The sequence below is a fragment of the Bos indicus x Bos taurus genome, chromosome 2, assembly GCF_003369695.1.
Source record: "Bos indicus x Bos taurus breed Angus x Brahman F1 hybrid chromosome 2, Bos_hybrid_MaternalHap_v2.0, whole genome shotgun sequence".
In the NCBI taxonomy this organism is placed as follows: domain Eukaryota; kingdom Metazoa; phylum Chordata; class Mammalia; order Artiodactyla; family Bovidae; genus Bos; species Bos indicus x Bos taurus.
In genome coordinates, this window is record NC_040077.1 from 132,532,696 (window position 1) to 132,818,484 (window position 285,789).

The following is a 285,789-nucleotide window of genomic DNA, read 5'->3' on the forward strand; positions in this document are numbered from 1 at the left end:
TTCTGACATTTATCTCATTTCCTCCTTAGAAATGGATGGAGAGCCTGGGAACTGTGTAAGGCAACCAAGTAGGGTTAGGCAGAGAATAGAGACTGAGACCCGGAAAAGGAAGGTGTGAATCCCATTCTGTGACTTCTGTTGTGTGACCTTGGACACAGTTCTTGACCTCTCTGAATCTTAGATCCCACCTCTGAAAATCAGAGACAGGTATACCTCCCCAGTGAGTGCCACTGGGGAATGCCTACCAGCATGCCGGACACAGGGGAGGTGCTCTTTATGCCTGTTAGATTGGAGGCAATTGTTGAGGCAAAAACAGAAGTGTCCCCGTGTTGAGAAGATTAGAACTGATGGGGATAACAGCCAGGCAAGGAGTACTGATAGAGTGCCGAGGTCCAGCCCCGGCTGATCCAGGGTATTCAAAGGGGAGACGGCGTCGGCAACTATTTATTTATTTATTCATCAAAGATATAATAGAATGAGGATAGCTCAGTAGGAAAATTCAGTGGAGAAAAGAAGCTGAGTAGCTTGGTTTACGCGGAAAATCAATATAACCCGTGACACCAGGTTAGCTCTGACCACGGAGGCTGCAGGCGCCCTCTCGAATAGCGGAAGGTGCCCCACCTTAGACACCTTCTCCAGTGGGTCTTAGAAGCCCAGGCAAATAAATGGTCGCAGAGGATATCCGCGCTCTAGATGGAGACTCAGCTGGAAGTTAAGGGGAAGAATGACATGGGGAGACCAAGCTTTGGTGAGTAAGGCCCGTAGCTTTATTTTCAACAGGGGCTTATATACCCTAAGTTACACATAGAGGATAATAGGGGATGCAAAGTCAGCAGTCTTTGATCCTTATCAAAAACCAGGGTTTCTTTCCTGCAAATTTATCGTATACAAATGGTTTAGGTGATTTACATCATCTTCTGGCCAGAAGGCTTATTAACATTTTATGACTCTTGACAAAGACTTATCAACAAAGACTTATTTTCTCTAAGAGTAATTATTTTAAGGTTTGGCACCATCTTCCGAAGATAAAATTGCATTCCTATAGGGCGGATGTGTAATGGGTTTACAACAAAGGAAAGAATTTATTACCTTAAGGGTCTAAAGTTACTAACACCAAGGCCACTACTTATTTTTTCTACATACCAACTACACTAATTAATACACATTCAAGGATACAATTCAGGGGATGTGAAAACTTGGCAACAAGCATTGACTCACCAATGAAATCTTTTACTAGTTTTAATTCTGACAGTTTCTAACTCTCTGAGAGGCTCTAAGCTTTTTGAATATCTTAAGCTTCCCGTGCCTCTCGAGGCTGGGAGACTGTAAACAGTCGTATGCATAGCTGTAGGAGTCCGGGTAAACTTGTCAGGCGAGTTAGAGAGCTATCTGAGAGGTTTGGATTTAAACACTCCTAATTGCCCAGGAACTTTATTAATTGGAGCTGTAAGTTAACCCTTTGTCAGAGAGAGCGAGATGGTGGTAGGGGACAGCCCCCAGTAAAATCAGAGGTGAGAGCACAAAGCAATAAAGTAGGCAGACTCTGGTTTTTTGGGGGGTAGATGCTCAAGAATATCCAGGGGGACTCCTGAGGCTCGATCCCACCTTTGCGTATGCCAAGCCTCCTTCCTCATGACCTTTGTCAAGAGTGGAATGTCTCTCGCTGGCTCCCGGCAATAGAGGACAGAAACAGAGCATGGGATAATCCCACATGCATAGGGCAAAGCAGATCAAAGGAGTGAAAGTTAGAGAGGCATCAGAAAGAGCCACAAAAGACCCGTTTATGAATCGGCTTTCTTCCTAGGCTCCAGCAAATGAAACAATATTTCCCTTATTCACCATCAAAGTGTAATGTGAGGTAAAATGACATTTTGTATGTGACAAGGCCTCGCTGGAATCTCATAAAGTATTCATTCAATGGGATACACCAAAGTTTGAAAGTAAAAGAGATATAAAGATTGTGGTGTGGATCAAAGTTAGTGTCTATATCATGAGTATGCAGCGAACTCCCTAACAACCTGGCATAAGAAAATGCTCATCCTCTAATGAGAATAATGGGTCCCCCCCCACCTGCCTGACTACCTAGAAATTCTATCTTGATCCTGTTTGACCCTCTTCTCCCCAGGTTTGTGCACATGTCCTTGGGAGCTTGTGCAATCTAGAACATTTGAAGAGAAACTCTGATTATCAGCTCACACTGCACTCTGCTAGGTCCACTGTCCCAGCCTCCCTTGAAGGTGACATTTACACTGAACCAGGCTTGAGCACAGGAGGTCATTGCTCAGGTAGAGAGTCTTTCTGCCTGGAGTCAGAACTCTCTCTTCTCAGTCCATCAGAAGTCCTTCCAGTTCATTTTTCTGAAACCCATAAAATCCCTCTGTCTGGCCCTTCTTGCTCTCTGAGAAAGCTCTCCCAAATTTATCCTCTCTCCCCTTCTTGCTAACGGCTACCTCTCCCAACCCTTGGAGACCTATCCCAGACAATCCCACTCCAGTCACCAGGGGAACTCAAGCCCTCTCTCTCGGGGATTGTAGGGGTGGCTCTGGTTTAAGGGGGCCAGGGAACTTCTGCTCTGGCTACCTTCTTGGAATGAAGGAGGGAAAATTCTCCATGGTGATGAGAACAAAAACACAAAATAGTATCTCAGTAAATGATCACCAGTTCACAAGCATTCTGTCCTTCACACTCTTTCAATAAGCATTTAAGGTAAATTTGGATTGAGTTTCACTTATTTTTAAGAGACCCATTTGTCTTGTAAGCAAACCGTGCCACCGACAGAAAATGTACACAGCTGACCACGTTTTCTGACCTTGGCCCCAACACCAAATGGACTAAGGTCTCCCTAGCTGCTGGCTCAGTTGTTTTAGGAACCAGACAACTTCCTTGAAGATGAACAGGTACCACTGGCCCCATAGTATGAAGTCCCCACAGAAGGTGAACAGAGAAAGGAAAATGCTCCAAAGCCCACCCTCTGACCCCTCACTCCCTCGCACTCATTCTTACACTTGGAAAATATTCTCTCTCTCTCCTTCCTCCTCCTTTTGGGTCATAGCTGCCTATTTTAGAGCACAGGGTCACTGCCAAGGAGCAGCTGAACAACCCTGATGATTTTTCCTGTGACGTGGGGACAAGACTGGGACCAAGGCTGCAAAGCAGGACTTTACTCTGAGGTGGAAATAAACGTTCTTGGGGCCTCTGTGCAGAGGAGGGTGGCTTGATTGCTGGGGAGAAGGTTTTATGCTTTCTTTTTTTCATGAAAGAGACCAAGAAAATCAAGGTTGGCAGAGAAAAAAGACAGAGAAAGTGGGTGGAGCTTATTCCCAGGGAAAACACAAAAGCTCCAGGATTGTCAAAGTTGCCCATGAACTTGAAACTCGGTGTAGTTCAGAGGGAAACACAAATACATTGAAATAGGTCTGGAGGCTACCCAGAAGCTACTCCCGTAGACGGGATGGTATGGGGGCTATAAAGCTGGTTGAGGAGAATTTAAGATTACCTGTAGTACATTAAGATTTAGGGCTCAGATGGTAAAGAATCTGCCTGCAATGCAGGAGACCCAGGTTTGATCCCTGGGTTGGGAAGATCCCCTGGAGAAGGGAATGGCTACCCACTCCAGTATTCTTGCCTGGAGAATCCCATGGACAGAGAACAGCCCTGAAGGCTACAGTCCATGGGGTCACAAAGGGTTGGACATGACTGAGCAACTAGCACTAGAGTACTAGTACTATATTCATGTGATCCATGTGTAATTAAAATTGTTTAGAATTTTAATTTAGCAGAAAAAATACGTGAGATTTGGAGTTGTACATTTTGGATTTGAGACCAATCTTTTCTACTTAGAGATGTCCTTCCATCATTTTTTAAGCTATTTTTATACACCAAGGAATATGCCAGGCACTGAGAGTACAAAGATGAAAAGGAGTCACTGTCCTAAAGTCTAAGAACGTGACTCAGTATGTATGTGTGTCTCTGTGTGCATGTGTATGCGTGTGCTTAGCCGAGTCTGACTCTGCAACTCCACGGACTTTAGCCCGCCAGGCTCCTCTGTCCATGGGATTATCCCTGCAAGAATACTGAAATGGGTTGCCTTTTCCTCCTCCAGGGGATCTTCCCCACCCAGGGTGCCCTGCAGATCCTGCATTGGTAGGTGGATTCTTTACCATTTAGCCACCTGGGAAGCCCAGAACGTGACTTACTAGATCTCAATTTACTTGTCTCTATGGTTGGTATGATAATTTCTACTTCACAGGGTTGTCAAGAATATTCAATTCAAGTATAAAATTATACTTCTGTTAACTATAAAACACTGTACAAATGCTCTTTATATATTTATTGCAAGTCTTGTTCAAAGGAAGGTTTGAAACAATAACATTAAATCTTTTCTTTGCTTTAATAATGTTTTGAAATAATAAAAACTTTATTAAAAGCAGTTTGAAAGATGCTACAAAGAATATCAACAACTGGCTCTCCAGGGTTAAAAAATAACCTGAGTTGTAACATTTGCTAATTTCCATGGTGTAAATACTCCCACTACAGCCAAAGGCAAGCTACCAACATGATGTTACTGAAGGCAGACTAGGAAAGCTACAAGCATAATGGACTCCAGCACAACTCTGACAAAGAAGCTTTTTACCTGAACCATTGGAGAATAAACTGCTGACCTGATGCATCACCCCAAACACCATAGCATGTATTTCCCACAAACACAGACATTTCCTCATCAAACTAAGCCACCTTAAAACTATACAAATCAGGAAATGAACACGAATCCACAGACTCCATGCAAGTTTCACCCGTTGTTCCTACAATGTCCTTTATACCAAAGCAATCTAGTTGAGAACCCCATGCTGCATTTAGATACCAAGCCTCTTTAGACTCCTCAAGTCAAGACCAGCTCCTCAGTTTTTCCTTGACTTTAATGACCGTGACATTTTTAAAGATTACAGGCCATGCATTTTATAGAATGTTCTTTGATATTCTACGTCAAGGATTTGACTGATACTTCCTCATGATTCTATCTTGGTTTTGCATCAGTGGCAGGAATACTAGCAAAGCAGTGCTCAGTTCTCACTGGATCCTATCAAGTGGAACATCATTTAGTTCTAGCCCTTTACTGATGATGTTCATTTTAATCTCTTGATTACAGTGGTACTTGCTAGGCTTTTTCACCGTTAGATTACTCTTCACCCTTTCGCAGTCATTAAGTATAGTGTGGAAGGTCCTTTGCAGCTATGTCGATATCCTGTTTCTCATGACATTTTCAGGTTATTTCTTTATTTATTAGATCTATATAGACTCGTGGCTTCATGAGTTTGAATCTATTACTATCATTACTTATTTCTGTACCAAACTCTGACTTGGACAAGGGGACATTGTTCTTTGAAAACATCCTTACTTCGTGGAATCTGATATTCTTAGCTCACCTTGTACTGCCTCCATCCCAGCCCTGGATTCGGCCATTTTTCCAAATTACCCTGTTTCCTTGGACTCCCTGGTTAAGTCCTTGGTGGAGAAGGCTATTTAGAAACCAAGATCGGAGTTAGCTAGTTGTACTCATTGCTATAAGGGTGTCACTGCTCCCAGTCCCTCTCAGAAGAAAGAAAAGGCAAGCATACACACTCCGAAACCTAGATTTATTTCTGTGTGTGTATATATATATATATTGAAAGCCATGGGTTCACATGTGACATCCAATTGCAGTTCAAAACTTCAGACTTTATTCTAACTTTCTCTCTTCCCATACTTGTGTCTTTCTCCTCCAACAGTGAGAAATTAGGTCCTATTTTTTGTTTCTGAGATATAACTCACATACTCTAAAATTCACTAGTCTAAAGTTTACAATCCATTGATTTTCAGGATATTCACAAAGTTGCATGACCATCATTAGAATCTATATCTAGAGCTTTTTTATTACCCCAGAAGGAAACTACAAATCTATTAGCAGTCACTCTCCAAATCTCTCCTCTTTCTATTCTTTGTCAAACACCAATCTACAGTTTTTACAGCACAAGCTGCAATCAAGATTGCCAGGAGAAGTGTCAATAACCTCAGATATGCAGATGACACCACCATTATGGCAGAATGAAGAAGCGCTAAAGAGCCTCTTGATGAAAGTGAAAGAGGAGAGTGAAAAAATTGGCTTAAAGCTCAACATTCAGAAAACTAAGATCATGGCATCTGCTCCCATCACTTCATGGCAAATAGATGGGGAAACGCTGGAAACAGTGGCTGATTTTATTTTGGGGGTCTCCAAAATCATTGCAGATGGTGACTGAGGCCATGAAATTAAAAGACATTTACTCCTTGGAAGGAAAGTTATGACCAACCTAGACAGCATATTAAAAAGCAGAGACATTAGTTTTCCAACAAAGATCCACCTAGTCAAGGCTATGGTTTTTCCAGTGGTCAGGTATGGATGTGAGAGTTGGACTGTAAAGAAAGCTGAGTGCCGAAGAACTGATGCTTTTGAATTGTGGTGTTGGAGAAGACTCTTGAGAGTCCCTTGGACTGCAAGGAGCTCCAACCAGTACATCCTAAAGGAGACCAGTCCTGGGTGTTCGTTAAAACGACTTATGTTGAAGCTGAAATTCCAAAACTTTGGCCACCTGATGTGAAGAGCTGACTCATTGGAAAAGACCCTGCTGCTGGGAAAGATTGAGGGCAGGAGAAGGGGATGACAGAGGATGAGATGGTTGGATGGCATCACCGACTCAATGGACATGGGTTTGGGTGAACTCTGGAGTTGGTGATGGACAAGGAGGCCTGGCGTGCTGCAGTCCATGGGGTCGCAAAGAGCTGACCATGACTGAGCGACTGAACTGAACTGAATCTGCAGTCTGACTCTACATATTTGCTTATTTGGGTGTTATAAATGGAATCAAGCAATATGTGACCTTTCCTGTCTGACTTCTTTAGTGTACATGCTGTTTTCAAGGTTTCGCCATGCTGCAGCCTGTGTCACTATTTCCTTCATTGTTATGGCTGACTCACCTCCCACTGTATGGGTATTTCCCTTTTTGTCTATCTATTGCCCTATGCCCCGGTGGTGCTAATGGTAAAGAGCCCACCAACCAACGCAGGAGACATAAAAGATGTGGGTTCAATCTCTGGGTCAGGAAGATCCCCTGAAGGAGGGTATGGCAACCTACTCTAGTATTCTTGCCTAGAGAATTTGATGGACAGAGGATCCTGGTGGGCTACAGTCCATTGGGTCGCAAAGAGTTGGACACGACTGAAGCAACGTAGCACAGTACATTCACATTCATCAGATATTGGACAATTGGGTTATTTTTACTTTTTTGGCTGTTATGAATAAAATGCTAGTATATCATTCATTTACAGGTATTTAGGTGAACATCAGTTCAGTTCAGTTCAGTCACTCAGTCATGTCCACCTCTTTGAGACCCCATGGACTGCAGCACACATCCTTGTCCATCACCAACTCCCAGAGTCTACTCAAACTCATGTCCATTGAGTCGGTGATGCCATTCAACCACCTCATCCTCTGTTGTCCCCTTCTCCTCCCATCTTCAATCTTTCCCAGCATCAGGGTCTTTTAAAATGAGTCATTTCTTTGCATTCAGTCAGTTCAGTTCAGTTCAGTTCAGTCGCTCAGTCGTGTCCGACTCTTTGCGACCCCATGAATCGCAGCATGCCAGGCCTCCCTGTCCCCTTCTCCTCCTGCCCCCAATCCCTCCCAGCATCAGAGTCTTTTCCAATGAGTCAGCTCTTCACATGAGGTGAACATATTTGTACGCAATTGCCGAGTCATATGGTAATTCTATGTGTTATTTTTTAAAGAATTGTCAAAATGTTTTCCAAAGTGTCTGCATAATTTTACTTTCTCACAAGCAATGTAGAACGGTTTCAGTTTCTTCACATCTTCCCCAAACTATCACTGTTACCTGTTTTTTTTTGTTTTTAACCATAGTCATTCCAGTGGCTGCTAAGTGATATCTCATTGTGTATGTGGTTTGCCTTTTACTAATTACGAATGAATAAATTCGTTGTTCCACGACCAGATCTAACTGGTTGCTTCTTGACCTGCATACAGGTTTCTCAGGAGGCAGGTAAGGTCGTCTGGTATTCCCATCTCTTATTGGCATTACTTTGAGTGAATATGTCATCCCATTGCCCTCTGCCCTCCGTGGTTTCTGATGGGAAATTGGCTGTTAATCTTGTTGAGGATCATTCATGTGTGGTAAGTACCTTCTTTCTTGCTGCTTTCAATATATTCTCTTTGTCTTTGGCTTGTAGCAGTTTGATTATAATATGTATTAGTGTGAAACCTTTGAGTTTCTCCTTGGAATTTCTTGGATGTGTAAAATGTAGTTTTCATCAAGTTTGAAAAAAATTTCAGCCGTTGTTTCTTCTAATACTCTTTCCGTTCTCTCTCCACTCTCCTTCTGGGACTCCCAGTATTCATACCTTGGTACATTTCATGATGTTTCACAGCTCTCTGAGACTCTGTTTTCCTTCGTTTTTTCCCTCTTTGTTCCTCCACCTGACAATCCCGGCTGACTTATTGTTTGTTTTCCTTCGTTTTTTTCCCTCTCTGTTCCTCCAGCTGACAATCCCGGCTGACTTACTGTCAGGTTTGCCGATCCTTTCTTCCACCTGCTCAAATCTTCCAGTCAGCCCTTCTAATGAAGTTTGCATTTCAATTATACTTTTTGACTCCAGGATTCCTATTTTGTTCTTTTTTATATATTTTTATTAACATACTGTATTTGGTGACACATTGTTCTCATGCTTTTCTCTATTTCTTTAGTCATCGTTTCCTTTAGGTCTTTGAATATATTTAAATAGCTAATTCAAAGCCTTCTCCTAGTAAGTCCAATATCTGGGGTTTCCTCAAGGAAGGAGTCTATAATTGCTTTTTTCATATATTTATATATTTGGGCAATCTTTATTTATTATAAATACCCCGAGCATACCACCACCTCAACCCTGTGCAGATATCTCCTCATCCCACTAGGCTCTGACGTTCCGTGCTAGAATACCCTGCTCACTCTGTTTGGGCTCCCACCGCACACACCAAGTAATAATGCACACAAATACTCTCCTCTCCTTGCTCACCTCTGACTCCACGGACCTGTGCGGAGTCCCCTCCCTGCCCTACTCCAGGTCAGCGCAGCTTCCCACCCCACCTCCTACCGCTGCAGATGCCCACTTTGCTCTGCCTCACATAAGGATCTTAGAACTAAATTGTTCAGGAATCCAAGGTGAAAGGGAACCATTTTCTTTCTAAGGAAAGAGAAGAAGGAATTGGAGCAGCTGAGTGACTTGTGCAAAGACACAAAACAAGTGAGGGCAGGAACAGACCTGGGCCAACTGACTCCTGGTACTTCAGTTCCTCTTCCATTATAATCGCTGGAATAAATGGCTGTTATTGGACCGAACACTCTCAGATTATTCAGATCTCAGCATAATTGTCACTTCCCGACACGCAATCTAAACAACCACCCAGTCACTTATGACCACGTCACCCTGTTTTAATTCTCCTTGTTTCCCTCACCACAGACATTTTTCTTTATTTGTTGTCTCCAAGAACAAGGACTGTGTTTTTCTTATTCACTACTGTGTCCGTAATACTTAACCCATTGACTGCTTCATAGTTGGTGCTCCATATATATTTCCTGGACAAGTGAATAAATTGTGGCACAGGGACTTCCCTGGTGGTCCAGTGGCTAAGACTCCACACTCCCAAGGCAGGGAGCCTGGGTCCCTGGTCAGGGAACTAGATCCCACATGGCACAGCTAAGAGTCCTCAGGCTGCAACCAAGGCCCCGTGTAGCCAAATGAATAAGATAAGTGATAAATATTAAACAAAAAACAGCCTGGCACACACTAGTTTCTTTTACAGTTGTCGGAAGAGAAGCTCAAAGAGTTTAAGTAATTTTCCTAAGGTTCCATGCAAGTAAAAGCCTCATTAATTAAATTAGGTTTATGCAAGTGTCAGTAATAAAACCAAAATTTTAAACAGGCAGATCTTGTCTTATATAAAGACACGTTTTCACCCACTTTATAGCTGGGAGTGGCCATGTGATTAAACTCTGGCCAATGAGATGTGAGTGGGATTGGTCTGTGTAGCTTCTGGCAAGTGCCCTTAGTGGAGGGCAGTGTCTCTGCCCTCCCTTCCCTTCCTCCTGCAGGCTGGAATGCAGACCTGAGCAGTCATCTTGGAGCATGGCTTGGGATGGGGGCCTCTAAAGGTAGAGAAAGAAGATAGACATCCTTGACGTTGTGGAGTCCCACACCAGTCCCAGATCACCCAGCAAGACTTCAGAGGATAGAAAAATAAATTTCTGTTATGGACTGAATTATGTCCCCCACCCCAACTCACTGTTGAAGCCCTAATCCCCGTTGTGAATGTACTTGGACATAGGGCCTTTAAAGAGATAATAAGTTTAAATGAGGTCATAGGTCCCTAATTCAACAGGATTTGTGTCCTTATATGGAAAAGAAGAGACACCAGAACCCCCACCCCGTGCATATGCACAGAGGAAAGGCCATGTGAGAAGACAGCCCCCTACCAGCCAGAAAGAGAGGCCGCACCAGAAACCAGTTTTAACGACAACTTGATTTTAGCCTTTTGCCTCCAGAATTCTGGGAAAATTAATTTCTTCTGTTTAAGCCACTCAGTCAGTGGTATTCTATTATGGCAGTCCTAGCAGATTAATCCAGCTTCCGTCTTGTTAATTCCTTGTAAATTAACATTTTGCAAGCAAGTAAAAAGGACAGGGAGGATAATGGCTGTTCAACAGCCAAGAAAAACATGGTCTGTCACGAAGACACATAGATCTATAGCCACTTGTTCATCGACAAATATTCACTGAGTGCCTCCTGTGGGCCCAACTCTGTTCTAAGCACTTTGAATCCATGAGTGAATCAAGGAGGCAAAGATACCTGTCCTCTGGGAAGGCTGCTAGTTGATCAAGTTCTGCGGTTGTTGGAGTTGGGGAGCAGGAATTTAGTTGTGGACATGCTGAGTTTGAGATGTCCATCAGGCATCTAAGCAGAATGAGGAACAGACAATCAACAATAAACACAATAAATACATACATTATACAGGATGTTAAAAAATGATAACTATGGGACTTTCCTGGTGATCCAGCGGCTAAGACTCCGTGCTCCCAATGCAGGGGGCCCGGGTGTAACTGCTGGTCGAGGACCTAGATCTTACATGTCCCAACAAGGATTGAAGATCCCATGTGCCGCAGTAACCAAGACCCAGTGCAGTCAGATAAATAAATTTTTAAAAGATGATAAGTATGGAAGAAGGGTACCTAGAGCAGGATAAATTGAATAAGGAGTCTGAGCTAGAAGAAAGAGTTTATTTGTAATAAATAGTGTAGTTAAGGTAGACTTCACGGAGCAGATACATTTCAACAATGACTTGAAAGACAAGTCAATATCTAGGGGAAGAGAATTCTGGGCAGCAGGAACAGGTGAAGCAAAAGCCCTCAGTCCGAACTGGGAGGCAGTGTGCGAAGTGTGTTGGGAAGGAGGACATTGGAGAGATCACAAGCAGCTCATAGACAGCCTCATGGAATCCATTGTAAGGACTTTGCCTTTTATTTAGACTGAGCTGGGAATCTCTGCGGAGTTTTGAGTAGAGGAGGGACATGAGATGATGGTCATTTTTAAAAGGTAACTGTGGCTGGTTGCACACAACATGAGTAGGGGCAGGAGGACCATCAGCAAGAACTATTGTCAAGAATCCAGGTGAGAGAAGGTGATGGCTCAAGCAAGGTGGCAGGAGGGGCAGTGGTGAGACATGGTGAGATTTACAATAGAGTTTAAAGACGGAGTAAATCAGATTGCTGACCAATTGGCTGTAAGTGTGAAAGGAAGGGGAGCATCAAGGACAACTCCAAGGTTTTTTATCTGTGCATCTTGAATGATGAAGTTGCCATCAACTAGAAAAAAGAGGGGAAGGCTGCAGGTAGATTGAGTGTTTCGGAGGTAGAAGGTGAACAGAAGCTTAGTTTGGGAAATCAACCAGACATCCAAAGAGAGATGCAGCAGTTAGATATGCAGTTTAGAGTTCAGGAGTGAACTTCAGGGCTAGAAACATAAATTTGGGAGTTGTCTGCATCTAGGTGATACAAAAAACATGAGATAAATGAGCTTCCCAAGGAAATGGATATAGATGGGGAAGGGAAGAGAGCCAAGTCCTCTCGATAAGGAAGATCAGCAAAGAAGGCTGAGAAGTGGCTGGTGCGATGCGAGAAAAAAGTAGGTACTGAGAGTCAAGAAAAGAGGGAACATCAACCAGCTCAAATGCTGCTTGTGTTAGGTAAGTAAATGAAGGACTAAAGATTGTCCGTTGGGGTTTAGAAATATGGAGTCATTGGTGGAGTGGTGGGCAAGAAAACCTGACTGAAGCAGATTTGAAAGAGAAAAAGGATTTCTCTGGGAGGGTTCAGGGGCTAAGACTCTGTGCTTCCCAATGGAGGGGGCTCAAGTTCGATCCCTGATCGGGGAACTAGATCCCACCTGCCAAACTAAAGAATTCGCATGCCACAGCTAAGAGTTTGCAAGCTGCAACTTCAAGATTCCACATGCCTCAGTGAAGACTGAAGATCCCACAGGCCACAGCTAAGACCCGGCTCAGCCAAATAAATGTTTGTAAATATATGAAATTATTTTTAAAAAAGAGAGTGGCAGTAGAATGCAGAAACCCTTCCAAAGCGAAAGGGTTTTAGGATGAGGCATGGAAGAAGGGTCTGTAAGCAACCATCAGGACCAGGAGTCCAGCTGCCCACCTCCATGCCCAGCAGCATATGGGCAATGGGAGGGAAAACAGCCGCAGCTCCAGAGGGCAGCAGGGTCAGCAGCGTCCTGAGCAGGAGCCAAGGTCCTGTCCAAGCACACTGGTGATGGGATCTTCCGGGGAAAGAATCAGGATACAGGGATTTTTGCTGATCACCAGTTGTAAATTCCAGAGGGCACAGTGGGAGGGGAGGAGGGGCAGAGAAGGGACAGATAAGGACGTGATAGAGCCCGCTGGGGGTTATTGCACCCAAGATAAGGGGTGACCTGGGAGTCTGGAGTCCCAGTGATTGTTGACAAACACCAGGATAAAGGGCCTCATGCGATGAGTCCTGGGGCTCAAGACAGATGGCTGAGGCCAGATGCAAATTGGGGGGCGGTGGGCGAGAGGGTGTTTGGGGCTCCCTCTTTACCTGAGGGGCCAGAGTTCCCTCTCATGCCCAGCTGTTGACGGAGGAATCTAACTCAGAGTGGGTAGTGGGTAGAACCAGATTTCCTTGCTTGCATCCTGGCTGCCACTTCACCTCTTTGTGACCTAGTTTTCTCACCAGTAATGTAGAAATATTTATCGTTAGGTGTATCGTAAGGAGTAAATGACTAATCTGTGCAAGCCTTCACAAATGTTAAACTCTCACGAGAGTGACACAGTCCATCTCATCTTTAGCCAGACCTCCTCGGGGCTTCTCAGTCATATGAGCCGAGAAATGGCCTTTTTTGTGGGCTGTGCTAGCTTGAGTTGAACTCTTTGATTCTTACGACCGAAAGATTTCTGGCACAGACCCTATTTCTGTAATAGGGAAGAACAAATCTGACTCAAATCTGAAACATAATGGATCTGTTTCTTTTGCTTTACAAGTTAATCACTAAAGGGATGTTGCCTAAAAGCTTAAATTATACATCATGGCCCATCTTTGGGAACCCTGCCTCCTGTGTAATGAGTGTTAAGCTAAAATACATTTGTTCAGCTCACAGGAAACATCCAGACCAGGCCTGCTTGTGAATGACTGCAGAAAAGAAGAATTGAACACACCCCCTCCAGAGTCTGACTTGAACCAGTAGATGTTTGACCTTACTCCCATACTCTTTTTTTTTTCTTTGCCACAACGCTCAGCATGCAGGATTTTAGTTTCCCAACCAGGGATGAAACCCATGCCCCCTACAGTGGAAGCTCAGAGTCCTAACCACTGAACCACCAGAGATCTTCCCCTTTCCACTCTTAATATAAAAGAAGCCTGAATTAGAACTCAGGGGAGATGGTTTTCTGGGACACTAGCCCACCATCTCAGTCTGCTGGCTTTCTGAATAAAGTCTCTATTCCTTGTCCCTATAGTTTGTCTCTCAGCTTACTGGCCCGCTGTGTGGTGAGCAGTACCAGCTTGGACTCAGTAACATTTTGATCTCCATTATGCGGATGAGGAAGCTAAGAATCAGAGAGGTTAAAGTTGGCTGCTCGGAGACACACAAAGATTTGAACACAAGTCCATCTGACCTGCCAGTCTGCTCAAAAACAGCCAAACCACCCCAACTCAAAGTCGAAGCGCCCAGGATCTTTTATTATTTCGAATTGAGTGCCTTCCTCCCAGGGGGACTCTGCAAAGGCCAGGACTGGACATGTTGAGAGTAAAGGCGGACTGGTTTGGCAACTTCCCCACCTTGGGCGGATCACCCTGGAGAGGAGTTTAGTGAGTCACAGGCCATGCTTGAGAGGATGAATTTTCACATGGTCCAGTGGTCCGGATCCCAGGTCCACGCTTTCTGGAATGTGGTGAGCAGAGGACAAGTGGAGAGGTGTTCTGATGGGCACACGTCGTATCCAGGACGGCCCAAGCTGAAGGAGGCAGGAGCCCAGGGCTTTAATCTCAGGAAAGGGATGCCAGGTTACACTTTCCCTGCTACCCACGCCTCCTGCCCTACACAGGCAGACCTCATTTTACTGCACTTCACCTTATTGTGCTTCGCTGACAATTTGTTCCTTAAAAACTTGAAGGTTCATGGCAACCCTGCATCGAGAAATCCACCGGCACTGTTTTTCCAACAGTATTATTTTTTAATTTAGTTATGTACATCTTTTTCTTTAGTCATGTACGGTTGTGAGAGCTGAACCGTAATGAAGGCAGGTGCTGCAGAATTGAGGCCTTCGAACTGTGGTGCTGGAGAAGACTCCTGAGAGTCCCTTGGACAGCAAGGAGATCAAATCAGTCCATCTTAAGGGAAATCAACCCTGAATACTTGTTGGAAGGACTGATGCTGATGCTGAAACTCCAGTATTTTGGTCATCTGATGCGAACAGCTGACTCATTGGAAAAGTTCCTGATGCTGGGAAAGATTGAGGGCAGAAGGAGAAGAGGGCATCAGAGGATCAGATGGCTGGATGGCATCACCGATGCAATGGACGTGAACTTGGGTAAACTCCCGTAGATGGTGAGGTACAGGGAGGCCTAGCATGCTGCAGTCTACAGGGTCGCAAAGAGTCGGACACGAATGGGCGACTGAACAGCAACATTCATTACACGCTCCACAGACTACAGTATAGTATAAATGTAACTTCTCTAAATGCACAGTGAAACCATAAAATCCTTATTGCCATATTTGTTTTAGTGCAGTTGTCATTTTAGAAATGTTTTAGAAAACATTTTGGAATCATTTCTGAGAAACGCATAGAAGTGAAATATAAATACAAAGAACAAACATCAGACATCACGACTAGGGAAACCCTTAACTAGACTTAGGGGCTGGGAATGATCTTCAGGACCACATGTCAAATGTTCTATTCCAGAGCTGCTGTGGTTGAGCTGCCTGGTGGCCAAAGCAAAACGGGAAACTACAGTTATGAAGTTCAGAATACTTGAGTCATGTGGACAGACAGAGACTGCCTCAGAGGAAACAAAACTTTGCCCAGCACTCAGCTCAAAAAGAAAATTTTCACGCATGTGTACAAATGACCCTGAATGGCATCATACGTAGGTGTCCCTGGCCACATCCTTGAATGTACAGGCCGTAATGGGTTTCCTAAGCCTATTTCCTGGAGTATCTTTTGAAGAAGACAACAAAACAGTTCCAAATACAGCTCAGTGAGAGCCTTTAGAAAGTAGAGTCAAACACAACTTTCTAATGACTTGGCTTGATCCAATAGCATTTCCTAAACTGTGTTCCTCAGAACCCCAGGGTGGTACACAGTAATAAGTGTTCTTTTAGAGCTCCACAGGAACTAAATTGGAGATAAAATCAGGATTCAACAAAATCAAGCAAGTTTTTTAAGTGCAGAATATCTAGGAGTATTTAATGCTCAAGTGTCCATGTGAATCTCCAATTTCAGGTGAAGGATGGATTGTTTTCCATATTCAGGGACCCCTCCTCTCCACTTATCCCCAGTTTTTTTCAGAAGTGCCTTTTAGAAGCTCTCAGAGGGACTGCCCTGGTGGTCAAGTGCTTAAGAATCTGCCTTCCAATACAGGGGACAGGGGTTCGATCCCTAGTCAGGGAACTAAGATTCCACACGCCACAGGGCAACTAAGCCCGTGTGCCACAACTAGAGAAGCCCGCACAGTGAAATGAAGATGCAGAGTCGGGGGATGAGAGCTTCTCACAACCCGTGAGACGCTCCATGTTCAGCAAGAGGCCAGGGGTGCTCCCTGGGAGACAGACCAGGGGCAAACATGGGGTTCCCTGTGATTAGCTGCGTGGAACTGAGGGAGCAGCTAAGGGAATGCAGACTTACCGGATATGCCCCAGGAGGCAGTCAGAAGCAGGTCAAGGGAGAATTCCAAGTTGAATTCCAAGCTCCAATTAGAGCTAGCCAGTGAAATGGGGGAGGGTGGGACAGGAAAGGAAGTTCAGAGGTGGCAGTGAGAAATGGGTCTAGACCCTAGGGCCATTCCAAATTCAAAGAAAATGTGGTCTTAGGGGTTTGTTGTCTGATTTCTATAACCCCAGGCATAGATTCATTGGGATAATTCTGAGTCGGACAGAAGTGGCCTCATCTATTGCTCATTAGTTTATGGTTCCAAGCTTCAGGTCTTAAATCAGGGTCATAAACAACTTGGCATAAATCCAAGTTTAGGACCCAAACTAACAGATGATCCTCGGCCAAAATGGCAGATTGAGGAGATATTGTGCATATTTGCTAGGTTGAAAAGGCCAGATATAAAAAGTGCATGTCCCAGGATGCACACACTCTGAAAGTCATAGGACTGTCAGTAACAGTGGGGAATGGAGACAACCTGAATAATCCACTTGTGGGAACTGACCAACTAAAAACACTCTTACAGTTTATTTTTTAATTTAAAAAAGTTTTTTTTTTTAAAACTTCACTTTGAAGCATGTGGAATCCTAATTCCCTGACCGGGAACTGAACCTGTGGCCCTGCATTTGAAGTGCTCAGTCTTAAGCCCTGGACAGCCAGGGAAGTCCACAGATTATGATACTTAAATACAAGATTCCGTACAACCTTCATGAGGGTGTGATGGTGCTGATTAATCTGGGAAAAGATACATGTAAACTATTCATTGAAAATACAGATTACCAAAATATAATAGCAGAGTCCCATTTCATCCAGAAAAAAAAAATTTTTGTGTATAAGCATGCACAGAAAGAAGGCTAAAGGAAGATATCCAAAATGAAAACTGGTTCTCTGTGGGCTGAGAGACTGAGGGTTATTAATATCTTTTTCTTTACATTCATCAGTACTTTTTTTTCATTAAGCATGGATGTTTTTACATAATTATTTTTTAAAAACAAGTGGGAAATTCTTTAAATCCATCAGTATTCCTTTCGCTTTTTTTTACAGTAAGAATGTATTTTTTTACATAATTATATTTTAAAAGCAAGTGGGAAAGCACTCCGTGATTCCGACCTCCCTCAGGTGGTATCCGAAGCCCTCCCTGTCTCTCTTGCATGATCCCTCCCTCTCCACCCTTATCTTCATTATCCAGTTTGTGCCATTTTGGTTCCAAATCCTGTTCCTCTAGATCGCCGACCCATCCACCCTCAGACACACAGATGCTTTGAGAAGGATGGAGGCACAGCCAGCCGCGTTTCGGGAAGCACAGAGGCAGGATATTCTGGACTAAGAGGGTGAGTGAAGAGACCAGCCAGCCTAGGGTGAGGAGGGGAGCGGGGGTGATGGGGTGTTAGCTGGAACACAGCTCTCTGGGGCCACCGGGCCATGCGGTGAGAGTGGCTTGGCCAAGATCAAGATCAGAGGTCAGGCAAGGTTCAGGCCAGTTGCCACTGCCGTCAGTGACTCACAATGTCACTGCCCTCTCGGCCTTTGCCAGTGAATCTGATACAAGATCTAAAGCTCACATCAGAAATGTCTTTGTAGGGCACGGGTCTGCGGTTATCTGCATGGTGGGGTTTCCAAGATGGTCTGTCAAGAGACCTGGCTCTGGTTTCTCCAACTCACAGCAGACTCTGAAACTGTAACCTCACTGAGGATGTCCTGCTCAAACTCCTTACACCCCCCAGGGCTGTGTGAAGCACAGGATGGAAGAAACTGCAATACCAAGGGCTGAAAAAAAAGTTTTACTGAGAATTAATGAGTTCACATTTGCACAGAAATTTTAAAATTATATTTTATTTGAAGATTTGGAAGGACTCAATTTTCTTTTTTAAAAATTTTTATTGGAGTACAGTTACTTTATAACGCTGTGTTAGTTTCTGCTGTAACAGCGAAGTGAATCAGCCATCAGTTCGGTCATTCAGTAGCGTCTGACTCTCTGGAACCCCACGGACTGCAGCATGCCAGGCCTCCCCTGTCCATCACCAACTCCCAGAGTTTGCCCAAACTCATGTCCATCGAGTTGGTAATGCCAGCCATCTCATCTTCTGTCATCCCCTTCTCCTCCTGCCTTCAATCTTCCCAGGATCAGGGTCTTTTCTAATGAGTCAGTTCTTCGCATCAGGTGGCCAAAGTACTGGGGCTTCAGCTTTCAGCATCAGTCCTTCCAGTGAATATCCAGGACTGATTTCCTTTAGGATGGACTGGTTTGATCTCCTTGCATTCCAAAGGACTCTCAAGAGTCTTCTCCAACACCACAGTTCAAAAGCATCCATTCTTCAGCACTCAACTTTCTTTATGGTCCAACTTTCACATCCATACGTGACTACTGGAAAAACCATAGCCTTGACTGGATGGACCTTTGTCGGCAAAGTAATGTCTCTGCTTTTTAATATGCTGTCTAGGTTGGTCATAGCTTTTCTTCCAAGAAGCAAGCATCTTTTAATTTCATGGCTGCAGTCACCATCTGCAGTGATTGTGAAGCCCAAGAAAATAAAGTCTGTCACTGTTTCAATTGTTTTCCCACCTATTTGCCATGAAGTGATGGGACCAGATGCCATGATCTTAGTTTTTGAATATTGAATTTTAAGCCAGATTTTTTAATCTTCTCTTTCACTTTCATCAAGGGGCTCTTTAGTTCCTCTTCTCTTTCTACCATTATGGAGGTGTCATTTGAAAATCTAAGGTTATTGATATTTCTCCTGGCAGTCTTGATTCCAGCTTGTGCTTCATCCAGCCCAGCATTTCGTATGATGTACTTTGTATATAAGTTAAATAAGCAGGGTGACAATATACAGCCTCCTTTCCCCATTTGGAACCAGTCCAGTGCTCCATGTTCGGTTCTAACTTGCTTCTTGACCAGCTTACAGATTTCTCAGGAGGCTAAGGTGCTCTGGTATTCCCACCTCTTAAACAATTTTCCACAGTTTGTTGATATCCCCACAGTCAAAGTCTTTAGCGTAGTCAATGAAGCAAAAATAAATGTTTTCCTGGAATTCTCTCAGTTTTTCTATGATTGAACAGATGCTGGCAATTTGATTTCTGGTTCCTTTGCTTTTTCTAAATTGAGCTTGAATATCTGGAAGTTCTCTGTTCACATACTGCTGAAGCCTGGCTTGGAGAATTTTGGGCATTACTTCGCTAGTGTGTGAGATGAGTGCAATTGTGCAGTAGTTTGAATACTCTTTGGCATTGCCTTTCTTTGGGATTGGAATGAAAACTGACCTTTTCCAGTCCTGTGGCCACTGCTGAGTTTTCCAAATTTGCTGGCATATTGAGTGCAGCACTTTCACAGCATCATCTTTTAGGATTTGAAATAGCTCAACTGGAATTCCATCACCTCCACTAGCTTTGTTCATAGTGATGCTTTCTAAGGCCCACTTGACTTTACACTCCAGGATGTCTGGTTCTAGGTGAGTGATCACACCATTGTGGTTGTCTGGGTCATGAAGATCTTTCTTATATAGTTCTTCTGTGTATCCTTGCCACCTCTTCTTAATATCTTCTGCTTCTGTTAGGTCCATACCGTTTCTGCCCTTTATTGTGCCCATCTTTGCATGAAATGGTCCCTTGGTATCTCTAATTTCCTTGAAGAGATCTCTAGTCTTTCCATTCTATTGTTTTCCTCTATTTCTTTGCACTGATTACCTAGGAAGGCTTTCTTATCTCTCTCTGCTGTTCTTTGGAACTAGGCATTCAGATGGATAAATCTTTCCTTTTCTCCTTGGCCTTTCACTACTCTTTTTTCTCAACTATTTGTGAGGCTTCCTCAGACAGCCGTTTTCCCTTTTTGCGTTTCTTTTTCTCGGGGATGGAATCAGCCATATATATGTATATATCCCCCTTTTTGGATTTCATTCCCATTTGAGCGACCACAGAGCACTGAGTGGGGCTCCTTGTGCTATCCAATATGGTCTCATCAGTTACCTGTTTTACATATTGTTGTTGTTTAGTTGCTAAGTCGTATCCTACTCTTTGCAACTCCATGGACTATATCCCACTGGGCTGCTCTGTCCATGGGATTTCCCAGGCAAGAATACTGGAGTGAGTTGCCATTTCCTTCTCCAGAGGATCTTCCCAACCCAGGGCTCAAACCCACGTCTCCTGCATGAGCAGGCAGATTCCTTATTGCTGAGCCACCAGGGAAGCCCATTTTGCACATAGCAGGGTATATATGTCAATGCCAATCCCCCATTTGGCATCCCCCTCTTCAGGCTAGGCCCCAGGTCCTGCCCTCTTTCACTTCTCTTTAAGAAACACTGGCTAAGCAGATCATCAGAACGCCTTCTCTCTGCACCCCCATGTGAGATCCGTTACACTGAGGTCAGCTGCACAGCAAGGTGTGTAAATTACTCAGTCTGCCCTGAGCAGGGTTTCATGGAGGGGTCAGCGGAAGTAATCTTCCACAGTTTCCTACAAAGTTTCTGTCTCCATTTTATCAAAATGAGAAACTGAGCTTCAATGAAGTTGAGAAGACTTGTCAGAAGTCATGCAGCTAGTAAAGTGATGGGAGCCAGATGCCTAACTATAAAACCGGTATAAATGGTTACTCCAAGGCGCCTTTATGAACTTTCATTTTCTACTTTATATATTTCTATAATACTTGAGTTATCATACTCAATATATGTTTTCTCCACAGTGGTTGCCCAACAACATCAAAGGTTCTTCTTTAGACACTAACCCCAAATTACTTCCCTTGGTCTGAGTTGAACTTCACCCAGCTACCTCCCTGATTATTATTTGGCTTCCCAGTATTCTTGCTTGGAGAACTCCATGGACAGAGGAGCATGGCAGGCCACAGTCCATGGGGTCGCAAAGAGTCGGACAGAAGTGAGCTCCTGTCTCTCACTCAGAGCTGGCTAGGGGCTTTCCAGGTGCTGCTAGTGGCAAAGAACCTCTCTGCCTGCCGATGCAAGAGCCGCAGGAGAAGCAGCTTCGATCCCTGGGTCGGGAAGATCCCCTGGAGGAGGGCATGGCAACCACTCCAGTATTTTTGCCTGGAGATCCCATGGACACGGGAGCCTGCTGGCTACAGTCCATGGGGCCACAAAGAGTTGGACATGACTGAAGCGACTTAGCCCATACACAGGGCTGGCTAGCAGAGAGGGGTGTCACCGGCCAGGCTGGCTGAACTGTGCTGTCCACCTGATTTTCTATTTCTTATTACAAATGAAAGCAGCTCAACAGATTTCTTTCTTCTCCTATCTCAACCCTCCCTAGGGTCTAGCAAACAGAAAGGAGCTTTATATAATGCAGGTCAAAGCAGTGAAGAGACACAAAGTCTTTTCTGGCACAGTAACCCACAGGCCTTAGTTCTCTCTTGGCCGTGTACACTTTGTTGTCCGTGTCAGAAAGCAATTAAAGTCCTCTTTTCTTCATCTATTGCTATGTTACTCAAATGACTTGCCCTTCCTTACAAGGGACAAAAAAAATCCAACTCAAGCTGACTTAAGAATAAAAATACAGGTGGATTTTATTGGTTATTATAACTAAAAAAAAAAAAAACACCCGAAGAGTTCTGGCTTCAGGTATGGCTAGGTCTAGGCATTCAATGTCATCAGACCTTTTTCTGATTCTTTTCTCATCTTTCTTTTGTGCCACATGGTGTGGTCCTGGAAACTAAGAGTTCTATACTCTAGCTTGGAAAGAGAAACTTGTCAGTCATTCCAACAGAAGTCCCAGAATTGAATCTCATTGCTTTGGCTTAGCTCACATTCTGAAGTCTGAACCACTTCTTTTAGCCAGTAGAGTGAATATGCTGATTGGCCTGCCCTGAATTACATCACCTCCCCACTCCTGCAGAGGGGCAAATCACACAGAATGAGAGTGGAGAGCAGCAGTTACCCCCAAAAAAAGGCCACTGTGGAAGGAGAAATGGATGTTGGGCCTGGGGAGGAGACATGCTAGATCTGAGCCACCCTTCAGCTTGATCTGGGGGACAGTAGAGTAGAAAGATGGAGAAGGCAATGGCACCCCACTCCAGCACTCTTGCCTGGAAAATCCCATGGACAGAGGAGCCTGGTAGGCTGCAGTCCATGGGGTCGTTAAGAGTAGGGCACGACTGAGCGACTTCACTTTCACTCTTCACTTTCACGCATTGGAGAAGGAAATGGCAACCCACTCCAGTGTTCTTGCCTGGAGAATCCCAGGGATGGGGGAGCCTGGTGGCTGCTGTCTATGGGGTCGCACAGAGTCGGACACAACTGAAGCGCCTTAGCAGCAGCAGCAGAGTAGAAAGAAATAACTGTCACGTCAAAGGTGAAGGAGAAGAGATGTGATGACAGGGGGTAGAGAGTGGAGAAGTGGATTTCAGAAACAGAGGGCCCGGGGGAGCCTGAGGCAGGAGAGCAGGGCCTGCCCCATGGGGTGGGGACAGCGCTGAGTCAGAGGAGCTGGACCCTGTGGACCTCGGCAGGCGGCAGGAACAGCGGGCCAGGTTCATGCTTCTGGGTTCAGCACGGCCTCGGTGAGATTCCTTTGAGGAAGTGGATCGTGTCACCCCACTCTCTGATATTCGGGGCAAAGCAACAGAATCACATTTTTCCCCTAGCTTTTAACTTGTTTGTTACAGTTGGTTTACAATGTCTTGTTAGTTTCTGTTGTATAGCAAAGTGATACGGTTATAAATACATATAATTTTTTTCTTTTTCATATTCTTTCCCACTATGGGAATCATGGCAGGGGATGGGGGAGAAGTTGAGAGTTTTTGTTGTTTGCTTTTGAACTGTGGTGCTGGAGAAGACTTTTGAGAGTCCCTTGGACAGCAAGGAGATCAAACAAATCAATCCTAAAAGCCATCAACCCTGAATAGTCTTTAGAAGGACTGATGCTGAAGCTGAAGCTCCAATACTTTGGCCAGCTGATGCAAAGAGATGACTCATTGGAAAAGACCCTGATGCTGGGAAAGGTTGAAGGCAAAAGGAGAAGAGGGAGGCAGAGAATGAGATGGTTAGATAGTATCACTGACTCAATGGACATGAGTTTGAGCAAACTCTGGGAGACAGTGAAGGACAAGAGAGCCTGGCATGCTGCAGTCCATGGGGTCACAAAGAGTCAGACGCAACTTAGTGACTGAACAACAACAACAATTTGCTTGTTTTTACCGCACCGAGCGGCATGTGGGATCTTCATTCCCCAACCGGGGATCCAACCAACACCCCTGGCATTGGGAGGATGGAGTCTTAACCACTGGACCACCAGGGAAGTCCCAGGAATCACGATTTCTTAACCACCCTGCAGTGTGTATCTGTCAGTCCCACATGAGTCCTGTTAACTGGAGTCAGCTGCCTGAAAGCCAATTGCCTCCACACCAACAGATGAGATTGAGTTCCTGGACCCAAGAAGCTGGGAACCTGACCTGCATGCTGGTAGATCCCCAGGGTCCTGGCCCCACGGAAGGCCCCTTGGCGGGCGGCCAGCAGGCTTGCCCTGACCACACCCTGCCTTTGCTTGCAGGCCTCCGCAACGCCGTCCTTCCAGGGCTGTGCCAAGCTGCAGGGTGATCATAGGTGAGGACTCTGTCACGAGGCTCAGCTCCAAGGAGGCTCAAATAAACAGCAGCTGTTCGTGTTACTCCTGGGTCTGCAGTGTGTCTGGCACACAGCAAACACACCTATTGTTAGGTCTGTGACGTGCACAGCTCAGGAATCAGGAACAGTTAATACAACTGCTGTGACAGTAAAGGAACGGATGGCCTTGACAGGTGATAAATACCAATGAGCTGTTGGGGTTTTACTGGGTTTGGCTGGGCTTTCTCCCCCCGACACTCAGAATACTTTCCCCATCACTTCTCTCTTCTTCCCAAGGCGGCCTGCTTGCAAATAGGCTCAAAGTGCAAACTTTTTCCCATTGATCCTGACATCCAAAACCTTTCATGGAGATCCACCCATAGCAATGTTTCTCAAATTGGGGGTCCCCGCAATCCACCTGGGTTATAATCATGATGACGTTTATAAATGGGGCAAATTCTGAGATTTCCATCCAGACCTTGCTGAATCTCTGGGTCTGGGGACCTGGAAACCTGTATTTTGAAAGGTTCCTGGGAGGACCTCCCTGGCGGTCTAAGAATCTGCCTTCCACCACAGCGGACTCAGCTTCAATACCCGGTTGGCAAACTAAGATCCTACATGTTGTGGGACAACTAAACCCAAGCACTGCAACGAGAGAGAAAACCCACACATCGCAGCTCAGACCTGACGCCGTTTCGTCACTGAGCTGTGTGTCTGACTCTTTGAGACCCCACGGACTGTAGCCCACCAGACTCCTCTGTCCATGGGATTCTCCAGGCGAGAGTACTGGAGTGGGTTGCCATTTCCTTCTCCAGGGGATCTTCCTGACCCAGGGATCAAACCCATGTCTCCTACATGGCAGGGGGATTCTTAACTGCTGAGCCACCAGGGAAGTCCAAGACCTGACTTAGCCCTAAATAAATTTTTTTCTAAAAAAAGAGATTCCTGGGATGGGGTGGTGGTGGTGGTGATTCTAATATATCCTGAAGCTCACAAGCGGTAGTCCCGCGGGCAATCATGACGCACGGGCCCCAACAGGAAAATCCTGATTCCCTCACTGGCCCTCCCTGCCCCCATGGCCCTTCTATCAGGCAATTCAAAGTCTCCGGGCGGAGAGTTACTGATTAACCCTAAGGTTTCAAGGAAAGAAATAATAATAACTGAAGGGACAACGTGAGCCAAGAAACAAGCTGAGCAGCCCTGGGAGAGTGGTGGCAGACGGCTCAAGACTAGAAGGAGGAGAAGGAGACTCGAGCCAGCCAGCCTGCGGCCAGACAGCCTTCAGGTCCCAGCAACACCCACCGATTTCTGCCTGTCGATGCCCAGGCGGTGAGCTGCCACGTCCTGGGGGCTCCGGGTGCCCAGAATGGCCTGCCTCGAGATCCCGCAGCAGCCCCAGCTGGTCTGCCAAAAGGCCACCCCCTCCGACCCTGCGGGCTGCGATGGAGGTCCTGGCGGCCCCACAGAGGGTGACCTGGAGTGCCTGGTGTGCCGGGAGCCCTACAGCGGTGTCCGGCCGCCCAAGTTGCTGGGCTGCCAGCACGCCTTCTGCGCCGTCTGCCTGAAGCTGCTGCTGTGCGTGCAGGACGACGCCTGGTCCATCCCCTGCCCTCTGTGCCGCAAGGTCACGGCCGTCCCCGGGGGCCTCGTCTGCACTCTGCGCGACCAGGAGAAAGTGCTGGAGTGGTTAGCCCGGCCGGGCCTGGAGGTGCCGCTCCGCCCTCAGGGGCTGGCGAACCCTGCCACCCTGACAGCAGGGCAGCCCAGGGAAGCCGGAGAGGAGGAGCAGGACGCGGTGACCACCAACCGCGCGGCAGCCCGGCGCCTGGCCGCACACCTGCTCCTGCTGGTCCTGCTCATCGTCCTCATCCTGCCCTTCATCTACCCCGGCGTCATCCGGTGGGTTCTCAGCTTCCTCGTCACCCTGGCCCTGCTGCTGGCTCTGCTTTTCTGCTCTCACCCCGGCCAGCAGGACGGCTGCATGCCCACCCCCAGGACTCTCTTCTGCAGAGAGCGGAAACCCAGTGAGATCGCCTCCATCTCCTGAGTGAGCTCTGACCGGGCGGAGTCGGGGGTCCCTTCTGCCGCTGCGGCCCACTTACCATCACGGTGAACAGAGGAAGCAATTATGCAGTGGACCGGCTCCCTTGGGAGAATAACTGCCCGCTGGACTTGCCAGCCAAAGCCAGAACGGCTGTCTTGGGTCAAGAACTGTGCTTTTGGACAATAGACTCACCCCTGCCGTGGATATAGCATAGCTATTAATAAACTCTTTGGGGCTGGGGAACGAACTACTTGAACGGGACAAAGGAAGGGGGTCTCCTGTTCCTTTTAGTCCAATGCCCCTGACTTTTCTTTCTATACCTGGATGAGAGTATTGCAAATATTATTGGTATTGTACAACAAATAGAACTGGAACTCCTCTTTTTTTTTTTTGCAATTTCTCTGAGTTTTTTCTTTCTGTCTTTCTTTCGGTTTGATTTTGTATGTTTGGGTAGTTTGTTTCTGTTTCAGGCTGTGCCATATCTTCCCTCCTGGGAAGTCAGAGCCCACAGGAAATCTTCCTGTGCTCTCCCTGATGCTGTCTGTCTGATGCCCATCTCACCTCTCCAAAGGTCCTGGTGGCTCAGGTCTCCCACTGACCTGCTCCCAGGGATGGAGAGGGAGAAATTGTGCAGAGCAGTGATAGTCCTGCTGCAGCCGGGGGATGCCCACATTTGGCTGGCTGAGTTGGGGAGGAGTGGGGAGAACCCTGGTGGGTCTGGGAATTGCTCCCAGCAGCTCCACCAGGATTTCTCAGCTGCATGTCATCAGGCCCTAACACAACAGAGAATCTCAGGGTTAAAAGGACTCCCCTCCATCGGTGGGTCCAGCTGCCCATCTGAGGCGCTCAATCCCACACTCTGGAACCAAATCTTTACAGTTGTTGTTTTCTTTCTTATTGCATCTCGACGCCCAGTTGAGATTTTGTCGTAAAGATAAGAGGCCCCATAAATACAATGGTCCTCTCCAATAACCCCGTCTTTCCCACCTCACCCAGGGAGCCACAGTCATCTGAAAGGCTCTCACGTCTTCTATTGGCCATTTCTGCTCCATAACAGAGAGGAGACTTCTGCGGGAGGGAATGACCTTCCGTGGCTTCTGGAATCAGGTACCAGCCAGGGGGACCCGTCAGGGTGCAGGGGGGTGAAAGATGGGAGATGTCGCATGATATCCTTCCAAAGACCCCACAGTTGAGAGGCAGACTTGAAACCTCAGAAGGGCACGTTGAGTCCAATCCATCATCCCTCCCGGGCCCCCTTTCCTGACAGTTGCTGCATTTGTGTTCTTGAACTGGGCCTTCTGGCTCTCTGAGCTTCATTTCCCGCAAAACGAGCTAGTAGGACTGGACTATTCCTAAGTCTCCTGAAACCCAGAAGCTGAGGGCACTGCTGGGCTCCCGAACAATGAACAAGGGCCACAGCCTCTCTGGAGTCACATACAGAAAAGTCAGGGTATAAGTCTGTATGCAATTAGCTCTTGCAATCTGCAAACAAAATCTTCCTTTTTTGGTATAAGGTGCTTTCAGGGCAACTCTGTGACACCCACGCTATTGGCTTTGTTAACTCCAGGTACTGGGAGGGGGCATGAGTGAGGGTGTGTGGGTGTCCCCATCCTTTTAAGCCAAGGCCAAGTGGGCCTGGAGAACACCTTGTCTCCCCAGGATGAATAAATGACAAGAATTGTTCGGCATTTCCAGAACTGGCCTGGGGCATGTGCAGCTTGGGAGGGTAGCCAGTAGGTTAGGGAAAGAACGTTCTTTCCTCATTCACCTCTACTCCCATTCCACCTTGATCTTGGACCCTCCACCAAGGTTTCCATCACTAATAACAACACCATTTCTACCAAAGTAATGGTGAGCTCAAGTTTACCGAGCGCTTACCATGTGCCAAGCACTACATTAAGTGCTCTGTGTCCGTTATCTAGTTGAATCTTCACGACAACTTTACTAAGGAGAGACCACCATGCCGAAGAGAAGACTGAGGATCAGAGAAGTCAACTCATCTGCCTAAGGTTGCTCAGCCAGCCACTGCCAGAGCTCCCTAGGAAATGAACCCAGGGTTCCTTCTGCTCCAGTATACTGCCTCCTTTGCACGCAGTTCCAAAGCAGCCAGGAAGCTGGTCACTGCTAGCAGGCTTGCGGGGCGGACAGGAAACTACCCTCTGGAGTCTTCAGGGAGGCCAGGGAATTCTAGCATCTATTGTCTATGCTAAAGAGAAAGAACAGAAATGAAAAATGGGCTGGCCTTCCTTACTCTTGCCACCCAGTGCCAGCCTCCCCTGAAGGAGCCATGCTGGCACAAAGACCCCACCAGTGTGTCCTCTGTCCTGACATTTCTGTGCCTTCGTCCTGAAGCCCACCTGGTCCTTGAGTACCTTTCGGCTCCTGGCAGTGTGAGGAGAGATAGCACAAGAAGCTGATGTCAGCCCAGGCTGCCCTGGAGAGAAACAGAGGAGACAGGCGGTGCTGCGAAAGGATGTGAGTGGAAGGAACCAGAGAGGCGGGCCGGGGCTCAAAGCCAGGCTCAGACCCAGGGTGTGGCCAGCCAGACTCACAGAACTTTTCTGAGCCGTGTTTTACTTCCCTTTCATTTTTCACTTTCATGCACTGGAGAAGGAAATGGCAACCCAATTCAGTATTCTTGCTTGGAGAATCCCAGGGACAGGGGGAGCCTGGTGGGCTGCCGTCTATGGGGTCGCATAGAGTCGGACACGACTGAAGTGACTTAGCAGCAGCAGTAGGGAAGGGTGCCACCCACCTGCCAGGGGCTCCTTGGGCATTTAAAGTGCTGCTGGATGGACTTCTGTGGTGGTCTGGTGGTCTGCATTCCCAATGCCAGGGGCCTGGGTTCACTCCCTGGTCAGGGAGCTAACACCCACATGCCACAGATAAGAGTTCACATGCCTCACCTGAGATCTGGTGCAGCTAAATAAATAAATGAACATTGAAAAACAGAAAACAAAAAGCTCGTGATGGCCTGGATGGGAGGGGCGCTTGGGGGAGAATGGATACACATATATGTATGGTGAATACCTTCTCTGTCCACTTGAAACTATCTCAACATTGTAGTTACTTGTTTTTTTTTTTTTTTTTTTTTAAGTGCTACTGAATGAGAATCCCATGTCCCAACAGCCTGGCTTTCTCATCAGTCATTGAACCCCTTGGGTTCCATGGGGCCTGTTCAGTGTGACAGAGAGCAGGGGCCCAGCTTTGGTAATGGGGTGGAGAAGCCCGTCCAGGGTAGGAGAGTCGTCCAGAACAGGCCAATCTGGTGGCTGACTGTATGCTTACGTCCTCAGGTTGGACAGGAATTGCAGGGAGAAGCCAAATTCCACCCCCTTTAGCCCCATCTCCCTATTCTGTGGCCTTAAAGTCAGACATAACCTAGCTTGAATTCTAGCTTTCTCACTCAGAAGTCACCGCACCTCGCAGCATCTCAGATTCCTTATCCATGAAACAGGTTTCATAGAGTTGTCTGGAAATTAGTTTTTAAAAAAAAAAATCCATGGTTGAGCATTTAGGATTGTAAGAAAGTAAAGAAGAAAGAGGGAAGACAAAGAGAAATGGATTGAGTTCTAGAAAGCCCTAACAGGAATGATGAGTACAGACTCTATTTTATTCAATCTTATTAATAAGGACATGGATTAAAACCTGGACATTAGAGACTTCCCTGATGGTGCAGTGACTCAGACTCCTCACTCCCAGTGCAAGGAACCTGCATTCAATCCCTGGTCAAGGAATTGGATCCCACGTGCTGCAACTGAGACCTGGCTGCTATGTAAAATAAATAAATGTTAAAAGAAAAAAGAACCTGGACACTAGAATTTACCTCCTCCACTAACCAGCCTCAACATCAGCAATGTCTTCAGTAATATAAGAAAACAATCACCCCTAACATGGTCTGTATGCACTGAGAGAAGTGTATTACATATGATATCACATCTGCTACAAGGTTCGCTTCAGTTCATTCACTCAGTCGTCTTCAGTTATTTGCGACCCCACGGACTGCAACATGCCAGGCTTCCCTGTCCATCACCAACTCCCAGAGCTTACTCAAACTCATGTCCATTGAGTCGGTGATGCCATCCAACCATCTCATCTTCTATTGTCCCCTTGTCCTCCTGCCCTCAATCTTTCCCAGCATCAGGGTCTCTTCCAATGAGTTGGCTCTTTTCCTCAGGTGGCCAAAGTATTGAAGCCTTAGCTTCAGCATCAGTCCTTCCAATAAATATTCAGGACTGATTTCCTTTATGATTGATTGATTTGATCTCCTTGTATTCCAAGGGACTCTCAAGAGTCTTCTCCAGTACCATGGTTCAAAAGCATCAATTCTTCAGTACTCTGCAATAAGGTAGGTGCTATTATTAATTAACTCCAAATTACCAATAGGGATGCTGAGGCACAGAGAGAGGTTCAGTAACTTGCTCGAGATCACACAGTAAGGTGGTGGTGGAGCCAAGGCCAGACAGCAGAAGTCCAATTCCAGAGTTTAGACTTTGAGTCACTTTACTGTATCCAGATGAAACACTCCTGGTCACGTTGTAAGCACAACAACGTATGTGAGCCCATGGGCTGAAGGGTGAAAGATTAAGAAGAGGTGGCATTCCCCCTTTGGCTGGGGAACTCAGGGGTGCCAGGGCTAGACGCCTGTGGAAGGTCGCCTGTCCCATTTCCTACAGCCGGGTTCCCATCTCAGCCTACAGCACCCGTTCATCACTGGAAGCTCTCTCAAATGACCGGAAGGAGCGTTTCGGTCTTTGCTGGAACAATGAATTCTTTGCAGCAATGGAAAATATTTCCAGGAATAAAGGACCTTCCTGCCGTCTCTCAGGCTATGGGGAGAACATGGAGCACATTCAAAGAGAAATTAGATCTGTGCTCTTGAATCTGCCTGGAGCTGTTCACATGAACTTTATATTCTTGCCTTGGGACCTTGAAGTCACTTTCTTAAAGGAGACTATTTCTTGAGTCAGTAGGGAACTCTCTGAGAATTCAGGACACCATGAAATCTAAGATCCATCAGTGCATTTACACAACAAATATTTATCGAAGGTCTGCTCTGTGCCAGGTACTGAACAAGGTATTTAATCGTATTTGATAAGGAACTTTGATGAAAAAGGGAAACCAATGGGTACAAAGTTGAAATGTGTCTCCCTTCCCCCCAAAATATAGGCTGAAGCCCTAATCTCTACTACTTCAGAATGTAAACTTATTTGTTTTTTGCTTTATTAATAACTTAAGTTTTATTGGAGTATAGTTGCTTTACAATGCTGTGTTAGTTTCTACTATATAGCAAAACAAATCAGATATATATATATACCCTCTGTTTTGGACTTCCTTTCCATTCAGGAGAATGTGACCTTATTTGGAAATAGATTTTTACGAAAATAATCGAATTAAAATGAGTGTCATCCACATGGGTCCTAATCCAATACGACCGGTGTCCTTATAAAAATGGGGAAACTGGTCACGGAGACAGACACGCTTAGAAGAAAGACACCATGAAGATTCATCAGAAGATCAGCCATGCGAAGGTGAAGGCAGAAAGGGGTTATGTTTCTACAAGCCAAGGAATGCCAAAGATGGCCAGAAAGTGACCAGAAGCTCGGAGAGAGGCCTGGAATAGACTTTCTCTCAGGGCTTTCAGCGGGAACCAGCCTTGCTGAGATCTTGATCTTGGACTTGTAGCCTCCAGAACGGTATGAGACAAGAAGTTTCTAGTACTGTGACAGGGAAGAACAGAATCTGATTCCGTGTCGGATGTGTTTCTTTAACCTTTGCTTTCTGGTGCTTCTGTCACTGCAGCCACTGCAAGCGTGCAGTCTCTAGCCATGAGCATACATGGCAGCCTGCCTCCGGAACCCGGCCCCTCTGCCTCTGTTCAGCTCACAAGGAAACACCCTGACCTTGCCCATCTGGGACTGGCCACAGGAAAGGAGAAATTAGTACATCCCCTTCCTGAGGCTGGCCAAATCAGGAGATATTTTGCAAGACTTATGGCCTTTGGGGACTTCCCTGGTGGTTCAGTGGGTCGAGAATCCAGCTGCAATGCAGGAAACTGCCTACCATGCAGGACACCAAGGTTCGCTCTCTGGGTCAGGAAGATCCCCTGGAGGAGGAAATGGCAACCCACTCCAGTATTCTTCCCTGGAGACTCCCATGGACAGAGGAGCCTGGCGGGCTACAGTCCATGGTAGCAACTAACACCACCACCGTGGCCTTTTTACTTTACTTCCTCACTCCATCTCCCTCTTGTTCTAGAAGAGAAACTAGCATCCAGACCCCAATAAGAGGGCACCTTAAGACTCTAGCAAGCCATCTTCTTGGACACTGGCTTTCCAAATAAAGCTGCTATTCTTGCCTCAACACTTCATTTCCTGATTTATTGGCCTGTCGTGGAGGGAGCAGACCAGACTTGGACTCCGCATGCTGTGCTGTACTTAGTCGCTCAGTCGTGCCCAACTCTTTGTGACCCCATGGACTGTAGCCAGCCAGGCTCCTCTGTCCATGGGATTCTCCAGGCAAGAATACTCTAGTGGGTTGCCATGACCTCCTCCAGGGGATCTTCCCAAGCCTGGGATTGAACCCAGGTCTCACGCATTACAGGCGGATTCTTTACTGTCTGAGCCACGAGAGTTGTTTAAGGAACAAGGGATTGTGGCTCCTTGGTACAGCAGCCCTTGGAACCGACACAGCATCCATCCTGTGCCTGGGCTTGCACCAGACCCCTTAGCTCGGCTGCTTCAAGTTCAGCAAAATAACTTGCCCAGAGCCTTGTAGCAACACACGTAGAAATGTCAGGCTCAAAATCAAGTCTGATTGATAACCAAAGATTAAGTTCTCACTCCCATTTCGTGCATGGCAAATTGAGGCTCAGAAAATCCCTGTGATTTCCCCCTCAAACAGAGCCCAATATGTCAGAGATGAAGTGGTAATCAGAGCCCACAGTTCCTAAATTATCCTTAATCTTAGAAACAACCATATGGGAACTACTGAATAATTATCCCCGTTTCACAGGTTAAAGAGTTAAAACCCAAGTCCTTAAGACGCCTGACCAACCTTAAGGTCACAAGTGAGTGAGTGAGGTGCCAGAAGTTGAACCTACAGTTTGACTTTAAAGCTACGCTTCTCACTGTCTCACAGTTTCTTAGCAGCCTGTCTGCATGGACAAGCAGGAAAGCCTATCTTTCAAGGTGCTTGAGGAACTCACCATCAGAGCCTCTTTGCTCAGAGAGGACAGGACTGTCTGTCTTGTTTCCTCTGACTTTGTTACATTCAACGGCCCCTCCTGTGGATCCCTCATCTCTCTTGCTGGGGAAACTGCTCTGTGGTTAACCTCAGCCAAGGAAGGGTCCCACCAGCAACCACTACACCAGTTGGGGTGCTTGGTCCTTCTTCCACATACCTCCCGTTTCAGCTGAAGCAGTCACACGATACAGATCATACGATCTTTTCCAGAACTGCAATCTGGAGTTAGTGATGAAGGAGAGATGAGTGTTTAAAGTGGTAGCAACAAAGCAGATGGTCCCCGTAGCTCTGACCCTTGAGCTACTAGTTCTTCAGTGAGCTCTGTTTCCTTCCCTACAATTGTTTTTTTTTTTTTTTTTTCTTTAGATAGCCAGAGTCAGTTTCTGTTGCTTGCAACCAAAGTTCATGACCTAATACAGGAGCCGTCCAGGCTCCTGGTTGCTGAAAAATCCCACCATCAACTTCAGCCCCTCCAAAACCTGGAAAATGAGGCAATGCCACAGGCCAAGGAGTGGAGGACCTCTTGCACTCCTGCCCCAGCCCTCCTGAGAGCCAGCCTGAATCTGTGGTGAGGCTGCCCAGATGTCAGGACCAGGGAAATGGTGGCCAGGTTGCCTCTGCTCAAATGTGGGATTGGACAGGAAAACATGGAATTGGATCTCAGGCCAGCCACTGTTGGAGGAGACTGGTTTCCAGTTCCTTGGCTTCAGAATCCCCAGAAGAAACAAAGTCTCATTCTTACATCAGTTCAGTGAAGTCACTCAGTCATGTCTGACTCTTTGCAACCCCATAGACTGTAGCCTACCAGGCTCCTCTGTCCGTGGGATTTTCCAGGCAATAGTACTGGAGTGGATTGCCATTTCCTTCTCTGGGGATCTTCCCAACCCAGGGCTCAAAGCCGGGTCTCCTGCATTGTAGACAGACGCTTTACCGTCTGAGCCACCTGTATGCATGTATGTATAATTTTTTTTTGAGGGGGCTGCACTAGGTTGTCGCTGATGCATGTAGATTCTCTCCAGCTGGAACGAGTAGGGGCTACTCTCTGGTGTGGGGCGTGGGCTCCTCGTCACAGTGGCTTCTCTTGTTGCAGAGCATGAGCTGTGGACACGCGGACTCACGAGTGGTGGCACACAGCCTTAGCTGTTCCGCCGCATGTGGGATCTTCCCAGACCAGAGATCAAACCCATGTCCCCTGCATTAGCATAACCACTGGACTGCCAGGGAAGTCCACAAACTCTAGGTCTGTGTAGACAACTAGCCCAAGGTCCTTCACTGGAGTCAGTTTGCAAAACAGAGCAGCCTGCAAAGTAGCAGTGGCTGCAGCAGTTCCAAAACCACAGCAGCCATCATCTTGGCTAATGTTTAGCAAGAGCCTCCTACATTCGGGCTACTGTTCTCAGAGCTTCCTTAGAGCTTTCTTCCTCAAAGCTAACTCTTTCGTTCTTCACAATCCTATTATTCTTTCTGTTGGACATTTGACACCGTCATCTCAACGAATCAACACAGAGCCCCTATTCAGGAAGGCAGCTGAGACATGGATAAGATAAGGAACTTCCCTGAGTGGCTGCACTGAGTTTGAAGCAGGGGGTCTAACCCAGCTCCAGCCCTTCCCAGTCACCACACTTAAAACCGCTTCCTACTCCCACCTCTCTCCCTTCCTTCCTCATCTTCCTTGCCTCCATGAAAATGAACCAGACCTGGCCATGCCTGAAAATCAACTTTCCTCTAGACTTTTCAATAGTTTCTTGAGTCAACAAATTCCCTTTCTTTGCTTAAACCATTTGGACTGTGTTGTTTCATTTGTAGGCAAAGGAGCCCTGAATCCAGTCTCATCCTACTGGTCCACAAGGCCACCTGTCATATCCTTTAATATCCCTCCTTTAAATAAGCCAGATACCCAGAGGATTCTGGTAGCTCCTCAGCCCTTCCCCCAAGACCCAGTGCTCTGTGAGGCCTAGTTTATGGTGAACAGTGTTGGATTCGTGATAGCCAAAGAAGAGACTTTAGCTTCAGGACTAGAGATAAGGCTTTCAGGCACTTGGAGCTTTATGTGACACGTTTTATTACAGTGAAAAAGGGATGGAGAAAGCGTCTGTGATGACACGGACATCAGAAGGGGGCAGAGAGTGCCCCACTCACTAGTCTGGGTGGGGCTTGATACACTTTGTCAATTGGTTACTCACAATAAAAGGGTCTTACCAGACCCACACCCACAGTTCAGTTCAGTTCAGTCACTCAGTTGTGTCTGACTCTTTGCGATCCCATGAATCACAGCACGCCAGGCCTCCCTGTCCATCACCAACTCCTAGAGTTTACTCAAACTCATGTCCATCGAATCTGTGATGCCATCCAGCCATCTCATCCTCTGTCATCCCCTTCTCCTCCTGCCCTCAATCTTTCCCAGCATCAGGGTCTTTTCCAATAAGTCAGCTCTTCGCATCAGGTGGCCAAAGTATTGGAGTTTTAGCTTCAGCATCAGTCCTTCCAATGAACACCCAGGACTGATCTCCTTTAGGATGGACTGGTTGGATCTCCTTGCTGTCCAAAGGACTCTCAAGAGTCTTCTCCAACACCACAGTTCAAAAGCATCAATTCTTCAGCGCTCAGCTTTCTTTACAGTCCAACTCTCACATCCATACATGACCACTGGAAAACCATAGCTTTGACTAGACGGATCTTTGATGGCAAAGTAATGTCTCTGCTTTTTAATATGCTCTTTAGGTTGGTCATAGCTTTTCTTCCAAGGAGCAAGCATCTTTTAATTTCATGGCTGCAGTCACCATGTGCAGTGATTTTGGAGTCCAGAAAAACAGTCTCTCACTACTTCCATTGTTTCCCCATCTATTTCCCATGAAGTGATGGGACCAGATGCCATGATCTTAGTTTTCTGAATGTGGAGTTTTAACCCAGCTTTTTTACTCTCTTCTTTCACTTTCATCAAGAAGCTCTTTAGTTCTTCTTCACTTTCTGCCATGACAGTGGTGTCATCTGCATATCTGAGATTATTGATATTCCTCCCGGAAATCTTGATTCCATCTTGTGCATCCTCCAGCCCAGCGTTTCTCATGATGTACTCTGCATAGAAGTTAAATAAGCAGGGTGACAATATACAGCCTTGACGTACTCCTTTTCCTATTTGGAACCAGTCTGTTGTTCCATGTCCAGTTCTAACTGTTGCTTCCTGACCTGCATGCAGGTTTCTCAAGAGGCAGGTCAGGTGGTCTGGTATTCCCATCTCCTGAAGAGTTTTCCACACTTTGTTGTGATCCACACAAACAGTCAAGTAGATCAGTCAAAGTAGATACAGTCAAAGTAGATCCATTATATCTACTACTGCGGGCAGGAATCCCTCAGAAGAAATGGAGTAGCCATCATGGTCAACAAAAGAGTCCGAAATGCAGTACTTGGATGCAATCTCAAAAATGACAGAATGATCTCTGTTCATTTCCAAGGCAAACCATTCAATATCATGGTAATCCAAGTCTATGCCCCAACCAGTAATGCTGAAGAAGCTGAAGTTGAATGGTTCTATGAAGACCTACAAGACCTTCTAGAACTAACACCCAAAAAAGATGTCCTTTTCATTATACGGGACTGGAATGCAAAAGTAGGAAGTCAAGAAACACCTGGAGCAACAGGCAAATTTGGCCTTGGAATACGGAATGAAGCAGGGCAAAGACTAATAGAGTTTTGCCAAGAAATGCACTGGTCATAACAAACACCTCTTCCAACAACACAAAAGAAGACTCTATACATGGACATCACCAGATGGTCAACACCGAAATCAGACTGATTATATTCTTTGCAGCCAAAGATGGAGAAGCTCTATACAGTCAGCAAAAACAAGACCAGGAGCTGACTGTGGCTCAGATCATGAACTCTTTGTTGCCAAATTCAGACTTAAATTGAAGAAAGTAGGGAAAACCACTAGACCATTCAGGTATGACCTAAATCAAATCCCTTATGATTATACAGTGGAAGTGAGAAATAGATTTAAGGGCCTAGATCTGATAGATAGAGTGCCTGATGAACTATGGAATGAGGTTCGTGACATTGTACAGGAGACAGTGATCAAGACCATCCCATGGAAAAGAAATGCAAACAAGCAAAATGGCTGTCTGGGGAGGCCTTTCAAATAGCTGTGAAAAGAAGAGAAGCGAAAAGCAAAGGAGAAAAGGAAAGATATGAGCATCTGAATGCAGAGTTCCAAAGAATAGCAAGAAGAGATAAGAAAGCCTTCCTCAGCGATCAATGCAAAGAATTAGAGGAAAACAACAGAATGGGAAAGACTAGAGATCTCTTCAAGAAAATTAGAGATACCAAGGGAACATTTCATGCAAAGATGGGCTCGATAAAGGACAGAAATTGTATGGACCTAACAGAAGCAGAAGATATTAAGAAGAGGTGACAAGAATACACAGAAGAACTCTACAAAAAAGATCTTCACGACCCAGATAATCACGATGGTGTGATCACTGACCTAGAGCCAGACATCCTGGAATGTGAAGTCAGGTGGGCCTTAGAAAGCATCACTACGAACAAAGCTAGTAGAGGTGATGGAATTCCAGTGGAGCTGTTTCAAATCCTGAAAGATGATGCTGTGAAAGTGCTGCACTCAATATGCCAGCAAATTTGGAAAACTCAGCAGTGGCCACAGGACTGGAAAAGATCAGTTTTCATTCCAATCCCAAAGAAAGGCAATGCCAAAGAATGCTCAAACTACCGCACAATTGCACTCATCTAACATGCTAGTGGCACCCCACTCCAGTACTCTTGCCTGGAAAATCCCATGGACAGAGGAGCGTGGTGGGCTGCAGTCCATGGGGTCGCTAAGAGTTGGACACGACTGAGCGACTTCAGTTTCACTTTCATGTATTGGAGAAGGAAATGGCAACCCACTCCAGTATTCTTGCCTGGAGAATCCCAGGGATGGAGGAGCCCGGTGGGCTGCCGTCTATGGGGTCGCACAGAGTCGGACACAACTGAAGCGACGTAGCAGCAGCAGCACATGCTAGTAAAGTAATGCTCAAAATTCTCCAAGCCAGGCTTCAGCAATACGTGAACCATGAACTTCCTGATGTTCAAGCTTGTTTTAGAGAAGGCAGAGGAATCAGAGATCAAATTGCCAACGTCCGCTGGATCATGGAAAAAACAAGAGAGTTCCAGAAAAACATCTATTTCTGCTTTATTGACTACACTAAAGCCTTTGACTGTGTGGATCACAATCAACTGTGGAAAATTCTGAAAGAGATGGGAATACCAGACCACCTGACCTGCCTCTTGACAAATCTGTATGCAGGTCAGGAAGCAACAGTTAGAACTGGACATGGAACAACAGACTGGTTCCAAATAGGAAAAGGAGTACATCAAGGCTGTATATTGTCACCCTGCTTATTTAACTTCTATGCAGAGTACATCATGAGAAACGCTGGACTGGAAGAAACACAAGCTGGAATCAAGATTTCCAGGAGAAATATCAATAATCTCAGATATGCAGATGACACCACCCTTATGGCAGAAAGTGAAGAGGAACTAAAAAGCCTCTTGATGAAAGTGAAAGTGGAGAGTGAAAAAGTTGGCTTAAAGCTCAATATTCAGAAAACTAAGATCATGGCATCCGGTCCCATCACTTCATGGCAAATAGATGGGGAAACAGTGGAAACAGTGTCAGACTTTATTTTTGGGGGCTCCAAAATCACTGCAGATGGTGACTGCAGCCATGAAATTAAAAGACGCTTACTCCTTGGAAGGAAAGTTATGACCAACCTAGACAGCATATTGAAGAGCAGAGACATTACTTTGCCAACAAATGTCCATCTAGTCAAGGCTATGGTTTTTCCTGTGGTCATGTATGGGTGTGAGAGTTGGACTGTGAAGAAGGCTGAGCGCCGAAGAATTGATGCTTTTGAAGTGTGGTGTTGGAGAAGACTCTTGAGGGTCCCTTGGACTGCAAGGAGATCCAATCAGTCCATTCTGAAGGAGATCAGCCCTGGGATTTCTTTGGAAGGAATGATGCTAAAGCTGAAACTCCAGTACTTTGTCCACCTGATGCGAAGAGTTGACTCATTGGAAAAGACTCTGATGCTAGGAGGGATTGGGGGCAGGAGGAGAAGGGGATGACAGAGGATGAGATGGCTGGATGGCATCACTGACTCGATGGACGTGAGTCTGAGAGCTGGTGATAGACAGGGAAGCCTGGCGTGCTGCAATTCATGGGGTTGCAAAGAGTCGGACATGACTGAGCGACTGAACTGAACTGAACTGAACTGAACACAGTCAAACGCTTCAGCATAGTCAATAAAGCAGAAGTAGATGTTTTTCTGGAACTCTTTTGCTTTTTCATTGATCCAACATGTTGACAATTTGATCTCTGGTTCCTCTGTCTTTTCTAAATCTAGCTTGAACATCTGGAAGTTCACAGTTTATGTACTGTTGAAGCCTGGCTTGGAGAATTTTGAGCATTACTTTACTAGCATGTGAGATGAGTGCAATAGTGCGGTAGTTTGAGCATTCTTTGGCATTGCCTTTCTTTGGGATTGGAATGAAAACTGACCTTTTCCAGTCCTGTGGCCACTGCTGAGTTTTCCAAATTTGCTGGCATATTGAGTGCAGCACTTTCACAGCATCATCTTTCAGGATTTGAAATAGCTCAACTGGAATTCCATCATCTCCACTAGCTTTGTTCATAATGATGCCTCCTAAGGCCCACTTGACTTCACATTCCAAGATATCTGGCTCTAGGTGAGTGATTACACCATCATGATTATCTGGGTCATGAAGATCTTTTTTGTACAGTTCTTCTCTGTATTCTTGCCAGCTCTTCTTAATATTTTCTGCTTCTGTTAGGTCCATACCATTTCTGTCCTTTATTGAGCCATCTTTGCATGAAATGTTCCCTTGGTATCTCTCATTTTCTTGAAGAGATCTCTAATCTTTCCCATTCTATTGCTTTCCTCTGTTTCTTTGCATTGATCGCTGAGGAAGGCTTTCTTATCTCTCCTTGCTCTTTTTTGGAACTCTGCATTCAAAAGGGTATATATTTCCTTTTCTTTTTTGCCTTTAGCTTCTCTTCTTTTCTCAGCTATTTGTAAGGCCTCCTCAGACAACCATTTTGCCTTTTTGCATTTCTTTTTCTTGGGGATGGTTTTGATCACTGCCTCCTGTACAATGTCACGAACCTTCGTCTATAGTTCTTCAGGTACTCCATTTATCAAATGTAATCCCTTGAATCTATTTGTCACTTCCATTGTATAATCATAAGAGAGTTGATTTAGGTCATACCTGAATGGTCTAGTGGTTTTCCCCACTTTCTTCAATTTCAGTCTGAATTTGGCAATAAGGAGTTCATGATGTGAGCCACAGTCAGCTCCCAGTCTTGTTTTTGCTGACTGTATCGATCTCTTCCATCTTTAGCTTCAAAGAATATAATCAATCTGATTTTGGTATTGATCATCTGGTGATGTCCATTTGTAGAGTCTTCTCTTGTGTTGTTAGAAGAGGGCGTTTGCTATGACCAGTGTGTTCTCTTGGCAAAACTCTTTAGCCTTTGACCTGCTTCGTTTTGTACTCCAAGGCCAAATTTGCCTGTTACTCCAGGTATCTCTTGACTTCCTACTTTTGCATTCCAGTCCCCTATGATGAAAAGGACATCTTTTTTGGGTGTTAGTTCTAGAAGGTCTTGTAGGTCTTTATAGAACCGTCCAACTTCAGCTTCTTCAGCATTACTGGGCAGGGCATAGACTTGCATTACCGTGATATTGAATGGCTTGCCTTGGAAACAAACAAATGAAACACACCCACTTCCACAACATACATTTTAAGATACCAGAATTAGAACTAACAGTAGAAACATTTTACCAGATCCACTCCCACAACATACATTCTCTCCTACCATCTCTGTTGAACAGTAAATGGAAGAGCACCCCAGGACAGGACATGGCGTACATGAACTCTTAGGAGAGTCGTGAGGAAGGAGGTTTGGGTGGCCATGGCAAGCCTCAGGAAGGATGTGGGAACTGGCTGGATCTTGAAGCAAAGGTTTGATTTGAATAGCCAGAAAGAGTGGGGTGAAAGACAGCATTGCAAGGAACAGTGTGAGAAAATCATGCTGCTGCTGCTGCTGCTAAGTCACTTCAGTCGTGTCCAACTCTGTGTGACCCCAGAGACAGCAGCCCACCAGGCTCCCCCGTCCCTGGGATTCTCCAGGCAAGAACACTGGAGTGGGTTATCATTTCCTTCTCCAATGCATAAAAATGAAAAGTGAAAGGGAAGTCACTCGGTCGTGTCTGACTCTTTGCGACCCCATGGACTGCAGCCTACCAGGCTCCTCTGCCCATGGGATTTGCCAGGCAAGAGTACTGGAGTGGGGTGACATTGCCTTCTCCAGAGAAAAGCATAGAAGCCGCCAAATGCACAGCATACTCAGGGGCAGAGAGTAGACCTGCCTAGGTCAGGAATCAGCCAGGAAGAGGGAAGAGGGCTGCGCCTAGCGGCAGACGGTCCTGCGTGCCAGGCTCTGGGCCCACTTGTGCACGTGAGCGTGCGGGCACGGACATGCTCAGAGTCAGCCCCGCCCTGAGACTCTGAACTAGCAGCACAGACTCTTGTTGGCAGCCCGTGACAGGGGAGCCCGTGCCTGTGTGCATGAAACGATGTGTCCACTGGAGGTGAGCGTGGTGGGGAGAATGGGGTACGAAAGGATGCAGTGAAGAGTTCTGGGCTTTGCTCCACTACTACAGAGCCTAAATAAACTTCTTTGGCCTTCAACAGCACCCAACCCTGTGTGAGGGGACATGGGGCAGTTTCAAGTGGTACTAACAGATATTCACTCGCTCACTCACTCATTCATCCAATAATATCACACAGTAAGCATTACCAGGCCTCCTGGTGGCACAGGTGGTGAGGAATCTGCCTGCAAGGCAGTTCAATCCCAGGGTCAGGAAGATCCCCTGGAGAAGGAAATGATGACCCACTCCAGTGTTCTTGCCTGGGAAATCCCATGGATAAAGGAGCCTGGCGAGCTTCAGTCCACAGGGTCACAATGAGTCGGACACGACTTAGTGATTAACACTAACACGAGGGTTAGCTTAGGTCCTAGGGACACAAGAGTCAGTGAGATACAAGACTGCTGGCCCCCCTGAACTTACCCTGGGGCACTGAGGGCCGCCTGCTCAACAGCCATCCCACCTTCTGCCTTCAGAGAAACCTGATTTTGTCCATGCAGCAATGTGCTCAATCAAGGCCGGCAAGAGTAGTCTCGGCTCAGTGCCCCATCCTTCACAAGGCCCCATCTGGCCTCTCCCAGCCATACCCCTCCTGACAGAGAGAGGAGTCTACAAGGCCAAGAGGATGTGCCCACCGAGCCCACACTGTGGGTACCTGGCACCTCAATATTCCCTGTCCAAACAGCCCAAGCCCACTTCCAGCCTGCTGGAGTGAGTCCCTCCCCGACCCACTCTCCTAAGAGTGCAGCCACTGCCCACATCTCTAGGCTTGATGAGTGGCGAAAGGGCAGCTGTTTGCAGGAGGGAGGCAGACAGGGCTTGGGTGTGTGGGAGTCCTTGTGTGGGACGGGAAGGAACCAGGGCTGGCAAAAGAAGGAAGAGGGGCAGTGAGCCAGGAGCCACATCCTGGCCTGAAACTCTGAGAAGCTGGAGGATTCTAAATTCACACCTGATCTTCCATATTGTTTGAAGGTGTGTCTGTTTGGAAGGTTAGGACATGTTTTTTTATCATTCTATGTTCTTGCCCTAAGCTCCACAAATGTTCAAACTGGCCTGTTCCTTGTGCGGGGATCTGAGTCACTAGCCCTTGCCAGATTCCTTGCTTTCCCAGACTCCTTTGCCGCCAGGAATGATCAAGTGATCCAGACATGTGATCCCAGCAAAGGGATTCTGGAAAATCATTTCTCCCTTGATCATGGAAGAGAAACCTATGAGGAAAGGCTCATGAGGAGAGCTTCCTTTTTCTCTTTTCTGTTTTTGAACACAACTGCTTAAGAACCATCTCTGGGGCACAGGATGACAGAGTGTGCAGCAGCCAGCATGCGAGGATGAAGAAAGACGTAGAGACCTCGGGTCTTATCGTGCATGCTAAGCTGCTTGTGTCACGTCTGACTCTTTGCAACCCTGTGGACTGTAGCCTTCCAGCCTCCTCTGTCTGTGGGCTGCTCTAGGCAAGCATACTGGAGCAGGTTGCCAGGCCCTCCTCCGGGGGATCTTCCTGACTGCGCTCAAGTCTGTCTCCTGCCAGGCCCTCCTCCAGGGGATCTTCCTGACTGCGCTCAAGTCTTATGTCTCCTGCGTTGGCACTAGCACCACCGAGGTCATGGAGCTTAGGGCCAGCTCTGGAGCCATCTGCCTCTGGATTTTATGCTCCATAAGTCATCAGTGTCGTCATGGTCTTGGCCACACTGTGAGCAGTGAGTGATACAGCAGTGGCCAGCCATCCAAACAAAAACTTTGTGGTTTTTAATTTGTTTTTTGTATTTTTGTCCATGCTGCATAGCTTGCAGGATATTAGTTTCCCAAACAGAGATCAAACTCGGCCCCTGGCAGTCAAAGTGCAGACTCCTAACCACTGGACCACCAGGGAATTCCCAGAAACATGCTTTCCAAAGACTAGTGACAGAAATCAGTCTGGCGGGAAGATCAGCAGTCTGGCTGGTGACATCTTGCCAGTCTGTGGGGAGGATTCCCCATCAGTTCAGTTCAGTTGCTCAGTTGTGTCTGACTCTTTCCGACCCCATGAATTACAGCACGCCAGACCACCCTGTCCATCACCAACTCCCGGAGTTCACTCAGACTCATGTCCATCGAGTCGGTGATCCCATCCAGCCATCCCATCCTCTGTCATCCCCTTCTCCTCCTGCCCCCAATCCCTCCCAGCATCAGGGTCTTTTCCAGTGAGTCAACTCTTCACATCAGGTGGACAAAGTATTGGAGTTTCAGCTTTAGCATCATTCCTTCCAAAGAACACCCAGGACTGATTTTCTTTAGAATGGACTGGTTGGATCTCCTTGCAGTCCAAGGGACTCTCAAGAGTCTTCTCCAACACCACACTTCAAAAGCATCAATTCTTCAGCTCTCAGCTTTCTTCACAGTCCAACTCTCACATCCATACATGACCACTGGAAAAACCATAGCCTTGACTAGATGGACCTTTGTTGGCAAAGTAATGTCTCTGATTTTTAATATGCTGTCTAGGTTGGTCATAACCTTCCTTCCAAGGAGTAAGCGTCTTTTAATTTCATGGCTGCAGTCACCATCTGCAGTGATTTTGGAGCCCCCAAAAATAAAGTTTGACACTGTTTCCACTGTTTCCCCATCTATTTCCTATGAAGTGATGGGACCAGATGCCATGATCTTAGTTTTCTGAATGTTGAGCTTTAAGCCAACTTTTTCACTCTCCTCTTTCACTTTCATCAAGAGGCTTTTAGTTCCTCTTCACTTTCTGCCATAAGGGTGGTGTCATCTGCATATCTGAGGTTACTGATATTTCTCCCAGCAAAGACTAGTGACAGAAATCAGTCTGGCTGGAAGATCATCAGTCTGGCTGGTGACATCTTGCCAGTCTGTGGGGAGGATTCCCCATGGGTGAAGTCAAACCAGAGGAAATAGAGAATTCTTTGCTATACCTCCATGCTACTTTTACTATTATTGTCTTTAAAAAATAATCTCATTTTGCCTAATGGTTTAAAATGAACTACATCACTATTTAGGGCTTCCCTGGTGACTCAGTGGTAAAGAATCCACCTGCCAAGGCAGGAGAGCTGGGTTTGATCCCTGGGTCAGGAAGATCCCCTGGAGAAGGGAATGGCATCCTACTCAAGTATTCTTGCCTGGAAAATTCCATGGACAGAGAAGCCTGGTGGGCTACAGTCCATGGGGTCGCAAAAGAGTCAGACATGACCTAGCTACTGAACAACAACATATTACTACTATGAATGAAAAGCCAAGATGATTTGCTATTATAGAAAGTAATAAAAAGATTTTTTAAGTGAAATCCATGCTGAAAATAAAAAACTCTAAGTGCCTGTGGTATCCCACATTGGATCCTGGGACTGTAAAAGGACATTAGTAGAATAACCAATGGGACTTCCCTGGTGGTCCGGTGGTTAAGAACCCGCCTTCCAATGCAGGGGACATGGATTCAATCTCTGGTCTGGGAGCAACTGAGCCCATGTGCCCCAACTACTGAAGCCCAAACACCCTAGAGGCTGTGCTCCAGAACAAGAGAAGTCACCACAGTCAGAAGCCTGAGCATCAGAACAGGAGAGTAACCCCCAGTCATTGCAACTAGAGAAAGCCCATGCACAGCAATGGAGGCCCAGTACAACCAAAAACAAATAAATAAGGAAATATTAAAAAAAGAAAGTGGAAGTCGCTAGTCGTGTCCAATTCTTTGTGACCCCATGGACTATACAGTCCATGGAATTCTCCAGGCCAGAATACTGGAGTGGGTAGCCTTTCCCTTCTCCAGAGTATCTTTCCAACCACAGGATCGAACCCAGGTCTCCCGCATTGCAGGCAGATTCTTTACCAGCTGAGCCACAAGGGAAGCCCAGGGGGAAGAAAAGAAAAACCAATAAAGTCTATACTTTAGTTAGTGGTAATGTACCAACACTGTTGTCAAGTCCAAACTCGTACTGCTTACCACACAACACGTCAATAAACCGAGCAACAAGCTGTTGGGGCAAGGAATCGTGACTTTATTCAGAAAGCCAGCAGATCAAGAAGACGGTGAACCAGTGTCCCAAAGAACCATCCTCCCCGAGTTAGAACTCAGGCTTCCTTTACACTTAAAGGGGAGAGGGTGTGGTCGGGTGATGCCAGCTTCTTGGTGTCAAAATCCTTTACTCTTGAAGCTGTCCACACAGGTCAGGTCAGGATGTTCTTGTAAACCTCCAGCAGGGCAAATGCTATTCTCTGCTCTGCAACTTTTTATCTCTATGTGAATGGAAAAGTGTTGTATCTTTAAAGATCAGAGCCTTGAGAATGGGCTAGCCTGCGCATTTCAGGCCATAGGCAACATTCTTAACTGGAAGAAAGAGCAAAAGAATACAAAGGTTAAAGTAAAAGAAACAACTCCAATACAGTCAGATTTGTTCTTCCTATTACAATACTGGTTTCTCTGTCTTAAAAAAAAATGTAGCATGGTTATATAAGATGTTAACACTGAGGAAACAAGGTGAAGGATTATATGGTTCTCAGGTAAGAATTCTGTACTGTCTTTGGAACATTTCTGTCAATCTAAACTCCTTTCCTTCCAAAATAAAAAGGTTATTAAATAAATAATCCAGTGCTTAAATCCTAACTCAGTATTCTGGAGAGCCAATGGCTCTGAGCTGAGGCCTGTTCTCCCTTCATTAAACAAAGATTAGCAGATGTTATAGGAGTACAATGGTATACTATTCTGTCTTAAAAAAGGAGAAGATAATCCCACTTGTGACAACATGTATGTACCTGGAAGACACTGCTCAATGAAATAAGCTAGACGCAGAAAGACAAGTATTGTATGATCTCACGTGGGTGTATCATCAAAAACAGTCAAATTCACAGAAGCAGGGAGTTAGAATGGTAGTTTCCAGGGGCTGGGGGGAAGGCGGCGGGAGATACAAGGACACGTCGGTCAAAGGGTACAAAGTCTCAGTTATACAAGATAAATGACTGTAAGCTCTGAAGATCGAACACACAGCACGGTGACCACAGGCAACAACATGAAAGGTGGTCGCTCGGTCGTGTCCGATTCTCTGCAGCCCCATAGACTGTGGCCGGCCAGGCTTCTCTGTCCCTGGAATTCTCCAGGCAAGACTACTGGAGTGGGTTGCCATTTCCTTCTCCAGGGGACCTTCCCGACCCAGGGACCGAACCCAGCTCTTCCACATTTCAGGCAGATTTTTTACCGGCTGAGCCACCAGGGGAGCCCATATAGGCAACAATATTGTATTGTATCCTTAAAATTTGCTAAGGGGATAGATATTAAACCAAATCTTCTCAGCACACACAGAAACTATGTAGGCATGATGGATTAAATTATTCAGCTTGATTGGAGTGATCTTTTCACAAGGTATACATATATCAAAACACCAAATCGTATACCTTAAATATATATAATTGTATATGTCAAAGATGTCCAATAAAGTTTTTTTTGAAAAAGAAATATACAAACCTTTTGTTTATGAACCTGTAAGTCACAAAGAAAAATGGTTTAAATAACGGCCTTGATTATTAGTTTATGAGAAACAAATAAAAATTGTACCTCAACAACAACAAAAAGATTCAATAGTATCAAACTGTGTTCTCAGTAGAATAAAGATTGAAGGGAATAACTTTCTCATATAGGACTCAAGGTGATTTAACACAAGTTCACGTACCAGCTGAAGATACCTCGTGTATCACCAGTGATAAGAGTCTCATGCACTAGAAAATATTAGATCAGGGGCAAATACAAATATTCTTAGATGAGAAGCAAGTAGGGGTCAGCACTCATGCCTCCGTGTAAGAGATAAAGCAGAGAACTACAAACGTGTTACCTAACACACAAGAACAGTGGGGGAAAATATTAACCCAAGTGACTTTGACCCTAAATGACTGCCATTCAGCTTAGCCAATTCTAGTTGATGGTCCCATCAACAGAAAGATGTTTAGTTCTTTGGGTCAAAGACACCTTAGAAACGCAAACAAGAGATAAGTCGGCAACACAGCAGTATCCATGGTAACGAGAAACCACCCACAGTACCCTCCACCCTGACTCTCCTCTGCAGGCGTGTCCAGTCCTTCCCCATGGTACCCCTGTTTATTTCTGAGTGTCATTAGGAAAGAAGTGACCATAAATGCTCTTCTGTGTCATTCAGTCTCAAGTTCAACATGACAGCATCATACGGATATTCTACAGGAAGGGATACGGGGCTGCTTTCAGCGACGTCACCCCCAGAGCTCAGTGCCATCCAACAAACACTCATGCCAGGCCAGCCCCCACCCACATCCTGGAAGGACAGACATCAGTGGAACATAGTGAAAGAGTCTCGTTCTGCTGGGGAGCCATTCTCTAAAACTCATCTAAATATCTTTGAACCTGTATTGATGTTTGACCCCATGGGATGGCAAGACAGCAGAACCAATCAGATGTGGGATCAAATCCTGGCTCTGTGATCGTGGAGCTTGATGGCCCTGCCCAAGTTATTAAACACCCACCCCACCAAGCTTCAGTTCCTTCCCCTGTGAAGTGGGGCGAATAACAGTATAAACTGCATAGGATTAAATCATAGAAAGCGTACACGGGACATGAAGAGCTAGCCGCAAGAATAATGGTCTCTGAACAACATCCATGGCAATTTCTATAATTTCTGGGAGAAGCAAATCCAATGATCTGGTTGCTGCAAACCTAACTGATCACCCAGGGAACTTTTTAAAATATAAATTCCTCGGCTTCCACACACCTGAGAAATTCTAAATTGGGCCAGTCTGGGGCAGTACCCAGGAGCCTACGGCTCCATGATATACATTTACAGTGTTTCACAGTGCCTAGTCTGCAGTGGGCCCTCAATAAATGCAGGCCTCATCCCTGGCTGGACCATTGCACCAGTCTCCTAACCACTCACCTGTGTCCACTCTTATCCAAGTGTCTACCTCCGGAAGCCAGCGGAATCCTTTGGAAACGTGAAATCATGGCACATCACTGCCCCCAAACCCTCTACAACCCATTTCTTACCGAATAAAATTCATGAACAAGGCCATACATCAGCAGCTCCTGGGCACACATTAGAAATACCTAGTGAGCTTGTGAACAATACGTAGGCCTGGCCTAACCCCAGACTAGCAGAATCAGAATCTCTAGGGGTAGGGCGCAAGCAGGGCCGTTACCCCACATAGAGGACACCCAGTTACAATGTGATTTCAGGTGCCCAGTGAATAACTTTGTGGTATAAGTACGTCCCGGAAAATATGGGGACATATTTATACTGAAAAAGTATCTATTTCTTGTATATCTAAAATTCCAGTGTAACCGAGTATCCTGTATTTTCATTTGCTAAACCTGGAAACCCTAGGCCACACATTAGCCTTTCTAAAAAGCTCACAGTGGGGCTTCCCTGGTGGCTCAGTGGTAAAGAATCTGCCTGCCAATGCAGGAGACATGGGTCCGATCCCGGTCAGGAGGATCCCACATGCTGCAGGATCGCTCCGCCTGTGAGCCACAACTACTGAGCCTGTGCTCTGGAGCCCGGGATCGCGACTGCTGAGCCCACATGCTGCAGCTACTAAAGTCCGGGTGCCCTGGAGCCCGTGATCTGCAAGACGAGAGGCCGCTGCAGCGGGAAGCCAGCCCACCATGACTACAGAGTGGCCCCCACTCAGCACAGGGAGGAGCACGTGCAGCAACCGAGACCCAGCACAGCCAAGGCTAAAGAAACAAATTAAATTATATTTAAAGAAAGCTCACAGTGAAACGGCCCCCATCACCTCTCATCTATTCCTCTCCCTCAAATCCCGCCACTCCATCCTTCTCCTTTAAAGAGTCAGCCGCCTTGCCTGTCTCTACAGCTTGCGGTTGCTGTCTGCCTGGGATGCCCTGTCTGTGTCAGACACCAGCAAGCCTCCCTGACCTCTGCAAGAGCACCTTCTCCCAGGGCTCCCCTCGCCCTGCCTTACTGTGTCACTGTAGCAACCACACGACATGATGTATCATTTGTTTGGCTGTCCATCTCCCTTCCCCCACAAACTAGACTGTCAGCTCCATGACTTGTTGGAGACACTTTGGTTCTTTCCTCACTGTCTCTACAATGCCTAGAACCCTGCCAGCTACTCAGTAAATTTGGGCTGAATTAGTTAATGGGGGATGAAAAGACCCTTCCTTCCAGCACAACTCCCTAAGCATTCCCGTGGGAGGAGCTGATAGATATCTTGGCTGAACCGGGTCTTGCTTGTGGCATGCGGGATCTTTAGTTGCAGCATGCGAACTCTCAGTTGTGGCCATGTGGGATCCAGTTCCCTGACCGGGGATCAAACCCGGGCCCCCCCTGCACTGGGAGTGTGGAGTTTCAGCCCCCGGAACACCAGGCACGTCCCAGCCCCAGCAGAGGTATCTTTTACTGAGAATGAGAGCAGCTAACGTTTACTGAGCTTGTCCTGTGTGCCAGGCAGCATTCAAAGCACTTCACCTGCATATGCTCGTTTCGTTCTCATGACAACCCTTGTAGGAACCATAACGATCCTCATTTTAAGAGGAGGAAAGTAAATTTTTCAACAGCAAACCTCAAAAACCTCCAGTGCCTACACCAGAGGGACAAATGTACTTTCTCTACGTTTCCTTCCTGTACCCTGGATTCTGGGTCAGGTCCCATGTGCTGCTCATTGCTGGGGTGAGGAGGAAACTGGGGTCAGGGGTGAGCACCGCGCAAAGCTGTAACTGCTCCAATGTCTGCAGTCAAGAGCGTTTGACACAGGGTCTCTCTTGAACTACACACAGGGCAAGGCTGTTGGGCAGAGTGGTGCCTGGAACCATAAAGCCAGTCTGGCTAAAAGAGACACTGAGCCCAGGAGGGCTGGCTGGAGGTTTTCTGTCCATGTTCGCATCCATGTAGTTATTAATTCTGCAACTGATAAGGCTCATGTGCTCAGAGATAAACCTCCCATGTGCACACCCATTTGACCCTCACAGTGGCCTCACAGGAAAGGAGAGCTGCTATTCTTTGTCCTGAGTGGCCAGTGAGATGAGGAGACACAAGCCTAGAACATTCCACAAGATGCATGAGTCACAGGCTTCTTGGAAGCTGGTCTCTGACCCTGATCGGTGCCTTTCCCGTTCACAGCACTGGGCTGTTTTCACCTGGAGTAACAGCGACAAGCTTGTGGCCACAGTGACTCACCCTGGCTCACCACTACTGCTTTGGGGGCAGGAGAGAGATGGGCCCTAGGCAGCACAGCTTCTCCCTGTGGACAGAAGCTCCGTAACAGTGGGATGACGAAGGAGGCTGGGCCCTGCCCAGATAAAGAGATAAAAGACCATATATTCCTCATTCTCAAAGTCAAGAACTCCCTGACCACACATGCACAGAAAGGCTCCTTGGAGGTCAAAAAGGGAGGAGGGATCACCTCATAGTAAGTGATATCAAGTACCCATAAGCCTCTTCACCAGAATCCACCTTGGCTGAGAGACGAGCACTGACACATAGGGGGGATCCTGAAAATGAAAGCGATACTTGCTCAGTCAGGCCTAACCCCAGAGACGGTAGCCCGCCAGGTTCCTCGGTCCATGGGATTTCCCAGGCGAGAATTCTGGAAGGGGGTAGCCATTCCCTTCTCCAGGGGGTCTTCTCAATCCAAGGATGGAACCCACATCTCTCACATTGCAGGCAGATTCTTTACCATCCGAGCCACCAGCAAAGCCTCAGAGAGGATCCTGAAACACACCAAATACGGACTCAGAATCAGGCAAATCAAAATGATTGGCCAGAGAAAACCTGGAAAAAATGCCATAAAAGTAATTCAAACTACCACAAGGATGCAACTTAGCAACTCTGAGTACTGTACTCTTGTTTTCCTCCTAATGAACACCTCACTTGTTTAACTACTTTCTGTCTTTGTGGGAATTCTTTTCTGCACAGCCAAAGGGCCAGGGCCTGGTCACTGGCCACTGGCTGACTTAGTGGCCAGGATCTGGTGCTCTCACAACAGGAACCTGGCCTCAGTCTCTGCTCTGGGAACCCAAGCTCCACTCCAAGCCACTGCAGGCCGAGACCACCTGAGATCACTGTGGCTTCTGCACAACCTTGACCTGAGCCTCAGTTTCCTTTCCTATAGAATACATGTGATGAGAATTCACAGGATTGCTAGAGGAATGCGGTCCATTTACACGTTTATGGACTCCAAAATCACTGCAGATGGTGATTGCGGCCATGAAATTAAAAGACGCTTACTCCTTGGAAGGAAAGTTATGACCAACCTAGACAGCATATTAAAAAGCAGAGACATTACTTTGCCGACAAAGGTCCGTCTAGTCAAGGCTATGGTTTTTCCAGTGCCCATGTATGGATGTGAGAGTTGGACTGTGAAGAAAGCTGAGCACCGAAGAATTGATGCTTTTGAACTGTGGTATTGGAGAAGACTCTTGAGAGTCCCTTGGACTGCAAGGAGATCCAACCAGTCCATCCTAAAGGAGATCAGTCCTGGGTGTTCTTTGGAAGGACTGATGTTGAGGCTGAAACTCCAATACTTTGGCCACCTGATGCAAAAAACTGACTCACTGGAAAAGACTCTGATGCTGGGAAAGATTGAGGGCAGGAGGAGAAGGGGATGACAGAGGATGAGATGGTTGGATGGCATCATCGACTTGATGCACGTGGGTTTGGGTAGACTCCGGGAGTCTGTGATGGACAGGGAGGCCTGGTGTGCTGCGGTTCATGGGGTCGCAGAGTCGGACATGACTGAGTGACTGAACTGCACTGAACTGAACACATTCATTATATCATTCTGAACCAAGTACTGGGTTCAGAATCATTCTCAGTCCCTGGGGCTGGGCACACGGCAGAGGACTGACTCTCCTGGCTTTTAAACTCTAGTGGGGACCGCAGGCAATAAGCAGAAACGGGAAGATAAACCAGAACAATTTCACAGAGTGAGAAGCACTACAATTGACATAGAACAGGACGCGAAGCCTGGAGTGGGATTCCCCAGGCACTTAAACAGTACCTGGCACACCATAGATGTTCAGAACTATTTTTTCTCTGACTGGACATGCTGGGTGGATGGGGAAGACTCACAGATGCCACCCTAGGGTGGTGGCGGGGAGGGCGGGGGGGAGGAGGGGTGGGCGAGGTGGGGCACCGGCAGGGAGAGCCAGGGTTGCAGCACCAGGCAGTTCAGTTCAGTCGCTCAGTCATGTCCAACTCTTTGCGACCCCATGGACTGCAGCACACCAGGCCTCCCTGTCCATCACCAACTCCCGGAGCTTGCTCAAACTCATGTCCATCGAGTCGGTGATGCCATCCAACCATCTCATTCTCTGTCGTCCCCTTCTCCTCCCGCCTGCAGTCTTTGCAGCGCCAGGCAGGGGAAACCTCAAAGGCAAAGAAACGGAAGGGAAACTTGACGGCATGGATAGATCTCAACGCTCTGTGAACTTCACGGGGCTGTCTACCCAGGCGGGAAGGCTGTGTCTGTGGCCTGCTCTTTGATTTCACATCATTTGCTTTTGACGATTTCCCCCGGATGGTCGCGCGGCTCTCGGCGTTGGGGGACCGAGTCCGGCGAGCACTTTCCGCAGAGCCGAACCCGCGAGGGCGCCGCGCGGCGTCCCCGAGGGCGCACGGGCCCACGGAGCGAGTTTCGCGCGGGGCTGCCGGGCCCCTGCCTGAGCCGGGCACCCCGGGACACGCTCCGGGGCCCGGAGCCCGGAAGCACCGGGAGCGCGCGGGGCGGGGCGCTGGGCGGCGGGGCGGGGCCGGAGCAGCCCGGCGCCCTGGCCTCCGGCGCGCCGCCACCGTCAGGTAAGGGGCGCGCGCCCCGCCGCGGGAGCCCCCGCCCCGCGCCGCCCGGCCCGCGGGCCCGTTGCCCCCTCCCCCGACCCCGGGTGCCAAGTGCGCGGCGGCGGCCCGGCGCCGACCGGCCCGGAGTCGAGGCCGCCGGGCGGCTTCTTGCTTTCCGTCCGAGCCGGAAGTGCGCTTAGAGCCACACGCCCTGGCCGCAGATGGGGAAACTGAGGCCGGGCCTCCCCTGGTAAATGAGGACTCTGGTCCGGGCCAGGGAGGGGACGGTGCTTGCCCAACCCAAGGTTACCCGGGGTCGCCGGGCTTCCCCGTGGCTCACGGGGCCCCTCGGGCGCTCCTCACCCCGCCTTCTTTGGCCCCTGTAGCCCTCTGAGCTCTCAGGAGACACTTAAACTGGGAGGGAGGAGAAGGTGTTGGGAATAACCTCTGGAGAAAAGGCCCCAGGGTCACAGGGAGCCCAGGTGGCCGCCTCCTGACTCCTATTGTTAGAGGAAGGATGAATTTCTGCTACCGATTTACTAACTTTGGGGGGGGATTTTACACCTGGGTAAGCTGAGGCTCAGAGAGAGGAGGGAACTTCCCCAAGACCACTCGGCTGGGAAGGAGGTCAGAATAAGAACCTGGATTCTCCGACTCCAGAGCCTGACCCAGCACCTGGCACAGAGGAGGGCTACACACACACACACACACACACCCCCACACACACACACACCCCAACACCCCCCCCCCACACACACACACACACACCCCCTCCAGTCTCCTCTCTGCCCTGCTCAGGGTGGCGCAGGAAGGCAGGACCACAGCGCGGCTAGATTCCAGGCCTTGGTCTGGACACCACTGCCTAACGCGGCGTAGGAGTCAACAGTGAGTTCTCTGTTCACTAACTCAGCGTTCATTTCAGGGCAGAAACATGAAGCCCTTTAAGCTTTGGGGGCGTCTACCAAATACTTATTGAACGCCTACTGTGTGCGGTTTAGGCACTGAGAATACAGCAGTCATCGAGACAAGAGCTGCGGGGGGTGGGGGGGGGACGGGGGAGCGGGGCGGGGGGGGGGGGGCGGGTGAGCAGTAGCTGGGTGGGGTACATTGCAATTGCAGAGAGTGGAGTAAACCCTGCCCTTCAGCCTGAGCGGGAGGAGGGATGAGGAGGAGCACTGGAATCTTCTCCCCCTGAAGTCCGAGAAGAGGGCAGGAAGGGATGAAAGCTCGCAGCTCCAAGTCCTACCGGGCCTTGTTTGGGATGCTTTGCCAGCCTGAGCTCCCCCAACCCCACCCCCAGGGATTTGGGGAGGAGGGGCCGGGTGGGTAGAGGGCATCCCTGAACTGACCTCAGAGTCTGGAAAGCTAGCTGTGTGATCTCGGGTGCGTCATTCTACCTCTCTTGGCCTCTTTTCTCGTCATAAGGTGGGAGTCACGATACTTCACAGCGTTGGTGGTGCTGTGCTGAAAGGCTTCGGAAATCGGAAGCAGGGTCCAGGCTGTGCTCACATCAGAGGCCTTGCCGACTCAGGCGTGAACCAGGGTGTAGTGTTTATTTATAGTGTTTATTTAGAGGCTCTAGTGACCCTGTCAGAGAAGGCAATGGCACCCCACTCCAGTACTCTTGCCTGGAGAATCCCAGGGACAGGGGAGCCTGGTGGGCTGCCGTCTATGGGGTCACACAGAGTCAGACACGACTGAAGCGACTTAGCAGCAGCAGCAGCAGTGACCCTGTGGATAACCCGTGAGTGCTCTCCGTAAAGAAATATAAGAGGCAGAGGGAGGCTGAAGGCTGGGAGCCTGAGCTTCCCTGCTCTGCTGTCTCAGAAAATAGAGCGTGTGTCGCGGTCCGCGTTTCAGCTCTCAGAACCCTTGCGGTCACATGTACTGCATCACACAGAGGTGGCTCAGGCCGTCAGTCCACAGCTCCCGGAGTCATCCTGAACAAGCTAAGTGACCTGTCTGTGCCTCGGTTGCCTCACCTGTAAAATACCTGTCCCCAGGGTTGTCACGGGGATGAAAGAGGCCAAAGCCACAAAGGGCCCTGTGTAGAGCTGCCACTCTGGGAGCCTTTCCAAGGCCTGGGAGTGGTTGGATGGCACAGTTGGCTGCCTTGGTTGCCGTGGCCGAGCATGTACCAGAATGGCACCGTTTAGACACTGGGGTACAGCGGTCAACAAGACGCATGCTGCCCTGGTTGGGGTGGTGGGGAGGGAGCTTCATTAACGTCACAGCCTGGAGAGTTTCTCATGAGCCTGAGATCATCTTTCCCTGCACTAGTACCACAAGGCTGCAAGTGGCTGGATCAGCCTCCCGGGCCCTCACGTGGGACCTGAGAAATGTCATAAGGTGGTTTATCCTCACTCTGTCCTTTATGACCTGATGGTTTTGTGACCATTGCTGTACATTTTAAACTGCGGCAGCAGATGAAATGGGGGAAGGGGGCCCTCGCTGCCTTGAATATGTTACAACGAGCAGAAGGGGGCTAGAAAGGGTATCGAACCCACTTGCCACTTTCCACCCTCCTCTTGACGGCCAGACCCATCCGATTGTACCACCCTCTGCTCAAAACCCTTCTGTGGCTTCCTACTTTCTTAGGGTAAAGAACAAAAACCTCAGCATGGCCCTTAAAGTCCTGCTACCCGGGCCCCACCTACACCTGGCCTCCTCCTCCAGCTGTGTCTCAGACCACTTTATCAGTAGCCCTTTGTGCTGAAGCACGCTGCTGCCTGCTGCCTCAGGGCCTTTGCACGGGCTCTTCTAGACTGCTTCTCCTCCCTCAGCTCCCTTTTTCCAGGGTAACAACTCATCTGTCAGATCTGATCCCAACCTCGACTGGCATTCCAAGTTCCCCAGGCCACAGGACTTCCCCAGGTATGTGGGAGGTTTATGTCAAAGTGTAATTATACTTGTGTATAATTGTGTAAGATATCACTGGGATTAATCTCAGCTTCCACCCGGTCACACACCCCCACCTCCAACTGTAACCCTCACAATTTCTGGGACTGCTCGGAGTTTGCTCTGAGATGCTCAGTAATGAAATCTCTTTGGGAGCAGCTCTTGAGTGCACCTGTGGACTTGCTTTATCTAAAATTCTATTGTCCTTCATCAAAAAAGAAAAATTGCACACGTCACTTCTTAGCTGTGAGGGTAGGTGTTCATTCCTTCTTTCACCTGCTCTGCCAGGCACTGTTCTAGGAGACATCAGGGAACGTGACACAGTAGCCACTGCCCTCATGGAGCTTTCTCTAATGAGGGAGACAGACCACAGATAGACAAACCTATCCTCACTGCCAGGTGGTGGCACACTGGATTACGAAAAGCCACACCGGGCAGTGGTGGCACCCGATCTCTTACACCTGCGTAAGGAGGTGCTCTGCTGAGGAGGTGGGAAAGCACAGGTGTCCTGGGCATCACCCACTGCCCCCCGCCCATCCTGCTTGGGGAGACAGGCACGTAGGCAACCAGCCTTCATGCCCGAGAGGAGGTGAGGCCCTCCAGAGAAAGCATATGCAGCGCTTCAGAGGTGGCAGGCTGGACAAATCCAAGAAGCCTCACGGCCGCCCCTGAGGCCCCTTAGTAAAACGGAGCTGGATTGGGGTCTCAAGTCACGTGCACCTGGGGAGGTGGGTATCCTGGTCCTGCCATTTGCCACCGGTGTGGCCCTCCCCTCTATGAGCCTCAGTTTTCTCGTCTGTAAGATGGGGACAGTGTTAGTCTCTTCCTCGCAAGGTAGTGGTGAGGCTGAGCTGGGATCAGGAGAGTAAGTCTGCCGGAGCTCTTCACTGACTTTTCATTTTAATTTATGCTTGCACCGGGTCTTCATCACCGCCAGCGGGCTCTCCCCGGTTGCAGCGCACAGGGGCTGCTCCCCAGTTGTGTGTGGGCTTCTCGTTGCGGTGGCTTCTCTGGTTGCGGAGCACGGGCTCCAAGTGCACAGGCTTCAGTACTTGTGTGCGGGCTCAATAGCTGTGGCACACAGGCTCAGTTGCTCCTCAGCGTGTGGGGTCTTCCTGGACAAGGGTCAAACCTGTGTCTCCTGCGTTGGCAGGTGGACTCCCAACCACCAGACCACCAGGGAAGTCCCTGATTTTATTTGTAAGCTGTGGTTTTGAGGAAGGGGGCTCCTCTGGTAGCTCAGATGCTAAAGAATCTGCCTGCAATGCTGGAGACCCGGGTTTGACCCCTGGGTGGGGAATATCCCCTGGAAGAGGGCATGGCAACCCACTCCTGTATTCCTGCCTGAAGAATTCCGTGGACAGGGGAGCCTGGTAGGCTACAGTCCATGGGGTCACAAAGAGTCAGACACGAGTGAGCGACTAAGGTTTTCACTTTGACTTTGAAGAAGGGCATTATTTGGAGATGAGGATCCGCGCCAAGAAAAAAAAAACAGCTTGAGCTTCGTCCTGAGGTGGGAAACCCAGCATAGGCTGAAAGGAGCAGCGGCTCAGCTTGGGGGAAAGCTGGCTAGAAGGGGAGTGGGGAAAATAAAGTTGAAAAGTGGGGTCGTTACTGAACCAAACTTGCGTCTGTTCACTCGCACAGACCAATCTACTGTCAATCTGCTGAGACCTGTTGTGGTGAAGGAAGAAGTGCAGTATTTATTCTGCAGGGGCAGATCAGGAGGTCAGGGCTGCTGCTGCCGCTGCTAAGTCGCTTCAGTCGTGTCCGACTCTGTGCGACCCCATGGACGGCAGCCCACCAGGCTCCCCCATCCCTGGGATTCTCCAGGCAAGAACACTGGAGTGGGTTGCCATTTAAAAAAACCCAAACTCCCTGATGGGTTTCAGGGAAGCGTTTGTTTTTGTTTCGATGCATAGTTGATCGACAGTGGTGTTAGTTGCTGGTGTATAGCAAGGTGATTCAGCCATGCGTATATATACATAATTCTTTTTCACATGCCTTTCCATTATGGCTTGCTGCAGGATATTGAATGTAGTTCCCTGTTTTATACAGTCGGACCTTGTTTATCTACATCTGGGAGTCTTTCTGTTTCACAGAGAATTTCACTTGTGTCATATTTCAGATTCTACATACAAGTGATGTCAGATAGTATTTGTCTTTCTCCGGCTGACTGGCTTCACCTCGTATGGCAGTCTCTAGGCCTTCCATGTTGCTGTGAATGGCATTATTTCATTCTTTTTTATGGCTCAGTAGCATTCCATTGTGTATATTTAACGCAGCTTCTTTATCGATTCATCTGTTGTGGGGCATTTAGGTTGCTTCCTTGTCTAGGCTATTGTAAACAGTGCTGATATAGCATTGGGATGCATGTATCTTTTGAAATCATAGCTTATTCTGGATACACACCTGTGAATGAGATTGCTGGATCATATGGCAACTCTATTTGTGGCTTTAAGGAACCTCCATACGGTTTTCCATAATGGCCGCGTCGGTTTACAGGGAAGCGTTTTCTTTTTCAGGGAAGCAGTTTTAAAGACCAGCTGATGGGGGGGTGGGGAGTCACAGGGTGCGTGATCAGCTTGTGCACAAGTCTCTGACTGGTTGATGGTGAGGTAACAGGGTGGTATCACAGGAGTTAGCATTAGCAATCCTCAGGCTCCAGGAGGTCTGGGGGCTGTGTTCTCGTGGTCATGGAGTAATTGCATCCTTCCATTTGATAGTGGTTTTATCATCTGTAAAACAACTCAGGGACTGTGTATCAGACACTGCTATCTAAGAACTTCAGGGAAGAACTAAAGATTCTTTGACTGCCATATGACTATTTAAATTGTTACCGGTTCTCCTGGCCAAACTGCTGCTTTTGTCATGACGCAGTCCTTTCAATCATTAATTCTTGGCTCCGGGGAGGCCTGGAAGACTATAGCTTTTCCATAAACAATTGGCAGGCAGAGGACATGGGGGAGAGGGTCTGTCACATAAAGGCCCCCTAGGTCCTGCTCGGTTCAAGATGGAGCTAGTGAGATTCTAATTTGGCAGTTTTCAGATTGTGTTTGAAGTCTTTTGGGCCACCTCGGTGTATAAAGTAGACCAAAGAGGAGCAGTGTAGGCCCTCCTTGAGCTAAGACCCAGGTGCTCATTGAAATCCCACATCACTTATGCAGTGGCCTTTCCATTTATTTGTCAGGGCCTCTTTCTCCATCCATGAAACAGAGATAATAGCACCGACCTTATAGAATCGTTGGGAGGAAATGAGATGGAAAAGAGTGGCATATGGCTAATATTTACGAAGTACTAATATTTATAATTTTTTAATTTAAAAAATTAATTGTGATGGAATACACAGAACATAAAATTCACCATCCTAACCATTTTTAGCTGTGCAGTTCAGTACCATTACGTATAATCACGTTCTTCTGCAATCAATCTCCAGACCATTTCAATTTGCTAATCTGAAACTCTGTACCCACTAAACAACAACTTCCCCACCCCCTCCCCAACCCCTGGCGACCCCTACTTTACATTCTATCTCTACGATGTTGGTTACTCTAAATAGCTCATATAAATGGAGCTATACAGTGTTTGTCTTTCTGGGACTAGTCGATTTCATTCAGCATAATGTCCTTGCAAGGGTTATCCATGTTGCAGCGTGTTAGAACTTCCTTCTTTTAAGGCTGAAAAATGTTCCATTGTATGTATATAACACATTTTGTTTATCCTTTCATCCACCAATGGCCACTTGGCTTGCCTCCCCCTTTTTTTGTTGTTGTTCAGTCACTGAGTCATGTCTGACTCTTCGAGACCGCATGGACTGTATCATGCCAGGTACCTCTGTCCTTCAGTATCTCCAGGAGTTTGCTCAAATTCTTGTCCATTGAGTCGGTGATGCCATCCAACCATCTCACCCTCCGTTGCCCCCTTCTCCTCCTGCCTTTAATCTTTCCCAGCATCAGGGTCTTCTCCAGTGAGTTAGCTCTTTGCATCAGGTGGCCAGAGTATTGGAATTTAAGCTTCAGCATCAGTCCTTCCAATGAATATTCAGGGTTGATTTCTTTAGGATTGGCTGGTCTGATCTCCTTGCAGTCCAAGAGACTCTCAAGAGTCTTCTCCAGCAGCACAGTTTGAAAGCAGCAATTCTTTGTGCTCAGCCTTCTTTATGGTCCAACTGTCAACATCCATGAGTGGGAAAACCACGGCTCTGACTATACTGATTCTTGTCAGCAAAGTGATGTCTCTGCTTTCTAATACATTGTCTAGGTTTGTCAAAGCTTTCTTTCCAAGGAACAGGAGTCTTTTAATATCATGGCTGCAATCGCCGTCCACAGTGATTCTGGGGCTCAGGAAAATAAAATCTGTCACTGCTTCCACTTTTTCCCCTTCTATTTATGATGAAATAATGGGACCAGATGCTGTGATCTTAGGTTTTTTAATCTTTAGTTTCAAACCAGCTTTTTCACTCTCCTCTGTAGTTCCTCTAAAGCCTCTTTAGTTCTTCTTTGCTTTCTGCCATTAGAGTGGTATCATCTGCATATCTAAGGTTGCTCTTTCTCCTGGCAGTCTTGATTCCATCCAGCTTGTGCTTCATCCAGGCTGGCATTTTGCCGGATGTACTCTGCTCCACCTTTTAGCTGTTGTGAAAAATGCTGCTGTGAATATGGGTGTGCAAATACCTTTTTGAGACTGTGCTTTTGGTGCTTTTGGGTATGTAAGCAGAAGTGGCATTGTTAGATCATTGACTGTTACAATTTGAAGGTGGGCATGGATGGCTGCCTCCGTGTCTTCTCTTGCCCGTCAGAGTAGGAGAGGTCCCTGGGACCCTGTGGACCAATTTGAAAACCAGTCAGTCAAATGAACCATTGCAGACTTTGCCATTTCTCCCCCTTCCTTGCCAGGCAGATTTGCCGCTTAAATTATACTTTAGTTATCCCTAGTGGAAACCGCCTTCATTCAGCAAATGTTTATCGGTTCCTACTATGTTCCGTGTGGGCAGAAGGAGATAGACAGTAAGCAGTAAACATAAACAAGGAAAGGCTATAGTGTGTCAGAGTGAAGCCTGCTTTGGCCCAGGCGGAGGAGCCAGTTGACAGGGATTGGGAGGAGAGGCTGGGGGTGCCATGGTTTCCCTGAGCTGTGAGATTTAAGCAAAGACCAGAAGGAGAGAAGGGAGTTGACCATGTGGTTACCTAGGGGAAGAGCATTTCCGGCAAAGGGAACAGCCCGTGCAAAGGCGGGAGCACGCCTGGTGGGACCCTCTGGCAGCCAAAAGGAGGGCGTGTCTGGAGCCAAATGAGTGGAGGACCCGGCCGGAGAAGGGCAGGGTGCACGTGGCCCGGCGGCCACTGTGAGGAGGCTCTGGGTGAGAAGGCAGTGGCTGGAGGTTTGGAGCAGGGAAGGGACGTGATCTGACTCTCGTTTGAGTGGAGCTTTCTAGATGCTGTGGGGTGGATAGCTAGGGGTAAGGGCGGAAAGAGGTGGGAGAGGAGGCTCCTGCCAGAGAGATGATGGCAGCTTGTACTCTGCTGGGAGTCAGGGAAGAAGGGCGTGATGATAAATGAGGACAAAACACCCGAGAACCTGGGCGTCCACCCTGGAGCACACTGTTGCCTTCCCGCCCTGCCCCAGCACCCCGCCCCTCCTCCAGGCTCCCGAAGCCAGGGTGGGCTGGGAGCTTGCCCTCCATGCCAACTCCCTCTTTTTCTTTCCAGTCTGTGCTGGGATTGTCCAAAACCCTCTGGGTTCTTCTGTGTTGAAACTGCTGCCGAGACACCTCCTGAGATGGTGCAGTTACCGCCGACCTCCAGCTTAACTTCCCCATAGAGGTATAAAATGAGTGGGTTTGTCTCCTAAAATGCTGAGAGTGAGGAGTAAGCTGGGCCTGCCTAGGAGCCCCGCTTCTAGGACCATGTCAGGATTGTCTTGGGGGGGGTGTGTGTGTGTGTGTGTGTGTGTGTGTGTGTCCGCGTTAAACTACAGTCTTCAGAATTTCTGGCTTAACAGCAGTGCTGTAGCTCTGTTTATTACAAAAAGATTTCTTTGGCCCAATGTTTTTCCTTCTCCTTGGGTCGTCAGCCTTCCTCTGACACTGTAGTTATCTCTGTAGTAATGGTTGTTTTTAAAACAGATGTATATATTATTCATTTATTTTTAATTTGGCTGCATGGGGTTTTAGTTGCAGCATGCAGGATCTTTTGTTGCAGCATGCAAATTCTTAGCTGTGGCATAGAACATTGGCTCTTAGTTCCCCAGTCCAGGATGGAACCTGGCCCCCCTGCATTGGAAGTATGGAGTTTCAGCCACTGGACCACCGGGGAAACCCTACTGATGGTTATTTCACTGAAGTACTGCAGACTCATTTAAAAATTCACCCGTGGCCACTTAACTCTGAAAAAGAGGAAGAGAGAGAGAAAAAGAACATCACACCCCAGATGCACCGGGCTCCCCTACCCCGCAATCCCCTCGCCAACACACACACACACACACACACACATACATCAAAATTTTAAAAAAAAAAAAAAAGGCCACAGTTGGCTCGCTTTTAAGAAAAACAAAAGAAGTTCATTCTTGCATGACATCTTTTAAAGACTAGGTCCTGCAGAACTTCCCCACCCAGGGATTGAACTTGCGCCCCCAGCTGTGGAAGTGCAGTCCTAACCAGTGGACCACCAGGAAGTCGAAAGGCCTTGGAGTTTTAATGATGATTTAAAGGACTTTCAGGGCTTCCCTGGTGGCTCAGTGGTAAGGAATCCACCCGCCAGTGCCCGAGATTCAGGTTTGATCCCTGGGTCAGAAAGATCCCCTGGAGAAGGAAATGGCAACCCACTCCAGTATTCTTCCCTGGAGAATCCCATGGACAGAGGAGCCTGGCGGGTTACAGTCCGTGGGGTCGCAAAGAGTCAGACACGACTTAGCGACTAAATGACAACAACAGAGGACTTTCAGGGATGATGTTGACCACATCTGATTTTCTCCTCGGTGCTGACTTTGGGATTTTTGCCGCTACAAGAAGGAATCCCACTGCATTGTTTATGGCATCCATCAAGAAATGTGGGTCGAGCACCTCCGTGGCTGCCTGTAGAACCCAGGACAGATGTTTGGGAATGACCAACTCCCCCTACTACTGACAAAAATAACCCAGCCTGTGTTTTCTTTGGTGACTGATAATATGACCTGTAAGACAAAAGTCATGTTCCCGTTCCAGACTGGCCGCCTGCATCCCGCCTCTGGGCCATGAGTCCAGCCGTGGATCGGTATCCCCCCAGGCACCTCCCGTGTGCGTGTCGTTTCCCTGAGCGGCGGGGCTCTCCTGGGGCAGAGGTGGACCTTTCTCAGCGTTCCTTGGGATCTTCGTGTCACCTGGGCAGGGACAAGATTCCCAGGGAGTAGGGACTACTCCCCGCATCAGTGATGTGCTGGACGGCCCTGTGCACGTGAGGTGGCCCCGGGCACAGAGGCACCTCCAGCCCTGACCAGCAGGGTCTTTTTCTCACCGCAGGAATCCAGCACCCTTTCGCCGTCTCTCTCAGAATCAGTCCAGCTTCTCAGACATACTTGAGACTCTCGGTTCAGCTTTGGACTGGATCCTGATCCCTATCCAGACCAAGGAGTGGAGGCCACTGAGGGCCAGTGTACACGGTCCAGGTGGCGCCCCCCGCCTCCAACCTCAGCCGCCACCACACTCCCGCGATTGAAAGAGTTTAGGGCCCACCCCATCCAACGGGCCAGTCTGTGGAGTTGGAACCCTGGGCTCCTCCATTCTACCATCACGGATGGCTGAGAGTTGCCCTTGTCCATCTTGTTGATTACAAGACCTGCTGGTCAAAGGAATGCGGCTTAATCGTGACTTCACCCACACTGGCTCAGCTGGGCCACATGAGGCCAGGGCTTTGTGAGATAAAGCACTCCCCTTCTAGTGATCAAAAACACAACAAATTTTAATTTAAAAGATTTTTTTTTAATTATTAAAGCTCTAATAAAGACTTCCCTGATGGCCCAGTGGTAAAGAATCTACCTTGGATGCAAAGGACTTGGATTCAGTCCCCGGTCAGGACGACCTAGCATCCCACAAGCCACAGGGTGAGTAGGCGCACCTGCCACAGCCCATGTGCTCTGGCACCTCTGCCCCACAAGCAGAGAGTCCACACGCCACAGCGGAAGATCCTGTGTGCCGCGGCTAAGACCTGACTCAGCCAGATAAATGGGTAAATGTTCTTTTAAAAAAGCTCTAATAAGCTTGCGACAGAAAAATGTTAGAAATCCAGAAAAAAAAGAATAAAAACCGATTACTTCTAGGCCCACAGCCCTGCCACCGAATGAAAAGGATCATTAACTTTTTTTTAAAACTGGAGGATAGTTGCTTTACAATGCTATGTTGGCTTCTGCCATACAACAACTCGAATCAGCCGTAAGTATGTGTGTGTGTATATATATCCCCTCCCTCTCAAGCCTCCCTCCCACCCCTCTAGGTCATCAGAGAGGGCCAGGCTGGGCTCCCTGTGTTACATAGCAGCTTCCCATTGGCTGTCTGTTTCACATATGGTAGTGTGTATGTTGGTAAAGAAGCAAGGTCTGATGCTGTAAAAAGCAATATTGCACAGGAACCTGGAATATCAGGTCCATGAATCAAGGCAAATTGGAAGTGGTCAAACAGGAGGTGGCAAGAGTGAACGTTGACATTCTAGGAGTCAGCGAACTAAGATGGACTGGAATGGGTGAATTTAACTCAGATGACCATTATATCTTCTACTGTGGGCAGGAATCCCTTAGAAGAAATGGAGTAGCCATCATGGTCAACAAAAGCGTCCGAAATGCAATACTTGGATGCAATCTCAAAAATGACAGAATGATCTCTGTTCATTTCCAAGGCAAACCATTCAGCATTACGGTGATCCAGGCCTATGCCCCAACCAGTAACACTGAAGAAGCTGAAGTTGAACGGTTCTATGTAGATCTACAAGACCTTTTAGAACTAACACCCAAAAAAGATGTCCTTTTCATTATAGGGGACTGGAATGCAAAAATAGGAAGTCCAGAAACACCTGGAGTAACAGGCAAATTTGGCCTTGGAGTATGGAATGAAGAAGGGCAAAGGCTAATAGAGTTTTGCCAAGAGAACGCACTGGTCATAGCAAACACCCTCTTCCAACAACACAAGAGAAGACTCTACACATGGACATCACCAGATGGTCAACACCAAAATCAGATTGATTATATTCTTTGCAGCCAAAGATGGAGACGCTCTATACAGTCAGCAAAAACAAGACCAGGAGCTGACTGTGGCTCAGATCATGAACTCCTTATTGCCAAACTCAGACTTAAATTGAAGAAAGTAGGGAAAACCACTAGACCATTCAGATATGGCCTAAATCAAATCCCTTATGATTATACAATGGAAGTGAGAAATAGATTTAAGGGACTAGATCTGATAGACAGAGTGCCTGATGAACTATGGATGGAGGTTTGTGACATTGTACAGGAGACAGGGATCAAGACCATCCCCATGGAAAAGAAATGCAAAAAAACAAAATGGCTGTCTGAGGAGGCCTTACAAATAGCTGTGAAAAGAAGAGAAGCGAAAAACAAAGGAGAAAAGGAAAGATATTCTCATTTGAATGCAGGGTTCCAAAGAATAGCAAGAAGAGATAAGAAAGCCTCCCGCAGCAATCAATGCAAAGAAATAGAGGGAAACAGCAGAATGGGAAAGACTAGACATCTCTTCAAGAAAATTAGAGATACCAAGGGAACATTTCATGCAAAGATGGGCTCGATAAAGGACAGAAATGGTATGGACCTAAGAGAAGCAGAAGCTACTAAGAAGAGGTGGCAAGAATACGCAGAAGAACTGTACAAAAAAGATCTTCATGACCCAGATAATCACGATGGTGTGATCACTGACCTAGAGCCAGACATCCTGGACTGTGAAGTCAAGTGGGCCTTAGAAAGCATCACTACGAACAAAGCTAGTGGAGATGATGGAATTCCAGTGGAGCTATTTCAAACCTGAAAGATGATGCTGTGAGAGTGCTGCACTCAATATGCCAGCAAATTTGGAAAACTCAGCAGTGGCCACAGGACTGGAAAAGGTCAGTTTTCATTCCAACCCAAAGAAAGGCAATGCCAAAGAATGCTCAAACTACCACACAATTGCACTCATCTCACACGCTAGTAAAGTAATGCTCAAAATTCTCCAAGCCAGGCTTCAGCAATATGTGAACCGTGAACTTCCAGATGTTCAAGCTGGATTTAGAAAAGACAGAGGAACCAGAGATCAAATTGCCAACATCTGCTGGATCATCAAAAAAGCAAGTGAGTTATAGAAAAACATCTATTTCTGCTTTATTGACTATGTCAAAGCCTTTGACTGTGTGGATCACAATAAACTGTGGAAAATTCTTAAAGAGATGGGAATATCAGACCATCTGACATGTCTCTTGAGAAACCTGTATGCAGGTCAGGAAGCAACAGTTAGAACTGGACATGGAACAACAGACTGGTTTCAAATAGGAAAAGGAGTACGTCAAGGCTGTATATCATCACCCTGCTTATTTAACTTATATGCAGAGTGCATCACGAGAAACACTGGGCTGGAAGAAGCACAAGCTGGAATCAAGATTGCTGGGAGAAATAGCAATAAACTCAGATATGCAGATGACACCACCCTTATGGCAGAAAGTGAAGAGGAACTAAGAAGCCTCTTGATGAAAGTGAAGGAGGAGAGTGAAAAAGTTGGCTTAAACCTCAACATTCAGAAAACGAAGATCATGGCATCTGGTCCCATCACTTCATGGGAAATAGATGGGGAAACAGTGGCTGACTTTATTTTGGGGGGCTCAAAAATCACTGCAGATGGTGATTGCAGCCATGAAATTAAAAGATGTTTTCTGCTTAGAAGGAAAGTTATGACCAACCTAGATAGCATATTTAAAAGCAGAGACATTACTTTGCCAACAAAGGTCCGTCTAGTCAAGGTGATGGTTTTTCCAGTGGTCATGTATGGATGTGAGAGTTGGACGGTGAAGAAAGCTGAGCGCCGAAGAATTGATGCTTTTGAACTGTGGTGTTGGAGAAGACTCTTGAGAGTCCCTTGGACTGCAAGAAGATCCAACCACTCCATCCTAAAGGAGATCAGTCCTGGGTGTTTATTGGGAGGACTGACGCTAAAGCTGAAACTCCAATCCTTTGGCCACCTCATGCAAAGAGTTGACTCATTGGAAAAGACTCTGCTGCTGGGAGGGATTGGGGGCAGGAGGAGAAGGGGACGGCAGAGGAAGAGATGGCTGGATGGCATCACTGACTTGATGGACATGGGTTTGGGTAGACTCTGGGAGTTGTTGATGGACAAAGAGGCCTGGTGTACTGCAATTCATGGGGTCGCAGAGTTGGACATGACTGAGCAACTGAACTGAACTGAACTGATGTTGGTAAAGAATCTGCCTGCAATGCAGGAGACCCCGGTTCGATTCCTGGGTCAGGAAGATCCACTGGAGAAGGGATAGGCCACCCACTCCTGCATTCTTGAGCTTCCCTTATGGCTCAGATGGTAAAGAATGTGCTTGCAAGGTGGGAGACCTGGGTTTGATCCCTGGGTTGGGAAGATCCCCTGGAGAAGAGATAGGCTGCCCACTCCAGGATTCTGGCCTGGAGAATGCCATGGACGGTTCAGAGCTGAACTCGACTCAGCGACTTTCACTTGCACACGGTAGTGTGTGCGTCAGGACCATTAGCGTTTGATGCATCGCCTTGTGTTCTGTGTGCTCTGTGATTGCCTTGTGGTCCGTACGCTCTGTGATTGCCTTGTGGTCCTTATGCTCTGTGATCGCCTTGTGGTCCTTATGCTCTGTGATCGCCTTGTGGTCCTTATGCTCTGTGATTGCCTTGTGGTCCGTATGCTCTGTGATCGCCTTGTGGTCCTTATGCTCTGTGATCGCCTTGTGGTCTGTGTGCTCTGTGCTCTGTGAGGCGTTTTTTAGAAACACAGCTGCATCGTATTGTGTATCCCGCGATGTACTGTTAACCACCTCCCTGGAAAAGAGATTCCCTTCGTCCGTGGCACTTGCCAGTTTCTGTGATGGAAATAACCCCTCTGTGGCCCGTTTCAGGCTCCCAGCATCACTGAACGCAGATCTGGGAGAGGTGCCAGTCTGAGCTGACATCAGCACACCATATTATGATTTAAAATCATAATCCATCAGGGACTTCCCTGGCAGTCCAGTGGTTAAGACCTCTACTTCCCATGCAGGGGGTGTGGGTTCGATCCCTGGCTGGGGAGCTAAGATTCCACATGCCTCCAGGCCAAAAAACCATAACATAAAACAGAAGCAGTATTGTAACAAATTCATAGACTTTAAAATGGTCCCCATCAAAAAAAAATTTTAAAAAAATCTCTTCATTCTGATCTTATAGTCAATACACAGTCATTATTGAAAATTCATAAAATTTAAACATAGAAAAGATTAAAATCGTACAGAATCTGTAGCCACCAACCCCCACCCGCCCCACTCCACCCCAGTGTACAGACAGTCAGTGTCAGCCACCCTGCTGTAAGTCCAACCATCCCCTCCATGCAGGTCGAGACATGAAATAACTGTCTTAAGAGTTTAAAAGCAATACAGCTCTGTGGCACTGGGGAAATCCAGAAGAGTCTCTGGTATCCCACCATCCAGAGATCCCCGTGATGACTGTTCTTCCAGGCATTTTACTTGTCTATCTTTTTAATATGGTTGGACTTGTGGCTTGAATCTCCTGGTTTACGGTCATACTACATGCTCGTGCCTCGTAGGAAGGTAACATCCAGGGGAAGGATGTTACCAATGGTAATTGATTAAAAACCCTTTGGAGGGTTAAGAGTCTGCACTTCCACTGCAGGGGCCTTGGGTTCGAGTCCTGGTCTGGGAACTAAGGTTCTACAGGCCACACGGCATGGCCAAAAAGAGACCTGAAGAGGCAGAAAGTATTCTGGCTCCTTGAACATAGAAAATGGCCTGTTAGGATGAAGCTCAGATTATTTGAAGTTTGGGTCGCTGAGCATCTTTGGGCATCCTTGGGCTGAGCGTTATTGGGTCGCTGAGCATCTTTTTGGTTCTTCAGAAACACCTTCTCTCCGCTCCCGCTGGGCTCTGGGGCGTCTCTGGGTAATTCAGGTGCTGGGCCCTTGTTCCATCTGCCTTCCTCATCTGATGCTCGAGGGGAGGGTGAGGAGTGCCTTTCCAGAGAGAATAACCAGGAAAATCTAGCTTTTGTTGACACCTCAAAACTCGTTCATTCACTTGCTCACGTCACAGGCGATTTCTGAGCACTCACTGCATGGCACGCAAATGGCTGGGCCCCGGAATACTGGTGTGGAGGAGATCCAGTGCCAGCCCTCTGCTGCCAGGCTAGCCAAGCAGCGGGTGCAGCACCCATGGCTCAGGGTATGAAGACTTGGAATGGACAATTCATGCCAAGAGCCAGGCTGCTCTCGATGAATGATCGATGCCTACAGACCTGGGGGACAAAGGTCAGAAGTAGGGTCAGGGCTCCCCTGGGCCCTGGGGCTAACCTCCCTCTTTCCCACAGGTCCCCTCCCAGTCCCACACCCTATGGACCTGCGGGCTGGTTTTTCTGGTTTGTTCCTCCAAGGCAATTTGCGTATTTCTCCAGGAACTTCCAAGAAGCTGAACAGCCTGTTTTCAGACTTAGAGAGAAGGGAGGCCCAAGGTTGTTTCTTGAAATCTGGATAAGCATTATATAAGGTTTCTTTCTCTTCAGAACTTTCGTCATTGTTTAAAATGATCTTTCTTTTTCAGTGTTCTCTTTCTATTTTCTTTCCAACTCCTTGTGTGGAATAGAATGATCTTAATTTAAATGTTTTGAGTTTACCTGTCGTCTGTCTCCCTGCTACAGTGTATCTGCATGGTGGAAGGTGCTTGTCCGTGTGTCTTAGTCACTGCTGGCTCCCCAGCATGTAAGACAGCACCTGTAATATTTATTGTACTCATCTGGTACGTGTTTGGTAAATTAACTGATTGATTTGAAGTGGAGGTGAACTTTTAATTTGGGTTTATTTTAAGTTGAGGTTCTCAAATTCTATAGCAATGCCGCACTGCTTGTTTCTTTTTAATTGATTATGGACTCACGGGCAGTTGCAGAAATAGCGCTGAGAGGCCCAGTGCACCCTCCCTCAGCTCTGCACGCGGCCCTGGCCTGCACAGTCGGGTTGGACTCCTCAGCTAGGCGCACTTGGTCCCCTCAGGGTGTAGCCCCTGGCAGCTTCCCCTGCAACCTCATTTCTTCCCTCCCCGCCTCTACACCCACCCATTGCCCAAGCCCTGGCTACGCTGAGCATCCTTTTGGTTCTTCAAAAGCATCTTCTGTCTTCTCCGTTTGGGACTGACACGTTGTCTCCTCTGCCGGAACACTCTCTTCCCACTGACCCCGCTCCATCTGAGCTCGCCTTCTCCGGGAAGCCAGTGCCGGGCTCTCCTCTGCGTGTCTGGCTGTCTGGGTTTCCTCTGCCGCAGCACTTGCCCCACTGCTTTGCCGTCGTCTGGTACCTGTCTGTGTCTGCCACCGTCCTGTTTCTCCTCCTAGATCGCCTTCTCCGGCCCGTCTTAGCTCCTGCAGGCGTCTGCTGGAACGGCCCCTTTCGCCTGATGCCACTGCCACCCCCTCCTTCCTCATCACTGCGTACTCCACTCTCCCTGGTTGCTCTTCCCTGGCCGTCACCGAGTACTTGACTGAATATTTACCTGTTTATCTGCTTACTTACTCATCACTTGCCTCCTGGTGACTCAGATGGTAAAGAATCCACCTGCCGTGCAGGAGACCCCAGGCTCTCAGTGCAGGTGCAGTCTTCAGGTGGGGAAGAGCCCCTGGAGGAGGGCATGGCCGCCCACTCCAGTATTCCTGCCTGGAGAATCCCATGGACAGAGGAGCCTGGCGGGCTACAGTCCATAGGGTTGCAAAGAGTCGGGCACAACTGAGCGACTAACACTTTCACTCGTTACTTATTTATTTAGTGACTGTTCAGAGCATGGATCATGCATTCAGTCCCTCTGAGTGAAAAAAATCTCAGGTCCACCTCTTAGTAGCTGTGTGATTATGGGCAAGTTACTTAAATTATTATGATTATGACGTATCAGTATAGTAATGCCTGTCTCCCTCCTGAATGTGAGCCCCTTGAGGGCAGGGAATTTGTCAGTTTTGTCCCGTGATCTGCCCCAAGCCTGCCCAGAACAGGGCATCCTGCATCATATATCCTTCATTCATCCAGCAAGTAGTGTTTGAACAGCAACCATATTCCACGGCTGGCTCAGAAAGCTCTGGGTACAGCAGTGAAAAAACACCCAGGGCCTGCCTCGGGGAGTTAGCATTCTCCTTATGCACACAAGTAAACAAATACTCTAAAAATATATTACTTAAGACGGAAGTAAGTATTACAAAAATAGAACAGGGTACTGGGTTAGAGAAGCAGAGTAGCTTGGCCTAGAGGAGGTGACATTCGGGCTGAAGCCAGAATGATGTGAAGGACGAATGCAAAGTGTCCCGGGCTGGGAGGACAGCAGGTGCAGAGGCCCAGGGGGAGGACCAGCTTGCGTATTGAAGAGCGAAAAGACAGTCAGTGTGGCTCTAGTGCAGCGAGCGCGGTGGGCAGGGGGTGTACAGGCTGGGATTTAGAGGCAGGCAGAGGCCAGACCAGGACTGTGTAGACCACCATGAAAGGACTGGTCTTCATCCTGGGGCGATGGGAGGCCTCTGGAGGACTTTAAGCAGCGGAGTGACATGACCGCTATGTGTGACAACAAGGCCGCTCGGGCTGCTGTGCAGAGAATGGATTTATAGGGGCGTCACGAGTGTGTTTTGTTGAATGGATGAATGAACGGATGAATGGATGAATTTGGCCTGAGCTGAGTTCTTCGGGCACTCAGCACACCCTCTTCCCCGCTGTGGTTAGAGGCAGGCCAGCTTAGGATTCTCTGATTAGAAGGCTGTGTCTTCTCGAGCTGAGACCTAACATAGGGTCAATAAACTACCACCGTGGGCTCCTCTGGGTAGGAGCAGCAGTTACTCCAGTCTCCAAGTGGCACGTGGTGGTGCTGATTAAAGGTAGTAGGAATCGCCGAGTCTGCTGACATCAAGGCCACGCACTGCCCCCGGTCATCATCTTAGTTCATGGTTTGTTGCTGTGCCCTTTGTTCACAGCCATGGTCTGTGCTGATTATCTGAGCCAGGGAGTTCAGTTCAGTTGCTCAGTTATGTCTGACTCTTTGTGACCCCATGGACTACAGCACACCAGGCCTCCCTGTCCATCACCAGCTCCCGGATCTTGCTCAAACTCATGTCCAGCAAATCGGTGATGCCATCCAACCATCTCATCCTCTGTCATCCGCTTTTCCTCCCGCCTTCAATTTTTCCCAGCATCAGGGTCTTTGCCAGTGAGTCAGTTCTTTGCATCAGGTGGCCAAAGTATTGGAATTTAAGCTTCAGCATCAGTCCAGCCAGTGAATATTAAGAATTGATTTCCTTTAGGATGGACTGATTTGATCTCCTTGAAAAGCTATGACCAACCTAGAGAGCATATTGAAAAGCAGAGACATTACTTTGCCGACAAAGGTCCGTCTAGTCAAGGCTATAGTTTTTCCAGTGGTCATGTATGGATGTGAGAGTTGGACTGTGAAGAAAGCTGAGCGCCAAAGAATTGATGCTTTTGAACTGTGATATTGGAGAAGACTCTTGAGAATCCCTTGAACAGCAAGGAGCTAGGGAAATCCACTCCAAAAGATCTTGAACCTGGGTTCCTGGAGCAACCGTTGGAGGCCAGTCTTGCTGGGTGACATTGGGCAAGGTCTTAACCTGTCTGGCCCTCAGTTTCTCCATCTGAAATGAGGGGAGGAGAATCCCTGTGCCTGATGCAGAGGAGAGAACATGGGGTTTGGAACCAAAGTCTGGTTTGATTTTCATCACGTACTTACTGTGTGACCTTGGGGAAATCACTTGACCTCTCTGAGCTTGTAGTTACAGGAGAGAGTCATAATGCCTCACATGCTACTTAACCTTACCTGGCAATTGTAAGAATTAAATGGATTTACAGTGCTTTGTGAGCTGTTAGCCTGCTGTCCAGATGTTGGCTTGTGGCTTTAACTAGCTCAGAGTTATTTTGAAAAACAGATGCCATGTTAGCTGCCAACAGACTTTTAAATAATCCCTCCATAGATGAAATATTTTGAGAACAAAAGATTTTATTGCTCAGCTGGATGAGAATGAATTGTGAGCCAAAGTCAGTGTGGCATATGGGTATTAAACTAGAAATCTCTGGGCAATAAGACGAATGTTTAAAACGGAGATGGTGCAAAACAAACAAACAAAAAAAACAAGAGATGGTGGGTGAGATGCCTGGCTAAGAGGTCTAGCTTTGGGTTCTATTGTGCTGTTCTCTGGCATATGACCCGGGCCCAGATCCTCCTCCTCTGAGCCTGTTCCCCCAGGAACAGGGAGAAAGTGTTAGTGTGTTAGTACCTGGCTGGTAGAGCCAGCTGAGACAGTGTGTGTTAAAACTGCAGCCTGGGGGCCTGGCATCCAGCGACGGGTCCCTTTGGTTGCCTCTTACTCTTATTTATGCCCCTTTGCTGCATGCCAGGCACAGTGCTGAGCACTTGTTTGTTGATAATTTTATTAATTTATTTCTTTAACATTAATGTAGTGTGAGCCCAGTGCCAAGTTCTGTCTTTTCAGTGCTTTATAAATACTGACTTGCACGGCAGTGTTCCTCGTTGCTTGCACAGATCTTCCAGACACATACTATTATAGTTCATTTGTAGGTGAAGGAATCTCAGTGCAGCGAGGTTGAGCTTCCCAAAGTCCCACACCTTCTTCTCATCACACTGTCTGCCTGGTCCTGAGCCTGCATTTGTATCTGCAGTGCCTGTGGTCACGGCTGGCTACCCTTCCTGGTCCCCCCTCCCAGGGCCCTTGGAGGCCTGGCTTGGCGTGGTTTGTCCCTACGCCTGCCTTCCCTCCGTCCACTTCAGCCGCCGGCAAAGAAGGACAGAGTAGAGGGAGGGGCAGAGGGAGGGCAGGGAGGCCTTACTCGCTCCCTGCCCCTCTTCTGTGGCTGCGCTGGGCTTCTCTGCGGCATGCCATGCCGGCTTCTCTCGTGTGCCGCATGGACTCCAGAGAGCTCGGGCTCAGTTGTTGCGGTGGGGCTTAGTTGCCCCTCAGAATGTGGGATCTTGGTTTCCCAATCAGGGATCGAACTCACGTCTCCTGCATCGGAAAGCAGATTCTTAACCACTGGACCACCAGGGAAGTCCCCCAAATACACAAATCTTAAGTATACAGTTCAGTGGATTTTAAAATCACCACCTGGGTCAAGATATAGAACGTTTTCTTCACCTAGAAGCCTTTCTGTATCCCTTCTGGGCCAATATTCCTCCATGGCAACCCCTCTTCTGACCCTTCTCGCTATAGATTGGTTTGACCTATTCTTCAAGTTCATATAAACATAATTCTACAGTATATGCTCTAGCGAATGACTGTCTGCTTATCATTAAGATTCACTCGTGTTGAAGCCTGTGCGTCAGGCTTTGTTCTTTTTCATTGCTGTGTACATTCCATGGCATGACTAGACATAGGACGTCCGATCCACCCGTGGGTGAACGTGTGGGTGGTTTCATTTAGGACTGTTACGAATGAAGTTTCTCTGAGCATTCATGTACATGTCTTTTGGGGGACATAAGCCCTCATTTCTCAGGAGTGGAATTGCTGGGGTGTAGGGAAGACATTTGGAGAAGGCAATGGCACCCCACTCCAGTACTCTTGCCTGGAAAGTCCCATGGATGGAGGAGCCTGGTAGGCTGCAGTCCATGGGGTTGCTAAGAGTTGGACACAACTGAGCGACTTCACTTTCACTTTTCACTTTCATGCATTGGAGAAGGAAATGGCAACCCACTCCAGTGTTCTTGCCTGGAGGATCCCAGGGACGGGGGAGCCTGGTGGGCTGCCGTCTATGGGGTCACACAGAGTCGGACACGACTGAAGCGACTTAGCAGCAGCAGCAGCAGGGAAGACATTTGTTTAACTTTACTGGATAAAGTGAGACCATTTTGCCTATGGTTATACCAAGTTACATTTTCCCCAGCTGCATATGAAAGTTCTATTTGCTGCTTATTCTGTTAGTATTATAGGTCTTTTTTAGTTTTAACCATTCTGATAGGCGAATGGACTTGGGCTTTTTTCCTTTTAAAATTTGTTTGCTGGGTCAGGTGTTAGTTGCAAGATCTTTAGTCTTCGGCATTCGAGCCCTTGGTTGCAGCATGTGGGATCTAGTTCCCCAACCAGGGATTGAACCCAGGCCCCCTGCACTAGGGGAGTGGAGTCCGAGCTGCTGACCACCAGGGACATCCCTCACTGGAGGTTTTCATTTCCGTGTCCTTAGTGGGTGATTCACACTCCGCCAGTATGTTTGCAAGTTCTGTCTTTTTTCTTCGTCAGCACTTGGTGTTGTCAGGTTTTCAAGTTTAGCCATTCTGATGGGTGAGTAGCCGTGTCTTACTGGGTTTTTATTTTTGTTTCTCTGACTCATGATGATGTTGAACATCTCCACACGTGCTTATAGACCACTTTTGTAAAGATACGTGATATCTTTTGTGAAGTACCTACTCAGGTCTTTTGCTGGCAAAACTAATACAATTATGTAAAGTTTAAAAATTAAATAAAATTTTTAAAAAAAAGAAAAAAAATTTGCTTTGTTTCTTTTTCTCAGTGACTTGTAAGAGTTGTTATCCTTCTGGGGATACTCAGCCTTTGTGATAAACACATTTGAAAATATCTCCCCCTCCCCCACCACCCAGCCTCTTAAAGATGATAACTAGAAGTTTTTCATTTGAATGAGGGCTGATTCATCCGTTTTTTCTTTTATGATGGGTAGTTTGTGTCCTGTTGAAGGAGGCTTTGCCAACCTGCTGAAAGCAGCCTTTCACTGGGATTTTTCCCTGCAGGACTGGAAATGGCCGCAAGGGACAGGTCGGGCCCGAGGCTGCCCCGGGTGGCTGAGCCAGGTGTGGAGGGGGAGCCGCGTCTGCCCACGGGCCGGGAGCTGACCGAGGCCAACCGCTTCACCTACGCCGCCCTCTGCGGCATCTCCTTGTCCCAGCTCTTTCCAGAGCCCGAGCAAAGGTGAGTGCTTCTATCTCACAGAGAGAGATATTTCAAGTCGTACTATTTCAAGGAGATGATTTCTGGCAGCCAGGCAGCCTTCCAGGTGCTACCAGACGGTACAAAGAGGACAAAGCCGTTGTCCTTGCCTTTAGGGAACTCACCTCGTAGGGGGACAGCGATCCCTCATTCGGTACCCACTCCTTTATACCTTCACAAGGCATTTAAGGGGCACCTGCTGTTTGACCAGGCACCGCTTGAAGCACATGGAAAGTGTTCGTGAGTAAGATCAACAGGGCCACCTCTGCCCCTACACTCAAGGAGGACACCCCCTAATGCAGGACAAGATGTCTGTGCATTCAGTGAGCACCTACTGTATACTGAGGATTGTGAAAGGCCCTGTGGAGAACGCAAAGAAAAGCAAGGCCTGGCTCCTGTTCTCCTGGTGCTTACAATCAGGGGGCTAAACCAGGTGTCTGGGTTTGTGTGTTTTATTTTGTTTTCATTTTTATTCACTTATTTATATATTTATGACCGTGCCGGGTCTCCATTACTGCGCTTGGGCTTGCTCTAGTTGCAGCGAGCAGGGCTTCTCCCTGACTGCAGTGCGCATTGCCTCACTTCTCCTATTGCTGGGCGCGGGCTCTAGGGTGTGCCGTCTTCAGCAGTTGCAGTGTGTGGGCTCCATTCTCCAAAGTGAAAGGGAAAGTCGCTCAGTCATGTCTGACTCTTTGTGACCCCGTGGACTATACAGTCCATGGAATCCGCCAGGCCAGAATACTAGAGTGGGTAGCCTATCCCTTCTCCAGGGGATCTTCCCAACCCAGGAATCGAACCAGGGTCTCCTGCATTGCAAGCGGATTCTTTACCAACTGAGCTATAAGGGAAGCCCTGGCATGTGGAATATTCCAGGACTAGGGGTCAAACTGTGTCCCCTGCATTGGAAGGTGGATTCTTAACCACTGAACCACCAGGGAGGTCCCCGGTTGACTGGTTTAAGAGTGGATGGATGGGCTAAGTGCTGCGATGGGGGTAGGTTCAGTGAGTGTTAGGATCGGAATAGTAGAGTGGCTAGGAGCGTGGGCTTGGCCTTCAGGGATGTGCAGGGGAAAGTTTGGAGGGCCGGAGAGGGTTGTTGGAAAGCTGGTGAAGCTGTTTGGAGAAACCAGGACAGTGATCCGGAGGTGGAGGAACAAAGATGAGGCAGCCTTTCTCTGGGGCTGGGGACAGCTTGGGTGCTGTGCAGGGGCAGGCGGAGCCCCCGGACTGGCACGGAGGGCCTCGGAGCACACAGATAGTGTTGCTGAGGCCGGAAGTGGTGGGTTTTGGGGACAGGAAGTAGAAGAAGGTTTTGCTTCTGCATTATTTCCAGGAGCCGCGCCCCCTCAGTCCCAGCATGGGCCCCTTGAGTAAACTCCTCTCTGCCTTGAGTCTTAGCTGGGCTTTTTTTTTTTTATATATATTTGTCATCCTCACCAGACCAAATACTGCGCGTATTCATCTCCTTGGGGGTCACCTCCAGGAAGCCTTCCCAGACCCTCCTCACCTCCCGGACAGGATGCGTCTCCACCTGTCTGTCCAGTGACCTGCCCCCATGACCCCCGGCACACTGCACTGCAGCTCTTCCCATACCTGCCGCCCCACTCCTGTCCCTGGAGGGCAGGAACTGCCCTGCTCATCGCTTGAGCGCCCAGTGCCTTGCACACAGCTTGGTGTAGCGAAGACAGTAAAGATTTGTGAAAGGAAGGAGTGGATACATACTGACTCTGTTAGCACAGGAGACAAACCATGGGATTTGGACTCAGATCTGGGTTCAAATCCTATCCCTGCCACTTTGCGATGACATGTGACCCCTGGCAGGTTATTTGGCTCCCCTAAGCATCAGTGTCTTCAGCTGTAAAGTGGGGCTAGCGATGCCCACCCTGCAGGGTAGTTCCCAGAGTCAGATGAGATAATGTAGGTAAAGCATGTAGCGCAGTGTCTGGCCCACAGTAGGCACTCGATAAATGTTAATGCTTACTAACTCTGTGACTTGCTTCATTTGTTCAGTTTCCTTATCTATAAAATGAACTGGAACTGACCCCTACCAGTCAGGGAGCTTTGGGCTGTAAGTAACAGGACACTGTACCAAAAGAGATTTAAATAATAAGAGGTTTTTCTCACTTGATAAGAAATCAAAAGGAAGAGAGTTCCAGGGTTGATAGAGCGCCTCAAAAAGCCTTTGGGTTGGCTTCTCTGTAGCTCTCCTGACCTTCCTCTCCTGATCACAGAATGGCTGCTGCAGTGCCGTACATCACACCCTCACAGAATAAGACTCGAGGCGAGAAGGGGAGGACGAGGATGCTCTGCAAGTCTCTCTCATTAGGGAGGAACTCTTTCCCAGGATACCCTGCAGAGGCTTCCCCTTTTATGTCATTGGTTAGAGCCAGTCAGATACACTAGCCTTGCCTGGAAGGGAGGCATGGAAAAACTAAAGACACTTGTCATTCTCTGTCTCCATCATGGGAGGGGGTTCTACTGGCCCAGAAGAAGGGGCTGGGGAATCACTGCTGCTGAAAAGCAGCCATCCATCAGAGAGGGTGGTCCTGGGGAAGGAATGTGTGGATGGCCGCTGCAGAGCCTGGCACAGAAAGTAAAGAAAGTGAAGTTGCTTAGTCGTGTCCAGCTCTTTGCAACCCCATGGACTGTGTAGCCTGCCAGGTTCCTCCATCCATGGGATTTTCTAGGCCAGAGTACTGGAGTGTGTTGCCATTTCCTTCTTCAGGAGATCTTCCAAACCCAGGGATTGAACTCTGGTCTCCCGCATTGTAAGCAGACCTTTACTGTCTGAGCCACCAGGGAAGTCCTGGTTTCTTTCTTTCTTTCCTTCTTTCTGGAGATTAGAATTTATCTCGTTGGGTGTTCTGTTCCTGAGCAAGCAAGGGTCCAACTCCTGCAAGGGTCCAACTCTCTCCCTGCTCCAACCCATACCTGTGCCATACTTCAGTTAAGTTCAGTTCAGTCGCTCAGTCATGTCCAACTCTTTGAGACCCCATGAATCGCAGCACGCCAGGCCTCCCTGTCCATCACCAACTCCCGGAGTCCACCCAAACCCACGTCCATCGAGTCAGTGATGCCATCCAGCCATCTCATCCTCTGTCGTCCCCTTCTCCTCCTGCCCCCAATCCCTCCCAGCATCAGAGTCTTTTCCAATGAGTCAACTCTTTGCATCAGGTGGACAAAGTACTGGAGTTTCAGCTTTAGCATCATTCCTTCCAAAGAAATCCCAGGGCTGATCTCCTTCAGAATGGACTGATTGGATCTCCTTGCAGTCCAAGGGACTCTCAAGAGTCTTCTCCAACACCACAGTTCAAAAGCATCAATTCTTCGGCACTCAGCTTTCTTCACAGTCCAACTCTCACATCCATACATGACCACTGGACAAACCATAGCCTTGAGTAGACGGACCTTTGTTGGCAAAGTAATGTCTCTGCTTTTAAATATGCTATCTAGGTTGGTCATAACTTTCCTTCCAAGGAGTAAGCGTCTTTTAATTTCATGGCTGCAATCACCATCTGCAGTGATTTTGGAGCCCCCAAAAATAAAGTCTGACACTGTTTCCACTGTTTCCCCATCTATTTCCCATGAAGTGGTGGGACCGGATGCCATGATCTTCGTTTTCTGAATGTTGAGCTTTAAGCCAACTTCTTCACTCTCCTCTTTCACTTTCATCAAGAGGCTTTTTAGTTCCTCTTCACTTTCTGCCGTAAGGGTGGTGTCATCTGCATATCTGAGGTTATTGATATTTCTCCCAGCAATCTTGATTCCATACTTAGGAAGCTCTTATCTTTCCAGAAGCTGCCCCAATCTGGTAAATCCCTACCTGATAAGCCGGTAGATATGCGGGGGAAGAGCTTTGCTCACTTTGTCCACATAAAGAAATGTTTATGAACCTGAACTGTGTGCCAGGCCTGTGCTGGGCACCACCTCCACCTGGGGGGGCGCAGGGAGAAGCCATTGTTCTGTGTGCCCCCCCCCAAATCCACATCTGGTCGTGAGCACCCGTGGCTGTGGCTGAGCCCGAAGCATTTGCCTTGGGGGTGTTTCCTTCCTGAAAGTTGAGTGTGTGTGCGTGTTAAGTCACTTGGGTCCTGTCCAGCTCTTTGTGATCCTGCGTAGCCCGCCAGGCTCCTCTGTCCCTGGGTTCTCCAGGCAGGAACACTGGAGTGGGCTTCTGTGCTGCAGCGCAGCATGAGCAGCCCTTTCCACGTGGTTGATCTCGGTCGTCTTAAGACCCAAAACATGCTTGGGAAGGGGGCGGTCTCTGCAGTGGTTCAGCATGGCCTCTGGAATCCGAGACTTGGGGGCTTGGACCCTGGAGCTGTCACATAACCTCTGTGGGTCTGAGTATCATCCTTGTTTCTCGAATGGAGGTAAAAATAGTGCTTCCCGCCCTTGTGGGGCTGTATCCAGAAGTCAGCGAGCCCATGTGTATGGAGCAGCTAGCACAGGGGCTGGTGGCTAGTTGCTCTGCGGTCGCCATGGATTCTCATTGCCATTGACTGTCATATGTTTTGACTGGGGCTTCCCTGGTGGCTCAGATGGTAAAGAGTCTGCCTGAAATGCAGGAGACCCGAGTTCAGTCCCTGGGTCAGAAAGATCCTCTGGAGAAGGGAATGACTGCCCACCCCAGTATTCTTCACCAACCACATCAGAAGCATTACCAAGACCCCGCCATTCTGCAGTGCTGTTTCCTCGTTTAATAGATTGCCACACTGGCCCTTTATATATGTTCTCATTCATTTGTTTATCCAAAGAAACACCTGTATAGGGCTTTACACCTGCCAGTTTGGTTCTGAGCGCGTGACACCTGTTAACTTGGCTAATCCTTTCGACAACCCTATGAAGTAGGTTTCATTCTTCTCGCTGGTGTTTCCAAGGCACAGAGAGGCTGAGTAACTTGCCCAAGATCACACAGCTCACGGCAAAGCTGGATTTGATCAGAGTTCATGCTCTTCACCCTTCCACACGTGAGATGCAGTGCTTCTCTGCATCCATGGACGTAGGGCCCGGCCACGCCGCTGCCCTCAGCCCCGAGCCCTTTCTGCATACATGTTGACACAGAAATGACACTGGATCCACTTAGTCATCCCTGCCCCCCACTCACACCCACACGTCACCCCAGGGTAATTCCAGTAATTCCAGCGGGGCAAATCATAGTAACTGTAACAGCGGTAGCTAACATTTATGGAGGGTTATCGTGTGCCGGGTGCTTTTATCTTGTGATTTAATCTCTCTGGCCAATCTCTGAAGCAGCCCTGTTATCATCTTCACTTTACAACAGAGGAAAATGAAGCTGAGAGAAGTGAGGGAGGCTGTGAAGCCAGGCACCGAGGGGGCCAGCACTCTCCCAGGGGTCAGGTTTCAGAGCCCAGCTCAGCCCTCTTCACTACCTCCCTTGGTCACCTTGTAAATAAAATGGTGATGCTGGGACTTCCCTGGTGGTCCAGGGCTAAGACTCTGCGCTCCCAATGCAGGGGGCTCAGGTTCAACCCCTGGTCAGGGAGCTAGATCCCACACGCTGCAGCTAAGACCCAGTGCAGCCAAATGAACAAATATGTTTAAAAAAATGTAAATAGTGATGCTAACCAACATTAATTATCTACCGCGTGCCAAGCCTTGCTTGGGGTGCTTCATATGTAGCTTCTCATTTAATCCTCAAGCAGTTCTATGAAGTCGGTCTCTTACACCCGTTTTCAGGTAAGGAAACCGAGGCACAGAGAGGTCAAGGTACTTTCACAGCCTCGCTCAGCAGTGAAGGACGTTTCCACCAACCGCGGAGGGGGCCACCCACGTGGGCTGGGCCTGCCTCAGCTGCAGAGAGCCACCCTCCCCAGGATTCTGCCCCCTTCCTGGGGCATCTGTTGTCCGATGACTCTCTGATGTGAGGGTATGAAGGCCCAGCCCTCTCGCCCCACTAGGGGACATCTCTCAGGGGTCACCCCGTCTTCAGATCTCCCCACAGGATCAGCTGAGACTTCTGTTGAGACTGGATCTCAGCTCCCTCCCGCCCACCAAGTTCTTCATCCTCCCTGCCCATCCACAGGTGTTGACCCCGAGGGACTCCCAGTAATCATTTCAGAGCTACTTCCTGGAGACCTGGACCAAATCGGTGGTGTTCCCAGGATTTGAACCCGAGTCCTGCACCCACTGCACGGGCCCAGCCTGCAGAGATCTCTCTGCTTGGGCTTTGGCAGCAGCGGCTCTGAGGAATGGGTTGGGTGCGCTGCCTGGGATCCATGGAGACCGGAGCCAAGCGATGCCAGCGGAGAGCCTCCTAAGGTCACCCCCATGACCAGGAAGCTCACCTTGTTTCTGGGAAACCTTTTCTCGGAACTTGCCTAATCACCTCCCGGCTGACTCTCCTGCTCCACATCCCAGTGGTAGCTTTGAATCAAAGCCTGATGTGGGCTCTGCCAGGGTCCCCAAGATGCCACGAAAGTGAAAAAGTGTCAGTCACTCAGTTGTGTCCAACTCTTTGTGACCCCACGGACTGTAGCCTGCCAGGCTCCTCTGTCCATGGAATTCTCCAGGCAAGAATACTGGAATGGATTGCCATTCCCTTCTCCAGGGAATCTTCCCCACCCAGGGATCAAACCTGGGTCTCCTGCATTGGAAGCAGATTCTTTACCATCTGAGTCACCAGAGAAGTCCCCCCAAGATGCCATGGGCTTCCTGCATCTCCTGGGGTCCCTTCTGCCCTGGAGTACCCCATCCATCCCCCACCCAGGGACCCCTGTGGGACTCAGCTCAGATACTCACTATGGACAGAGACCCCACGGTAATGGTTGCATAACTTCCTCCATACTTTGTCCACTTCTGCGGCGGCCAGCGTGTTTCTAGAAAGCATGTCCATGGCTGTTTCCAATAGCAGGAGGTCACCACATCTGCAGGAAGCCTTTTCTGGTCGCCACCCCTCGCCTCCCAGGTGGATTCGGGGCCCCCTCTCTGGACTCATCAGGGCTGGATTCCTGCCTCTGTCCTAGTGTGTCCCACTGCGCTAGACTAGTTAGTTCCGTCTGGGTCTCTACCCCTCGATGAGCTTCTTATCCAAGATCCGTCTTGCTCATTTTTTATTTCACAGCCCTCAGGGCAGGCTGGGCTCAGGGTGTTTGTCAGTAACTAACTGCTCATTGCCCTCATTCCTATGGTTTATCAGCTCCTTGTGGTTAAAGTTTTGGTGGAGTAAGCTCAGATCCGCTCTCCTGAAATCAGGTTTGGCTCTCTCGCTATATTCCATGGGCCACAGTTGCCATGGTTTTTTGTAGATGCCAGCTCTTCACATCCCTTAACATGTCTCGTCTTGTGAGTTGCATGGTCCAGGGTCTCAGCTGTGTTTGTCTTTCAGATCCTTCTGCACAGACTTTGTGGCCGGCCTGGTGAAGTGGCTGGACCTGTCTGAAGCCGTCTTGCCTACCATGACTGCTTTTGCCAGTGGTCTGGGAGGCGAAGGAGCAGACGTGTTTGCTGAGGTTTTGTTGAAAGACCCCATCTTGAAGGATGACCCACTGGTGATCATTCAGGTACACCCACTGCCCAGGTAGCAGCTGCTGGGGAAAGCAGACAGCTTCCTCTCAAAGTCAGCCTGAATATCACTTCTAGCTGTGTGGGGGGAGTTCAAAGGTTAAATATTGCATCATAATATCTGATGATATGATGATTGTAGCTAGTGTTGAATTATCATTATCGAATATTTACTATTGATTTATTACTTAAACATTGCTTCTTATATGCCAGCATCTTTACTCATATGAACTCATTTAATTCTCAGAGCATTTTTATGAGGTAGGTAAAGTGATCATCCCCATTTTATAGATGAGAACACTGAGGCACAGAGAGGTTTAGTAACTTGTTCGAGGTCACACAGCGGATTTGAAGCTTGCCATCTGACTCAGAAGCCCATGTTCCTAGCCGTTAAGCTGCGGTGCCTCTTTTCGGAAGCATCAGCTTTGCTGTGTGCCGTTGGGTGTGTCACTCACCTGCTCCGTGTGCATTTGAAGCAGGCAGACGCTTGACCCGGGCTCTCGGTGCCAGCAGAGCAGATTTAAAACAGCCCTTGCCCTCCTTCATCTGATTCCCTGAAGTTCTCACGCATTTGTTTGGTTATGTGCTGGCTTGTTGGTCTGCCTTGCCACTCAAATGCAGGGCAAAGGTATTTTGTCTGCCTTGTTTTCTCACTTATTGTTAAGAGTCAGTAAATGTATGTCCAGTGAGCAGGCTGGTTACATATCAACCTATCGCTAATTCCTGTTACTTTTCCCTCAGGATCTTCTGAGCTTCTCACTCAAGGATGGTGAGTTGATAGTTCCTAAGTTCTGTAAATTGTGGGCACGTGTCTCCCCCTCAGCCAGGGAAGCCAGGGTTAGGTGTTGCCTCTGTGGTCCCATGCTCGTGGCCTTTTCAGAGCAAGAAAGGGAAGGGAAGCCAGTAGCGCTGGGGGGCCGGGGAGCTCTCCATTCACACCAAGCGCCAGCGGCGTGATGCTCCTTGCGGTTTTACTGATTCCTTACCACACCCCCCAGTCTAACCTTCTCAGTAGCTCTGGAGCCTGGCTCTTGCCCTCCAAGGTCTGTTCTGCTGACATCAGGGAGAAGGAACACAGAATTGAAAATGACATTCCAACAGCCTCTGTACCGTGTAATAAAGGGAAGTTTCAGGGACTTCCCTGGTGGTCCAGGGGTTAAGAATCGGCCTTGCAATGCAGGGGACACGTGTTCAATCCCTGGTCAGGGAACTAAGATCCCACAGCCCACTCGCCATAGCTAGCGAGCCTGCACACCACAAGGAAAGATCCCACGTACCACAGCTAAGACCAACTCAGCCAAATAAATAAACACTTTTTATAAACAGAAGTTTCCCCGAGTCTCCACCGAACCTCTGGCTCGTGGGGGATTGGAGGGGTAAGAAGAGGAGGAAGAAGAACAGGATTTCACGAGTAGGCATAGCACACGGAGGAGCGTTGGCAGGAGAGAGCGCTCAGAGGAGGGTCACGGGGGCCGGAGCCCAGTGAGCTCTGCACGTTCACAGGGTCCCAGGCGGTTTCCGTGGAGTTTACAGTCTGAGAAGCGCAGCTCTGAGGCTCAAACCCCAGCGTGGCCCTTTTCCAGCCACGCAAAAATTTTAATTCTGTATCTCAGAGCTGAATGCGGATCACGCAAGGGTGATCTGGCCCAGCCCCTGCTTTTAGGCGGGCACAGCCTGAAGTAACACGTCTTCCTTTAAAAAAAAAAGATTGTTTATTTATTTTGGCTGCACTGGGAGACGTGGGTTCAATTCTTGGGTCGCGAAGATCCCCTAGAGGAGGGTATGGCAACCCACTCCAGTATCCCTGCCTGGAGAATCCCCAGGAACAGAGGAGCCTGGCGGTCGCAAAGAATCAGACACGACTGAGCACAGCACAGCACTGGGTCTTACTTGGGGCTCTCAGGATCTTCGCTGCACGAGGGCTTCTTAGTTGCAGCATACAGGATCTAGTTCCCCAACCAAGGATGGAACGCGGGCCCCCTGTGTTGGGAGTGCAGGTTTAGCCGATGAGGCCACGTGGCTGAGCTGTGGTCTGAGGATGTGGTGGAGCTGGTCTGAGAATCCTCGGCAGAATCCCTTTTATTTCTGCAAACTGAAATGAGGGAATATTCAATCGTCCTGGATGGTCTTAGAATGAGAGGTGGTTTGCCCAGAGGTCTGGGGCACGGGTTTCGGGAGAGCAGGGTAGCCGGTCAGCACACACACACTCTCACGTGATCGTCATGGTAATGACAAAGCGCTGGGTCCGGGCACTTGCTGGGAGGCCAGACGGCTGCCAGGGGCTGTGCAGACTTGGAGTCCTCCCTGCCCCCTGAGGGGTGCTGGCGGGCTTTGTTCCCATCTTGCAGGTCAGGGTCCTCTTGGGTGAGACTCATATTTCCAGGAGGAGCGACTGGGGCCCAGAGAGGGGAAGGGGCTTTCCCGGCAGCACACGGTGGCAGGTGACCTTCTGGTAGGAACCAGGTCTCCGGCCTCCTGGGCCAGCCCTCTGTCCCATGGCCTTATCACGGGGGAAGCAGCTCCTGTGTGTGCCAGACTCTCCCTTCCGTCTCCCAGAGCCATGTGTATCCTAGCCCGCCACCTGCCCACACCTGCCAATCACAACCCTTCTGAGCACCCATGAGCACCCCAGGACACCTTAACTTACCACCCTTTGCTGTGGTGGGTGTGGGTGTGGGTGCCCTTGGCCTGGCTCTCACACAATAGTTAGAGTGGGTTTGAAATGGCCTGTGTGTAATATCACCGTCTGGTACTTCATGTCCTCCCGAGGGCGTTCTCGTAGGCAGCCTCTAAACTGGCATTCAGTTCAGTTCAGTCGCTCAGTCGTGTCCAACTCTTTGTGACCTCATGGACTGCAGCATGCCAGGCCTCCCTGTCCATCACCAACTCCAAGAGTTTACTCAGACTCATGTCCATTGAGTTGGTGATGCCATCTAGCCATCTCATTCTCTGTTGTCCCCTTCTCCTCCTGCCTTCAATCTTTCCCAGCATCAAGGTCTTTTCAAATGAGTCATTTCTTTGCATCAGGTGGCCAAAGTATTGGAGTTTCAGACTGGCATTGCCTGTTAAATTTCTCTGGAGAATCCCCCCACTTGCTAAGCACCTGCTCATGCTGGTGACTGCCCCTGGCCCTTGTCAAACACAGCATCCTCATCTCCATCCTTTCATGTAGACAGTCCTGCTTCACAGATCAGCAAACTGAGGCTCAGAGAGGTAAAGAAACAGGTCTAAGCTGTTAAGTGGCAGAGCCAACATTCTAAAATAAGTGCTGTTAACAAAAACCTTCTCAGATTTTACCCGTGGGAGTTGGAGGGATGCAGAGGCATCCCCACAGGAATATAATAATCCCTCATGTCTAAGCCGGCTTCCCAGGTGGCGCAGCAGTAGAGAATCTGCCTGCGAAGGCAGGAGACTCAGGAGATGCAGATTCAATCCCTGGGTCAGGAAGGTCCCCTGGAGGAGGAAATGGCAACCCACTCCAGTATTCTTACCTGGAAAATCCCATGGACAGAGAGGTCCGTGGGGTCACAAAGAGTCAGACACGATTCAGTGACTGAGCATGCATGTCTAAAGAATACCAGTCTCTGGCAGCATCTGAGGGGTCCCTTTGGTTTGTCTCAAAGCCCCTCCAGATGCTGGCATCTACAAATAGGAGCACGGTCAGTGACACACCAGGACCCCCAGTGGGAGCTGGTGGAAGGGCTCGAAAGTTCCCCAGAAGGCAGAGGTAGGTAGCCCCTCAAGCCATCCAGATGGCCCTCGTCGGACACAGGTGGGCCCCAGAGAGATGGCAGGTTCCGTTCCAGCCCCCACAGTAAAGCAAGTCACATGACCATGTGTGGTTTTCAGTGCATCTAAAGTTATATTTACACTATGCTGTAGCCCGTTACGTGTATAATAACGCCATGTCTAAAAGGGGGTCACAAAGAGTCGGACACGACTGAGTGACTGAACTGAACTGAAAAATCCAGGGGACAAACTTTAATTTTAAAATGCTGTTGGAAAAAAATGGCACTGATAGACGCGGGATGCAGGGTTGCCATAGACCGTCAATGTGTGAAAAACAAACGAAACAACACATTGTCTGCAAAGTGCCATCAGGGTACAGCGGAAGCCTGTAGTTGAGAAAATGATGCCCAGAGTGGGAGCGGCTACTGTTGTCACGTCCAACTCTGTCCTTATTAATGAAGAACCAAGGACCAAGATGGCAGAGGATGAGATGGCTGGATGGCATCACGACTCAATGGACATGAGTTTGAGTAAGCTCCGGGAGGTGGTGATGGACAGGGAGGCCTGGCGTGCTGCAGTCCATGGGGTCACAAAGGGTTGGACACGACTGAGCGACTGAACTGAACCAAAGGACCAAGAACTGGGAGCACTGGGGGATCTGCCTGCCTGGTGTTAAAATTCATCGGCAAGTTGCTGAACGTCTCTGCCTCCGTTTCCTTGGGCATCAAATGGGAGCCACAGTACTCTTTACCTCGAAGGGCGGCGGTGAGGACTGAGTGGAATAACCCAGGTCAAGTGCTGAGAACAGAGCTGGCGCTCAGGACGCAGCCCCTGAGTGCTGCAGGGCCGCGGTGGCCGTGGGGAAAAGGGAAACTCCTGGGAATCAGGAAACCTGGACTCTCATCCTGTCTCCGAGACACTTGTGATGTCCAGTCACTTCTCTGAACTTCAGTTTCAAGTACGAAGAGGCAAGAGCTCAATGCTACTTCAAAGCAAAACAAAGCTGTCTTTGGTCCTAAGAACACAGTCAAGGGTCTTGTAAGGAGAAGGTCGGTGTCATAGCTGGGCCAGTGGTTCGAGGCCTATCTCGTAAGCTCCGTGAGGGCAGGGCTCCTGTCTGGCTTCTTCACTGTTTTTTCCCAGGGTCTGCAACGCTGGAGGACAGATGGTGGGCATTTAGTGTTTGTTGGATGGATGGAGGGATGGTTGAATGGATGGACAGAAGGAAGAATGGATGGTCTTTCCCTAGAGCGCGAGCGTAGGCGCTAGCAAGGCGGTTTGTCTGGACGGTAGGGTTAAGCCATCTTTTTCTGCAGAGACTGAGCGGGTAGGTCGCACAGCACAGAAGAAAGCTGTCTGTCTGTGTGGCTGCGTTTCTCTGGGTGTGAGGCATGGTGGTTAGTCCTGGAATCAGCCCAGGAAATCAACATGAAGAGCTGCAGGTCTCAGAACTTCCTGGAAGGTTGACCTTTTACTGACGATGTTGGGATCTTAGTCACGGAACGATGGCCGTCTTGGCAGCAGTAGGGTGGAATTTCTTTGCACACCAACCATTTTCTTCTCCTCACCCATTAACAACCCACGAAGCCTCTGGCCTGCCTAGCTGGAAAAATAAGCCTTTCATATGTTGACGGTTAAACTGAACCTGAGCTCCCTAAACCGGGTGTACACAGTGGCAGCACTGCAGACATTGGGGACGGGATCGTTCTTTGTTGGGGGGCCCCGTGGTGCCTTCTGGGAGATTTAGCCACCTCCCTGGCCTCTTTTCACCAGACGCCAGTAGCCCTCCCTGACTTGGGACAACCAGAAATGCTTCCATACTTTACCAGATGTTCTTGGGATGGGGCTGCAGAGCACAAAAACGTCCCCAGTGGAGAACCATTGGTCCAGGACCCACAGTGTGGCCAGGTGGGGCTGGGTTACTAGCAGTTGGTGGTCTTCATAAGTGACCTAGGAACTTCCCTGGTGGTCCAGTGGTTAAGAACCTGCCTTGCAATGGAGGACACGTGGGTCCAATCCCTAGTCTGGGAACTAAGATCCTGCATGCTGCAGGGCGACCGAGCCCACACACCGCAACTGGAGAGACCATGTGATGCCTCAGAGACCCTGATTGCCACAACTAAGGTGAGATGCAGCCTACACAAATAAATAGATAAAAGTTACCCAGTTGCTCTGGGTCATGTAGCACAGATGGTGAATGACTGTGTAATAATATATAATCCTTAGCTCAACTGCTAGAATAGATAACTGTTATCTCCACTGGGAGGAAATTAGGCTCAGGAGGTTAGGTAACCAGAGGTGAAATTTCAAAATAAGTTTCAAATTCCATTTAAGGCAGTGAGTCTCATGGTGAATTATGAGCCAGAGACGTAGCTGAATCATGGTTCTCGCCCTCTGTACCCTGAATCCAAAGATAGCTTTGGCTCCGGGCGATGGGACCCAAGGAGGTGCAGCTGCAGGAGACAGAACCACCTTCACCGCAAGCCCGGCTCTGCTTTCTGACCCAGTCTTTATGACTAAATTGCAAAGCCTACCTCACCGATGAATCAGAAGAGCCTGAGAGGTCGTCTTCGATCGTGGTGGAACGCACACATTGTCACCTGGTGGCCTGAGTCTCCATCAGGATCCTTAAGACTCGGCAAGCTTGTTATCCGTATTGAACTGATTGACACATTCAGCCAGTAAGAACTGAGCCCCACTGCGTGTGCCAGGCCCTCTGCTGGGCGCCGGGAGGAATCCTCCCCGGGGCAGATGCTCATGGAGTGCCTACTGTGTGCCAGCCCTGAGCAGAGTGCTTTTATGATTTGTTTCAGCCCCTCAACAGCACTGGGAGGTTGATGCTGGCCCCTGTCCCCTCGTTGTGCTGACGAGGCCACGGTGGCCCAGCAAGGGAAATCAGCTGCCTGAGGTCACACCACTGGGGAGAAGGAGGGCAGGAGTTGAGCCCAGGCATCATGGTTCCAGAGTCTACTCTTATCTTCGGCCATGCGGCATGTGGGATCTTAGTTCCCCAACCCAGGATCAAACCCATGCCCCCAGCAGTGGGACCTTGGAGTCTTAACCACTGGACCCGCCAGGGAAGTTCCCCACCATGCACTCTTGACTGGTGTTCTCCTTCCAACGAGGAGATGAAATGATAGAACCCTCATCGTTACAGCTGCCTTTAAGGGGATTTGATGAGGCCAGAACTAAGAGCGAGCACCCCGAGAGGCAGGGTCCTGAGGAGCGGCCAGACAGGGCGGCATCTAAGAAGGTGGAGCTGGAGGAGGGTTTCGGAAGAGGTCCCTTGGCTCCCATGACCACTGGCCTTGAACTACGCTTGTTACCACCTGAGTGTCCTTCATTGTCCCCCCAGAACAAGCCGCAAAAAGGAGTCATACCCGGAACCATCTGAGGTCAAGTCCTGCCCTGAGTCGGGGTGCATCTTAGAAGCCCCATCCCTCCAGCCATGCTCTCCCCACCAGTGTGAACACCCTGACTTGTAAGTCAGTCTAGCACCCAGTGTGGGGGCCCCGGGGGGCATGGGACTGGAGGTAGGTGTGCTTTCTTTGTATGAAAAAGAATTCACTGAGGGTGAAACTGGGTATTAATATTTCAAATGCTATATAACATATACAATTAGAAAAGTTAGGGGGAGGCCTTCCCTGGTCGTCCAGTGGCTAGGACTCCACACTCCCAATGTAGGGGGACCGGGTTCGATCCCTGATCAAGGAAACTCCTATATGCCGGATGCCACAGCTAAGACTCAGCCCAGCCAAGTAAATAAATAAATAGAAAAGAAGAAGAGAAGAGTTGGGGGAATTCCCTGGCAGTTCAGTGGTTAGGACTCAGCACTTTCATTGCTGGGACCCAGGTTCAATCCCTGGTTGGAGAACTAAGATCCCTCGAGCCACATGGCACAACCCAAAAGAAAAAAGAAAAATTGGCCCATTGAGGGATGGCAGCGCAGTGGGCTGGGTAAGTGGTTGTATGAACGTGGCCTGAGAGTGCCCTCGGACCCTAAGGGAGCGGTGAGACAGGTCCCCAGGCTGACTCAGCAGCTCACAGCCTCACCCCAGCAGTCCTTGCTTCCTAGCATCTAAGGATCTAGGAAACATGACAGTTTATCATAAAAAGGGTACTATCAGCCACCCTTTCTCAACCACAGTCCATGGGGTGGCAAAGAGTTGAACAAGACTTAAGTGACTAACACTTTCACTTTCCAGCCACCTTTATCTGAGGACTAATTTGTAGAGTCACGCTGTGGCTCAGACGGTGAAGAATCCACCTGCAGTGCAGGAGACCCATGTTTGATCCCTGGATTGGAAAGATCCCCTGGAGAAGGGAAGGGCAACCCACCCCAGTACTCTTGCCTGAAGAATCCCATGGACAGAGGAGCCTGGCGGGTTAAAATCTATGGGGTCGCAGAGTCAGACACGACTGAGCGACTGACACTTTCACACTTGACCACTTACTGCATCCTAGGTGCTGGCCAGGTCCATCACATGTGTCTTCTCATTGCATCTCAACAAAAGCCAGGTTAAAAAGATATTCTTGCCCCCATTGTACAGACGAGGAAACTGAGGCTTAGAGAGATCAAGAAACTTGTCCGAAGCCGTTCAGCTATAAAGATAATCAGATGAAAATTCAAACACCAGTCTGTGTGGCAACTGCCTGAGTTTCTGCCTGAGTTCCTTTCCTTTAGTCTTGAGGGCAGCCCCCCTGCCCCCAAGGGAAGGGCTTGGCAGTGATCTCTTCCCAAATGTCTGGGATGCTGCTGCTCTCCATGGAGAGGCGAGGTCAACCCCAGGCTGGTCACCCCGGCTCCCGAACTCAGAGCCGTACTGAGTGCAGAGGCTGGTTCAGTGCCTGGCAATGGAGGTTGTACTGCTGAGGTTGTACCCCCAAGGAGGTGCATGTGGCTGTGTAGGGAAGGTGGGGCTTATCATGGTGCCTGGGGTGCACCTGGCATGTAGTGCCAGGCTTCATGGGTGCTGTTCATCCTTTAATGCACAGCATAGTGTTAGACGGTGAAGTTCAAAGTGCAGTAGCTGCTCTGTTGAGATAAAGGTGAGAGAAGGAGCCCAGGGGTGTGAGTTCTAACCCTGGGTCTGTCCAAACACACTGGGTGACTTTGGACTTGTCCCTTGCTGTATCTAGGCCAGAGGGACCCGTTGGACTCCAAGGGTGGAGACTGGGGTGGGTACTGGGGCTGCCAGCAGTTGAAGGCTGGTGTTAACTCCGGCTCCACTCAGGGCAGAGTTCGTGTTCCCCTCCAAGATTTTCCAAAGAATAGACTGCCTGGGTGTTGGGTCATTTGTATGTGTGCCTGTGGCCCATATCCTAGGGCTACGTGTGGGATGGTGTGGTGGTTGTTACTCAGTCGCTAAGTCACGTCTGACTCTGCAGCCCCATGGACTGCAACACGCCAGGCTTCCCTGTCCTTCACTATCTCCTGAAGTTTACTCAGATTCATGTCCATCGAGTCGGTGATGCCATCCAGCCATCTCTTCCTCTACCACCCCCTTCCCCTTTTGCCTTCAGACTTTACCCAGCATCAGGGTCTTTTCCAAGGAGTCAGTTCTTCACATCAGGTGGACAAAGTACTGGAGCTTCAGCTTCAGCCTCAGTCCTTCTAATGAATATTCAGGACTGATTTCCTTTAGGATGGACTGGTTTGATGTCCTTGCAGTCCAAGGGACTCTCAAGAGTCTTCTCCAACACCGCAGTTCAAAAGCATCAGTTCTTCAGTGCTTATAGCTTTCATTCTGGTCCAACTCTCACATCCACACATGACTACGTAAAAACCCTTGCCTTGACTAGACGGACCTTTGTCGGTACAGTTGTGTCTCTGCTTTTTAATATGCTGTCTACGTTTGTCGTAGCTTTCCTTCCAAGGAGCAGGTGTCTCTTAATTCCATAACTGGGAGGATTAGCAGCCCCGATTGCAAGCCTGTCCGGTGGCTCCCGGCCTTTTTAGGAGCGCCGTGGATGCTGGTTTCCTCCCCTACAGAGGTCACAGGAGGAGTCTTCATCATGTGGCTGCTTCTAGGCATGAGTGCCCCAGACCTTCTGAGATCGGGGGGTTGCTAGTTTGAACAAGTGCAGAGGCCCTGGGGCAGGAATGAGCTTGGCTTCTTGGTGGGACAAACCCTGGTGCGTGAAATAGGGATCAGTAGAAAGTGAGGTGGGAGAGGGTGGTGGGAAGCGGTCAGATGGTGTACAGCCGTGCAGACCGTGGGGGAAAACGTGGGTTTTATTCCAAGTGCATTGTGGAGTTTCAAGCTGGGGAAGAGAAGCTCCCACATTTGTGACTATCTTTCAAGCTGCTCTGTGGCAAGCAAAGTGTGGGGGCAAGGGTGAAAGATGAGAAAGCGAGGAGATGGCTGGTGAAGCGCTGTGGCTGTCGTGGTGGCCATGACAACAGAGATGGGGAGCTGTGCTCAGACTCAGGATATGCTTTGGAGGGGCAGCTGTCAGTATTAGCTGGTAGATTGGGTGTCAGGGGAAGGGCAACAAGAAAAATCAAGAACATTGCCCAGGCTTTTGGCCTGAGCCCCAGGTCAGGCTCTTTATTGAGATGGGATGGATTGGCCCTTGAGGAGTCAGTTAGTTGCCTGGCAAGTTGTCCTGGGTAGCCCAGGATTCCTCCGCACCTCCTCCACCACTCACCACCTGCGTGAAGTAGAGCCTCAGCTCCAAGCCCAACAGTCTGGCTGTCAAGGTCCTTGAAATGACCCTTCCACGAGGCTGACATTCCAGAATCCCTTGCCCAGGAATACCTTGGAAGGTTTTAATCACCTGGCACCTGGCACTCTATATTCCAGAAACTAAATCATGGCAACCTTGACAAATGGAGTATGAATTAGTAGCTGATTATCATCGCCAGCAATTAATCACCATGGCCAAGGCTTATTAATTCCCACAGCTCGATTATGACCTACGTTCAATGATCTGTGACCCTAGGAGGGAGCAGGGAGCTCCCTTATTCTTGGAACATCAGCGGATCAATAACCCCAAGACGTGATCTGCCAGCGTCCGTCTCCCAGCGCGCAGCCAGATCCGCATCCAGGGAGGCAGCTGAGGGCAGTGGGACACGTGCTGCCAGACCACAGCTCGCTCCGAGGCCCCTCGCTCCAGGGAGGACTGCAGAATTACCATGCAGCATTGCAGACGCCCAGCAGAGGAGGCCGGTTCTGCAGTGTTCATAGAGGGCTCCTCGTGGGCCCGGAGTCCTCTGCTTGAAACTTTGTGAGATGACTCTCGCAACTTCTACCTGAGTGAAGGCAAATGACCCCTACCTGGGTCATTAATCGAACATTTATTCTTTATGCCGGGTGCTCTCCTAGGGACTAGCAAACACACAGAGTTTATACATATAGGCTCTATACTTCTTGGGGAGAGAAAAACAAAAGTAAGTGGACATGATGTCAGACTTGGGCAAGCTCCATGTGGAATGAAATACAAGGCAGAAGGGTCGAGGGTTGTGTGTCAGGGTCAGGGGGGCCACTCTGGACAGGAGGCATTGGAACAGAGACTTGAAGGAGGAGGAGGCACCCCACAAGATCAGGGGAACGAGCCTCCCAAGTGGTGGAAACAGCCTAAGAGCAAAGGCCCTGTAGCAGGAACATTCTAGAAGGTGAGGTCGTGGAGTGGGCCAGGGGCCTTGTAGTCAGTGTGGGATGGGATTTGGTTTTCATCACGAAAACCTCCTTAAACAGCTTTGGGATGTGAAAATTGGAATCTTTGCTAATTTGACTGCTGAAAAACGCCACCTTGCTTCTGATTCAGGGTCGTGAGTTACCTACTGCTCTGCCCCGGAAGCTGTGCTCCTGTTAAATGCACCAGCTGGGGGCCTTGAGTCTGGGACGTGTCTCGGGTTCGGGTCTCATGCATCGCACTGCGGTGAGCATCTCTGTGCTTGGGAGCTGAACTGACCCCTCCTCTTTCTCTCTCTCTCGAGGCCACTACGATGCTCGGGCCCGCGTCCTCATCTGCCACATGGCCTCCCTCCTCCGAGCGCCCTTGGAGGAGCTTGACCTCCTGGAAGAGACCTTCCTCGAGAGCCTGAAGGAAAGCAAAGAGGAGGACTCTGAGTAAGGGACCCCTGGCCCTGGCCCCGCCTATCGGGAATAGAGGCCTCCCACTTCTCAGATAACACAGTCCAGTCTGCGCCTCCTCCCGCCTACCTGGAATCTGGGATTTCCACTCCAGTGGACTTCTGAGATGTCTACCACTTCCACCCATTAGGAGACCCTGAATGGAGAATCCTGGTACAGCCCTGACTGGCTGTGTTACACTTTAGCAAGTCACTTTCCCTCTCTGGCCTCCACCCTCATTTATAGGAGACCGGGATTGAGCGGATGATTGCTCGAAGCCCTGAGTTTGTGACTTTAACAGCCTGTGGTCTTGACACCCCCCTGCACTTCAGTTCATATGGCACCTTGTCCGTGGGTCAGAGTGGCCTGGGTTCTGACCCCTGTTTACTTTTGACCTTGGGCAGGTCGGCCCCCCTTTCTCTAAGCCATAGTATTCTTATCTGTAGTATAGGAATGAGAATAACATCTTAAGGTTGTTGTGGGAAACAGATGCAACTGTATTATCAAGTGCTTGGCCCAGGGCTGGCACACAGCAACGGTTCCATACCTAGGAGTCCTTACCTTCCCCACATGTCCCCATGCCTGCCAAGGCTGATGGGCTTTGCTCTCTCTGTATGGTCAGGTGTATGTCGAGGGAAATTTTCCTGGCAAACTTGGCCAGAGCTCAGCTCTTTGTTGAACACCCTACAGAGGATCTAATCCCAGAGTAATAGATCAGTCCCAGTCACAGCCTAACTGCATGCTCCTTGCAGCCAGGCACATCTCCCAGCCTTGAGTTTTGTTCAGCCACGAAGAGTTTCTTTGAGCAGCCAGACTGTGCCAGTTCAACCGAACTGAGAATTTAGCTTTGAAGCCAAGCTCAGAACTGCATCCACCCTCCCCCCACCCAAGTTTGTAGGGCAAAGGGAGGGGGTTGTTTCCTTGAGAAAGAAGGAAAGTTAATCTGTCAAAATAACCCCAAATAGCCTTGTTTTGACTCGCAGAGCCGTGTCAGTACAGAAAAACCTGGACCGAGCCCCGTGACCACAGTCACAAGGGCTGCCCAGCACCTTTGGGTATACTGGACGTTTGTACCACTTCAAGTATGCCTTGAAGTGAAAGAAACTCTTGAGTATTGTTTGGAAATCTGTTGTCAGAAAGAAACATATTACCCAGAGGTTCTGTTCCGAGAATACCAGTCATGCCAGATCAGGGACGGTGAAACAGAGCCCACCTCTGCCACTTACCAGCCGTGTGATCCTGGCCAAGTTACTTAACTTCTCTGAGCCTCAGTTTCCTCACATGCAAATGGGGATAATAATAGCACCCTCTTCAAAGCTTCATGTGGGGCTTAAATGAAGTTTCTATACCTAAAGTGCTTCGAGCAGGCCTTGCAGAGCTGTGTGTGTGTGTGTTCAGTTGCCAAGTCATGTCTGACTCTTTGTGACCCCATGGACTGTAGCCCGCCAGGCTCCTCTGTCCATAGGGGTTCTTCTGGCAAGAATATTAGAGTAGGTTGCCATGCCCTCCTCCTCCAGGGGATCTTCATGACCCAGGGACTGAACCCATGTCTCCTACGTCTCCTGCACGGGCAGGCAGGCTCTTTACCACTGGCACCACCTGGGAAGCTCTGCACAGACTTACTAGGTGATAAATATCAGCATTTGCTATCGTACCAAAAGATTGATGCTTTTGAACTGTGGTGTTGGAGAAGACTCTTGGGAGTCCCTTGGACTATAAGGAGATCAAACCAGTCAATCCTAAAGGAAATCAACCCTGAATATTCATTGGAAGGACAGATGCTGAAGCTGAAGCTCCAATATTTTGTCCACCTGATGTGAAGAGCTGACTCATTGGAAAAGACCCTGATGCTGGGAAAAATTGAAGGCAGGAGGAGAAGGGGACAACAGAGCATGAGATGGCATCTCATCTCATTGGATGGCATCACCAACTCAATGGACATGAGTTTGAGCAAGCTCTGGGAGATAGTGAAAGACAGGGAAGCCTGGCGTGCTGTAGTCTGTGGGGTTGCAAAGAGTCGGACACAACTTAGAGACCAAGCAGCAACATTGCTGTTATTTCATTGTGGGGCCATTTCCTTGGGAAAATACTCCATAGGTGTCATTTTTGAAACTAAATCTTAGGGACTTTGGTGACCTCTGGGTTCCATCTGTGGTCTGTGGAAGAATCTGGGACCCAGGGAAAGCCTAGGGACTGGTCAGCCAAGCAGCCTGGTCCTCTGACTCTGCTGCTAAGTCTGTGTGGCCCTGGGCCCTGGCTTTCCCTCTCTGGCATCAGCACCCATGTTCTCACCTGTCCAAGAAGAGGATCGAATTGCGTGTAGGTGTCTTTTAACCCTGAGGTTTTGTGTTTCTGTAAGGTGAGCTTCCTGGCACCCCGGGGTGATCCTTTGCAGCTGGGGTTCAGGGTGCAATGTCCCACCTCTGTTCTTGGGGCCTCTTTGAGCCCTGTGGCCATCCGAGCTTCCCCTCCTGGTTGGGTGACTTCACTTCCCTATGCCTTAGCTTCCTTGTCTCTAGCACAGGGATAGTGATCGTATCTCCATCATAGGGCTGTCCAGAGGATTAAATAAATTCATTTTATCAAAAGCTTGGAACAGTCCCTGGCACATAGTAAACAGCGAATGCCAGGCTGGAGGTTGATACTGAGCCCATCATAATAACATGGTCAACATCTAACCTTTACTGAGTGCTCTCTAGATGCCGGTACAAGATACCGTCTCATTGGATTTTCACCGCAGTCCCCTGAGGCTTTGGCAGAGGAAGAAACAGAAGGTCAGAGGGTGACGTCACTCGCCCAGGGTTGCCCAGGTGATTGGATTCAGCTTCCTTATCCAGTCTGAACGTCACTCACTGCATCCCCTTCGGGCGTGGCTGGGAACCCCCAGTTTCCTCCTTAGTTCTGAAGAAGGCAGCAAAGATCATTCTTCTATGGGTTGTCTGAGCTTTTACTCGGAATGTGTCTCTAGACTCCCCAGAGATAAGCACCCCCTCTCTATTGACTGGAGAAAGTGATTTAAAAAAAAAGACAGAAAAGGGTGGACTTCCCTCGTTGTCCGGTGGATAAGAATCCACATGCCAACGTAGGGGACACGGGTTCTGTCCTCAGTGTGGGAAGAGAAGACTCCACGGTGGATAAGAATCCATGTGCCACCACAGGGGACACGGGTTCTGTCCTCGGTGTGGGAAGACCCCACGTGCAGCGGAGCAGCTAAGCCCGTGTGCCTCACTGAGCCCCGTCCAGGGCCCGAGAGCTACAAGCACTGAGCCCACGGGCCGGAGCTACTGAAGCCAGTGCCCCTAGAACCTCGCACCTGGGGTCCCCAGCAGGGAAAACCACTGCAGTGAGAAGCCGTGCCCCGCATCTGGAGAGTAGCCCCCCACTCTCCAAAACTAGAGAAAGCCTGCTCGCAGCGACGAAGACCCAGCACAGTCATGAATAATTCTGGGAAAAACGAGAAGGGTGATGATGAGGACAGAAGAGGGGAAGGCACCCCCTCTCACGGGAGATAAAGCGGCCGTGAGGGAAATTTCTCTGTGGAGCCGAGAGATGAGCAGTATGGTTGTCTGCTCCTCACAAGGTAGCCGTGACTTCAGCCTGGGATTTAGCCCTGATCTGCATTTTGGCTTCAGCCTCTGATAGCTCAGCTGGTAAAGAATCCGCTGGCAGTGCGGGAGAGCTGGGATCCCCTGGCAAAGGGAAGGGCTCCCCACTCCTGTATTCTGGCCTGGAGTATCCCATGGACTGTATAGCGCATGGGGTTGCAAAGAGTCAGACACGACTGAGCAACTTTCACTTCTGTCTTTGGGAGGCTGACCTGAAGTCCAGCTCAAGGTCACTTCCAGCATCCCAGGTCGTGAGTGTGGCCAGGGGCTCTGTGATGGCAGAGGTGGCCATGGTGCCTCAACAGCAGGCAAAGTCAGGAAGAGGAGCAAGGCTTCGTATGGATTTAGTGTCGTGCTCTGAATTCTCACTTCCCAGTATAGGAAGCCTCGCAGATATGACTCACAGCCAGTGTCTCCTCTTATTTAAATTCAGTCCTGCAGGGACCTCCCTGGGATTTGTTCTAATATCCCGGAAGCTTCATTCTTGATGGTGAGTGGCCTGAACTCTGGCTAAATATTTTCTTTAGCCAAAATGTATGTGCCCTCTGGTTTTCATAGACGTGGACAGTGAGCAGGAGAATAGATCACTGCACTGAGATGTTCACCTCCAAATCTTTCTTTCTGAGGAACATCTTCTGAGCTGCATCCAGGTGCCAGTCCCAGAGCCGGCTACTGAGGGTGGAGGCAGGAAAGGTTTGATCTATGTCCTAAAGGCTCACCCCGGCGGTTCTCAAACTTGACATAACCAGAGAGCTTGTTACAAGTAGTTTTCTCACCCAGGAAGTCATGCTTTTTAACACCTCCCCGCTGGGGCTCCTGATGTGGTTCATCCAGAGCCTAGCCTTTGAATTCCAGGCTAATACAGCACAGAGGGTTAGGAAGGTCTGGGGTAGGGGCAGTCAGGCAACCTTGAGGCTCAGGGTGTGCTTCCTGGAGGAGACGACTCTGGAATGGACAGTGATGTTTAGCCAGACAGAGGAAGGTGAGAAGGTCCTTGGCAGCCAAGGGGCAGCAGGAACACAGGACTGAGGCTTAGGAGGCGTGCCTGCAGGCACTTTAGTGTTTCTGGAGGGTAAAGTGTAAATTCGGAATTAATGAACCATGAGGCTGTGAAGGAGGCAGGGGCCAGGTCACAGGGGGCCTGAGTGTCCTGCTGGAGAAGTGACCCCATCCTCAAGGCAGAGGAGGAACTGGGAGGGAGGGAGAAACAGGGGCAGACCGTCACGGTTCTTATTCTCCTGCTTGGCGTTGGTCACCTTCTGGGGCTCCATCATCATTTCCAGTCCCGAAGTGAGAAAACTGAAGGTCAGAACAATCGGGTGAGCCAGTGAGCTTGTGGCAGAGCTGGGCTGAGACCTTTCTGCCCCCAGTTTGCAGAGTGTTTCCACACTCTGCAGCGTTTGTTGAACCAGATACTACTGGTCGGTCCGCAGAGCCAGTTGCTTGTGGCCCCTGGGTGTTCCTCACATATGTTCCCCCAGCAGCTGGAATTCCTCCTCAGGCCTTGAACTCTGCTGAAAGCAGCTCATTTCCAGCCTTCCCTTTTGCCCCAAATGGTGCTAGCAGTTCAGGGCCAAAGTATATCTGCAGCCTGTGTTGAGGAAGTTATCACAACCATGGAAAGAATGATGGGAGCAATAAACACACGGGATGATTACAGCGTGCTAGTCACCTGTGTGCACTCTGTTTCGCCCTCCCAGTACCCCTGGGAATTCAAGGCTATTATCATCCCCTCTTCATGAATGAGGAGACTCAGACAGGACAAGTTATTTGTACCTAATCCCGAGGTTAGTAAGTGGCTCTGTCCACCAGGATAGGCTAGGTTTTGCTGCAGTAACAAATGACCTCCGTGTCTCAACGGCTTACAGCAAGAAAAAGGTGCGTTTCTTTCAGGTTGGCTGTGGCTTTAGTCCACTCTGTCTTGGTCCCAGGGTGACAGAGTGATCTTGGTCCAACAGGGTTGCTGGTCTCGGGGCAGAGCAGAAGGGGTCTTAGCAGGAGGTGACACAGATCCCTTCCCCCTCCTGGCCAAAGCGGGTCATGGGGCCACTCAGCTCAGCAGGGCAGAGAAGGATCATTTTTCCTTAGGGGGACCAGCTCAGGGCATAACTGGACATCTGGAGAACGCTGGTGGCCCACCACAGCAGAGGCAGGATCCAAGCCTAGTTTACAGGGTTTGAAACCTGACTGCACAACCCAGGCCCTTCATCACCATCGTGTGACGATCGATGCGTGTGGTTCAACCTCTTCCCGCACGTCTGAGGGCGTGCGTTTCAATCACAGGAAACCAGCACCTGTGATCACGGAGAGCTGGTTTCCGCTCAGTAGTGAAGCAACCAAGAAGTTGCTCCTGGGCTGTACCCCCAGGAGGATAAGAACGTCTCCCTCCTGAGGCTGTTGGTGTTAAAGATTAGATTTGTTAAGGAATCCATCAAGGAATTGAAGACAGTTGGTTGAGGTGAGCGGGCCGACAACCAAAATGCTTAGCAGGTCTCTGAGTGCCCATCTCAAATCCCACTCCTCCTCAGTGACTGGAGAATGAACGGTTTCTCACTATCACATGTGGTTCAGGAGGCGAGAGATGGGAAGGGAACAGTTCTGATTGAGGACTGCGTGGTCCTGTTTGCCAGCACACAAAAGTGCCCGCCCGCTGTCCACGCTCCATGAAAGTCTGTCGATCGAAGGCGTGAATTAAATTAAGTCCACACTGTCTTGGTTCTGGGTCCCAGGATGACTAGAGTGATCTTGGTCAACAGTGTTGCTGGTCTCGGGGCAGAGCAGGAGGAGGCGCAGCAGGAGGAGGCGCAGCAGGAGGAGGCGCAGCAGGAGACTTAAATTCCTTAATGAATTGAATCCTTACAAACCAACAGCCTCAGGAGGGAGACGTTCCTATCCCCCTTTTTACAAAAGGGGGGACTAAATTTCGGGGAGATGGAGCTTCGTGGGAGTGGCCTCCATCTGGGGCCCCACGTGCAGGGCCGGCTGTCGGGCTCTGTGTCCGAGATTCCCTACACTGCTCCCCACTGCCACTCAGAAGCTGGGTACGCTCATCCCCGAACGCGGCTGTGATACGCGGACAATAAAAAGGAAAACTGCTTCTGGGATAAGATAAGCCATTCGAAGTGCAAAGCACAGTGGCAGTCATGTTAAAAGTCCTCAATAAATATTAACCCTTCTTTCATTATTGCCGTCATCTGCCATCGCTCCAGCACTGAGTTGTTGTCCAAACTCCAGGTTCAGTGCAGAGTTCACGCTGGTAATGACTGCACCCTCCCCCGTCTCCCGTCCTGCGCCTTATTGCCCCGAAGCACCGCGGGCCGAGTGTCAGACAGGACAGTTGGCCTTAGTGACGGGAGGGATTCTCAGGATTCTCCTGACTCGAGTTTCCAACACTGGTTCCCTTTTGCTATGTTCGGTCAGGCTCAGATCTCAAGTCCGGACGGTTCTAGTTGTTGCCCCAAAGCCAAGGTCTCCAGCACAGACATTTCTCTAACCCATGTCTGAAAGGGTTATTCTCAAGGGAAATTGGTTTCCAAAAGCAGATGGCAGAGCGCGGGCTGGGGAAGGAGAGAGTGAGGTGATGGAGTCTGTAACTGTCGAGTGCTCGTTCCAAGTCCGTCTGTGTAAAGATACCTTTGTGTTTCTTTTGCTGTTGCTGTTATTACTTCTTTGTCTTTTCATTATTCAAATTGCAACCCTGTTAGGATGGATCGACTGGGTAAGTAGCATATCCCACATACTGGGTTTTTAGAACGTTTTCAGCTTTTTAAGACCGTCAATGATGGATGGGCCCGGGGTAACCTTGGTACCTCACTCTGCATGATAGAGCCTGTGGCACGGAAGCTAGTTTGGGGGGTTGGGGAGGAGGGGTGGCATCAAGGTTGCCCAGGCACCGCCGGCCCTAGAGGGCAACCTCTTCTCCCGCAGGTCTGCCGAGGCATCCCGGAAGAAGAAGGAGAACAGGAGGAAGTGGAAGCGCTATCTGCTGATAGGCCTGGCGACCGTGGGAGGCGGGACGGTGATCGGTAAGATGAGATGGGACATGTGGCCAGGCTGGGTGGGATGACCCCAGGGACTGGCTTCAGGGCACAGTCACGATGGACTGCTTGCTCACTTGCGTGTTGAAGGTGCTTTGCTCTCTCCCTCTTGCTCTGGGGAGAAATTCAGACTGCTTGCCGCAGCTCGCGTGCTCCTGTGCGGTCTGCCACCCCCCTGAACACTGTCTGCCAGCTCCCTGCTCGAGCCACCCCGTGCTGGCACCGCTAGGCCTTCCCCTGTGTCCCCCCGCTTGGTGTCCACTGCAGGGGGATCAGCTGGAGGGCTGCCTCCCTCCGCGTGCAGAGGCAGTGTGTTCACACGTATGTCGGGGGGCCGCGTGCTCACGCCCTCCTGTCCCCCGCACGGGCGGCTGTCCTTGCAGGCGTCACCGGGGGCCTGGCCGCTCCTCTCGTCGCTGCCGGGGCCGCCACCGTCATCGGCAGCGCCGGGGCCGCGGCTCTGGGCTCAGCGGCAGGCATCGCCATCATGACCTCGCTGTTCGGCGCCGCTGGAGCCGGCCTGACAGGTAAGGCTCCAGAGCAGCGGCGGTCGTGAGGGGTCTGCGGCCCCGGGTGGCCCAGCCCCGTAAGGGTCATGCCCAGATTCTCACCAGGGGAACTCCCTGGGAGATGGAGGAGGAGGAGGACGTGGCTTTCCTCTTCTCTGAGTTCCAGAACCTGCGGCAGGCTTCAGCACGGGTCTGGGGAAGGGCCAAGGTTGTGAAACTGCCCCAGTGTAGACGCTTCAGGGAGGGTCTTACTGGACTTGTTGTCGCCACCCGGGAAGTTTCCAGGCGGGATGCCTCAGAGACGCTTGAGCTTCCCCGTGTAAGAGACACTTACACGAGAAACTTACACTTACACTTTACAAGAGAAAATAGCTACTTTTCATTCACCAGCATCCCCTGGGTGGGGGTGGGAGGGAGTCTCCCCAAGCCACCTGTGTCATAGGCCCCTCATCACACAGTTTCCTGTTCCTCTCTCCAGGTGGCCTGTAGCTTCCCACGTTAAGAATCTTGCTCATGGGAACTTCCCTGCTGCTCCGGTGGTTAAGAACTTTGCCTTCCGGTGCAGGGGGTAAGGGCTTGATGCCTGGTCCAGGAGCAGAGATCCCACGTGCCTTGCGGCCAAAAACACCAAAATAAAACAGAAGCAGTATTGTAACAAATTCAATAAAGACTTTAAAGATGGTCCACATTTTTAAAAATCTTGGTCTACTAAGATGGGTGTGTTACGCTCCTGAGGTTCGTGGGCAGGAAAACGATATAGTACCCACTGAATCAGGACAGAGCAGTGGTTTATAAACTTGGATTCTGAGTTTCAACCCCAGCTCTGCCACTCACGGGGCTCACTGGACTTTGGAATCTTCTTACTCTCATCTGTAATTAGGGACAATCGTGGCACCAACATTAATGAGTTCAAAACTGAGACGTTTGTTGAGGAACAGGGCACAGAGTGTGTGAGTACACAGAGCCACGCCGACAACATTCCCCAGGGGCCCCAGGCACCCCCATCCTCATTTTTGTGTCTGATCTTTAGGATACAAGATGAAGAAGCGTGTTGGGGCCATTGAGGAGTTCACATTTCTGCCCCTGACGGAAGGCAGGCAGCTGCACATCACCATCGCCATCACGGGATGGCTGGCATCCGGAAAATACCGTGAGGACCGGGGGCAGAAAAGGATGCTGAGCGGGCGGGCATTGGCTGAGCTGGGTCTGCTGCTGTGGGCCAGACGCTGCCTAGGCTTTTGGTCAGTGTATGTCTGTAGGGCTGGGGTAGGAGAGCCCCATTTTTCAGAGAAGACTGAGGCTCAGATTGGCGAGATAACTTCATCCCATAGTCTTCCCATCCATCCATCCATCATCCATTCATCATCTGTTTGTCTACCCATCCATCTACCCACCCACCCACATCCATCTGTCCATCTAACCATCCGTCTATCCATCCATCATCCATCTGTCCATCTACACATCCATCATCCATCCATCCATTTGTCTATCTGTCCATCCATCCACCATCCATATAACCATCCATCCATCCATCCATCCATCCATCATCTGTTTGTCTACCCATCCATCTACCCACTCACCCATATCCATCTGTCCATCTAACCATCCATCCATCTACCCATCCATCATCCATATAACCATCCATCCATCCATCCATCATCCATCCATCATCCATATATCCGTCCATCCGTTCATTTGTCCGTCCATCCACCCACACATCCACCCATCAGTCCATCCTTTCAGCAGGCTTTACAGAGCACTGAGCACACCCTGCCAGGCCCTAGGAATCCAGTGGTGAGCAGCACAGTCGTGGCCTCTGCTCCCATGGAACATATGGTCCAAGGCAGGAGACAGATCACTGAGCAGAGAATCACAGGGACGCAGTATGCGCGGCACAATAGGGGAAGCACAGTGTTCTGGGGAGTGAGGGGAAAGTCACCAGAGGAAACTTTTTAGGCTAAGGACTAGCTGGGGATTAGCCAGGTAAAGAAGAGAAAGCAACGAATACCAAGTTAAAGGGCAGCGTGTCGAAAGGCCTGTGGTGCCAAAGAAGCACAGGATGGCTGGAGCAGGGGGCTGGGAGACAGGAGTTTGGGGAGGCCACATCATGTAGGAGCGTGTGAGCTGTGGCCAGGGGTTTGGACTTCTCCTCAGAACAAATGGAGGTTAGCAGGGGACTTTTTAGCATGAAAGTGAGAAATCGGTGCACTGGCTGTGTGACCTCAGGCCATTTCCTTAACCTCTCTGTGCCTTGGCTGTTTCATTTGCGAGGCACAGCAGATTATCCTTGCCTTTCAGGGCACTCACAAAGATTAAACAAGGTGACCTGTAGAAGATTTTTAGTGACATTTCGTAAGCATTACTTAGTTCCCTTTGCTGCTGTAATTTGAACATGTGTGAGTTGGGGGACTTCCAGCCAGGGTGGCCCTGAGGAATAAAAGTCAAGGTCCGCTTCCTGCTGGCTCACTGTTGCAAGTGCCCACGTGAGGCTCAACAGACAGGATGAGCCAGGTCATCAGTCCAGGGAGAGAGCAGGGTGAGCCCAGGACGCTGGAGCATCCCAACCAGATACCCACGCTCAGAGCCTGGGGGGTTCCCAGGGGGAAGCCACAGTTCTTCTGAGTGACATAGCAGGAAGCAGGCGAGAAAATGCCCAGGCTCTGTTGAGAGGCTTTACTGGGCCCCAGAGTATTACTGGTGAGGCTCACCCCGGCCAGTCCCTGCACAGCAGTCTCTGGCATTGACTGAGCACCTAGCACCCTGAGTCAGGCATTTCACCCACACGCTAGGGGCCTGATGTACATGACCTCACGTGACCCTTTGAAGTAGAGCTGTTCTTTCCCTGATCTGGATGAAGAGGAAAGCTAGAGGGGTCCCATGGCAGACAGGCGGCACAGCAGGATTCCACCCCAGGTCTCCTGAGCCAGGGGTCACGGGTTCCTCTTCATTTGTCTCATGGCACGGTCTGTGCCACGGAAGGACCAAGATAGGAAGTAAGGACGAAGAGTCTCGAGTGAAGCAGTTGGCAGCTCTGACCAGTGTGGAAAGAGAATCCTTTATGGTTGTTCTACCCCCTGGCTGAGTTGGCTCCAGATCAAAGTCAAGTTCGTCTGGGGGGTGGGGAGGAGATTGTCTTCAGCGCTCTCCTCCAGCAGCCTAGTGCAGTATGCGCCCCAGGCAGAGGGGGGCGGTTATAAGAAATGCAGCCGAGCTAGACGAAGTTCTGGAGGGAAGTATCACCTGCCTCCTCGACGCCAGGAAAGAAGTCTCTTATCCTCACAGGCTTGCTTCCGCCTGTGACGGGAACAGATGGACTTTCTTGGGTCTGTCCCTTTATTAAGCAGCATTGCACGTAATCATGAGAGCGGCCTTAGTAGCTCGCTGCTGAGCCAGGCATCCTGCATGCACTGGCTCACGTAGGCCCTCACGTCGAGCCACAAAGACGGGCATCGTTATCACCCCCATTTTACAGATGAGGAAACCGAGGCTGATAAGGGCTGCCCAGAGTCACCTTCTAGTCAGGGAACAGGGCACGGCTCACCCGCTTTCTGTCTGGCTCCATGGCCCATGTTCTTGGCCGCGGGGTGATAGAAGGCAGGAGAGCGCTTATAGTTTACGTAATGCTTTTCACGCAGCCTATCAGGTGGTCCCCGTGACCCCGGTGAGTCAGATGCCCTCTTTCCATTCTGGCACCTGCAGAAACCGAGGCTCAGAGGGCAGTGTGCCCTGCTGCGAGCCTTGGGACCAGGAAGCTGCCCGGCTGGGTGCAGAGCCTGGGCCAGCATCACAGCCCACCACGCACACACATACATGCACACACACGCACACATGCATGTACACACTTGCACACATGCATGTGCATACACTTACATGCGCACACACATGTATACACGTACACACATGCATGCGTTAACATTCACATACGTGTTTACACACGTGCACGTGCACCCATACATGTACACATATGTGTGCGGTACATACACGTGCAGCCTTACATACGTGCGCACGTGTGTGTGCGCGCACACACACACACACAATCTGCCCACATCCTCTCTCAGAGCTGGCTGTCTTCTCCTCCATAACTAAAGACAGTTAACCCCTGAGCTGCTGCAGAGCTCTGCCTGGGTCCCTGCAGAGAGGGGGAGCAGCCCCTCAGGGGTCTTTGTCAGCAAAACTCCCATCGAGGCACCTGGCTGAGCCGGAACCCAGAGGCAGTGGGAAGCTGTCTCCTCCCTCCCTTCACTCATCCTGCTTTCATGAGGCTTTGCAAATCGAGCGCTTGGCAGACAGGCTGCGGGAGAGATGGGCATCAGACGAAGCAAAAATAAATGGACAGTCATGGGCCGTGATGAGAACTCAGGACAGGAAAGCGCAGGATGTGTGAGACCCATCAGAGGGCCAGAGGGGATTCCCTGGAGATAAGGCAAGCAGGCTGGAAACTCATAGAAAGGTAAGGATGGAAGGTCGCTTGGGCCACAGGCAGAGATGCACAGGGCTTCTCTGTGCTCCCACAGTCTGCAAACCAGCGACTCCATGAGGTTTGCACGGTCCTCTCCCTCCCTGGGCTGAGGGCTTCTTATCTGGGTGGCTCAGCCTCCTGCATTGTAAAATGATATAACATTATCCCTTGTAATTGTGGGGCTCCATTTCCGAATCTATGTTGAGGGTTAAATCGGAGAGTCCATGAGAAAACCCTCAGTGCAGAGCTGCCCAGTGCTTGGTACCTGCTCACTGCACATTCCTGCAGTGACCAGGGTCTGCATCTTCAGGGTCAGGCTTCGGGCCTGGTGTGGTCTAGGTCCCCGGTTAACATCTGTATAGGAATGAAACAGTGAACAAAGAGATGGAATCAAAAGCATGTGTTTCCAAAGGGCAACATGATGAACAATGAGGCTGTAAGGAAGGCAAGGGCCAGGTCATGGGGGGTCCTGAGTGTCCTGCTGGAGAGGGGCCGCTACCCTCACGTCTGAGGGCGGACCGGGAGGGAGGACGGGGCCAGCGTCGTGGTTCTCTTCTCCTGCTTGGCGCCGGGCACATGGCGCTACTGGCATCACCCTCCCATTTCCAGTCCCTCGGTGAGAAAATTTAGGCTCAGAAAAGTCGGGAGCCAGCGAGCTCACGGCAGAGCTGGCCTCAAAGCCCTCCGCCCCCAGTTTGCAGACTGTCCTCCAGGTGGTGTGAATGAGGTGCGGCTGGTTCAGGGAGCGAGCCCGTGTGTTCCTCTCGTGGGCCCTCAGCGGCTTGATGCCAGAACTACTGCAGAGGGCGAGGCAAGAGCCCTTTACATACGTGGTCATTGGAATGCTTAATTCTTACGGCTACTCGGTGATAGGAGATGAGTAGTAATCTCCCCAAGGGGATGAGTAGTAACCTCCCCACTGGACAGCTCGGCAGAGTGAGCTCAGCAGGGGATAGTGGCCCCTGGTGCTCCAGGTCACTAACGACCTTGCTAAGGAACGCAGGAGCTGGGTCCTGAAGCCCAGCCCGCCCACTCAGGCAGCCCCGTGCTCCATGTGGGAGCACACCCGCTCCGCTGCCTGTGCTGCCCGTGGGCAGGCTGGTCCTCCCGCCTCCCCCACGAGGGTGAGTGGGCCTCAGTCCTGCTGCCTGCTGCTGCCCGTGGGCAGGGCTGGTCCTCCTGTCTCCCCCACGAGGGTGAGTGGGCCTCGGTCCTGCTGCCCGCTGCTGCCCGTGGGCAGGCTGGTCCTCCCGCCTCCCCCGCGAGGGTGAGTGGGCCTCGGTCCCACTGCCCGCTGCTGCCCGTGGGCAGGGCTGGTCCTCCTGTCTCCCCCGCGAGGGTGAGTGGGCCTCTGTCCCTGCCTGTCGGGGACAGTGGGGGCCCCCTCCAGCCCAGACAGGAGAGACCCCACCCGCCCGCACTCTCCCCAGGCACGTTCAGCGCCCCTTGGGCTGCCCTGGCCCGCAGCCGTGAGCAGTACTGCCTGGCCTGGGAGGCCAAGTACCTGATGGAGCTCGGCAACGCCCTGGAGACCATCCTCAGCGGTCTTGCCAACATGGTGGCCCAGGAGGCCCTGAAGTACACGGTGTTGTCTGGTGAGCCTCCCCTCCCCCGACCAGCGGCATGCCCACCACTCCCAGGCCACACTGGTTCTGTGCCTTTGCCTGCCTGAGGCCCCAGGGAGTCAGGCACTGTGCTGTTCCCTCGGTGCCCCTGTCTGTGACATGGTTATTATGGTCTTCATGGGGAGGAAATAGACAAACAGCCCATCACGTTATCACCTAGTGTATCAGTTAGTAAGTGCTGTGTAACAAGCCACTCCACACCCCAGTGACTTAAAATAGCAGTCATTTATCACAGTAGCTCAGGAGCGTTGGCTTCCTTTGGCTGACTTTTGCTGGGTCTGCTCATGCATCTGTGTGTCAGCTGGCCAGCCAGGTGTCGGCCAGCTTTGTCTGGGGTGACCAGGGTGACCGGGCTCTGCTCCATTCGTCTCTCCTCCGCTCCTGGAGTCGCAGGCTAGCCCACACCCCCGGGAGAAGTGCGTCAAAGGCACAAGTCCATTTCACGCCTCTCATCCAGCAGCATCTCATTGGCCAAAGCGGGTCGGGTGATGGAGCCTAGCGTGGACGGGCAGGGTGCGGGGCCGGGGGCGCTGCAGGGTTACGGGCAAAGTGGGCGGGATACAGGGTGGCGTGGTCGATTGGGCCAGCTCTGGAATCCCCTCCGTGGCAGATGCCTGAACCTGAGATCTAGTCCACGTATCAGAAACGTGTGAGCTTCCCTTTTCTTCCGGGCTAGTGAGCGGTTTGGCAGCACTTGGGAAACTTACAGACCCCAAGTTAGAGACTGTGGGCACTCACTCAGCATCCAGTAGCCAGCCAGTCACTTCTCTAGGAGGACCCCCCACCCTCACCCCCACTGCCTTCATCACCTGTTCCCCTCCTCCCCAGGCCTCGTGGCCGCCCTCACCTGGCCAGCCTCACTCCTCAGTGTCGCCAACGTCATTGACAACCCCTGGGGCGTGTGCCTCCATCGATCGGCGGAGGTTGGCAAGCACCTGGCCCACATTCTGCTCTCCCGGCAGCAGGTACCCAGGACTGGCTGGAGCGGAGGTGGGAGGGAGCAGGGGAGCTGACTGGTGGGCGGATGTCATACCTCAGACGAGCCCACCTCGGGGTAGCCCAGTGGCTTTAAAGGGTCCGCACTGCTCCACCAGCTCAAGTCACAAAAGTGTCCTAGGAGAACTTGTCTGGCTTAAGACTGCACTTCACTGCAGGGGGCCCAGGTTCCATCCCTGGTTGGGCAGCTAAGGTCCCAAATGATGTGTGGTGGGCCCACGCCCTGCAAAAATATATCCTAGGATGGACCAGTAAGAATTACTGACTGTGCCTCCCTAGCAAGTAATCAAGTGAGGACTGAGTGTCAGAGGCCTCTGCAGGTGTGGTCAGGGTCAGCTCTTCCTTCGCAGATGTCTACAGAGCTACACTCTGAGCACGTCTCCAGCGGTCCAGATACCACATAAAACCATCAGGGTTCCGTCCACATTCCAGACAGTCAGAGGCAAGAAGGTACAAGTGAAAGCCCAGGAAGATCCCACATGCCCTGGGGTGGCTGAGCCCGTCGCATCCCTTGGCCAGGACTCAGTCCTGAGGCTGTCCCTGGCTACAGGGAAGTTGGAGAAACTTAGTTTTTGGCTGGGTAGCTGTAGGGGGTGGGGGTGGGGACAGAAAAGCTCAGGAGTTTTGCTACCAAGGATGAAGGGAGAGTAGCTGTTGGGCAGTGACTGGCAGCCTTGACTGCAAATTTCCTGTGGAATTGGAATATGATTCAGTGGAGGGACTTCTGTGGAAGTAAATGGAGGTGGAACAGCAAGGAGCGGATGCAAGTATTGGCCCAAAAAGCAAGGGAAAAGCGTAGAGTGCTGAGCCCGGCTGGTCCAACGAAACTCGCCTGCCCTGCCGTCTGCTTCCGTGTCTGTAGACCCTGTACTCAGACCCCTCTCCTGACCTTCTTTTCCAGGTTGCCCTTCTGCAAGTTCTTTAGTCAGAAAGTTCCTCTGTGCATCTAACTTGGAACCCCCCATTTCTCTCTTTATGTGTTTTTTGTTATTTGGCTGCCTCGGGTCTTCACTGCATCATGTGGGATCCCTCATCGAGGCACGCAGACTCTCATTGCGGTGCGCAGGCTCAGCAGTTGCATTGCACAGGCTTAGTTGCTCTGAGACATGTGGGATCTTAGTTCTCCAACCAGGGATCAAAGCTATGCTCGCTGCATTGGAAAGGATTCTTAACCACTGGACCACCGGGGACCCCACGGACCATAACCTACCAGGCTCCTCTGTCCATGGGATTTTCCAGGCAAGAATACTGGAGTGGGTTGCCATTTCCTTCCTCCAGGGGATCTTCCCGTCCCAGGGATCGAAACCGGGTCTCCCCCCATTGCAGGCAGATGTTGTACCATCTGAGCCACCAGGGAAGCCTTACCAGGGGAATCCCTTTTTATGTTTTTATTATTATTATTATTGTGGTGAAAGTCACATAACGCAGAACATACTGCTTTAACCGTATTTAACTGTCCAGTTCAGAGGCGCTAGTACATTCGCATTCTTGTGTAACTCTCACCATCATCCATCTCCCGAATTTTTCACCTTCCTAGACTGAAACTCTGACCCCATGAAACACTGAGTCCCGTCCCCCCCCTCCGCCCCCCACGGCCCCTGGATCTACCGGGGTCCTTTCTGACTCTATGGATCCGACTCTTCCAGGCCCCTTGTATAAGGAGACTCAAACAGCATTTGTCTGCACCTCCTGTACGTTGGAATGCATCATTCAGTTCAGCTCAGTCACTCAGTTGTGCCCAACTCTTTGCGACCCCATGAACCACGGCACGCCAGGCCTCCCTGTCCACCACCAACTCCCAGAGTTTACTCAAACCCATGTCCATCGAGTCAGTGAGGCCATCCAACCATCTCATCCTCTGTCGTCCCCTTCTCCTCCCACCTTCAATCTTTCCCAGCATCAGGGTCTTTTCAAATGAGTCAGCTCTTCGCATGAGGTGGCCAAAGTATTGGAGCTTCAGCTTCAACATCAGTCCTTCCAGTGAACACCCAGGACTGATCTCCTTTAGGATGGCCTGGTTGGATCTCCTTGCAGTCCAAGGACTCTCAATGCATTGTTAAGGTTAACTGAATACACGTCCTACAACAGACGGTACCTCCCCCCCGGCCCCGTGCTATACAGTAGGTCCCCTCATCAGCCTTCCAATCCAGACACAGCAGTCTAACGTACTGTCTCCTCTTCTAGTCTAAGGCCAGCATTTCATACCCCGCTTTCCTCTCTAGGGACAGAGCAGTCCCCCTGCTCCACGTCACCCTTTGCCCTCTTCTCCATCGCATCTGGGGGTACCTCCCGCCCCCTCTTCCAGCTCCAGAAGGGCCCCCTTCACTGCGGTCATTTGCCGCACACAGGTAGACGGGGAAGGAGAGACGGCTGCTGGGCAATGGTGTGAGATAAAAGGGAATTAACCCAGTGAAACACTGCCTGTCAGCCTCAGAGGAAGCCGGTTCCCGAGCAGGTGCCCTCCTGCATAAACGCCTCTCCTGATGGAGACATCAGAGCCCGGGGTCAGGAACGGCACATCCACCATGCATGAAGTGCAAGGCAGCCGCTGACAGGTGTGCAAGGGCCGCCGTCATCAGGGCAGCCTTTCTGGAGCCGCTGTGCACACCTGTGTCCCTTCTTCCGCAGGGCCGGCGGCCTGTCACCCTGATCGGCTTCAGCTTGGGAGCCAGAGTCATCTACTTCTGTCTGCAGGAAATGGCTCAGGAGAAAGGTAAGGCTGGCTTGTTACAGGTGAAAACCCTTCCTGAGTCTGTCCCCAGGCCGGGGCCTCCACACAGGGGACCTCAAGTCTTGTGACTGTGTTCCCAGATCTTCGTTAAAAGCTTAAAATAGTTTGAAAAAGAAAAAATAGTTACTTGGAAAATCGTATATTTCTTCCATGTGTAAATTAGAGTGGATGTGAGATAGTCCTACAATAATGGTCTTAGTTTTCTGATGTGGTTTTTTTTAATTTACTTATTTGTTGATTTTGGCCGCGCTGGCCCTCGTTACTGCACGCGGGCTTTCTCTGATTGTGGCTTCACTGACGGGCGTGGGCTTCTCCCTGGGCGGCTTCTCCTGTTGCAGAGCACGGCCTCTACAACATAGGCTCAGTAGTTGTGGCGACGGGCTTAGGTGCCCCGAGGCATGTGGGGTCTTCCCAGAACAGGAATCCAACCTGTGTCCTCTGTGTTGGCAGGCAGATTGCTAACCCCTGGACCGCCTGGGAAATCCCGATGTGGGTTCTAGAGTGGGAGAGGAGGGGTGGGAGGGCTCTGAAGTTGGGGTGTTGGCAGGGCCACGTTCCCTCGGAAGGCTCTGGGGGCACCTCCCCTCTTCCGGCTTCCAGTGCTGTTCGTACTCCCCGGCTCGTAGACGCGACGTTGCTCTCATGCCTCATCCTCGTCACCTTCTGCTTTACGTCTCCTCTTCTGCCCTAAGGACAGTTTTGGTGCCTTCAGGGCTACCCGCTCAAATCCAGGATGACCTCGTCTCACGTGCAGGCACGTGTGTGCTCAGGCGTGTCTGACTCTTTGCGACCCCATGGACTGCAGCCCGCCAGGCTCTTCTGTCCTTGGGATTCTCCAGGCAAGAATACTGGAGTGGGTTGCCCTTTCCTCCTTCAGGGGGTTTTCTTGACCCAGGGAATGAACCCACATCGCCTGCATCTCCTGCATTGGCGGGTACATTCTTTACCACTGAGCCACCTGGTACCAATTACCCGTGTGTGATTTAATTTCTTCTGCAAAGACACTTTGTCCAAGTCAGGTCCCGCTCACAGGTTCTGAGCGCGTATCTCATTGGGGGAGGGGGCGCTGTTCCACCCACTACAGACACCTGTGGGAGCGTGGCATGCCGTTCAGTGATGTGCTTTCAGCGTGGAGGCAGTGGAAAGCCTGGATGCCTCTGCCCCAGCCTCAGGTGGGTGAGGCCTCCAGGACTGAATGCTGGCTTGTGACAGATCTGTCAGCCGGGGCTGCCGCCCTGGGGGTGGTTACGGAGGGTGAGGTGCAGAGCTCGGGGCACTTGGGGTGGTCCGCTGCTCTGCAGAAAGGGTTCCTTCTCTGGATGGGGCGAGTGACAGAGAACTGTCAACGATCTTTAATCTCACACGCACTCTGTTGGTCAGAGCAAGTGACGGTCAAACCATACAAGCAGGACTTGAGTGTTAGTTGCTCAGTCCTGTTTGAGTCTTTGCGATCCCAAAACAAATTGGATTCATTTCCATTGACCACTCTGTCCATGGGATTCTCCAGGCAAGAATACTGGAGTGGCCTGAGCATTCCCTTCTCTGGCAGTTCTTCCTGACCCAGGAATAGAACTTGGGTCTCCCCCATTGCAGGAGGATTCTTTACCCTTTGAGCCACTGGGGAAGCTCAGATCAGCAGGGTGGAGCAGTGCATTCTGTCCACAGTGGAGGGGGAAGGGAGCCAAATGGTGGACTCTGACTCTGGGGTTAGGAGGGCCTGGGCTTTGCCAGCCTGAGACCTGGGTCTGCAAAGACCAGCCTCTGCCCAGCTGAGGAACCTGGGTTGGGTAAGGATGCAGCCTCCCTATGCGTCCATCCCTCCATTTGCAACAGGAGGTTCACGTCACCTCTGGGCAGCGGCAAAGGGCAGAGAGACCATGGCAGTCAGGCCACCGGCCAAGTGCTGGCTCCTGACCCTCCCCTGGCCTTCAGGCTGAGGTGTCCCTGCCGGCGCAGGGGGACCTTGCACCCACCCCTGCTCTCTGTAGTTGCTACCCCCACCCCGGGAGGTTATCCTCCTCTGTGCCATCATCATCTTGCTCCTTTCCTGGTCATCCATCCCCAACCCATGCAGCAGACCATCTGCCAGGCTCCTCAGTACCTGGATGTACTCAGTACTCAGTACTCAACAGTTGTTGAGTCACTCACTTGTGTCGGACTCTGCGCCCCCGTGGACTGCCGCACGCCAGGCTCCTCTGTGCTCCGCTGTTTCCTGGAGTTTGCTCAAATCCATGTCCATTGAGCCTGTGATACTACCTAACCATCTTATCCTCTGCCACCCCCTTCTCCTCCTGCCCTTAATCTTTCCCAGCATCAGGGTCTTTTCCAGTGAGTCGACTCTTTGCATCAGGTGGTCAAAGAACAAGGCCACCTGGATGACACGTTCTTATTAACAGGACTGATTCTCAATTCAGAGGAGAAAGGCATACCTTTGGCTCCAGTGAGCATAAATTACTTGTTAGCTTCAGAACATTAATACAAGCCAACTCTTCAATTCCCCTGCTGAACAAATTGGATTCATTTCCATTGACCACTTGGCTGAGGCCATCAGAAGTGAGATCGATCGTCAGCAGCCTTTGGCAAGTGAGGCTGGAGACTGGGGCGAGGATGATGTCCTGCCTCTCCACCTTTGCAGGACTGGTTCCCAGAGCAGCTTCCTTCCGGCCCCTTTCTGGTCACTGCTTCCCCCCTGAACCTTTGCTGCCGACCGATAAGAACTGGGGCTCTGGTATCAGGCGGACCTGGATCCGGGTCCCAGGTCTGTCACCGACGAGCTGTGGGACCTCGGGAAAATCACTCAACTCCTCTGAGCCTCAGCTTCCTCATCTGACGTGGGGTTTGGTACACTCATCTTGGAGGCTCCTGGAGAGATTAAAACGAGACCGTGAATGTGGAAGTACCTTCCACAGGTTCAGTTCAGTTCAGTCACTCGGTCGTGTCAGACTCTTTGCAACCCCATGGACTATACAGTCCATGAAATTCTCCAGGCCAGAATACTGGAGTGGGTAGCCTTTCCCTTCTCCACGGGATCTTCCCAACCCAGGGATCGAACCCAGGTCTCCCGCACCGCGGGCGGATTCTTTACCAGCTGAGCCACCAGGGGAGCCCACGGTGCTTGTCATTTTACATCTACTTTCTGGCACACGTATTAGATCCTGAACTCCAGGTGGACAGGGTCTGCCTGTGCCCCACCATCTCCCTGGCACCCAGCACGTTTGAGAGCTCAGGGAAGGGCGGGGAACTTGACTCTCAGTGAGGGAATCAAGCGTGGGCTGATGTACTCAAGAGCCAGGTGCAGACTCCCCCTGCGCCAGGGGCTCAGTCTCCCCATAGCCCCTGGGGGAAAACTGCATGAGGCCACACAGAGGAGCCACTCAGGTGCTGAGAGCTGGAGCCAGGATCTGACCCCAGGGCGCCGGGCTTTAGTCCTAACACTGCTGTACTTTGCCAGGGGAGTATGGGTGGGAGTCCTCCAGAGGCCCAAGGGGGGAGGGCATTCCCGAGGCCCAGGCCGGCAGGACAAAGGAAGGGCTCTCAGCGTGTCTGGAAACGTTGAGTCCGGTGTTCTTGCAGCCTGTGAGAGGGGCGTTGAGCTGGAGGCGGGTCATGGTTAGGACAGGAGCCCCGCACAGGCTGAGGAGTTGGAACTGATGCTTAGGCACTCGGCCTCTGAACTGTGGGGCGAATGAAGAGCTGAGCAGGTCCTGCAGAGGGAGGCACTGGGGGCAGGGCGGGGGGTCAGCCCCGGACAGCCCGCGGTTCACACCCACACACGCCCATGCACGTATTCCCATGTGCTCACACACATTAACACATAGAGCAGCAACTCAGCCAGCCCCAAGGACCTCTGCCGCCCCCATTGTTCTCTGTCCAGGGAGGATTTTAAAAATAGAAGGAACTAGGATGGGAAGCTTCCCAAATAACAAGAGTTTGATCGAATCTGAATAGAAGCCCTGTGCTCAAAAGCACAGCTGGTTTTGTCCCCACCTGATCACCTCCTAAAGGAAAAACTTGAAGCCAGAATGCTCTGAACGAGAATGGAGAATCGTCTCCGTCAGCCTGGGGGTTTTCCCTCTGGCAACATCCCGTCCCAGCGTGTCCGGACGGGAGGGGAGGCGAGAGAGCACCCCAGTCGCCCTTTGCCTCGCCCTTGGTTAAGAGCTCTCCGAGAAGGGGTCTGCCCGTGGTGGCAGAGGCTTATTCCAGACGTGGGCTGCACTCCCGTGGTGAGAGGTGGGACACATTGGCGGGGTGGTGGGGGGGCAAGCCATGCCCTTTGACCCCATCCACCCTGCCGGCCCCCTCGGCGCCTCCAGGTAGACGGTGAGCCCCTGATACCAGGCCTCAGAGTCCTGTATTTGCCCCGTTTCTCTCTGCCTTTCCAGAGAGCAAGAAGGGAACTCCTGAGGGTTCATAGAAATAGGAAGTCAGAAACAACACACACCCACCTGCAGAGCGGTGCAGAGGGTCCTGAACCCGAGAGCCAGTTGCTGCTGCGCAGCCTCCCTGGGGGCCTGGGCCCAAGGCCAGCGGGGCCACGGAGTAACTTGAATGAAAACGTGGACAGACATTCACAAAAATAGGCTCAGGCGCCTGCGTGTTGAGCGGAGCCCTCTTCTTCCTGTGTCCTCTTTCCCCCTTACTGCCCACATTCTCTCTCCAGCCATCCACGGAGCCTCTGGTCTGCAGGACTTCACCGCTTACCACCCACTCCCAGGTTCCATCCCTGGGTCGGGAAGATCCCCTGGAGAAGGGAAAAGGCTGCCCACTCCAGTGTTCTTGCCTGGAAAATTCCATGGACTACACAGTCCGTGGGGTCGCAGGGTCGGACATGACTGAGCGCCCTTCACTTTCACCCAGTCCCCACCCATCAGATGAGAGGCGGACAGAGCCGGAAGGACTGCACAGATGCAGGCCTCAGACGGGGCCACAGACTCTTCCCCACCGAGAGACCCAGCTCAGCTGCTGCAGATATGCAGGCTCTGGAGTCTGGGCATCCCCTTTGAATCCTACACCCACTACGAGGCAAGCCTCACCTTTCTGAGCTCCAGGGGACTGGGGCAACACCCTGAGTAATAATAGTATTGTCGTCAAGGCTGTAAGTGTTACATGCAATAGTGCACACAGATGCTGGTATGTGAGAGCCTGAGGATTCTTATTGAGCACTTATTTTATGCTACGATCTGTCTTAAGCTGTATAAGAGGGAGCTGGCTTGAAATTCCCTGAAGGTCCCGTGGTTAGGACTGTACGCTTTCACTGCCGAGGACTCAGGTTCGAGCCCCGGTCAGAAACAAAGAGCCCACAGGCTGCACAGTGAGGCCAAAAAAAAAAAAAAAAAGGCAACGGGGGGGCTCATAGGATTAGAACACCACACACAGGTGACCTTAACCGAGGCCCCAGTTGGGAAAAATCGGCCTCCCATCAGAGTGGGGGCCCCCAGGTTCTGTTCCTCTCTGCTCCTGCACTCGCCTTCCCCCACCACCCTGTCTTTCTTGACAGCCCCTCCCAAGCGCTGGCCTGGGTTACTGGTGGGGCACCTTCAAGTCTGCAGCTGACTGTGGTCATGAATGAATTATTCACCCTTTGCCCGGAGCTGCTGTTTCACATCTAATTCATTCCAGCTCAGCTGTCTGGTTTCAGGCAGCCCTGCTCATTTAACACCCAATTAATCTTTACACAGAGAAGACCCTCTCCTAATTGCAGGAAAGCTGTCATTATCTGAGTTGGGGGAAATGTGAGAAAGGAATTACTCTAATACAATTGAATGTACTAATTGTCTTCTGGACTCCCTGGAGACCGAGTAATGCGATGTAGCGATAAATGAATCGCCCAGAGCACAGCACCCTTCAGCCAGCCTCCCCGGCCCTCTGGTCCCACCCAGCCTCCCCAGCCCTCTGGTCCCACCCAGCCTCCCCTGGCCCTCTGCTCCCACCCAGCCTCCCCTGGCCCTCTGGTCCCACCCAGCCACAGCCCATCCTTTTTCCCCTCCCCCAGGAAAAGCTGCCTATGGCATTAACCACCTCACAGCTTCATTTCCGTCCTGAGTGATGTTGCAGACAGCAGGGGGTTACTGCTTAGGGGATATGCAGCCATCCCCAAGGTACCCCTCGTCTGGTCCTGCTCCTCCCTCCAGCTCAGGGTGGGCAGCCTACTTTCAAATAGGTGTCTGGACCACGAACCCCTTGAGGGCAGGAATTGCGTGTGAGCAGCCTCTGTGCCTCGTGTATCTGGGATGAAGCCAACAGAGCGTGCACGCCCTGTAAGTGATGTGTCTAACATAAACAGTCACGCTGTATCAGTCAGGACAGGTGAGGTTACGCTGCAGTGACAAACACCCCCGCATCCTTAGAGGTGTAGCCCAGCAGAGGGCTTCACTGTGCTTCCGATCCACTGTGGGTAGGCGGGGCTCTGGTCTCTGTAGTCACTCAGCCATCCAGCCCAGTGGAAGCTCCCTCAGTAGGAGGTCGAGATTGTGGTGAATTACACACTAGCTCTTCAGTTTCACCTGGAACTAACACGTGACTTTCACTCATGTTTCGTCAGCTAGAGCAAGGCAAATCGACGTTTCTAACATCCGGGAAAGGCCAGTGAGTACTCCCACCAGGGGCTCCAGCTGGAAGACTTTACTTGGATTCTAGCCTCTAATTCTCAGTTGAAACATTAGTTTCTTTATCTACAAAATAGGGACTTTCCTCTCTTCCCTTACCCTGCCTCATAGCTTGCAGGATAGAAGAACCCCTTGATGGGAAGCCAGAGTGTGGCAGGTCCTGAGGATGCTGGGATGAGAGTGACAGAGGTTGATGGTACCCAGGAGCTCCAGCCACGGGACCCCCGACACAGACAGAAGCAGGGATGGTCCCCAGAAGGTTACCCACCAGGGGACCAGAGATGAGGCCAGTGTAGAGCTGGGTCCAGTCCGGCAGGGAGCAGGCTCCAGGCAGACAAAACTCTGAGCTGTGGTGATGGTGACTGGCTCCAGCCCAGGGCCCAGACAATCAGACATGACCTATGCCCTGGAGATGTAGAGCGAGTGTGCTCAGTCGCTGAGTTGTGTTCGATTCCTTGCGAGGCCGTGGGCTGTAGCCCACCAGGCTCCTCTGTCCATGGGATTTCCCAGGCAAGAATACTAGAGTGGGCTGCCGTTTCCTTCTCCAGGAGGTCTTCCTGATTCAGGGATTGAACCCGAGTCTCCTGCGACTCCTGAATTGGCCGGCAGGTTCTTTACCACTGAGCCACCTGGGAAGCCCTGACGGCGGAGTGAGTGAGTGAGTGGGTGAAAGTCGCTCAGTCGTGTCTGACTCTTTGCAACCCCCCTGAACTGTACAGTCCATGGAATTCTCCAGGCCAGAATACTACAGTGCGTAGCCTTTCCCTTCTCCAGGGTATCTTCCCAACGCAGGGATCGAACCCAGGTCTCCCACATTGCAGGCGGATTCTTCACCACTGGGCCACCAGGGAAGTCCCTGCTCTTGGCTCTGGTGTCTGTCACCACAGATGGGACAGATGTCTGTGCCAACGCTTGATGGTGTCAGTTTTGTTAACTCGGATCCTCGCAGCCTCCTCATGGGCCGGCATCTGACTCACCATATTCTATAGAGAGTGGACAAGGACTTTGAGACTCAGAGAGTTGAAGGGTTTCCCCAGAGTTGGAGCTGGGAGGTGGCAGAGCTGAGGCTGCCCCCCAACGCCTGGCCCTGGCCCTCGGTCCGGATCCCTCTCCTGCGGCCACGTCCTGCTCCCTCCCTCTCCCCTTGCTCTGCACTCAGGACTCTGGGTCAGGCCCTGTGTGTGTTGCTCACCTTGTGTCACCAGCTCCTGGCAGAGGCCCTGGCACGTACGAGGTACCCGGTAGCTGTCAGTGGCTGATTACCTGTCGGTTGATGAGGAACGTGAAACCTGTGTTTCATGTTCTCCATGAGTGCCACCTGCAGAGAACGGTGCCAAGGCCTTTGGTGGTGAAAGGCTGGAGCTGCATGAGCACGTGGACCCCACCGGCCCCGAGACCTCGGCCAGGGGTCACCCACGGCTCCTGGTGACCCAGGCCACTCCGCTTCTGTACCTCTCGGCAGGCGTGGTCAGCCAGCACGTGCTCGGCGTGTGCATGATCCGCCGGCTCAGATCCGGGACAGAACGTGCGTCTGCCAAACTTCGGGCAGGAGAGGAACATAACCAGGATTCCCAGGTCCATCTGCCCGCCGACAGGAGGAATTTGCTTTGGAAGTGACTGATCCTCTGACCAAGGGTATTTCTGGCCCCAGCAGGTGGCCGGGGGTGGAGTGCGGGGCCTGATGCCAAGAAAGGCCACCATCCAAGCACGAGAGACCCTAGGCCCCAGATCCAGTGGATTTTTCCTATGCATTCACTTTCAAAGGCCTCAAAAAAGTGGAAAGAGAGCTCAATTCAGACTGACTCATGGAAGCGGAGCCAGGAAGTGGCCACATGAACCGAGAAATCAGTTCTGCTTCAGCTGTTTATGCACTGATGCTTCTCTTCATTCTCAAAAGATGTGAAGGGAATTCATTAGTGACCCTGCACATTGTCTCTGGCCAGCGGCCCTGTCCACGCTGTTGGCAAGATGTGCTGGGATATGCTGGCTCGCCTGTTCATATTTTCACTCAGCCAATAAGAGCCCGCAGGGCCTGCCACACTCTGGGCACCCGAGCCGGTCCATGGCGTCAGCCCTGGCTCCCCCTTCCATCCTGCATCTGTAAGTTGGCTCCATCCAACTGCTTCTCCTGGAGACTTCAAGGTACACGAGACCGTGACCTGAGCGCAAAGCCAGGCCCTGCTCATCACTGTCCAGGTGCCCTTAGGTGAAACCACTTTGCCTCTGAGCTTCAGGCTGAGGAGTTAAAGGGGACACGGGGGCCTCCTGGGCTTGCTCGGGGCTTAACCACGAGCTCTGTACCTAAGGCTTCCCTGGTGACTCAGACAGTTAAGAATCCGCCTGCAGTGCAGAGACCAGGGTTTGATCCCTGGGTCGGGAAGATCCCCTGGAGAAGGGAAAGGCTACCCACTCCAGGATTCTGGCCTGGAGACTCCCCTGGACAGAGGAACCTGGCGGGCGACAGTCCACGGGGTCACAGAGTCAGAAACGGCTGAGCGACTTCCACTCGGTCTGTACCAGGGACCCCCACTAAGAGCTTTGCGCGTTTTCTCTCCTTTATTTTTTTAACTTTTTTTTTTTTTTTTTAATGTGGACCATTTTTAAAGTCTTTACTGAATTTGTTACAATATCGCTTCTGTGTTGTGTTCTGGATTTTTGGCCAGGAGGATTGTGGAATCTTAGCTCCCTGACCAGATATAGAACCCACAGCTCCTGCGTTGGAAGGCAAAGTCTTAACCACTGGGCTGCCAGGGAAGTCCCGTGAGTTTTCCCTTAATGTGCAAACAAACCTAAGATGCGGGTAGAGATCCTTCTCTTTTTCCAGTGAAGAGGCTGGAGGCGGGGACAAGAATGAAATGGATGACTTGGCACGGGGGAGAGGCACACTAGTGTGCAAGGGGACGGCCCGGGACCCAGTCTGACGGCTCAGCCTCTCAGGGCAGTGGGTGAGACCACACAGCGCTTGCTGTTACTGTTCAGCCGCTCAGTTGTGTCCGACTCTTTGTGACCCCGTGGACCGCAGCACGCCAGGCCTCCCCGTCCTTCACCAACTCCCAGAGCTTGCTCAAACCCATGTCCATGGAGTCCGTGATGCCATCCAACCATCTCCTTTATCGCCCCCTTCTCCTCCCACCTTCAATCTTTCCCAGCATCAGGGTCTTTCCAAATGAGTCAGCTCTTCACATCAGGTGGCCAAAGTGTTGGAGCTTCAGCTTCAGCATCAGTCCTTCCAATGAATATTCAGGGTTGATTTCCTTGAGGACTGACTGGTTTGATCTCCTTGCAGTCCAAGGGACTCTCAAGAGTCTTCTCCAACACCACAGTTCAAAAGCATCAATTCTTCGGTGCTCATTTTATCCCACAAACATCAGAAATTATGGACTCCTATACTCAGGGTTCCAACAGACAATTTGGAGTCATCTGGTTCAGACCCCTCACATATAGGATCCCCTTGACATCATCCATCAGAAGTCTCTACTAGCATCTGCTTACTTGCTCCCAGTGATGGGAAGCTTACTACTCTGCCCAGGTTGGTTAGGAACTTAGGAAGGGATCAGTTTAACCTGGAAGTCGATGGCTTGTGGGCTGTGGAACATTAGGCCCTGCTCAAAGAGTCTGTCAAGGCTGCTCGTGTTCACGTATTTCCAGGGAGGCTCTGGCACCACAACAGAGCCCCGAGGGCTTCAGAGCCTGGGTGGCCAGCGTGCCCCCAGGTCTGCTCTCAGGCTTTTCAGAAACAAGATTTTACCTATTTTGAACCCGGAGCTGATCAGAGCCCCTATTAAGCACATTCACAAGAGACAGCATTAGGAACTGAACACTGATTCACTTTGGTCCACCAGTAATTGTCAATTTCCTGCAAATGGAGCAGATGTCCATGCTCTCTGTCCGAGCTCCTGGGAAACAGATTATCTACCAAAGCTTCTCTCTGCAGGGCGAGGGAGGGGTAGCCTCCAGGAATTATTTTCCTGGCCATGGTGAGCCCTGGTGCCCCCCCAGCCTCACGAGCATGCCCCCACCAAGGGACCTTTCTCAGTTTCCCTCCCTCCTGGGCCTCCCCCTCACTGAGAATGTTGTATAAATGAGTCCCTTGCATGAGTCTGGTTGATAATAACTGAAGAATCCAGACCTCTGCAGTGAAGGAGCAGCCCTCTGGGGGTTTGGGGGTCCCAGCAGGGGAAGGAAGCACCTCAGTTCAGTTCAGTTCAGTCCCGTCCCTCAGTTGTGTCCAACTCTTTTCAACCCCATGGACTGTAGCCTACCAGGCTCCTCCCTCCATTGATTCTCCAGGCAAGAGTACTGGAGTGGGTTGCCATTTCCTTCTCCAGGGGATCTTCCCGACCCAGGGATCGAACCCAGGTCTTCTGCATTCCAGGCAGACGCTTTAACCTCTGAGCCACCAGGGAAGCCCCAATATATGTAAAGCACTTAGCAAAAATGGCTGGCAAGTCGCAGGCGTTCAGTAACTGCTATCTTTGTCCCTGTTACTGCTATGGTTGTACTTTCTCCTGTTATCACCCAGCTGCTATAACTGAGCTGTGGCTTCAACTACTCACTTCCTAGCCATCAGAGCAAAAGCAGAAAGCATTGATCCTATTTCTCACTTCCATAAGGGGACTTGGAGATACCAGCTCTGCTGGTAGTAAGACCTTCCTTTTCAACCTGTCTCACTCTGAGAGTTTCACGCTCTCCTGTGAGGAGCTAAGTGCTCAGGTTCAGGTTTAATTAGCCATCAGAGCCTCAAACAGCTCTGCCTTCTGCTCGCTGGAAAGGTTTACAGACCCAGTACCACGAAGACCACACCATGGCTGGGAATGACCTCTCCAGGGTGCTGCCTAATTGTCTGGAGGGTGGTAGCAGGGCTCTCTGCAGAAACTCAGGCAGGGAGATAATGTCTTCAGCTTTGAGCACCTGGGTACTTGAAAGAATGTTAATTGGGCGGCAAGTCCCAAGTTGGGCTCTCATTGGTGTAATTTTACATTTAGTAATTTAGCAGTTGCTGGGGGGAGAGGCTTCAGGGGACTGTTGTTGAACATGGCTCACAGCTTAGTCAGTTTAGTTGCTCAGTCGTGTCTGACTCTTTGCAACCCCATGGACCCCAGCACGCCAGGCCTCCCTGTCCATCACCAACTCTCAAAGCTTGCCCAAACTCATGTCCATCGAGTCAGTGATGCCATCTAACCATCTCATCCTCTGTCGTCCCCTTCTCCTCCTGCCCTCAATCTTTCCCAGCATCAGGGTCTTTTCCAGTGAGTCAGTTCTTCGCATCAGGTGGCCAAAGTGTTGGAGCTTCAGTGTCAGCGTCAGTCCTTCCAATGAACATTCAGGACTGATTTCCTTTAGGATGGCCTGGTTGGATCTCCTTGCAGTCCAAGGGACTCTCAAGAGTCTTCTCCAACCTTGGCCCAGCCTTAGATACCCCATAAGAGGGCTGTGGGGTTTTTTTGTTTGTTTGTTTTTTAATATGTATTTATTTATCTATTTGGCTATGCTGGGTCTTAGTTGCAGCACATGAGATCTAGTTCCCTGATCAGGGATCGAACGTAAGCCCCCTGCATTGGGAGCTCAGAGTCTCAGCTGCTGGACCCAAGGGAAGTCCTGTGAGGGCTTGCTGAACCGCACTCAGTGAAGCCAGCTGACTGAGTCACCGTTCCTGCCAGGTTCTTCCCATGAAGTGTCTCTTTGATGGTCCCAGCCAACCCGGGTGCGCCTAGGCCCCGTGGCCCATGGCAAGGCCCACTGCACTGCCCGGGGACCCTGGACCTGTCTCTTGAATGGTGCCACTGAGTGCTTACCCAGCTTGTCCAGGCTGCACAGCCAGTAAAAGGCAGGGTCGGGTCTGGAGCCTTCCTGGGGCTCGTCTCAGGGACCCTGGGGCGTGGCGGGTGCTCTGGGGTGTGGTCAGCCCAACGCTAGCAGGTGGCTTTCCTGGAAGGTCCTGGCCGAGTTTCCCGGGACACCTGGAGCATCTGTGGCTGCCACAGCACCATCTGGCGGTGACTTGTGGAGCACGCACCTCACGAGCCCAGCTCAGAGCGGGCTTCCAACAGGCGCCGGCAGCCCGGCCTTCCCTTGAGGGTTTGTGCAGAACTGAGTACCTCCTCCCTCTGTCTGAGAGATTTCCGTGTCAGCCAGCCACATCCTCCCTGTCTGTATTTATTAGACATCAGAGATACAAAGCAGCGGGGTAGTTCCCTGGCAGTCCAGTAGTTAGGACTCCATGCTTTCACCGCTGGAGGCCTGGATTTGATCCCTGGTCGAGGAACTAAGATCCCACAAGCTGCAAGGTGTGGCCAAAATAAAAGACGGGGCGGGAGCGGGGGATGGAGATACAAAGAGGGGGAGGATCTAGTATTTACCGAGCTCCTGCTGGGAAAGGTGTTTCCTGGCATCATCTCTTAGAGCCCTGCAAGTCAGCAATTCTCCAGCCCTTTCTGGATGAGGAGATGGACAGGCGTGGCCTGGCCCGGCTCCCGTGGCCCTATCGGACCCCTGCTCATGTCATCAAAGCAGAAGGTCTGCCCTCCTAAGCGTCACTGGGCTTTCCTGGCAACAGCTACCCAACGTGTGCTGTCGTTTCCGTGAACTTTTTCCCCTCCCCAGATGAAAATCAGGAGGAAATATTCTGAAAAAGAAGTTCTCTTAAGAAAAGAAAGAAAAACCAAATCCCATGAGTACATTAGCGATGTCCCCTTTTTCTTTAATGACCAAAAACTATACAAGATGAGGTTCCCATGGCACTTATTTTAAAAGATGGAAGGGAACTCAGATGGGATTGGTTTTGAGGATTCCACAGCATCGCAGAGGTCACTGGGAGGCCCCTGCCCTGTGCCAACCCATGTGGAGAAAGTCATTGGCAGAGAAGAGAAAGAGCAATGACCAGGTTTCTGATATGCCTCCAGTTACCCCACCAGGAACTTGAACTCAGGCCCATAGACATGCGTTCATGCTCACTGGGTCGTTCAAAGAGGCGAGCGGCTGCCAGAACTGGGCCCATGCCGGGGTCTGAGGCTCCCAGTTTGGCAGGGCTGTTCATGCAGGGATATGGCAGCGTTAGTCATAAAGACATTACTACCAGCAGCCTTATCAGTGATCTCTGCCCTGACTGTTCCTGACCAGCAATCACTGTACCATCTGTTTCAGAAATGGAATAAACAGTTATAAAGCTTGAGAGCGGGTAAGAGGAAGCAACCACGGGGAAATCTTACTTTGAACCCAGATCTAGGCACTTTAAGTAAAATTACCCAGTGGAAACATGACCACTGCTGTCAGAATGGGAGCCTGACATTGGAGTCCAGAGCACCTCAGTGTAGTGGACTCAGACTTGCTAAACTGTAGGCAGCGCTGTGGACCCCAGGTTATAAGCACTAGCAGAATGGGAATAACCGCTGCGGACTTTCAGCCAGGTTCCCAGCCACAGGCATTACCATACAGGTCCTCAGTCCAAACTACACAGATTCGCATGTAAGAGCAGCTTTAAAGATGAGGTCTTATTCCATAAAGTTTATAAAAACACATGGAAAAAAAAAAAAAAAAAAACACGAAAAACACCATATGGGAAAAGCGCAAAGAAGCAAACATCAAGATTAGATCCTTAATTTAATAGAATGGCCTAAAGGAGTGCCCCCCTCAAAAAACTAAGCATGATTACAATAATTAAGGACATAAAACATTGAAGGATAAGTGGAAAGAGTAAAATGTTGGGGGAAAAAAAAGTACAGGGAGATTTTTAAATGAAACCAGTGGAACTTTTAGAAATGAAAAAAATAGTCATTGAAATTAAAACTTTGGTGGGAAAGTTAAACAGATGAGACAAAGCTAGCGAGAAATCTTTCCCAAAGGAAAGATCTTTGGGGTACGTATTAGGTATGTTAAGGTCAGAAGAGCAATGGCTCCTGAATGGCTCACAATTCAACAATCTGGCAGTCAGAAGCACTTTACAAAGGAGAGGATCACTCTGATAATGAACATACCAGGGGGCTCCCTTGGACTTGAGACATACCATTCTAATTTCCCCTACAGGAGCCCTGGAGAAGGAAATGGCAACCCACTCCATTATTCTTGCCTGGAGAATTTCATGGACTGAGGAGCCTGGTGGGCTCCTCTGGGATTGCCATGGGAAATAATGAATTGGAAGATTGGTTTGAAGAAATTACTCGCAATGCATTGTGGAGAGATAAAGAGATAGAAGATAGGAAAGAGAAGGTAATGTTCAACAGTTGCCTAATTCCAACTCCAAAAAGGAGAGAATAGGAGAGAGATCCACTTTACTGACTGAGATTGACCGACAGGCGTGACTCCTAAGGTTCAGGGAACATGAGTCTTGAGCAGAATAAATGTGTTACACCTGCAGAGATCAGAGTGAACTCCAGAGGTAAAAAGGAATTATTTAATTACTTTTTAAATGAATTCTTAATACTTACAAAGAAACCTCAACTAGACCGATGCTATGCTATGCTATGCTAAGTCACTTCAGTCGTGTCTGACTCTGTGTGACCCCAGAGACAGCAGCCCACCAGTCTCCCCTGTCCCTGAGATTCTCCAGGCAAGAACACTGGAGTGGGTTGCCATTTCCTTCTCCAATGCATCAAAGTGAAAACTGAAAGTGAAGTCGCTCATTCGTGTCCGATTCTTAGCGACCCCATGGACTTCAGCCCACCAGGCTCCTCCGTCCATGGGATTTTCCAGGCAAGAGTACTGGAATGGGGTGCCATTGCCGTCTCTGACTAGACCGATGAGACTTCTCAAAACAATAGAAATCAGAAAAGGAAAAAAAAATTGTCAATCTAAAATTGTATATCCATCCAGCTAAACTATCATTTGAGGTGGAAGCCAAAAGATATTTTCAAAGACTGAGCAAGTTTACCTTGAAGAGACCCTTGCTGCAGTAACTACTCAAGGAACTCTACTTCAAAAAACAGTGAATATTACTGTTATAATATAGACAGAACATCTAGCACTGTTCCCGGAATCCAGGACCATGCTCGTAACCACTAGCTGCCTTTATCATACTTGAATAAAAGCCTCCAGACCCCGCTCTGCAGCTCTGACCACTGGCCCTCTGGACCTGGTTGCTTGATCTTGCACTTGATTAAATCAGTGCTTGAACACCCCACCTTGATCTTGCCCAAAGGATTCTGCTTTGGCCTATTTTCCAGTTCTCTAGGAGGATCCTGCCTTCATTCAGGGTCCCAAAACCACATCCCTGAAAACAGCCACTTGCCAACATCCTGGCTGGGCCACTTCAGTGCCCAGGCGACATTCCCACCCAGTGTTCCTCCCACTCCTCTTCTCACTGGGTGAGAATTCAAAGAAACATTTCCCTAGTACTGGTACCACCAGGGGTTTTTAACCCATTGCTTACTGCACACGAGCTCTCACTACTTTGCAGTGTTTCAGATGTATTGTGTATATCTGTGGTAGACTGATTGCAAAAAAAAAAATGGCCCTACTTCTTCACCCCTCCCTGTTTTCACATCTTTTCCAATATGACCTTGAAGCTCTTCCCATCAAGTGCAGTCTGTTTCTCCAGGCTTTGGATCTGGGCTGGCCTTGTGACTTGTATTCGCTAAAAAAAAAGTAAGTAAAGGAAATGACATCGTATCCATTTCAAACTTAAGCTTCAGAAGGCCTTGCACATGGGTTTCACCCTCGCCTTAAGAACAAGTCAAGACTAGCCCCCTGGAGGATGGAAGACACGTGAGGCAAAGCCACGTAATCTCAGCCAGCCCCCAGCCTACCCACCAGCTGGTCATAAACACGTGAGTGAACCCAGTGGGATCAAGCATGCCGGGATAATCTCAGCAGAACTGCATAGCCCATTGGTAGGCTCATGAGAAATAACAGATGGTTACCTCAAGTCACTGAGTGTGGGGGTTATTTGTCACACAGCAGTAGCTACCCAATAGAAAGACACTTTACTTGTGTATATGCGTATAATGAAACTGCTGGTGTTACGCTGGCTCACAGCCTGAAGCTGACCAGCAGCTGTGCTTCTATTCATGTCATCTTGCTCAGTTTAACCTTTCTGGTGGGGAAATGAGTGCCCATGCTAAGGTGGATGGCACCCCACTCCAGTACTCTGGCCTGGAAAATCCTATGGACGGAGGAGCCTGGTAGGCTGAAGTCCATGGGGTCACGAAGAGTCGGACACGACTGAGCAACTTCACTTTGACTTTTCGCTTTCATGCATTGGAGAAGGAAATGGCAACCCACTCCAGTGTTCTTGCCTGGAGGATCCCAGGGACAGGGGAGCCTGGTGGGCTGCCGTCTATGGGGTCGCACAGAGTCAGACACGACTGAAGCGACTTAGCAGCAGCAGCAGCAGGGTGTGGACCGACAGCCGTAACTGCCCATCAGAAACTGCGCAGTGTGACATGTCTCACTCAAACCCCTCTTTCTTTGCGTGATCTTTCCACCCACTTGGTTTGACAGGTGTTCCCAAGAGTAGCAAAGCAAAAGGTCGTGTGCCTTTGGCATGGTGCCCACATCAGGATGTCAGTCTTCCAGCAAACTCCAGCCTGCTGGTGTGTGTCTTGAGTCAACCGAGTAAGAACTGTTTATCTTGGCAAGTTGTGTTGTTCTATTTTTAATATTCGATTTTAGAAGATGTCACCGTTATCAAAAGACATGTTTTGGTTCAAGATTAGGGAAGTAGAGTAGGAGAGAAAATGTAGGGATCACTGAATTCCACTCTGCCCCTTATTGTGTGACTTTGGGCAAATTACTTTGTGTCTCTGAGGCAAGTTTTTCCCACCATAAAATGGGAGTAGTCCTGCTTACCTCCTAGGGTTGTTACAAGAAGAAAATGAAACAGTATATGTATAAAGCACTTAGCCTAGGTAAGCTGTGATGATGATAAGAAAAGAAGGGAGGTTAAGAAATAGAATACCAGACCTTCCTTCAAAAACAAACAACAAAGGAACGACCTCTGCAGCAAGGTCTCTCTCTCCAGCTTCTCTCCCAGCTCCTCTGAAGTTAGACCAGCTTTACTGCCTGTGATACTTGAAGGATAAAACCAAGGCAAAGAGTTCCTCAGTGAGCTCAGACACACTTAAACATCCTGACCTTGAATTCCTAAACTCTCACTTAGCTGAAAACTGCGTCTGGGGTGTCACTAGATACCAGTTGAAATGCAAAGCAGACTGTCATTCAGTCAACTGGCTCTTTCATCTCCAGCAGACATCGCCTTTGATGTGATTTCTTTCCCTTCTACAGAATCGCATCTCCCAGTTGCTTTGTCTGCAGCCAGACCCCGCTTTAGCCTCCCCTGGAGAGGCGGGTGGACAGCCACGAGAGGTCAGGCATGCAGATTAATTTTTCGGGCCCCCGGATGCCAGTAACAGCCTTACCACTTTGCCGAATGGAAGAGAAGGGAATCAAAAGGGAGAGATGAAGGCTTACTCCTTCCATGAAAAAATCATCCCAAATCCCTATAATCCATCAACGGGCTCCCTTAAACGGTTCTTTCTAGTGTGAACGTCATTCCACTGAAGGGTTGAGAGGAGGGGGACAGTCAAAGCTTGCCTTCATCTCCCTTCCCTCCGGCTCCTGGACCTCTCCCTCTCCCCTCCGCTGCGTCTGTGGGTTTATCTTGTGTGTACGTGTGTCTTTGGCATGGATTTCATTTGTGTTAGATGCAGTTCACAGCATTTTCTTCAAGGTCTGTTTTCTGGACCCGCCATCAGGAGATAACTTCCTCCTTCGTTTCCCACCTTATCACTCCCTGCACACACGACCCCCTGCCAGGAGGAAGAACATCCTTCTTTTTCGCTTCTCAAACTATGGTCTTTGCAGCGCGGGAGAATCTCATTACTGACAGTGTGATAGGCCTGTGGGAGCGTGTGATGTGGCCTTTCCTGCCATGTGATGAGATTTCTGTGTAGCTCCTAGAGGAGGCTGGTGGGAGAGACCTGGCAGGCACTGCAGGGCCTGCCTCACGTTCCGAAAGCACGTGGTCTGGAGAGGACAGAATGACAGAGGCGAAGCTGGGAGTGGCCATTCCCAGTGACACAGGGCCCCCCTCATTGTACAAAAAGGATGCTCTGTGGGACTCTGAAAGAGCTAGCCCTACTTGGTACATTTTAAGAATGTTTAGTTTGACAGAAATAATTTATCAACAACCTCAGATATGCAGATGCTACTACTCTAATGGCAGAAAGTGAAGGGGAACTGAAGAGCGTCTTTTTGAGGGTGAAAGAGGGGAGTGAAAAAGCTGGCCTAAAATTCAGCATTCAGAAAACTAAGATCGTGGCATCTGGTCTCATCACTTCATGGTGAATAGAAGGGGGAAAAGTGGAAGCAATGGCAGGTTGTATTTTCTTGGGCCTCAGAATCACTGCGGATGGCGACTGCAGCCATGAGACTGAAAGACGCTTGCTCCTTGGAAGGAAGGCTATGAGAAACCTAGACGGCACATTAAAAAGCAGAGACATCACTTTGCCGACAAAGGTCCATGTAGTCAAAGCTATGGTTTTTCCACTAGTCATGTAGAGATGTGAGAGTTGGACCTTAAAGAAGGCTGAGTGCCAAAGAGCTGATCTTTCAAACTGTGGTGCTGGAGAAGACTCGTGGGAGTCCCTTGGACAGCCAGGAGATCAAACCAGTCAATCCTAGAGGAAATCAACCCTGAATATTCATTGGAAGGACTGATGCTGACTCCAAAGCTCCAATACTTAGGCCTCCTGATGCAAAGAGCTGACTCATTGGAAAAGACCCTGATGCTGGGAAAGATTGAAGGCAGGACGAGAAGGGGACAACAGAGGATGAGATGGTTGGATGGCATCACCGACTCGATGGACATGAGTTTGAGCAAACTCGGGGAGATAATGAAGGATAGGGAGGTCTGGTGTGCTGCAGTCCAGGGGGTCGCAAAGGGTCAGACACGACTTGGTGACCGAACCACAACATAGAGGATTTTAAAGACCAAGGGTCCAGAGTGAAAGAATTCTTGCTGTTGTGAAGAACTAGCCATTCTCAGCTCTTGGGGGTTTTTTTGTGATTTGTTTTGTTTTGTTTTTTGAAAAGCTAAGACAATCTCCAGACTGCCAGGAGCACCCCAGTGGTAAAAGTGTCATATCAGGAATCTGGCATGATGAGAGCAGTTGACAAGATAGAAATTGATTTATCTAAATCCTGAGTGATAAAAAGCAAGGTGTTTGCATAACAGTGTGACTGTGCTTAATGCCACTGAACTGCACTCTTAAAAACGTTATGGAACTTCCCTGGACGACCAGTGGGAAGACGGAGCCTTCCAGTGCGGGGGCTGGGACCCCTACTCAGGAAACTAAGATCCCACAAGCCTCAGAGCTCAAAAATAAAAATAAAAAATAAAACAGAAGCAATATTGTAACAAATTCAATAAAGACTTTTTTAAAGGTCCACATCAAAAACATTTTTTTAAATGGTTAAGATGAAAAGTCATGTTACGAGTATTTTACTATTTTTTTTTTTTTTTTTTTAATTTGGGGACTTTCCTTGCGGTCCAGTGGTTAGGACTGTCTGCTTTCCCTGCCAGGGGTGCAGTTTCAATCCTTGGTTGGGTAACTGAGATCCCACAAGCTGAGTGGCGGGGCCAAAAAAAAAATGTTTTTCAGTAAATGAGGACGTGTTTAGCCGTAGTTCACAGCTCTGCAGCTGCTTCCCTCCAGGCTTCGTCCTCCGACCAGGTGCCCGGTGTCACCACTCCCCACCACTGACTCCTCACATAGTACCTGCAGTTAGCAGCTGGCTAGGAACAGGCACGGAGAAGGCAATGGCACCCCACGCCAGTACTCTTGCCTGGAAAATCCCATGGACAGAGGAGCCTGGTGGGCTGCAGTCCACGGGGTCGCTGGAGTCAGACACGACTGAGCAACTTTGCTTTCAGTTTTCACGTTCATGCATTGGGGAAGGAAATGGCACCCCACTCCAGTGTTCTTGCCTGGAGAATCCCAGGGACGGGGGAGCCTGGTGGGCTGCCGTCTATGGGGTCGCAGAGTCAGACACGACTGAAGCGGCTTAGCAGCAGCAGCACAAACAGGCGTGGTACTGTAATGGCGAAGCCATCTCCAAAGACAGTGCGTCCTGCCCACCATTTCTACCTCACTGCCAACTTGACTGTCTGCATGGGAAAAACAATGGATCCCACTGACCGGGCATGTGCCAGGCACCACCCTGAGCATATAACAACCTCACTCCAGCCCTGGGAAATCAACGTTATTGTATTATCTCCATTTTACACGAGGAAGCTAAGGCTCCAAGTTAGTAAATAACTGACTTCAATTCACACAAAACCAGCATTTGAAGATTTCTTTTGTGCTCAAGGTCAAGCAACTTCTCCCAGACTGGCGATTCCCAGCGTTTCTGTGCCCCTGGGCGCTTTCTGCTGGCAAACATTTCCCAGCCCTGCCTGTGGCACTTGTCACTCTTTCAGCGTCTCCTGGTGGAGAAAGTATGTAATGACAAAAAAAAAAGCTACCTGAATCCAGAAATTCTGTGAGTTTCAACAGCCATCCGATAGTTCTAATCATGGCACCTGCCGTGTGAGACAGGCGGCGTTTAATTGGCTGGCGGTGGTTTGCCCTTACGCAGGCCCTCAAATTCGCTCCGGATCTTTGCCCCCAGAGATGGAGCACCTTGAGCTACACCACGAAGCTCCTGAAGGGTCTGGAGATCCCGAGCCTTCCGTATCATGTAGGCCAAGCCCAAGGGATTCTGTGAATATGGCTGATGTTAGGTGCTTCTTGGGAGGGTCACCATGAGCCTCTGGCTCACACTGTCAGAAGCCAGGGGAGGGTCGGCTCAGTCAGGTCAGGGTCAGAAGGACCAGCTCCATCAGGGCAGGGTCAGAAGGACCGTTCATGTTCTTGCCCGCTGCAGACCGTAGCTAGCCACAGTAGCAGCCGTTGCCCTGGAGCAGAACCCTGGAAACCAGCAGTTAAAGAGCTGAGTGGGTGCTTGAGTGCTCAGTTGCTTCAGTCCTGTCCAACTCCTTGCGACCCTGTGGACTGTAGCTCACCAGGCTCCTCCGTCCATGGGATTCTCCAGGCAACAATACTGGAGTGGGTTGCCATGCCCTCCTCTGGGGGATCTTCCCACCCAGGGATGAAACTCATGTCTCCTGTGTTGCAGGGGCATTCTTTACTGACTGAGCCACCAGGAAAGCCCGAAAAGCTGAGAGCAGTGGTTAAATACTCACATTTACTTTCAGCAGAGTCAGCACTTGCTCTTCATTATCCAGTCTACAGAGATCCTCGACTGGCACCTCTCAATTAAAAAAAAATTTTTTTTGCATGTATTCTCACCACAAAGGGTTCATACTGCCGAGTCCTGTGGCTTGCTTTCATTCATCCCACAAGTACTTACTGAGCACAGCACCTCTGCCAGGTGCTGTTTGCTGAGGGCACTGGGGATTCCCTGTTGTTGTCCAGTTGCTCAGTCGTGTCCAACTCTTTGCAACCCCAAGGACTGCAGCACACCAGGCTTCCCTGTCCTTCACCAACTCCCAGAGCTTGCTCAAACTCAGGTCCATTGAGTCAGCAATACCATCCCACCATCTCATCCTCTGTTCATCCCCTTCTCCTCCCGCCTTCAATCTTTCCCAGCACCAGGGTCTTTTCCAGTGAGTCCGCTCTGCATCAGGTGGCCAAAGTATTGGAATTTTAGCTTTAGCATCAGTCCTTCCAATGAATATTCAGGACTGATTTCCTTTAGAATTGGCTGTTTTGATCTCCTTGCTGTCTAAGAGACTCTCGAGAGTCTTCTCCAACACCACAGTTCAAAAGCATCAATTCTTCAGCACTCAGCCTTCTTTATGGTCCAACTCTCACATCCATACATGACTCCTGGAAAAACCACAGCCTTGACTAGACAGGCCTCCCTGGGGAACTTGAGAAAGAACAGTCTCAGCCTCGGGAAGCTCCCATGTAGTGGCTGGCAGACTGAAAAGAGATTTTAAAAGACAACTAGGTCATGAGTCAGATGGTCTCAAGTGCTGTGGAGAAAAGGAAATCAGAGAAGAGAGATGGGACTCCTGGTCGGGGTGGGAGGTTGAATCCTCCTCCCTTTGGAGGGTGACAGTTAAGCAGAGAGGTGCCAGGGGAAGGCGTGTGGATGTCAGGGGGAAAGGCATTGGGAGGAGGGGTCAGCGAGGGAAAGGCCTGGCATGTTCTGGAACAGCGAGGCCAGTCTGGCTGGAGCAGAGCGAGTGAGGGGATGCGTGGGGGAGGTGTCGGTGGGCTTCAGGAGCTGCTGAAGATGACTTACCCCAGGAGAGATGGACCCCATGAGAGGGTCTTGAGCATGAGAGTGAAATGATCTGACTCTCCCTCCAGTGTAATTTACATACTACACAACCCCCCCGTCTTCAGTATATAATTCAGTGATTTCCAGCAAACGTACAGTCCAAAGCATTCCACGACTCAGTTGTTGAAAATTTCCATCCCCCGAGAAGGTGCCTACCTCGTGCCTATGACCTGACTTTTAAAGGGATCACTTTGGCTCCCGTATTAAGAATAAAAATAAGAGACAGAAGTCAAAGACAGTTTGGAAAAGTAGTGTTTCTCATAGCACACGTGAGTGACGAAAAGCACCAAAACTGGAGAGGAGAAGGCAGGACCGATGAGCACTTCCTGGCGCTTCAGTGGCCAAGACTCCTCACTCCCCGTGCAGGGGGCCTGGGTTCAATCCCTGCTCGGGGGACTAGATCCCACCTGCCCCAGCGAAAGATCCCACGTGCCTCGACTCCAGTCCAGTGCAGCCAAATAAATAAATACATAACTAAAAAGATAAAAAAAAAAAAAAAACACAGGAGAGATAGAGCATTTCTTCTCCACTGCTGGAGGGATGGCGCTGCCTTAATTCCAAAGTCCTAACAGGCTGAAGGGCCTCCACCTTCGCAGTAAAAGCATTGTATTGGAAACATACACAGGATTGCTTAAAAAATAAGAAATCCACACCTAAAAGCTGGACATGCCTGTGTCCTCTACTCGAAGGTGACCAATGCTTGTTGGACCCCTGACTGTTTATAAAGCTATGGGACTATCTTCACACCTTAAAAATTCACAGGAAGAAAAGCTGATGGTAGCAACTGGAATAAATCTCACACATTTCAGAAAACATTTATGGTCCCTGCAGTTAAACGGCGGTAAGGTGGTCTTATGTTCGTTATCATTGTTAAGATATTAAATCCCAGTTTCTTTTTTAAAACATTTATTCAGCTGTGCTGGGTCTTAGTTGCGGCACGTGGGGTCTAGTCCCCTGACCAGGGGTTGAACCCAGACACCCTGCATTTGGAGTGTGGAGTCTTAGCCACTGGACCACGAGGGAACTCCACGGTGACATGAAGGCTCACATGTGCCCACGCAAGGGCCCTTCTTGACTCTAAAAGTGGTACCTGAGTGAGGGTTTTCTGTGTTTTACCTGGAAGACTGGAATTTTCTGGTATTATAAAGTTTTGGACCAAACAATGAATTTTGACATTTTTTTTCCCCTGGCATCTAATTCAGTGGCCAGTTTTCTTAACTCAGACTTCCCCTCCTGGACTGTATCATTCTGGGAACAAGACATAGAGTTCTCCCTTGGGTAGGTCTAAAATGAGGCAATGGCACCCCACTCCAGTACTCTTGCCTGGAAAATCCCATGGATGGAGGAGCCTGGTGGGCTGCAGTCTATGGGGTCGCTAAGAGTCGGACACGACTGAGCAACTTCACTTTGACTTTTCACTTTCATGCATTGGAGATGGAAATGGCAACCCACTCCAGTGTTCTTGCCTGGAAAATCCCAGAGGCGATGGAGCCTGATGGGCTGCCGTCTATGGGGTTGCACAGAGTCGGACACGACTGAAGCGACTTAGCAGCAGTAGCAGCAGCAAGTTTTTTTGGCTAACACCTGTGTGTCACAGACAGTCTGCTTCGTGGCTTATCTCCAGGTTTGCCTTTTGTTCCAGAGAACAAATCATGTTTTAAAATGTAAGGAGAGCACCTATGACTGTGTAACCGTCAGAAGGGGAGGAGGTCTCGTTAAGTCAGTTTTCAACCAGGCTTCAGTAAACATGTTTCCAGCTCGCTGCCCACCCTGGCTGGATTTGACGGTTCTGGACTGTTTTATGAGTTTCAGCTGCTAGTCTCAGTTCAGCAAAAGGCAGCTATCTCTTTGCTGTTCATCACAGCTGTCTGATGGGAATCACGGCATCCTGGTGGTCGCCCTAGGCGACCTGGTGGGGAATGCCGCAATCCCACTGCTGGCCACAAGGGGTCCCAGCCCGCCAGGTGATGGCCCCTGGGGCAGCGGAGCTCCTGAGATAGATTCATCCGGCAGGTGCCCTGAGTGGCCGGCATCCAGAGAGAGCGCAAAGCTCCATCATTGGTCTTGACCCACAGCCGTTGGCACTGTGGGGTGATGATAACCCCTCCATGATCGCTGCGCTCTGAGTTGCTGCTGCCGGAGGGATGCCCAGGACCTGGCAGCTACCCAAGTGACCTTCGGCACGCCCCCTCCCCTCTGAGACCCCGTGTTTCCTCATCCGCCAAGAGCAGGGTTCAGAATAAAATCTACAGCCTCGCTGGAAGCACAAGCACCTGAAGTAGCCCTTACGTGGAAGAGCATCTGAGTCATCTTTACCATTCAACACGAACCACCAGCTTCCCGAGGCTTCACATCTTTCTGCCAGATTATCCTCTCCCTGGAAGCCAAGGAGTGACGTCAGGATTCTGTGCCAGAGAATCTGATCTGTCAGAGCCAGAGGAGCACAGGGGTTCTCAGACTCCCATTAGCCCAGAACCCTTTACTCAAAGTCTGACATGCAGCTCAAATGGAAACCAAATGCGCTCTGGTTAGAAACCGGAGCCCAGGAAGAGGAAGCCAGCTGCCCTGTGTCTCTCAGCAGGAGACGGGCAGGGCTGGCTGAGTTGTCCCTGTAGGGCCCACTCCCCAAGAATAACACGGAGCAGGTAACTCCCCAAGTGTAGGGGCGCTCAGGACTCTAAGAAGGAGCTACATGCTGGGAGGTGGGAGAGCAAGGCAGGCAGGGGGTCCGCCAGCTTCCTCTGTGCGTTCACCACCCTGGGTTTTTCCCCACCATGACTTCATCCCTATAAAGACCCTCAGTTCAGTTCAGTCACTCAGTCGTGTCCGACTCTTTGCAACCCCATGGACTGCAGCATGCCAGGCCTCCCTGTCTGTCACCAGCTCCCAGAGCTTGCTCAAACTGATATCCATCAAATGGGTGAAGCCATCCAACCATCTCATCCTCTGTTGTCCCCTTCTCCTCCTGCCTTCAATCTTTCCCAGCATCAGGGACTTTTCCAATGAGTCAGTTCTTCGCATCAAGTAGCCAAAGTATTGGAGTTTCAGCTTCAGCATCAGTCCTTCCAGTGAATATTCCGGACAGATTTCCTTTAGGATGGACTGGTTGGATCCCCGTGCAGTCCAGAGGCCCTCAAGGCAGTACCATAGCCACTTGTAGGCTCAGAGAAGTGACTTAGCTCAGAAGTCACTAAGCTGGGATTTGAACCCAGAGCTTTGCAGCTACAAAGTGCAGATACTGGCTGTCCCGGGGGATGGCCGTGTATTTACTCACCCATTCATTCACACCCTTCTTGAACCCCAAGGATAGACCAGGCAGCTGTGACCATGGCAAGCCGGAGCCCCGCCCTCCCTGAACCCAGAGGTTAGAGGAGGAGACAGATGTAAACAAGTGAGACAAGGCCAGAGCAAACAGAGCTGGCTCGGGGGTGGACAGCGGCTGGGGGTGGGGCGCGCGTGTGCACCCCGGCAGGCTGAGAGCAGCACTTCTCAAAGTGCGTGTGAGCTGTGGGTTTCCAGTCTGCAGGGACATCAAAGAGACACTGCTGCTCTGATCTATACTGAGAGGACGGACACCCCACGGGCCAGCGCTCATCCACGAGCTGCAGTGTGAGGAGCCCTTGCCTGAAATACCCTGAACCGCTAGGTCAGCGCCGATGCGTCCACTCCATGCCCTTTCGCCCCCCCTCTCCTCTGCACTCCCGCCTTACCGCCAGGCCATACAGGCCCCCAGGGACTGTTGCCAGAGGAAGGCTGTGGTATCTCCTGCCTGGCACATGCAACATGCCAGGGACCATGAGTCCCTTCTAAAGGGAAACACTCCATCTGAGTGTACGGTCAGTCGTGAGCTTCACGGATGGTGGAAATAGATGTGGGTCCCCACTTGGACTGTGCTACCCACTGGCCATGTGATCCTGAAAATGTCTTTGGTTTTCCTAAACTCTGAAACGGGGATGATGTGTGCTTGGATTATTCATTCATTCCTTTTTGACTGCGCTGGGTCTTGCTGTGGCCGTCTTCTCTAGTTGTGGGGCACAGGCTCGGTGTGCGGGCTTTGTAGGAATGGATCAGGCACCAGAGGGCTTGACCCAGGGCCTGAGCCTCTGTGAACAGAAGCCGCAGTATGGTGTGCGTTTGCATGAATGTGTGCACGAATGTGTTTGCGCCTGCAGGGACAGGGAAGCCTGGCGTGCTGCAGCCCGTGGAGTCGTAATTGTCAGACATGACTGAGCGACTGAACAATAGTGAGTGCATATGTGCCTTCTCGTGGGTCTCATATCCATTTCTTCCACGGCTGTTGGACGGTCCCTCGCAGGACCCACTGTGGCCAGGGGCGCTGACGGTCTTTTCTGGGGTCTCTCTCCAGATTGCCAAGGGATCATTGAGGACGTCGTCCTGCTGGGCGCACCTGTGGACGGAGAAGCCAAGCACTGGGAGCCTTTCCGGAAGGTGGTCTCTGGAAGGATCGTCAATGGCTACTGCAGGTCTGTCCAGACCTCGTGCTGCTGGGGAGCTGACAACCCTAACTGAGCGCCTAGTGACCTAGTGACCTAGGTGTCGCCTGGGGACACAGATGTTTGAGGCCAGGCCCTCGTCCCGGAGGATCTCAGGGAGCAGTGGGGCACCGGCCCTGGAAGGAGCAAGGCCCAGGCCAGGGATCCTGAAGTGGGCAGCGTCCGTGTCCATGGGACGATGCACGAGAGGGACAGGTCCTGGGGAGGACTTCCTAGGTCAGGCCCGAGACCAGATTATAGGATGACTCGAGAGGCCAGGCTGGTCACCGTGATCTGGGGCAAGAGGGACATGGGTGAGTGGCTGAGACAGAGGCAAAGAGCGAGCCCCAAATGGGAGGTCTTTAAGCGATGACTAACGAGCCCTGGTGTGCTGTGTTCGTTTATTGTTTTTTGGCTGCGCTGGGTCTCTGCTGCGGCCTGCAGTCTTCTCTAGGCTCGGTGTGCGAGCTCAGTAGTTGGAGCACGCAGGCTTAGTTGCCCCGTGGCGTGTGGGATCTTCTCTCTGACCAGGGATCGAACCCATGTCCCCTGCATTGAAAGGCGGATTCTTAACCCACCAGACCACCAGGGAAGTCCCTCGTGTGCATTATTTGGTAGGAAGGGAGTGGGGATTGTCCAGGCTTTCAGAGCAATGTCTCAGGGTGGGAATGACAGCCCTGGGGGGCCCAGCACCCACAGCATATGACAGATCTTCCAGCAGGAGCTGAGGGCTACGGAGGCTGATGGCTGTGGGGCTAGAAAGGAGGCATCCCGGCCGGGGATTTGAGAAGGACTTGGGGGCTTCAGCCAAGGTGGCGCCCTAGACACAGGGGAGGAAGGGAAGATCCTACCCCCAAACCCTAAGGGGTTCATATTATTGATCCCATTTCACAAGTGAGAAAGCTGAGGCTCAGAGAAGTTGAGTCGCAAGGCCGGTTAACTTTAGTTTTGATCTAAGCCCAACCATCCCAAGTGGAACCTGCACCTGAATAGAACAGATTTGGAAAGTCTTCATCATTTTGATAACTTAGCCCACGTCCAGAGCTAAAGATAAGATGATCTTTAGCCATGGATAGAGGGCATTAACCAGGACACCAGAGTTCAACCAATTAGTATGGCTTTATCGTTCATATTCTTTTTTCTTTTCAAACTTTAAACTTTTTACTTTGTACTGGGGTATAGCCAACGAGCAATGCTGTGGTGGTTTCAGGTAAACAGCGAAGGGACTCAGCCAGATATGTACATGTGTCCATTCTCCCCAAACCCTGTCCCTCATATTCTCAGCTGAGTTCTTAGAATATGGTAGAGAGAACAAAGAAACAATGATAAAGAGCCATAATATATAAAGAGCTCAATCAAATCAATTTTTAAAATCCAATAAGAAAATGGCCAGAGACTTCTCTGGCCATCAGTGGTAAGATTGCACACTCCCAATGCGGGGGGCGTGGGTTCACTCCCTGACTGGGAAACTGAAAATCCCACATGCCGCATGGTGTGGCCTAAAAAATTTTAAGAGATAAAAGAGAAAATGGCCAAAAGATGTCTACACATAAGCATGGAATAAATGCAGTGAATAAACTGTTGAAAAGATATCCAACCTCATTATTAATGAAATAGATGCAAAGTAAAGTAAGTAAAATACTGTTTATCATCCGTCACATCGTCAAACATCTGAAATGTGAATAGCATTCAGTGTCGGTGACGATGTGGTGAAATGGGCATTGTTATACTCTTGGTGGTAGTTGAATTTAGTGAATCCTTTTTGGGGGTAATTGGCAATATCTATCCAAATTATTAATGTGCCAGTCTTCTGACACCACAGACTCTGGCTCCTGTGATCCTACATAAATAGATACTCACATGCACAGAGATGGATGCACAGAGGGGATCCTTGCAGCTTCGTTTATAAAAATTGAAAGCAGCCCAGTGACCTAAATGACCACAAAGAGGGGAATCATGTTTTTAAAAAAGCAAGGGCAGCAATCCATTCTATGGGCCCGTTTACAGAAGAAGAAGTTTCTGTGTGTGCATACATGTATCTGTGTGTCTGGAAATGAACAGGGAGGTCCAGAGGGACCATGAGACTCGGATAACAGTGAAACCCATGAAGAGTAGATAGGGATTGCAAGGAGGGCTTGGAAGGGTTTTTTCCCCATTGATACATAGTTGATGTCCAGTATTGCTTTAGTTCCAAGTATATAGCAAAGTGATCAGTTACGTGTGTGTATATATGTGCTTCTTTTTTAATAAAAGAGACTTTTAAGTAAGGGCAGTTTAAGAAATAAGAAAAAGAATGGACACAACATTGACATCAAACAGTCCTTGGTTAAAATCTTGGCTCCATGCTTTACCTCTCGGATGGCTTTGGACAAGCAAATCTGAAGCTCAGTATTCCTACCTGTGCAATGGGAATAAGAGGCCGTCCTGCACAGGAGGTCTGGGAAGATTAAAGGAGATTATGTGGGGTAGGAATGGCAGTTTGTGGGTACCCAGTAAGCAACATGGGCATATTCACAGCACAGGATGTTTTTGGTGTGTTTCATAAACAGCAAAGGGAAGGAATTAAAAGTGCATGTGTGCAATATCAAAGCAGCAAAATCCGATTAAAGCCACCTGTTCTGTTGAGAACCTGAGGCTAATAAGCTTGGTTTCCATTATTTTGTGAGATCCTGAGCCATCTCTCCAGAGAGGAAAAAGGAGGAGAAGGAGGAAGGAGAGAAGAGGGGAGGAATGTGCAGACCAAAACAGTAACTGTCGTTTCTTGATTAAATTAAGCAGCAGCCAGGAATTCACATTCTTGGCCCCCAAACACTCTTTGGTTGCCGTGAACTTACTTAAGATGGAGAGTGAGTGAGGGGGTAAGGGAGCTTCAGGCCAAAGCTACCAAACTATATCCATTTATACATTTATAATGTGCATTAATAAAACTCGCAAGCTCTTCGCCTGCTTTCACACACTCCCTGGGAGCCAGCCGGGCTGAGTGGAGCTGTTCCCTGTTGTACTGCAAGGACACTGAAGCGCAGACAGGGTCAAAGGCCAAGGTCACACAGCAGAGCCAGGATGTGAACTCGGGTGAGCCTGTCTCCTGACCCCTGGGGCATCTGCAGTGAGAGGGTTTCATTCTGAGCTCCAGGGGACCCTGAGTGGTGTCTGCTCCAGTGCCGTGTGGGGAGGGGCTGATGTTAGAAGGAGTGGGCAGTGGGAGGGCGGACCCCTGCCCACAAGCGGCTCCAGGCCTGAGAGGACCCAGGGCACAGCCTTCTGCAGGTCCCACGGTGCTGGTCAAGGGCCAGCTTGATTCGTGCATCCGCCTGGCCTGGAGCACTGAGGCCTGGCTTGCTGGGCACCCCACCCACCAAGGGGTTTCACGACTCCACTTGGGAGGCAGGATGCAGGTCTAGGGCACGGTTCTACCCTCAACGAGCTCTCTGCCCAGGAAAGGAAAATACCCAGGGACGGACCCACAGAGGACATGTAACAAACACCGAAAGGGGAGCACACGGCAGGCGCCGGAGGGACAGGGGTTATTAATGTCAGGGGAGGGGCTCAGGGCCACTCCTGGAGGGGGCACGTGCAAGCTCGATGGTGAAGGAGGGGATAGGAGCCCGGCAGAGCCGGGAAGAGTAGGCCTGGCAAGAGCGGCCACGGAGCCCGTGAAGGCCCCGAGCTAGGGCTGTCATCGCAGCAGTGCCTCCCGGGCTCGCGGGTGTGAGTGCTGGGCGCACAGGATGCCCTCTCTGGGCGTGCTCCTGCCCTCCCCGCACGGTGACTCACAGTGACCAGCCTGAGGCTCAGAGGGGTCAAGCAACTCGCCCGAGGTCACACAGCCGGCGACTGACAGGGCAGGACTAGCGCCATGCGGTCCAGGCGGGGGCTGTGGCCCACCCGCCGTGAGGGGGTCTGGCAGCCTCTACAAAAGCGCTGGGCTCCTTCAGCAGTTTCGAGGCTCTGGAACCTTCTAACACGAGATCTCGCCTTGTCTGTCGTCACCGTTCTGTCGCCTAGTCACGTCCAGCTCCTGCGACCCCGTGGACTGTAGCCCGCCAGGCTCCTCTGTCCTTGGAAGTTCATCCGTACGTGTGTATAAACGAGTGCAGTTAGCGTCGTTAAGTAGAGGGTGGTCAGAGTTCAGATGGACCGTGGGCAGGAACGACGCTGGCCTTGCCCGTTGATGACCTTCTTCCTGTCTTATCTTTTGGGTTGTTCTGGGTCTTTGTTGCCAGGCGTGGGCTTTCTCCAGTTGCGCTGAGCGGGGGGACCACTCTCGAGTTGCGAGGCACAGGCTTCTGGTTGCACTGGCCTCTCTTGTTGGGGAGCACGGCTCCAGGCGCCCGGACTCAGTACTTGTGGTACTCGGGCTTAGTTGCCCCACAGCATGTGGGATCTCCCCAAGCAGCGGTCACACCCGTGTCCCCGCACTGGCCGGTGGATTCTCACCCACCGTACCCCAGGCACGTCTCTCATTTACAACTTTCCGTGTCAGAACCATCTCGGGGGCCTCCCTCACACCCTGTGTTTGATGCACGAGTCTCATGATGACTTGATAGAACAGCTCGGATCAGTCTCCCTTCTCCCCTTAGCCATCATTCTGAGGGACACTCTCCTGGGCCTTCAGTATGAGGCTAACCATTGGGGTGTGCAAGCATTGCTGTCTGGACGGAGTTAAGGAATTTTCTAGAAAAGAACGCTTGTGGGCAGTGGGGAGTCTCGGTCAGCTACTGAGAGGACAGGGGTCGGGTGAGAGTTTAAGGAAGGGGAGGGGCTGGGGGAGGGGCTGCCTGATTTCAGAGCTGGAGCAGAAGGTCCTGGGGGAGCGGGCAGGCGGATTCAGTGATCAGTGGCCTTCCAAGGGGGGAAGGGGGACCTGGGACATGGTCCTGCCGGCTTCTGTTTGAGGGACCTGGTGGGTGATTCACACGGTGGAGTCGGCGGGGACACAGCAGGTGGGTCTGTTGCCTGCGTACGAGTGTACTAAGTCGCTTCAGTCGTATCCAACTCTCTGTGACCCCATGGACTGCAGCCCACCAGGCCCCTCTGTCTTTGGGGGTTCTCCAGGCACTAATACCAGAGTGGGTTGCCATGCCCTCCTCTAGGGGATCTTCCTGACCCAGGGATCGATCCCACATCTCTTTATGTCTCCTGCACTGGGAGGTGGGTTCTTTACCACTAGCGCCGCCTGGGAAGCCCAAGGGTCTGTTGAGAGCCCCTCAACTCTGGACCCCGGTCCTTCCAGGGGTGTCCAGGGTGGTACCACACAGACACCCATGTGGTCAGAGACCCTGAAGGGTCAAAGCTACCAGGGAGCCTAGGGAGCCCGCCACACCATGGGTCCCAGACAGCTCGGGGGCCTCGCCTGTGATCAGACAGGCAGGGCAGGGAGCCCTGACTCTCAGCCGATCCCCCCCACACGGCAGGGAGGGAGAGCCCTGCTTTCAAACAAGCGCAGAAGAGTAATGGACTCAGGGGACCCTGCAAACCAGAGTCAGACTCGGCCTAAACGAAGGACAGCCTGATGTGCCGAGTAGAGTTCCAGTCCTGGAGACTGAGAGGGAACAGAAGTGTCCACGCGCACGGACCTGCTGGAGAACAGGGCCAGCGTCACCCCGGGCAGGGCGCAGGGGCTCGAGGGGGAACACTGCCCCATGGACCCTGTAGACCAGGCCTTCTGTGGACACAGCTCGGTGTACCTGAAGAATCAGGCTGCAGAGGGTCCGGGGTTATCCTCTCTCTGGAGTGCAGGGCGGATGTCTGGCTAGGAGTGACGGGGTACAGAGCATGGGGTTCACAGCACCCCTGAGAGCGGAGGAGGACTGTTGCAGGGCTGTGACCCACCTGGGGGTCACCCTGGCCTCCTAGTGAGGGCAGGAGGCTGCAGGCTGGGCCTGTCTCAGTCCCTCCCGTTCACAGTCAGATGGGGGGCCCCAAACCCAGAGTCCCAGCCTGCAGAGATGTGTCCTGGACCCCCGTGGTCCTCTCCCCAAGACAGATGTCCTGCTGCCTCTCTTTGATCTCCCAGGAGCCCTGGCCCAGACACCCCGGGGAACTGGAAGCCCACAACCAGCGGAGAGCGTCCCTCTCAGCCTCATGCTGATTTCTGGAGAATGGCATGCGGTTCCCTCAGTCATCCACTCAGCAGAGACTGTCTGTTGCTCTCAGCACTGTTTTCTGCCCCAGGGAGCCGGCAGGGAACCAAGCGGCTTCCCCAGAGCTGCCAGGCCCAGCGGTGCTCCCAAAGCATCGGCACCTGCAGCTGCCCCCGCCATCCCGGGGCACAGCGAGCCCCAGTTTCCCACAGAAGCGCCCATCCCGCCAGGCTCGCTGGAGCCGGGCCGGGCCCTCCTGAGCTGGCGTCCACCCCTTCTCACTGCGTCCTCTCCCTGCAGGGCGGACTGGCTGCTGAGCTTCGTCTACCGCACGTCGTCCGTGCGGCTCCACGTGGCCGGCCTGCAGCCTGTGCTGCTGCAAGACAGGAGGGTGGAGAACGTGGACCTGTCCTCCGTGGTGAGCGCCCCCGGGCCCCCTGGGGCCGACTTTGGGGGGTGGGGATGGCGCACGTCTTACTCCAGCCCAGCGACCCATGTGCCAGGGACGCGCCCCGGCCCGGTCCACCCCAGACGAGAGGATTGTAAGAACTCACTGGGGAACCAGTAAGTCCTGTTCACAGGCACCATCCCTGTGCCAGGGCAATGCCCCCAGGCCCTTGGCACACGTCCTCTCTAACCTGCACATGGTCTCAGGGCCAGGCATCATTATCCCCATTCCGCAGATTAGGAAACTGAGGCTTAGGAATGTTCCCATCATGCAATGCTCGACTGATAACCTGGATTTGAACCTCCAAAGCCCATGTTCTCGCCCCTACATTACTGCCCTCTTTCCACTCCTTCCCCAGCCCTCACTCACTCCCCGAGCCCAGATTACTAGTCAGGACAGTCTGTTTCTCCGGAGAGTAACCGGAACAACCAGAGGATACACGTGGAAGCGTTCAGGCTGGACCGGAAGAGAAGCACCTGACCGCCAGGCTGTGAAACGGAGTGGGCTTCCCGGGTGGTACTAGTGGTAAAGAGCCGCCTGCCGGTGCGAGAGAAGTAAGATGTGTGGGCTCGATCCCTGGGTGGGGAAGATCCTCTGGAGGAGGCCGTGGCAGCCCACCCCAGGATTCCTGTCTGGAGAATCCCGTGGACAGAGGAGCCTGGCGGGCTACACAGTGCTGCACAGAGTCAGCACAGCTGAGGTGATTTAGCACACACGCCCAAAACCTTGGAATAGGGAGCAAGGAGGGTGTTTAATTTATGACAGTGTTGCTTCTGTTTGATGTGTTTGGTTTTTTGGCTGCAAGGCATGTGGGATCTTGGCTCTCCCACCAGATATTGAACCCACACCCCCTGCATCGGAAGGCAAAGCGTGTTCCAAGGTCCCTGACCTTTGACGCATCTGGAGAGTTTACTTAAAATGCAGATCCCAGAGCCCCGCTGCCCAGACCTCCTCCATCAATCTCTAGAAGTGGAGCCTGCTCGTCTGCATATTAAACATACTCCCCAAGGACTCTTCCACATCTCAGACTACTCAGGGCAGACGGTCCAAAGCATTCTTACTGGGAAATCGGGGGGACCCACCCCAGCAGCCACACAAACCTAATTTGGGTTTCTAGATCCATTTTCCAGGCTTGCAGGAACCTCGTCCCCCCACTACATGTCTGTCCTAGAGAGTTAATAATAGCTTCATGTACCAACGCGATGCCCAGCTCTGCCCTGAGCCTTTTTCAGTGTCCGTATCCCCACTGTATGGATGTAACTGCAGCCCACGACCTCTGAGGTTTTGAGAGGCTAAGGGACTTGCCCAGGGTCACTCAGCGGGAGCATGGCAGAGCAGGACTCAAGCCCAGGTCTGAAGCCAGTGGGCATCGCCCCTGGTTGGGTAGATGTGGGAACCAGTGGCAAAGGCACCAGCTGCCAGGAAGGGGTGGGTCGTGGGCTGCAGTTACATCCTCAAGCAAACTCCGCCAGGGGAAGTCGCTGCGATGAAAGTCCCCCGGGAACAGGAGCTTCAGTTTCCAGTTACTACACTACCAGCTGCCATGTGTCAAGTGCCAAACATTTCCCAAGCATAAACCAGTTGCCCCAGGTACTGCATACGCGTGGTTTGAGCCAGCCACGCCGTCCTGTCTGAAAGCAGGCAGACCAGGCCCCTCCCTGGGCATCTGAAAACTCCCCTGGGGGTGGGTAGCCAGGACAGCCTTGGCTCCTCCCTTCAGCTTCAACATCAGCCTGGCCCAGCAACACCCCCCAACACACACACACACACACACACACACACACACACACACACACACTGCACTTCGTGGTGGGGGAAGCTGGGCACCCTGACCCCCACCAGCACAGCTAACGCCAGGTTGCGTGAGGTTTTAGGGGTTTTCTGATTTGCTTTTTAAAGATTTTTTTTTTTTGACAGTGTTGCTTATGTTTTACGCTTTTGGTTTTTTGGCTGCAAGGCATGTGGGGTCTTGGCTCCCCGACCAGGGATCGAACCCACATCCACTGCACTGGAAGGTGGCGTCCTAACCACTGGACGTGGCAGGGAAGTCGCCGGTTGCATGTTTGTTAAACTGAGGCCTGAAGAGAGCACGGGGGTTTCTAGCACAAAAATGTAAAACTGGAACATTATCAGGCACTGCCAGCCCCGGAGCTCAGGGGCCGTGACCTTGCCCTGAGGACCCCTGGGTCTCTCACCCGGCCTGCCACCATCTCGCGGGGGCCAACTTGTCCTGGCTCATATCTTTACTCCCCCAGACTCCCAGGGCCCTGGCTCACAAGTTCTGACCCACCAGAGGAAGGCAAGTGAGGAAGGGGAGCTTCAACCCCCAGAGTCATCTCTCTAGATCATCTTTACCCCTGAGAGACTTGCTTCATGCGATATCAACCTCACAGCAACCCTGTTGAGTAGGCTGTGGGCATCCCCAAGTCATAGACTAGAACACTGAGGCTTGAGACAATGGGTTTCCCTGGTGGCTCAGACAGTAAAGAATCTGCCAGCAATGCAGGAGACCCAGGTTCGATTCCTGGATTGGGAATATTCCCCAGAGTCAGGAATGACAACCCACTCCAGTATTCTTGCCTGAAGAATTCCATGGACACAGGAGCCTGCAGGCTACGCTAAGAGTCAGACATGACTGAGCGAGGCTTGAGACGATAGACTCACAGAACCAGAGTCGTAGATCCGATCTCTGAAACCAGGTCCGGAGTCTGTGCGGTCCGCCTACCTGTGGGAATGAGGAGAGCTTGGCTAACAAGACTAGGAGACCACCAGACTCTGATGCCCCCTGGCCCGTGTCCAGGGGTCTCTGTCCTGTTTGACTTGATGCCCCACCATGCCAGGGGTCTCCCTCTGCCACAGGAATCAAATGTGAAAAAGTGTGGCTGAAATTTCCTTTTCAATGAAAATTTCCTTGAAATGCTACAGAGCCCTTGAAAGATGCCGATTCTGCCCTGGGAAGCCTCTGAATGGGATGTAGTGGGAAGAGCACAGCGGTTGATGCCAGGGAGGCCTGGCTTGGAACCCGCCTCTGCTGCTGCTGTGCTGGCTGTGTGACCTCAGGCCAGCGGCTTAACCTCTCTGTGCCTCGGGTACCGCATCCTAGAAACAAGGCTACCACCTACCTTCCAGGGCACATGCGTGATGCTTGGTGCGCAGGAGGCCCACCTTTAACGCTAGGCCCCGCCTCCCCTGCCCCCGTCTCCATCTTCAGTTCTGCCCCCGAGACCAGCAGCTGCAGAGATTCCTCTCCGGGCTCAGATGCCTTCATGGCAGCCTCCCAGCTCCTGCCTAATAATAGCTCTTTATCGCATTAGGATGCAGCACAGAAAGCAGTGCTTTCCTTTTCTGGGTAATTAGAGGTAATTAGCATTGCCTTCGTGCCGCCCTCCTATTTCCTTGAAAATTCTTGCTGGAGGAGACGTTGCTGGCAACAAAGTCCTCATGACTGCTGTTGGCAAGCAGTACCTGCCCCGTGCTCAGGGCTGAGACCTAAGGACATGCCTTCTCCTGGCCGGGCCCACGTGGGCAGAGCCCTCTGCGTTAGCCCAGAGGCAGTCACGTGACACAGACCTGGTCTGCAGAGGCTCCTGACCTCAGGACAAGCCTGAGCAGGGGTGAGCCGGGGTCAAGCTCTGACACAGACAGAGGGCATCTCCAGGGAATGAAGCAGACAAAGGCCAGGCTGCCTGACACTCTTTCAGCCTCTCCCGTGTGGGGACTGGTTTGCAGCAGATGGGGTTTCTGCCTCCCCAGAGACCACCTCTTGAGGCTTCTTAGGCGGCAGAGACCCAGTCAAGGGTCTCTGGAATCTTGGTGTTCCAGAAGAAATGCCAGCTGGCTTCTAGGACTTAGCCAGGGCTCGGCACACAATGGTGGTGGTTTAGTTGTTCAGTCATGTCCGACTCTTTGCAACCCCTGGACTGCAGCCCGCCAGGCTCCTCTGTCCATAGCATTTCCCAGGCAAGAATACTGGAGAGGGTTGCCATTTCATTCTCCAGCGGATCTTCCAAACCCAGGGATTGAAGCCAGGTCTCCAGCTTTGCAGGCAGATTCTTTACCAACTGAGCCACCAGGGCACAAGATAGACACTCAATAATAGTAACAGTAGCCAACACACCAGACACTGCTCTGCACGGGTTACAGACCTTATGTCACTTGATCCCCATAGCTGTCCCGTGAAGCAGGAATGGTAACCCCATTGTACAGGCATCAGTGCAAAGAAATAGAGGAAAACAACAGAATGGGAAAGACTAGAAATCTCTTCAAGAAAATTAGAGCTACCAAAGGAACATTTCATGCAAAGATGGGCTCGATAAAGGACAGAAATGGTATGGACCTAACAGAAGCAGAAGATATTAAGAAGAGGTGGCAAGAATATGCAGAAGAACTGTACAAAAAAGATCTTCATGATCCAGATAATCACAATGGTGTGATCACTCACCTAGAGCCAGACATCCTGGAATGTGAAGTCAAACGGGCCTTAGAAAGCATCACTACGAACAAAGCTAGTGGAGGTGATGGAATTCCAGTTGAGCTATTTCAAATCCTAAAAGATGATGCTGTTAAAGAACTGCACTCAGTATGCCAGCAAATTTGAAAACGCAGCAATGGCCACAAGACTGGAAAAGGTCGGTTTTCATTACAATCCCAAAGAAGGGCAATGCCAAAGAATTCTCAAACTACCGCACAATTGCACTCATCTCACATGCTAGTAAAGTAATGCTCAATATTCTCCAAGCCAGGCTTCAGCAATACATGAACTGTGAACTTCCAGATGTTCAAGCTGGTTTTAGAAAAGGCAGAGGAACCAGAGATCAAATTGCCAACATCCGATGCATCATGGAAAAAACAAGAGAGTTCCAGAAAAACATCTATTTCTGCTTTATTGACTATGCCAAAGCCTTTGACTGTGTGGATCACAAGAAACTGTGGAAAATTCTTCAAGAGATGGGAATACCAGACCACCTGACCTGCCTCCTGAGAAATCTGTATGCAGGTCAGGAAGCCACCATTAGAACCGGACATGAACAACAGACTGTTTTCAAATCAGGGAAGGAGTACATCAAAGCTGTATACTGTCACCCTGCTTATTTAACTTATATGCAGAGTGCATCATGCGAAATGCTGGACTAGATGAAGCACAAGCTGGAATCAAGATTGCCAGGAGAAATATCAATAACCTCAGATACGCAGATAACACCACCCTTATGGCAGAAAGCAAAGAAGAACTAAAAAGCCTCTTGATGAAAGTGAAAGAGGAGAGTGAAAAAGCTGGCTTAAAACTCGATATTCAGAAAAGTAAGATCATGGCATCCAGTCCCATCACTTCATGGCAAATAGATGGGGAAACAAGGGAAACGGTGATCGACTTTATTCTGGGGGGCTCCAAAATCACTGCAGGTGGTGACTGCAGCCATGAAATTAAAAGAGGCTTGCTCCTTGGAAGAAAAGCTATGACCAACCTAGACAGCATATTAAAAAGCAGAGACATTACTTTGCTGACAAAGGTCCATCTAGTCAAAGCTATGGTTTTTCCAGTAGTCATGTATGGATGTGAGAGTTAGACCATAAAGAAAGCTAAGCGCCAAAAAATTGATGGTTTTGAACTGTAGTGCTAAAGAAGACTCTTGAGAGTCCCTTGGACTGTAAGGAGATCCAACCATCCATCCTAAAGGAAATCAGTCCTGAATATTCATTGGAAGGACTGATGCTGAAGCTGAAACTCCAGGACTTTGGCCACCTGATGCAAAGAACTGACTCCTTGGAAAAGACCCTGATGCTGGGAAAAATTGAAGGCAGGAGGAGAAGGGGTTGACAGAGGATGAGATGGTTGGATGGCATCACTGACTTGATGGACGTTAGTTTGAGCCAGCTCCAGGAGTTGGTGATGGACAGGGAGGCCTGGCGTGCTGCAGTCCATGGGGTCACAGAGTCGGCCACGATTGAGCGGCTGAGCTGGGCCAGACGGGCATAGAAACTGGGGCTGCAGTAGGGCACACTGCATGTGGGCGGCAGAACCGGGTGAACCCAGAACCTCCCTGAGCTGGGACTCTTCACCACTGCGTTCACGCTGCCTGTGTCCACACATTTCTGTGGCTTCTTGTCAGTGACATCCGGCCCTCAGCCATTAAGCCTGTGACATGTATTATCTCACTGAAGCCTCACAACCAGCCCACGTGGTGTACGTATCTTTATTAGCCCCATTTTACAGAAGAGGAAACCGAGGCCTGAGAGGTAAAGGCACCCCCAAAGGGTCCGATAGTCTTGGAAACGGTTGGGCAGATGGCAGCAGCTTTGGTTTGGGAAGTCGAGGTGTCTTTCAAGGCAGGAAGCAGGAAGCCCTGAGGCCCCCTCACCCCACATTGATAAGCCTGAGCATCTGCAAGGTTCAGGGCTGGGTGTGGGGGGTCAGGTCCTGCCCTCCCCCACACAGTCTATCAGAACAGAGACCGAAGCTAGCAGATGAAAATGGTGGCGTGTTGTGAGTGTGGTCACAGGGGAGCCCCCGAGAGGGTCCCTAACCAGCGTGGGAACGCCAGGGAGGCTTTGCGACCCCAGGGAGATTCAGCGTGTCTCCCCGCAGGAGGAAGCCCTCCGTCAAGGCAGCCAGGGAGACGGTCCTGGACTGCAACTTTTTCTTTTGCTGCTCCGGGTCTTAGTTGCGCACTCAGCGTCTTCCATCTCGGTTGCAGAATGCTGGATGTTTCAGTTGCGGCATGTGGGATCTATTTCTCTGACCAGGGATTGAACCCGGGCCCCCCTGCATTGGGAGTGTGGAGTCTCGGCCTCTGGACTACCAGAAGTCCTAGAAACTTTATCCAGCGTCAGCCACAGCAGAATGCTCCTCTGCACAGAAGAGATTCTTTTCCCACCCACCTCACTCCTGCTCTCCTGTTCCCCCAGCTCCCTGTAAAATTAGAACTTTGCCAGCCAGTTCTTTCTCCCTCTCCATCTTTGCAGAATAGCAGCTCAGGGGCCAGGATTGGCTGAGGCCTGGACCAACCTGTGGCCAAGAAAGGCCAGAGCTGTACATTCTGGGGCAGTTGCACAGTGCAATTTCCATCTGGCATCGGCTGTGGCCACAAATACCTCCCTTCCTTCCTGTCCTGCCTGCCTGCACCCAGCCCTAGTATCAGCCCTTTGCCAACATTGAAAAAGTATAAGGAGGCCATCCTTGTTTATCTCTCTGGGTCTAGGTTTCTGCTGGCTGGAATTCACATGTGATGGCTTGAGCTTCAGCAGCCATTTTGGGTTCCCAAATGGATCAGCCCAACTAACTCCCTACCTTCTATCTCTCCTTCCAAGAAAACTAAAGTAAAGGAACTCATATGCATGGCGTACCTACTGTGCACCAGGAGCTGTGCCTTGTGGTTTGTATTATTTCTTCCCACCACTCCTGTGAGACGGGTATGACTAACTCTAACTGGGTAATGTCCCTTTTTTAAAAGAGGTTTGGGTCATATATGGAGCAGAATAGTTCCTGCAAAGTCCCAGGCTGTTGAACTCTTTTAGCAGATATTCAAGGTATGCAGTATGGAGGAGCTGGTGTTCAGGACATTGTAGACTGACCTCGTTACTAGTAAGAGACAGAGCCAAGTCTAGAACCCCGATTTCTCTGATTCAAACTTAGGTGCTTTCTAGCACCACGCAGCCACTGATGTCCACCCTCTAGGAAAGGATGCCTCCCTTCCTTGACCTCCACCCTGAACCCAGGGATCTGAAAAGCCTCTTCTGTGTATATGCACGTGCGTGTTTCACTGAACGGTCTTCGAAAGCAGTTGTACAGAAAACAGCAAGAAGTAGGCAGGTTCTGGTTATTATGAGAAAATAACAGAGCTGTGCAGGGAGCTGTCTTTTGAGTTCTGGCGTGGTCGCCGGGCTGGCCCAGTGTGGTTTGTGGCCCGAATGGGAGTGACGGTGTTGCTGGCTGGGCCTTCGTGCCACCTCCTCGGGTCCCGGCAAGCCTCCCCTCTGTTCCCTGTCTTCTTTTTAAACAAAAACCTTCCTCTCCAGCCTTGAGGGACTGTCCAGTCTTGTGTTTGCCTTTGGCACTAAAGCAGGCCCCCTAAGCTGGCTGGGGAGAGCGTGAGGCTCCGTTTCAGGGAGGAGATTTGCGCGGAGCAGCTTCCAGAGTCAACCTCTGAAATGCCGCACATGGCTGCGCCCTTCACAGGCTGCGTGTCATTAGGCAAATCACCACCCTTCTCTGGGCTTCTCTTTTCTCATCTGTAAAACGAGTATGATTTTTAAGGTCTTCCCCACCACACACTTGACTTTCCACGAAGAGAGAAGGTCTGGATTCAGAGCCCAGCTCTGACATCTGTGTGACCCTGGGCGGGTCCCTTTACCTCTCTGCCTTAATTGCTTCATCTGCAGTTAGCACCCAATACCTGTCAAAGGAGTATAGCCAATAAATGTATTTCCTCCAATGTATTAAGGACCCGCTGTGTATCAGGCATTGTCCATTATCACAATTAGGCGTCGGCACTCCAGTTACACCCCTATTTTTCACTCACTGACATATATCCCAACACAAAAATAGAGAAGTCTCTTTTCTCTCAGGAACGGAGCAGGCGCTTCATGACCCTTGTGTTAGTGAAGATTCTGTTCATAACAGAGGCCCAGATTAAGTGGCTTAAACACACAAGAGGTGATGCTGCCACATAGGAAAAGGCCAGAAGAGGCATTTCAGGGCTGGTGTAGAGGCTCCACAGCCTTCAGCGGCCAAAATTCTCTGTCTTGCCACTCCGCCATCCTTACTTGGCTCACGATGGCTGCTGAAGCCCTGGCCATCCCGTCTGCATTCCAGCCAGCAGGAAAGAGGAAATAGGGAGAAAGCAGAAGCATTCCTCCTTTTAAAGAGACTTCCAAGGAGCACCGAATAACGCTGTGCTTCATCTCATAGGCCCGAGCGCATCCCCATAGTACACTCACCGGCCAGGGAGGCTGGAGAGTATGTCCAGTGATCGCTTGTTCTTATGACTAAGGGGAAGGAGGAGAGTGAACTGTGGAAAGTACCTTGCAGTCGTTCTAGCCATAGCTCTGTTTTCGATTTCAGAAATTCCTGGGGGAACCTTCAGAGCAACCCTCTGAGCTACTCACTCTTCCTGCCCCCATTTTACAGCTGAGGCAAGTGGAGGTCAGGGGGATACAGGGCTTGCCCTGGTCCCTCAGCTGGTGAGCCACAGAGCCCTTCCACTGTAACCTAAAGCTGCAGACAGAGAACGGGAACTGCCCCTCCAGGCTTCTGTCAGGAGGATCTTTCCTGCCCCACAGGACCCAGACTCTGTAGAGAAGCTTCCTTTTGTTGTTCAGTCGCGCGGTCATTTCTCTTTGTGGACTGCAGCACACCAGGCCTCCCTGTCCATCACCAACTCCTGGAGCTTGCTCAAACTCATGTCCATTGAATCAGTGATGCCATCCAACCATCTTATCCTCTGTCGTCCCCTTCTGCCCTCAGTCTTTTCCAGCATCAGGGTCTTTTCCAACAAGTCAGTTCTTCACATCAGGTGGCCAAAGTATTGGAGCTTAAGCATCAGTCCTTCCAGTGAATATTCAGTGTTGGTTTCCTTTAGGATGGACTGGTTTGATCTCCCTGCTATCCAAGGGACTCTCTAGAGTCTTCTCAAGCTTTCTTTATCTTTATTCAATAAATTCTAGAGCAGCCTTGAACCCAGAGGCTTCCCACTCATTCTGGATTGGAGAATCATTGAGGGTTGGAGTGATGGTGTTGGTTGACGACACAGGGAGAGGCCCAGGGGTCCTGGGAGGACTGGGCTCTGCGGTGCTCACTTTCCACCCTCCTGCAGGTCAGCGGCCATTTGGACTATGCCAGGCAGATGGACGTCATCCTGAAAGCCGTGGGCATCCGCACCAAGCCCAGCTGGGACGAGAAGGGACTCTTGCTGGCCCCAGGCAGCCTGCCCCAAGAGGAATCCCGCCAGGTGGCAGCCACCTCTTCATCAGATCAGACCACCAACCAGGATGGGCAAACCCAGGGTCCTACATCCAGAGACATCCCCAAAGCAGCCATACCCCCTGATCTCCACCAAGCCCAGGTGCCAGCAGGACTGGACCAGTCTGAAGGGGCCTCCCTTCCTGCTGCTACCAGGCCTGCTGAGAGCCCCCCTCTCTGCAGCCATGGCCTGGGCGCCAACCCACTGGGCTGCCTTGCCTGTGCCCGTGAGACACAGGGGCCCTGCCCAGGGCTGGACTGACCCGAGGAGAGTCACCTTCCCAGACGGCTACACGGAGCACCCTCTTACTCCGCTTCACCGGCTCCCCCGCCACGAGCTCTGGAGATGAAGAATCTCTACCACTGCCTTTGCTAAATTGAAGACGTCAGTACTGGAAGGACAGGGGCTTGTAAGGAGACACTGTCCCCTCCCCGAGGAATGGAAGCCAGAGCTCCACAGAGTCAAGCCAGCACAGTATGGATCCCTGGGGCTGAACCGGCCGGGCACCTCCTGTGCTTTGGGTCAGCGCTGGGGGTCTGATTGCCCGTCCAGAGCTCTCTGGAGCCACCCTGCCAAGCTCTCCAGCCTCAAGAGCCTGGTGTCCGCCCGCTCCTCCAACCACTGTCCAGGGCTGTGCTCCAGCCCACAGGCACCATGGAAACACCTGCAGAGCAGGTCCAGTGGGGAGCGGACAGCTTACCCTCTCTGCCCTTGGGAGATCCGATGAGATTTGCCGCATGCAGCCATCGGGCTGAGCCCTGCAGAACCACAGGGGCAGCCATCAGAAACATGTGACGTGAAGGCCCCCCCCAAAGTTAGCCACAGGGGGGGCCTGAAGATAATTGTTACAGAGCAGGGTGCACAGACGCCGGATCAGCAGGCCGTATGGACGCTGGATCAGCAGGCAGTGTGGATGCTGGAGCAGCAGGCCGTGTGGATGCTGGATCGGCAGGCAGTGTGGACAGGAGCTGGGCCTGGGACAAGAATGAAGTGTGTGGGGGCAGAATTTCCTACGGCAGGAACAGAGGTGTGACAATCATAGTAGTAGATAATAATACTCGCTACCGTTTATTAAGTATTTATCGTGTGCTCTTTGTACGGATTGTCTCAGTTGACCCTCACAACACACCAATGAGGTAGGTACTGTTGTCTTCATTGTCATGTCAGGCCCAGAGCGTTTCGGGAACCTGCCCGAGGTCACGCAGGTGATCAGTCTCAAAACCCAGTCAGTTAACCTCCAGAGCCCGAGCTCTTGGTCACTGTAGCTGCATCCCTGAAACCTTCCTCCTTGGTCCTCCCACTGGCTCTGAGTGACAGAGCCAGAGATGATCCCTGTCCCGCACTGTGCATTTGGGGAAACTGAAGCCCAGGCAGAGAAAATTTTGACAAACCCGGGAGGAGGCAGCTGGGGTTGGAGAGAATCGGGGGAATTAGAGTATTGGAGCTGAATCGGTCCTCGGGGGGGATGTGTATCTGTTCCTTCAGCAGATATTCACAGAGCCCCTGCTGCTCTTGGTCCAAACCGCTCATGTCACCCATGGAAGACTGAGCCCCAAGAGAGGAAAGGACGTTGCTGAGGTCCCAGAGCAGGCTTGGGCAGACTCTGGACCAGAACACAGGGCACCGGCACCCAGAGTCTCTTCCCGCTTCACCAGCAGCTTCTCCAGCCCAAGTGGCCCTTCAAGCAGATTCAGTCCACACCACAGTCACTCAGCTAGGGCTTATTGAGAGTCCACTGGGGCAAGCCTGGGGTAGAGGGGGAGCCCGACAAGCACCGTGGCCCCTGTAGAGTCAGTGGCATGGCCAGAATGGAGTCTGCTCAGTACCACGGAGAGCGCCAGGCCGCCTGTGGAGGCCCCTGGGATCGGGCTTGGTAGAACTTGGTGGGAAGATGGGAGGGAGGTGGGCAATGGAGGAAGAAAAACCTCAGACTGAAAGGGAACCTAAAGCAGATAAACTTTGGGAACCAAGAGTTCCCCATCAGAAAAACAAAAACAAGTCCTGTGCGGGAGTCCACCTGCCTCCCCCAGGGCACCTGCCCGTACCAGGGATGGGTTCTCTACAACTCTGCTGACCCAGTGCCCATACCTGCTTCCCTCACTGACCCCAGGGAAGGCCAGAAGGCAGCGGGAGAGGGACTGGCTCTGTCCTCATCAGATGGTTCCCTTCTAGGCCCAAGGAAGCCCACGGGAGGGAACACCCATCCTTGATCTTGAGCAAGAACCCAGCAGCTACCCATGTGCCCCCAGGAGGAGCAGGGCAGCAGCCTAGCCAGGAGTTAGGGAGACAGAGTCAGATCGCGGGCTGCGGGCCGGGGCTGAGGAGAAGGAGGAAGGCGGGGGTGAAAAAGTGGGAACAGTGGCCCTTCCTGGCCCTCCACCAGGAGCCAGGGGATTGGATGGCCAGGAGTTATAACAGCAGCAGGGACCACCCACTAACCACCTGCCGAGTGCTGGGTGTTCTGTGCCCTTAACGCCCTAGGAGGCAGGCATCATTTCCCCATTTGCATGTGGAATACCAGGCTCAGAGAGGTTAAGTAACTTTCCAAGGGCTGGAAAGCAGTGAAGCGGAGGTTCAAACTTTGCCTGCCTGACTCCCAGGCTCAGATATTTACTATGCAGCATGTGTATCCTGAGAGCCTAGCTGGTCTGAAAACTGTCTAGCCAGACATCTTCAGGTTAAAGATCCCTGAGCCAGCACATCTCAAACCATAATGTGCAACGATTCACCTGGCGACCAGCAGGTCTAGGGTGGGGCGGGGACGTGCACTTCTAACAGACTCCTGGGAGCTGATGCTGATGATCATGACCCGCAGAGCAAGGGATCTGGCCCAGCGCTGAGCCACCTTTGCAGACAGAGGCATGGCTCCCACGCAGGCTGATGGGATGTGCAAGGGAGATGGTTGCCTGCATCCTAAGCTGGGCCAAGAGGGCCTTACCCCACTCCCGGGAGCCCTCCAACCCTGCTCTACACACACCCACCAGTCACACTCAGTGGTGAGGCATCCTGGATAAAACTGTCCTAAAGCCAGCAACCAGGCGTCCAGGTTGGAGGCCCATGGTGGGCAGAGGGTGCTGACTCAGTACATCCACTGGAGCTCAGAATGGCTCCCCGGAGGACCTGTAGCCTCCTGGTTTTAGCCAAGAGCTTGTCCAAGGCCTCGGGGGACCTGGTCCCATCCAGTCCAGCTCTCCAAGCCTGCATCAGTTCGTGGGGGTCCCAGGCGGACGCGGCCGCAGCTCGGGCTCTGCGCGATCGATGCTGAAGAAGTTGACTGTAGTAGTGGCCCTGGCAGGCGGCGGGGGATCCCGGGTGGCCTCGCCAGGCAGCAGCAGCTGGGCCGTGAGCCGCGGGCCAGAGAAGCCCCCGGAGCCCGAGCCCGAGTCCGAGTCCGAGTCCGGCGGCAGGGGCAGGGGCAGCACGTGCTGCAGGCTCAGGCCGGGCCGCGCACCGCTGTGAGAGGTCCGCACGGAGGGCGAGGCGAGGCCCGGCTGCTGCTCCCGGGGGCCGCGGGGACACGGCAGGAGCCTGCCCAGGGCCCGCTTGAAGTCCCGCATGAAGAGTGGGTAGATGATGGGGTTCATGGTGCTGTTGCAGTAGCCCAGCCACGTGAGGGTGTCAAAGAGCCCCAGGGAGATGCAGTCGCACACGGCCTGGAGGGGGTGGGGGGACATCCTGGAGCCGGGACGCAGGGCACCCCGCCCAGCGTGGGTGGGACAGACCCGCAAACACGTTTGCTCTGAGTGGCTTCCTGCCCCCCTCCCTCCCCAGCTCTGGGGGTGCGGGGTCGGGGGTGGTGGGATTCGGGGCCTCCCCATCAAGGCGGGGACTCACCCACCTCCAGCGGTGGCATTACCTGGACTATGTTGGCCACAAAGAAAGGCAGCCAGGTCACAAAGAACATGCCCAGCAGGATGCCCAGCGTTAGGCTGGCCTTCAAGGCCTTCCTGCTATGCTTGGTGGCTAGACGCCTGCTGTCAGCTGACTCCACCCCTGGGCGTGGGGTCCTGGGCACCTGCAGAGAGGAAGGCCGCGTGACTTGGTCTGAACCTATTCCTGGCCCCAGACTGAGCCTTAATCCCAATTCTAGACCGAGCCCTTAATACACTGAGCCTTGACCCGTGAATGGGCTCCAGTTGTAGTCCTAGACTGAGCCCTGACCCTGACTCCAGGCTGAACCTTGACCCTGGCTTCAGAGTGAGCCCTTCAGCAATAAACTAAGCTCTGCTCACGGCCCTGACCACTGATACCTACCATAGATTGAGCCCTACATAACCACAGTCTCAAAGTGAGCCTCCTCCCTGGACCAGACTGAGCCCAACTTTAGCCCCAGACTGAGCCTTGATCCCAGAAATAGACTGAGCCTTTGTCCTGGTCCTGCACCAAGCCCCGACCCTGACTAGCAGTGCACAAGGAGCTCTAGGAAGGGCGGGGAGATTTCCTAGGGGCTCAGGTTCGGGCTTGTTGGACAGTGTCGAGCGCTGTGCTTTGCAGGAAGTGTGGCTTCCTGAACTGCTAGCTTTGTGTCTGGGCAGAGTGTTGTCCTGCACTGCACTTGGGCACTTCAAGGATTAGCTGTGATGGAACAGTACTTGACGAAAGAGGACAGCTGCTGTCCGAGGCCTGACAATCTCTCTGCCTGTGAATTGACTCTCTTCGTATTTTGGAGTGACAGTTCTGCACCACTGTTTTCATGATCCACAAAATAAAGTTTATTTTGAAAACATGTGCCCCAAACAAATGTGTGCAATTAAATATCTTATAAGTCACTAGGGACGGGAGTGACCTTGGTATTTTAAACTTGGATTTCGCTGTGGACTTACAGACATCTTCATTCCCACACATGGACTTCATGAGCAGGAGCTGGGAGAAGAGGAAAAAGGAGGGGCTCCACGGGAGACAAGGCATGAGGGGCTCGAATGCGACTTTTATAAACTGGAGACCAGGAGTCCCAAAACATAAAAGGCTCTCTGTACCAGATGACCAATTGGCCCAACAGTTCTCTTAACTTTTTCAACTTTATGAGCCCACTGAAATTCAAATGAAATCTACACAACTTACTCCCCAGAAAACAGCTTGTAAATGTTTACAAACACACACACACACACAGAAGAAAAAGTTTCCCACATAGCCAGAGGGTTCAGAGGCCACTGCAAAGTCCATCCCTGGAACCCCTAGGAATCTACAAAAGCTGCAACATGAAGCCCTCCTCTAAACCATGTGTTGTAATCAACTTGGATTTTCATATATCCACTTGACAAAGTGAAAGCCACCTATGTTGACAGCTTATGTAGATACTGGGGTGAGCATAATTCACTGGACTAGGAAAGGGTATGTGTGCTGCCTGGGAATACTCCTGGGCTTTAAAGGCCAGAGATTCCCCCCAACACTTCCTAAACTGTGCAAGAGCCCAGCTTAGCTCTTGAGGCAACCAGAGACAGGTTGGGTACGGGAGGATGAAAGAGTCAGGAGGAGGCAGGAAGGAAGGAGCCAGGTTCCCAGGCAACCTTCACAGATGGAAAGGGGTGAAGGCAAAGCCAAGATGCGTGAGCCCCAGGGAGCATTAAAGATGCCCACACACACACCGCACCACCCCCACCCCCACCCCCCCCCCACCCCCACCACATGCAGGAACTCCCCCTCCCAGCCTTGTTCTCACTGGTCTCTTCAGGGTACCCAGGCTTGGTTCCTGTCCAAGGTGCTGAAACCCCAACTGCATGCTGTCCTTCTGTAGGATCTGGAATGGCAGTGGGCAGGAGAGGGGAGACAGGCACCCTGTAACTCCTGCTTTTCGATGTATTTGTCCAGGTGAAATCTGGTTAGACAAATATCAAGGCTCACACAGGGAAGCCTAAAAGAGGCCCTTGATTCTTCCCACTTTCTTGGTGGGGCACAGAGGCGAGAGCTGGGCTTTTAAAACAAGTGATCAGGCTTCCAGTTATGCCTCTACCACTCACTCACTTGTGATCTTGAGAGAATCCGCTTCCACATTTGTCAAATGGGAGAAAACGCTCAGCTTATGGAGTTGCTGTGGAGCTGCGGATAATGCACGTACGCCCTGTGCTGGACACGGAGTTAATGCAAGCACAGCAGCCCTGATATCGTTCAGTGGTGTGTGGATGAGGCTGGGGAAGTTGTAGCGCCCTCGGGAGCCTTGTCCTCCTGCCAACAGCTCAGGCTTTCCAAAGCAGCGCAGACCTCAGGACAAAGGCTCTGACTCACTGTGCGGCAACCAGGGAGAAAAAGAGGGTCTGCTTTTCCCTCCCCTCTCATTTTCTCTTCTCCAGAGTGGACTCTATGGCTTCTGTGGCCCCATTGGTCAGCCTGGAGGGAGAGACTCCTGATTCCCCAAAAGAATCTCCCAAGAGCTGCTCTGACTTTGGATTGCTGCCGTCAATGGGAACAGACAAGGGGAGGAGGGAGACACCATCTCCCGCAAGCCCCAGCCACACAGGTACCCCCTCACCCCTGGAAGCCTGGTGAAGAGGCAAGAGACAGCCATGGCTCTTGGGCACTGGGGAACCAAGGCATTCAGGGAGATAAGATAGGGGCCGTCATCAGGGGAGGCTGACCCAAAGGGATCAATCATGATATGAGGGTCCCTCTCCAGTCTTCCTGGGAAGAAACCTGCATTTTCCTGCCTCTTCTTCTCCCCAAAGAATTGACTCAAGAAAGCAGGCAAAAGGGAAGAAATTGAGGCTCAGAGAAAGTAGGGGACCTTCCCAAGGTCACACTGTGCTCAAACCAAAGCACCACATACCCCCTGCGTTGTTATCCCCGCTTACTGAGTGCTTACAATACATCTGCACCTGATATTCATTCTGTCATTTGGTCTTTCTGGGAGGAAGGTATTATAATCTTCATCTTGCAGATGAGGCTGAGAGAGCCAGGAGTCACACAGCAGACAAGAGTTGAGTCAGGGAATTAAAGTCACCTCCAGCTCCAGACGCTGAGCCTTTCCCACTCTACCATGCTGCTCCCATTCTGGAGGATGACAGCCCCAAGCAAAAGCCCACCACTCTCACCAAGAGGCCCTCGTGGAACAGAAGCCGAGGGCCACCACCAGCCCACGCCCTGGGGTCCGGGTGACGCCATCCTTCTCGCTTCTCTCTGCCCTAAAGCCACCTCAAAACCCCTCGTGGCTCCTCTGTTGTCCGCACGTCCCTTATATCAGCACACGCCTGTGGCATTTGCCACTGCCAGAGGGGACGACTTGGCAGGGCCCTGCAGGGCCCGATGTCCATAAACACCCATACACCTGTCCACTCAGCACAAAAAGGATGTATACTGCAGCTCCATTCGTGACAGAAAAAAACCGGAAACAGCTCACAAGTCCATCAGAAGAGAGTGGTTAAATAAACCCTGGTTTAGAATACTATAGTGAAAGTCACTCAGTCGTGTCTGACTCTTTGTGACCCCATGGACTGTACACAGTCCATGGGATTCTCCAGGCCAGAATACTGGAGTGGGTTGCCATTCCCTTCTCCAGGGGGTCTTCCCAACCCAAGGATCAAACCCAGGTCTCCCACATTGCAGGCGGATTCTTTACCCGCTGAGCCACCAGGGAAGCCTTAGAATACTATACAGATGTTTAAAAGGATAAGTCAATCACACGGAAAGATCTCCACGACACATGATCAAGTGCTAACAAGAAGTTTCAAAACAAGAGAGACGCATGATTACCTTTGTTTAAAAAAAGATGCAAGGCATAAGCTTCTTTAGGCACATAAACAAATTCACAAACACAGAGAAAAGGAGCTGGAAAGACGTGGAGAGACAGGAGTGGGAGGTGACTGATGAGGTCAGGGGGGCCTTTTACTTTATCACTACCGATGAATTTTCATTTTAAAGTGGACTTACATATTCCCTCATGTAATTTCAAATTTGTATGACCAGCTAACCATGTGTGTGCTCAGTCACCTCGTGTCCAACTCTTTTGAGACCCCACAGACTGTGGCCCACCAGGCTCCTCTGTCCATGGGATTTTCCAGGCAAGAATACTGGAACAGATTGCCATTTCCTCCTCCAGGGGATCTTCCTGACCCAGAGTTCCAACCCACATCTCTTGCATCTCCTGCACTGGCAAGAGGAATCTTTACCACTGTGCCCCTGGGAAGCCCAGCCATCTAATCACAGTGTGAGGGTGATAAGATAAACCTTGGAGCCAGACTGCCCGGCTCAAATTGTGACTCTGTTACTAACCAGCTGAGCAACCTTAAGCAATGTACTTTACCTCTCTGAGCCTCAGCTTTCTCATCTGTAAAATGGCAATTCTCATGACATCCACCTTGTAGGATTGTAGTAAGGATTAAATAGGATTAAATAGGATAATAGAAAGTTACTTGAACAGTGCCTGGTACAAAGTACTGTGTGAGTACTGTTAGTTACTAAGTTAGTGATCATGGTTGGTGTTTATTGTTATTTGTATTCACCTCAGCTCCTTGATAATGATGATGAGGCTGCTGGTGGCAGCCATGGTTATTTTTGCCCCTAGGAAGACTCAAAGGGGTGAACTTCCCAGCACCATGCATTTCACCATCAAGAGGAAAGGACAGAGCTAACATTTGTCAAGCAACAAGCAACTGCTGTGCACCAGGCATATTTAAATCACCCCACTGATGCTTCAAACAGCCTCAGATGATAACTGGGAGAGAGGGAGGTGAGCAACTCACCCAGAGTCATCCCGCTGCAGTGAGAGAGAGGCAGGATTTGAACCTGGGCCCAGACAGACGGACAAGCCCCCCGCCCCGTCCCGGCTGCAGCAGGCTGCCTCGTTCAGAGCGGCGGCCCAGCCTGTCACGCTCAGCTCCACTCCTGCTCTCCCCCTCCTCCCCCTCTGAGATATTTCTGGGATCACAGCCTCCTCTGAGGGGGAGGAGGCAGAGATGGAAGGGAAGACGGATTGCTGGGACAGAATGATGCATAGCTGGGTGCTGGAGGGTGAAGAGAGCTGGGGGAGGAGGACCAGGAGGAGAATCGGAGGGAGGGAAGGAAGAGGAGGATACAGGGTGCACGGGAGAGGGGCTGAGACTGAGCCGAAGGGGAGGAGGAAGGGGGGACGATGGGGCGGAGAGGAGGGCGGTGGGGAGAGCGTGTGGCCAGAGACACAAGAGAGAAAAAAGGGCGCAGGACACAGGGACGCCCAGCCGGGCTGCCTGCTGCTCCCCAGGAGGCTGAGCGCCCAAGGTGGTCCCACAACAGTCCCTCTGGAACCCCCAGGGGTGAGCACCATCACCACAGGGGCGCCCACCTTTCACACACACGCAAGCACACACTTGCCCTGGCTGCATCTCATGGGCACCCTCGCCACCTCTCACGCCCCTCCTGCACCCCCAGACACAGCCCCTGCCTGACCTCTAGGCAGGACTCCTTTCCCAGAGCCCCTGGGGCTGAAACCACTGAGCCAACCGGCGGCTTTCTAAGAGCTCATTCGCATCAACAGGCAGACAGAGGCAGAGGAAGCCACTCCAGCCAGCTCGGCAACCACGTCCGAAACTCCAGAAAGGCCAGGACTTCAGGGACTGGGAGCCAGCCCCTGTCCCTCTGTGGGAAAGCAAGAGACTGGATCAAGGGAGCAGCCAACGGTTCAGTGGAGCCGGGACGGGGAGGAAGGGGGCCTAACACCCCCCCAAGTTCTGTTCCTTCTCATCAGTTCCGCTGGGTCCAGGCAATGGAAACGCCTCCACCCCCAGGCCGGATGCGCCACCTCAGGTGATGAAAGAGGGTCACAACCCAGGAGGCCAGAGTAAGGCGGCCTCCCAGAAGCCACGTCCCCAAACACAGGCACTTCTCCAGGTGGTACGGAAACTAGCCAGCACAAAGCTTGCTTAGGATCTGGGAGGTTTGGGAAGCAAGCCGAGTGACTTCAAGCTAGGCACTTGCTGGATGGTGGAGTCTGACACGTCCTTACTCAAATCAAGAGAAAAGGCGTTCCAGAAAGCGGGAGATATTCGCATAGACATATTTCAGGCCTGAGAGGCCGAGAGTCATTCTGCCTCAGAGGCAGTGCATGTGTGGGCTAAGTCGCTCAGTCGTGTCCAACTCTTCGTGACCCTATGGACCGTAGCCTGCCAGGCTCCTCTGTCCATGTCATTCTCCAGGCAAGAATACTGGAGTGGGTTGCCATGCCCTCCTCCAGGGGATCGTCCAAACCCAGAGATCGAACCCACATCTCTTATGTCTCCTGCGCTGGTAGGCAGATTCTTTACTGCTAGCTCCACCTGGGAAGCCCCGAGACTAAATGACCCATGAAGACACCTCTCAGCCTTCCGTTTTGTGACTTCCTTGATTTTGCAAATATACGCACAGGGAGTGATAGATTTTTGATGTTTGCTAGAAGAGACACCCTTCTTATAAGCTCCAGAACCCTCATCATGATAGGGTTTTGTGACTACCATCTCTCTCTCCAACTAGAACGTAGATTTCAAGAGGGCAAGACCTTCTCAGACACACTCATGCCCGCACTCACAGCCCAGGACAGCTCCTGCACAAGACAGGTCCTCAACGGAGTTCCCTGGTGGTCCTGTGGCTAAGACCCTGTGATCACAATGTAGGGGGCCCAGGTTCCATCCCTGGTCAGGGAACTGTATCCCACATGCCACAATGAAGACTGGAGATCCCATATGCTGCAACTAAGGCCCAGGACTTCCCTGGTAGGTCAGCTGGTACAGAATCCGCCTGCCATGCGGGAGACCTGGGTTCGATCCTTGGTTTGGGAAGATCCCCTGGAGAAGGGAAAGGCTGCCCACTCCAGTATTCTGGCCTGGAGAATTCCATGGACTGTATAGTCCATGGGATCGCAGAGTCAGACACGACTGAGTGACTTTCACTTTCAAGATCCAGAGCAGTAAATAAATAAATAAAAGAAGTACTCAACACAGCACCGAGGAAGTGAATGAACGTACTGAAAAGCGCAGGATTCGTCAGCTACAAGAACTGCTTCTACAAGTGGAAGAGAAGGGAGAAGCGTGAGCTGGGGTTGAATCCTGGGCTCTGTGGGGCACTGTGTCCATTTCGTTCCTTCCATCATTGTGCAATGAACACTCACGACACTCCTTCAGATGCTGAGAATCCAGCAGTCAAGACGGGTCCTCAGCCTCACAGAACTTACATTCTAGTAGGAGGAAGCAAACACGCCAATGATAAATGGAAAGTATGCAATTTGTGCCATTTGCTGCTGAGAACAACTTAGGAAATGAGGGCTGGAGGGGATCTGCGCAAGTGTGACCTCGTTACTAACCAAGCGGTTAGTAAGACAGCCAAGCAAAGGCCAGAGGAAAGGGACAGAAGTTCGGGGCAGATCTGTGTGGTGACGTGAGGTTCCCCAGGCAGAGGCAACAGCAGGTGCAAGGGTCCTGAGGCAGGAGCGTGCCTGGCACTCAAGGAACAAGGAGCCCAGTGTGGCTGAAACAGAAAGCGTGAGGGGATGGAGGGAGAAAAGGAGACCAGACAAGGGGCAAGGAATAACACGACAGGGCCTGCACTTTTCTTTTTTTTTGGCTACACCTCCCGGCTTGTGGGATCTTAATTCCCTGACCAGGGATCGAACTCAGGCTCACAGCAGGGAAAGTGCCAAGTCCTAGCCAGTGGACCACCAGGGAATTCCCAGGGATCGCTATGGCTGCAGTGTAAGTCGAAAGGAAGCAAGAATGGGCTCAGGAAGCCAGTGGAAGATCAATGCGATAACCTGGGCACCAGATGAAGGGCTCAGCCATTGAGGAGGGGCAGCAGTTTACATATGAGAAGTGGTCAGGGCCTACATGCGCTTTGAACATAGAAAGCATGCAGGGTGTGCAGCAAGAGGAAAAGAGGCTGCCTCCAATGTTCCTGGCCTGAGCCACTCGCGTCAATTAGTCAACGTAAGGAACACAAGTCAAGGACTACATCTGGAGCCGGGAAAAAAAATCCCAGATTCTGTTGGGGACGAGGTAAGTGAGTGATCCAGGCTGGAAGTCATCAGTATGTACGTGGTACTTCCGGCCACAGGATGAGATGAGCTCACTAAAGAAGTGAACGTGGAAAAAAGCAAGAAGGTACAAGGACCGAGGCCGGGGAGTGCCTCAGATGGTGGCAGAGCAGGAGGGCCCGGCAGAGGCGACTGAGAGGCACATCCAGTGCAGCAGAGCACGGGACCCAGGGTGGTGACCCTGGAGCCAGGTTTCGAGGGCACGTCACCGCCGGCTGGCAGCACGAGGCTCAGACCCGGGCTCTGCGCTTGAAACTCCCTGACTAGACGTGCAACCGTGGGCAAGTTGCCTCCCCTCATCGACCCTTAGTCCTCCAGCTGTCCAACAGGGACGGGGATTATTGGCCCCTTTGGGTGTCCGGGGACTACCCCAGTAGCTCAGTGGTAAAGAATCCGCCTGACAATGCAGAAGACACGGGTTCGATCCCTGACCCAGGAAGATCCCACAAGCCACGGAGCAACTAAGCCCGTGAGCCACAACTAGAGAAAAGCTTGCACAGCAAGGAAGACCCAGCATCGCCAAAAATAAATAAATAAAATCATTTTTTAAAAAACCCAAGTGCCAGCTGGTTAGCTTCACGGAAAGAAAATCTGTGTGTCACAGGCTCTGCTGTAACCAAGAATCTAGACCTCTCCACTCCAACCCCACCAAGACCAGCCAACTCCACACCTCCTTAGTCATTAGGGCAGAGTGAGACGAGGAGATGACCTTGGATGGTGAATGAACACCCAACAAAATAACTGAGTCACAGAGTAAGAACAGAGGCCTTTAGAGCACCCTCCCAGCTCCTCTGGTTATGTCAAGAGAAAGTCTCATGCTGATGCTACTGTATCTTTAACGTCCCTCCAACATCTAACAAGGAGAAAGCAGGCCTTGGGCTCAAGCATCTCCAGCCATCCAAGCTGGACTTCAGCAACACTGCTGGGGCTTCTGCGGCCCCAGTGAAGTTATGGTTCTGATCACCTTCTATTTCTGGCTAGGATACTGATCTTCCGTTACTGCAAGAGATAAGAAGTTTTCTTGCTAAATAAATTCATGGAAGTAAAAAGATGAGATGACTCCAAGAAATCGCTAAGTACATATGGCTGCAGAGACTCGCAGACTGTGTGAAGCTGGGAGGCAGGGTAGCAAGGCAGATGCCACGAGGCAGTTCCCCAAAGCCTGAAGTTTGGGAAACGCTGCTTTACAAGAACCCAGGGAGAGGGTGTGGATAGCCCATGGCAGCCACCCTGAAGTTCGAGAACCAAGTCAGGGTCACAGCCACCTGCAGAGACTGGAGAAGTTTCTCCAGTGAGTATAGATCAGGAGAGAGCTGGCTGCAGCCAAGGCCTCCTGTCCACCCAGGACGCCATCATCCTAGCTGATGGGCCTCACTGCAGGGGTGACATGGATGAGCCACTTGGGGGCTGCCAACCAGGATGTCAGCCTCTCAGCTCCGTCTATCCAGTAACCCCCACCCCGCAAGGGACCTGCCATCCTGCAGACACCTCCCACACCTGAGGCCACACCTAGAGGACGCTGGAGAGCCCCGCTGGGACCTTCCTGGGGGCCTGTGGTCTAATTCTCTGGGGCTCAGGCCCGGCAGTCTGAACACCCATCCCTGGGCAGTGGAGTGCTAGGGCTCAGGTGCTACGCAACCCGCTCCACTCTAGACACCGCAGGGCCTGCACCTAAGAGCACCCGCCCCATTCACAAGGGTTCAGGGACACCTACTACCTGCTCCACTCTAGACACCGCAGGGCCTGCTCCTAAGAGCACCCGCCCCATTCACAAGGATTCAGGGACACCTACTAGGGGCAGTGGAGATCGAAACCCACCCAGATGAGCCCAGCCCTCGTGGGAGCTTACACGCCAGTGAGGGACACAGACAATGAACAAACAGCCAACAAACTGGGGGTCGAGATGGTGAATAACAGGGTGGCGGGCGGTGGGACGGTCTGCAGACAGGGTGGGCAGGGTGGGCCCCTGGGAAGGAGTAACCTGTGAACTAAAGACTCAGGCAAGGACAGCCCCAGGGGAAGAAAATTCCAGAGGGCACAGCCAGCGCAAAGACCTAGGCACACAGTCTGGCGCCTTCTGGGAGCGTCAGAAGGACACACGGGGCTGGTGCAGAGAAGCGGGGAGTGGGGAGGGGAGGGAGTGCAGCTGGAGAGGCTGGCAGGACCAGGTCCCAGGCCAGAGCCTGGCCCAGGTCTCCTCTGCATCTTGAGAGCCACAGAGAGCCGCTGAAGGGCTTGGAGCCAAGGAGTGAGGGGACTGCCTTTTGTTTCTCTTTGTGCAGAAAATGGACAGGGCGGGTCTAGGGTGGAGGCAGCGGGAGACTATCAAAGGCTCCCAGGTAAGGGCCTTCCCTGGTGGTCCGGAGGCTAAGAATCCGTCTTCCAATGCAGAGGACACAGGTTCAGTCGCTGGTTGGGGAAAGAAGATCTCATGTGCTGTGGGGCAACTAAGCCCCAGTGCTCCTGAGCACCTCACTGAAGACCCAGCAGGGGAAGGAAAGAAAAAGGCTCCAAAGTAAGAAGCAATGGTGGCTTGGATCAGGAGATCAGGAAGGTGTCCTCGGGGATGACACAGGCACAGAGGGGCTTGTGAATGCAGCCCGTGAGTACGAGAGGGAAATTATTCCCAAGCTTCTGGGCCATGATGCCATGATGGCACCATTGGCCGTGATGGGGAAGACGGGCGAGGAGCAAGTGCAGAGAGTTGGGACCCCCTGAATGCCCTGTTGCACTTGTTACCCTTGAGAAACCCGCCCACATCCTGGCAGGTCCTGTGGACAGTTGGGCATTGAGTCTGGAGTTCAGAAGGAAGATGGGTGCTGGGAATGACCACTTGGAAGTGCCAGCAGTTGTATACTGAGCCGTGGATGCCCAGTGGGCACCCAATGACTGCTCATTCCTCTCCGTCCCCCACGCCCGGGTCTCCCTGCACGCCCCGCCCCATACCTGCAGCGTCTCCAAGGCCTGGCCGGCAGTGCCGGTGGTGAGGGACGCCACCTGGATGGCCTGCTTGCGGGCAGCCAGCAAGATCCTGCTGTAGGTGAAGCAGATGGCGCCGGAGGGCAGGAAGAAGGTGAGGCCCGACGCCACGAGGACAAAGGGCAGGCTGGCCAGCAAGCGGCACTGACCCGGCGCGGGTGCCCGCGCGCGGCCCGGCTCGTGCCAGCCCAGCAGCAGGGGCAGGAAGGAGGCGAGCGCGGCCAGGCTCCAGGCGCCGAGGACCAGCGCCAGGGCGCGCGCGGGCGTCATGCGCAGCTTGTAGCGCAGCGGCGAGAGGATGAGCAGGTAGCGGTCCAGGCTGATCAGGCAGAGGTTGAGGATGGAGGCGCTGCAGCACATCACGTCGAAGGCGGCCCAGAGCAGGCAGAGGCCCCGCGCCAGCACCCAGCGGCCGTACAGCACGTTCAGCATGGCCGGCGGCATCACCACCAGCCCCACCATCAGGTCCGACGTGAAGAGCGACACGAGGAAGAAATTGGACGTGTTGCGCAGCGCGGGCTGCGCGCATATGAGCGCGATGAGCAGCGAGTTGGCCGCGGCCGTCAGCGCGATGACCACACACAGCGCGGCGGCCACCCAGCCGCTGCCCCCGGGTGCCCACGGCGGCCCCGAGCCCCAGTCCGGGGTGCTGTAATTGGCGGGGCCTTGCTCTGGGACCATGGGGGCTCTGGGGTCCGGAGGACGAGGCAGGGTGGGCGTGGAGGCTGGCTGGTGGGAAGGCGGGGATGGGCGGGGATGGGCGGGGGAGGGCGGCCCTCTGGGTCAAGGGTCAGCACCCTGAAGGGGATGGAGAGGGGGTCTGGGGGCGTCCGTGGGTGGGATGCAGAAACACCTGGAGCAAACACCTGGGTAGGAAGTTTGGGAGGGGGCACCTGAGGAGCAGGGTCCTCTAGCAGGAGCGAGTGGCAAGTCAGGAGGACAGGAACGCAGAGCCCCTGGAAGGGGCGGGCGGTAAGATGAGTCGAGGGCAGAGACCCGGGGGGTGAGAGCCCGGGGCCACTGGGCGCTCTCCAGGCCGGGGCAAGCCCCTCTCGGCGAATGGACATAGAGAGGTGCCAAGAAGGACCCGGGGTGCTGGGAGTCTCAGGGTGGGGGCCCCCGGAGGGGAGCGCAGGTCTCGGACCCAGCGCAGAGGCACCCCGGGCTCGGGCGGACGCGGTCCCCGCGGCGAGCTGGAGGATACCGGCCGGCCCGCCGGGAGAGAAAGACCCCCTCCCGACCCGGCCGCGGGTCTCCGGCCCCGCTCCCGCCCGGGCTCGGTACCTGGAGCGCTGCTCCGCGGCCGGCGACTGCGGCAGGAGCCGTGGGCCCGGGAGAGGCAGCGGCGGCCGCGGGCCGGGCTGGCGCCCAGGGACCCGGGAGACGCCGCGAGGGCCCGGCGCGCGCGGAGGCGCGGTGGCTGCTTCCAGGAGCGCGCGGTCCCCGCGCCGCGGAGCCTGCGTCCCGCCCCGCGGTGGGCGGGCAGAGCCGAGCCCTGGCCCAGCAGGCGGGCGGGGTCCCCGGCACCCCTGGGCCTGCGGAGGGATGATCCGAGAGCCGGGCCGTGCCAGGTCGCCTCCCAGCTCTAGCGGCCTCTACCCGCGCCCCCCAGGCCTGCCCCTCCCCACTCACACTTGGCGCAGGAGGAACTCGGAGAAGGGGGTTGTGGGCCACCTTCATCCAGGACTGCTTCCAATAGGGGGCTGCCCACCGCTACCAGGGCGAGCCGGTTGGGAGATATTGGGCAGACCGCTTGACATATGTGTACATATATGTTACAATATGTTGTTGTTGTTTAGTCACTAAGTCATTTCCCACTCTTGCAACCGCATGGACTCTAGCCGGCCAGCCTCCTCTGTCGATAGGATTTCCTAGGCAGGAATACTGGAGTGGGTTGTCATTTCCTTCTCCAAGGGATCTTCCCCACCCAGGGATAGAACCTGCATCTCCTGCATTGATAGGCAGATTCTTTACCACTGAGCCACCTGGGGAGCCCTATATAATATATAATTTGTTGCGCTTCCTTCAAATCTTTAATTTAAATAGATGGCAACCTCCTCCTGGAAGTCCTTCCCGGCGCTAAGGGTGAAGGACCAAGCTGTCGGCACTCTCAGTCTACTGAAGAGTGGGAACAGGGAATCCCCAGGCCAGGTGGGGTGGAGTCACTGCAGGTAGATAGGCTGGCACACCGTGTGTAAGGCTGCTACGTGTATCCTTGCCTCCTCCCGCCCCTCACAACCGGAGCTAAGAGTCTCTACTGGACACGTCACAGGTTAATATCATGGATTCAGTCAGTCAGTTCAGTCGCTCTGTCGTGTCCGACTCTTTACGACCCCATGGACCGCAGCACGCCAGGCCTCCCTGTCCATCACCAACTCCCGGAGTTCACTCACACTCCTGTCCATCGAGTCGGTGATGCCATCCAGCCATCTCATCCTCTGGCGTCCCCTTCTCCTCCTGCCCCCAATCCCTCCCAGCATCAGAGTCTTTTCCAATGAGTCAGCTTTTCGCATCAGGTGGCCAAAGTGTTGGAGTTTCAGCTTCAGCATCATTTCTTCCAATGAACACCCAGGACTGATCTCCTTTAGCACGGACTGGTTGGATCTCCTTGCAGTCCAAGGGACTCTCAAGAGTCTTCTCCAACACCACAGTTCAAAACCATCAATTCTTCGGCGCTCAGACTTCTTTATAGTCCAACGCTCACATCCATACATGGCCACCGGAAAAACCATAGCCTTGACTAGACAGACCTTTGTTGGCAAAGTAACATCTCTGCTTTTTATTGTTCTGTATTGTTTTCCTCTATTTCTTTGCATTGATCACTGAGGAAGGCTTTCTTATCTCTCCTTGCCATTCTTTGGAACTCTGCATTCAGATGAGTATATCTTTCCCTTTCTCCCTTGCCTTTAGCTTCTCTTCTTTTCTCAGCTATTTGTAAGGCTCCTTAAACAACCATTTTGCCTTTTTGCATCTCTTTTTCTTGGGGATGGTCTTGATCATGGATTCAACAAACATTTATAAGGAGCACCCATTAGGTGTCAGACACAGCTCCATCCAATTGGGACACTGCAGAAACCAAAGCAAAGATCCAACTTCATAGAGTTTACTAAGCATAAAGAAACGTTTAAAGTGGTCGTAGGGCAATAATTGTGTGTGTGGTCAGTCATGTCCGATTCTTTGTGACCCTATGCGTTGTAGCCCGCCAGGCTCCTCTGTCCATGGGATTCTCGAGGGAAGAATATTGGACTGGGTTGCCATTTCCTCCTCCAGGGGATCTTCGCAACTAGGATCAAACCCATGTCTCCTGCATCTCCCACAGTATAAGGTGGATTCTTTACCACTGAGCCACCTAGGAAACCCAGAATGATAATTGCTATAGAAAAAAGGAAATGGGGAAGAATGTAAAGAAAATCTCAGGTGGCTGGGGTCTGTTTCCTTCCACAGAAACAGGAAAATAATGCTGTGCCAGGGGCTTTATTTTATTATTCCTACCCGCAGACCAATGCTAAGAGGTAACTATTAAACTGGGCTAGGAAAGGCCAAAGGCCTCTCTCAAGTCACCATCCACAAGAGATCAAGTGGAACTGAAACTCAGGTCTGCCCAACACCCAGAGAAACTTCAAGACCCTGCATTCCCTGCCCGGACTTGCTGTGTGGCACCCAGAGTCCCATCCCTGCCCACAGCCAGGTCCATGTGGCAAAGGGAGGCTTGCCTTCCCTCCCAACACCACCTGCAGCATCATGACAATTTCTGTCCTGCCTCAGGGAACAGGATACCAAGCTCTGGGCAGAGAGACAGAAAGAGGAGACTTGGAATCCCAGCTCCACTGCTAACCAGCTCTGTGGACTCAGAACCAGTGACTCTATGTCCTTGGGCCACTGTTTACTCCTGTGCAGTAACTAGCAGAACAATACAGCACCCACCTCTCAGGGTTGTTGGTATCATCAGTAAACTTTATGGTGCTGTGTCAGTGTTAGCTACTAGCCTCAGTGTTCCCATCTGTAAAATGGGAATGCATTCAGCTCTGCAGTAACTTCTTCAGCCCAGGAATTTTTTTTAATTTTTTATTTTATATTGGAATATAGCCAGTTAACAATGTTGTGATGGTTTCAGGTGGACAGCAAAGGGACTCAGCCATACACATACATGTATCCATTCTCCCCCTAACTCCCCTCCCACCCAGGCTGCCCCATAACATTGAGCAGAGCTCCCCGGCCCAGGGATTTCTGATGTGAGCAACAGCAAAGCTGAGAAGTCCTGTGTAGAATACACTTTGGAGCCAAGTGTTGGTGTGGTTCAGTCACTCAGTCGTACCTGACCCTTTGTGACCCAATGGGCTGCATCACGACAGGATCCCCTGTCCTCCACTGTCTCCAGGAGTTTGCTCCAGTTCATGGCCACTGAGTCTGATGCTTCCTGGGTTCATAATCCCGATTCGGTTACTTGCTCTGTGACCTTGGCCAAGCGTTTTTGTGTCTCTGCAGCTATGAAACTGGGGTACTGGACATACAACTGGGTTGAGCCTTGAAACCATTTGGCATGGAGAATGTGCTTGGTACATTTTAGCTTTGAGAAAATTAGAAGTATATGGTGAAGACTTCCCCGGTGGTCCAGTGGTTAAGAATCTGCCTGCCAGTGTAGGGGACACATGTTCGATCCCTTGTCCAGGAGGATTCCACATGTGGGGCAACTGAGCCCGTGCACCGCAACTACTGAGCCCATGCTCCAGAGCCCACGCTCCAGAGCCCACGTGCCAGCTGCTGAAGCCTCAAACTCTAAAATCCGTGCTCCACGGCAAGAGCAGCCACCGCAATGCGAGGCCGTGCTCTGCATCAACGAGGAGACTCAGACTGTAGAGAAAGCCCACGGGTGGCAACAAAGACCCAATGCAGCCAAAACTAAATCAATTAAATACATTTTAAGATGCTTAAGTATATAGTGAAATTGAATATTATTATTCCCTCTGCTTCGGCCTTCCCAGGTGGTGCCAGTGGTAAAGAACCTGCCTGCCAGTGTAGGAGACATAAGAGCCTCCGGTTCGATCCCTGGGTGGGGAAGATTCCCTGGAGGAGGAAATGGCAACCCACTCCAGTATTCTTGCTTGGAGAATCCCATGGACAGAGGAGCATGGTGGGCTACAGTCCATGGGGTTGCAGAGTCAGACACGACTGTAGCGACTTAGCATGCAGGCACCCTCTGCTTTAACTCTTTCAGTTTGATTCCTTTATTAAAATTAAGAAAATCTGGGGGGGAAAGGGAGGGATGGACTGGGAGTTTGGGTTTGGTAGATGCCAACTATTACATTTAGAATGGATAAGCAACCAGGTCCTAATGCACAGGGAACTCTCTTCAATATTCTGTAATGCCACAATGGAAAATACTTTTTAAAAAAAAGAGTGTATACACGTATAAATTGAGTCGCTTTGCTGTACAGAAGAGATTGGCACAACATTGTAAATCAACTGTACTTCTTTTAAAAACTAAAATATTTTTAAAATCTAGGGAATTCCCTGGCTGTCCAGTGGTTAGAACTTGAGATTTCACTTCTGCAGCTGAGTTCCATCCCTGCTTAGGGAACTAAGATTCCAGCAAGCCTCATGGTGTGGCTGGAAAAAAAATAATATGAAAACATGACCAAAAATGTTAGCATCTGTGTGTTCTGGGCGATAGATTCGCAGATGCTTGTCACATTATAAACTGTACTTTGCTATACTCAAAAAAACAATTTTTCAAGACTGGGCCTGGGTAGTGGTGCCACCCTGTGGCCACAGTTATCTTGAATTTAGGACCTTTTCAGAAGTTTGTGCACTTAAATTTGTCATTTCGGTCATGGAATCTTAGGCGTCCTTAACATTTCAGGGTAGAGAGGGACCGTCAAGGACGCTGTTTTTCTTGATTACTTCTAGGCACAGGGTGCTCCCTCCCTCGAGAGAGAAGGCTTGTGCCATAATGGGGCCGAGTCTTAGGGAGTCTTCTGTCCCAAGCCTCCATGCCTGAATGTTCCAAGAAGAGCATTTCATGGCAGAGATGGAGAAACCAGGGTCCAGGGGGACTGGGAGGCCTGCTCAGAGCTGCTCTCACAGGAGCCATTAACCAACTGGTTAACTGAGAGCGGGGATTTGTCTCTTTTGTTCACTGTTGTATCCTCAGCACATATTGTTGCTCCTGTTGAATCGCTCAGACTCTTTGCAACCCCATGGACTGCAGCCCGCCAGGCTCCTTTGTCCATGGGATTTGCCAGGCAAGAGTACTGGAGTGGGTTGCCATTTCCTCCTCCAGGGGATCTTCCCCAGCCAGGCATCAAGCCCGCACCTCCTGCACTGGCAGGCGGATTCTTTACCAGGAGCCGCCTTTGCTTCACTGCTGTGTCCTCAGCATGTACTAGATTGCCGTAAATACGTTCAGTGAACGAATGAACAAAACTCTCAGCCCAACCATCAGCAGTCACTTATTCTCAATAATTATGTTTTTTAAAGATTTTCGACGTGGACCCTTTTTAAAGTCTTTATTGAATTTATGACAATACTGCTTGTTTTAGGTTTTGGTTTTTTTGGCTGTGAGGCCTGTGGGGTGTTGGCTCCCTAAGCAGGGATCAAACCTGCACGTCGTCAACTGGAAGGTGAAGTCCTAACCACTGGATCCCCAGGGAAGCCCCATGAAGAAGAATTATTATAATGACTGACATTCGTGGAGGCCCCACTCTATGTCAGGCACTGCTCCAAGCTCTACAGGTACAGTGATTCACACAAACCTCACCACGACCCTGGGAGGGAAGTGGGTGCGATCAACATTCCCCAACTTGCTGAGGGAAAACTCAGATCTTCAGTGAGTGGCTCAAGAAACAGCCCAGCCAGGATTTGAATCTGGGAATTCTGGATTTTCCCAGAGGCTCAGAGCAGGGGAGGAAAACTAGACGGGAGTTACTGGCTCTGTACAGGTAAAACCAAGGCAGGGAGCCGGTGCTCATCACACGCCCATCTGGAGAAAGGCCAGCGTGGCAGTGCTGCGTTAAGGCTTATCCCTTGTCAAGATTTCCAATTCCTCCACCTTTGCGGGGTTTGGGGGTGAACGGTGGCGGGGGGACCTGCAATTTTTCTTCTGAGTCCTCTTAGTGGTTCAGTTTGAGGTTGGCCAAGGAAAACGTCAGCAGGTAGTAATTCGCATCTCACTCCCACCGGCAGACGGGCACAGCCAGCGACGTGTCTCTGCCCTCGAAGTCTGGCTCTCTCCGCTGGCTGCTCACAGGGCCCGTCAGCAGCGCCTCTCCTGTGTGGCCCCGCTTCCCTAGCCCTCGTCCACCCCCACCCAGTCCTAGCCTCCACCACCTCCTGCTTGGACTCCTGCAGTTCCCAGCTGGTCCCCACCACCCTCCTCCCCAGCAAACCTCATCCTCCCACGAGGCTGCTTTTCATCTCGCTGAAACCCAGTTCTGTGCAGACACTCTTCCTGCAGAGAGAGCGAAGCCTGAGCCCCGCGGCTGCTCCAGGCCTGCCACCTGCAGGCCACTCCTTGGCATTGCCGCCCGGCTTCCTGCCGCCTTTCCAACCAGCCTCTTCTCAATCTATTTATGTAGCTATCCGTTTATGCTCCGCCTTGTTTCACGCACGGGATGAAGCCGGCTGCTGATCAAGACTCATTCTGCCAAGAGGATGCTGGAGTCTCAGAGCCCAGTGCCAAGGACGCCACCCCAGGAAGCCCTCCATTTGCGCCCGGTCCCTCAGCGCTTCCTCTGTGCCCTCCAGCCCACCCCCACCTCCAGCTGTGTAAACTGACGTCGTCAGTCGTGTCCGACTCTTTGCGACCCCCTGGACTGTAGCCTACCAGGCTCCTCCGTCCATGGAATTTTCCAGGCAAGAGTACTGGAGTGGGTTGCCATTTCTTCTCCAGGGGATCTTCCCGACTCAGGCATCAAACCCGCGTCTCCCACATTGCAGGCAGACGCTTTACCATCTGAGCCACCAGGGAAGCAAAGGACTTACTAATATGGCCAGAGATTGTCCCTGCCTGACTGGGGTTACTGAGGCTGCGTGCACATGCAGATACATACTTGTCTCCAAGCCAATTCCACGACAAGGGACAAAGGAGCGCCCAGGATCGTTGTGTCCTGCACAATTGCAAGGAGCGCCGTTCTGTAGTTGGGAAGTCCACAACCTGCACAGCAGTCATGAGCAGCCATGCAGGGAAAGCTCGGCATCCGGGAGAAACCGGGTGTGCACACACAACTGCCATGGCCAGAAGGCGCTAGATTGGCATCTGGGCGCCACTGTCTGCCAGCCTGGGGAAAGCACTCCCAGAGCAAAAAGGCGCTCATTTCACATTTGCAAAATGAAGATCCTCCACGGATGAGAAATGATATAGCCTCCTGGGTGGCGCTAATGGTAAAGAATTTGCCTGCCAATGCAGGAGACATAAGAACCAGGGATTCGATCCCTGGGTTGGGAAGATCCCCTGGAGAAGGAAATGGCAAGCCGCTCCAGTGTTCTTGCCTAGAGAAGCCCATGGACGGAGGAGTCTGCGGGCCACAGCCTATAGGGCCACAAAGAGTCGGCCACGACTGAAGCAACTTAGCAGGCGTCTACAGGCTGCCTAGTATTGGTGGTTACAGCAACGCATGTGCGGAAGAAAGGATCGAGAGTTCTCCCACCGCCTGCCTGGTCTCAGTGGAGAGTCCGGGAGCCCCAACTTCAGCCACAGGCAGGTAATGATGCCAAGTCCGTAGGGTCATTTTGAGGGGAAAAGGACGCCAAGCATTGTCCAGCATCCAGTCCGGCACATAGTAGGTGATCAACAAATGGAAAGACTGAAGGCAGGAGGAGAAGGGGATGACAGAGGATGAGATGGTTGGATGGCATCACTGACTCAATGGACATGAGTTTGAGTAAACTCCGGGCGTTGGTGATGGACAGGGAGGCCTGGCGTGCTGCAGTCCATGGGGTCACAAAGAGTCAGACACGAGTGAGCAACTGAACTGAACTGAACCAACAGCAGTTCCTAAGATTATACCGAGAGTGATTTAGACAGACTGCCTGGGTTCAAGTCCTGTTGGAGACTTTTCTCAACCCCTAGGCAAGTTACTTAATTCCTCTGCACTTCTGAGGCCTATTCTATGAAATGAGGGCAGTTACTGCATCGCTAGGGAGTGGCGAGGGTGCAGTGAGTCAATTCACATAGTACTTAGCAAAGCACCCCACTTTGCCTATCAGTCTGTAACCACTGCTTCTGTCTGTTTCCCCTTCTCCTGAGGCCAAGCCAGGCTGGGGCGCCGGGAAGGGCTGCACTGGGTCACTCCGGGGAGAGATGTCATGGGCCCAGGGGGTCAAAGGTTAGATTCAGAAGTGGGGTTCTTGAGGCCCACCCAAGTTACATGTGAGGCCAGAAACAGCCTCCGCAGGAAGGAGGTGGGGATCCAGGAGCCGGGAGGGGCTGCAAGGAAGTGGGGACCCCTAGGATGTGGGGGGTGCTGCAGACCACGCTTGCCTTGGGGGTCCTCCCAGGGCTCGATGCGCAGCCTGAGGCCCCTCGGGGCACCCTGAGACAGCAGAGCCTCCCAGCGAGGACGAGAACACGGGCATTGAAGGAATTTATTCACGAGAAAACTCAGGGTCCCTCAGGGAGACAGTCTACTGGTTACAAGCTCCAGAAGCTCTTGTCGGGTCAGCCGTGAGGGCCGGGGCTCCCCCTGGCAGGGGGCTGGGGGGCCGGCAGAGGCCCTGGGACAGAAGAGCGGATGCAGGCAGCTGTGGGTGCTGAGGGGGGGCTCCTCCCTTCCCGCCTGCCCGCACCCCCCCGGGGACCCCCGCCCCCTCTGGGGCTAAAGTGCAGCTGGGAGGTGGGGGCAGGGCCGGGCTGCTGGAGCACCTCGGGGTCACGGGACGCCTCATGAGCCCTCGTGGCTCCTCTCCCTCGCTTCTTGAGGCTCACCCCGAGTCCACGCCCCACCACATCCCTTCTGGGAACCCTCTAGGTAAGGGAGACCCCTCCCCAGCATCAGACGTGTAGACAGGGTTCCCCAAGAGGGGAGGCTGGCTCCATCAACTTTGAGGGGCCTGGAGCATGTGGGGGACACTGAGATCTGGGCGGGAGGGAGGGAGGCAGTGGGGAGGAAGGGGCGCTGTCTGATGGAGAGGGTCATCCCCTCCCCCCGCCCAGAAGGTCCCACCACCCCCAGGGAAGCCGAGGAAGCCAGTGAGCCTGGCTCCCCGCTCCAGGGCCAGGAGTCAGCAGGGGCCTGCCCAGGCCTGACTCCCAACCATGGGAGGGCCACCTCAGTGCCACCAGGAAATGCTGCTCTGGGGACGGGGGGCGGTGGGCCTTGGCACAGTTTGGAATGCCTCGCCAACTCAGCAGCCTAGCCAGAGACCCCTCTCCCCCCCACAAACAAGGGCACACATCTCAGAGGCAGTCAGGAAGAGAGCACCTCTCGCCCTGAACAAGAGCCCTGAAGATCTCCGCCCCTGCCCCCAACTCTGGAATATATTAAATTGTGCAGCTTGGCCCCAGCCCCACCCCCTTCAGATCTCCGTGGCAACCGGGAAGCGTTCCAAGCCCAAGTCTGAATCCAAGTCCATCCAGTGCCAAAGGGGGGCTTCAGCCTCTCTCCCCAGCTCTTCCCCAGGAGGGCGAGACCCCCACGTTCCACAGGGAGCGGGAGGGGAGGAAGACTCGGGGGCCTCAGTCCTCAGCCCCCTCCTCCTCGGCGTGGGGGGCCCCAGGGGGGTCCTCGGGCTCAGGGGTCTGCCCACCGGGGTGGGGGTGGGGGTGGGCGCCGGGCTGGGCCCCCTGCGCGTCCTCGCCCTGCACATAGACGCTCAGCCCCTCGTGGCTGGGCTCCTTGCCGCACGCCTGGCAGCTGCAGTGCAGAATCTTCTCCACCAGCTTGTCCACCCGGGGCACCTCCTCGTGGCCGGGGCACTCCAAGGTCACCTGGGCAGGGCAGACGGAAGAGGAGCGGCGTTTCCAAGGGCCGGGGCCAGGCAGGGAGGCCCCAAGGGCAACCCGCATCACAGGACCGAGAATCACCGGAGATCCCGGAAGCCTGAGCCCCCCAGGGCACCTGGGCACAGTCGGGGGAAACGAGGGGGTGAGTCCCTGCAGGAGCCTCCTGGCCTGTCTTCCCACATCCTGCCACCTTCCTCCCCAGCCCCAGGCAGCCAGGAGACCCCTGAACGGCCCGCCCTGCCTGAAACTGGCCCCCAGGGCTCCCACTGCCCTCGCCCAGAGCCCCTGACTCCTCACAGGCCGCCTGCCGCAGACCCCCCACCCCCGCCCTGGACCTTGCCTCCTCCTGCCAGCTCCCTGCTGCCTCATCTGCCTGAGATTTTGCAGATGCCGTTCCCTCTGCCTGGGAGGGCCTCAGCCACCCACCCTGCTCTCCGCTGCCCCAGACTTTCCCCACTTAACTTCCCCTGAACCTCTGGTCTAAGCCCAGGTACTGTTTCCTGGACGCAAAGGGCAGGTGCAAAAGCCCTGCGGCGACCGCAAGCCAAGTAGGTATGAGAGACCGAAGGCGGTGGGTTGGTGTCAGGCTCAAGCTGGTACAGAGGCCAGAGAGCCAGGAGGAAGCTTGGAGGACTGGTGAGCCAGAGCACGGCTTGTGGACGGGCCTTAGGGGCACGCGGAGATCTGGGTCTCATTCTCTAACAGCAGGACGCCCCCGAGAGGATGTCAACAAGCGGCTGATGTCAGAAGCAAGCTTCAGAAAGAGCTCCTCTCCTGCAGGTGCTGTCATCAGACGTGTGAACCCCCAGGTGGCAAGGACCATGCGAGTGCCCCCAGCAGCAGCCCCGAGCCCCGCACCCACGGGGCCCGGGCTCGGGGGAGGCCAGGCCGGCCGGGCTGTACTCACGATCTCCCACATGGACTGGGCCGGCATGCAGGAGTCACAGTGCACCAGGGCCTCGGTCGACTGTGGGAAGGTGTTGGGGACGCTGTAGCTGAAGCACTGTCCCAGGCAGGCCCTGCGAGAGGAGACCGCTGTCCGTGTCGCTGCAGCGGCGTCAGGCGTGGGCAGCCCGTCCCTTCCTCCCCTCTGGGCCCCTGTGTGGACCCCGCCTAGCCGCTGCCCCCACCCCAGGATCCCACCTGTTCTGGATGGACTTCGCCTCACAGCCGCTGTGGCCCACGATCTGGGTGATGTTCTTCGCCTCACACCACGCGCTCTTATCTGGGAACAGGGCCAGCTTATTGATGGGCGGAGGCGCAGCCAGGACCATGACGGGCAGGACAGCCCCCACCAGGACCCGCAGCATCGTGCCCGTGGCCTCTGGAGCCCTAGGACTGAGCACAGACCGCAGGTGAGGCCGGCAGGGCCCAGGAGGCTGGGCAGAGGGTGGCAGCAGTGGTGGTACAAGTGTGCCCGCCGACCCCGACTCCCTGGGTTCAAGCCCTATCGCTACCGCTTCCTAGCCAAGCACGACCTTGGACAAGTTATTTCTCCTGTAGGAACCTCAGACCTGGGGCTGCTAACACTGCGAGCATCAGATATGTATCGTGGAGATTAAATAAGGCATTTTATGGAAAGCTCTGAGCGGAGAGACCAGCGGATAATACGCACTGCATACGTGTTAGTCATCTTTATAACTTGCTTTGTATCTTTAAAGTAAGTTACTTTTCAGTCAATTCAGTTCAGTCGCTCAGTCGTGTCCAACTCTTTGCAACCCCATGGACCACAGCACGCCAGGCCTCCCTGTCCATCGCCAACTCCCAGAGTTTACTCAAACTTGTGTCCATTGAGTCGATGATGCCATCCAACCATCTCATCCTCTGTCGTCCCCTTCTCCTCCTGCCCTCAATCTTTCCCAGCATCAGGGTCTTTTCAAATGAGTCAGATTTTCACAATCATGAGGCCAAAGTATTGAAGTTTCAGCTTCAGCGTCAGTCCTTCCGATGAGCACCCAGGACTGCTATCCTTTAGGATGGACTGGCTGGATCTCCTTGCAGTCCAAGGGGCTCTCAAGAGCTACTTTTCACCTTCATGTATTTATCTGCTGCACCGGGCTGAGTTGGGGCATGCAGGATCTTCGGTCATTGCAGCAGCACGTGGGATCTAACCCTGCCCACTGCATTAGGAGTGCAGAGGCCCAGCCACTGGGCCATGAGGGAAGTCCCGAGCAGATTACTTTCTAACTCTGGACCTCACTTTCTTCTACTAAAAAGGGGGCTGAAAGGTGGTGGTGCTGCCGTGTGACAGTGGACTGTGGCTCGTACGAGACCCGGCTGCTTGCAAGCCCCCGGCTGAGCCCTGAGCAATGCCTGGCTCCCTCCTCACTGCGCTGCTGTGGGTCGTCCAGGGCCACGTCTCCTGTCACCGTGGCTGTCAGCTTTCCGGCATCAGGAAAACTAAGCGTCTCCGCGTCACTGTGAAATCTTGGGCCGCTTTGGCTGGCTGAACCTCGGGTAAAAAAAAAAAAAAAAAAAAAAACCCGAACTAGACTGTATTTCTCTTCTGGATGCTCCAAGTCCAGAGTCGACACACACATCATTCTACCCTCTGAGGCAAGCAAGAAACAATCCAAGCCAAGGGCCTGACCCTCTGAATTGCCTGGAGCGAGGCACCAAGGCGATAATAGAATCTGCCAGCAGAGGGCGCTGCAGGGCAGCGCGTGTGTCCGAAGGGCGGGCTCAGGGGGGTTTTCCCAGTGTCCCCCAGCTTCATCTTCTGCAGGTTTCACCCACACCCCCACTGCAAAAACCGTGGAGGAGCGAAGCTTCAGAGACATTCGGAAATGAGGGCAATGCTTACAAGGCGGTCCTCTGGGGGGCAGGACACTGGGGAAAGGGCACATGTGCCGTGAGACCCTGGACACTCCAGCCTCAAGGTCCCCACCTGTAAAACGAGTGAGGTGCTCTGGACTGCCGATTTTCAAACCTGGTAGTGCATCAGAATTCCCTGGGGACTCGTGGAGTGGAAGTTCCTGGGTGGGGTGTGCCTTTTTTTTTTTTTTCAACAAGCTTCCATGGTGGTTCTGATACGCAGGGTGGGCTTAAGAAGTGGTCTGGCTCAGTCAAACTGGGGTTCTGTGCCTCGGGACAGTCCCCAGAGGGGCCTGGGTGGGGCTGAACTGGGAGCAAGGGCCAAGTACGGTCCCTTCGGCCCCATGGACGCCCGGTACTAGTCAGGCTAGCCAAGGGCTAGATGCCTCCTTCAGAACCACCGTTACCCTTGGCCCACTTTCTGCTGAAAGGGGCAGGTACTTGGTGAAAAGCCGGGAAGTGAGAGGTGCTCGAGGATCTTGCTGGCTCCTGCAGGCTGACCCTCTGGGCGGGCTCCACGGAGCTTCCAGGGAGGGCCCCTGCAGGGCTGCGACCACCTCCACAGGGCTCTGAGCAAGTTCAGCTCAGATCCTGCCCCCTATCCCTGCACGTGGTCCCCGGAAGCAGAGACAAGTCCCATCTCGCTGGATCCCAGTGCCCGGGGGACCCCTGCTCCCAGCCCAGCAGGGAGGGGTGCAGCGGGCAGAGCGGTGGGAGGCGAGCCCAGACAGTCTGCCCCATCCCGGGGAGTCTGCGTCCTGACCCAGGCCCTCGCCCACACACTTCCGGTCTCACTCCCTAGACCGACAGCAAAGCCCGTGTTTTCAGGGCAACCACGACCTGAGAAAATAGAATGGACGTGTTCCTAACTGGTGGCCCCATTTCCCAGCACGCTGAGCACCCAGGAGGCTCCGTCACCCCACCAACTCCCTTTCCATCCCCAGGGACCTAGGCTCTGAGTCAGGGCCTGAGCCTAGCACGCCAGCGGAGGCCCACCTAAGGGGATCCCTGAGGCTCCCCGGCGAGACCTCAGAGAGGTCCAGGGACTTTTGTCCAATGCCTGAGCCCTGCAGGGCTCCTCAGCAAGGCCAGGTCAGGCGGGCAGGGAATGATGGTAGGCTCCCTTAGATAGGAGTGAAGCCTGAGAACAGAAGCCGTGCGGAGGTGAGCACGGGGCTGGTTTGGGGCTGGGATGGGCAGATGCTGGAACTGGGGCTGGGGGCCAGGACCCCACTAAGGGATTGAGATGGGCATGAGGTTCATAACAAGGTACAGCGAGAGTGGGATAACGATGCTTCAGGAGACCCGCCACCCTGGAGGGTGAGGACTGGTCCCTTGGGTCAGGTTGGAGCAGATGCCCAGAAGGCAGGAGAAACGCTGAGGAAGAAGCCGCCTCCCTTAGCTCCCCACCCCATCTCGGGCACAGCTGGGCCCACAAAGGGGTGCTCCAAGCCAGTCCACCCGGCCCGGCCTCTCCCCAAGCCCCGGCCCGGCCACGCTCGGCCTCCCTGAGCCAGCAGCCCTAAGCTCCAGCAGAAGCCCGGCCCGGGAGCCTCCCAAGCTCCAGCCCCAGGGCCCCCCACCAGGAGCCGCGCAGGTCCAGGGTTACAGTTCACCTCTCTGCCCAGCGCCCTCAGCCCCACGACAGGAGCGGGGCCCGGTCCTTGAAAACCACGGCCAGGATGCCATGAGAGCAGCCAGCAGGCACCCCACTCAGGATAGTGCCCTTCCCCCGGGGGCTGACAAGGAGGCTGGGCTGGGCTGGGCCAGGAGACAGGGAGCCTGCCCTCCCACCCAGCCCTCAAGAACGCCTGCTGCCCCCCCCCCCACTTCGCGCTGGGGTCAGCTCTTGGCTAGCAGCTTTTTCCTTGGCTTGTGTTTTGTTTTTTTAAGCAGCAGCTCAGTTGTTTGGTTTTTTGTTTTTTTTTTTTTTTGATACAACCGTCGGACCTTCCTTCCTGAAGACTTAAGAACCTCCCCCAGGGTCTCATCCCTTCCTCCTGCCCCGAGGCTCACACAACAAGTCATGGGTCGCCCAGAATGTCAGAGTGGGAAGGGGGTCCCCCAGGCCGACCCCCGTGCTTTGCAGAGGGGTGGTCCCAGGGCCCCCAGTAGTCAGGCCGAGGAGTGTCCTTCCTCTAGACCATGCAGTTCTCTGCAGTTGGACGCTGGTTTCCCAAGCACCGTCTAGGAGGGCAGAGAGGGCACTGAGGTTGGGGGCCCCCAGGGGTTCAGAGCCTGGAGGGGAGATTGAGGGAGGTGGGTGATGAGGAAGCAGCTGTTGAGAGCAGCAGTCAGACAGCTGGGGGGTGGGGGGACAGAGAGTCTCAATTCTGAACTGAACTCGGGAGTATAGTTACCAGCACAGTAAGGCCAGGAGGGGTTTGTGGGTATTAGCCCAGCACACCCCTTCTTGTAGTTAGAGCTGCTCCTGACTGTGGGCCAGGCGCTGTTCTAAGGCTTACAGTGAGTGAAGCCACTCAGTTGTGTCCGACTCTTTGAGACACCATGGACTGTAGCCTACCAGGCTCCTCCATCCATGGAATTTTCCAGACAAGAGTACTGGAGTGGGTTACCATTTCCTTCTCCGGGGTATCTTCCCAACCCAGGGGTCAAACCCAGGTCTCCTGCCTTGCAACCAGAGGCTTTACCATCTGAGCCACCAGGGAAGCCCTCTAAGGCTTATATATACACATATATATATATATACATATATATACACATATTCATTTATTCGGTTCTAGGAAATAGATACTGTGTTTTCCCCATTTTACAGATGAAGAAACCCAGGCACTAGGAGATTACGAGTCGCTCAAGCTGACTGACACAACCAGTGTTGACTAAAGCTGAGGTATGAAGCAGACAGCAGGATAACCCGGAAAGGTTCACAAAAGAGGAAGACAAGGAACGGTCTGCAACACGCAAGAAGCCAGGGCCCCCCGCCCACCCCAGCGGCTGAGGCTGTGTCTCTTAGGCCGAGCGGCTCTCTGCGGTTCAGCCACGGCCAGGGCTGGAAGCTGGGCTGCCCCACAGGGCAGAGTTCAAATCCCACTCCGGACCCCCTGCAGACGAGCGTGTGGCCACGGTAGACCCCGGCTCCCTGGAGCTTCCAGCCTTCCTCGGAGCTGTTGGGGGGCCACAGTTAGGGCGTCCCCTCTCACCACCCCACTGTCCACTCCCAGATGCAAGCCCTCAGGATCCCCAGAGGCCTCATGCCAACCTCTGATACATCTGAGGCTGCCAGAAACACAGGGAGAGGTTCCCTGGGGGAGGGGAGGGGGCACAGGCTGCCCCAGGAGCATGGAAACTGAGGCACGGAGCAAGGAAGTGACAGCCTGTGTCTCCCACTCGGGGACAAGGGCAGTGAAGAGACACAGGGCGACTGCCTTGGCAGCTTCCTGGGGAAGATGGGGTTGGGGCAGCAAGGACGCCGGCTTCCAAGTCAGGCCTGCTGGTCCTCACACCCTCCAGAACCCAGCATCTTCCCCAAGATGCTTACCAGCAACTCAGGCATCCAGGGCCCAGCCCTGGATACGCTGACCCCACAGTCCAGACCAGGCACATGAGCCCGGTCGCACATGGAGCTGAGGCCCGGTCAGGTCAGGAGCCCCCAGCTCCCCAGGGAAGGGTCCCCAGAACAGCACGGCTGACAGCAGCCACCCACCCCCCTGCCTGGGCTGGTGCCTGCAATCAACCCTTAAATTCCCCAGAGGGACTCAGGTTTCAAGGAAGACCCCTGGCCTGCCCCTTCAATGTAGAGCACCCAGTGCAGAGCAGAGTCAGCTTCACAAAACAAGTGAGCCATCACCCTCTCCGTCTCCTCTCTTGGATAAATCTGAACATTCAGGGTCCTTAAGGCCAGGTAATCCAATACTGTACTGGTCCGATGGTCCACTCACCCCCAGACAGACACACACACGCGGGGCCAGCAAAGCCTTCCCTAGAAGGCAAGCCTTTCCCCAGCTCCAACTTCTGCTTTCTGGAACCTCCTCTGGAAACCTCTCCCACTTAAGGCTGGAAGTTCCTCCCTGTGGGCTCAGGTGACACTGGATTCGCACAGAAGGCAGGTGGGGTTTATGGGGACTTGTTTCTCCAATGGATCAAACCGGATGCCCCCAGTCTCTCTACCCCTCCCCGTTTCCTCCTCCCCCTGTGCCCCCCTCAACGCACACGAACAGGGTCTGGTCTCCTCCATTCACAGCTGAGGCTGTGACAGACCCTCGTTCAACCCCTGGCTCACCCACTTGAACCTTTTTTATTTTTTTGTCTTGGTCACTGCAGCTTGTGGGACCTCGGTTCCCTGAACTGGGATGGAACCCAGGCCCCTGGCGATCAAAGCACCAACCCCTAACGGCTGGACCACCAGGGAATTCCCTCACTTGGACCTTTCTGTGCCTCAGTTTCCTCATCTGCAAGATGGGGGCACCTCTTAGGGTAGCTGTGAGAGTTAATCGGCAGAGTGCACGGAAATTTCGGGAGAGGGCGCCCGTCACAGGCGGTGCTCAGCAGATGTCCCTGGGAGCACGGGCCTGGAGTCACTCTGGGCTGCTCACCCTCTCTGAACCCTGCCCACGCCCTTCTGCCTCCCTCCCCACCACCCGTCCCTCCTAGTAGATCCCTAGCGGGTCCCAGAATATCTAAATCCAGGGCTGTGTCTGCCTTGAAGGAACTGAATTTAGGGGAAGAAACTCAAGCAGAGGAGACGACGGCTGGGCGAGGGTTTTCTGCTTGCCAGGGTGGGAGCTGAGAGCAAGATCCCGCTCAGACTCTAATCCTTGCGCCCTTGGCTGAAGGGCCGGGGTCCCCGAGAGACCAGCAACTCGGTGAAAACAGGCGGGGCCCGGCTGCCAGGCCGCGCACGCTGCGGGTGCGGAGGGCGTGGCGTTCCCTGCCGCGGCCCTAGGCTGGGTGACCAGCAAGGGCGAGGCAACCACCGCAGGTCCTGGAAGGAGTGCCTGCCGGGACTTCCTCGAATGGGGCCACTGAAGGGCTCAGACCCCCCGCCCTGATCTGCTCAGCAGGCCCTCTCTGGCGTCCGGGAGAGAATCGGGCCCAAGCTCATCCTCTGCCTCACTGTGGGTGCCTGGGGGCAGGACAGGACCGCGGTTAGGGACCAGACCACGGTCGCTGGTTTCACCTGCCCCAGCCTCCCATTTGGTCCCGTGAAATGGGAAGCAGGGCCTGGCAGAGCCTATCTTAGCAGATGGTCTCAAGAAGGGTCCAGCTCCAGCACGCTGCTTAGAGCCACTGTGACTCCATGACCCCCGGCAGCGCAGCGGGGCTTCCTTCCTACCGTCAGCGCTGGCAGAGCACATTCGAAACCCCTCCTCCGGCGGGGAGCGGGGCACGAAGGGCCAGGCCCAGGCCCAGGAGGCCTGCCTGCCGCCGGGCAGCTCCACCTCCCTGGATACGCCCCCACCCCAACCCAGACCACGGCCCTCCTGCCCGCAGACCCTCCTGGCCACAAACTGTCTCCAAAACAAATCGATGCTAATGAGCGGCTGCAGGGCCCGCCTAGACATCTGCTCGGCAGAAGTCCCACTGCAGCGGGTACCGGCGTCCCCGCCCGCCCCACCGCCTGCGACCCCAGAGGCTGGGGGTGGGGAGAAGGCGCTAACTCACTTGGAAATTTCACTTTAAAAGGTTGAAGATAGCTCCGCGGGCAAACGCACATCCTCCCGGCCCCCTCCTGCAGCACACAGGCCCAGCAGAAGGAGGTCCAGTTTAGGGGGTGCCGCGGGGGGGGGGGGGAGGTCACCGATGCTCCAGCCTCGCCTTTCCTTTGGCCCCAACTACCGGCAAACCACACCCAAGCAGCAGCCCCAGCATCTGGAGGAGTTTCAGGAGGCCGGTGGTTGCCACAGTAACAAAGGGTGAGGGGCTCCTTGTTGACAAATTGCTTCCCCACCCCCACTCCCCCGGCCAGCAGCCCAGCCTTTGGCCTCCGGCTCTGACCTCTGTTTTCCTGGGGTTCCCGGAGTTACAGGCTGCTGTCCTCCAGCTGGGTGAGGACCTCGGAAACGCTGAAAATGTGCCCTTGTCCCCGGGTACCGGCCACCACCACCCCCACACCCCGCCCCGCGCCCCAGGCCACGCCGAGGCGGCCAGCTGCCCCCTCTGCTGCGTCTTGTAAAAGATCCGAACCGCCCCGCCCAGGCAGCGGGGCGGGCAGGTGGCCGGCAGCACGGCCCAGTTGTCCAGGCCGCCTCGCGGGGGTGGAACTCAAGGAAACTGAGCCCCCGGGAACGCCGACTCCCCTGCCCCTGACTCAATTCCAGGGGGACGACCCCAGCCCGGCCCCGGGGGGCAGGCAGAAGGCGGGGGGAGGCTTTCGCTCCTTTTCCCGGGTCTAGGAAACTGTTCCCGGACTCCGCTGGGGGCCCCGGGCCTCCGATCCGGTGGGGGGAATGTCTGAATTCGAGGGTGGGGGGCACCAGGGAGACGCACAGACACGGGGAGACAGAAAGAGCGAGCGAGAGACTCCAACAGCGGGGCAGGCGAAGGGCGGGGGGCAGACAGAAAGGCAGGCACCAGCCCAGGGAAACGGGCAACGGGCAGAAGGGGAGAAAAAGAGAGAAGGGGCAGATCCGGAGGGCGAGGGGAACGGAAATCGAAAGACGGGGACAGCCAGACGGGAAGACAGACGCCCGGAGACAGAAGGGAGGCAGCAACGTCCCGGAGAGGAGAGGCTCGCGGCGCGGCGAGGCCCCGGGACGGAGCCGGGGGACGCGCGGGCCCGGCGGCCGAGCTCCGGGCGCTGCCCCGGCGCCCGCGCGGGCCGACCCGGCCCTCCACCCGCCGCCCGGCTTCCTCTCGGCCGCGCACCGCCTCGCTCGGCCGCGGATCTCCGACCGAGCGATGGAAAACCCAGGCGAGTCGGGGGGACCGGCTCGGGGCGGCCGGGGCGCTCCGTAGCGACCCCGCGCCGCGCCCGCGTCCCCCCCGGCCCCGGCGTCTCAGAGCCGCCCGGGGCTCCGGGGCTCTGCGGCGGCGCCTCCGCACGCTGCCCGGGGGCGCGCGGCGCTGCGCCCGCGGCCGAAGCCTCTGGAAGCCGGGCGCTCGCGCGCCGGCCCGGGCGGGACTTACCGCGCGCGGCGGAGGGGAGCCCGGCGCGCCCGCCGGGTCCTGCGGGGCTGTCTGCGGGCCGCGGCGGGCGGGCGCGGAGCCCCCGGGGGGCTCGAGGAGGCGGCCGGCAGGGCTGGCGGCGGCCCCGCGAGGCTCGGCTGGGCTGCGCTAGCGCCGTCTGCGGCCCCGGGCGGGCGCGCGGTGCGGGGGAGCGGCGAGCCGAGCGGCTCCGACGTCAGGGGTGTCTCCGCTCCAAATAGGGAGCGAGGGCGGGCGCCGCGGAGGGAGGGACGCGAGAAAGAAAGAGCGGGCGGGCGCCGGGGCCGCGCCCCTCCCGGCGCGCAGGAGGGGGCGCCTCGGCCGCCCGCGCCCCGGCCCCCTCTCCCCTCGCCGCCCTCGAGCCCCGGGCCGGGGTCGGACGCGGTCCGACGGCGCGGCGGAGCTACCGGGGGGCGCCCCAGAGGCGGGGCCGAGAGCCCGGCGCCCCCCGATCGTTCCTTTAAAGCACCCTACACCGGATTTCTCCGCGCTCGGACTGCTCTCCGCCTCCCTTTCCCCGAGCCCGGGGCCACCGGGCCGCGCCGGGCCTCCGGGTGACAAAGATGGAGGGGCGCTCCTTTTTCTGGGAAGCAGGCGCTGCTGCTTTGCTCCGAGGGCGTGGCGCCCCAGCCCCGCGAGCCGCGCGCCCAGCCCGACCCGCTCCCGGCTGCGCGACCGGGGCCGGTCTGAGCTCTTTCGATTCCGGTGGCACCCGACCTCCGGCAGGCCTTGCCTCAGCTCCAGACACTTGGCTTACGTGTGCAGAGAAGGGTCTGAGAGTCCCGAGGAGGCCCATGCCGAACGCCAGCAAGTGGACGCACTTCCCTGGCTCCTGGGATGAGCACAGCGTCAGCTCCTGGGGGAGGAAGGGTACCCAATGAATCAGGCTGCACCTGGGCACTCGGGCGCGTTTCCGTCGTGCCCTCATTGTTACGTTCGCCAATAAAGTGGGGGAAAAAATAGCTTTGTTGCTGAAAAGTAGTAACTCAGGACACAGATCCAGTTGCAGGGCTTTGCGTTCTTTTGCAGTGGTTGGTGTGGGTGCGTTTCACCGTAGCCTGGCTGGAAGCTCCCAGATGGAAGCCGCCCAGCTCATTCGATGTCACAGGTTGCTGAGCATACTGGTGGCTTCCAGTGGGCTGCTGCTAACTCCATGGTGCAGGCTGGCCTGTCCGCCTCTCCAAACTGGGCACTGCCTCTCCATGCCTCCAAGCTCTTGCTTATGCTGTTTCCTCTGCCTGGGCTTCCCTTCCCCTCCTTTCATCTCCTAGTAAAGACACTCTTCAAGACCCAGATTGGAAAGCCTTCCCAAGACCCAAGGAGCATAAACCCCTCCCTCCTCTGGTGTGATCCTGGAAGCACAGGATACACACCTCTGTTCCTGGTAATTTCCCTCTAGACCAGCTGAGTAGATCTCTTTCCTCTACTTGACCGTGGGCTCCTTGAAGGCAGGGATCACCTATGTTAGTGTCCCCAGGGCCTGGCAAACAGGGATACAATATATCTGGCTGAATTAAGGAAATGTTATCCCCCATAAGTGTTCCCAGGAGGATCACTGTAATAGCACTGGTAACAACTCAGGCGTATTGAGCACCTTCCTATACAAATGCCTGGTCCCATTCTAAGCACTTTCCACCCACACAATAAATCTATGAAATAAACACGATTGTCCCCATTTCATCAGTGAAAAGAACCAAGACCAAGAGAGAGGTTAACAGACTGGCTTAAAGTCACTCGGTAAAGGGGATGCCAGTGACCTTCTGTTGGAGGAACACATCTCACGGGTTCTAGCCTAATCGCCGGGCACACAGTAGGCACTCAGGAGACTCTGGCCTTTGTGCTCACCACTGCCACTCTCCATGTGGACCCCTGGTGGGGCAGGGATTGGATGTCTACACTCTGCAAGTGAAAGTGTTAGTGGCTCAGTCATGTCTGACTTTGCGACACCATGGACTGTAGCCCACCAGGCTTCCCTGTCCATGGGATTCTCCAGGCAAGAATACCGGAGTGAGTAGCCATTCCCTTCTCCAGGGGATCTTCCCAACCCAAGGATCGAACCTGGGTCTCCTGCATTACAGGTAGATTCTTTACCGTCTGAGCCACCAGGGAAGCGCACTTTGTAAGAATCCACTGCAGGAAGCAAACTGGGTAGCCTAATGAGTTTGTCAAATGATACAGAGAGCCCTTGACAGTTCAGCCACCCAACCATCTAGTCAAGGACATGGGGTTTGAGATTAGGTAGCAGCCGTCTGGTAAAGACTGGCAAATTACAGGCAGGCTACTGCCGGAATCCAGCTCCAGCAGCCAGGGATTCAACCTGAAGGGAGTTACAGGGTACCCTGTGAACACAGGGTCACAGAGGCGACTTGCTAATACTGTCAACAGCTATCACTATGTGCCAGGCATTATGCTAAGCACCACGCCTGCTTTACTGTATGGAATCCTGACCACAATCCTACTATTACTCCCATTTTACAGATGAGAAAAATCAAGGCATCGAAAGCTTAGTTACAAAAAAGAAAGAAAGAAAGCCTTGTTACCCTCCCAAGGTCACACCACTAGTGATGGACAAAGTCCAGACTTGAACCCAGACCCACCAACCCCAAAGCCCATGCTCCTCTGTCCACCGCCCGCTCCTGACTGCCTCAGGCACCGCTAAGACCCAGGGTGGTGGGCCCACACCCACCAACCCCAAAGCCCACGCTCCTCTGTCCACCGCCCGCTCCTGACTGCCTCAGGCACCGCTAAGACCCAGGGTGGTGGGCCCAGACCCACCAACCCCAAAGCCCACGCTCCTCTGTCCACCGCCCGCTCCTGACTGCCTCAGGCACCGCTAAGACCCAGGGTGGTGGGCCCACACCCACCAACCCCAAAGCCCACGCTCCTCTGTCCACCGCCCGCTCCTGACTGCCTCAGGCACCGCTAAGACCCAGGGTGGTGGGCCCAGACCCACCAACCCCAAAGCCCACGCTCCTCTGTCCACCGCCCGCTCCTGACTGCCTCAGGCACCGCTAAGACCCAGGGTGGTGGGCCCACACCCACCAACCCCAAAGCCCACGCTCCTCTGTCCACCGCCCGCTCCTGACTGCCTCAGGCACCGCTAAGACCCAGGGTGGTGGGCCCACACCCACCAACCCCAAAGCCCACGCTCCTCTGTCCACCGCCCGCTCCTGACTGCCTCAGGCACCGCTAAGACCCAGGGTGGTGGGCCCAGACCCACCAACCCCAAAGCCCATGCTCCTCTGTCCACCGCCCGCTCCTGACTGCCTCAGGCACCGCTAAGACCCAGGGTGGTGGGCCCAGACCCACCAACCCCAAAGCCCATGCTCCTCTGTCCACCGCCCCCTCCTGACTGCCTCAGGCACCGCTAAGACCCAGGGTGGTGGGCCCACACCCACCAACCCCAAAGCCCATGCTCCTCTGTCCACCGCCCCCTCCTGACTGCCTCAGGCACCGCTAAGACCCAGGGTGGTGGGCCCAGACCCACCAACCCCAAAGCCCACGCTCCTCTGTCCACCGCCCCATCCTGACTGCCTCAGGCACCGCTAAGACCCAGGGTGGTGGGCCCCAGTGGGAAAGGCAGAACCTGTCACGTCAGAGTCTCCAAGCGCACGGAGATGCACCTGGTTGGCAGCCGCATGCCAGTTGCCTCAACAGGCCTGGCTGGCACCGGGCACAGGCCTGCAGCCAGAGCCTGCTGGCCCTGGGCCAGCCTCTTGGGGCCGAGGTAATGCGGGGCCCAGCTCTGGGGTAGAGGGCTGAAAGCCTCTCTCCCCAGCTCATTAGCAGACATCTGGGCTCAGGAAAATGACCGACCTGGAATGTGACTGGGCCACGGGGAGCTGCTCCCCTCCCGGAGTCCCGGGAATGTGAGCTCCCTCCCACAGGGCACGGGCTTGGGCCAGCTGTTTCCTCTAATCCCGTCAGCCTGGCCTCGACAGGGGTCCAAAGCCCTGCACTCTCCCGGAGAGAGAGGGAGAGCAAGCCAGGGCCCTCCTTCCCAGGCTGGCCCGCTGACTCAGAAGGTTGGTAGCGGGGCCCGAGAGAGCCATAGTCCTTCCGTCTCCTGCAAGATAAAGACCAAGGGTGTCCGCCTGTCCAAGTGTGTGGGTGGGAGGGGCCGTGGAGGGATCGTCATGGAAGGTCCTGGAGGCTTCCTGCTTGGGTTTGCATCCTTGCTCCATCACCCAGCAGCTCTGCAGGTTGTTTCCTGTCTGGGCCTCGATTTCCTTCCCTCCAACACGCAGCTGGTAACGGCGTGTCCTCTACAGCGCTGCTGGGACTCACTGATGTATTTAGCAAATACTTATGGTGCCGACTGTGTGCCAGACAGGCACAGAGGTGCCAGGGGCACAAGGATGGGCTGTACCAATAAGGTCGCAGGCCTCAGGAGGCTTCAGTTCTGCCACCAGGAGCCAGAGCGGGTACGCATAAGCAGAATGGGTTTCTCATAATCCAACTGTTACAGAGGAAATAACCAAGCCAGGGCGAGGGATGAGACTCAGAAGACATGGCAAAGAGGTGACGTTTGAGGTAGATTATGATGAGAAGGAGCCGGGACTCAAGGAGATAAATGGATACAAAGTACTCGGCATGGTTCCTGGAAAATAGCACACGCCCCAGAAAATGAAAGCTATTTTAGGGAGGTTTGTGCAGGGAGTCAGAGTCCCTGGATCAAACCCAGGCTGCAGCGCCAAGCTTTCTCTCACCTCACCCAGGGAACGCGTGCCCTGAGCCTCAGTTTCCTCATCTGGGAAACAGAAGTTTTAATAGTGCCCAGGTGCACATTGACAGGGAGAGTTTGCTGAGGGACGTGTATGTGGAGCCCAGAGCCTGGCCCCAGCTGGCCTGGAGGAAGGGAAAGCTGCTAGAGTCGCATTATCCCTTCCCACAGACACAGAGGATGTGCCGAGTTTCCCTGGGCGAGTCAGCAGCAGATCTGGCCTGCAGGCTCTGGCCTGCTCCTCCTCGTTGCTGGGGGTTCCGGAGGACTCTGGGCCCTGTCGTGGGCTCACAGAAAGCGGAAGGTGGTGATGGTGTGACGCCCTCTGGGGTCTGCCCCCGGAAAGCTGCTGGGGGCATGGGAGATGTGGACCTGGCCCTGGATGAGTGCAGAAATGCGGGGAGCGGGGCCCCGTGGGAGGATGTCAGACGCCCTTTGTAGGTAAGTTGGGAAACCGAAACTCAACAGGAGGGGCCGAGGGCTAAGAAAGGGGAGACAAGAAAAGAGGAGGATCAGAGAAGAGACCTCAGTTTTGGGAATTTCAAAGCGGAAATGGAAACTCACGTCGGTCTGACTCCAGGGAAGGTCCCTTTTCCACTCCAGTGCTGGTTACGGCTGTGTCCTCATCGTAATAATGAGGACACCGATGCCACCAGGAGTGTGGCCTAAATGCCAGCACCGGGGTGGCGAGGGTGACCCCCAACCTCTCACTTTGCTGCTTGTTTGCTTCCTCCGCCACCATATCCCCAGGCTCCCTCAGCTGGGGTTCCCGGACCCCTGGGGAACTCCCCCCACCCCACCCCACCCCGCCAACCTCCAACTGACAGCCCCAGAGCCGGGCTGTCCAGAAAGGGCCTCGTGCCTGGGATCTTCCACCCTGCCACTGTGGTCAGCGCGGAGAACCGGGCTGGGGTGCTGGGCAGTGTTAGGCAAGTCCATTCTTTTATAAAGTTCCTTCTCCATTCTTCCATTTCTCAGCTTCCAGCTGCCCACACATATCCACAGAGAGTAGGAGAAGAAATTTTCTCTCTCCTCGAGAGTTGGTCCTTCTGTGAGTATTTAACATCCCACAGAACAGTTGTTTTGTTTTGTTTTCCCCTCAAGGTTTTTGTGCTCCAGATAAATTCACTGAAGAATCCTCCTGCTTAGGAACACGGATACTGGAGAAAGAGAAGGCGCAAAAGACCATCACGTGGGTATCTGTGCAGCCCCACTGCCAGGGACCCGGCTTCTGCCCACACCCGCAGACCAGCACAAAACGCCAGCAGCCAAGTGTGTTCCCCATGAGCCTATGTTCCTGGCTAGAGCGTGGGCCAGGGACACAGCCAACCCGGGCCAGGCCAGTCGAGTCCTCTCTCTCCAGAGTCTGAACTGGGAGGCGCGGGGACTGGGCTGGTGAGCTGAATCGCATTAGGGACAGGATTCTAGAGAACGCTGCCTGCTGAAGGAGCTGACGAGGGCTTGGTTCTCACCCCCCAAGATTCCCCTTCCTTGGACTCTCTGAACTTCTCCAGTGTCTTACAATCCTAAGCTGATTTGAAGGAGTTTGGTATTTATGTCCTTAAAAGTCTTGATTAAAACAATATATAAAAGGGTTTGCTCCTTGGAAGAAAAGCTATGACCCACCTAGACAGCATATTAAGAAGCAGAGACATTACTTTGCCAACAAAGGTCCGTCTAGTCAAGGCTATGGTTTTTCCAGTGGTCACGGATGGATGTGAGAGTTGGACTGTGAAGAAAGCTGAGCGCCGAAGAATTGATGCTTTTGAACTGTGGTGTTGGAGAAGACTCTTGAGAGTCCCTTGGACTGCAAGGAGATCCAACCAGTCCATTCTAAAGGAAATCAGTCCTGAATGTTCATTGGAAGGACTGATGTTGAAGCTCCAATACTTTGGCCACCTGATGTGAAGAACTGACTCACTGGAAAAGACCCTGATGCTGGGAAAGACTGAAGGTCGGAGGAGAAGGGGTCGACAGAGGATGAGATGGTTGGATTGCATCACCAACTCGATGGACATGAGTTTGAGCAAGCTCTGGGAGTTGGTGATGGACAGGGAGGCCTGGCATGCTACAGTGCATGGGGTCACAAAGAGTCGGACACAACTGAGCAACTGAACTGAACTGATACATATTATTACACATATATATATTTGATCACCTACTAAGTGTCTAATACAGCACCAGGAACTGGAGACAGAGTAAAGCATAAGCCTGCCCTGGAAGGAAGAAGGGCAGACACACAGAGCTTGGAAGTAGAGGGCAGAGGAAAAGTTCTTTGACAAGGAAGCTGCCCCTCACAAGGCCAGAAGGTTCAGAGGAGGCGGTGGCCTCGGGGGGCTGGTCTGCCTGGGAAAGGCTTGGTGGAGGAGTGAGCTTATACAAGGGCTTCGAGGCATGAGCAGGACCTGGGCCGATTGAGAAAGTTCACACTCAGAAGGAAAGCACCTGGAAAGACTGATCCGCCCTGGATAAACACGGGACCCTCAGACCTCCAGAGCACCCCAGCAGAGGCCACTAACGCACGCTTTCTGGACTGGCCCAGAAACAGCCTCAGGATGCTTTTTCTTTTCTTTAAATATTTGTGTATCTGGCCATGTCAGGCCTTCGCTGAGGCACCCGGCATCTCCAGCTGTGGCATGCGGGATCTAGTTCCCTGACCAGGGATTGAACCTCGGCCCCCTGCATGGGAAGTGCAGAGTCTTAGCCACTGGACCCCCAGGGAAGTCCCAGCCTCAGAATCCTTCTTAACATAGCTCCTCTAGGAAGTCACCAAAAGGGATACTGATGGCTTGTGAAATAAATGTATTTTGTTTGAATGCATCTGTCACTCCTAGGAAAAATGTGTTTCAGGAATAGATAACAAGCACGACTGAAATAGAGGTAATAGACTAACATTCAGTTTTTCAATGAATATTCGTTGAGTGCCTACTATGTGCCAGGCTCTATTCAGGTACTAAGCATGTGGCAGTTAGAAAAAAGAAAAAAACAAAAACCCTCTGAGCAAACAAACAAAACAAAATCTCTCCAAAACGGTAAAGATATCTGCCCTCAGGGAGCTTGCATTTTGATGGGAGGAGACAGACAACCAACAAAATACGGAGGTCAAGATACAATCTGTGGGGTTGTGATAAAGGCCAGAGAGGAAAAGCGGAGAAGTGGGGTGGGGGTGGGGGCGGGGGCAGGAGGGAGGGAGGGTTACACAAACCAGAGCAGTCTGGGGGAACTCCCTGAGGAGGACCTGCTGAATAAAGCCCGGAAGGAGATGAGGCGGGTGAGTTGTGGGGACCCTGGGGAAAGAGCGGGAACAACCAGTGTGCTCACACACAGCGGGGACAGAAAGACTGCACAGAAAAACAGGCAGCCAGTGGACTGGCAGGTGAGGCTGGCACCAGGAGGGTGGCATCGGAAAGGGTCCCAGAGTCCATTTTGCTGACTCTGGCTTTTTATCCCAGTGGGGTGAGGACACCGGAAGGCTGTGAGTGGAGGACGGACATAATCCAGTTTGGCACTCACGCTGCCAGGTGGAGAATGGATGCAAAGGCGGCAACAGTAATAACAGAGTCTCAGACGACTCTCCACCAGGCACTGAGCAAAAGGAGCTTCGTACGTTCCCGCGGTAACTTTTGAGACAGGCATCAGCATGATTGCTCCCATTTACAGATGAGGAGACTGAGGCATGTGCGTGCTCAGTCGCTGCAGTCGTGTCTGACTCTGTGCGACCCCGTGGATTGTGTTCCACCGGGCTCTTATGTCCATGGGATTCTCCAGGCAAGAGTACAGGAGTGGGTTGCCGTGCCCTCCTCCAGGGGACCTTCCCAACCCAGGGATCGAACTGCGTCTTTTATGTCTCCTGCATTGCCAGGTGGATTCTACATGGTGAAGGACCTTCGATGCTAGGCTAAGAAATGTTGAACGATATTTTGCTCATTATTGGGAAACCACTGGAGACTTGTGAACAGGGAACAACATGCATTAGACTGAGTTAGGACTGACAGGAGGGGGAGAGGCTGAAGGCCGGCAGGCCCCTGGGAGCGTGGGCAGAGATCCTGGCAGGATGAGAACCATTCCCCAAGGGCCCCCTTCCTCAGCTGAACCGAGGCTTTCCAGGTCACAGATCTGGGCCAAAAAGAAGCACGGCTGCCTTCTGGGGCCAAGGGGAGGAGTCAAGAAACCTTAGATGTGGACACTGATGGACATGTTCTGTGTCCATCAAGAAGACATGCTCTTCAAGAAGGTGTCAGTATAGGTTAAGGGAAGATCTATAATTACCTCGCTACTCCTTGATAAGAGGACTTTTCCTGGTTTAAAAAAAAAAAAAAGCAGAACTTGGGTTTTATCCATGAAGTCCACTATGGAGAGAAAAGTGAAAGTGAAAGTCGCGCAGCTGTGTCCAAGTCTTTGCAACTCCTTGGACTATACAGTCCATGGGATTTTCCAGGCCAGGATACTGGAGTGGGGAGCCTTTCCCTTCTCCAGGGGATCTTCCCAACCCAGATCTCCCGCATTGTAGGCGGATTCTTAACCAGCTGAGCCCCCAGGGAGCCCTCCGTGGAGAAGAGGGAGTCAAGTCTGGGCCTTCTAGTTTCTGTGAGAGTCTGCCAGTCGATATCACAATGGCCCGACCTCCAGGTTAAAGGGGGGTGATCCTTTTGATCATAATTTGTTAGACAATTGATTATATAAGAGAATCTCATTTCGCTATTTCACTTTTCTCCTCAGTAACAGAATGCCTGACCTCACATGCACACTGTGTGACAGGCAGGGGCCGTGACAACTGTCTCACAAGGAGGCCCAGAGCGATCACGTGGCTTGCTCATGATTACACAGCGACCCAGGGAGGCAGCTCGGGTGAGAACAGAGGATGCTCTGTGGTCAGAATTTGGGGAAGCCTTTCTTCCAATTGCAAGTCACTGACCCGTGGAAATGCCCACTGGGCCACCCACTTAAAAAGCCAGTTAATTTAGGGGTTTTAAGAATATGGGAAACATTAAACGCAACTTCCTAACTGAAACATACTAAGGACGAAACTATTCCATAAATACAGTGATAATGAAAACGTACTCTAGGTCTTGATAGACAAGCAACAGACAAGATATGGACAAGCAGAGTATGACAGATGCTGGAAGACGTGCAGACAGAGACCAGAAGAGGCAGGAGACCACGCACACGCCTGCTCCACAGCTCCACCTGCCGAGAGGCCCCAGAGCAGTGGCGCAGCGACCGCAACGAGCACGCTCGCCGATCCTGCTTTCCAACCTTCACTCTCCTCTAAAGGAATGAGGGCTGCCTGCAGAAATGGCCGACTCCTCGGCTGGGGTCAAGCAAATGAGAGAAGAGTCTGGGCTACCTCATACTTAAAGAACAGACTAGATGCCAAAAGATATAGGCCCCAGATTGAAAGAGCTCCTATTAGACAAATCTGGACAACCTGAATAACAGATATTGACAGTAATGGATTCTAATAATCAATTTAATGAGGACCCACAAGTCCACACTGATATAAGTTGACAATCAAATACATGAGGGAGAAAGGGAAGTTCTTTCCTCAGAGAATGTCAAATAATAAGGAATAGTGACTTTAGGAAACCATCAATGGATGCTAAAATTGATCGTTTGATAAGGAACAGCCTCACAACTTATTTATAAATTACCAAAGAGAAAAATAATAGATTTACAGGGAAGAAACCAGGCAAACACCACTGTAACCGAGTGCCCAAAGTTCACGTCACCGATGTTGAGACGAGCGGACAGCAGTGCCTCCTGGGGCGATGCACTGAAAAGGACTCAGAAGCGCCTCTGCCAGGACTGCAAGCCTGCCTCTGGTTACAAGGCAGCACAACACACCCAGACTGAGAAACACTCCACAGAATAACTGGCTTGCACTCTTCAAAAATGTCAAGATCAAGAGCAAAAGCTGATGAACTGTTCTGGATTAAAGAAAGGGACGGGACAACTGAGAACAATGCGCGGTGCCGGACCGGGTCCTGGACCGGGGAGGCAGGCAGACCACACGTTGTTTTGCCAACGGACAAAATCTGAACATGTGTTATGGATTAGATACTGTTGTACTGATGTTAGTCACCTGATTCTGATAACTGTGCCATGGTTATATGAGAATATCCTTATTCTTAGAAAACATACATTGAAGTATTTAGGGGTAAATGGGCATATCTCCAACTTCCTCTCAAATGGCTCAAAACAATACTCTGCATACACACATCAAGAGTTATAAAAGAAACAATGTGAGCAGCCGGTAAACAAGGGTGAAGGGTACAAAGGAATTCCTTGCATTATTTTCCCAACTTTTCTCTATATAAAACAGAATCAAAATCAAAACTTATAAAAAAATTTAACCCCTTAAAAGTACACCATAAAGGCAGTGAATATCACCACTGCACATTATTAAAACGGTTTCCATCTTCTACCTGGTGATGGGGGTGCACGTTACTGTCTACGAATAATGTCTTTTAAAAAAATGAATTGAGGACTTCCTTGATGGTCCCATGGTTAAGAATCTGCCTGCCAGTGCAGGGGACATGGGTTTGATCCCTAGTCAGAGAAGATTCCACATGCCTTGGGGCAACTAAGTCCAGGCACCACAACCGCGGAGCCCGCGAGCTGCAACCGCGGAGCCCGCGCCCTAGAGCCCACAAGCTGCAACCGCGGAGCCCGCGCCCTAGAGCCCACGAGCTGCAACCGCGGAGCCCGCGCCCTAGAGCCACGAGCTGCAACCGTGGAGCCCGCGCCCTAGAGCCCACGAGCTGCAACCGCTGAGCCTCCATGCCTAGAGCCCGCACTCTGCAACGAGAAGCCTACATAATGCAACTACAGAAAGCCCATGCGTAGCAACAAAGACCCAGCACAGCCAAAAATAAATAAGATGAATTCAAGTGTTTCTAGTTGTTAAGATGTATCAGGCAATAAAAGCATGATGCTTTATTATACATGCAAGGATTTAGCAAAACTCATCAATAATACTGACCTGAAGCTCTGATTAACAATTGCATTGTTTTTATTCTTTTAGGACTACCTCCTTTATTGACAATTGTATTTCTAATAAATATAGGAATTATTTTTAACAAATATAGGTAATTTCAAATTGGATCAACTTGTTCTTATCAGTTTAAACTCAATGACACTGACTCTGATTACTTTCAACTAATTCCATCAGGTTTGTATCAGATCATGTTTATTTATGTATGACCCTTTCCAGTTTAAACAGCTTTCAACCAGCATAGCAGAGCAGTTAAGTGTCTGGGTTCTGGAATCAGGTAAAAATCCTGCCTGTATCACCTCTTAGCTGTTTATCCTTGAACAAGTGAACTTATCCTTTCAAAACCTGTTTCTTCATCTATAAAATTAGTGTAATAGTATTTCTCTCACAGGATTGTTGTAAAAAGTAAGCATCACAATGTACATAAAGCCTTAGAATAATGACTAGCACAGAGCAGCTGCCCAATAAATACAAGCTATTATTATATATTCATTTGAAGTGATCAAATTACGTTCTGCCAGGCTCAAACTGGCTAGACCAGGAATAAAGATGACTGACAGCTGATAATGAGCTCCTTTTTCTAGTCCCAGTTTCTTCCCTATTAAGGACTCAGCTTCTGCCCACTCCTGAATTCCTCCAGGATTCTTGACATCGTCTTCCTCCACTTATGTCTATTGGCTCTGAGCGCCCTTAAGTGAGGATCACACAACTGAAGCCAATTACCTGGAATGCGGAATTAGGACCAATGTGGTCCTGTTTCCTACCGCACCAGAAGCTCCCAGAGCTCTCGGGTCCCACTGAATTTCTTCAGTGGCCTTTTCCCTCCTTCGCCTCTTGGTCTAGACTGAGGCCGAGTGCTCAGGGACTCTGGTCTTTGAGAAGCTCGGATGGAGTTTCAGGAGGCTTTTCTCGTTGGGCTCGTTCGGGTGTGTCTTGGTGGAGTAGAGCGATGAAGACACTGATACTGGTTCATGAAAATGCATTGTTTCCCAACAATTTTCAGCCTCTTTATTACCAGGAACTCATTGGAGATACCTGTTCTCTCCCTCAGATCTCACTAACTTAGAGTCTAAGAACCAACTCCCTGAGCCCAAGGATTAGGCCCTTTTCATTCTAGAACCGGAGAAGGCAATGGCACCCCACTCCAGTACTCTTGCCTGGAAAATCCCATGGACGGAGGACCCTTGTCGGCTGCAGTCCATGGGGCCGCTAGGAGTCGCACACGACTGAGCGACTTCACTTTCACTTTTCACTTGCATGCACTGGAGAAGGAAATGGCAACCCACTCCAGTATTCTTGCCTGGAGAATCCCAGGGACGGGGGAGCCTGGTGGACTGCCGTCTGTGGGGTCGCAGAGTCGGACACGACTGAAGTGCGTTAGCAGCAGCAGCAGCACTGTAGAACAGCACCCTGACTACCTACCAGTAACACCACGCACTCTGTACTGATTCAAATAGCAGCACCCCCTTTTGGATACTCCTGTTAGCGTATACATTTGACCTCCAGCGTCTATAAGGTAGAAATGACCTTTTCCTCTTTATTGAAGAGCAAACTTTAGTTTGAAGAGACTGAGGAACCACCCCCGCCCCCCAGTCACATCCAGCCAAGTGGTGGAGCGCGAACTGGGAACCCGTCCGCTCTTCTCGTGTAAGCCCCGCCTCTTCCTCCCCGCTGCCTCGCCTCCGTGGCGCCTTACCACTTTAGCGGTCACCCTGACTCTCACACTCGCCCCGCACGAGGCTGCTCGGCGAACCCTGCCCCGCTCCTACCCAGGTCTGTTAAGCTTGACATCACCCCTGGTGGTGTCCGAGGGGAAATGGTGCTTGCGGCACACTTAAGAGAGAGTGGTGATGGCTTCCAGATGAGCTGGTGATTCTAAATTTAACATTCCTTTCGGTACTGAGAATTCCCACTTTCTCCCTTCCAGCCCTTGGCATTTCTGTAATCAGAAAGCACGCAACAGGAGATGGTCTGTCCCACCGCCACTCGGGGTGAAGGCTGCTCCAGCCCGGTTACATCCTTGTGGGGAGACTTGGCAGAGTTTATTTGGACAGGTTCAAAAATAGTCCTTCGACAATACAATCAGATTGAACCACGACAAGTAAAATGTAATTATGGCTTGGTTACAAAAAAAAAAGTGAACAGTGAGGTTTGGGAAAAGGAAAAGCAGAAGTACATAGATATTTCCTTCATTCTCAATGTCTGCATCTCCTGCAGGCGAGATTTCAAGACTGCATCCGCAGATCTTTTGAAATGGGCAAGGGGATGACAATCCAGGAGATAGCTCAAGAGAGTGTGTTCCGAGGCCACTTCTCAGAACAAAGACAGACTTCTGTACAAGGCCAATGCAGCCTGATAAAGGTTCCCCCAGTGGGTCCCCAAACACCAAAGACATTCACATAAATGAGTTCAAAATACATATTGCTCTGGGCCAAATCACACAGTGTCAAGTTCAGACCATGTGTGTTTGTGTGTGTTGGCAGGGCAGGCCGCTTCTGGGGCGCTGCAGCTTCCGCCTGGTGTCCTGGGCCCAGCGGGGTCCCCACCGCTCTCTCCCCTAACCCACGGGTTCCCGGGTATTTGGTTCCAGGAGGGCAGGCAGGAAACAGCTTCACAAGCCCACAGGGGAACAGGGCCCCAGAGGACATGAGTTTCTAATGAAACTTTACGTGGAATAGAAGGTGAGCCTTTGCCAGCGCACTGGGACTTTCTGCAGGCTGATGTGAGATGGGGGCAGGGAGATGGGACGAGATGGAGCAGTGCGCATGGGGCCCGTCTCTGCTCAGAGCCACAGGGCGGGAAGACAGTGCTCTGAGGGAGAGCAGCCAGCCAGTGCGCTCCCTGCCCGGAACTACTGCCCCCCAGAGCTGTTTCTCAAAACACACGGGTGGTGCTTCCAAGATGCCGGGCAAAGGGATCCATGCAAATAAATGCCTAAAACCTAACAAGTAATAAGACAGAGCAAGAAGTCGGACTCCAGCGTCCACTTCCACTCCGTTTCCTCCTGGCGTATCTGGAGAATTAGTGGGCATGTTGTTTTCTGCTTTTGTCTTTTTTGGAAAGGGGACCTGTTATTCTCTCTGCCTGAATAAAGATGGGAAGATTGGGGGGACAGGGGAAATAGTAACTTTTAAAGCAAGTATGGAGATGACAAGTCTAAGAGATGAAAGAATCCGCCTGCAACACAGGAGACCCAAGTTTGATCCCTGGGTCGGGAGGATCCCCTGGAGGAGGGCACCCCACTCCAGTATTCTTGCCAGGAAAATGCCAGGGACAGAGGAGCCTAGAGGGCGACGGTCCAGAGGATCACAGAGAGTCAGACACAACTGAAGCGACTGAGCACGCTCGATCATGGAATGAAGAGGGCGAAGCGAGAAACAGCAGAATGGCTGTGGAAGGTGGTAGCCGTGATCTCACAGTCCTGGGGTCCAGCCCACCTGTGGGCGTCAGCTGATCCACAGAAATGAAAACCCGCTGAGAGCAGGGGAGCCTGGACAGCTGGTGGGCCCTCTGCTGCCTGCTGTGGTCCAGAGCGCAGCACACCTTTCTGGGAAGGGAGCTGGGGTGAAGGCTGAGGAAGGAAGGAGGGAGAAGGTGGTTCTGCCTTGAATCTGCTCACTGCAATACCCGCAAGAACTGTCTAATCGACATTCCCCATTGGTAGAGACCCCAAGTCTACCCTGACGCTCACCCCGCGCCCCCCACCTCTCCAGACCCTGCACACTGACGAAACTGACTTCCTGGTAGCTCCCCAACAAAAAAACACACTGCCGTGATTCTGAGCCTTTGCAAAAGCTACCTTCCCTCTCTTCTGTCTGGAAGGTCCAATCAACTTTACATGCCCTCCTCCTCTGCCAGGCCATCCAAGGATCTCCTTCGCTCTGGCTGCCCTTTGTCTACACCCCTCCTCATCCAACGTCAGAGCAGTCTGTCTGTCTGTGCATCAGATTCTCAGCTCCTCAAAGGGGCCTGAGTCTTGTCTCTCACCCATTTATCTCCCCTGCCTGTAACGGTACTCAGCTCACCGTAAACGGCCAGTAAAGGGACGAGTGGGATCGAGTCCTGCCCATCTTCATTTCATTAATAGAAGATAGGAAAGCCTGACTCCTGAGGCTCTGCATGCTCTCAGAACAATCTGCTACAGTACACGCTTTGTGTCTAGCCTCCCTGATTGCGGTGAAACCAAAGGGACAAACTCAGAGGGCCAGCAGCAGTGGCCCTTCTGTCCTCGGACTTCTGGCGCTACACGAAGATGAAATCAACGCCAAACGCAGCCTTCCGGCCAGCCATGCAAACCAAGACCTCTCCCCAGTCCCCGGGCCAAAGCCCCCAGTGCCGAGGCCCGGCCGGTGGGCGCCAAGCCCCTTGAAGTTAAGAGGAACCGTGACATCGATGGGGTGAGCCACCAGCACAGTGAGGCTCCCTACCTGCCAAGACGGCCGGCTGCCTGACCTCAGCCCAGCAGACATGGCCGAGATGGGCCGGCCAGGTCCAATGGTCAGGACGACAGGCCGGCTTTACAGACTAACAGCCAGAGCAAGCGCAGCTCCTCTGGATGTTCATCATCTTCACACACTGCACTCTCCAAGCTCCGATTTGTGAGGTGGAAGCAGTTCTGAAAAATACACTTCACGGGGCGAGCGGGGAGGAACACACCACGGCTGTGCTTCCAGGAAGGCTGAGAGAGAGGCTGCGACCAGGCGGTTACAGCTGCTGGCAGTTCAGACAGACACCTCCTGCTCACAGACCGAAGGCAAAGAAACGCAGGCCACGCGCTGGGCTGCCGAGTTTAGTTTATTTATTTTAAGACCACCGCCCTGCAATTTCCAGAGAGAAAATACAAAACAAGAAACGGACTTGGTTTCAAACACGTGCACAGTGTGCTGGAGTTGAGCATTACTGGCGACGCTCACGGAGAGTGCGGCTCACTCGGGCGCTTCAGCGTTCCTGAGGAATGAACGTGGTTTCTCCTGCCCTCCCCCTGGGGTGCTCTCAGGCGTGAGTCACTGCTCCTGCTCCTGGAAAGGAAGGACACTCCGTTAGCAGGCGCGCATGGCCTCCTGACGAGCCCCTCCAACCTGCCGCCGCAGGGCAGGCGCACAGGGCCCTACCAGCATCTGCTTGAAACCTGTCTCACTCTCAAGAGGACCGTCTCCAGCACACCAGGTTAACACCCAGCAGAGGGCGGCTCCCAGGTGGGTGGAGAGAGTGCAGCGCTGCGATCAAACGGCCTACTAACGCTGGGAGCTCTGGCAAGTTCCTAACCCCGGAAAAGTTCAGTTTTCTCATCTGCTGAACGAGGGTCATAAAACCTCCGTCGCAGATCTGCTGGGAGAGGTCTAGAGAAGGAACACAAAGATAAAGCACCCAGGATGGCCCACGGGGCGTAGCAGGCGCTCAGCAATCACCACCCCATATTACGACTACACTGGAAAAGCCCCAAGCCGCAGTCCTGCTCCTCTCCTCAGAGACTAGAGGCTGACAACATTGAGGCGCAGACTCGAGCTCAGATAAAGTTACAGGCCGCGCTGGAGCAGCATGCACGGGGCTGTAAAACCTCTAACAGCATTTTCCACAGTAACTCCCAGCCATTAAATATACACACATATAATCACCCCTGAGCCATTTATCCATGACAACTCAGTTTGGAACAATGAAAACATTTCAATTCAAAGACCTAAAGCTCCTCTCCCTGTTCCTTTGTATTCTCCTCCAGACTCAGCTGCGGGGCCACGAGGGGAGGAGCCGGGAGCAGGGAAACTGCCCGTGGTCAGCGCTGGTACCATGCAGCTGCCCTCCGCCCGTGCGGGCCCCCAGACACCCACCCTGGCCTTGGCGTAGGGGCAGGTCATGACGACTGAGGGCCTGCCTGCGCAAGGCTCTCCCGCCTCCCCTGCTCCCAGTCCCCTCTCCAGGGCTGCACAGGCTGGCCAGTGGGCAGCTGGCAGTCTACGCACCTTCTCAGATAGGGGCTTCCGAGCTGGGACGCTCGTTTGTACCCCATTCTCTGCCCTGCTTGTTAGTACGGTGGACAATGGACGAGTCAGCCACCCGTTCTTGGCTGGCCTCCTCTGTAATAACCAATATTTCTGTTTATATAGCACCTCAGAGCTTGAAGACATTTTCACATTTAATCTGCACAGCAATCCCATAGGCAGAAATTACCTCATAAGTGAGAAAAGAAGGGAAGAACTCCAGAGCACCCAGAAAGCACACAGGGGGGTGTCCTGGCTTCTGGGCTCTCTTCCCTGGGCCCCGCTGCGGCCCAGACCAGTGATTCTAGCTCGAGGTTAACCGAGAAGGCAGACGACTCTGCACATCCCGAGGAGGAGAAGTTCTTCATGAAGGTGGTGGTGTGTGACAGTGGTGCCTTAGTAAGCCTGACGCCCCGAGGCCACCAGCGCGTCTAGTGAGATACACAACTTACCTCATTCATTTATTTTACATTTATTTGAGCACCTACTTTGTTCCAAGCCCCGATACAAAAATAAACAGCACCTCCGTCTGGAGGCTGCTACGCACAGAAACTTTTAGGAAACGGGATACGTCCTTTCACTTGAGGCAAGTGTTAAACTTTTGCATCTTCTTTGCGTCATTAAAAACCCATCTGTAGACAAGACTGCAGCAGAATCGGGCGGGACTCACAGTCAAGAACGTGCCCTCTTCAGTAGAAAGCAGAAGCACGACTGAGTTCAGGAGTCTAGGTTTAGCCTGAATGTGTATGACATGTTTACCGGGCACTCTGATATCCTGAACAAGAGTGCTGCCTACAGAAAGGAGAATTTAATAGAATCTGCTTCACTGTGATGATTCAAGTCAATTCACTTACGAGCTCAGCGGTGCCACAAAGACCTCGGTTTATTTATCATTTATCGTATTTATTATTACCTGCACTCTAAAGAATTCTCTGAGGAGGCAGGAGGAAGAAAGAGAAGTACCAGTTCTGTACGTACTTTGACGTATTTTCCGTGTAGAAGGTACGGAGCCTGGAAATCATGCTGACAATTGGAGTAGGCCATTCCAAATCCCATTCCAGAGCCAAAGGCTAATGGCCACATTCTTCCTGGTGAGCAGAAAAGGAAAACCCCAAGAGGGAACTGTGAGAAGAAAATAAAAGTTTTCCTCTGGCTTCAATACACTTGCTTAGGGTTCAGTGAACATTCAGCATGCACCACGCTGCTGACTGTTACATGCCACACGTCTCTGTCAGGGTCTCACCACCAGCCCAGGGGAGGCGCCGATTAAGTACCCGTGCTACCAGACCTGAAGTCTTAGGTGGTGCAGTATGAACACAGCAGACACAGTGGAGCCTGTTAACTTTTCTATGCCAGTTCTAACCATCTGCTCATTTCAACTAATTCTTAAAGCTTATCATAATAATACCAGTAAGGTCTTTGAATTTTTAAAGTAAGAACTTCACCAATATTTACATATTTTAATTCTACTAAGTCATGAGGTTTACTTAAGCTAATGCCATAGACTAGCACTGGTTCACTGGGATTCTCCAGTTGTGTATTCCCCACCAGTTCCTCATGGAAGGAGGTCAAAGTGACCCTATGGCTTCTATTCAATAGCCAAACTTGAGAAGTTCTTCCACCGAATGAAAGGGACACTGCCTGCCCTTCGCTCAGGAGAATTTCTGGCCAAAAAGCCTATTTATTTCAGGTCCACTTCTTTTTATTACCAGCAGGACTTTTGTTTTCAAGCTGCTTTAGAAAAAACTGTAACTAATTAGAATTATTTGAGAGCGTAGATTTGGCCAAATGACTCACTGGCATAAAGTACAGGCTTTTTTTTAATGATATCAGGCACCCTGACTTAGTGCCCGGGGGAGTTCTGGAGATGCCCACCCGTTACCCTGACTTAGTGCCCGGGGGAGTTCTGGAGATGCCCACCCGTTCCGGCCTCACTTGCGCCTGTGGTCTCCGTCTAGCTCACTGTGCAGTGGCCTACCTAAACCCACACGTGGATGCTGGCAGCCGGGGGCTGTGCCTCCAGCAGCGTCCCTGCCGCGCACGTGGACCCTAGGACGTTATGCACACAGGCAGGAAGGCACACTTACTTTTAAAGAGGGTAAGTGAGAAAACAAGTCCTAATCCAAAGCCAGTACCTACAAAAGAGGGAGGAAAAACATGTTAAACACCTTAACGGTAACTTGACAAAAATAAAATGAACATTTCATAAATGTGAACATCTACAAGACAGATGTTTTTAACTTGGTAGAGAGACGAGCTTCTCGTTTCTAACTTCCTTCTTGTCGTCAGAGGCCGTGTCTACGCCTGCGGTCCCCTCTGCCCCACCAGGGGATAAGAACTTTCTCCCCCATTCTGTCTAGACGAGTCTTGGGGGTGGGGGGGAGAAGCCAGGAGACAGTTCTGAAAAGATGCTCTCGCATGGCTTGCAGACAGCCTCCAGCACCTCGGGCTCCCGCGCCACCTTCCCAGGCACGCCACGGCCGGCACGCCAGGTAAACACCCTCAGCGGGAAGCTCCCCTGGCTGTTTCGGCATTTTGAGTGATGGCGACGTTTTGAGGAAGATGGAAAGGAGCGATCCAGAGGAGCTGCTGCCACAAGTCAGACTGTCCAGACGGGGAAAGCACGTCCTCAAGCGTGGACATCAGGCCCCTCTCCTCGCTGACTCACGGGGCACTTTTAACCACCATCTTTCAAGATGAAAAAACAGATGCAACCCTGTTTTAATGATCTGGTAGGAAAAAAAAAACTTTAAATACCTAATTTTAAATCAAACTTCACAGGAACCTTAAGCTTGGAGCCAAAAAAACAAGCTAAATCCTCATTTTGACCAATCTTTCTCAACCTTGGTCATTCTGTTGATATGGTCATAATTTATTTTCTTTAAAAAAGAAGAAAAACATTAATGAATGTATTTAATTATATAAACTCAACTTCAACTTAAATAGTATCTATAATCACAGATTCGAGTGCCAGCTGTACTTTTTTAATAAGGCACGTTTTAAATGAATGCAGAATAATTAAAATAAAAATTTACTTGTGGTACCACTTTAGGAAAAAAATCATCTCACATACTGTAGAGACACATGTCCCAAACTTTGAGATAAACTTATTTTTCCATTATCAAAAAAGTAAAGTTACACATGCCAAGGAAGAGAGCCAAGCCCTGATTTCTCCTCAGACTTGACAGTTAATTGTTTTCAGACTTTTCAGAGTATCCTGATGTTCTTTACTAAGCGTCTGCCCCACGGTCCAACAGAGCCCTGACCAACTTCTCCACGATTAAGCACCACATAAAGGTCCGATTCTCACTGGCCTTAACGGTTTTCAAATACACGCTGTTGGAATTCCGAGAGCCTCCTCCCTGTCTAAGCATGAATGTAGGCTAGGCAGTGTGAACACTCAAAGCACTCCTCAGTCAGCAAACCTGACCTTTCTGCTCCAGACACAGACAGCTTCATCTGAAGCAAGTAAGCTAACCCACACCTGTTCTGCTTCACCTGTGCAACAATCCCGCTGATGCTGGCCTGATCGAGTGTTCATGCTATTACCCAGTGAGTTCTGATAAGCCTCTTACCCTCTACATGTGGCCATGATGAGCTTCCTTCCTATGACTGTACCCTACAGAAACATTTTAGTTACAAACCATGCCTTTGCACTGTCCGACAGGCCCTGCACTAGGTACTGTTGCCCAGCTTTAAAATGCAGCATCTGAAGATCTCTCGCGTCATCCCGATTTCCATGCAGTTTAATGAAGTGATGGAAAACCTGTCAGTTTACAGGCCACAATGGTTAACCTATTCCAGGCTGACATAAAGAGAAGGGAAAGGAACAAACATCAGTATCTCCCATGAGTACCCAACATTCCCTCCCTACTCCACCAAAAATTCTTGTAAACCAAACAGCAGCCTGACACGGTACTATCCCCAGTTTCCAGATGCAGAAAATAACCTGCTCAAGGACATGTTCAGTCGGTGAAGAGCAGTGACCTAGGCCCGAGTCTGCCAGACTGCAAAGCCCAGATCCCCCCAGCGCCAACCCCTGAACAACTGATGCCTCCCAAGGGAAACTGGAGGATCGAGATTCCTACTGCCAGCGAAGCAGGATTCAGCCAAAACCCAAGTGTGCCTCCCGTGCGACAGCCCAGGACGCTAGGCAACCAGGGCAGCAACAAGCCCGCACAGGGCCAGCTGGGCTTGTTCAGATCCGTCCCCAGGCTCGCCTGCCGCCCCTGTCACAGACACGAGTCTACCTGGAGGGTGTGCTGCAAGGGCTTCAGAGACGCAGCCATCGCGACTGCCGCTCCCCAGCAGGGGTCTGCTGCTGCCTGGCTTTCTAAAATGGCATGGGCTTCCATTTCAAAGTAACCTGCCTCACCCCCTTGCAGCTGGAAGATGAGTAAGACAGTAAATTGGTCCTAGAAAATGAGGTAAAGAATTTGGACTGGCCCACAGATTTCAAACCAGGCAGTGGGATGGGGATGTAGGCCAGTACAAACACAATGGCTCACAATCAGAGCGTTTGGTCTTCTCCATCTGGAAGGCAATTTTTTGGCAAACAAATCAAAAGCCCAAAAGGAAAATATTTCAGCACTTTCCTTGTCCCTCTGATTCCATGCCTGTCTCTATTTTCCCCCAAGGAAAGAAAGCTCTCTGACGCTCAACTTTTCCTAACAGTAGATTAAGAGTGGTGCTAAAGCCAGTGCTACCGGTTATCACTCAGCCACAAAGAGGAGAAAGGCTTCACATCAACCAGGACAAAGCCGAAAATCTTTCCTCTCTACACTTCATTCAAGTTGAGGTATATGCCTGACCACTTCAATTCTGCTACTATTAAAGGCGTGTGTGTGTGTGTGTGTGTGTGTGTGTGTTAGCCACTCAGTCATGTCCGACTCTCTGCGACCCCAGGCTCCTCTGTCCATGGAATTCTCCAGGCAAGGGTACTAGGGTGGGTGGCCATGTCCTTTTCCAGGGGATCTTCCTGACCCAGGGATTGAACCCAGGTCTCCAGCATTTCAGGCAGATTCTTTACCATCTGAGCCACCAGGGAAGCCCTATTAAAGGCATTTACTTGCAAGTATAAACTGGGATCAAAATCACAGTTCAGACTAGTCTGAAGCAGAAGTATATACTCTATGCTCTTAAGTTCAGCTGCGACATCTTCGATTCTTAAGAGTGATTTTTTCCCCTCCATTTCTATATTTTTAAGACACAAAATACCAAGTCTGGTCCCTTCAGAAAAAATGACGCAGAAGCTGATGTTTAAATGCCAACACTTTCAGTCGGCTATCTCGGTTATTTCAGAGATAAACAATGGTGGAACTGCTGACGAGTTTCACAGGTTCAAGTTCTCACATGCTCAATTTTCTTTTAAAAGGCAACATGTTGCTTCAAAGAAAGTCCCACCTGATCAGGGGACACCAACTCCGCAGCTGTTCCCACTAAAGACTGGCACCTCTAGGCCAGGTTTAAACTTCCTAACAATAAAACATGAAAGGTTTGTCTTACAATAAAAACAAACCAACATGGAAAAAGAGGAGAGTTCTCTCAGCCTTTGGCCACTTCTTCTTTGTTGTTGCATTTCAAGTTCTCTTAGAAGAAAAAAGCCAGAGGAAAAAGTACAAAGCATTTTTCACCTTCCCTGGAAGCAAATATTTAACTATGAATAAAATTTATATAACTCTGCCTCCCCTTTTAAGCCTGTTCTTTTGGCCCATGCTGTCTGGAATGACAAATAACTCTAAAGTAAAGAAATGCCTGATTGTAGGTACACATCTTCCGAATGGCAAAGTCCACCAAGGGGAAGGCAGGGAACAAGGCAAAAAGAAAAACCACCCCGAGAGAGCAGCCTTATGGAATCGACATTAGGCAAGGAGCCATGCTCTGAAACCATTCCTTCTGGAGAGGAAAAAGAATTGGCACAAATTCTTTCAAAAAGAAATTGCTCCGAATCAATCTAACCGGCCCTTTAATGCATGTTTAGTGCCCAAAAGGACATCATAAAATGGGCCAGTAGATAAACACACGTTTTTCAGTTCATCTGATACTATTTTAGTAACAAACAACAGAGAACTCACTCCACTAACTACATAAAAAAATACTGCCTCATCGTATGCCCAAGTGGATTTTATAACAAATTTAAAAGAATACCAACTACCAGCAGTGTACCAGTGTACACCCCAAGCCACATGTGTGTGTGGTGGGGGGATCTATGTTGACGGCCATTACTGTGACACATGGACAAGTCACCATGCCACATATTACGAAGCTCGACTTTACTGAAATACTGAGAAAGCAAACATAACCAGCAAGAATTAAGCAGCAGGCCACATAATCTGACTGCAGTCCTGAGGTACAAATGTTTGGGTTTTTTGGCTATCCTACAAGGCATGCAGGGCCTAAGCTCCCTGACCAGGGACTGAACCCAGGCCCCCGGCAGTGGAGCATGGAGTCTAAACCACTGGACCGCCAGGAAGTCCCAGAAATGTACTTTGGATGTCAGTCCCTAAGCAGAACAAGTTGGAGAAATAAAGGTTCCTATGGAATCAACTTTGTAGAAGTAATTGTCAACGAACATTCAACTGAGGAATAACTCACTGCTGGGGGAAGCATTAAAAAAAAATCCTCAGAAAGTCACTTAAAAAACATGTCCATGAAAAACTGATCATAGGGGAAAGAAGACCACAGACCTTTTATTTATCAATAATTGATTATATAACTAAGATCTCACTCCAGCTTATTAACATTTTAAACAAAGCTCCTAAAGTCCTAAGTACAATGTGTGGTTTATCAATGCTAAATCTTGATCTACATCTACCATTTTACTTTGTATAATAACATATCAAGATGGAACAGCACACACTTAAGTACCACACTCAATGGCAGGTTATGAGAAACTACAGCAATTACAAGCAAGTTTAAGAGTCTAGGAGCCATATGCCAAACAACTTTATTCTTAAATGACAGAAAGAAAAGACACAGCTTCCAAAATACGAGACTTAACCTTCCCACTGCGTGTGACGCAAGAGCACGGATGCTGTCGGGACACAGGCCCAGTTCAGAGCCCTCTGACCTCAAGGCGAGTGCTTTAGCCTCACCTGCCCTCAGCACGCTCATCTACGAGCATCGCTGTGTTAGGAAAGTATAAGGATCTGCAGTCTGACACAGACTTCAATAAATGGTGGTTAGGTCTGCTACCTCTCTAAAAACACACTCAAAAGATGTCAGAAGTGTAACATAACTGTTTTTCTCAGCGCAGTTTTGTTTTGTGTGTCCACTGGATTTTAAAAAATACAAAACAAACAAACAAACAAAACAAAACAAAAAGTTAATCCCTCCATTAAAACACAACTCCACAGGAGGATCGCACTGTCAGTGAACCACAGCTGAAGACTGGAATCTTTGTTATTCACTCTGCATAGCTGACTTTTTTTCCACAGGCAATAGCAACTGTTCATAGAAATACATTTTTTTTAAAAACAAAATAGGGGATTCCTTCAGATTCATTGCTGAAGTAGAACATGTTGCTTTAAAATACAACATTTTCCTAGAGGTGCCTTGTGTTTAATAAAGCTGTATTTATGCTTCGCACATGGATTAATGTCAAACTGACCTATTTATAATGGGTGTTCTTTCCTGTTCAATCATGTTTCTATAACACTATTACAATCATCAAATGCATTTGTCAGAACAAACAAGAACGTGCTTTTATAGAAAAGTACCCTTGGGACTGAATTTAGTGAGAATTACATTTCCAAGAAACATTCCTGATTTATGAAAGATGCTCAGGGCCCAATTTATGAGGGGAAAAAAAATAGTTTTAAGTCAATTCCAAACTGTGTTACTTAATCCTTTGAGGCAAAGACAGATTGTCCCAGGTGTCCATGTGTAAATGCCAAGTCATGTGAAGCAACCCAGAAAGTGTGCCAGACAACGGCCCAGAGATGGCAAATGCGGTCAGTGTTAATCAGCTTCTCACAAGTCAACACTGCCGCAGGCTAAGAAGGTGGCTATTGCACAAGACCTCGCCCTTCCTGTGCCTCCCGTATACAGAGGCTGAACGTCTGTAGGAATGTCTAGGGTGCACATCAATTACCAGGACTCTGGTCAGAACAAGTAAAGCAGTCGGCCAAAAGGAGTCAAGACAAGGAAGGTAAATGTGGAAGCCATTACAGTACTGGTGTGCTGCTTCCAGAAAAGTCACCTCTCAACCAGGGTCCTTTCAGATGAAAGCACACAGCACAAGATCCAGCCTTCAGAATGCCGACAGCTGTATGGCTTTTCAAGAACGCACAAAAGAAACGTGGCTGTATACATTTTACTTAAATATAGTTTATTCACATGTGGGCAGAGGATGTGGGAAAATAAGCAGCTCTGATGACTATTAAAGGGACACTGAAGAAAATGCAGAATTACTAAGTTTCAAAAAACACAACCAAAGAAGCCTCTGCCGCTGTTGAGTCACTAAGTCGTGTCTGACTCTTCGGTGACCAACCCCATGGACTGTAGGTGCCATGCACTGGATTTATTGGGGAGAAGTGGTGCTTTGGGATTCCCTGGTGGCTCAGATGGTTAAGAATCTGCCTGCAGGCAAAGCGGCGGCGCGCTCCACGGCGTTTGGGAGCCGGGGGAGGGGAGAAAAAAAAAAAAAAAGAATCTGCCTGCAATGCAGGAGACCCAAGTTCAATCCCTGGGTAAGGAAGTTCCCCTGGAGGGCATGGCAACCCACTCCAGTACTCTTGCCTGGAGAACTGCATGGACAGAGGAGCCTGGTGGGCTACAGTGCACGGGGCTGCCAAGAGTGGGACACAACTGAGTGACTAACACTTCTGAGGTACTAACATTTATAGAGTGGCAGACACTGACGATGGAGAAGGAAATGGCAACCCACTCCAGTGTTCTTGCCTAGAGAATCCTGTGGACAGAGGAGCCCAGTGGGCTGCTGTCCACAGGGTCGCACAGAGTCAGACACGACTGAAGCGACTTAGCAGCAGCAGGCATTGATGTACCAACGTTTCCATATATTATTGCCAGGAGCCAGCCTGCGGAACTCCACCCGTGGCAAAGGTCATGAGGGAGGAGGCTCGGCATACGCAAAGGCGGGATCGAGCCTCAGGAGTCCCCCTGGAAATTCTCGAGCATCTACCCCCAAAACCAGAGTCTGCCTACTTTCTGCTTTGTGCTCTCACCTACACCTCTGACTTTACGGGGGGCTGTCCCCCACTACCTCTCTCTGAAAAAAGAGTTAGCTTACAGCTCCAGTTAATAATTCCTGGGTGTGACAGTGTTTCAACCTACAAACTCCTTTGGAAATCCTCTAGCCTGCCTGAATAGGTTTTTCCAGCCACATGTGATTGTTCAGAGCCTCCCAACTGTGAGAGGCAGGAGATGTTCTAAACTGTCTAAACACAGATTCCTTTGAGTAGTTAAGAGATTCATTAGAAATTGTATTGGTGAAGGGTTTTTCACTTGTTGGGCCAATGTTTGCTGCTAAGTCTCCATATCCCTTACCTACTGTGTCCTTGGCAGTGTATTGATTGATATAATGGGTGTATAGAAACGTAAGTAGTAGCCTCAATGTTTGTAACCTTGGACCCTTGAGTTAATTCTTTTCTTGATTGAGCCCACCTCACCTTTGCCCTATAGGAATGCAACTTTATCCAATGCCTTTTGGAGGCTGGCACCTGACTTTAGAATAATCACCTTTAGAGAAAAATAAGTCTCTTAAAATGTTAACAGGCCTCCTGGCCAGAAGATGATGTAAATCACCTAAACTTTTGCATATGATAAGTCTGAAAGCCTGGCTTCGATTAGGATCAGGAACTTCTGTCCTTGCATGACTCTACCCCTTCCCCCATTATCCTCTATGCACAACTTAAGGTATAAAACTACTTTGGAAAATAAAGTACGCCCTTTTTGTTCATCGAAATTTGGTCTCCCCATGTCGTTCTTTCTTTCACCTTCTGGCTGAATTTTTCCTCTGAGGTGGGGAAGCTCGTCCTACTAATTTTGCTTGGGCTTCTAAGATCTGACCGGGGAGGCCTTAGTGTCTCCTCTCCTTCGGGAGAACGGGAGGACGCCTGCAGCCTTCGTAGGTGACGTAAATTCCCTGCTTTGGAATTTTATTCAGGCTCTTTTCTTCACTGAATTTCTTCGCTGAGCTATCCTTATTTCACCACTCTTTATATCCTTAATAAACATTTAATTAAGCAGTTGTTTCCTGATCTCGCCGACGCCGTCCCCGCTTCGAATTCCCTGGATCCACCGGGGCTGGACCCCGGCATATTATTTCATTTGAACCACAGAACCACCTCTGAGGTGTATTATGATCCTGACTTACGGAAGAGGAAACAATGTAAAGAAAGGGGTTAGGTGAGTTACCCAAGAACACACAACTACGAAAGAGAACACAAACCCACGCTGTTTGACTCCAGGTCATGGCTCTTTTCTACTGGCAGAGAAAACGCTCAGGGAGAGGTCAGTCAGAAGAGCTGCAGGAGAGCAGTCTATTGTTACACAGCACAACAAAGTGTTTTTCTGGATGTTCTGGATGGTAGTGCTTTGCATGGGTAATTTATGACTGCGTGACTCTTTAATCCCTCAAGAAAACAACAGAAACCACAGATGTCCGATTTATCAAGGATGACAACAACCCCCGCCCCAAATTACTTAGCATCAAGGAGACACAGGCACCAAGCCAAGCTGGGAGGCGCTTCCTTCTGGACACTGGCTGGAGAGAGAAGTGCCTTCCCTCCCTACCCCCCCGCCCATCAACATCAGCGCCTGCAGTCTCCTCCCTGGGACGTCAAGAGGCAACTCAGGGCAGCACTGTGCCCTCGTGTGCATCACAAGGGCTGTCGTGTGGTTTCCTTCTTGGTCCAAATGAAAAATCAACAGGGAAACAAGACCGACAGTTTCTTTTCCTTACACATTTCCTTAACCTACATTTATTAGCATTTATTAAGTAGGAAGCACTAAGGATAAATTTCTTTTCTCTTGGGGTATGTAGTGCTTATTTTTAAAAAGTGGGTAGTGGATACACAGTGGTTACATTTCAGCTACAGTGTTATGTAGATTTGGGGGTAAAACAGGTTAAACAGGATTGAGAATACTGGTTACCTACTAGTGGTCTGTCCCTTCCTTGGACAATTTATATACCCTCTCTAGGCAACAGCTTCTTTGTACTGAAAATAGGAATACTAACAGTGCCTATCTCTAACTGGGGAAGAAGAGCAAGGATGAAACAACATAACATGTAAAAAGCCTGGAAGAACAGTGCATTGCACACAGTAATTATAAATGTATTCTTCTCCCACAAAAAGCATTTCAAGAACAAATACTTACTGAGCACTGAAGGGCAAGAACACTGGGTCCATAATCAAAAAATGGGCCAAAGAACTAAACAGACATTTCGCCAAAGAAGACATACAGATGGCTAACACACACATGAAAAGATGCTCAACATCACTCATTATCAGAGAAATGCAAATCAAAACCACAATGAGGTACCATCTCACGCCGGTCAGAAGGGCTGCTATGAAAAAGTCTACAATCAATCAATGCTGGAGAGGGTGAGGAGAAAAGGGAACTCTCTTATACTGTTGGTGGGAATGCAAACCGGTACAGCCACTATGGAGAACGGTGTGGAGATTCTTTAAAAAACTGGAAATAGAACTGCCATCAGTTCAGTTCAGTTGCTCAGTCATGTCCGACTCTTTGTGACCACATGAATTGCAGTACGCCAGGCCTCCCTGTCCATCACCAACTCCCGAAGTTCACTCAAACTCACATCCATCAAGTCGGTGATGCCATTCAGCCATCTCATCCTCTGTCGTCCCCTTCTCCTCCTGCCCCCAATCCCTCCCAGCATCAGAGTCTTTTCCAATGAGTCAACTCTTCCCATGAGGTGGCCAAAGTACTGGAGTTTCAGCTTTAACATCATTCCTTCCAAAGAACACCCAGGACTGATCTCCTTCAGAATGGATGGGCTGGATCTCCTTGCAGTCCAAGGGACTCTCAAGAGTCTTCTCCAACACCACAGTTCAAAAGCATCAATTCTTTGGCGCTCAGCTTTCTTCACAGTCCAACTCTCACATCCATACATGACCACTGGAAAAACCACAGCCTTGACTAGACGGACCTTTGTTGACAAAGTAATGTCTCTGCTTTTGAATATGCTATCTAGGTTGGTCATAACTTTCCTTCCAAGGAGTAAGCATCTTTTAATTTCATGGCTGCAGTCACCATCTGCAGTGATTTTGGCACCCCCAAAAAGAAAGTCAGCCACTGTTTCCACTGTTTCCCCATCTATTTCCCATGAAGTGATGGGATCAGATGCCATGATCTTCGTTTTCTGAATGTTGACCTTTAAGCCAACTTTTTCACTCTCCTCTTTCACTTTCATCAATTATGACCCAGCAATCCCACTGCTGGGCATATACATGGAGGAAACCATAATTGAAAGAGACACGTGTACCCCAATGTTCATTGCAGCACTGTTTAGAACAGCCAAGACATGGAAGCAACCTAGATGTCCACTGGCAGATGAATGGATAAGAAACCTGTGGTACATATACACAATGGAATATTACTCAGCTATTAAAAAGAATGCATTTGAATCAGTTCTAATGAGGTGGATGAAACTGGAACCTATTATACAGAGCAAAGTAAACTAGAAAGAAAAACACCAATACAGTATATTAACACATATATGGAATTTAGAAAGATGGTAACAATGACCCTATATACGAGACAGCAAAAGAGTCACAGATGTATAGAACAGTCTTTTGGACTCCGTGGGAGAAGGCAAGGGTGGGATGATCTGAAAGAATAGCACTGAAACATGTATATTACCATATGTGAAACAGATCGCCAGTCCAGGTTCGATGCATGAGACAGGGTGCTCGGGGCCAGTGCACTGGGATGACCCTAAGGATGGGATGGGCAGGGACGTGGGAGGGGGGTTCAGGATGGGGACACACGTACACCCATGGCTGATTCACGTCAATGTATAAAAAAACCACCACAATATTGTAAACTAATTAGCCTCCAATTAAAATAAATAATAAATAAATAAACTTGGCAAAAAATAAAAAGAATACTGGGTTCAACAAGAATAAGAAATAAGACAGTCTCTTCCATGGCAAGCTTGGGCTCAGGAAGGAGTAACAAGTTAGGTATCCAGAAAACTGAACAAAAGCGAATCTTGTCTTTCAGAGAGGAAGAGCGCTGCCCGTCCACAGGAAGGCGGGCGCACGTGTAGCTGAGAAGCTGCTGTTGTGTTTTTAATCTTCAAGAAGAAGGTGGCATTTCAGTTGCCTTAAATGGTAGACTTTCAACAGCCAGAGCTGAGGCGGGGGGGATACACCCCCCACCCAGTGGCTGCAGAAAAGCAGGGCTCGAGCCGGGAAACGGGGGAGGGTGGCCACGCCGAAGCTCAAGGCGGGCCGCTGGGAGCAGGAGACAAGGCTGGAGAGGGCCGGAGCCTCTGAAGAACCAGGAGGTGGGCCAAGGAGTCTGCACGGCACTTAATCCAACAGGCTGGGCTTCCCTGAAGAGTTTTTAAAAAGGCAAAACACGACTGACACTATGCTTTAGAAGAGTCATCCGACTAAGGTGTGCAGGATTACTTGGAAAGGAAGAGACATTTTGTTGGCAAAATTTACAGGATTTAACAACTGATTAAGTGTGTGTATGTGTATCTGGGGTTTTGGGGGAGTGCAGTGGGGAAGGCTGTCAAAGAAATTGCAGAGAACTTCTACCTGGATAATTATAAAAACATTGGTGCTATTTAAAAGTTATCAAATAACCTTTTAATACAAAATTCCCTTAATAAAGCTAGAATATAACTTGATTTATACAAACGCAATATCGACAATGTTTTCATGAACACCAAACCATATCAAATAAAGTGAAGAGTATTCGCTAAGCACTTAGACGCCACGATTCAATTATCTCATTTAACCTTCACATTTAACAAGCTTCTCTTATTAGCCCCATTTTACAGACTTGGAAACTGAGACACAGATTGGTGAAGTAACGTGCCTCGGGTCACATGTCTGGGACTGGAAACCAGACCATCCAACTCCAGAGACCTGGTCTTCAGTTGCCACATTCCTCTGCCACCAGTATGGCCTCCTCGGAGACATGAAAACCATTATAATCATCATGACTTACCAAAGGAAATGAAACAACCTTCCAAAATTCATCCGAGCCAACATTCTGTGTCGGCTTTTCCTTCACGACACGACCTGAGCACCCACTGTGTGCCAGCCACTATGCCAGGCCCCAGGAAACAAGTTTCCACTCTAAGTTCACGGTCTAGCGCTGGAATCAACTGATAATTAGAAACCCAAGGTACAAGGTACAATGAGGAAACAGGAAGTGCTGTTTCTGCTCAGCATGGAATACACAAAGGGGAGACGGGTGTTGAGGAGAGACCAAAGTATGTAGGGTCCTATTTTTCATGCAGATGGTGGAGAAGAGAGAATCTGAAGTCTGGACCTAGCCAGAGGCACTGAGAAGGGCACCCAAGCCCCCCGGAGGGTTAGAGAAGGGAGTGGGAGAGAAGGCGACAAGAGAAAGACTTCAAGGAGCTCTTGGTTGCCAAATGACCACGCGTGAGTTAGGAGATACAGAAAGACAGTCTTTGACAGCAAACTAAGGATCTTGAATATAAAGAAGGCTGAGCGCCGAAGAATTGATGCTTTTGAACTGTGACGTTGGAGAAGACTCTTGAGAGTCCCTTGGACCGCAAGGAGATCCAACCAGTCCATCTTAAAGGAAATCAGTCCTGAATATTCACTGGGAGGACTCATGCTGAAGCTGAGACTCCAATACTTTGGCCACCTGATGTGAAGAACTGACTCATTTGAAAAGACCCTGATGCTGGGAAAGACTGAAGGCGGGAGGAGAAGGGGAGGACAGAGGATGAGATGGTTGGATGGCATCACCAACTTAATGGACATGAGTCTGAGTAAACTCCGCGAGTTGGTGATGGACAGGGAAGCCTGGCGGGCTGCAGTTCATGGGGTCACACAGAGTCGGACACGACTGAGCGACTGAACTGGAGTGAAGGATCTTGGTCTCTATTACAAGTCACAGAGAAGCAATGACAGAAACCAAGCAGGGAAACAACATATCAGATGTGTGCTTTACAGCAGCCCACTCACAGCAATGAGGACAGATTTGAAAAAGCCCCATCAAAGACAGAGACAGTAACCCAGGCGGGAGCTACGTCCAGACTTCAGATTCTCTCTTCTCTGCCATCCGCCTGAAAACCGTGATCTTACATACTTTGGTCTCTCCTCAACAGCCCTCTCTCCTCTGTGTATTCCATGCTTAGCAGAAATGAAAGAGACAGTACTAAAGGTAAGCAGGACAGGTTAAGGCAGGACTCTGACCAGGGCTTAGGAACTTCTGGGAAGTGGGAGTGACCACACTTAATGATGATTCTTAGCTAAGGAATCCTTAGCTAAGTCATGGACAGAGATACACAGAGATGGAAACGGGGGTCAAATATGTTTTAAACATACCAATGGTTTTGCATTTAACATACTGTTGGTGCCAATGGTGACTACTATCCCAGATCAGCATTCACAAAAGTGTGGCAATGACTTGCCTGAATGCGGGGGTCTTCCATGAGCAAACAACTTCTTTGCTGTTCAATTTGGTTCTCTCAGGGTGGCCAAGACTATGAGGTTTAGGAAGCAGCACCCAGCTGACTTTCTATTGCAGTAGTATTCTACACCTGATGTGAAGAGCTGACTCACCGGCAAAGACCTTGAGGCTGGCAAAGACTAACAGCAAGAGGAGAAGGGGATGACAGAGGATGAGATGGTTGGATGGCATCACCCACTCGATGGACATGAGTTTGAGTAAGCTCCAGGAGATAGTGAAGGACAGGGAAGCCTGGCGTGCTGCAGTCCATGGGGTTGCAAAGAGTCGGACATGACTCAGTGACTGAACACCACCACCCGTCTTTCTTAAAGACATCAGTAATCTTCAAAACTCCATAAATAAACCTCTCCAAATCACTGGACTTGCATACATTAAGAAATAAAAGTTTTAGTTTTCATATACTGAGTGAAGAAGAAAAGTCTTCCAAAAGATATGAGCTGAAATAAAATGAAGTTCAAGTTGCAGTTGAACAGGGGAAAAACATTGGGGTTTTTTTCAATGGTCACAGCCAATCTCCTCTGGGAAAGCTTATGATTAGTAGCATTTATTCTAATGCCAGGACAAGTGAGATTAGAGCGGCAACGTATTGCGTTTTTACTTCTAATTAGAGAGGGATATTGTGAGCTCACATACAGGCTTATGCGGAAATGGTTAAAACAAAAATTCCTACAACTCGTTAACTTCAATTTAGTCACCTGAAATGATGCCAAGAAACTAGCAACTTTCTTAGGACTACTTTCCTAGTAAAAAGTGAATTATGCTGCTCAAATCATATGCTTCAGTTAATCATTTAAAATCTATCTATCAAACAGGAATTTTGAGTACTTTATATGTGCAGGTTCTGACAACCAGAAACATTTGTTCTAACTCATAAACATTTGCCAAAGTAAAGTAGATCTACAAATCCATCAACAATTATGTCAGTGTTACAATAATTATAAATTATCCGAAGCAACCTAATACAGGTTTAGGTTGGATAAAGAAAATTGAAGTAAAAAGTGATGAGATGCATTTCAATTCCTCCCACATACACTGCTAACTACTAACAGAAAGCTTTAAACTTCTACCTGAAGATCCACAGTTGGAGCAACCTGATGGAGGCCCTCCCTTTAGACAGCGCCTGGCACACTGTGACCCGCCCGCCCGCCCTCGCCCCAGACCCAGCTCGCTCCCCGTCATCCATTAAGGCTGACCATACTTTCATATCCCATATTCTTCTCCAGTTTTTCTAATTTGTACCTCCCCCTTTTAAAACATGGAGCGCTTCGTGGATCTGTGTGCCATCCTTACTCAGGGGCCATGCTAATCTTCTCTGCATCATTAGTGAATGTGCTGCCAAAATGATTACACTCTTTTCCTTTATTTGTTTCTTTATCCTTTATTTCTTATTTCTATCCCGCTATCTAAAAAGCACTTCACTTTCTCAGGACTTCCCCAGCGGTCCAGTGGTTAAGAATCCGCCTGGTGACACAGGGGCTGCGGGTTCACTTGATGGTCGGGGGAACAAAGATCCCACACGTCCTGGACGTGCACAGCTAAGCCCGGGTGCCACCGCTATCGAGCACGCGCCCCAGAGTCCAGGAGCCGCAACTGCGGAGGCCCTGGCGCCCTGGAACCCCCGCACCACGACAAGAGGAGCCCGCGCCTTGAGAGGCCCGGCGCTGCCACAGGGAAAAAGCCCTCACAGCAACAAAGGTCCAAAATAAATAAATAAAATATTTACTTATTTAAAATAAAAATTAATAAATAAAATAAACAAATAAAAATTAAATAAAAAACAACACTAGACCAAATGAACTGCTAAAGTTCCTACCAGCTCTAATAATGGATAGTTCTATAAGTCTAAGGATTTACTGAAGTTATTCAAGTGGGGCCAACCAAGGAAAGCCAACAATGGTGTATCACATCCAACAAGAGCAAAGCCCATTAACCTGTCAATCAAGGAGAAACGTCACTGACAGGCACGGTTGCATGGCATCACCAACACAACGGACATGAGTCTGAGTAGGCTCTGGGAGTTGGTGATGGACAGGGAAGCCTGGCATGCAGCACTCCATGGGGGCGCAAAGAGTCAGACACGACTGAGTGACTGAACTGAACTGAATGTAATTTCAAAGTTAGTGAAAAGCTTAGAGAGATTTTCACTTTAAACTACTCTATTAAATACAAAACTAGACTTAAGATATTTATTTAAAGATTACTGAATATTCACTGGAAGGACTGATGCTGGAGCTGAAACTCCAACACTTTGGCCACCCGATGCAAAGGGCTGACTCATTTGAAAAGACCCGGATGCTGGGAAAGACTAAAAGTGGGAGGAGAAGGGGACAACAGAGGATGAGATGGTTGGATGGCATCACCGACTTGATGGACATCAGTTTGAGGAAGCTCTGGGAGACAGTGAAGGACTGGGAAGCCTGGTGTGCTATGGTTCATGAGGTCGCAAAGAGTCAGAGGCACGAGTGGGCAACTGAACAACAAATTCATAATCCTCAACTACAGGAACCAACTCAGCTCAATAAATAAATGTTTTGAACAGAAACTGTTCTCATTGTTTCTTTGCTTACATTATGATTCCCTGGAAGAGGGCATGGCAACCCACTCCAGTATTCTTGCCTGCAGAATCCCAACCACAGAAGCCTGGCAGGCCATGATGCATAGGGTCACAAAGAGACACGACTGAAGCAACTTAGGGTAACTACAACAAAGTTAATGGTTCTCCGCACCAAGCATCATTATTACTCCCAAGAGGGAATCTGGATTAAGTTTACTGCTCATCATTCCATTTATATAAGCGGGATCATTTATCACACAAGATGTTCTAAAATTTACGTTTCTCACTTTATGATTATCAGGACACCTTTCTGTGACAGTACATGTCTGTTTAAAACTTTTCATGAACTATAACATATATACATAAAGCTGCGCAATTAAGTGTGCCACTCAATGAGTTTTCATAGACTAAACACACCCATGTTACCAGAACCAGAGCAAGAAACAAAGGATACCCAACACCCCCAGAAGTCTGCCTTGGGCTCTCCTAGTCAAAACTTTCCATCTGAGGGTAACCAGATTCTGACTTCTCAAAGCACAGTGTAGTTTTGCCTGGTTTTAAACCTACATAAACAGAGTCTCAGAGCATGTGCTTTGGCCCACCACTGGCTATGGATAGATACAGTCTGTTCATTATCACTGCTCTACAGTATTCAATTACATCGTGTCACAATTTGCTAACCCATTCTGTTGCTGGGCATTTGGGTAGCTTCCAGTGGGCGCTATTATGCCTAGGTAAGTTCTACAAACGTTCTAGTACAAGTTACTTGGTGAACACATGTACACACGCCTGCCGGGCACACACCGAGGCACGGAGCTGCTCTGTCATGAGATGCGCACACAGTCTGCGTCAGGAGACATCGCCAGCTTCCCAGTATTCACACCGATTCATGCTCCCACAAGCTGAGTCTGAAGGTTCTGGTTGCTTATATCTGCACAAACACTGGGTATATTTCACCTTTTTGCTTTCATTTCACTTTTCTTTTTTGGTTCTAAATAACTTTTTGGTGTATAATTTACGTGGAATAAACTGCACCCTTTTAAAGTGTAAAACTCAGTGAGTTTGGAAGCTGCACACACGCACGTGCGCGCGCGCGCACACACACACACACACACACACACACACACGGGAAACTGCCACCACAATCAGGAAACAGTACTGTTACCACCCCCGTTCCCTTGTGACCCTCTGCAGTCCAGCCTTCTCTCTACCCTTTTCCTCTTATCTACTTTGTCATTACAGACTGGTTTGTATCTTCTAGAATTTTACATAGAAATGGAATCATGCAGTACATACTCTTTTGTGTGATTTCACTCAACATAATGATTTTGAAATGTATACATGTTGCTGTATACATGGTTTTGTATGTATGTTCCTTTTTATTAGTGACTAGTCCACTCTATGGATGGTTCACATTTGCTAATCCATTCGCCTGTTGATGGAGATCTGGGTTCTTTCCACTTGGGGGTATGGTGAATAAAGCTGCTATGAACATTCATATACAAGACTTTTTGTGAACTTGTTTTCATTTCTCCTGAGTAAATAAATACCCAGGAGTAGAATGAGTGGATGGTATGTTTAACTTTATAAGAAACTACCAGTTTTACAAAATGGCTTTGCCATTGCACCTTCCCATCAAGAGTACACAAGAATTCCAGTTGCTCCGTATCTTAGTCAACCCTTAATGTTATCAGTCTTTTAAACTATTTTAATCGGTATATAGTGGTATCTCATTATGATTTTAATTTGCACATCCCCACACCTTAATGTTAATTTCTTTTCTTTTTTTTTTGCCATTAGTATAACTTATTTTGTGAAGAATCTTTTCAAACATTTTACCAATTTTCTTAAATGAATTATCTCCTTACTGCTATGATGAAATTTAAGAATTCTTTATTTATTCTTGAAACAAGCAATTTTTTTGTTCTCTTAATGGTGTCTTTCAAAGAGCAAGTTTAAAATTTTGATCAGTCAGCATATAATTTTTTTCTTTGTGATTTTGCTTTCTGTGATCTAAGAAAATTTTTTTGAATTCAAGGTCACAAAACTTTTTCTCCTAAGCTTTCTTTTAGAATTATCTAGTTTTAGCTTTGTGATCTTTAAGTTAATTTTTATGTATGATAATGAGGTATATTTTTTCCCTGTACATGGATACAGTTACTCTAGCACAATCTGTTGAAAAGATTTTACTTTCCCCATTAAACTGCCTTGGCATCTTTGTCAAGAATGAAATTGACTGGCTTCCCTGGTGGCTCAGTGGTGAAGAATCCGCCAGTCCAGGAAGATTTCACATGCCCTGGAGCACCTAAGCCCACGCGCCACAACTAGAGAAAGCCCATGTGCAGCAACAAAGACCCAGCACGACCGAAAGTAAATACACAGTGAACGCCCCACACACTCAGGGTCTACTCCTAGACACCAGCTGACCCCGCTGGTGTCCACGTGCATCCCTCTCTCCGACACCACACCGTCCAGTTTACTCAAGATTCACAGTAAGTCTTGACATCAGGTAACGTTAGTCTTCCAAATGTTTCTCTTTTAAAAATCCCTTTGGGAACTTCCCTGGCTATCCAGTGGTTAAGACTCCACATGTTCTCTGCAGGGGGCACAGGTTCAATCCCTGACCTCCCACGCCACCTGACATGGCCAAAAATAAAAAACCTCTCTGCTTTGTTTTGGGTTGTTTACATTTTCATATGGATTTTTTGAATGAATCTCTCAATTTCTACAAGTACCTCTGAGCATTATTTTTGTTGCTGGAACAAGAGATAAATAAGCTTCCTCATTGAACTGCTCGGAGAGTAGAAACAGGAGAGTATGACAGCGGGCCAAGTCTGATGGCATAACAGGCACTCGGTTAGTGTCAGCTTCCTCTCTTCTCCCCTCTCTTGGCCTTTAAATAAACAGGACCCAATCTAGTAATGCCCTAACATTTCACTAGTGGGTCAATGGCCATGGTAAAATTATTACCACACCAAACGACTTTTGTAAGTAAATATTTGTATTTTTACTTGGATTCGATACTGAAATGCACTTGCCAGAAAAAGCAATTCAGCATATTTACTAATAAACTGTTTCAGGCCACATTTTAGGAAAGCATAAAACCACAGCCAGAACAAAAATTCAAATCTGTTTTCGAGTTCCATATAGGGCCTAATTACATTATTCTACAATACTAACAGAAAATCCTCCTCTAGCAAGATCACAGCGTTCCATTGTTCACAATCCTGCCGCAAGTGGAAAAAGGATTCCTGCTTCCAAACATTGTTTAGAAATACATATAACAAACAAAATATGACTACTAATTCAACAACTAACATGTACTAATTTGAAACCAAACCTATAAACAATCAGAAGCCTTTGAAGTATTTCAGTTTAGCCTAACTGATACCACTCCATGCCATGGAGAGGGATCAGTCTGCAAACACAGGCTACCAAAGGGCACTTTCTGGTGGGCCACCAACACTTCGTGGTAACCCACATTTATCAGATGAACTGATACTTAAAGAAAAACAATAATTTGCTTTCTTTTTCCATGACTATCCAATTGCTTCTTTCAGTATATTTTTTAACATTAAAATGGTCTTAAACAATCAACTTAACTACATACACTTTTACTTGATTACCAGATGAACACACAAAACTGCTGATTAATTCTAAGGTAGCTCAGCTGCTAAACCATTTACTGTCCTAAATACTCTCTTAGCATGGAAGGAACAAGGCCAAAACCTTTCTTTTCATGAAGATGAACGATGACACGGCAGTAACTTCCATCTCTGTTGACTGAGCTGCATACAACCAGAGGCAAACCTAAGACATACCAGGAATAAATTAACTGCAAAATGTTACTTGGGCTCGCTCCCCTCCTGCCTCTCCTGATTGTCAACCGCAGCTCCATTCTCCACTTACACGGGTCTGACGTCAGCCCTGGCGACTCCGGCTGGTGAACTGCCACATCAGGTTCTGTAAACATTGCTGCCGCCATCGCCTCTGTCTCCCTCCACTACTCCTGCCCTCATCTTGGATCTGAGTTCCGCTAACCTCTCATCATGTCGCTTCTGACATGACTTTGCAATAGTATACTAACCCATCCCCTGCCCTCTCTCTGGCCCTTCCCAATTCATTCTCCTCGTGCTACTGCAGGGCTCTTTCTGAAATCAAACGTTCAACATTTTCTACAGAAACAGAAAACCTATCCTAAAATTCATATGGAATCTCAAGGGACCCTGAATAACCAAAATAATCTTGAAAAAGAACAAACCAGGAGACATAATTTCTGATTTCAAAGCTTACTACGAAGCTGCGTTGTGTTGTACTTAGACACTCAGTCGTGTCCGACTCTTGCGACCCGGTGGACTGCAGCCTGCCAGGCTCCTCTGTCCATGGGGATTCTCCAGGCAAGAATACTGGAGTGGGTTGCCATGGCCTCCTCCAGGGGATCTTCCCAACCCAGGGATCGAACCCAGGCATCCTGCATTGCAGGCAGATTCTTTACCGTCTGAGCCATCAGAGAAGCCCAAGAATACTGGAATGGGTAGCCTATCCTTTCTCCAGGGGAAATTCCTGACCCAGGATTTGACCTGGGGTCTCCTGCATTGCAGGCGGATTCCTTACCAGCTGAGCTACCCGGGAAGCCCTACTACAAAGCTACAGTTAGAAGAACAGCACAGTCCTGGCCCTAGAAGTCCAGTGCTTAGGATTTAGCACTTTCCCTGATGGGCCTGGGTTCAACCTCTGGACGAGGAACTAAGATCCCAGAAGTCAAACAGCACAGTAAAAAAACAAAACGACCAACCCAGTGTAGTACTGGCATAAAGACAGATCAATGGACTAGAAAGCCTAGAGATAAACCCCTGCAGGTATGGCCAAGGTTTCCCAGGTGATCCCGTGGTAAAAGAATCCGTCTGCCTACAATGCAAGAGATTCAGGAGACGTGGGTTTGATCCCTGGGTCAGGAAGACGCCCTGAGCAGGAAATGGGAACACATTCCAGTATACCTGCCTGGAAAAGTCCATGGACAGAGAAGCCTGAAGGGCTACAGATCACAACAAGAACATAAATGGTCAAATGATTTTTGACAAGGGTGCCAAAACCATTCAGTGAGGAAAGGCCTGTCTTTTCAACACACGGTCCTGGGAAAACTGGATATCCGCACGCAAAAAAAGACATAGGACAAAAGTGTCACAACACTGGGTGTGGCAACGATTTCTTGGATATGAAATCATAGAAAAAATATATAAATACACTGGTCTGTGCCTCCAGTTTCTGGCAGAGCTCCTAAATTGCTCAGAACTTCCTGGGTGATAGACACGTCCTTTCCTATAATGAGGCAACTCTTGATGGGCTTCTGCATAGCTTCAAGATGAGGGCTGACCACCAGCAAGTGCAGGCCACCCTTGGAATTTTCAGCCCCACCCCTCAGCCTCCAAGAAGGGGAGAGGGGTTAGAGACTGAGTTAACGATTAATCATGGCTCCGTGATGAAGCGTCTGAAAAACCCGAAAAGTATGGGGTTCTAAAAGCTTCCAGGATGGTGAATACATCTAGGAGGGAGGCACACCCAACTCGACAGAAACAGAAACTCTTGTGCACGGGACCCTTCGGGACCTCTCTTCACCTGGCTGTGCGTTCCTATTCTTTAGTATCCTGGTAATCTGGTGGTGGTGGTTTAGCCGCTAAGTCGTGTCCGACTCTTGTGACCCCATGGACTGTAGCCCTCCAGGCTCCTCTGTCCTTGGCATTTTCCAGGCAAGAATACTGGAGTGGGTTGCCATTTCCTTCTCCAGGGGAGCTTCCTGACCCAGGAATCAAACCCGGCTCTCCTGCATTGCAGGCAGATTTTTTACCACCTGAGTTATGAGGGAAGCCTAGTAAGTAAGTGGTTTTCCCGAGTTCTGTGAGCCATTCTTAACAAGTTATTGATGACTAGGAGGTAAGCACGGGAACCTCTGATTCACAGCCGGTCAAAAGCACCGGTAACAATCTGGACTTGTGACTGGCATCTGAAGCGAGACTCTCAGGGGACGTAAGCCTTGAGCCCGGAGGCTCTGTGCGGTCTTGTTAGTGTCAAAACTGAATTGTGTTATCGAACACCCAGCTAGTGTCAGAGAACAGCCTGGTGTGGAATACCCATACAGCCGACATTAGAAGAACCATGAGTACGAGAGTAGAGGAGAAATAGAGGCGTTTTTTTGCTGCTCAGACACCAAAAGCAGTCAACAAAAACTGACAAACTGGACATCATAAAAACTTTAAAATTTTGTATACCAAAAGGTAAGAGCAGAGCCAAAAGGCATCCCACATACACAGGAGAAAATATGTGCCAATCACAGATCTGATGAGGGATTAATATAAGAATATACAGAGAAATCCTAAATGCAGTAACAACAATTCAAAGATGGACAAAGGACTCAAACAGACATTTCTCCAAAGATACACAAGTGGCCAATAACCACATGAAAAGATGCACTTGTCATCACTAATTATTAGAGAAACGCAAATCAAAGTTACAGTAAGATACTACACTAAACTGATCATGATGGCTACTATAAAAACTTTTTTAAGGAAAACAAGTATTGCTGAGGATGTGAAGAAACTGGGACTCATGGGCAGTGTTGCTAAGAATACAAAATGGTACAGTCACTGTGGAAAATAGAATGGCAGGTCCTCAAACAATTCAAAATAGAACCGCCACTGCTGTTCAGTCAGAGTTGTGTCCCACACTTGGAGACCTCAGGGACTTCTCCATCTGCTACCGTCTAGAGTTTGCTCGGATTCACGTTCACTGAGTTGGTGGTGCCACCCAACCATCTCACCCTCTGCTGTCCCTTTCTTCTTTTGCCTTCCATCTTTCCCAGCATGAGGGTCTTTTCCAACGCAACAGCTCTTTGCATCAGGTGGCCAAAGAACTGGAGCTTCAGCTTCAGCATCAGCCCTTCTAATGAATATTCAGGGTTGATTTCCTTTACTAAATGACTGGTTGGATCTCCTTGCAGTCCAAGGGACTCTCAAGAGTCTTCTCCAACATCACAGTTCAAAAGCATCAATTCTTTGGTGCTCAGCCTTCTTTATGGTTCAATTCTCATATCCATATATGTCTACTGGAAAAACCATAGCTGTGACTAGACAGACCTTTGTAGGCAAAGTGATGTCTCTGCTTTTTAATATGCTGTCTACGTTTGTCATTGCTTTCCTTCCAAGGAGCAAGGGTCTTTTAATTTCGTGGCTGCAATCATCATCTGCAGTGATTCTGGAGCCCAAGAAAATAAAATCTACCACTGTTTCCATTTTTTCCCCCCTATCTATTTGCCATGAAGTGATGGAACTGAATTCCATGATCTTAGTTTTCTGAATATTGAGCTTTAAGCCAGCTTTTTCACTCTTTTCTCTCACCCTCATTAGGAGGCTCTTTAGTTCCTCTTTCTGCCTTTAGAGTGGTATCATCTGCATATCTGAGGTTATTGATACTTCTCCCGGCAATCTTGATTCCAGCTTGTGATTCATCCAGCCTGGCATTTCACATGATGTACGCTGTATAGATGTTAAATAAGCAGGGTCACAATACACAGCCTTGTCATTCTCCTTTCCCAATTTAGAATCAGACAGTTGTTCTATGTCTGGTTCCAACTGTTGCTTCTTGATCTGCATACAGGTTTTTCAGGAGACAAGCAAGGTGGTTTGGTACTCCCATCTCTTTAAGAAGTTTCCAGTTGTGATCCACATAGTCAAAGGCTTTAGCATAGTCAATGAAGTAGATGTTTTTCTGGAACTTCCTTGCTTTCTCCACGATCCAACAAATGTTGGCAATTCGATCTCTGGTTTCTCTGCCTCTTCAAAACCCGATTTGTACGTGTGCAAGTTCTTGGCTCATGTACTGCTGAATCCTGTCTTGGATGGATTCTGAGCATAGCCTTGCTAGCACGTGAAATGAGTGTGACTGTACACTAGTTTGAACATCCTTTGGCACTGCCCTTCTTTGGGACTGGAATGAAAACTGACCTTTTCCAGTCCTGTGGCCACTGCTGAGCTTTCCAAATTGGCTGACATGTTGAGTGCAGCACTTTAAAGTGAAATGGTCAAAGTGTGAGTCGCTCAGTCGTGTCCAACTCTTTGCGACCCCATGGACTGTAGCCTGCCAGGCTCCTCTCTTTCCATGGAATTCTCCCGACAAGAATACTGAGAGGGTAGAAGACATTCCCTTCTCCAGGGGATTTTCCTAACCCAGGGATTGAACCTGGGTCTCTCACACTGCAGGCAGATTCTTTACCATTTGAGCCACCAGGCAAGCCCTTAACAAAATAAGCCAATCTCAGAAAGACAAATGCTGTAGGATTCTAGTTACACGAGGTAGTTAAGAGTAGTCAAGATCACAGAGACAGAAAATAGAGTGGTGGTTGCCAGGGGCTGGGCCTGAGAGTGGAGAGTTACTGTTAACTGGGCGGAGTTCCAGTTTCACAAGATGAAGCATTATGGAGACAGATGATGGTGTCGGCTGCACAGCACCGTGAGCGTATTTAACACCATCTAATGGTACACTTACAGATGCTTCAGATGGTAAGCTTCATGTTTTTCTTTAAATTAAAAGTTTTTTATTGAAGGGTAGTTGTGTTAGTTTCAGGTGTACAGCAAAGTGATTCCATTTTATACACGTGTGTGTGTTCAGATTCTTTTCCATTACAGTTATTACAAGACACTGAATATACTTCCCTGTGCCACAGTAGGATCTCGCTGCTCATACTGTACATAGTGATACGTATATGTGTTAATCTCAAACTCCTAATTTACCTGTCCCATTAGACGGTAAATCTCATTATATGCATTTTGTCACAATAAAAAAATTAGGGGAAAACACCTCGCAACATTACGAAGATTAAATGAGATAATGTTACAAGCTTACCACAGTGTGTGGCACACACTAAGTGCTCAGTAAATGGTAGGCATTATCATCATTCCCGGAAGGAGCCAAAGTCTCTCTCTCCTCTGGGGCTTTTCCTGGACAGTTTCTGAGGCCTGAAATACAGACCTCCACCCATTCCGCCCACTGAACACCTCCATAGTATGTAAGACTGAACTCCAATGTCACCACCTGCTTTTCATTTTCCTCAGGAAGGGTGGGACTTTCCACTGTTTGGGGACATATACATTAATAATTACTATTATGTATATAAACTGAAATACCGATTGTCAGACTTCCACGCCACCCGCAGTGTTCACATTCAGAGCAAATGTGTTCCCTATTTTAAGTTACGATTGCTACCCTTCACTCAATGCCTGCAGCAAGTATTTACCAAGTACAGGTAATGTACCAACCGCTCTGCAAAGGCTACCTCACTTTATCCCTGCTGTAACAACTGCCACTTTATAACTGAGAAAACTAAGACACAGAGAGGTCCTCAATGGTACTTTTCTTTCTAATGCAAAAAATCAAGAAAAAGAAAAGGAAAAGTATGTGAAGGCTATCACAGTCCATTAACGGGAAGACATTCTAGGGGCTGCTTATAAATGTCCACAGCTCGCATTTTTCCTTATGCTTAACACACCCGGCCTCCAAGGCCAGCCTTTTTCAGGAAAGTCAGGGTGCTGGGAAACCCCTTTCACAGGCAAGATGTCTCTTTCCTCTCTTGCAGATTTCCCAGCCCACATGTGGACTAGGTACTAGATATTCCTTACTCTGGTCTCACAGTGGGGTGAAATGGTGGGGGAGGAGGAACTACAACCAACGAGACAGCTTTTCAAGACAGGTTAAGGATTCCGCAGGCCTCCAAATGGCCTTCCCCGGTGCCTCAGATGGTAAAGAATCTGCCCGTAATGCAGAAGACCCAGGTTCAATCCCTGGGTCAGGAAGATCCCCTGGAGGAGGAAATGGCAACCCACTCCAGTATTCTTGCCTGGGAAATTCCATGGACAGAGGAGCCTGGCCTCCAAATGCATCATGAAGTGCCGGAAGACTTTCCTCAGAGCTTCCCCCAGCGAATCTGGGGCCCTGGCCCCTGTCATACGGACATCAACGTGGTCACGAGGTCACAGGCTGCCGGCTCAGGGCTTATGTGCTCAAGAGTGAGTTGTAACAGGACTCTGAGGGCAATGACAACGCTTCCATGACTTACACTTTCAGGGCTTAGAAATTCTCAACTTGCAAGGAAGGACCTCCGTAAGTCTCACAACCCTGATTTTTCTCATCTCCTGGAATCTCACTTTCACTGGGCAAGAGAAAATAGACCCTCCTGTCCAGTCCAGAGTGACAAGCACAAAGTGAGGGCGTCAGCCCCGTGCCAGAACTGCTAAGACTCTGATGTAAGCACTATGCATGCCTGCCAGTCTCACCAGCAGAACGGGTATCCATTCATGAGGGCGCACACAAGACTTAACTACTCAGAATGTACAAGAAAAACAAACGGCGCAGCCCGAGAGCCAAGTGCGGAAGAAAACCGGAGCATTCAATAAACCTGGTAAAACTTAAATCCATAAAATTAGCAAAAACTATTGACAACGCATTCACATAAAACCAACGGAACATGCTATTCATAAAACGTAATATTTAATACTCTTCACTCGCTTTTCACTTCCTGCAATGAGGCTCTGGCACTACCGCTTAAACCAACACCACCCTCTCCTTGTTTAAATAAAAAGTGCTCTCTGGTTTACGTTTCTGCGTTGACTAGTCCCAAATATTTCTAATACTACTTCATTATTACTGACACTAATTTACATGCCCATATGAAATTTAAAAAGTTGGCAAAAGTTCCAAGAGTACAAGCACATGTGATCCAAGTATGAACTGGCAGAAATTCGTATGAAATCGACTTTACTTGGAAATTTCAAAATTTAAGAGCTGATTCATTCAATTAATAAACATACTGGGTAGCAAGTATGGGCAGAGAATAGAGTCTACAAAATTTTCAGCAATCCATGTCATTCATTTAGCAATAATTATTGTATGTCTCCTGTATGCCAGGGGCTGGGGGTCAACAGTGAACAAAACAGTCTGACTCTCATGAAGCTTACATTCTAGGGTGGGGGGACAATCAAGTAAAGAAGCAGACTGCAAATTTCAGATGGTGATATGAGTTATTAAAAATTAGTGATGCGATGGATAACTAGACAGTGCATATGGGTGGCAGCAGCAGGAGTAAGAATGGAGGCCAAAGGGAAAAGTAAATGTGAGCGGGAGCGAGGGAAAGAAAGGAGTGGGAAAGAAGACAGAAACAGACGTGCCACGAGCAACGCCTGCCGCGCCGGGTACAGGCAGGCGTGCGCTTTGTTTCCGTGATTCAACAGGCTCAATACACCAGGTCAACCATATTAGGAATCTTCTACCCCACACACTCCTATTACACGCAAATAAATAGGTATTTGAAATCCAGAATATGGGAGAAATAAAATTGCTTTCCCTATGATAGGAAAGGGAGGGGGTATTTATAAAAAAAAGTAGCTCTTACTATAGGACAATTTATATGAGAACATCACTCAAGATTCAGAGTAAATCCCTGAAGAACAGTTTTCTTAAAAAACCTGTGCCTAAAGTACGATCAGTGCAAAGAAACAGAGGAAAATAATAGAAGGGGAAAGACTAGAGAATCTTCAAGAAAACCAGAAATACCAAGAGGACATTTCATGCAAAGATGGGCTCCATAAAGGACAGAAATGGTATGGACCTAACAGAAGCAGAAGATATTAAGAGGTGGCAGGAATACGCAGAAGAACTATACAAAAAAGATCTTCACGACCCAGATAATCATGATGGTGTGATCACTCACCTAGAGCCAGACATCCTGGAATGTGAAGTCAAGTGGGCCTTAGAAAGCATCACTAGGAACAAAGCTAGTGGAGGTGATGGAATTCCAGTGGAGCTATTTCAAATCCTGAAAGATGATGCTGTGAAAGTGCTACACTCAATATGCCAACAAATTTGGAAAACTCAGCAGTGGCCACAGGACTGGAAAAGGTCAGTTTTCATTCCAATCCCAAAGAAAGGCAATGCCAAAGAATGCTCAAACTACTGCACAATTACACTCATCTCACACACTAGTAAGGTAACGCTAATAAAATAATGCTAGTAAAGTAATGCTCAATATTCTCCAAGCCAGGCTTCAGCAATACGTGAACCGTGAACTTCCTGACGTTCAAGCTGGTTTTAGAAAAGGCAGAGGAACCAGAGATCAAATTGCCAACAACCGCTGGATCATGGAAAAAGCAAGAGAGTTCCAAAAAAACATCTATTTCTGCTTTATTGACTATGCCAAAGCCTTTGACTGTGTGGATCACAATCAACTGTGGAAAATTCTGAAAGAGATGGGAATACCAGACCACCTGACCTGCCTCTTGAGAAACCTATATGCAGGTCAGGAAGCAACAGTTAGAACTGGACATGGAACAACAGACTGGTTCCAAATAGGAAAAGGAGTATGTCAAGGCTCTATATTGTCACCCTGCTTATTTAACTTATATGCAGAGTACATCATGAGAAACCCTGGGCTGGAAGAAGCATAAGCTGAAATCAAGATTGCAGGGAGAAATATCAATAACCTCAGATATCCAGATGACACCACCCCTATGGCACAAAGTGAAGAGGAACTAAAAAGCCTCTTGATGAAAGTGAAAGTGAAAAGTGAGAAAGTTGGCTTAAAGCTCAACATTCAGAAAACGAAGATCATGGCATCCGGTCCCACCACTTCATGGGAAATAGATGAGGAAACAGTGGAAACAGTGTCAGACTTTATTTCGGGGGGCTCCAAAATCACTGCAGATGGTGACTGCAGCCATGAAATTAAAAGACGCTTACTCCTTGGAAGGAAGGTTGTGACCAACCTAGATAGCATATTCAAAAGCAGAGACATTACTTTGCCAACAAAGGTCCGTCTAGTCAAAGCTATGGTTTTTCCTGTGGTCATGTATGGATGTGAGAGTTGGACTGTGAAGAAGGCTGAGTGCCAAAGAATTGATGCTTTTGAACTGTGGTGTTGGAGAAGACTCTTGAGAGTCCCTTGGACTGCAAGGAGATCCAACCAGTCCATTCTGAAGGAGATCAGCCCTGGGATTTCTTTGGAAGGAATGATGCTGAAGCTGAAACTCCAGTACTTTGGCCACCTTATGCGAACAGTTGACTCACTTGAAAAGACTCTGATGCTGGGAGGGATTGGGGGCAGGAGGAGAAGGGGACGACAGAGGATGAGATGGCTGGATGGCATCACTGACTCGATGGACGTGAGTCTGAGTGAACTTCGGGAGTTGGTGATGGACAGAGAGGCCTGGCGTGCTGCAATTCATGGGGTTGCAAAGAGTCAGACACGACTGAGCGACTGAACTGAACTGAAAGTACATGCTTACAAAAGCTCTTTAACTCAGCTGTACAATATCTAGGCTACACATGAGCAATGGAAACAGTCATTTTTCACTCTGCTGCTGCTAAGTCGCTTCAGTCCTGTCCGACTCTGTGCGACCCCATAGACGGCAGCCCACCAGGCTCCCCCGTCCCTGGGATTCTCCAGGCAAGAACACTGGAGTGGGTTGCCACTGCCTTCTCCAATGCATGAAAGTGAAAAGTCAAAGTGAAGTTGCTCAGTCCTGTTCAACTCCTAGTGACCCCATGGACTGCAGCCCACCAGGCTCCTCCGTCCATGGGATTCTCCAGGCAAGTGTACTGGAGTAGTGTGTCATTACCTTCTCCGATTTTTCACTCTACCCTGTGTAAACAGCTGGTGGGAACCTGCAGCACAGCACAGGGAGCTCGCTGGGGGCTCTGTGGGGACCTGGCGGTGGGGCTGGGGGGAAGGGAGGGGCAGGAGGGTGGGGATACAAGCACATGTACAGCTGATGAGCTTCACTGTAAAGCAGACACGAATGCAACACTGTAAAGCAATTATACTCCAATTAAAAACAGAAAAAAGCAACAACAGTTCATGGCAAAAAAAAAATAATAATAATAATAAAACATTCATTTTTCAGCAAACCAGTGGGAAAAGACTGAAAACACTTAGGTAGAAGGAGCCAAACAGAGCAGTGCTCACCAAGGGAGCTGTCCTTCACCGTGACCTCCCTTCAGGCCCTTTCAAGGCAGAAAATACGAAAGTATCCACATGCAGCTGAGAGCCTGCCTTGGCCCTTCTTCCCTACCTACGTCTTCCACCAAACCTCTATCTTATGGCAGGCTGCCATTCCCTGAGTCTCCATCTCCATTTTGAAGTATCAGAAAAGCAGGCAGCCAAAGAGGTTTCAAGAGTTCTATAATCTCACTGCCTATAGGAATAAAAACTAAAACACTCACGACAGAAGAGCGTTCATCCCCCAGTCTCAATCCTCTTAGACGGAAGCCTCCCAGAATTACACTTCCACTCTGCATTTCTCATATACCCTTACTTGAAGTCCATTACTTAAGGGATAGCTCCTCAAAATCTGAACTCAGCTTCTCCCTCAAAATTAAAAACCTCTTCAAGGGGCTTCCCTGGTGGCTCAGTGGTAAAGAGTCCGTCCGCCAGCGCAGGAGACGTGGGTTCGACCCCTGATCCAGGAAGGCTCCACCTGCCGCAAAGCAACTCAGGGCGCGCGCCACAACTACTGCGCCTGCGCTCTAGAGCCTGAGCCCACGTGCCGAAACTGACGCCTGCACGCCCTAGAGCCCGGCTCAGCAGGAGGAACCACTGCAGGAGACCCGCACACCGCAGCTAGAGAGCAGCCCCTGCTCACCGCAACCAGGGAGAAGCCTACGTAGCAATAAAACCCTGCGCAGCCAAAAACACACAAGTAAAATCTTTAAAAAAAAAAAAAAAAAGAAAGAAAAAAAAACCCCTCTCAACCTCATCATTCTCAAACAAATCCGACCATGTAAGCAGAAAAACCCCCAAAATCATGAGCTTTTCTTCCCCCTCCAGTCTCTCTCCTGCCATCTCACACGGTCAGTTACTAAGACCCAGATGTAACTGAGTGGAATGAGGTGCACATGCACCCCTCCTGCTTTTCTTCCAATTTCTGATCAATGACATCAACCAAGTTCTAACCTTGGAGTCATCCTTATTATAAGAAACAGAATGTGACAAAGTTAACCCAGTTGGAGAGAAGATAAAGAAAACAGCATTTATTAAGTTCCTGGTATGTACCTGGCACTGTGATGGCCTAGGAGGTGGGTATTACTATCTCCATTCCATAAATGGAGGGAAAAGTTCGTGAAGTTTCTCAAATACACCCACTCCTTTCTGGTCTAACAGTTCAGACTTTTCACTTCACATTCGCAGCTTTTTCTACTCCTGATTTGCTCTGTATAAAACACTGCCAGAACAATCATAGCAAAATTCCATTCACATCACATCAGTTCCCTGTTAAGGGCAGTGAAATGCCTTCTGCTTCTCTGCTTGCCCACTGGCTGGCCCGCAGCTCAGCATGTATGTGTTAACTAGCTCACAGTCCCCCACCAGCCTCACCTTACTGAGCCCTGGGAGCAGAAAGTAACAGATTTTAAAGACAGAGGTGGTGAATATGCAGAATGCATGTGAAAAAGCCAAAGGCAACTCAAAACACTTCAAGAAAAAGTAGAATCTCCCTAAGATATTTCACAGTTCTGACTCCACTCAAGCCAGCCTTCTTTAGGGAGGAGTGGGTGCTAAAATCGGAACACCAGGGTGCTAACCCCAGCTCCTCACTTCTAGCCACTTAACCTCTCCCTGCCTCAGTTTCCTCCTCCATAAAAGTTTAACCAGCCTTTGCTCAAGTTCTTCCACTCTCCCTAACTATCCAAGTTATTATCCAAAGCTCTGCTAAAGGCCCATTTCTCCCAACCTACCACTGCACTTACCTGATTCATAATAACAGCTCTACAGCAAAGAATTGGAATAATTCATTTTAATCTTCATCTGTAATTACATATCACCATGCTTCACTTGGGCTTCCCTTGTGGCTCAGCTGGTAAAGGATCCGCCTGCAATGCGGGAGACCTGGGTTCGATCCCTGGGTTGGGAAGATCCCCTTGAGAAGGGAAAGGCTCCCTACTCCAGTGTTCTGGCCTGGAGAATTCCACGAACTGTATAGTACACGGGGTCAAAAAGACTCAGACACAGCTGAGCGTCACTTCATGCTTCATTTAATTATTCCACCTGTGTGCCCCACCCCCACGTCCCACTCATGAATGACACACACTCCTCACCGCCTCAGGTGATCGTCAGTGTGTGTGCACGCTCAGTCAGGTCAACTCTGTGATCCCGTGGACCGTCGCCCGCCAGGCTCCTCTGTCCATGGGATTGTCCAGGCAAGAATACTGGAGTGGGCTGCCATTTCCTCCTCCAGGGGATCTCCCCAACCCAGTGATCAAACCCATGTCTCCTGCATCTCCTACGTCGGCAGGCAGATTCTTTACCACTGAGCCACCTGAGAAGCCTGATCATCAGTGGCATAATACTAACATCAACAATTATTACTATCGCTATTTACTGACTACATAGTAAGTGCCAGGCATTGTGCAAATATCTTGTATACTTTTCTGTCCTTCAACATTCAGCAACCTTTTAGGTAAATCTGTCTCTTAATCCCCATTTCACAGTTAAGCCTCTACATAAACTCACTCATTTAATTCTCAAAACAACTCTGTAAGACAGTAATAATATTATGGCCAATTTACTCAATACAAATTAGGAAGCAGGCACAGAGAGGTTAAATAACTTGCCCCAAATCACACAGCTGGTAAGTGGTGAACTGAAAGCTGTGATAAATTCACTTACTGACTCATTCTCAACATTTTTTATTAAGCACTCTTCTGGGGGCTGAAGCTACAACAGTGAATGAACCAGGAAACATCCCTGCTTACAGTTTTATTTCTTTTCCAATATTTTCATTCAATAGCACAATCCTAAATCCTCTTAAATACTCTTTTTAAGATTTTCATACAAAAATATCGAATTCAGGTAATAAAAGTATTGAAGAAAAGCATGGGACGTGAAGCCAAAATACCTCGGTTAAATTCCCAACTTTGCCATTGATTAGGCCCTGATCAATGGGCTTTCCTCATAGCTCAGTTGGTAAAGATTCTGCCTGCAATGCAGAAGACCCGGTTTCAATATCTCTGTCAGGAAAACCCCCTGGAGGAGGGCATGGCAACCCATTCCAGTGTTCTTGCCTGGGAAATCCCATGGACAGAGGAGCCTGGTGGGGTACAGTCCACGGGGTCACAAAGAGTCGGACACGACCGAGCAATTAAACCACCACCAGGCCCTGATCAAATTCCTTCACTTAAGCTGCACACTGAGCACAGAGTCTGGCACTTAGCAAAAGAGTTCTCCTCTCCCCTCCCAGCACTGACTTCACAGTCTGACTTTACAGTCTGTGTCGTCGTGGAGCACATGTTAAAAGGCTACACCAGGTGACAAGATGGGCTCAAAAGGGACCACTCGGCCTCTTAACTTTCCAAGTCAATTCTCCTTCCAGATGACCAGCACTAATGTCTCTGCTTTCAGGCCTCAAACTACTATGAGGCTGATAAATCAGGTTCCAAGTCCCAACCAGTCCATCCTAAAGGAAATTGGTCCTGAATATTCACTGGAAGGACTGATGCTGAAGCTGAAACTCCAATACTTTGGCCACCTGATGCAAAGAACTGACTCCTTATTCAGACCCTGATGCTGGGAAAGATTGAAGGCGGGAGAAGGGGACCACAGAGAATGAGATGGTTGGATGGCATCACCAACTCGATGGACATGCGTCTGAGTAAACTCCGGGAGTTGGCAATGGACAGGGAGGCCTGGCGTGCTGCAGTCCACGGGGTCGCGAAGAGTCGGACTGAACTGAACTCCCCTCCGAGCACTGACTTCACGGAGCGCATGTTAAAAGGCTACACGAATTACACGTCGGGCTCACAAAGGACCAATCGGCTTCTTAATTTTCCAAGTCGATTCTCCTTCCAGATGAACAGCACCAATGTCCCCGCTTTCAGGCCTCAAACTACTCCGAGGCTGATAAATCAGGTTCCAAGTCGGGAATGGCAGCGACCCACGTGAGGCCTGGCAGAATCTATAAAAGGCTTGCAGATGACCTTCTCGGCAGGCACTTTTGATTCAGCAGGGGAGGAACGTGGCCTCAGAGAGCCGTGACCCCAGGGAGAACCCCCAGCCCCTGGCCCCTGTGCCCCCTGCACACGCCGCTTCCACTCGCAGAGCCCGGCAACTCTCAGGCCGCCTGCCGACGCGACCCCCGCTTCTTCGGGGCTGCTGCAGCTGCACCCCTCCCACTTCGGGCAGCGCCCCCAGGCTCCTATGGCCCGTGTCCCCCAGCCCGCTCAAGTGACCAGGGCCCCGGGGGCCCCGAGCCCCGGCCTGAGTGGCTGGAACAGGCCGCACGGCCTGACCTCTCACCCGCCGAGTGGACCTCTCACGGGGCTTCTCCTCCACCCTCCCAGTCAGCGGGCCCTAGAGCCGACGACTCGGCTCCCGGCGGCGCCCGCCGGACACGACGAGGAGCCCCTCACCTATCTTCACGACGGCGTCCGCCAAGCACCGGTCCCACTTCCGGCCGAGCTCTGACTCCGACATGTTCCCCCGCCAGCAGCAGCCGCTCCAGCTTTCCGGACCGTCGGGCCCCGCGCTCAGAGCCCCTCCCCCACCGCCCCCAGGCAAGTCTCGCGATAGCCAGCCGCCTGTCCCAAGTCCGGAAGGCCGACGGCGCCGGCGCACCAGATATCGCGAGATGATCTGACTACTTCCGTTCTTTCCTTTTTTTTTTTTTTCCAGTTGGTCGTCAAGGTGACGGGTGGCGGAGGCCTGAGGTGACCCTGACCTTGGAGCTGCGCCTACCTAAGGGTTGCGAGGCAGACAGGTTTCCTAGGCGGCATCCAGAGCCTGTCTGGGAAGGTTCCTTTCACTACACCAGCTCCCGACTCCGGCCTTGGAAATTCCAGAGGGCGAGTGAGGGCACCGCGCTAGGGTCTCTTCATTGGTCGCCTCACCTTGGCTTTTTTCTCCTCCCGCGTTCCCTCATTTATTGCCGTGGAGCTCCCGCCGTCACCTCTGACCGCAGAAATTGCCCAGGCAAAGGCCACTTATTGCCAAGCCACAGACGCCTGTGACCTCTGTACGGCATTGGACGCAGCCGCTTTCCCGTTCTTGATCCTCCTTGTCGCTGCCTTCTCTATTCATTTGGCTCCCAGGACACCAGTCTGCTAAATCTCCTCTGACTCTTAAGAGGACCGTTGCCGGTTGCTTCCTCTCCCAGCTGCTTGGAGTGTTGGTTCATTGGATTGCCGTCTATCCTCTTTACATATTCTCCCAAAGTAATTGCAAGCATTGCTAAATTCTGTCTCCTAATCAACCTTCCTATTCATAATTCAGCCTCTTCGCCGGGGTCCTTTAGTTTTCCCTTCCCGTTTCCTTCCTCTAGCCTACCAACAAATACAGATTTGATCCTTTTATTCCTCTTACGGGGCTTCCCTGGTGGTTCAGGTGGTAAAGAATCTGCCTGCAGTGGGAGAGACCCAGATTGGATCTCTGGGTCGAGAAGCCTTGCCTGGAGAATTCCATGGACAGAGGAGTCTGGCGGGCCACAGTCCATGGGATCGCAAAGAGTCAGACACGACCGAGCGACTAACACTTTTCATTTCATTCCTCTGATTAGAAGCTGTCAATGACCCCTATTCATCTACTGGTTATATTCAAGCTTCAGTGAGTTCACTTTAGGAAACCTGCACTAAGAACCTAGAGACCCCCTTCATTCACTAATGCAGCCTGGAGCCACTGTCCACCTCCCTCCTGCAGCAGGAGCTCACCTGACACATGGAGCCTCCACATTGCACTGGAACACCTGTTTATAGATATTTGTATCTGCCACTAAAACTGGAAGCTCCTTAAAGGCCTGAGTTGCCCCTTGCTCATCTGCACACTCCCAATTCAGAGCACAAGGCCTCGGACAGTAGGATCTTCTAAGAAATATTTTTTGAGCTGAATTGAATTCATTCACTCATTTCCTTATTCATTCGTTCTTGGCATCCTTAACAGCAGAACTGTTTTAGTAGTCCTTGCTGTGACAGGGCCCCTTCTTTCAGGAAGCCTCCTTCCATGACCTCTCTTCATCCAGTCCTCATCTGAGCAGCATATCAGATTGTGTGGTAATTGTTTGTGTGACTCGGATGTGACTGTGAGCTCCTTGAGAATGGGGCCTGTGTCGTTTCCTTATCCCTGATGACCAGCAGAGAGCCTAGTATATATTGATTTTCAATAACTGCTTTTTGAATGGATGCAAGAATGAATAGGTAAATGATTGATTGAGTTAGAGGAAACAAAGTCTCTGTTCTGGGGGAACTTTACAGTGCGGTATTTGTGTTGAGAAAGAAAAGGAAAATTAACTTCACCGCATCCCTATGATGTGTCACAGATGGCACCAGGCAACGCATGTAATTTCATTTATCCTCACAGCAAGTGATTTTAGTATGTTAAGTTTCAAAGATTTGGAAACTGAGTCTCAGAGACGTTAGGTAACGTGGAAGATGCACAAGGCTCTGCATTGTGTAGATTTAGAAACTGACAGACGCATTTATTGGATTCAAGAGGGTTGTAAACTTTTGTAGAAGGCAGAGAGCAAATTACGAAAGCAATCAGAGGCAGATGGTAGAGCGTGAATTCTGGAGCCAGGCTGTCTGGGTTCAGATTCCAGCTTTTTCCTGGTTTGTATCTGTTATCCTCTTTCCAGGTTCCTCTCCCAATATGATGCTTTGCTCACTGCCCTATCCGCAGCGCTAGAACCGTATGTGACACATTGTGTGTGTTTGATGAATAGATGTTGGTTGAATGAATAAAATAAATGAAGGCTCTGGAGTTTTTATAGTTTTTGGAGAAAAAAGATCAATACAAGTGGGGAAAAAATTTTTTTAGGAACATCACTACACAAAAACCTCAGCAATACACTCAATATAAATTTAGTTCTACTCAAAATGATTAAAAATAGATTTCTCAATGCTGGAGCAGGGAGTTACAAACATGGAAAAAGCTTGAAAAAATTTTTTTGCTGTTGGATTGGAACTAAGAGTCTCAGTATGAATTCACTGTATTGAATAGAGAGAGGGTGGTCTAGTGGTTAAGTATCGGTCTTGCAGTGCAAAGGTCCCTGGTTGGGGAACTAAGATCCCACTTGCCATGGAGCAGCTAAGCCCTTGTGCCATAACTAGAGCATCCTCGCCCCGCACTGAAGATCTCGTGTGCCACAGCCAAGACCAGACACAGCAGAATAAATATGTTTTTAAAATAGAGATAGATATAAAAGTGTGTGTTTCCTGATCCTGTGTGTTTCCCAACCCTGTCTGCTGAGAGGGCCTAAAAACGATACAGCAGTAGCAGTAAGCAAGCCTAGATCTTGGCTCTAAATACCATTCTCTATTTAAAGAACCCAGGTCACCTTGGAAAAATAACCAAGGCTTCAGGGTTCAAGCAGGAAAATTCCAGATGACCCTGGAATCTGTTCTTGTATCACAAAGTAAGGAAGTCATCAAAGGATGTTAGTGTCAGGTCCAAATAGTTTAGCAACTACAAACTGCCTAAAGAATTGCTTGGTTCCTAATTGGAACTCTTTGTACAAGCTATTACCATCATAGAACTTCTCCCAGTTGTGTGGGGCAAATTTCACAAAGATAGAAGTTTGCCTTTCAAATTGGTAAAGACAGTCTTGTCTTAGAGCAATTTCACAGTAAGAGAGCCAATTCCTTTTTACATTGAATAGAAAAAAACGTGGAAAAAAAGTTGGGTAGATTTTAACCTCAACTGTTTAATCAACTAAACATAAGCTCTTTGTTTGGTTTACTAGGTTGTAAATCCAGTTTCATTAACAACACAAACTAAAACATTTTATAGCACAGCACCTGCATAAATAAAAGTCTTTTATATTCCTGTATTTTTTTTTCAGTTCCCCTTCAAGTAAAGACTAATTCCTCTCTTAAAGGGCGATTTGCATTTTTTGTTTCATATATTTCTTCTCTAAGAAGGGTCTTCCTGGAGAAGGAAATGGCAACCCACGCCAGTATTCTTGCCTGGAGAATCCCATGGACAGAGGAGCCTGGCGGGCTACAGTCCATGGGGTGCAAAGAGTCAAGCTACTTGGCAACTAAACCACCACCACCACCAAGAGGGCGCTTGTATCGCTTTGCCCCTTCTGTAATACCTTCAAAGTCAGAAAAGCTACTAAGTAGCTTCCTCATTTGGTTCCAAAGCCCAGGTGCTGTCCTCCCCACTTTCTCTTTTAAAACATATGTATGTGTGAAATATAACAAGCATACAGAAAAGCGCTGACAGCATAAATATACTGTAACACATTATTGTAAAAACAACTCTACTAGCAACCCACTGCAGTGTTCCTGCCTGGAGAATCCCAGGGACAGGGGAGTCTGGTGGGCTGCCGTCTTTGGGGTCGCACAGAGTCGGACACGACTGAAGCAACTTAGCAGCAGCAGCAGCACCTCAGAGGCCCTCTCTCTGGTGTGTCTTTTGCCAGGTCATATCCCCTCCTTCTCAGCCAGCATAACTACTATTCTGACTTCTATGTTATTCTTCCCTGCCAACCACCCAGGCCCCACCAAGCATGTGGGATCTTAGTTCCCCAACCAGGGATTGAACCTATGATGCCTGCAGAGTCTTAACCACTGGACCACCAGGGAAGTACCTCCTTGCTTTTAAGTGATGTAGTCTGATTGCTGCTGCTGCTAAGTCACTTCAGTCGTGTCCAACTCTGTGTGACCCCATAGACGGCAGCCACCAGGCTCCCCCGTCCCTAGGATTCTCCAGGCAAGAACACTGGAGTGGGTTGCCATTTCCTTCTCCAATGCAGGAAAGTGAAAAGTGAAAGTGAAGTCGCTCAGTCGTGTCCGACCCTCAGCGACCCCATGGACTGCAGCCTTCCAGGCTCCTCCATCCATGGGATTTTCCAGGCAAAGTACTGGAGTGGGGTGCCATTGCCTTCTCCGTAGTCTGATTAGGCATCCTTAAACAATGTGATTTAATTTTGCCTAGTTTTGAACTTTACACAAATAAAATTATACAGTCTGTATTCTTTTGCTCATTATTTATCCATGTTATTGTATGTATAGCCCATTCTCAATTCATTGCTATATCAGTTCAGTTCAGTTCAGTCGCTCAGTCGTGTCCGACTCTTTGCGACCCCATGAATCACAGCACGCCAGGCCTCCCTGTCCATCATCAACTCCAGGAGTTCACTCAGACTCACGTCCATTGAGTCAGTGATGCCATCCAGCCATCTCATCCTCTGTCGTCCCCTTCTCCTCCTGCCCCCAATCCCTCCCAGCATCAGAGTCTTTTCCAGTGAGTCAACTGTTCGCATAAGGTGGCCAAAGTACTGGAGTTTCAGCTTCAGCATCATTCCTTCCAAAGAAATCCCAGGGCTGATCTTCAGAATGAACTGGTTGGATCTCCTTGCAGTCCAAGGGACTCTCAAGAGTCTTCTCCAACACCACAGTTCAAAAGCATCAATTCTTGGCACTCAGCCTTCTTCACAGTCCAACTCTCACATCCATACATGACCACTGGAAAAACCACAGCCTTGACTAGACGGACCTTTGTTGGCAAAGTAGTGTCTCTGCTTTTGAATATGCTATCTAGGTTGGTCATAACTTTCCTTCCAAGGAGTAAGTGTCTTTTAATTTCATGGCTGCAGTCACCATCTGCAGTGATTTTGGAGCCCCAAAAAATAAAGTCTGACACTGTTTCCACTGTTTCCCCATCTGTTTGCCATGATCTTTGTTTTCTGAATGTTGAGCTTTAAGCCAACTTTTTCACTTTCCACTTTCACTTTCATCAAGAGGCTTTTTAGTTCGTCTTCACTTTCTGCCATAAGGGTGGTGTCATCTGCATATCTGAGGTTATTGATATTTCTCCCGGCAATCTTGATTCCAGCTTGTGCTTCTTCCAGCCCAGGGTTTCTCATGATGTACTCTGCATATAAGTTAAATAAGCAGAGTGACAATATACAGCCTTGACGAACTCCTTTTCCTATTTGGAACCAGTCTGTTGTTCCATGTCCAGTTCTAGTCTATCCATAATTCAGTTTTTGTATTTTTTTCAATTGAAGTATGTTGATTTACAGGTGTACAGCTAAGTGATCCAGGTACATATATGTACATATACACACACATAATATATACACATATATGCCTCCTGCTCAGTTGCTTCAGTCATGTCCAACTCTTTGCAGCCCCATGGACCATTGCCGCTAGGCTCCTCTGTCCATGGGATTTCCCAGACAAGAATACGGGAGTGGGTTGTCATGCCCTCCTCCAGGAGATCTTCCTGACCCAGTGATTGAAGCTGCATCTTCTGCATTGCAGGTGGATTCTTTACCACTGAGCCATGGGGAAGCATATATATATATATATATATATATATATATATACATATATATAAATTCAGTTCAGTTCAGTCGCTCAGTCATGTCCAACTCTTTGTGACCCCATGGACTGTAGCACACCAGGCCTCCCCATCCATCACCAACTACTGGAGCCTACTCAAACTCAAATCCATCGTGTCGGTGATGCCATCCAACCATCTCATCCTCTGTCGTCCCCTTCTCCTCCCGCCTTCAATCTTTCCTTGGAGTTATATGTATATAAATACCATGGGGCTTCCCTCATAGCTCAGTCGGTAAAGAATCTGCCTGCAATGCAGGAGACCCAGGTTCAGTTCCTGGGTTGTGAAGATTCCCTGGAGAAGGAAATGGCAACCCACTCCAGTATTCTTGCCTGCAGAATCCCATGGATAGAGGAGCCTGGAGGGAAAAAGTCCATGGGATTGCAAGAGTCAGACACAACTTAGCAACTAAACCACCACAACTTTATACCCTGGAATTACATATATATAGAGAGAGAGAGAGAGATCAGTCCTGGGATTTCTTTGGAAAGAATGATGCTAAAGCAGAAACTCCAGTACTTTGGCCACCTCATGCGAACAGTTGACTCATTGGAAAAGACTCTGATGCTGGGAGGGATTGGGGTCAAGAGGAGAAGGGGACGACAGAGGATGAGATGGCTGGACGGCATCACTGACTCGATGGACATGAGTCTGAGTGAACTCCAGGAGTTGGTGATGGACAGAGAGGCCTGGTGTGCTGCAGTTCATGGGGTCACAAAGAGTTGGACATGACTGAGCAACTGATCTGATCTGATAGAAATTATTTTCAGATTATTTTGCCTTATATGTTATTATAAGACGTTGACTATATTTCCCTATACTATATAGTAGGTCCTCGCTGTTCACCTGTTTTATACATAATAGTGTGTTTCTGTTAATCCCAAGTTCCCAGCTTATCCCTCCCCACTTTCCTCTTTGGTAACCATATGTTTGCTTTCTATATCTGTAAGTCTATGTTTTGTAAATAAGTTCATGTATATCATTTTTTAGATTCCACATATGAGTAATATATATTTGTCTTTATCTGGCTTATTTCACTTAGTATGATAATCTCTAGGTTCATTCATGTTGCTGCAGACAGCATTATTTTGTTCTCCTGTTGGCTGAATAATATCCCATTGTACCTGTATACTAGATCTTCTCTCTCCATTCATCTGCTGATGGACATTTAGGTTGCTTCCACGTTTTGGCTATTGTGAATAGTGCTGTTATGAACATAGGTGTGCGTGTGTCTTTTTGAATTATAGTTTTGTTGGGATATGTGCCAAAGAGTGTGATTGCTGGGTTACAAGGCACAAGAATTGATTGTTTAGATTATACTCTAAAATACTTGCCAGTCTGGTAGATATGTGGTGACATGTCATGGGGGGAATCCTTGCTTTTCTAAGCGACTAAACTACCACAACATATGTTCTGAACATATAGCAGGAATGGGGATTCAAATTAAATGAAAGGCTCCCTGGAGGAGAAGAGAAAATGACAGAGACACTTTGCAGATTTAACGTTTTCTACCTTTGAAGCAGGTGTACTGGGACGAATAGTCTCCCCCATCACATTCATGTCCTTCCTGGAACCTCAGAATATGACCTCATCTGCAAACAGGATCATTGCAGATGTTGTTAGTTAACATCAGATCATAATGGGATAAGGGGAACCCCAAATTTAAAATGACTAGTGTCCTTATAAGAAGAGGAAGAGATATATATAGCAACAGGTAGATACAGAAGGAAGATGGCTATGTGATGATGGAGGCCGAGATCAGAGTTCTCTGCTGCAAGCCAAGGAATGCCAAGGATTGCCAGCAAGCACCAGAAGCTAGGAGAGAGGCGTGGAACAGAGTCTACCTCTGCGTCTACAAGAAGAAACCAACCCTACTGACACTTAGAGTTAGTTCTAGCCCTCAGACCTAAGGGAGAATAAATTCCTGTTGTTTGGGGCCAGCCAGCCTACGGTTCTTTGTTATGGCAGCCCTAGGAATCTGAACTAGCAGGGAAATACACTAGATTGGAAATCGTGAGAGCTGGATGCCAGGCTCCTCTGCCACTAACTGGAGACCATGTAGGCACAGCAGCTCCCAACACGCGCGCCTCCCTCCCCATCAGCTCTCTCCGGCTCTTACCATTCGGCCTAAGGCTCGCAGGGGCTCCCACTGCTGCTAACCCCAGGGTATTATACCACTCCTCTCGCTTAGTAAATAGTAACTTTACAAACTCTCCTCCACTTCCCAGCTGGAGTGGACCATGTGTTTTCTGCCAGGACCCTGATCCTAAACCTCTGAGTGGTCCTAACCCCGCCTCCATTCTCTAGCTAACCCTGCCCACCTCCTTTGCTTCCTTCCCGGCACACATCGCAATTCGCAATTATCTTGTTTATTTACTCCTCCCAGCTCCGCCTCCATCACCCAACCCTGCTTCTCCCAGCAGACAGTAAGTTCCGTGAAAGCAGCGCCTTCCCTCGTTCCTGATCGTTTATGTTCCCAGCGCCCTCGCGGCGTCCAGTGCCTTGTTGGTGAGTCGCTCAGTCGTGTCCAACCCTTTGCAACCCCGTGGACTGAGCCCTCCAGGCTCCTCCGTCCGTGGGATTCTCTAGGTAAGGATGCTGGAGTGGGTTGCCATTCTCTTCTCCCGTCTCCTACATTAGAGCCATCTGATGACTATTTCTTGAGTGAATGAAGGCAGGAGGAGCAAGAATGATGCCTCCCCAACACCATCCACCCCAGTACTCAGTGGTGCTCAGTTGATGCTCCATGTTGTCACATGGTCCTGCCTTAAAGGCCAGAGGCTCCCAGTCTGAAGCATGAGAATAACAACTAGGGCAGATTTAATCATAGCTTTGTGCTCATTATTTTTTTTTCAATTGACCTTAGAGTGAGCCTGCAGGAACATTTTAAAACATGTGATTGAAGGTGCATTTTCTGCCATAACCTGCATTTGACATGAATGTGTAGGAGATCAGGAATTTAAGACAGATAGCATCACCGATTTCGTTTGGATTTAAGCATGTTGACTTAAATGAGTGACTGTTGGCACAGGTGAAATCAACATAGCTTGAATATTAATATTTCAAGGACCAACCAAAATCATTCCAACATCTTTCCACAACAGAGCTCCCCTGACCAGTTCAATGTCAAGTTACTTTTGGTTTTGACCTGGATTAAATGAACGCAGCCATTATTGTGTAACTGGATATCACTTGTCTGTTTTATGGGTTAATAAAAAAAATTAGGGAGTGCATAAAGGCTTTCTTGATCAATGCAATCTCTTTGGTAGAGAAAATATTTCTAAACAAGGGGAGAAAAGGGCATTTTTGACAAAAAGTAGACTGGGTAGCCTCTAAATTTCTCTCCTGTTTCACAGCCAGAGTGTCTCAGCCCTAAACTGCTTCTTAGGTTCTGGGCTTCCCAGGCGATGCAGTGGTAAAGAACCTGTCTGCCAGTGCAGAAGACAACAAGAGATGCGAGTTCTATCTCTGGGTTGGGAAGATCCCCTGTAGGAGGAAATGGCAATCCACTCCAGTATTCTTGCCTGGAGAATTCCGTGGACAGAGCCTGGTAGGCTATAATCCATGGGGTCGCAAAGAGTCGGACACGACTGAGCTCACAGCATGCACTCCCGCTGTGTCTGCTTCTAAAGTCACAACTTTACCTGGGAGGTTGATGGATGTGTTTCACCAAAAGGTCTTTCTATGAATCCCTGAAATTCTATACAAACTTTATGTATGAGTACATTTTTTTTTCCTTTGAGTCTGTAGCTTTCTTCTGGTTCTCAAAGAAGGTTAAGAACTATTGACATGGAGCCAAATACAGGTCAGTATTTGGAGATATACTGGGGATGAGGCCAGTCCCTCCAGCAAAGGGTGGTGGCTCCCACATTCACTGACCTCCTTGACCTCACAACATTTGTTGTCAAGAGATGGGAGAGGCTGAGCCAGGTAGGGCTGACCCAAGAGCACCAAAAGAGAATGCCAGCTTTTCCCTGCTCTTCCTGTTGGGTTGGTTTTCAAATCCCATTTCCAACCCCAGCTACCACATCATGAAGCACAGAAGCTCTCAAGCAGAGTCTCTGGAGAAGACCACCTTCTCTCATCAACTTCCTGAAAGGGCCTAGAAGATTCTTCTCAAGGACACACGTTTTTCTAAGCTTTTCCGCTGCTTTGTCACAATGCTGGTTTCTGGGCCTTCCCTGGTGGTCCAGTGGCTAAGACTCTGTGCTCCCAATGCCGGGGGCCTGGGTTCAATCCCTGGTCAGGGAACTAGACCCCACACGCCACACCTAAGACTTCAAAGGCTGCAACAAAGACCCAACACCGACAAATAAATGTTTTGTTTTTTTTTTTTAATGCTGGTTTTTCTTGCTCCCGTTGTGGACATATTTAGACCCCTTGAGCAAATGCTGATTCAGAGGTTCTGGTTGGAAGACATTTCTCAATGGAAACGTGACTTTGCTTCTTACTTGGACACCTTTGCCTATAGAATAAGCACTTAGCTCCTTGACTTTGCATTCAAAGCCCCTTGAGAATGGTTCCGTCCCCTTCACCTCTTTGCTCCTCCCCAGGTAAGGCTGGAACAGAGCAGGATGTTGGGCCCTCCTGCGTACAAGTCCTTTCGGTGTCCCCTGTTTGTTGTTTGTAGGAAATAGGTTTCATTCTTGCTTCTTGACCTTCCCTGAGGTCCAAAGGGCAGACTCAAACAGTCTGCTACTCAAGGGTGGCGGTGGTTTCATCGCTCAGTTGCATCGGACTCTTGTGACCCCATGGACTGTAGCCCGCTAGGCTCCTCTGTCCATGGGATTCTCCAGGCAAGAATACTGGAGTGGGTTGCCATTTCCATCTCCAGGGGAATCTTCCCGACCCAGGGGTCAAACCCAGGCCTCCTGCATTGCAGGCAGATTCTTTACCAACTAAGCTATGAGGAAAGCCCGAAATCAAGGGAAGAGCAGTCAAGAAATTATCTGAGGCAAAATTAAAGGAAGCAGAAAAGCTCACCAAGAAGATGATCTGAGGCCAGAGGAGAGGAGACCAGGCCCTGCACACGCCCTGATTTTGAACGATTGCTATAGAGCTCCTCATCAAATCCTCCGGAGTTTGGACACACAGTTTCTGGGGGGCCGGAGCCTGCCGTGTCGCCCTTTGCCCCCTCTCCAAACCAATAAAGCTATTCTTTTCTACTTCATCCAAAGCTCTGTCCCTGAGATCCAATGTGGCACCAGTGTGTGGTGCTGAGTCTCCAGCATTGTTAAAGACTCTGAAAGGCTGAGGAACCAAACCAGAAAGATAACTATGGGGAGACTTTTGCAGGCACAGAGAGGTGCACGTGCAAAGGCCCTGGGGTGGGGGCCTGCTTGGCCCTTTAAGAGGCCCAGTGTGTCTGGAGAGTATGTGCAGACAGGAGATGGTATCAGAGGGGTGGAAGCAGATGGCACAGAGCCTCGTAGGCTGTGGCAAGGACTTTGGTTTTCTCCTGAGTGAGCTGGGAGACATCAGAAGGTTTGAGGAGAGGAGTAACACCATCTCACTTGCGTCTGACAAAGACTACTCTGATCATTGTGTTGAAAATAGAACACTGGGGGACTAGAATCCCACAAACTGCATGGTGTGGCAAAAATAAAAAAATTTTTTTTGTTTTTAAAATTAAGATCACCCAAGGAAAGAGTATGGACAGAGAGAAAGGAAGGCCAAGGGCTGAGCTTTGTGGCACTCTTAACATGGAGTACATATAATATTTTATTGATTTACACTCTTGTGTTAGCTTCTGCTGTACGGCAAAGTGAGTCAGCTATACATATACATGTATCTGCTCTTTTTTAGATTCTCTTCCCATATGGACCATCACAGAGTACTGAGTAGACTTCCCTGTGCTATACAGTAGGTTCTTATTAGTTATGTATTTTGTATGTGGTAGTGTGTATGTCTCAATCCCAGTGTACCAATGTATCCCGCCCCCCCTACATTCTAACAGAGCCTGTGGATGAACCAGCACAGAAGAATGAGGAGGAATAACTATCAGTGGGAGGAAAGCCAAAAAGAAGGGTATTCTGGAAGCCAATCAGAGGGAAATGTTTCAAGAAAAAGAACATGATTAACTGCGTCAAGTGGAGATGAAGAACTGGCCGTTGGATTTGGCATCAGGGACTTGCTTTGATGACGCTGACAAGGACAATTTCCTCGGAGGAGCCAGAGCCAAAGTGTGAAGACAGTGGATTTGAGAGAGAAAGGGGGAGGGTTGGAGGCAGTAAGGGCACGTTGTCTTTTCAAGGCGTCTCTCTCCAAGGAGGGACAAAGGAACGGAGCAACAGCTTGAGAAGGGGTGGAGTTGCTGGCGGGTGTCTTAGGTTGGGAGAGGTTACTCGTGTTTGTGTGTGGACAGGGATGATTCAGGAGAGCGGGTCAAACTGACAGTCCAAGAGGAGCGAGAGGAGACGGCTGCAGCCTGGGAGTTTTCATTAGAAATGCTAAGATTTTTAGATTCCAGGGGGCTGGAAGTAGGAGGTTTGATTCTGAGAAGAGAGAGAGGTTGCGAGACATCTGGAATTTCCTTTCCATGGATGCCTGTGTCTCTAGGGCTCAACTTTTAAACTTGAACATTTCCTTTTTTGATGTGGTTAGAATCCCTGAGCCCACAATGTGTTCCCAAGAGTATTTAATTAAATAGGAATCTAGTGTGCATCTGTGACTAATTAATACTGATCAGAAACAATTAACTATTAAATATCAGGGCTGTTACCTGGTTCCTAACGATTCCAACAGGGTGAATGCAGTGATCAAGTCCTGACCTCCATAGGAACCAAGTTCCTATGTCAAGATTATAAAAGACTAAAACTGAGCTGATGAAAGAGCAGATTTTATGAGTTTTGAAAAATATCTGAAGTAATGAAACGCTGAGCATCAAGACAAGGGAATTGCTTACAGTTCTTTTCCTTAATGTGTGGGTTTAGAAAAGCCCTCTGGCTAATAGAAATAATGGCAGTTAGCAATGCAGCAAACATTTCCTAACAGTTCCTTTTAGAGAAAAATATGCTTTAATATGCTGATAACTTTTATATGACATATATATGTGCTCAGTCAGTAAGTTCTGTCCGATTCTCTGCAACACCATGGACTGTATAGCCCACCAGTTTCCTCCATCCATGAAATTTTTCCAGGCAAGAATACTGGAGTGGGTTGCCATTTCCTTCTCCAGACCAGGGATCGAACCTGTGTCTCCTATGGAAAGCCCGTGATATATATACATATATATATATAATGATGTAATTCACTCAACAAGTGTTTCATGAGGACTTGATCTGGCCAGTCCTGGGCTAAGCTCTGGGAATAAACAGACGCATATGACAAACTCTCTGTCGTTAAGATCTAGCCTGATACTTCTCAGAGGGTGACCTGATGTCCACCATGGTCAGAACCAGCTGGGGTGCTTTGCTTCTACTTCACCTCGTGTGGTTAGGGGTTGCTGTTGTCTCCTGGTTTCGTAAGCCGCACTTTCGTTTCATTTCTTGTTGAGTGATTTTTAGAAATGGGGTAGGGAGAAACACCTTTACTCCGCCGTCTTGAACCTGGCCGGCCCCCATGGCCCTCACGGTCCTGGTGAAAGTGGGGCCCATCCATCGTCCCATAGATGGGGGGCTTCCTACCCCTGGAGCAGGGCGGGAGAGGGAAAGGCCGAGGGCAAAAGCAACGGCTTGGGTTGGTGAGGTTGCCGAGGGCTGGGAGAGCGAGTCGAGCCTGGGGGGATATCTAGCAGAGGGCCGGGTGCAGGACAGGACGCAGCGCAAGGGGCCGGAACAGAGGGAGTCTGAACGAGGAGCGGCGGGGGAGAAGATGCGAGCAGGGGGTCTGGAAGGGTTCCCGGGGCAAAGCGGGGACGCTGTGGCGGCTCAGAGTCTCATCCCTGGGCCAGCTTGTGCGTACTGCCCAGGCCACCGAAAGCACCACGCTGGGACGGATTTCTCTGGCGGCCTAGCGACTGAGACGCCACGCTCGCAGTGCAGAGGGCCTGCGTTCAGTTCCTGGTCAGGGAGCAATATCCCGCAAACTGGAACCAAAGCTGCTGTGTGACCCAACTGACACCCAGTGCAGCCAAATAAATAAATTTATCTTTCTTAAAAGAAAGAAAGGCGTCACGGCGGATGAGTCCCGTTTGACATTTTTTCCCTCAGTCCTCATTTGAAAAGTGAAAACTGACCTCCCTTCATGAGAGTCTGAGTTCTGAGCTGTTGTCAACTGTTAAGTGCTCATTTGATGCCCTCAGGGTGGTACTTGACACTTCAGATTCTTAATTTGTAAAGAAGAACAATGGACAGGAGGTTCACAACATTGTATTGGAGGCAGTGATCAAAACCATCCCCAAGAAAAAGAAATGCAAAAAGGCAAAATGGCTGTCTGAGGAGGCCTTACAAATAGCTGAGAAAAGAAGAGAAGCCAAAGGCAAAGGAGAAAAGGAAAGATACAAGCATCTGAGTGCAGAGTTCCAAAGAATAGCAAGGAGAGATAAGAAAGACTTCCTCAGCGATCAGTGCAAAGAAATAGAGGAAAACAACAGAATGGGAAAGACTGGAGATCTCTTCAAGAAAATCAGAGATACCAAAGGAACATTTCATCCAAAGATGGGCTCAATAAAGGACGAAATGGTATGGACCTAGCAGAAGCTGAAGATATTAAGAAGAGATGGCAAGAATGCACAGAACTGTACAAAAAAGATCTTCACGACCCAGATAACCACGATGGTGTGATCACTCACCTAGAGCCAGACATCCTGGGATGTGAAGTCAAGTGGGCCTTGAAGCATCACTATGAACAAAGCTAGTGGAGGTGATGGAATTCCAGCTGAGCTATTCCAAATCCTAAAAGGTGTTGTGAAAGTGCTGCACTCAATATGCCAGCAAATTTGGAAAACTCAGCAGTGGCCACAGGACTGGGAAAGGTCAGTTTTCAATCCAATCTCAATGAAAGGCAATGCCAAAGAATGCTCAAACTACCGCACAATTGCACTCATCTCACATGCTAGTAACGGAGAAGGCAGTGGCACCCCACTCCAGTACTCTTGCCTAGAAAATCCCATGGACGGAGGAGCCTGGTAGGCTGTAGTCCACGGGGTCGCTAAGAGTCGGACATGACTGAGCGACTTCACTTTCACTTTTCACTTTCATGCACTGGAGAAGGAAATGGCAACCCACTCCAGTGTTCTTGCCTGGAGAATCCCAGGGACCGGGGAGCCTGGTGGGCTGCTGTCTATGGGGTCGCATAGAGTCGGACATGACTGACGCGACTTCGAAGCAGCAGCAGCACACGATGGTAAAGTAATGCTCAAAATTCTCCAAATTAGGTCTCTACAGTATGTGAACTGAGAACTTCCAGATGTTCAAGCTGGATTTAGAAAAGCTAGAGGAACCAGAGATCAAATTGCCAGCATCTGTTGGATCATAGAAAAACCAAGAGAATTCCAGAAAAACATGTACTTCTGCTTCATTGATTACACTAAAGCCTTTGACTGTGTGGATCGCAAAAAACTGTGGAAAATTTTGAAAGATATGGAGACACCATACCACCCACCTGCATCCTGTGAAACCTGTAAGCAGGTCAGGAAGCAACAGTTAGAACTAGACATGGAACAACGGACTGGTTCCAAATTAGGAAAGGAGTACGTCAAGGTTGTATATTGTCACCCTGCCTATTTAACTTATATGCAGAGTACATCATGTGAAATGCCAAGCTGGATGAAGCATAAGCTGGAATCAAGATTGCTGGGAGAAATATCAATAACCTCAGATATGCAGATGACACCGCCCTTATGGCAGAAAGCGGAGAGGAACTAAAGAGCCCCTTGATGAAGGGGAAAGAAGAGAGTGAAAAAGCTGGCTTAAAACTCAGAACTCAAAAAACTAAGATCATGGCATCTGGTCCTGTCACTTCATGGCAAATAGATGGGGAAAAATGAAAACAGTGTCAGACTTTATTTTCTTGGGCTCCAAAATCACTGTGGACAGTGACTGCAGTCATGAAATTAAAAGACGCTTGCTCCTTGGAAGAAAAGCTATGACCAACCTAGACAGCATATTAAAAAGCAGAGACATTACTTTGCCGATAAGGGTCCATCTAGTCAAAACTATGGTTTTTCCAGTAGTCATGTGCAGATGTGAGAGTTGGACCATAAAGAAAACTGAATGCCCAAGAACTGATGCTTTTTTGAACTGTGGTGGAGAAGACTCTGGAGAGTCCCTTGGACCGAAAGTAGATCAAACCAGTCCATCCTAAAGGAAATCAATCCTGAATATTCAACGGAAGGACTGATGATGAAGCTGAAGCTCCAGTACTTTGGCCACTTGATGTGAAAAACCGATTCATTAGAAAAGACCCTGATGTTGGGAAAGATTGAGGGCGGGAGGCGAAGGGGACGACAGAGGATGAGATGGTTGGATGGCATCACTGACTCAATGGACATGAGTTTGAGCAAATTCAAGGAGATAGTGAAGGACAGGGAAGCCTGAGGTGCTACAGTCCATGAGGTCAGAAAGAGTTGGAATGTTGGACATGACTGAGCCACTGAACAACAACCCAAGGCAATCTACAGATTCAGTGCAATCCCTATCACAATACTGATGGCCTGTGCTCTGCAACAAGAGCAGCCACTGCACGGAGAAGCCTGTGCGCCCCAACTAGAGAGCAGCCCCTGCTCACCACATCAAGTGAAAGCCCTCGTGCAGCAAAGAAGACGAGGTACTGCCCAAAAATAAGTAAATAAAAAAGAAAAAGATAGGATGTGATCAACCAGGAGACAGCACTCATGTCCCAAAGGAAGAGGATAAGCTGACTTGAGGCTGGGCTTTTCTCTGAAAGTTTATGTGACTCTGGTCTTTTGAACCATGTATAAAAATACTTAATTTTGACTTTTAATATGGCTGAACATGAGAGATCCTCTTATGCAGTGAATAAATACATGTTGAAGACCTAGTTTATGGAAGATACTGTGACAGAATGTTGGAGGATTTGGAAGCATATAAAATATAGGCAAATCACATAAAATCACTTTCACGTTTAAGATTAATTTGAATTCAGATGGACTAAGAAATGTTCAATTTGGAGTTTGAAATTTGTCACTGGCATTCACAAGAGAGGTCAGGGCTGGATTTGCCAGTAGGAGACTCACCCACTTGAAGGTATTAAAATCTTGAAAATGGATGAATTTCTCAAAGAATGTGGCATTATATGGGATAAACATAAAAACCAGGATAGAGCCTTAAATTGCACCAATTATACGGGGCTGCAAGAGGAAGTTAAATCAATGAAACCCTAGGGATGAATGAAGAGGAAGAGAGGAAGAAAAGATAAATAACAAGTTAGAAAGGGCACACACAGAGAGGGAAGAGGAGGAGGTGGTCCAAACCTCCTGGCCCTTCACAGAGGCCCGGTGAATGGGAACTTTGTAACAAACAAGAAGTATAAATGGCAAGAGGTCAGTGATTCCCTGCAGATGTTGCCTCTTGAGATGGTGGTGAAAGCAGAAACCTGAGAGCAGAGAGTTCAAGATGAGTGGGGAAAGCTGTCATTGAACAGAAGGAAAGGGGAGAAACCCAGATGCCGACACCCTGCTCAGCGTGCACAGTGGGCTCTGGAAGGACTGAAGAGAATATCCTTTTAACCTGGGCAATAGGGACACATCCTTAAGGAGGGCAATCTGTCAGTTTGGTTATATCATAATTAAGGAATCCTGCTCAACAAATGACACTGAGACAGTTAACAGATGACAGACTGAAAGGAGGTATGTTTAGTATCTAAAAATAACAAGAGACTAGTGGCGGGAGGAGACAAATGAGGAGTTGGAGACTAACATATACATACTGCTATGTATGGGCTTCCCAGGTGGCGCTACTGGTAAAGGACCCACCTCGTCAGTGCGGGAGACAGAAGAGACAAGCCTTCCATCCCCGGGTCGGGAAGATCCCCTGGAGGAGGGCATGGCAGCCCTCCAGTGTTCCACTGGAGAATCCCACGGACAGAGGAGCCTGGGGGACTACAGTCCATGGGGTCACACAGAGTCAGACACGACTGAAGCGATTTAACATGCACGCTCCAATATGTATAAAATAGGTAGGGACTTCCCTGATGGTGCAGCAGCTAAGACTCCTTGCTTCCAATGCAGCGGTCAGGGGTTCAATTCCTGGTCAGGGAACTAGATCCCACAGGCCGGAAGTAAGTGTTCGCGTACCGCAACTAAAAGATCCCACTTGCTGAAATTAAGATCCACTGCTGGATCTTATAGTCAAATAACGGAGGAGGAAATGCCAACCCACTCCAGTATTCTTGCCAGGAGAATTCCACGGACAGAGGAGCCTGGTGGGCTACAGTCCATGGGGTCGCAAAGAGTCAGACGACTGAGCGACTAAGCAGAGAGAGCAGTCAAGTAAATAAATAAAAATAAATATTAAAAACATTTTAACTAGGGAAATGACAAGGACCTACTGTATAGCACAGGGAATGATACTCAGTATCCTGTAATGACCTATAATGGAAAATCATCTGAAAAAGAATATACATGTATATATTCAGTAATATATAACTGAATCGCTCTGCTGTACACTTGAAACTCAACACAACATTGTAAATGACCTATGCTTCAAATTTAAAAATAAATAAAAAGTAAAAAATAAGGTGTGCATGGAGCATGGGCACACGCGTATGGAAATGCAGGCTCTCCACAGAGGATGAAGTGGTGTTGGCTCAAATTCCCCAGTTCAGGACCACGCACATTAACAGACGGGGTGGTGCCTGGCCCAAGATCAAGCCCCCTTCCTAAAGGCATCTTACATCCAGTGACCGATCCAGGAAGGAGCGTAAATCCTGAGGCCCCTCACCTCAAGGCAGGGCCAGTGTGAAGGCGCAGTTGCGCCCCGGAGCGCCCCGTGGCTCTGCTGGAGCCCTGCGAGCAATTTCATCAGAGTGCAGCTTCTCCCTCTGCCTGGTTCCGTTCCTCTTACTCGTGGGTTTTGTTCCTGAGAGCCTCTCTCCTCAAAACTTCTTACATGCAAATATCAGACTCAGAATCCGCTTCACAGAGAACCCAGCCTAGGTCCGTTGATCCTGGAAGGGGTCTCAGGAAGCAAACGAAAATGAGACTTTAGAGCTGGAAGGCCCGCCAGTTGCCTGGCGACGAACACCCTGCCAGTGGTGGCTGTGGAGCAGCAGCAGCCTCTGGCGCGCACTTACGATGCGGTTTAAAAGTTTCTCACTGGTAGTGAATTGGAATGGGATATGAGGAGTCTTAAAGACTCTGGAGTTGGATCGCTGTTGCTGGAAGCTACCAACGCACTGGAGAATGACAAGGAAAAGCGGAGAGCGATTAATCACCAGTGATGGGCGAACTCACCAGTGTGTTCTCTACAAAACCCAGAGAGAGCCTGGAAGATGACTGTGGACTACTGCAGACTTCACCAAGGAGTACCACCAAATTGCAGCTCTTGTGCCAGATGTGGTGTTGCGGCTGCAGCCGATAAACACAGCCTCGGATGCATAGTCTGGGGTCACGAGTCTGGCAAATGTGTTCTTTTCCATCCTTCCCAGAAAGATAGGCCAGGGACCTCCCTGGTGGTCCAGTGGTTAAGAACCTGCCTTGCAATTCAGGGGATGCTAGTTTGATCCCTGGTTGGGGAACTAAGATCCCACATACCTCAGATCAACCCAGCCCATGAGCTGCAGCTGAGCCTCAGTGCAACCAAATAAATAAACATAAATAAAAGAAGAAGGGCCACAAGCTGTTCACATTCACATAGAACAGACAAGAATCTATTGGCAATCTCATCCCAGGACCATGTCAACTGCCATTTGTCTGAAGGGATTTGGACCCCAGCTCATCTCATGAAAAAGAACCTATCCTGGCCCTGGGTTATTTCATAGTGTAGGGTGAAAGACAGAAGGCAACTGAGAGATGAGAAAACAATCTACTTAGAGATTGCTTGTTCTAGACAGAAGTCTTGATTGCAAGGGACAGAAACCCAGTTTGAGCTGGCTTAAACAAAAAGTCCGGAGAAGGCAATGGCACCCCACTCCAGTACTCTTGCCTGGAAAATCCCATGGACCGAGGAGCCTGGTGGGTTGCAGTCCACCGGGTCGCTAAGAGTCGGACACGACTGAACGACTTCACTTTCACTTTTCACTTGCATGCATTGGAGAAGGAAATGGCAACCCACTCCAGTGTTCTTGCCTGGAGAGTCCCGGGGACGGGGCGGGGGCGGGGGGCCTAGTGGGCTGCTGTCTACGGGGTCGCACAGAGTCGGACACGACTGAAGCGACTTAGCAGTAGCAGCAGCAGCAGACAAAAAGTCCCAGGCTTGAATCTCATTGGTCAGGCTTGGGTTACGTCCATCCTGAACCAATGACTGCGGCTAAGGGAATGGAGTACTCTGATTGGCTAGGCCTAATCACGTGCTCGGTCTTGGACTGAGGGGTGAGGTAGTGTTAAGATCAGCCCACTGGACTGAAAGCAAGGAGGGGATGACTCCCAAAAGGACGACTAAGACACTGAGGCTGATCAGTAAAATGAGCAGATGTCCCCTGGAGGGCTCGAGTCGAGTAGGCATCTACCATGGGGGAGTCTAAGGAGGCTTCGTGGAGGAAGTGGGCATATTTTTAACTGAAGTATAACCCATGTAGAATATTATATATATGTTACAAGTGCGGACTATGGTGATTCCCAATTTTTAAAGCTTATCCTCCATTTATAGTTATTATGAAATGTGGACTATATGCCCTGTGTTGCATAATAGGTCCTTATAGCCTATTTCATACCTAATCGTTTGTCCTCCTTACTGACCTCCTCTCCCCTCCTCCCACTGGTAACCCTAGTCTCTCCTCTATATCTGTGTCTGCCTCCTTATTGTTATATTCACTAGTCTGTTGTATTTTTTAGATTCCATATGTAAGTGATATACAGTATTCATCAGAAGTGAACATTTGACTCAGGCCTCAAAGAACAAATAGCAGTTTCTCAGGTGGAAAGGGGCGAGCGTGTGGAAAGCAGGGAACTGTGAGTGGGCACTGCCCATCGAGAGGAGATAGTTCTCAGGGGCGGGGGTGGGACTGGAGAGCTCCTAAGCCCACCTAGAGGGTCTTCTAGAGGAAGGCAGCATAGACTTATGTTCAATATGCTGATATGAAGTCAATATTGTCAAATATTAATTTGATTCTCTCTAGATCAGTAAAGGGGTCTTGTCTTCACTTTGGCTCAGATGGTAAAGCATCTACCTGGAATGCGGGAGACCGGTATTTGATCCCTGGTCAGGAAGATCCTCTGGAGAAGGAAATGGCAACCCACTCTGGTAGTCTTGCCTGGAAAATCTCACCAGCGGAGGAGCCTGGCAGGCTGCAGCCCATGGGGTCGCAAAGACACGACTGAGCAACTTCACTTTCTTTCAGATCAGTAAAGGGGACTTCATGTGAGGCAGCATGTCTAAACTCTCGAGTATTAGCTGCTGTGGGTAAAGACATTTGACTCTTGTTCAGTGATGTATCCATGTGCCTAGACACTTCTGGCACATGGTAATAGCTCAATAAATGTTTGTGTAATAAATGTCTGAATTTAGCTTAATAAATAGGTTGATTGTGTTAGACTCCATGAAATCCTTGAGTAAAGGAATGAGACTAGGAAATCTTAACAAAGACAAGAGTAAGGAGTGGGGGAATTGATGGGGTTGAAAAAGAAAATAGTAAAAATAATGTGAGCACTTACTGAGGATGTATCTATTAGAGATTGCTTGTAGTGATCAGTATCTAAATATCCTATGTTCATGATCTCATTTAATCCTTATATCTGCCCTATGAGGTAAATAATATGATCCCCACTTACACAACGAGGAAGTGAAGCTCAGAGAGGTTAAGTGAGTTGGCCAAGACCACACAGCTAGTTATGCTGATACTCAAACCCAATCTGTTTCTCTCTAGAGCCAGAGGTCTTAATAAAAATAAATTCTCGTAAAGCAAGCACCTTCTACATTCCAGGTTCCGCTGGACATTTGCTACCCCACAACACATCTGTGCTGGTGGCATTGTTATCACCATCAGGCCTTATGCTAAAGACAGGGAAACGAAGGCCAGGAGAGGTTACGTATAATTTACCTGAAGTCCCATGTAAAACAAGCAGCACAGGCTGGATTTGAGCCCAGGAGACTAGCCCCAGTCTCCAGACTCTGAACTAACGCTGCGCTGCGGCTTGACTGACACTGCTGATTCAGAGGGGCGTTTAGGCTGTAGCCTGTGCAGTTTGTTTTGAGGAAACTAACAGACTTTAGAAATAGTCCTGAGTTTGAATGCCTGATTTCCCGCTGACCGACTGGGTAACTTTAACCTCTTTGAACCTCAATTTCTTCAACTTTAAAATGGGATCAATAGCCACATCCTCCTTGCAACTGTAGGAACTAAACGAGGTAATGGCCAACAAGTTCCTGGCACAGGTCAGCATGGGTCAAGAAACTGTAGTGACTTATGTATTTGGTTTTTTTGCTTCCTGTCTTGTCAAGGATATTCAGCGTAGATCAGGGGTCTTAGCTCTTTTATGCCCGAACCCCTTTAGCAGTTCAGGGCAGCTGATGCAGGCTTTCTCAGAATGATTTGAGATACAAACAATGAAACGTGTAGGATGACACAGGAAACTAAATATATCGAAATATCATTATTAAAGACGTCTTAATTAGAGACGCAGATGCAGAGGACGGTCTTGTGGGCACAGCAGGGGAAGAAGAGGGTGGTGTTGACATACAGCATCACCGCATGTAGACGAGCTACTGGGAAGCTGCGCACAACACAAGAGCCCGGCCAAGCCCGTGGTGACGGCCTAGAGGGCGGGGTGGTGGGGAGGGTGGGAGAGAGGCTCGAGGGGGAGGGGGTGAGGCGGAGGGGGTACACATATGTGCTGTGCTCAGTCGCTCAGTCGTGCCCCACTCTTTGCAACCCCATGGACTGCAGCCTGCCAGGCTCCTCTGTCCATGGGATTCTCCGGGCAAGAATACTGGAGTACGCTGCCATTCCCTTCTCCAGGGGATTTTCCCAACCCAGGGATCAAACCCAGGTTTCCCACATTGCAGGCGGATTCTTTACTGTCTGAGCCACTAGGGAAGCTTTTATATATATATATATATATATATATATATATACACACACACACGCACACACTTATATACAGCTGATTCTCATTGTACAGCAGAAACCAACACAACATTGTAAAACAATTATCCTCCAGTTTAGAAAAAAAAGATGTTTTAAATTTGCATTTATATTATAGTAACATGGGAAGGACTGATGCTGAAAGTGAAGCTCCAATCCTTTGGCCACCTGATGCGGAGAGCCGACTCATTGGAAAAGACCCTGATGCTGTGAAAGATGGAAGGCAGGAGGAGAAGGGGACGACAGAGGATGAGGTGGTTGGATGGCATCATCGGCATGATGGACATGCATTTGAGCAAACTCCAGGAGATAGTGAAGGACAGGGAAGCCTAGCGTGCTACAGTCCACGGGGTCGCAGAGAGTCAGACATGACTTAGCAACTGAACAACGACGACATACATGCTTGTAACCGCAGTGAGTCATAAGTGCTGGTGGCAGGCTCTGTAATGACTATTAGTTCACAGTGATGAGTGTAAAAGACATTTGGGGATAATCTATAACACCTGTCATGTGGAATGACTATATCTATGATTCCTATTGGTGTCAGTTGCTGGTACTCTTGCCTGGAAAATCCCATGGATGGAGGAGCCTGGTGGGCTGCAGTCCATGGGGTCTCTAAGAGTCGGACACGACTGAGCGACTTCCCTTTCACTTTTCACTTTCATGCATTGGAGAAGGAAATGGCAACCCACTCCAGTGTTCTTGCCTGGAGAATCCCAGGGACAGGGGAGCCTGGTGGGCTGCCGTCTATGGGGTTGCACAGAGTTGGACACTACTGAAGCGACTTAGCAGCAGCAGCAGCAGCAGCTGGTCATGCTAAGACTATGCGATTTGTTGCCTACGCTCATAATTGAAGGAAGTGTTAAATTCGAGTAAGAGGTTAGTGAAAAAAAAGATGTAATTTTTTTTCCCATCCAAGTTCATGGACCCTTGGGTTCAAAACAGCTGGTTGAGAGGAGGGCGGTTGTGGGGAAACTCTGGAATTGGCTGGCTTGTTTGGAAGCTCCTCATAAATGGACCTCTCTGCTCACGCTTTTGGATGTTGTTTATTTGGCCCTGTATGGAGAGAAATCACACATCTCAAATTCGCTGTGGGCTCCCTGCTGCTCCTCCAATGTGCTAGACAAGCTCCAGCCTTAGAGGACTTTGCATTGACCTGACTGTTCCCTCTGACAGTAATAATCTTCCCTCAGACATCAGCCTCCTCCATATGACTCTCACATCTCTCTCTATTTTTTTTTGGCTGGGCCATGCACCTTGAGAGATCTTAATTCCCCAACCAGGGATGGAACCCTGGCCCCTGCTGTGGAAGTGTGAAGTCCTAACCATTGGACAGTCAGGGAAGTCCCTCTCATGTCTCTTCTGAGTCTTCAAACATCACCTCCTCCATGAGGCCTATCTTGATTGCATGTGCTCAGTTGTTCAGTCGTGTCCACCTCTTTGTAACCCCATGGACTATAGCCCACCAGGCTCCTCTGCCCATGGAATTCTCCAGGCAAGAATACTGGAGTGGGTTGTAGTTTCCTCCTCCAAGCACTGGGCAGGTGTTTCATAAATGCTAATTCCTAGCCCCTTTGGATCTGGAGGAAGCAACTCCGTCCTGTTGGCACAGGGTCCCGGGAACTCCTGTAAAAGGGCAGGCCGCTTTCGTCGTGTTCCCAAAAAAGGCTCAGAATAGAACCAAAGTCTCCTGGCTCCACTTGGAGTTGTAGCCAACAGACCACACGACCACTTTTTTCCTGTCCACGACTCCTCTTTTGAGGTGGAAAGTAGTCATTGGAATAACTCACCCAGGGGCAGGGAAAGGAAAAAACAGCAAAAATTGTTTTAAAAGGGAGTTATACAAGCATATGCAGGAAAACCCCATTGAGGGACATAAATGCTGATTCAAATAAGGAGGAAATATGAAGTTTGACAGTTTTCCAGGCCTTCCCTGCTCCTAAATTTCCTCTCTTCCATCACACTTTTTTTTTTCCTTGCCCACAAAATGGGCATTAAGGAAGATGACAGGTCAAAAAATAGACCAGGGAGCAAAGCAGAGGGAGTTGGAGGTTGCTGATCAGTGTAAGTATAAATGCTACTTGCTATTACCACCAACCTGTTCCCTAAGTCATGATGGGGAAAGGCAGGCTTGAGCAGAAGCCAATGTCCCCCCAGGGAAGGAGAATGAATTCTGGATCACTCGCAGAGACCATTTTCCAGAGCTGCTTTGATCTCCTGCCCGAACCAGGGCTGGGGACCAGCAAGCTGGGCCTCCAAGGAAAACCGGACTTCGCAGCAGTCTCGAACAGCTGTCTGCCCACAAGGGCGTGTACCGGCCACGCATCTGGCCGGCTTGCGCCCTGCTCCCGGGCCCTTGCCCTTCGACCCCAAGGAGTCCTTTTCCTCCCCACCCAAAACGGAGCCAAGCTGGCATCTGAAAAGGAGTAAGTGAAGCGAGGCTGAACTTCGGTCGCTGTTGAGGATTTGTTTTTGCCAGGCAGCTTGGTGGAGAAGTTTGCATTTCTCGGTTATTTTTAAACCTGGATTTCTGGAATTTGATTTGGAAAAACACAACAACAAAAACCAGGAACCCAAGTCCTGGGAGCCCAGTGGCTCTGGGCGTCCTCTTTAGGTGACTTGCTACTCCCTGGAGTGGCCGGGAGCCCAAAGAGTGTCGGGCTGGCAGAGGACAGAGAGGCAGAGGGGTTCCAGCAGTTCCAGAAAGCATCCTGTTCTCCATTCCCGGTGGAGAAAATGCCACACCTAGGTGACACTCACTGCTGGCCCTTGCTGTGTGCCAGGCTCTGTGCTGGTTAGGGATGGAAAGTCCTGGTCCCTGGTCTTCTTTCAGATGAAATTAATGGTTGTAACATACTTATGATATGCGCTTGCTAGGGGAAGTTACAAGGTTGGAGGGGGTACTGCTCATCTAGCCCAGAAAGATCCAGAGAGACTCCAACTATGAAACTTGACTGGGAGTTAGCAAAGCCCAGCCAGAGAGGACGATGGGTAAGAGAGGCGTGTGGTGAGGGTGAGGACAAAAAGACAGAGGCTTTGAAGACATACAGACGGGACTTCTACTCTACCTCTGACAAGCAGTGCCATTCAAGCAAATGTGCTTACCTTCTCTGTACCTCATTCTCCCCATCTGTAAAATGGGGATAATCTGAATCCTTTACTTGCAAAAATTAACAATTACTAAGCCTGTACTGAGTGCCAGGAACTGTTTCAAACATCCAATACATATTAACTCGAAGATAATTTTCCCCAAAAAGATAAAAATTTGACTCATACAGATATGAAATGAACCTATATCAAAGATTGTATGCAATCTGTTAAGTAATGAGGGAACCAGAAAGATGTTATGACTCATTCAGAGACGGAATCAAAGTACCCCACAATTGGGACTTTCCTGGTTCAGTGGTTAAGACACCATGTTTCCACTTCAGGGAGCACGGATTTCATCCCTGGCAGGGGGTCTAAGATCCATAGTCAAGAAAAAAAAATAGAATTAAAAAAAACCTCCAACGTACTCCACAAATATAGTGAAATAAGGATCAATGAAATCAATTTATAAATAGATACAAAACTGGCAAAGTGGTCAATATCAACAAAACAGTAAATCATAAGTTGCATTTCACAGGACACAATGTGCGTGTCTATAGACAAGAATCATTTGTGTTACTGTTCGTTTTCTCTAACTTACAGAGCTAGAAAGTAGTTCAAAGATAATGAAAGGTAGAAATAGCCTTTCCCTGACTGCTGAGCCAGTCAGGACACCCAATACACTTTGGAGTTTTTCCTATTTGTCCCTATGGTCTCTCCGAACCCCTATGATCAGAGTCTCAAAGACAAATTATTCTTGATCACAAAGTGAAGCTGGTCTCGTTAGATTTGTCCTAATTGTTTATGTAGGTGCAGGGAGAGTATTAATTTGTCATACAAGTCTTGTAAATGTGCTTCACGAAATTTAAAGCCATACAAATTTAAACGATTGAAAATTAACTTTTTCTAGAATTTTTTACAAGGGATGTCCACTTTTTTTTTTTTTTTTTGAGGGGCGGAGCCGCGTGTCGGATCCTAGTTCCCTGACTAGGGATCAAACCTGCTCTCCCTGCAGTAGAAGGGTAGAGTTTTAACCCCTGGACTGCCAGGGAAGTTCTTTCGCTTGAGATTTCTAAAGGCTCTGTTATTTGTTATTTGTAGCTTAAGAAAGCCAACCCAGGAAACTTTTTTTCAGCAGATTTCTCTCATCTGTTGTCCCTATAAATTTTGATGAATTCCTCTTTTTGAGGTCCCCCAAACATCCAAATTCCATTCCTTGGGCTTCCCAGGTGGCGCTAGTGGTGAAGAGTCCACCTGCCAAGGCAGGAGACTCAAGAGACGTGGTTCAATCCCTGGGTCAGGAAGATGCCCTGGGTTAGGAAATGGCAACCCGCTCCGGTGTACTTGCCTGGAAAACCCCATGGACAGAGGAGCCTGGTGAGCTACAGCCCATGGGGCTGCGAAGAGTCGGACACGACAGAGCAACTGAGCCAACACGCACACAAATATCCTTCCTTAGGATCTTTAAACCAGGTACCAGACCAATTTTCTTGGAGAGCTTTGTAAGGATTAGCTCTGTAAGTACAGCCAAGTTTGAAAGTGAGTTCCTTAAAACTGAGTTCCCCTGTGGAGTTTGTGAGTAACCTTTGTATTCAAAACATGATTCCCTTTCTTGCCCCACCCTGTTCCCCTTAGGATTGAAGAGTATCAAAGGAAAGGAGAGGCTGAACAGGAGCAGGGCCCTGCAGAGCCCTCCCAGACACAAGAGCCCTTCCATGTCTGCTGTTTCTTGTTTGTCCAAACCGCTTTAGCCTCCTAGGTCTTCCAAAGAGCAGAGCCAAGCAGTTACTAGTTAGAGAAGAGAAGGGATGCAGAAGCAAAGGAAAAGCAGTCCAGCAAGAAAAGTAACGATCCCTTCAACAATACTTTAGAGACAAAACAGAGTCCTAGGTCCGTCTCAAGGGATGTACTTAACAATCTTACACACAACTTTTGAGTTGTTCTGCAGAAACTAAGACCCCCCCACCCAGGTCCGGGATGGTTACTCAGTGCTGACCACAAGCATGCAGACTGATTGCAACCAGAAGGCTGATGATTAAGAATCCTGAGCCATCACCCTGCTACCTCACCACTAACCAATAGCAACAAAGTCCATGAGCTGATCAGGCATCTCGCAGCCCTCACCCTTAATTTTGCCTTTAAAAATTCTTCCCTGAAAGTCATTGGGGAGTTTGCATCTTTTGGACACGAGCTGCCCATTCTCCTGGCCTGGGCCGCCAATAATGCTGTACGTTCCTTCACCACAGCACGGTGTTAGTAGGTTGGATTTGCTGCCCAAGGGCAAGCTGACCATGTTCAGTTCAGTATCAAATTTTATTCCCTGAAATATCTTGTTGCATCTGACTTGAAGAGCATCATTCTCAAAAATGACACTCCAGGCCCTGAAGTATGATCAGTTTATCCTGATCATATCCTGGTAAGAAGGAGGGCGTATACTTACTGAAACTATGCGATAACTTGCCATGACAAGCAGGGGAGCACTGAATTTCTGAATTCTGCAAAGTCAGTCGATGTTTAGCTCCACTGACAAAAGCAGAAGCTACTGAATTGTTATGGGTCACAGATGGCTTAAGAAGACAAAGGGCTTCCTTATAAATCTGGAAAACAGGGCACTAAAACAAGATCAACAATATTCCAAACAAATATTCCGGCGAGCAGGGGTGACTCTGCGTTTCGAAGTGCAGGTCGCTCCTTGCAGTAGCTTCTCTTGTGGCGCACAGGCTCCAGGGCTTGCAGGCTCAGCAGTCGTGGCTCACAGGCTTCCTTGCTCTGAGGCACGTGGAATCCTCCCAGACCAGGGACGGAACCCACGACCCCTGCACGGGCAGACGGAGTCCCATCCACCACGCCACTAGGGATGTCCTCTGAGGACTCTCGAGTTGGTGTCTGAAAAAGCCATCTGCTTGATTAGGTTGCACTAGTGGTTAAGAACCTTCCTGCCAATACCAGGGACATAAGAGATGCAGGTTGGATCTCTGGGTCAGGAAGATCCCCTGGAGGAGGGCATGGCAACCCACTCCAGTATTCTTGCCTGGAGAATCCCATGGACAGAGAAGCCTGGCGGGCTACAGTCCATAGGGTTGCACAGAGTCAGACATGACTGAAGCAGCTTAGCAAGCATGCATACTTAGAGTCCTAGAAATCCTGACTCACTCCACTGGTAGAGCCTAAAAGTTGTCTAAGCCAGGTCAACTCAGCTTTGAATGTCAATAGTTTGAGGTATCTGGTGCAATCCTTTTCTATGAAGCTCTGAAATTGTCCTTTGTTGAGAACACAAACTCCGGTCGGTGGTTTACAGCAGGGCAAGCCTCAGAGATCTCACAGATAGCAATGACCAAAATGGATGTGGTTAACTTATTACTGATAATCTTCCGATGTGAGAGATCTGATGAGAGTTCATATTGCTGCTGCTGCTGCTAAGTCTCTTCAGTCGTGTCCGACTCTGTGCAACCCCAGAGACGGCAGCCTACCAGGCTCCCCGTCCCTGGGATTCTCCAGGCAAGAACACTGGAGTGGGTTGCCATTTCCTTCTCCAATGCATGAAAGTGAAAAGTGAAAGTGAAGTCGCTCAGTCGTGTCCGACTCCTAGCGACCCCATGGACTGCAGCCCACTAGGCTCCTCCATCCATGGGATTCTCCTGGCAAGAGTGCTGGAGTGGGGTGCCATTGCCTTCTCCGAGAGTTTATACTAAGAATCATGAAACACAAGGAAATTTTGTTGTTTCTGGCAAGTAAAACAAAGATAATCAGATGTTCCAAAAAGAAGAAAATTTAGGCAAAATATCTCTAAAGATAGTGATTAAGCCTACTTTCAAAGAAGTCAGTAAATGTTGCATCTGATTCATAAAAATGGATAAATATAATTTATAGAGAGGAATAAATCTTGAGAAAAGTGGCAGACTTTATTTTTTGGGGCTCCAAAATCACTGCAGATGGTGACTGCAGCCATGAAATTAAAAGACGCTTACTCCTTGGAAGGAAAGTTATGACCAACCTAGATAGCATATTGAAAAACAGAGACATTACTTTGCCAACAAAGGTCCGTCTAGTCAAGGCTATGGTTTTTCCTGTGGTCATGTATGGATGTGAGAGTTGGACTGTGAAGAAGGCTGAGCACCGAAGAATTGATGCTTTTGAACTGTGGTGTTGGAGAAGACTCTTGAGAGTCCCTTGGACTGCAAGGAGATCCAACCAGTCCATTCTGAAGGAGATCAGCCCTGGGATTTCTTTGGAAGGACTGATGCTGAAGCTGAAACTCCAGTACTTTGGCCACCTCATGCGAAGAGTTGACTCATTGGAAAAGACTCTGATGCTGGGAGGGATTGGGGGCAGGAGGAGAAGGGGACGACAGAGGATGAGATGGCTGGATGGCATCACTGACTCAATGGACGTGAGTCTGAGTGAACTCCGGGAGTTGGTGATGGACAGGGAGGCCTGGTGTGCTGCGATTCATGGGGTCACAAAGAGTCGGACACGACTGAGCGACTAAACTGAACTGAACTGAATCCTGAGACATATTGTTTTTTGTACCAAGAGTATGGAGTAAAGAGATTCAGTAAGTCTGGAGTGAGATCCAGATATTTCATGAATGTCTACAGATCTCCATTCCATTAAGTTTGATGTACATCCAGCCAGCCTAGACCATGCTGGATTCAATTAAAGGAGTCCTCAGGACGTCCTGGTGGCCCAGTGGTTGGGGCTTGGCCCCCTCACTGCCAGGGGCATTGGATTCCATCTCTGGTTGGGAAATGAAGATCTTACAAGTCACGGTGGTGCAAAAAAGAAAAGAAGGAAGCCTTACCCAAGTATTGTAGCAGCAAGTAAATGTTTTAAAGACTATCTGAGCTCGAGGCTGATACACTGTACTGGCGTGGCTGAGAGAGAAGGGACGCTCAGCAGAGCTGTTTCATAATGGCTCTGGCTCTTTCGAGAACTAGTTCAGGAAAGTGCTTTCCTCGAGGGCAAATACCTACTAAGGAGAGCAAGGGCACAGTCCCAGGGACTTCCCATAAAATGCAATTTTAAAATGTTTGTATAAATAACATTTGATCTAGATATATTTAACCTAGAGAATGTTTAGCATTTCCTGTGATTTGATAACTCTATACATGCAAATTTTCAAGCAAATTTATTATATGTAGCATTTTTTTTTAATAAAGTGAAAGAACAAATTTTTGTGATTTTCCAGAGACCCTATGGGAACGCTCAAAGATAGTTTTAGATGTAGGCGATATCTTGAAATTTTTCTTTACTCTTTTCCATATTTAGGATCCAGTTCTGGGAAAGCAAAAATTCAAAAAAGCCATCAGAAGAGATTTGGATATTTGATTAAGAGGGGATCTTGAGTGTCTGTATGTGATAATAAAGCATTTAAAAATAAACATAGAAGGTAACAAGATAGTAAAGAAAATCAGCTTTTTCATAATCAGCTTTCCCCCACCCTTAAATAATCAAGGATATAATAAAATACAAATAAATCACAGAAAATTATTAAGACATGGAAAGTTTGCTATCTAGGCAATTATACAGAAAGTAAAGAAAAGCCTTACATAAGCAGGTGAAAGCATTAATCAGTAAACCAAAGAAGCAAGTCTGTCAAAGTTGAGCAAACTTTGTTGTAATTTTGACATATTTCAAGCTTCCTTTCAGATTCAGGTATGGCAAACCAAAGGATGTAAAATTTACTTGTATATAAACACTCTTTTAAATTCTGAATCAAACTGACGCTTAAACTTAGCACATTGTTTCTCTTTCAGTGAGCCCACAAGGCCAGAACAATTTTCATGTTAATATTATGTTAACAAGCAATGAGTACATCATTTTTTACCTTCAAAGGAATCAATAAATATTTTAAGTTGTTAAAAAATTTTCCCAGTCTCAAATTCCAATATGGTAATCATTAGATTTAACTTTGCATGAACAAAATAAGATAGCATATATTAAAATATAAAATCTCTTTTTGGAAAAATAAATCTATATATTTGTTAAAATTGCACAACAAAAGTTGTTTAGGGTCCTTAATATGTGTCCAGAATATGAAGGGTGCTTCCCTGGTGGTCTAGTGGTTAAGAATCCGCCTGCCAAGGCAGGGGACACAGGCTTAATCCCCAATTAGGGAAATTCCCACTTGCCTCAGAACAAGGAAGCCCATGTGCCACTGCCTCTGAAGCCCACGTGCCTAGAGCCAGCGCTCTGCAACAACAGAAGCCGCGGCAGTGAGAAGCCTGCCTACTACAGTCAGAGAGGAGCCCCCGCCTGCCACAGCTAGAAAAGGCCCGTGCACAGAAATGAACACCAAGCACAGCCAGAAATCAATAAATATTAAAAAAAAAAAAAAAAGAGAGAGAGAGAGAGACAATGTAAAGGGATCAGAAGGCAGGGTCCCCACCAAAAGCCTGAGAATCTCTGCTCACATACACATTATATTTCTGTTACTGCTAGTCCAATCTCAACCACTCTTAGAAGTTTTAACCAAAGTTTTACTTTTTACCAAAGTAACCAACTACTGATTCACAGATAACAGTAGGGTGTGTGTGTGGGGGGGGAGGGTAAGTTAATTAAAACCTGTCTGCCTTACCTAAGTATTTTAGCGGACAATCAAAACTTGCAATGCAACTTTCTACAACCACAGGTGTCTCTTTTACATATTTTAAAAATGCTCGTTAACAAAACTCGAAACATAATTTTTATATAGCACATATGCAGAATATATAAACTTAAAGGTATGCTTGGTTAATAATGTTTCAGTATTCTACCTTAGAAATTATTTAGGTATCAATGATTAAATTACTTGATTTAATATCATCTCAGGTGCTGATGGAAACTCATCTGCCTGCCAGTGCAGGACACGTAAGAGAAGCAGGTTCTGTCCTTGGATTGGGCAGTTGCTCTGGAGGAGGAAGTGGTCTTCCCACTCCAGGATGCTCGCCGGGAAGGTCCCACTGGCGGAGGAGCCTGGCGGGCGACAGTCCATGAGGGCCACAGAGAGCCAGAAGACTGAGCGTCCGAGCACACGCACACACACACACACGCACACACACGCACACACGCACACACACAAGGCTTCCATCATCTGAAAATCTTGGATGTTATCTATTGCTAGCACACTATAAGACATGATCGCTGTGAAGATTTGTCACAATAATGATTCAATTCACTTGAAATTTCTTCATTGTTATAAATGTTACACAGCAATAATGCTAACTTGCTTGATCAATTAACCTGAATAAGTTCAGGGTAAATAAACCCCAGGACAATAAAAAGAACACTGGAATTGTTGTTCAGTCACTAAGTTGTATCCGACTATTTGCAACACTATGCACGGCAGCACCCCATGCTTCCCTGTCCTTCACTATCTCCCGGAGCTTGCTCAAACTCATGTCCATGGAGTCAGTGATTCCATCCAACCATCTGTTCCTTCTGTCATCCCCTTCTCCTCCTGCCTTCAATCTTTCCCAACATCAGGATCTTTCCAAATGAGTCAGTTCTCCACATCAGGTGGCCAAAGTATTGGAACTTCAACTTCAGAATCACTCCTTCCAATGAATAAATATTCAGGACTGATTTCCTTTAGAATGAAGTGGTTTGATCTCCTAATCCCTTGAACCTATTTGTCACTTCTACTGTTTAATCATAAAGGATTTGATTTAGGTCAACCTGAATGGTCAATACCAAAATCAGATTGATTATATTCTTTGCAGCCAAAGATGGAGAAGCTCTATACAGCAAAAACAAGACTGGGAGCTGACTGTGGCTCAGGTCATGAACTCCTTATTGCCAAATTCAGACTTAAATTGAAGAAAGTAGGGAAAACAACTAGACCATTCAGCTATGGCCTAAATCAAATCCCTTACAATTATACAGTGGAAGTGACAAATAGATTAAATGGATTAGATCTGATAGATAGAGGGCCTGAAGGAGGTTCATGGAGGTTCATGACATTCTACAGGAGGCAGGGATCAGACCATCCCCAAGAAAAAGAAATGCAGAAAGGCAAAATGGTTGTCTAAGGAGACCTTACAAATAGCTGTGAAAAGAAGAGAAGCTAAAGGTAAAGGAGAAAAGGAAAGATATACCCATTTGAATGCCAAGTTCCAAAGAATAGCAAGGAGAGATAAGAAAGACTCCCTCAGTGATCAACGCCAAGAAGTAGAGGAAAACAATAGAATGGGAAAGACTAGAGATTTCTTCAAGAAAATTAGAGATACCAAGGGAACATTTCGTATACAGATGGGTACAATAAAGGACATAAATGATATTGACCTAACAGAAGTGGAAGATATTGAGAATAGGTGGCAAGAACACACAGAAGAGCTATACAAAAAAGATCTTCATGACCCAAATAACCAGGATGGTGTGATCATTCACCTAGAGCCAGACGTTCTGGAATGCCAAGTCAAGTGGGCCTTAGGAAGCATCACTATGAACAAAGCTAGTGGAGGTGATGGAATTCCAGCTGCGCTCTTTCAAATCCTGAAAGATGATGCGTGAAAGTGCTGCCCTCAATATGCCAGCAAACTTGGAAAACTCAGCAGTGGCCACAAGACTGAAAAACCTCAGTTTTCATTCCAATCCCAAAGAAAGGCAGTGCCAAAGAATGCTCAAACTACCGCACAATTGCACTCATCTCACATGCTAGCAAAGTAATGCTCACAATTCTCTAAGCTAGGCTTAAACAGTACCCGAACTGAGAACTTCCAGATGTTCAAGCTGGATTTAGAAAAGCCAGAGGAACCAGAGACCAAATTGCTAACATCCGTTGGCTCATGAACAATAGAGTTCCAGAAAAACATCTACTTCTGCTTCACTGACTATGCCAAAGCCTTTGACTGTGTGGCTCACAACAGACTGTGGAAAATTCTAAAAGAGATGGGAATACCAGACCACCTGACCTGCCTCCTGAGAAATCTGTATGCAGGTCAAGGAGCAACAGTTAGAACTGGACATGGAACAACAGACTGGTTCCAAATAGGAAAAGGAGTACGTCAAGACTGTATTTTATCACCCTGCTTATTTAACTTAAATGTAGAGTACATCATGAGAAATGCCAGGCTGGATGAAGCCCAAGCTGGAATCAAGATTGCCGGGAGAAATATCAATAACCTCAGATATGCAGATGACACCACCCTTATGGCAGAAAGCGAAAAGAACTAAAGAGCCTCTTGATGAAAGTGAAAATGGAAATGTTGGCTTAAAACTCAACATTCAAAAAACTAAGATCATGGCATCCAGTCCCATCACTTCATGGCAAATAGATGGGGAAACAATGGAAACAGTGGCTGACTTTATTTTCTTGGGCTCCAAAATCACTGCAGATGGTGACTGCAGCCATGAAATTAAAAGATGCTTGTTCCTTGGGAGAAAAACTATGTCCAACCTAGACAGTGTATTGAAAAGCAGAGACATTACTTTGCCTACAAAGGACTGTATAATCAAAGCTATGGTTTTTCCAGTAGTCATGTATGGATGTGAGAATTGGACTATAAAGAAAGCTGAGCACCAAATAACTGATGCTTTTGAACTGTGGTGTTAGAGAAGATTCTTGAGAGTCCCTTGGACTGCAAGGATATCAAGCCAGTTCATCCTAAAGGAAATCAGTCCTGAATATTCATCGGAAGGACTGATGCTGAAGCTGAAACTCCAGTACTTTGGCCACCTGATGCAAAGAACTGACTCATTGGAAAAGGCCCTGATGCCAGGAAAAACTGAGGGCAGGAGGAGAAGGGGACGACAGAGGATGAGATGGTTGGATGGCATCACCAACTCAATGGACATGAGTTTGAGTAAGCTCCAGGAGTTGGTGATGGACAGGGAAGCCTGGCGTGCTGCATTTCATGGGGTCGCAAAGAGTTGGACACTACTGAACAACTGAATTGAACTGAACTGAATAGTCTAGTGGTTTCCCCTACTTTCTTCAATTTAAGTCTGAATTTTGCAATAAGAAGCCAGTCAGGTCCTGGTCTTGTTTTTGCTGACTGTATAGAGCTTCTCCATCTTTCGTGTGCTGGCATTCAAACCCAGCCAAAACCCTGCTTGGGACTTGAACTCACATGGCTGGGACGAGAACCTAGCTAAAACCCATGGCATCCGGTTTCAGGACCTAATGAAGCTCAGGTTTTTGATGTCTCATCACAGAAACAATTCAGTGAGAGACAAAGTGATAGGCAAGTGGATTTATTCAGATTCAGAGAGAAGCACACTCCACGACAGAGTGTGGGTCGTTACAGAGGGCTAGTGTGGTGGCCAAATATGGCCTGGTTAGTTTCTATAGGCTGGGTAATTTGCATATGCTAATGAGTGAGAGGATTATCCCAGATTATTGTGGGGAGTATGAGTGTGTTAGTCGCTCAGTCGTGTCTGCCTCCTTGGGACCCGTGGCCTGTAGCCTGCCAGGCTCCTCTGTCCGTGGAATTTTCCAGGTAAGGATAGTGCAGTGCATTGCCATTTCCTTCTCCAAGAGATCTTCCTGACCCAGGGCTCAAACCTGGGTCTCCTGCTTTGCAGGCAGATGCTTTACTGTCTGAGCGAAGGGGTGGAGGTTTCCAGGAACCGGGCCGCCATCCACTCCTTGGTTTTGACAGCGCCTGGGAACTATCATGATATCTCTGCATCTGCGTCCATGCTCAGTCGTGTCCGACTCTCTGTGACCCCATGGACTGTAACCCGCCAGGCTCCTCTGTCCAAGCGGTTCTCCAGGCAAGAAGACTGGAGTGGGTTGCCATGCCCTCCTCCAGCGGGTCTCACTATGCCTCTAGCTGTGTCATTTAGCTTGCTGATTGAAGATCAAGGTCCAATCAAAGCCAACTTCTCTGCCATCTTGGACCCATTTGATTCTGATCAGTTTATGTTATGTCCTTGGCCTATGTCATTCTTTCAAAAGCTGTGCCGCTTTCCCTCCTTTACACCATGAACTATAGCCACCCAGGTTCCTCTGTCCATGGGATTTTCCAGGGAAGAATCCTGGAGGGGGTAGCCATTCCTTTCTCCAGGAGATCTTCCTGCCCCAGTGATTGAACTCAGGTCTCCTGCACTGCGGGCAGATTCATTACTATCTGAGGTATTATTATCTGTATTTATTATTATCCGTATTTTAGATAAAGAGAACTCAAGGCAGAGAGAGATTGAGTCCAAGGTCCCACACCTAGTAAGAGGCTGAGTTGTTGTGAAATGTACCTAAGATTTTATTTTAATCAGGTACTGAACGATGACAGACGTGGAGATATCTGTCTTTAATAGAAGCGTGTATTACTTACTTGGGCTTCCCTGGTGGTTCAGCTGGTAAGGAATCTGCCTGCGATGAAAGAGACCTGGGTTTGATCCCTGGGTTGGGAAGATCTCCTGGAGGAGGAAATGGCAGCCCACTCCAGTATTCCTGTCTGGAGAATCCCCATGGGCAGAGGAGCCTGGCAGGCTACAGTCTG

The 285,789-nt window shown here is 50.1% G+C and overlaps 5 protein-coding genes and 1 pseudogene across 13 annotated transcripts; 2 read left to right on the forward strand and 4 right to left on the reverse strand.

Moving 5' to 3' along the window:
• The first annotated feature begins 25,190 nt into the window (after positions 1 to 25,190).
• Positions 25,191 to 26,475, forward strand: RNF186 (ring finger protein 186). Its single transcript, XM_027524396.1, has one exon. It carries the CDS (start codon positions 25,430 to 25,432, stop codon positions 26,108 to 26,110), a length of 681 nt encoding a protein of 226 aa, XP_027380197.1. The 5' UTR covers positions 25,191 to 25,429; the 3' UTR covers positions 26,111 to 26,475.
• Positions 26,476 to 53,771: 27,296 nt separating this feature from the next.
• Positions 53,772 to 159,126, forward strand: TMCO4 (transmembrane and coiled-coil domains 4). 9 transcript variants are annotated; one of them, XM_027521886.1, is made up of 16 exons: positions 53,772 to 53,837; positions 62,423 to 62,536; positions 76,688 to 76,865; positions 84,232 to 84,406; positions 85,149 to 85,176; positions 96,079 to 96,211; positions 103,747 to 103,844; positions 104,240 to 104,383; positions 105,396 to 105,515; positions 110,255 to 110,419; positions 111,278 to 111,414; positions 114,074 to 114,158; positions 141,435 to 141,552; positions 147,945 to 148,062; positions 155,398 to 155,462; positions 157,902 to 159,126. In XM_027521886.1, exons 3-16 carry the CDS (start codon positions 76,696 to 76,698, stop codon positions 157,945 to 157,947), a joined length of 1,602 nt encoding a protein of 533 aa, XP_027377687.1. In that variant the 5' UTR covers positions 53,772 to 53,837; positions 62,423 to 62,536; positions 76,688 to 76,695; the 3' UTR covers positions 157,948 to 159,126. The 9 variants fall into 9 exon arrangements, with proteins under 9 accessions (XP_027377687.1, XP_027377630.1, XP_027377680.1 ...); XM_027521836.1 differs by lacking the exon at positions 155,398 to 155,462 and adding an exon at positions 56,600 to 56,690 and having other exon boundaries at positions 53,809 to 53,837; XM_027521829.1 differs by lacking the exon at positions 155,398 to 155,462.
• Positions 159,127 to 160,507: 1,381 nt separating this feature from the next.
• On the reverse strand, positions 160,508 to 174,281 carry HTR6 (5-hydroxytryptamine receptor 6). Its single transcript, XM_027521906.1, has 3 exons — positions 172,960 to 174,281; positions 161,905 to 162,063; positions 160,508 to 161,701 (listed from the first exon to the last, which is right to left on the reverse strand). The coding sequence occupies exons 1-3, from the start codon at positions 173,671 to 173,673 to the stop codon at positions 161,252 to 161,254; spliced, it is 1,323 nt and encodes a 440-aa protein (XP_027377707.1). The 5' UTR covers positions 173,674 to 174,281; the 3' UTR covers positions 160,508 to 161,251.
• An 8,275-nt stretch (positions 174,282 to 182,556) lies between these two features.
• LOC113900489 (translation initiation factor IF-2-like) lies at positions 182,557 to 195,710 on the reverse strand. Its single transcript, XM_027554312.1, has 6 exons — positions 195,657 to 195,710; positions 194,607 to 194,705; positions 193,832 to 194,319; positions 185,075 to 185,269; positions 184,839 to 184,950; positions 182,557 to 183,916 (listed from the first exon to the last, which is right to left on the reverse strand). The coding sequence occupies exons 1-6, from the start codon at positions 195,708 to 195,710 to the stop codon at positions 183,665 to 183,667; spliced, it is 1,200 nt and encodes a 399-aa protein (XP_027410113.1). The 3' UTR covers positions 182,557 to 183,664.
• Positions 195,711 to 210,342: 14,632 nt separating this feature from the next.
• Positions 210,343 to 248,909, reverse strand: MICOS10 (mitochondrial contact site and cristae organizing system subunit 10). The gene is made up of 4 exons (XM_027521918.1): positions 248,212 to 248,909; positions 213,629 to 213,676; positions 212,520 to 212,629; positions 210,343 to 210,584 (listed from the first exon to the last, which is right to left on the reverse strand). The coding sequence occupies exons 1-4, from the start codon at positions 248,273 to 248,275 to the stop codon at positions 210,570 to 210,572; spliced, it is 237 nt and encodes a 78-aa protein (XP_027377719.1). The 5' UTR covers positions 248,276 to 248,909; the 3' UTR covers positions 210,343 to 210,569.
• LOC113881511 lies at positions 228,466 to 228,564 on the reverse strand (annotated as a pseudogene).
• Positions 248,910 to 285,789: the final 36,880 nt, after the last annotated feature.

Bases quoted from the DNA above. Each gene is read 5' to 3' on its own strand.
- RNF186 (XM_027524396.1), top strand. From the start codon at position 25,430: ATGGCCTGCCTCGAGATCCCGCAGCAGCCCCAGCTGGTCTGCCAAAAG.
- TMCO4 (XM_027521829.1), top strand. From the start codon at position 76,696: ATGGCCGCAAGGGACAGGTCGGGCCCGAGGCTGCCCCGGGTGGCTGAG. The intron at 84,407-85,148 runs GTACACCCACTG...CTTTTCCCTCAG, and splicing joins ACCCACTGGTGATCATTCAG to GATCTTCTGAGCTTCTCACT. The intron at 141,553-147,944 runs GTCTGTCCAGAC...CTCTCCCTGCAG, and splicing joins ATCGTCAATGGCTACTGCAG to GGCGGACTGGCTGCTGAGCT.
- HTR6 (XM_027521906.1), bottom strand. From the start codon at position 173,673: ATGGTCCCAGAGCAAGGCCCCGCCAATTACAGCACCCCGGACTGGGGC. The intron at 162,064-172,959 runs GTATGGGGCGGG...TCCTCTCTGCAG, and splicing joins AGGCCTTGGAGACGCTGCAG to GTGCCCAGGACCCCACGCCC. The intron at 161,702-161,904 runs GTAATGCCACCG...CACCCCCTCCAG, and splicing joins TTGTGGCCAACATAGTCCAG to GCCGTGTGCGACTGCATCTC.
- LOC113900489 (XM_027554312.1), bottom strand. From the start codon at position 195,710: ATGGAGAGTGGCAGTGGTGAGCACAAAGGCCAGAGTCTCCTGAGTGCC. The intron at 194,706-195,656 runs GTGCCCGGCGAT...TTCCTCCCCCAG, and splicing joins GTCTCCTGAGTGCCTACTGT to GAGCTGACGCTGTGCTCATC. The intron at 184,951-185,074 runs GTGGGATCCTGG...CTCCTCTCGCAG, and splicing joins GCGAAGTCCATCCAGAACAG to GGCCTGCCTGGGACAGTGCT.
- MICOS10 (XM_027521918.1), bottom strand. From the start codon at position 248,275: ATGTCGGAGTCAGAGCTCGGCCGGAAGTGGGACCGGTGCTTGGCGGAC. The intron at 213,677-248,211 runs GTGAGGGGCTCC...CCTCTTTTGTAG, and splicing joins GGACGCCGTCGTGAAGATAG to GTACTGGCTTTGGATTAGGA. The intron at 212,630-213,628 runs GTAAGTGTGCCT...TCTGCTCACCAG, and splicing joins CTCACTTACCCTCTTTAAAA to GAAGAATGTGGCCATTAGCC.